General features: G+C 39.1%; 2 protein-coding genes across 5 annotated transcripts; both read right to left on the reverse strand.

Annotated features, from left to right (window-relative positions):
• Positions 1-19,063: 19,063 nt before the first annotated feature.
• On the reverse strand, positions 19,064-194,489 carry DHRSX (dehydrogenase/reductase X-linked). 3 transcript variants are annotated; one of them, XM_067296045.1, is made up of 7 exons: positions 194,196-194,488; positions 153,993-154,100; positions 139,984-140,052; positions 84,752-84,853; positions 70,607-70,814; positions 53,206-53,413; positions 19,064-19,526 (listed from the first exon to the last, which is right to left on the reverse strand). In XM_067296045.1, exons 1-7 carry the CDS (start codon positions 194,314-194,316, stop codon positions 19,329-19,331), a joined length of 1,014 nt encoding a protein of 337 aa, XP_067152146.1. In that variant the 5' UTR covers positions 194,317-194,488; the 3' UTR covers positions 19,064-19,328. The 3 variants fall into 3 exon arrangements, with proteins under 3 accessions (XP_067152146.1, XP_067152153.1, XP_067152162.1); XM_067296052.1 differs by lacking the exon at positions 84,752-84,853 and having other exon boundaries at positions 194,196-194,489; XM_067296061.1 differs by lacking the exon at positions 153,993-154,100 and having other exon boundaries at positions 194,196-194,487.
• On the reverse strand, positions 184,364-191,740 carry ZBED1 (zinc finger BED-type containing 1). 2 transcript variants are annotated; one of them, XM_013950872.2, is made up of 2 exons: positions 191,662-191,740; positions 184,364-186,721 (listed from the first exon to the last, which is right to left on the reverse strand). In XM_013950872.2, exon 2 carries the CDS (start codon positions 186,668-186,670, stop codon positions 184,583-184,585), a length of 2,088 nt encoding a protein of 695 aa, XP_013806326.1. In that variant the 5' UTR covers positions 186,671-186,721; positions 191,662-191,740; the 3' UTR covers positions 184,364-184,582. The 2 variants fall into 2 exon arrangements, with proteins under 2 accessions (XP_013806326.1, XP_067152137.1); XM_067296036.1 differs by lacking the exon at positions 191,662-191,740 and adding an exon at positions 187,533-187,548.
• Positions 194,490-271,178: the final 76,689 nt, after the last annotated feature.

Consider the following 271,178-nt stretch of genomic DNA (forward strand, 5'->3'; position numbering starts at 1 on the left):
AAAGGTACTTTAACTTTCAGTGTCCTATGTGGAAATAAGTAACAAATGGCCACTTCTGCTGTGTCAGCAAGAAGATTTTGAAGCAGCTGCCTTCCTAAGACAAAGTCATAGCACCAGGTGGGCACTTAAGGACAGCATTTATAGCAAAAGGCACCTGGGGTAGACAGAAGGGCTTGTTTCCTGGACCAGGACCGTGGAAGCACCACGTGCTTCCCTGCACGTGGTGGGCATCTGTGTGCACCTCTCCTTCTCAGGCTCCTCTTTGCCTGTTGAGCTTTAGGGGAGGAGTGGGGCAGGAGAAGGGCAGATACCTGGCTGACTCTAGCAAAGGGCAGATGTGAATAATAAGCATGCTCACCCTTTGCGTGATAGCCTACAGACGACAGCATTTGACCAGGCACTGCCAGGCCTGGGCTCCGGCCCTTCACTGGGGAGGGTGCCTGGGCAGGCTGAAGGCATTTTTCCTGTGTCTTTGGGAGGCTACATATTGTGCAGCCGAGAACATAAGGTGTCTGAACCAGAAAGAGAGGGGAGAAAGGTGCAGATATAAAATATTCCATTGCCTTGTGTTTTCATTACCCTCTTCATTGCCTGCTTATCTCCTGATGCTCCCGTTAGACGTTTCAATTCACTTTTTTGGTACACTGAGAGGGCACAATGACATCTTCCCAGCAGAAAATAGCCTTTATAGAGTGCCCTTGTTATTTTGCTGAAAGCACAGTGCCAGGCTGAGGAAGAATATCTAGCAGCTAGTTATTTTGAAAACTGATCTTACAAAATCATACATACTGTTCTACCTTGCACATGTAGATGGGGTATACTTCAGTCTTCAAGCTCTATGATATAGCTGTCAAGGACTTAATAGAGCATAAACACATCTGTGTCCAAGAGACTAGATCCCAGATGTTAATGGGCTCCGTAAGCCAAGACTACAACATTTTACAGCCATGCAGAATGCTGCAGTCTCCCACCCATGAGCCAGAGACTTCTGCATCACGTGAAATACGGTAGCAACATTTTTATAAGGTGTAGCAGCAAATGAATTCATTCTCTTGTTTATTCTTTTGACATAGATTTTAACAAGATGAAATGGCACAATGCTAAATTAATTTCATTTAATGATTTTGATTATAACAAATGTGAAAAATGGTACAAGTCCAGTCCTTTAAAATTAGACTGCAGTGCTTTTCTCCAAATGTTGCAGCCTGTCTCTGAGATGCAGAATAATTTCTGCTTCCAGAGGCCTACAATTATTTTTCAAGACAAATCAAAATAATTTTCTCTTTCAGCCTTTCTTGGGCCTAATGCTTTTCAGGTCCTTGCAAAATTAATATAAAGTTATTTATAAAGCTTCTTAGCTACAACTAGCCCTGCCAAAGCATTTTGGGTATTGCTCAAAACATATTAAAACATAAAACACAATTAAAAATGCCCCTCAAAGAATGGCACTAGACACTTAGCTGCTGTGGATCAGTCTAGATTTCACTGGAAACAACAAACTTCATAATTTATACCAAATTAGAAAGTGGCACAAAGGTTTTTAAGTAACTAAAATGGAAAACTGAAATTTGAAAGAAAAGTCACAATTATGGAATTAAGAGAAGTGATTTCTGTAGGCACCTGAAGAAAAGCAAAAGTACATTCTCAGATGGTTTCAGGTATAATAAATATTACCTTAGAGGGCTCTCCAAAGCCCTCACATTCACTGCTGTCAGTGCATTTGTAAAGGTGAGGGAGTTTTAAATATAACTGTCTTTTTAAATATATCTCTTCTTTCTGGTTCTGTTTTTAAAACCTCAAATTTTAAAAAATATTTGTCTTTGAGCTCTTCCCCCTTTCTGCAGTAACTCTTTACTCCCTTCAAGAAAGTGAATTTCAAAGACAGAAACTTAAAAACATGGGAAGGGAAATTAAGAAAAGAAGTATTAAAAAAAAAACACACCAAAACTCAATCTTATTTCCCAATGCTCGAACTGTGAGCATGCAGACAAAAAAAAGTTTCATTTTTTTTGATGGAAAAGAATAAACAGTTCAGAAAAAAATGTAAGGGAGTGAAAAATATTCACTTTAATGACATTTTTTATCATTTTTGGGAAGTCCATTTTTCACTGATTTTTTTCCCTGTTCAAATGGTGTGAGAAGTAGATTTATTATTATCTTTTCCTCTTTGTCTGTAGTGGTGAGCCCAGACTCAGCCAGTTAATCAGAGTCCTATTCATCCAGGCACTGCATGCATTGTGGCAAAGTTGTTTAATTTGTAAAGTTGACAGTAAAATAAGAGTTTGGGGTTTTCTTCAGACTGGACAGAAAGGACATGAGAAGGGCAAAACACAAGTCTGTAGACAGAATCTCAGCAGACAATTCAAGGACAACTTGTTCACTGGCTAATTTAACCATTCAACATCAAAGCAATTTAGGCATCACTGAGTATTAGGAGGTAGCAGTCACTTTTATTACATGGAGATGAAGAACTTCCATTAAACTAAACATTGACACTTAAAAAAAGCTGTCTGTTTCTAAAAATTCATTCACATCATGCAACACAAGCTTACTTGAAATAAGAGATTCTGCTTTTAAGTGATACTATGACTCCTGCAAATGTGTGTCTAAAAAACCTTGTCTAAAACCTTGTCTAAAACCTAAGAGATTTCTCCTATGCTAAGTTTGCAGCTCATACCTCAAAGTTGTAGCCACTCTAATGGCTAGGAGGAATCTGTGATGATGAAGAATTTGTGGATTTTAGCAAGTTTGTCTGTCTGTACAGACTGTTGGCATTTGCATTTTCCTGACAATATCTAGACTGGCTTGAACTGACTTAATTCTAACTATTACCAGTTAATGGGGGGGGGGGGTGTTGTTTGGGTCTTTTTCCTTTCTAGGACTTCTGTAGAAACGGATTTGCTGCTGTGCAGAGAGCCAGCACAAGGTATATGCCTCACTTTGTATTCTTGGCTTCCATCCCACCTCTGCCCCACTCCAAGGATTAGCATGCAATTCCACTGATGCACTGGCCTTCTGCTGATCTTTTCCTTGGGGACAACGGTCCCAAATAAAAACAAACGAGAATGGTTTCATTTCAACAATCAACGACAGTTCTAAAACAGAGCAGTGATAGAAATTCTTCTAGGCTGCTTAATTTCACTAGAGAGTATCTGAACGTATGGCTCACTTCAGGCTCCTAGCTTTTGCTGAATAATTTTCCATTCAGGTTATTTTAAATGTGACCTACAGTTTTCCAAAGCACCCCAGGCTCATCTTCCTTTATTTTGTAAATATCCTGCTTCTTGAAGACAACGTAGTTACGCATTTTTTTGAACCAGGATGAAAAAAAATGTTGAGGCAAACAAACTGCAGAAACAGCTACTCTATCACCAGAGGAAACCTTATACAACATAGGTAGACGTGATCATTTCAGATGCAAGGCAATTGTTTATGCATAGGGTCTGAGGACTAAAATTTGGCAGTGGCAAAAACTGGAAGTGCCAGCTTTTCTTTCTGAATATGCCTTTAATGTGCAGTGTGTGTTTTTGTATATACAAGACATTAGCATGTTTTTAGCTTCAAGGAAATGATATAGGGGCACTTGGATATTCACTGCAAATTATTTCCTGACACTGAAAAGGTCTGGGATTTTTTTGGCACTAGAGTACTGCTATGCTACCCTGTGATTTGCTTTTTCCCCTCAGTAATTCACAGTGACAGACTTTTAAACAGAATTACATCCCCCTAAGCAGTTTCCTGTGCTCTGGTGATGGGCAGAACAGCACAGACAATACGGGAACATGACTAGAATACAGAGGCGGCTGTCCTTGCTGCTTGGCATCCAAACAGAGAGAGGTAGTTCGGCTCTCTTCCCAACAACGAAAGAACACTATATTCTCCCAGTACACGTTATTTCTGAGGCAAAAGCAGTATGTTTGTGAACATGCATGAAAGGGGAAGCAAGTTTGGAAAAGAAGCCCTGGATGCACCACTATTTCTCAAAGGCTAAGGATTGCTATTCTCATGAGGGGGGACCTTTAAGGCAGCTCAGCTCTTTCACAGGCTTATTGTTGCTATGCAAGAATGCTCCTGTTGTGGGGAAGTATTTTATCCAGTCTCAGCCCTTATGTCTGTGTTATGAATTCATAAGTGAGATACAATATAGCAATATGCCTTTTTAAAGAGTTTCAAAATAGAAAGCCCTACTGTCACCCATGGCTGTAACAGAATAAAGACATCAAAATCTTTCTGATGATCAAACCTGCTGGTGGGGGGGAAAGACCAGTTGCCTTTCAAGCACAGAAAGCTTAACACATAGCCTGGAACATTGCAAATGGCAGGTATTCCACAGACACCTTAATGCAAAATCAGTATGTCTATGGGGAAGATACCTGTGTTGCTTTGTGTCATTTATGTATAAAAGCATTTTTCATGACTCTGAGAAAGAAGAAAAGGATAAGGTTGCAGATATACAGAAGCCCATGTATGGCACTCATAGACATTGGTTATTAAGAATTAATGAATGTTTTGTGTCCTTTGGGAAGTATGTTCTATGGTTTGTATATACAATACAAGCAGAAAATAATATCCCGTAACACAGATTATCCAAATTTCTTCAGAAAGAATCTTTGGTGAGTAAAGGGGTGTAGGCAATAAAGCCACAGAGGCTAATTATGAATTCTCTATGTTGTGCTTCTCACTGATCTCTCAGATAGTTAGCTGGCATCATGCAAAGATTTTAGCATCCCAGATCAGGAAGCAAGGCAGGAAAAGATTTAAGGCTTGAGTGTGACCTGTATTATCAATGTATAAATGGTGAGTCATGCCATGGAAGTGGCTGGAGCTATACCAAGGTTTCCAATTCTTGTGTGCTCTGTTTTCTTCAAGCTGGGATTTTGTTCTGTTCCCTTCCTCTGCAGCTACCTTCTCATGGTCAGTCTTCTCACTGAAGATTTCCTTTCTCTTGTGTATCTTGCATCATTCGTATTTCATTATCCCATATACACATATCTCTCTGTTGGAAATTGCTCTGTCCTGTCTCTTGTTACATTCCTTAGCCAGCTTATTTCATTTCTGCCTTCGTCTTCTCCTCTGCATTTTCCCACTTTTCTTTTGCAATTTTACCCTTTGTGAGCTCCTGTCCACCTAACTGCTGTGCTATACACAGCCAAACAAGACCTCCCTCTGGGAAGCTGCAAAAGCACCTCCCTCTCTCCACTGGCTGTATAGTGAGCAATGGAGATATTTAAGTTAAGAGGACTGTTTCATTGGGACCCAAAAATTTAGAAATAAGTTGGGTGACAGAATGAGTGGGATCTAATGTTTCTTCTCTTACAGCTTTTCATTATGTTTAATCCATTTACTCTTTTCCAACTGTCTTCTGTGGCTTTCTCCAGATCTTTCTCTCTAACAGTCCTTCCCTCCCATGTAAGTCTGTGACTGCGCAAACACAAAACCCCCTCTCAAACTTGGACAAATTTGAATGTCCTCACATCTACATGTAACACCTTCTATTTTAGTTCTGTTTCAGAGCTTGAGCTGTGGCCCCTTTGAAACATCAGGATACTGCATGAGGACAGAGTCTTTGCACTGTGTGCTACACTCCCTGCATCTGAAGGATAACCTGGATCCAGTAAGAGCATCTCCTAATCATCCTGAGTTCATGTAAAAGTCAGATGCAGAAGCCAAACCTTTATGTGAGCAAACATCATTTTTTCCCTTTCCCAAATGTCATCTATTTTGCCAAGTCTTATGAATGACCCAAAATCCCATGTCCATTCCCAAAGGTCTTTTTTGAGCTGCCAGTCTCTACTTTTACATCTACAGACATCTGTTTTCTCCTCCAGCATCTACTCACAGCAAAAGTTAAAACGGCAAAGGCTATCTCTAAAGTCTCCTCTCATAAGAACTCGTATGACCTGTGCTGACAAACAGCAGCTCATCACTCACTGTCCTTCTTGTTGCACACAAACCTGCTGAAGATGAGCAAGGACACCAGGAGCTCACTGCCAGCACAAGCTTCCCAGAGTAGCTGCTGGCAGCACAACTCGCTCACTGTTATCTGCACCTCATCAGTAATTTCTGAAAACACAATATTAAGAAAGTAATCTGCCACATATCAGGAAGCGTGGGAGAGGAAGATGAATTTTTATATAAATTTAGCCAAAAATTCCTCAGAACTGCTTGACTGAAGTAAGTAGGAAAGCTGACAGAGTTTATTAACCATGAGAGATTTCCCCAGTTCTTGGAAGAGAGAGCATCAGTCCTGTGCAGCATTGCATATGGCAGCTGGGGAACTGCTAGCCCCAAAAGAGTCATTTGCAGTGTGATCAGGCCAACTGTGCAACAAGCTCTGTTGTGTGGACATGAATTTAAAGCACTCAGAAACACACAGTGGACTCAGGAGTTCATAGCTTTTACCAGCCTCTACTTCTGTGTTTGCGTGTGTGTGTGTGAAATGAGAAGAGCTGTCCCTGTTGCTGGGTACGTTGCAGAGAAGATTAATCCAAACGCTTATTATTTACAGCTGTGCACAGGTATTAGAAATCAGTACTACTCCACAGATGGAGAAGGACTAGATTGTCCATTTCAGAACAGATTTTTAGCATGCCAGAGATCAAGTGCCCCTTGTTACGAGAGAGATCCCTGAAGCAGAAGTAGGGTACTCCTCTCTACCCTCATATACTTGGATGCTGAGCTCCAGCACAAGCCTGCACTGTTGTACAAAACTAGGGTCTTAATTGCTTCCTGAATGACACGTATTTCAGGAGCTCTGATTCCTTCCTCCCTTCCGTTGCAGTTCTTGTCAGAGCAAGAAATTTTCACTGGAGGCAGACTCCAGAGGGCTGTCACTCTTAAAAGGCCTTCAGTAGTCTTTGTAACTAACCAGCATTAACCAGAAGGCAAAGTGCACTCTCTAGATATGTACGATGTTAAAGGTGTCCAGGGAATTTAGGTCTGCAAGAATACATTTGGGTTATCAAACTCAGCTTTCCGCTACTGTGTATGATCCTGTTCCTGTTCTAGTGTGGCTCCTGTTTTAAAAATACTTCAGTTTCTTTAATCCTCCTAATCCCATTAAAGCTATTCCTGAGCTATAACCCCAGATGGTAAGAAAATTTCTCTTTATGTTCAGCCTAAGTCTTTCACTGCTGAATTATGCCTTTTCGTGCCACCACCACTGTCTTTTAGCTTAAATAGTTCTTCTTCGCATGGTGTATATAGGAAAGAGTTAGAGTCTCTGTCTCTAGAGGCAAACAGAAACTGGACAGTTTTAAAGAGAGACTCTCATACCAACTGCACGTGAAAGGTATTTAGACCCTTAACAGTTGGGTCTCACAGCAGTCTAACACAGGTGCCATTTGTAATTACAGCTGTCTCATGTTCTTTTGGAGGAAAGAGGGGAGGAGAAAATGCACACAAAAGAAAACAGTTGACATTGCCTGTAGTATTAGTCTCATGATTCTGCCAGATACGTTTCTATTGCTTTTGAGAAGTTCACTTTGCTCCTAGCATTCATTTCTATGCTCCAAGTAAGAAGGATTTCCGATGCCTGGGGGTAGGAATGTCTTGGCCCTCCAATGGCAGGCTGACCTGCACTGCTTTTTGTAACATGTGAGCAGAGTATTTCAGATCTGGCTACCCTGGCACAGTGTGCTCCAGCAGCATTCCCTGGTCTTCTCCATAATGAATATGAAATAGCAAGGATCAGATCTGAAGAAAAAAAAAAAGTCTCTAAAATAGGACAGAGATGGACATCCTAATAACAAAATATGCCACCATAAGAACTCCTGCTCAGCGCTTGCCTAACCTTAGCAACACTTAAACTCACTCAAAGCCTCCCTTTCTTATCAGTGGTTTCCTCAGGTGCACAGAAATATGCTGCTGCACATGACTGGGCCCTTCTTCATCCTGACACTTGATGCTTTGCTTGGGGTCTCTCTTGCCAAGCAACTAGGCAGAGCCACGCTTAAATCTTCTCAGCTCCTAAATCACTGGCTGTATTCTGCATTCCTCCAACACCCACTTGTAGGACTGGGCCCCCTCAAACAAGCATTGTGACTATTTTACTTGTAAAATACCCAGTTCTTGCCTCTTTGAATGCTAGGTGAGTGAGCCAGGTTCCCCCCTTAATTTTTCTCCCTCTTTCCAGGAATGTAGCACAACCTGCGAGGGGTCAGCTGCTCTGGGAGGACAATCTCCTCTTTGCCAGCCAGCACTGAAGCTCTGCCAGCCTGCAAAGAGAAACAGATCCAGGAGAAAAGTGAACACCGGAAAGCCTGAGACCCTGAAGTCTTGTGAGCAGTGCACTCACTTGCAGAAGGGAGGTGCCAGCCCTACTGCCTAGCCCAATCCAGTACATCATTTCAACACATTTAATTTAAGCATATGCTTACTTTCTTTGTTACTAAGAGCACTTGTATGCTACATTACCCACATCTTGCCAGATCAGCCCTGCCGTGTTATCAGAACATCTACAAAGCAGCTTTTTAAGTTTTGTTTCATCTCAAGCAACATTCAGGCCACCTAAGCCCCATGAAAATATATTCAGCCCCTTAGTTTCCTTTGTCCAATTGTTTCTGTCCTCTGGGATTTAAAGATCTTACCTTCTTAAGGCAACATCCTCCCTCAGGCCCAGAAATGTCAGTCAACCTTTCTCTCCAGCCATCTAATTGATTACTATAGTGAAGTTAAACTGAGAGCAATTATTCTCAAGATCACTACTTGTATTTTTTAGACCCAAAGAAGGGCTTATGAGATGCGAGCTTTTCTGTTTTTTCCCATAGCTATACCAGCTGGTCTAGTGAATGATGTAGACTTTGTCTCACTCATATTCTCAAACCACTGACAGCTGCAATACAGATTCATCTAAAATGCACAAGTAATTGTCAACTGCGTTTAGTAACTTTGTATGCATTTTGGAAAAGGTATATGGAAAATACGGCAACAGGAAGCTATTGTTTTGACTAGAAAATGAGAGTTGAAAGGCAGACCAGCTGCAGGTAATCAGTATCAAAAGCAACTGCCGTGTCATTTTAGAATTGGCATTTTGCAATTGGGAGATACATTTTTCTGTCCTGCCAGCTGGAGGCTCTTGGCAAAGTGGTTATGTTTTTAGAAACTAAACAAATTCATCTTTCATATTTTTTCCCCACAGTTTTGGATTTTACCTCAAGAGGTTAGATCTATAGCTTTTTATCATATCTGACTAACAAAAGACTTATTAAAAATAAAAGAGGGCACAAGAAAAATAGGAAGAAATACATGTGTTCTTCTGTATTCAGCAAATCAGCTGCTTTTTGAACAGCTAAGTGGTTCTGAATTTATTTATTTTCCAATCATGAAAATAAACAATTTTACAGTGACATACAGTTACCACTCCAGCTTATGTTCCTGTATAGAAGAGCAGAGTTTTCAGTTGTCTCATAACACTGTATATAATCAAGTACCTGGAAATAATAGTTCCAGTCCCTTGTATTTATTTACAGGGGGATCATTCTCCCTGGTCTTCTCATAAAACTCTGTGCCTCTGTCCTTAGAGAGCTCTGATTTATGATTTGAACTTGGGATATATGATTATTCATTGAGCAATATGGGATTACTTTTGGTTTCATATTTTAAATATATATATTAATGTCCCTAACATTTTCCTCTGTAGATTATACAGACACAATGATTTTCTAAAGTACTGAACTACAAGGCTTAAAGTCTAAATATATATTTGGGTTAGTGCTGCTTTGGGTTTATGGCAGCTTCTTTCAAACATGTAGATAGTTTCTCTTGATCTTTATTACAAAAAAAATTAGCCCTCTAACTTGTGTTGCGTATTGTACCCACCTGGGTGTGACTTCGTTATCCTCTTGTCACTTGTCCCACATCTGCAGCACAGCACACTTTAGCTCCAAGTCAATAAAGCACAAGCTGAAATTTGAGCACATGCTTAAAAGCAATTTAGTGATTAGAATATGCTCAAGCAAATGCTTTTATTTGCTTTATTGAACTGACCTGATGAATAGTCCAACCTCAATGTCCCAAAACATCTGTTCTCAGGAGAATTAGGTCATGTAGATTTAAAGCATTTCAGTGAAAGGAAAAAACTACAAATTTAGTCTAACCTATCACCCAGACCTGTTATTTGCTTTAGAATAATATAGACAGATTTCTGAGGATCAAAACATCTGTAAAACTACTTCACAAGTTTTTGAATTTGTAAGTTATTGTTCAGATGATCATGGTCGTTCTGCCTGACCTCAGAGCTATTGAAACAAAATCCAAATGATTTTCTATGAATTTGCAAATGAATTAAGAGGATGACGTTTCAAAAAGAGCAACATCCAGAATGTGACCTTTTCAGCTATATTGAAAACAGCATCCACTTTATGTTACCATCTATTGTGAGATTAAAATTGGACAAGCTTGGAAATTAAGAGTCTTTAAGGGCACACCCCCTAACAAGCTAGGCCTGAATTTCCTATGTCCTGTGAGCTTCAGAGCTACTCTTGAAGGGCCTATTCAAAATTGAGATATAAATACATCAAGGATATGAAGTGCTTGACCTGGTTAAGATTTGGGTAATAGCTCTTTCCTTTTTTTTCAGTTTTTCCAAGCACACTTTCTCATTGCAATAACTGCTAACTCTTTTTTTTTTATTATTATTATTTTTTTATGCAGCCTTCATAGCTGAAAAAGTGGAGGGAGAGGAGAAAGAAAATCAAGCATGCATGCTGCCTCTTCTTTGCTGGGTCATCATGGACCCCAGGACAATTTCTGTGCAATGAATACTCTCCTACAGTTCAAATCTTCAAGTCATCTTTGTCAAAAGAAAAAATTCTTCAAAGCACAGTTTCTAAAGATGTAGAATTTTACTTTCAGAACAGAAAGAAGGACATGTCTCTCATTAAGGTCTCATCTTTGAGCTTGTATTGAGTATTTCATTGCAAAATGCTGTACCATCTAAAGTGAAGCAGTATGGGTAATCACAGCCATAGCGATCCAGATCACTTCAAATTTGAATATTATATTTCCTCAGTATTTTAAAAAGTAAGACTTGTTATTTTTCATGTTCTGGAAAATTAGATATTTTAAATTTTTAGTAGTTAATATTTCTATCATCTTTTTAACATTATCTAAATTAAATCTTTTGATTAGACCATTTTGGTTTTCCAAAAGAAATACTTCAAAACTTCTGTTCTGCAAGAAATATCTGCAATTTGGCTTTTTGTTCAGATGCAGTATGACAGCTGTACTTTCACTATTTCGCAGAGAATAAGTTGCTAGAAAAATGCTTTCTGCTCTAGAAAAAGAATAGTGATAAATTTGGTAACAGGGATTCTGCATTAAGTAAATGTGGTATGAAATGGAGTTTAGAGTCCCATGAAAGAGGTCGTAATGATTCTCCTCTTAACAAGCAGAGAAGCTGTGAAATTGCAGCCTGAATTCAGTGTCCAGGAATAAGACCCAGCTGGGCAAGAGGGAGTTATGGTGTCATGATCAGCATTGCCATGCCAAGGTGATATATAGTAAGAAACCTTGTTTCTGTCAGCTTTGGAAGAAATCTTTTGCCTGCACACAGACGTAGTCAAGTTATATATGAGGAGGAAAGAGAGGGAGAGCGAGGTTAAAAATGAAGATTAAGAATTAGTATTAGACAAAAAAAGGTCTCTGAAAGCCTAATCTGCTTTTCTAAATCACTGCTAGAGCCAAGGTTTGGAGCCAAGTTGCTGAACCTTCAGTACTGTGCTGAAGCACTGTGTAATTGCTCAGGATTGCTTCACCTCACAGGTGCAGAGAAATATGCATTCATACAACTAATCCTGTCTGGGATGAGAGAGAAACATCTTCTGGGAGCTTCTGCCAGAGTGATAAATAACAGAAGTAATTTTAAAAGTGAATTAAGTGACTGATTTGTTGAAATTAATTATGTTCCAGATAAGGCAGTCCACTGTTTATTATTTTATCTATGGCTTTAATTGATGACCTATGGCATGCTTTCATGATGTCAGTGCTCCAGCTCTCAGTGCCTGTTGCACCTCTTGACTCAACAGCTCCCAAATCCTCTCAAACAATCTTTACTACAGATTTAGGGCTCTAGCTGTGTAAATAAATCACAGTAGAAGAAGTGTTCAGAGATCTATTAGATCATACATCTTGAAACAAATGAAGTGAGCTGTATTTATGGGATAAGAGATTTTATGAATCTGCAAAAGACCTGTAGAGTCTCTGAAGCTGAACTTCCCTATGATCCCCTGTGATCTTCCTTCGGGCAAGAGGGCTCATATGGACTTGGGGTGTAGGAACAGAGAAAAGTTAACTGACTAGTGAGGCTATATGACCTATTTATGCCAAAATCTGTGTAAAGATGTTGAGATACAGTGTCCAGAAAGCAGGAAGGATGCTGAAAAATTAGATCAGATTCATGAAGAGACAAGAAAATTATCTAAAGATGTAAAGCATGACTTCTAATGAAAGATTCAAAGAGTTTAATCAAACTAGGTTATCAAAAAATGTCAAGAAACGACTTCTTTTCAGTCATCTCCTGGTCATCTTCACTGGGATCAGAAACAGGGGTTCTTCAGCCTAGCAGATGAAAGTGTAGCAAGATCAAATAGCTGAGAGCTGAAAAGCTACTCCAATTCAGATGTGAAATGAAGTTTGGATTGTTAAAATGAGAGCAATTTATGACTGGAAAAACATATCCTGGAAAATTTTAAACCAGGACTGATGAGTGTGTAGAAGAGATGATCTCGTTCAAACAGGAATTAGCCTAACTTTGTTGTGCAAGGGATGAACTGTATGATTGCTATGATACCTTCTGAGCTAAGAAACTAGGAACCCTCCCCCTCCTACCCCTGAAAATAAAGTCTTTATTCTTAACCAGCTTGATTCCACATAGAGCTGACTGAGCCAACAAAAGCTTGATACTGTATAGGCACTGGGTGTTTATCTTAGACTGCTTGTCTGTTTTCCCTCACTGGCTGATCAAGGAGAGAACATCTCCAGCAGGTGACTCATTTCACACTAAAACAGGTAGGAGGAATTGTCCCGCAGAAGTGTTTCACTCCCTGACTACAGGGGCCTAACTGACAGGCTTAGAATAGCCATCTTGCTTTCAAATGACTGAGTTTAAGTGAGATGAATGGTAGTGTCTGCTCTCAATATCCCATATCAGTGGAATTTTTAGACTGCACATTTTTTGAGACAAAAAGAGGGCCTTAATATATAGAAGCATAATACAATCATAAAGGAGCTTTAACTCCAGAGATAATGTTCTGAGGCATTATCAAATTTAAATGACACAAGGTTTTTATAGCTTCTTGTGCTATTAAGTTACACATCTCTCTACTATTACTCTGGGATGTCTCATTAACTTCAGCAGAGCTGTACAATGTAGTTAAGGGAAATCTTCTGTGGAAATATTTTACCTTAATTTTCTTGAACCAAGTCTTTTCTTTAAACAGCTGAGATTGTCTTCACTGGAAGTTTTTCCCTGAGAAAAGAATACAGGATTATTTAGCTTAGTTATGCTGTAATTCTTACAAGGAAATTTTTTTCCCCCTTCAGAACTGTTAAATAATTCTTAGTTGTATCTTAGATCTTGAAAACATGCAGAGCAGTATGGACTACATAATGAGTTCCATTAATGTGGGCAAGCAGGGACAAATCTTGGTACAAGTTTCAGAGAAAGCAAAATAAATAATAGATAAAATGCATCTGCTTTGTTGTGACCTTTAACAATAATGTTACTCAAGACCTTTCTCAGAATTAAGACAATGCAAAGACAGAGGGAAATGCTAATTTTGTTGGTCTATAACCTTAGGAACAGACTTAAGCCTGCTTACTGTCCTAACTTTGCTTGCATTCTGCCTGTGAAGAGGTGATCAGTTAGGAACTTAGTTTAAAGGACATTTAATTAAATATCATTGAAGAAGTGCAACAGCCTATTGGGGGGAGGGGGGAGAGAGGGTGTTTTGTATTTTTTAAGCAGTCCTTCACCTTAGGTTCATTGGTTTCAATCTAGACAGTGTTTGTCTAAATAAATGATGGTCACTACTATTTTCTCACTCTTTTGTGACTCTTGATTACCCGTGTGAAAAAAATTCTTGGATTTCATCTATTTCCAAAAAGGATAGATCCTAACAAGAGTTGATGATTGCAGTAAGAAAGCCAACTGCTACATGAATCTGGAAACAGCACTCTGCCACTGATGCAGCTTTTTCTTGGCAATGCTCAGGGCATCTTTGCAGAGAAGCCAAAAGAAATTTGCAAAATCCCAGTCTCTCTCTACTTTGTCAATAGATAGAGGATTCTACTTTTTGTGAATTCCAAACTGACTTTTTCACGGACACTTTAAAAATAACAGTGACTGTGCATTTCTGTTCTGTATACTCATTATGTTGAAATTGTTTCACTCCTTTGCCCAACACCTAATATTTACTCTTCTGTGAACTGTACTTAAAAGACTTTAAAAGTGACATGAAATACTGTTTGTTGTAGCCCTCAAATAGATGCTCCAAGGATACTACCCAAAATACAGATTGGAACTTCTACTTATTTTTCAGACCCTAGAGAGTTTATCTCTAAATACTTGACCTTTTGTGGTGTCCCAGATGCCCCTGGCTGGGTCTGCAGTTACTGCAGTGCCTTGCTGAAACACAGAGTGGCTTTATTTTAAAAAAAGAATAAAATCAACTTCAAAAAATTGTTTGTAAAATGGTTACCTGGCTCCCCAAGCAGGTGTTGTGCAATGGACTTCATGTTCTGCATTGATCTCTTCAGCTACTGCAGATCAGTCTGTGCCCTCAGCCTTTGCCCTCTCAAAATCATGTCTCAGGCATCTAAGATATATATTTTTAACTTATCTATCTGAGATAGAGGTTTCATGTTAATGTTACTAGAGTATGATTTTGTCTCTCCATTGTGGCAGCTCGAGCATAAACACTGTCATATAATGAGCAAGGACAGTCTAAGGCCAGAGCTGTACAAGAGCCAAAGCCTGCATGAAGATAGCTTATTCAGGATGAGGATTTTAACATCTGCCAAGTATCACTGTTTAGGGCCAACATTACTGTACATAGGAAGAGGCAGCAACAAGTCTGACATCAGGTTATAAAGTCCTCTGTGTATATGATATACCCACTTCCCACTGTGTACTAAAATATTTGACAGTTGTGCAAAAACTGAATGGTAAAGTAAATGAATTTTTCTGTGTGTTGCAGAACTACAACCTGCTCTCTTTAATGAACAGCTGAAAGCTTAAATATTTATAAAACATCATTATGGAAGTGTGGCTAGAGGTTTCACAGTTAAATCAATTTTATTCTTAAAGTAAAGATTCAACTGACTTGTTATGTGTGAATAACACAGTGTATTCACATGCAAATTATAGCACTTATTCTTTCAGTACATAATCCATTTCCACTGTTTACAAATGAACTAGTTAATTAATGTTAAGAGTTAGCATTTCCCTAAGAAACTTAGGGCCCTGTGTCATCAAATTATTTATTTCCTGTGCAAGCTCACTGTTTAAATAACGTTGTCTCATCCCTCATTCCTAGATAACTACATTCATTGCAATACTATATATAAGATTACTTTGAACTATCTTTTAAAACAAGTCTTTTCTTTTGGTCTTTTTTAAGATTAAAGTTTTATTTTTGGCAGGAGCTGAAAAATAAAATAATCTTCTTCTTTTAAAAGAAGTGACTAAAATAACGGTTTGAAATATCTTCCCTCTCCTTTCAAGGGCAATAGAATCAGACCACAGTGGCCCTTTGCTGATGCTTCTGTTGATCACAGAAGATTTGAACCGGACCATTAGTTTTGGGTACCTTTTTGCGATGTATCTAAGTAAAGTCACCTAAATTTTTAAATTAAACATGAGTCTGGGTATTGTGAGCAATGGGCATTTTCATACTAATAGAAATAAGTGCTATCACTTTGGACCTGAGGGACAATCTAAGCTTGACTTCCACATGACTGATGTACTTTACTTAGGAGCCTACCTGGCCTAGCTGCCCTTTATAGTTAATGAAAATAGATGGATATCTTCAGATATCAGATCTGTGTGTTCCAATATGTAATTACACTCACAGTTAGAGGATCTCTTTTCTTGTTGGAAGGTTAATTTGTCTAACTTTAATTTACAGCCTTGGATCTTATTTTACTTTTCTTTTCAAGGTTAAAAAGCTCTCTGGTATTTTTTTCTATATGTATGCACCTACTGCAAATACTCAAGCCATCTCTTAGCTATGTCTTCAGTGAACTGAAAAAAAGATCTTCTCAAATCTTCAGAAATTTGATGTCCGTGAAATGTGAAAACAAATCAGTTCTTACCATTGCTGTGTGCAAAGCTAAAATCATTTCCCTATTTCTGTATGCTATATATATTTTTTTCCTAAAAACATATTCCAAGGATTATGTTGGATTTTTACAACAGTGTTACAAGTGAGCACTCATAATGAGATTCAACACTCTATAACTACACTCAGTTTTGCTCAAGATAAACTCATGTGTTTATATGACATTGCAGAGTTGACACAGTTTACTGCTTTTTGTTCCTGAGATAGTTCTTTTGAAACTAGCTCAAATATATCTTCACAACATTGCACCATTTTAGAAATCCATGGGTTTAGGACACGTATTTCCCTCATGCAGGCACAATCTGTGATCTTTGTTCTCACAACACCATGTTTTCAGTGGTGTTAAAACAGATTTCACTGGACTGAGACCATTAACTAAGTGGTTCAGATTACAATGCAAGAGTGACTAGCTCTCTTTGTTGTTTACTATTTTACCAACCCCTGTGCCACATGAAACCAGTCATGCAAATGCTGTGTAGCTTTGATGGAATTAAACCTGGCGGTAATTTGGTTGCATCTAATTTGAGTAATTCTGGACATACTTCTAGCAGCAATGATGTTCCGTAGGAATGCTATGGCAACGTCAAAATGTTGGCTGGCTAGCAGACTTACTGCATCCTGTGCATGATCCGTGAATAAACAGAGGAATTTAGTTCCCAGAGTGTCAGTCTGGCACATTTCACAAGCACTACATTCACATACCAAAAAAAAAAAGAAAAAAGAAAAGAAAAGAAAAGAAAAGATCCAGTCATACAGAGAAAGTGCTATAGTGACTGAGTGATAAATTTCCTACTGCTAATCCTTGTATATACTAAATTTAAGAAGCTACGAATAAATCATTAATGCTTAATTAAGAGGGAAAATATGCTTCATATTTTTTATTATTTTTCTTCTTATCTGCTTTTCTTTGTTCATGCTACTGTTTGTTTTTCTATCTCTTTGCTTTTCTACAGGCATGTTAATATGGTCTTTTTCAGTTAGATGTGATCTCTCTTTCAACCAAAGGCCAGAGATACAGTTAGTGAAGTATCAGATCTGAGCCAAAAAGCTCAAAAGGGATATTAGACTGGGGTTCAGGACATAGTAACATATTCATATTTCTTCTAGTCTGCTGAAAATGGGAGCACAGGACTGTTTTTACACTCCAAGTTGGCTGTGTAGTGATTTCCATTCCCCCAAAGTAAACGTAAGCTATATGTCCAGCTATTTGTCTCTCCCATTCTCCATACCTTAAAAAAGAGAATGAAATGACAGCTACAGTATTAAAGTGCTTTTTCAGACAACACGTAGAAATAATGGCATGAGAGTCAGGTAGAGCTTACTCCATTAACAGCGAGAGTTGCAGGCTGTCTAGTCACTCCATGTTTCCATGTTTGGAAAGCTTCTCTCACTGAGGATGGATGTTTTAGGACAGTTTCTAATCTTGATTGAAACTTCCAAGGGAAGTTTTCTATTATTCCAATAGTTTATCACCTTCACTGTTAAAATGTTGTGACTACCTTGAATCCAGTTTTGTCTTTTAGCTATTTGAGCTTGTGGAAACTTAAACTGTCTTCATATTGCTGCATTTCTGTTTGTTCTTTATTTCATGGACGTGACCATTATTCTTGAAGCTTCTTTTTGGCATACATAGGTAGAGTTGCCTGAACTGTACACATTGAAGTATGTTCAAAACTATCAGTATCTGAACACTACCCTACTCAGAAGAGAAATCTTGGGGTTTATCAAAGATGATAGTTTCACAAAAAACATCAGCTCCACACTCAGTAACAGTCAAAAAAGCAACCCAGCTGCTAGAAATTATTAGGAAAGAAATACAAAACAAAATGGAAAATATCCTATTGCTGCTGTGTAAGTCAGATGAGTAGGCAGGGACTACTCTTCAGTGTGGAAAAGAGATAGTTTAAGTGGGACACACTGGAAGTCTCCAAAATCCTTAGCAGTGTGGTAAAGGTGGATAGGCATTAATTGTTTGCTGTCTCTTCCACACCAAGAAATCTAGCTTTGAAACTCACATGAACTGGGTTCAAAAACCAAGAAAAAGAGGTGATTCTTCATGCAACAGGCAGTAGAAAAGTGAATCTCCTCTTCAAAGGAGTTGTGGATGCAAGTTTACGTGGGTTCCGGAGAAAAGGGGACGAGTAATTAGAAGCAAGATTTGTCGGGCTCACTAAATTGACAAACTACATCAGGCTCAGGAAATATTGAAGATAAAATCAGCTGAAGACTGAGAAACCATAAGGCAAAAATCTACCTACAACAGGCTAACTGCACCCTCTGCCAAAACCAGTGTAGTCATTCTTATGTTTGATCCTTTCCTCTTTCTTATGGTTCCTCTTTATACCCTCTCCAACTGAAAACATTGGAATGTTGAAAACATTGGAAACCTTCCTGTTTATTTGCTTTTTTTTTTTTTTTTTGGTTCTGATCTTCACTTAAAACCTTTGGATAAAAGTTGACATATAAAACTAATGTCATGCTAGAAACAGCATAATTATCATGAATGCCAAATGTCTGAATTAGAACAAGCTGACATTCATTATAAAGCGTCTCAAAGATTAATGAAGCTTAAGGAAAGAAGATGTTACTTTTTGAACTGATTAAAAAATAATAAGTTTGGCTATATGTACAAGTGTGGCTTAAGTCCAGCATGCCACAGACACAACACATTCACCAGGTAAAGTCTGTTCTTGTTGAACAAAAATTGATAACTCAACTCTGCACAAGGTTAAAGATTGTATTTTAATCACAGACTGAAACATAATGGTTTACAAAACTGATGGTTAGATTTAAAACCAACCACGTACATCTTTCTGTGGGAATATTCCCCCCACACTCTAGCAGATTAGGGGTTCAAGTGAAGAACAGAGCTGTTCATGTTTGCCTTTGGGACTGAACAGTGATTTCCAGGATGATGACTGATGCTTCAAGAATTCACCTAAGATGGTTGTCGCTATATTTCATTTACCCAGCTGGAAGTGGCTTGTTCTAGGGAACTCTGCTGGATTCATCAGAAATTCCAACCATCTTGCAGCTTTCTGTCCAGAGCCTTCTCTGCAGCTCCTCATCATATGTTACTTCAGCTGATTTTGTCCTTTCCTCATTGTAAAGGTAGCAGCCACCAACTCCTTCCACCTCAGGTGATACTGCTGCATAGATGGTTGTAGAGGCTCCTTCCTCTGCAGTCTGCAGAAAACAAAAATAAATTCGGGTGAGACAGGTACAATACAAGAATTACATTTCACTGTAGGACCTTAGCAATGACAATCAGTTTCCCTAGTTTTGCATCACACTTGTGCTCCCTATGCAAACCTCAAGATGGCAATGATAAAAATGCCACCTATCCAACTGTCTGAGCACAGTCCATTTTTAGAAAAGTACTATTTTGAGATATCTTAAACCCACAGAACTGGTATGTGGAAAGTTCTGGTTCATTTTCTTGAGAGCTAGTCAGATAAACCATACAAAGTAATTGATTTATTTTTCACAGTTAGAGCTAGTAAACCCAAAAGCAAACACATAAATTAATCACAGTGTAATTATTCATTTTGCAAGGATAAAAGGCTCTGTACTCTGTTTGAAGAAGACGAAGGTTTAGGCTGTACGTGTAATGTGCTCATTGTAACAGTATGATATGAGCAAAGGACCATGAAATCCATGACAGCAAATTAAGATTCTGCAGTTCAATCCAAGCAGGTAGGTAAACCAGGAAATTGCATTTTACACAGGGCATAATTATCAGGGTTCTGCAGTGTCTTAAAGCAAAATGGTTAAAGTTTTATAATGTATGATATAACATGAATATTAAACGAAAATGAATAAATGAATAGCTGAGAGTCATAATTCCTTTCATCCTGGGGATATCCAAAACATTTCTATTTTGCATTTAGAAGTACCACACAGCTACCACTGAAATTATGCCAATGGAATATTTTTTTCTTTCATTGAAGGACATATTTGCAATACAACATTTGATATGTTTTGTCTTTATCAGTGATATAATTGTGATCAATGTCTACTAGATAATAATGTGTCATTTTACAATCTTTGCAATATCATTCTGTGAGTCATTAACAGTAAAATGCTGTTCACAGCTTTGTCTGCTGCACTTGACAGGATGTCTTTTCCTGAAGAACTCATTTGATGAATGAGACAGTATCGAATAGGTTACTCAATGCCTAATTAAAAAAAAAAAAAAAAAAGTAATTTGAAGCTTTTTTTGACAAGGTTGACCGAATTTTAAAAAGAAACAACTAAGTCTTCTATTTTACCACTGTACAATAAAGTACACTGTACGACACAGTATATTAGGAATCATTAATTTATTTGATGCATCCGGCACTTGGCAAATCTCTGCTTCCTACAGATAAATCAGAGCCATGTCAAATCACACGATAAGGTACTGTGAGCCAAGTAGAGTGCTTGCGGCAGCTGGGCAGAGCAGAGCACCCCCGGGGCACTGCGAGCCGCTGCCCTTCAGCACAGCGCGAGAAGCCAGGTCTAGTGGGGAGCTGGGGACTCACATCCCCAGCCCTGCAGCAAAACCCTGCAGATCACCCTTTGCCGCCACTGCCTCAGGTAATTAAAAGGGAAAAGATTACTAGTAATATTTACGCAAACGCCTGACCTTGAATTCAATTGTAAAAGTTGCAAAAATAATCAGAAAAAAATAATGCAAATGATTTACCAATTTACCATGAAAAGCTTTAGTTTCTACAATAGAAAAACCTCTGCGTTCTAGGTCCATTCCTCGAAACATGAATTACTGAAGCAGCAGCTTGCCCCCACTGAAGCACTTACATGCACAGAGTTCCATTATGTTCTAATATGAATGCTCCACTGGTTACATGTTAAGTCCCTGTCCAAATGTGTTAAAGCTGAAGGAAAAACTACTGATGCCAATATTCTGCAAAGCAAGGTAATACCATTATTCCCACAATGGCCATAGAATAGTCAGCTTTTATTACCAGTTACCACACAAAGACAGCATTTCCTATTCCAAATACTGTCTAAAGAAATATGATAGTAAAAATATCAAAATATCAGCCAGTATGTTATAAAAAAAAAAAATCAGGCCCAGGTAACTTTGGGAATATTTCTTTATTTTTAAGAAGATAACTATACTGTGAGAAACTATCTGAAAAAGCAAAATGCCTACACAAGTACTTCTTTACCTTACTTTACTACTATTACTTTACCCTACTTTATTTTATGAAAAACAGTGCTATTCACATCCACTATATTATTTAAGCAACATAAAGCTATGTGCTTTGCAGGATCACAATGACTCCAAAGCTTCTTTCTCAACTAAATATGTTCTTATAGTGGCTGTATCATTATCAGTTATGATGTAATATAAAATATCATAATACTGTAAAGTAGAAGAGCAATGAGCAATATGAAGCATTCATATTTTATACAATTTATTCTGTCTGACTGAAAGAAGGAAATAGTTTCTAAGGTACTGCTGTGCTTTAATTAATAATCTAGTGATACAGTTGAACTATTATCTCATGTGATGGTTCACTGGACATTACGTTCCTAAGTTCAACAGCTCTGGCACATGCAAGTATTAATGAAACATGTCAATGACTCCCACATCGTAATGACAACAGCCCATAACTAAAATGCTTAAAAAAAAATTGTGAGGGTCTGCAGGTGGACTTTGTGAGATTGTAGTCTTTGTCCTTACGAGCAAGTCCCTCTACAATCTCAGAGACTGGACTATACAGACGTTCCTACAGCATCAGAAACATTATATGCAATTGATAATTTGATGGGAAGGATCTCCCAAGATATTCAGAGCTTACCAGGATTTCTATTTTTTGATATGTCAAGTTCCACACGAGAAGGGGATCTATTCAAAATAATATCAATTACGTTAAATAAATACTATACGAGTTGAAAGTCAGTTATTGGTATTATTCATGCTGCTCCAGTGGATCTTTACCAAATAATTTTATACAGCAAATTGTTTCTCATTCTTTGATATAAAGAAAATATAGGGCAGGCTCAGACAATAATCAATGTGTTTAGATGACCAACCTGTGATAAGCCTTACAAATATAGTGAAACAGTCAGTATCCGTTAAAGTCAACTCATGTAAATTTTCACAAGATCTTTGCTTTTCATCCTGTGCAACATATCTAACATGCTGAGTATAAGGTTCAATGCATATTTCCAATAAACATGAGTCTCATGCACTGTGCTAGGAATGTTCTACCACCTCTTGCTAAAAGCGATAATCTAAACACATAGGGGAAAAAAATAATACTATAATACATTAAATAATTAGTGTATACAAATTTAAGTTAAAGCAAAACAATTTTTCCTGTGTAAAGGGGAGCAAAGATGCATATGTATAATTAATTGTCTTATCCCATCTTCTGAGTGCTTAATTAATGCCAAAAGCTTTAATATTCCCTTACTTGAGGATGTCTTCATTGTTTTGGCATGTTTTGTGTGTTCTAAATGAAAGGAAAAAGGAAACCCTATGCCAGCCCCAGCCATCTGGAGGCACCCACCCATTTTCAGAGGCTGGAAGAAGGGGGTGCATATGCTGTGGTTCTTCCTCTGGACCATGCCCACATCTACTGTGAAAACACACTACATCCACTTGCCCATGCACAATTAGTCAGACTCTTTCCTGAAGTGTTAGATCTATTCCAAGCACATAGATGAACTTCAACACACACACACTCATGTCCTGCCTGCATCCTGCTGTCTACTGGAGCCTGTGGCGCATTTGGGAAGGAAGAAGCTTGAAACAGGTTGCAACCACTGGAGCAATACACAGATATCTCAGGCAGGGAGCAGGATTAATTGTTCTGGTGGCTCCAGCTCCATTCCTGGTTGCTCTCTTTTCTGGGATCCCATAGCTCTTCCTTCTATCATGTGGCTGAACTTGTGGCCATCAAATGGTGAGGGGGAACCCTAAAGCCCTTGGAGAAGAAAATGGCAGCAAGCAGGAGACTACTGCCAAAGCAAAGTACCCATTCCTTGATGCTCACGGTCCCCTAGGAAGAAGAGCTTCTGAGGGCAGGCCAGAGAAATTGCCAGCTACTGTTGCATACTGTGAGCTAAAAAATTCCAGGATGTTTGTCATGATGCTCTGTACAAACAGGACAGTGTTTCAGTCTTTGTGACTTTGAAGTATTGTACCAAAAGTTACAGGTAGACAGGCAGCAATGGTAAGTATCATTCCAATCACAAGGGATACACTACATATTGCCAGATTAAATAAAAAGGAGTAACAGAATAGTATACATTACATATAGGATCAGTAGCATCTTGTTCATGACTTGGTTAGACTTCTTGTCCTAAGAGGGATTCCTATAAAATGCACAATGGTTCTTCAGCTTATGGTTCCCAACTTATTTGTGCTGAGCTTTTGGTTTTTTTTAAATTGGATTTTTGTTTCCAAATCATTATATTATTAGCATCCAACTGACTATATTTAATACCTTTGCCATGGTCAAGGAAAACTGATTTCTGTTTATTTGACTTTTTTCCTAATGAAATTCTGCATCTGTAATTCCTTTTGTTTGTTACAGTATTGACCATGCCTTTTACTTTTACATTTTCTTGCAATTAACTATTTGTTTACAGTATCCTTTAACATCAAATAAGGGTCTGATTGAATTTACATATCTTTGTATTGCTGATTACATGGGTAGGTCATAAAAGAAAGAGAAAAAAGATAGTATGTGACCAGCTCTTTTTAGCAAAATGCAGTCTATATACATGAAAGGCATTATTTTGGCACTATTAAGCTCCAAAGAAATCGCTGTTTTCTTACAGAAGCTTTGATATTTCTCTATATATTTTAAATATTCACCAATAGTAAGTGTAAGTCCTCAACAAAGAATAATTTTGCATTAGGGCCAATATATATTCTGTTCTATGCAAAACTGGGACATGTACTAAAAGGGCTTTGTGTTTTAGTTTTTTTTAAGACTTGCCTGTTAACACAGTTTGATTAATGCATTTTTAATTGCCATATAATCTTGTCAATACTAAGTGCTAATGCTCACAAAATGTGTTAGCTGATGATGGCCCTTCCCTACAGACATATCGCCATGGAATGTCACAGTCATTTAATTTGTCCACTATAGGCTTAGAAGCTTAACTCTTTGGAAACAAAGTGTGTCTGCATCCCTTACACGTGATGATTTTGAGGTGCTTCCCTTGTTAATCACTGTATACATGACCTTCTGACTCCATCTAAATCACTAGCTCAGAGTTATGAGCAGGTGGTACCATCAGAGAGCTTCAGGCTGTACAGTATGTCTGCTGGAAACTACAGGAAATCAGACTGGAAGTAAAACTAGTAAGGTCCTATGATTCCTTTTCTGAAATCCATTATCTTTCCCAGTACCATTTTTAGGGGCTATCAACAAACACTGAGAACATTGCCATGTATCTTAAACATGGTGACAGAAATGGATGTGAATGGATGATGTACATCTACTTCAAATGGTACTGTTTGATGGAGTTGGCCATATGATTAAAAAATAGGCAGTGATACAACCAGTGGAATCAGAGAAACAGGAATGATTACTCTGGAATAGCTTCACCCATGGTTCCCAGGCCCAGTCAATCAGCGAAAACTGGTGGGATAAGATCATGCAATGCATGAGCTAAAAGTGGCAGGGCCATGAAGACTCCTGATGCTGGCAGCTACCCTCCTGAGGTACAGGACTTGGGATGGAGAGATGGCACAGACTCTGACCCATAGAGCAGTCCTCTGGATGGAGAAGAGCATGGCTACACTAACTTTAGATGAGGAAGGAATGCAGCGGGAAGAACAGTTTTCAGGGTTGTAGTGAGTGTTTCACATGGGTAACCTCATCTTAAAGCATGCTGCCATTAACAGGTGAGTTTCCAAAAGATGTAGAAGCCTGCTGTTCAAAAAGGTAATAGGCAGAACAGATACTGTCATATACCAGGATGATGGAGGAGTGAAAGGAAAAAACTGTAATATAGCTAGCCCTAAAAAAACCTGTATTGCTTAGCAAACGGCATGTCAAAACAAAGTATCTGTCTTAGGCTCTTCTGTGGTGGTGCCACAGGTTTGCATGAAGTAGATGGGAAAATAAATGTAATTGTGTAGAAGTTGCTCTAAATGCAATGCCTTCAAAAAATACCATTTTAAGATATTTCTGGAGCAGCTACTTTCATTAAAATATCAATGACTGTACTTTTTCTATTTTTTTTCTCTTTCTGTATCTATCAGAGCAGTAATCCTGCCTCTCAGGCATTGTGTTTGTATTTACGATGTTGCCATTTTGAGAGGTGCTAGAAGAGAGGGCTGGGCAAAGAGGAGAGAGAGCAGGGAGCATCTGGCAAAGCGAATGACCCATATTGCAATTGCATTTTGAGGGGAGGGAGTAAAGGGCCAAAGAGGCAGATGTGCACCTAGGATTGCTGGGCATGCTGGCAAATGGCTTAATGCTGAGGAAAAAAACATGTTGAAACACCCCTATTCATTCAGTTTGTAATGCAGAATATATTAAGAATTGGAAGAATGCCCCTCAGCAGCAATATTAAGTTGGCTGGCTAGGGGACACTCATCTGCACTGGTTTTATAATGGTGGTCCTATCAGAGTCTCATGTTCTGTCACATCCATTAAGTCATGCAGTTTCCAGTTACTCTGGGAAATCTACTCATGGTTTGATGAGTTAAAGGTGTCTTCAGTTTTGGGGAGGTTTAGAGTGGTTGCTGTGTGGTTTTTGTTTTGTGTGTTTTTTAAATGAATGAGCATCCTTCATACCATTCCTGGGTCTGGGACCAATGAGACATATCACTGCCTGGCCATATGTTTTCCAGGTTCCAGCTAGGAAGACACAGCAAGCACTATAATAGGTCATCTTTTGGGCATGTATATTAGGTACTTTTGCCAGAATCCCTTTGCTTTTTAAGCACTGGGGCTGTCTTCATAACTGATTCTACTTATTCTAACATTGTTTTGCAAATGATCGTATTCTTCTGACTTGCCTCTAAATTGAACAACTCTGAATATACAACTCTTTAGGAAGGACAAATATCATCTGGGATCTCTGAACAGTACTACACATATGCACAGTGGGGCTTAGCAATAAAAATGAGAACACGAAATTACCATTACCTGGTACAGAAAAGTCTTTTATCTACTTGTCAGCAGTTAATGGAAAGGTGACACCCAGTCACCCTTACTGCACTGTTTGGCACTCAAGAATAAAGACAAATGTGAAATAGTTTGAAAACTGTCAGAAATGGAATAACTGGGATTGTGCTCCCATGAATATTAAAGCAAGGAAACTTGTGATAAGCAAATTACTTGTGTTCCACAGAGCACTGATTACCATGATCTGTGAACTACCAAATCATTTCAAAAACAGGTCACTTTTGGATGCAAGACACTCTAAGGTGAAATAACAAGCTGCTGCTCTAATGTCACAAGCCTCCCGGTGAAGACATGGGCTAAATGTTCTCAACATTTGCTTTGTAACTTCTGCAGTGTCTAAAGAGATCATTGCTTTGAAAATCTCAGCCAAAAAAAGCAATTAGTTGAAATACTGAGTAATCAGAAACAAAGGTTAGAATGGAAACTATTATGTAGATGTCAGGACACGTCCAGCAACCTTTGATAAATAATGCTATAACAGTTGGTTATAAGTCCAGATAGCATCTGCGGCCAGGACCAAATGTCAGATCCCTAGAAAGTCAAAGCTGATAGAGAGGTCTGCAGCAAGCTTTTCAGAGATCTCTGCTTTCACTAAAAGCCTCCTGGTTTCCATCTGTGTTCTCTCTGTCTTCCTATTCTTTTCTATGTATCTCTCTATTATTCTCTTTCTAATTTCTGCCTCAATTGCAGACCGAAAAGACATGAAGATGTTTTACTGAACATACAGTTCTCCCTAGAGACACAGTCAGCACCATCAAATTAATTTCTCTTAACTGCTAACTCAGAGAAAGTGAATTCTTTAACAAATTCATTTCATAATAAAATTCTTTATACTTCGTCTTTAAAAGAGACATAGAAATAGAAATGGCTGAGTTAAAATGTGAAGCCTTTTTCCTGACAATGTTAAGGCTGCAGAGAAATCATTTTGGAATCAGAGATTAATATATAATAAAGAAGCAACACTGGTGAATTAAGAACACAAGGCAATTTTCAAACTACAAAAATATCAAAATGTTGAAGGAAGGGGAGTTTTTAATATGAACAGTTTATGCCTATTCTGGGCAGAAGAGAGAAGCTTTTCCCCGAACATCCTAGAATGAGATGTTGAGAACAGAAGTAGAGATAGCTGGAACAGAAGTAGAGAGAGCTGGCAAATAGCAGTTTGTAACCATGAAGAGTATCAAATACTGAATCTCTACTACCCTCCATCTTGAAACCAAAATTCTTGGGAAGAGATTTCCGAAGAAATTAGATTATCTCTTTGGTCTCCTAAAATTGCCAGTGTCCTACCTGGTGGGCAGCGAGCAGCTAGGTTCCCTGATGGTGGTTCTTGAAGCTGCCTAAAGCTGGCTAACTGGACAGCGGGTTGTATGGACAGCCTGGCACACCAATCGCTGAGCCCTGCCAGGTGTCCCCTGAGGGACAGGGGAGCTGGAGAGACCCAAAAAGCCCAGGAGGCCCTACCTCATCTTCACATCAGCCACTGTGGTAGATGGCTTGGGAGCCTGTAGACACAAGCCCCCTGGAACAAAGGAAGCATCCCCAAAAGACTGTGAGCTCTGCCTTTCATTCACAGAGCCCATGTAGCCAGCAGGCAGGCTTGAATGCCAGATTTCTAATCATTCTTTTGATGGAGTCAACTGTGGAAGGTTTCACTTTGTTTTGTGTCAAAGTGATGCTTTCTGAGAAATTTGTTTTCTTGGAAAATTGCCAAGCAGCTTTACTCTGAAGCTCTCTAGTGGCTCTTCTGTCAGACTCAGAACATGAGCAAAGGTTATTGAGGACAGCTGTGGACACAACTCTGAACCCACCTCTTCCAAAGTAGCTGCTTTGGACTAAGCAGGATATCCTGGGTCATCTCAAATAGTATCAGATGCCTCCATTTATTAGGCAGCTGAATCAATTCCATTTGGCTGGTCAGCTGAAATGCTTTCTTGGCCCCATTGAAGAGATCGCCATTGGCTTAAACATTAAGCTCACTTGCAGAGGCCAAAATGCAGAAAAATAAATTTAGGTGTCTTAATTTCAAACTGAATCTCATTCACTTAGAAGTACTAGACATTTAACCCCAATTATTTGAATGAAGAGGCTTTCAGATCCATACTTTGCATTTTCTGAAATGAAGGAGTAGAAGAACAATGTTTAACTTTCAGTAACTTTCAAAACAGAAACAAGAACCCAACTTTACATGACTGCTTCATTTGAGTGGAAATTGAAACTGAGGGTCAAAGTCATTAATCATAACTGAATCCTTTGTTCATTTCATCAAATGCACTGAGAAAGACTACTTTGCCTGAATGTTGATTTCTAAGCTCTCTTTGCAGCAGACAGTGATATGTTCAAATTGAGAACTGCGATATCACTGCAGCTACTAAATTACATTGCACTTGTTACTTTACTCAGCTCAATAATAATAGGCAAAATTTGACAAATAGGACCCTGTTGCCCTAGACATTGTATAAACATCTAGTCAGAGACAGTCACTTGCCAGGAGAACATTCAGTCTTTGGGAAATAAGGCAGGCAATAACAGGATGTAAAAGGCAGAGAGAGTACACAGATTTCACATAATGCTCAAGCCAGTTCTGGGAACACAGCACTCTGTCTGGTTAACTAGTCCTCTGAAAAGCATAATATTCTATTGTGGTGATGTCCAGGATCTACCTATTGCTTAAGGAGCCTGAGTTAAATCACTCAGAATTGTCCTGGGTATCTTCATATAATCTGGCATTTTCTGCAACAGCTCTATTCACAGACAGGCAAAGTGATTTACTGAAGCAAATGAGCAGGTCAGGAGACAAGATGAGGAAAGAATGCTGGACTCGTAAATCAGAATCCTAATGCCTTATGCGCTAGGCTGCTATGCCTTTTCTGTGTCTGTAAAATGAAATAAGCAATTTATTTATTTACCACCAGTTCTATGGCCCTAATTACAATGTCATGTGAGCAATTCAATATAATTTTCTTCATTCCTCGATGTAGGCTGATCTGTCACTAAGTAAGAATACTTAATTCCAGTTTAGTATTCATGCTAGAAATATGCTAAGGAATCATCCTGTTATTTATATTAACTATGCAAGGCTTTAATTCTACTGAGTTTTGAACTATCATTACTATCTGAGAAATATAAATAAGAGCATAAGACTGCTCCTCACTCTAGCAAAGCTCTTAGAGAGGCAATCTCTTTGATAGGTAGTGGCTGGAACATCTGCCTCATTTAGTAATGTATACTGGATTTCTTTTAGTTGAAAGCACAATTTAAAAACGAATCGAAATGTGAATGGATCAAACTTAAAAGAAGACTTAAAACAACAAACAGCCATGAGTGCTTTAGAGCTTTAGTTTTCTAATGAATTATCTTATACCAATGTATGGGTCATCTTTAGTTTGTTGAATTCTTTCAGACGATGCCAGTTATTGGCAATCAAAATGAAACAACACAGAAAAGCGAACTGAAGTGTTTACATTTGTAATGGTAGCTGGATTTATACCAGTCCCAGGCAACAGGAGACCTAGTGAGGTTCTAATTGCTGAAGACGATTCTCCTGAGTGTATATACTTCTGAAGAATTTGTTTCTTACCCGCGTATGCATGCAATGTAAAATATCTCTGCTGGCTTTTGCTGGAAACAAAGTTTTTAAGCATAAGATATATGGTTACTTCTGACTTGTAGTCCCCTAACGCTGCCTTTACTCTTTTACTTACTGTTTAACATTTGACAAGTCACTTTGCCCATATATCTTGCTTCTCCTTCTAAGAAAATGAGAACTGATACTCTTATCACCAACTTCACAAGTTTGCTATGAGGTCTGTTCACTTTTTGATGTTTTTACAGCTCTCTGAACTCCTAAACAGTTAAAAGATAATCACAATATAGAAAAAGTTTAGGAGCTACAACTAGATCAAAAAGCGTAAGTCAAGGACTGTACAGAGTATAGACAAAATTGAATAATGCAAAATTACACAGGCCACTGGCTATTTCACAAGCAGTTCTGTTTTAAGTTGATACAAAACCTGCCAGTAGTGCAGTTTCTGGACTTCGTAGGCTCTCCTCCCTGCTAAGCAAGCAGCGGTAGGAGTTCACAGGCTCGGCGGATACAGGCTCCCAGCCTAGCTGTGCCTGCCTGCCTGCCGGCGGGCACTTGCCTAGACTTTCCTCAGGGGGAAGGTGTGAATCCCTTCCTGAACAACTAGGTAAACCCTGCTCCTGGGGGCCTCAACGACAGACATTTCTCAGAATGAATCAGTCAGGCCACTCGCTTGAGCCAGTTAAGATGAAGACCAGAAACACACCGGCCGGGTGATTAACAAAGCACACAGACTAACCCCAAATAACTAGGGGGTGCTACGTCTCTTCATGAAGCACATCTTAATAGCATGAAAAAGAAAAAACACTGGGGAAGATTAGATAAATGAAAGCAAAAAATACACTTGTCCCCTCAAATTCTCCTGCCTACGTTGCAGTGGTTCCCTTTCGTTTTCCCTTCCCCTCAGCAGGCCGACTGGCCGGTGGCAGGTCCCACGGTGGACAAGCAGGGCCCCCATGCAGCCGTGCATTTGGGGCCACAGAGCAGCCCGTCACCAGCATAGTTCTTTTCTCCCAGCAGGGCTCCTACACAGAAAAAGAGAAATTGCCTAGAGTACTTATCCTTTCCCTGTGCCTTGCTCCTGGGCTCTTTTTCTCCTCCACTGACTCTGAGCCTTTTCTCAGGACTGAAATGTGATAATCCTGCAGAGGTGGTGCTGGCTGGAATTAAGATGTTTCAAACTGTTCTTAAAGTATGATTTAGCACTGTTCATGTCCCAGCTGATCTAGGTTTCTGTTATTGACACAGTGTGTTTAAATTATTGTTTTTTATTTGCAATATTCCCTGAGCTAAGTGAGTGGAAAAGGAAAGGATAAAACCCAAACTGGAAGACAGATAAAAGTGGCAGGGAGGGATGGAGGCATATCTGCAAATGTATGTTTATTATAATTTCACTTGCTGGCAATTTCAGCATTTAATCTGGAACCATAAAACAAAAATAAACAAACACAGAGGTTAATTTAGGTCTATCCTGAGTGACATCCTCTCAAAGATTGAAAATAAGAAGAATGGACTTATTTTTATAGTTATTTTGGTAAAAGAACAGAAATAGGTAAGAGTGGCTCAGATTTGCTAATCCTATCTTTCCAACAGATGCAGTTAGCAGAATCAGTTCATTCAATTCATTAACTACACATTATAAATCCTTTGTTCTGGTGAGAAAGATAATGTGTCCAGTAAGTTCAAAGTATTTCTGATTAAATAATAAGATCCCTAAAAAATACCAGTTCTCTTCATTTTAATTCTACCCATATTTCATCTGAAACAGCTTGTAAAAACAGTAAATAAAAAAATTAGTCATCTAGTAAACAAAGCTACCATTTCCCATTTTCTTTCACAACAGAAAGCAAATGTCATAAAACCATAGATATATTCTAAAGCCATACAATTATGGAGCTGTCTACATAGCTTATCTTCTCAGTTACCAAAGATAAATAATAAATTTAAAGGCAAAGGCTATATTCAGTTGCAAATCAACATATCTTAATGCTTATTAACCCATCCAAATCAATCTGTTTTGAACAAAATAACTAAAAATGAAAAGTAGGAATGAATTTGATTATTCAAATCAAGCTTTCTGGTGTGTTGACTGAAAGCGAATATAAGTTCTGTAACTTAAATCTCTTTGCTTAAATGAATCAATCCTGGGCTCTTAACTGTACTCCAGGGAACACCAATGGTTTAAATTCAGAAGAATCAAAAAGAACATGTATAACTTTAGACAGGCAAATAGTGTCATTTATTTCAATAAGATTAGTCATGTTTCTAAAATTATGTCACTCAAGATCTGAGGCATAATATCTTTTACTATACCAGCTCATTATAGACAGAGGAAACACAACCTCTCAGCCACACAAGCACTTCCTAAGATCTGCAATGTAAGCAATAAACTTCCATCTGGAAAACAATTACTCATGAATTTAAATTAATCATGTTTAATCACCAACAATCTGAAAGAATGGAGGGTTGGTACTTGTAATACAGAGGGGGATATTGGCCTAGGGAGAGGTGATAAAGTTATTAATTTCCAAGGGGGCAGAGAAAGAAAACAAAAGAAGGCAGTCCTTGCCTTTGGAAAAGAAAAAGAAAAGCAGGGAGATGGGATGTACTGAAAATTGTTACTAATAAGTATTAAGACCCACATTTTTACTATCCACTGAAGTTGTTAATTTTAATATCCAGAGTAATTTTTTAAGGTGTTTTGTAAATCTTCATTTTGGTAGCAGATGGAGCCATTAATTTGTGAAAAATGACTGCCCTACAAAGGCAACAACTGGATTTGCTGACACAAATGGTCCTTCCGGGTTCCTGTTTCTTTGAATGATGAAGGAAGTCACAGCAGAAGTATCATGTTGATAGACAGGTGATATGGTATGCTACTGTCCTGTGTGAATGACTAAACCTAGTTTAACAGAGCTGACTGTCCTGGTTCATGTCTCAGGAAGAACTTGTTCAAGTACCAAAATGAGATCATCATCAACAGTCAAATCTCATAGTTGAAGAAGGACAGTGAAAAAAAGGAAAGGAGAAAAGCATTTAATCCCTTTCATATCTGAACTCTTTCATCAACTTGCTATTAAAAAAAAGTAGTGGGACAATAATCTTACAAATCTCAATAAACTCCCTTAAAATTTTCATATTCCTTTCATTTTATTCAATACTCCTTTCTCTGCCCAAAGCTTCTGACCGGGGTTTTGTATACTGGACTGGTTAAGGGCATAGGTAGCTTCCAGCATCATGTCCTGGGATCCTGTACAGAATAACCCAGAGCCTTACATTTGCAGAATTATCAATAGCCAAAATAAAAGCAATGAGTATTAACCTTTTCATTTTATTAAGTGCCCCAAGAGAGTTTCTGTTGTGCTTGTATTTATAGGGCTTTTTGACTAAAAGGTTAGAGTAGTTGCTTAGAATGGGAAACAAATACTGTGAGGTTTTGTGGTTCGATAAATACATGCTGTGGACTCACCTGGTGCTGAGATAATTTGCTTTGTTTAGGGCGCTTGTATTGAACTATACTCTTTAGTAATTCCATTTTGCTACAAGCCCGCATTTTTCTTGAGATTCCAATCAATGAACTATCCCTCTTCTCTCACTGTAATACACTGCAGACAGTGATGGTCCAGATTATTAAACTGTTGTTTTCTGGGAAAATTTCCAGCTGAATTAATGCAGAACTGCGCTGAGGTTTAGTAACTGCTTTTAGCTCATAAAAATAAAGGCTGAGATTTGAGTTGGGGCTTGAAGGCCAGTGCAGACCATGGGAGTCAGGCAGCCCTCTTCCAGTGCTCCCCACCACTGCCCTGTGCTCCCTGCAGCTTGCTTAAAATTCAGCTCTTCACCTGCAAGTCTGCACAATTCTGCAGCCGTCTATTGTTATTTAATACATACTTTATAGTAGAATTGAATTGTTCCAATCAAGATTAGGAGTCCATTTCTCTAGGTGGCATGCAAAACATGTTTGCAGTCTAAACGCTCACCCGTTTCGCTGCCTGCTCTTTCATCGTGCCCCATGACAGGCTCACAGATAGCTCCAGCTTTCTCTTCACTCCCTTTTCCTCCTCCTAAATTCATGCCTCACGCCAGCCCCCACCCAGTCCCATCTCAGTGTGCCAGGTAGTTGTCCCCTTTCTGTCCCATCCCTCTTTGCTGTCCACATACCATATAAACTACCGTCTCCTCAATGGTTCCCTCCTCAGATCACCCGTTTGTATTACTGAGGTCCTTTCAGAAACTGAGAAGAGCTAAATAGGAGCCTTCAAAGGACGAGCTATTCTGGAAGATTGCTTTTACTGTCTCTGGAGCAAACAACAGCAGCAATCCTTTTGATGGTAGAGAAAGAAGAGGAAGATATCAGCTGAAAGCTTGTCAATACCTTGACCCAGCCAGCTCTGAAAAGATAGGGGAAAAAATGGTACTTCAGGCAGTGAGTCTCAGTGAGTTCAGGCAGCAGAAAACATGGCTCTTGTTAGGTAAAGCAAAATCGCAGTGGGGACAGAATACGTGGTGCAACAACGTGTGGCGGTCCTGGACGCGCAGGCTGCAGGAACGAGAGTGATCAGCACAGGTCTCACAATGCAGGGACCAACAGCACCAGCTCCAGTCCTTCCCGGGGTACCAGCCGCTGCTGCAGCTCCAGGGACAAGCTGCAAAGCCAGCGAGTTTCCCGTGAATGGATATGAGCAGTTTGCAGTTCCTGAGCTTTATGAAGGAGTCACAATACAGAAGCAAGAGCTTCCCAGACAGCATTCTTTTTATATAAAAATAATCTAAACATTTGGGTTTTACTAATTATATAAACTCCTTACTGAAGAAACCATAACTGACCTTTACTTTTAAATCTGTGTTCAGTAAAAGAGGATTACAATCGTTTGTGAACTTTGCAAAGCTTATAACTCGGCTGTGGGAAAAAAAGCCTTAATTTATATTTGTCTGCTCCCTAATAGCCCCTGACAGGCTGTGAAACAAATACTTTTAATTATTTCCTCCTTGGTGAATCTCTGGTCTCATCATTTAATCAAAAAAGTAACACATTATCTATTACACAGAAATCAGCACAATTGGGATTAAAAGAAGAATCATACACTAGGAAAAATAGGAAATTACATTAACACTAAACTGTGACAAATGTGCCTATCTTATTGTAGCTCCGTCCTGAGATAGCAGAATGTTTAAATAAATAAATAAATAAATAAAAGCAAAGACCTTTCCATTTATCCTGGGATTTATAGCTATTGAAAATGTCAGTGTGGTCTCTGCAATTAAAAAATATTCAAAAGACTCCTTTCAGTTATTAATGAACAATATACATCTCTTACACATTGGCGCAAAATAAGTGCTACTTATTTTTTTATAGGAACCACTGATGCATGAAAATAACTTTAGAGCTAATCAATGGGTAATGACTATATTTCATGAATAACACTCCATTCCAAGAAAAAAATTGGCTGCAATTCGTAGACAGTTATTGACACCATGAAGGAAATGAATCAATGCCCACAAGAAATCTGCATGCTATTTAAAATTTCTACTGTAATATTTTCCTTCGATCCTTGGACCAAGTGTAATTTTTCCTGCAATACTGTGAATATATTCAAGACTCTAAAAACTAGTATAAAATGCAAAGGCTAGACTTCTAGTGGATAAGACTAAAAGCCAGCAATGCCATGCCTATTACTGGCATACAGTAACCATGGAGCTCTGGGCTAAGCTCCTTCTTAAAAGTGGCATTTGACAATCACAAAATGATCAAGACCTCTCATTTTATGGGCCTTGTATACCATGGCAGGACTTCAAGTTTTTAAAGTCTCCCTGGTTTCTTCTTTACTATGTAACAGTTTACTGCTCTGAATAACTGGAAGTACAGGAAATGCCCAGAGCAGGAGGTAATGTGTCTCAATGTCTGCTGAAGTCTCCCTGGGAGACAGATTTGCCACTAGCTCCTAAAATGAACTGGTGAATTCCCATTGGCATAATTCTCTATATACAGCCTCTCACCTTGTTTTTACCGCCACCTCAGCACAAAGCACAGGAAAAATATAGACTAATTCAAGGTACAAATCAGAATTCTCCCCTATTAATGCAAGGGACAGAATTTCCCATTGTTCACGTGTTGATGAATACTGAAGATTTACAAAGCAGTGAAGAAGCTAGCTTTTCAGTTACTTCCATGTCTCACATTTGTCTACTTTTTGAGTCACATGCAGCTTAGATGTGACTGGTTTATAGCCTGAGATGGTGCACCTTTAGTTTAGGATTTTAATTGCATATTACTATGCTTACTCCAGTACAAAAATCTGATCTTTATTTAGAAAGGGAATAGACAACTTCATGCTTACCATCAGAGCACAACTACTTTACCATCTGACAACAGTTACAAGCAGCATCTGATTTGAAGGAGAGACTTTTTGAGGGAGAGATTTTGGGGACAGTGTAAAGAGGATGGGGCCAAACTCTTCTTGGTGGTGCCCAGTGATAGGACAAGAAGCAACAGGCACAAACTGAAACACAGGAAGCTCTGTCTAAATCTAAGGGAAAACTTTTTCACTGTGAGGGTGACTAACCACTGGAAAAGGTTGCCCAGGGAGGCTGTGGAGTCTTGGAGACATTCAAAGGCCATCTGGACAGGGTCCCTTGCAAGGTGTTTTAGGTGACCCTGCTTGAGCAGAGGCTTGGAGCATACAACCTCCAGAGATGCCTTTCAAACTCACCTATTCTGCGATTCTGTGAGTTTCAAAGGAATAAATACCCAACCGTGACTAGAAATCATCAGATTTGGGGGTTCTGCAGAAAAAAAAAAAAAATTTTAACCATTCATATAATATAAAGGAGAAAAGCTGTTTGGCTCTTTAAAAATGAGGTGGATTTCTATTCTAGTCTAAATTAATATTATAAAGAATTTACAATTATCTGTAGATGACCACAGCACAAAAACATAACCGCAAAGACAAATTTGAAAGGGAAATAGCACTAAGGTGCACATAAAGTAAATGTTTCCCTAAGCAGCAAATAGATTCAGGAGCTAAGTGTGCCCATTACACGCTACTCTGAAAATGTACACTTATTTCAGAAAGCTCATTGACAGTTGTTTCTTTTACTTAGGCAAGTATTAGAAATTATAAAACAAGCCTGAAGATTTTTTCAGCATAAATCTCATTTACAAGTTGTACAGAGGTGCTCATGCTAGTAGAGTGCACTTTTGTGCAGGAAAGGAAATAAAATCTGGAAGGTTTTCTGATGTCCTGTGATTGCTTCTGCATGAAATATGAACTAATATAACTATTTCAAAACTACATAGAGTGAGGCAGACACAAAGAAATGGAGTTGGGAATATAACTCAGAAGATATTGATTTTATTTAAAAATAAATGTTAAAATGTATTTATGATGTGAGGAGCAGCAAAGGAAGCTGCTACACAAAGCATGTGAGCCTGAGCACACTGCACGGCCTGCTTCTGGGCTTCCAGTTTAATTTAAAGAAAAGTTTACTGTCATCTATCATGTTCCAAGTGTTGTCAGGAAACCAAGCACTATGTATTTTATCATTAAGAAGCCCCAACAAAGAGGTTTTTTCAACACTGGCAATGAAGGTTAGCTGACAGCTTGCCAACTGCACCATAACTCTGTCCTTTCTTCCAATTCAAAAGTATATTAAGCAGATGATAATTGCAGGTTTTCTCATCCATAATCTGCACTGACAATAACAAATAGCAGATGAAAGGCAAAGGATTTTGCTCTCTTCCAAAATATTAAGGGCTTTGTATTTCATTATAACAGTAAATCTCTGTACTTAAAAGTTCTTTAGCAGGTGCCTTAAATTAAAAGTGAATGAATATTACTTAAAATTGCATAATAACATATGTTTAACTTATATACATGTACGGTAGGTTACACTTCTGTTTAATATATGATTAAAAAGTACATTATGTTTTATTAATATAATTTAGTGTATGGAAAAGTTCTTTATTAGAAGGTAACCGATATTTTAACTTCATAGATTTTAGCAAAGAGACTCTAAAACATGCAGGGTACACCAGGCTCCTGCATTTTAGATTCATTTATTTTTCTATGATAACATCACTATTTAACTATAATAAGAAAATGCTTGCAAACTCTGTTAATAAATATCTGCTGTCAACAAAAGTTTTAAAGAAATATATGTTGATAGTGAAAATACAGAAAACAAAGAAATGAAGTTGCATGCACTTATTTAACAAAAATACCTTTCACCTATCACTCTTGAAAATTAGAAATTTTTATGCAGGAAAGCAGTTTAATAAAGAAATACCTGCTGGTACAAATGATCCTGCAATGCAGTGTTATTTAGCAGAGAAACTATATGCTGTTTACTAATTCCTTAAAGTGGCAAAAAACCATACATCTCAGTGGCATGATTCATAGACAGACATTTCCATCATAAATATAAAAGAAACCCTACAGGCTGCTGACAGCAATAAAAACTGAAAGAAAGATTACTGAAATACATCTAAATTTAGGGCAGCTTAAAAGACCTATGTTTCAGTTCACCACACCATTTATTTCTTGACAGCTCAAATTTTCAGCATAATCCAAAGGATTTATTTTTAAATCTAGGCATGGATTCACATCACAAGGCAAAGATTTAACTTAGTAATTTAGAGCCTTAACATATCTTATCTGTCATAATGGACCCATGATCAGTAGTTTGTAGCAGGTCTATTGCTATGATTCAAAGGCCCCCCCGCCCAAGCCCATGATTTCAGCATTGCCCCCTCTAACATACCACATCATGGTTTTTAAAAAAGCCCACAAAATCTAAAAAAAAGGCAAATTTATTTTTCAAATTTTAAAACACGCAGTGTAATTTCTCCATAAAAATATATGGCAGCTAACAGTGCAAACATCAATTCAAATGAGGTAGATTTGCCATCATAAACTAGGAACATAAGAGTACCTCTGTCATCCCCTCAGGCACAATCCTGAACCAAGCTCTCTGTTCTGGATGTTTTAGGAACACAGACTTATTTAAACCACTGAGGGAAGCCAGATCTAGAGTTGCAAACCCTCTGTGTGCAAACCCTGGCTACTCTACTCTGGTGACTGTTAGTTGGAGCTCCTCTGCTGACTCCCAGAAGGGCTAGAAGCCATCCTGAAGGTAGTCATCTCAAAGGTACTTTAGATGCAAACCAGACACTCATGAAGGCACAAGATGATCACCTCGAACTGCTCTCTGAAACAGCGAGGAAGCCAAGTATCTTTTAGAACTGTCATGTGCTACCTGCTTCTGCTCCCCTTGCTGCTTGGCCTCTGATGCCTGACGTTTGCAAGGGGTCTCTTGAGCACTGACAAATTTCTAGAAGAACATTGTGGTAACCCAAGTTAGAGATTAACAAGTAACTATACCAAATACCTTTACAGCTCCATTTTCAATTTACCTTGGCTAATTTGTTTTTAATAGCATGCACAGCTTTCTTGACTCGAACAGTGAAAGACCTTTATTTCATTGAAGGCTGTACAGTCTAACCCATATTCACTTTTCTCCTGTAATCATGAGACAGCACTGTTGGAAGCAACACAGCTCATCAGTCAACAACTGGAAAGGCTACTGTCTTCCAGCAGAGAACTTCCAAGACAATATAGATGAGCAGTTAGAGGGGAATCCAAGAAGTGGCACTTTTTCATCAGAAGTTTTCTAAAGAAGGATCTGGTGGGAACTCAATACATTTGAAGTCATGATGAGTATTTTTTGAGAGATCATTACTTTGGACCCTTAGACTGAGTTCCCTTTTTCTTGTTGTCCTGGGAGCAAAAAAGATAAGCCGGAGAAAAATTTGGATTCCAAACACAAAAGGAAGACAGAAGGAACAGGGGGCTGCAGGGACCTCTTGGGACATTGCTGATCTCCTCATACTGCAGGTGATCTTTTCCATAAACCTATCCAAACTCCATCTTAAAAGCAACAGTTTTCTTACCACCACTACTCTCTGTAGAAGCTTTTTCCAGAAACTGACACCAATGATTAGAAACAAGTTTCTTATGTCTTTTTTCTTACTTCTTTCTCACTTCTAATGATTAGAAACAAGTTTGTAAAGTAAATATATTTCTGGTAAGCTTTTTTTGGTTCAATCTTTTGACAAAATTGTCTCCTTAAAAGCAACCTCACTCCTGTTTGTTTTGAGGCTATTGCTAGATATCATGATATAACTTGAAAATAAGCAAAAAAGATAAGTTGCCCACAGCTAGTACACAGTAGAATTGAAAGCAACATGCAAAAGATCCTTTTACTTTAGGGTAACAATGACAGCACTGGTACCATCCTGCTCCACATCTCTACAGCCTAATGACTCTAATGCTGCAAATGCTTTCTCCTTAATGGTGAGAGCAAGGGGCAGGTTGTCCATCACATGTACTAGTGGTCCTGTTGAGCATTTGAGGTACTTTATAATCCTCTTGACCCCTCTGAGCGAACTGTTGTACAAACCTGGAGATGACAAATCTAGGTACCTCAGCACAAACACATCTTATATTTTATCACTTTTTCAAAATGCTGGAAACACATGACTCACCAGCAACCTACCTTTGACTCAGTGTTATGCAGAGTAGGTTGAAACTCTCATAGGAGATGCTATACAGCCAAGGCACTTGGTGATGGATACAATTTATAGTAAAAACAGTGCTTCCTAAGAAACAGGCCTCCCTCAATACAAACAAACAAAAAAACCTGGGGGCTGAATGTACGATACAATAGTATTTATATTCAGAAAGAAGACTATGTAAACCCTTCTGCTTCCTGGATTCCAGATCTACTTCCTGAATGGATTTAAAGCAAAATCAGATGATTCTAGTAGTATAAATGCTTAAAGTACTTATTACCTCTGGAGACCTTCAGGCCCTTTAAAGGGATTAGAGTTTGGAATATCTGTGCCAGCCTTACTCCACTTCCCCAGGTAAAAGGCGTATAAAATAAGACACGTGCCACAAAACTGTCCCAGCCAAGAAACATAAAAGGCCATCCCAAGATCAAGGAGAAAATTTAAGGAGCAGGATCAGATATGCAAAATGCTTTACGTAAAGACAGTACTCCATGTAGATTATGCAAAGACAGATCAGATAATCCCCACTACAAGAATATGCAATAAGAATGAGACCTAGATTCTTTTAGTTTTGGGCATCATTTACTTGTCTATCAGGTTCTGATCAGCTACATTTGTGCAAAGCCACCAGTGAAGTAGCACAACTATCATGGAAGTCATCATTTACAGGCAAAGGAGTTGAAAAATGGAAATCTAGGGTACCATCATTGTTCATGAATCATGAGAATGGTGATAACCGAACGCCTCTCTGAGGAAGGGGATGAAGAGCGAGTCAAGAGCTTATGGGTAAGGATTAAAGGGCAGGCTAACATCAGTGACACTGTGGTGGGTGTTTACTACAGGCCATCTGATCAGGATGAGGAAGTCAATGAGGCCTTCTACAGACAACTGGAAGTAGCCTCACGATCCCAGGCCCTGGTTCTCATGGGGGACTTCAACCACCCTGATATCTGCTGGAAAGACAACACAGCTAGGCACAAACAGTCCTGGAGGTTCCTGCAGAGCATTGGTGACAACTTCTTGACACAGGTGGTGGAGAAGCCAACAAGGAGAGGTGTGCTGCTGGACCTTGTACTAACAAACAAAGAAGGACTGGTTGGAGATGTGAAGGTCGGGGGCAGCCTTGGCTGCAGTGACCATGAGATGGTGGAGTTCAGAATCCTGAAAGGAAGAAGCAGGGCAATAAGTAGGATTGCAACCCTGGACTTCACGAGAGCAAACTTTGGCCTCTTCAGGGACCTACTTGGAGGAATTAGGGCCCTAGAAGGAAGGGGGGTCCAAGAAAGCTGGTTAATATTCAAACATCACTTCCTCCAAGCTCAAGAGCGGTGCATCCCTATGAGTAGGAAGTCAAGCAAAGGAAGTAGGAGACCTGCGTGGACGAGCAAGGAGCTCCTGGCAAAACTCAGAGAAAGAAAGTATACAGAATGTGGAAGAAGGGACAGGCCACTTGGGAGGAATATAGGAATGTTGTCAGAGTATGCAGGGATGTGACGAGGAAGGCTAAGGCCCATTTGGAATTAAATCTGGCAAGAGATGTCAAGGACAACAAGAAGGGCTTCTTCAAATACATCCTTACCAAGAGGAAGACTAGGGAAAACGTGGGTCCACTGCTGAATGGGGTGGGTGCCCTGGTGACGAAGGATGCAGAGAAGGAAGAATTACTGAATGCCGCCTTTGCTTCAGTCTTTACTGCTCAGGCCAGCCCTCAGGAACCCCAGACCCTGGAGGCAAGAGAGAAAGTCTGGAGAAAGAAAGACTTTCCCTTGGTCGAGGAGGATCGGGTTAGAGATCATTTAAGCAAACCCGACACCCACAAATCCATGGGCCCTGATGGGATGCACCCACGAGGGCTGAGGGGGCTGGCAGATGTTATTGCTGGGCCACTCTCCATCATCTTTGAAAGGTCATGGAGAACAAGAGAGGTGCCTGAGCACTGGAAGAAAGCCAATGTCACCCCAGTCTTCAAAAAGGGCAAGAAAGAGGACCCAGGGAACTACAGGCCAGTCAGCCTCACCTCCATCCCTGGAAAGGTGAGGGAGCAGCTCATCCTGGAGGCCATCTCCAAGCATGTGGAGGAAAAGAATGTGATCAGGAGTAGTCAGCATGGCTTCACCAAGGGGAAATCAGGCTTAACCAATCTGATAGCCTTCTCTGATGGAATGCCTGGCTGGGTAGATGAGGGGAGAGCAGTGGATGTTGTCTACCTAAACTTCAGCAAGGCTTTCAGCACTGTCTCCCATAACATCCTCATAGGTAAGCTCAGGAAGTGTGGGCTAGATGAGTGGACAGTGAGGTGGATTGAGACCTGGCTGAATGGCAGAGCTCAGAGGGTTGTGATCAGTGGCACAGAGTCTAGTTGGAGGCCTGTAGCTAGTGGTGTCCCCCAGGGGTCAGTCCTGGGTCCAGTCTTGTTCAACTTCTTCATCAATGACCTGGATGAAGGGACAGAGTGCACCCTCAGCAAGTTTGCTGACGATACAAAACTGGGAGGAGTGGCTGATACCCCAGAAGGCTGTGCTGCCATTCAGAGAGACCTGGACAGGCTGGAGAGGTGGGCGGAGAGGAACCTCATGAAGTTCAACAAAGGCAAGTGCAGGGTCCTGCACCTGGGGAGGAATAACCCCATGCACCAGTACAGGTTAGGGGTTGACCTGCTGGAAAGCAGCTCTGCGGAGAAGGACCTGGGAGTGCTGGTGGACACCAAGTTAAGCATGAGGCAGCAATGTGCCCTTGTGGCCAAGAAGGCCAATGGTATGCTGGGGTGCATCAGGAAGAGTGTTGCCAGCAGGTCGAGGGAGGTGATCCTCCCCCTCTCCTCAGCCCTGGTGAGGCCACATCTGGAGTACTGCGTCCAGTTCTGGGCTCCCCAGTACAAGAGGGATGTGGCACTACTGGAGCAAGTCCAGTGAAGGGCTACAAAGATGACTGGGGGACGGGAGCATCTCTCTTATGAGGAAAGACTGAGAGAGCTGGGACTCTTCAGCCTGGAGAAGAGAAGACTGAGAGGAGATCTTATTAATGTATACAAATATCTAAAGGGAGGGTGTCAAGAGGATGGGGCCAGACTCTTTTCAGTGGTGCCCAGTGACAGGACAAGAGGCAACGGGCACAAACTGAAACACAGGAAGTTCCATCTGAATATGGGGGAAAACTTCTTCACTGTGAGGGTGACAGAGCACTTGAACAGGTTGCCCAGAGAGGTTGTGGAGTCTCCTTCTCTGGAGATATTCAAAACCCACCTGGACACAATCCTGTTCAACGTGCTCTAGGTGACCCTGCTTGAGCAGGGGGTTTGGACTAGATGATCTTCTCCTGAGGTCCCTTCCAACCTCAACCATTCTGTGATTCTGTGATTCTGTGAATGACCAAGCTGAGTTCACAGGTTAGGCAGACAGAAGAATTAACTTTGTACATGGATAACGAACAAGCCTGACAGAGAAAATAAACATGGCACCCCATAGTGCCATTTTCACATTCATTTATAGAACAGAGCTACTTGTCAAAACATACTTGTAGTGTGTAATTTTATTTTCAACACTTTGAGCTCCAAAAACAACAGGACAGCTTTTCTCTCTCCATTTTTAATCATCTTAGGATACTATGCCACAAGTGGTATCACAGACATATTGGAAGACTGTATTTTGCATCTCAAAAGCTTGGCAGGCAAAAGTATTGAAAAAATCAAACAATAATGTTCTTTCTTTCTGAGACGCATTCAGAGTTAGAATACTATTGTCTGCTGCAAGGCAGCTAGAGAGTCACTGCACAATGCAACTCACAGCAAAGTCGTGGGAACATGGAGTTGCCAGACACAAGGCTGGCCAGGACTGCCCCAGTCACCAGATTTGGCTCCTGAAATTCATTCAAAAAGGGACATATATACTAACTTGAATAAACCATTAATAAGATGAAGAGAAGCCTGTAAGTTAGTGGTGGTAATTCTTATTTTTTCAAGCTATGTCTGAGGCTAGGACCAGTAGCAGCACCTTTTTTTTCTTTTAGTGACGGAAAACTAGGTCAGCGTGACAGGGCCAAACAACTACCAGTACAAGTTCCACCCCTGATAAGTTGTCCAAGTTCATTCTTGTTTTACTGCACATTGCTCAGTTTTCATCCAATCCTCTCCTGCATGCGTTCTCTATTCCCTGCAGAATGCCTGGTACATGATCATGTAATTCATGTGTTTACTTCCACTTTCCAACACTGAGACTGGGGGAGCCAAATGTAATTATTTGGCCTGAAGAGACTCACAGATGTGACAGCATTTTAAAGAGAATTTTTAAATATGCTACAATGTATATAAACTACTAACTCTGGACAGACTTGTATTAATGACTTCTAACTATGCTACATCTAGGATCAAGTTCCTTTTAAAAAGGGGGCTAAAGCCACTGCTCCAAATTCTCTTCCCATTAAAATCCACAAAATCCCATGTGTTAAACTGAGAACATAATGAGAACATATTTTTCTCTCAGTATTTCTAATAAGACCAATCATGTGAACTGTGTCTTACAGTATCTTAGTACCCCTTCTAAAAAGCAAACATGAATGCTTGGGGCAGGCAATGGATCCTCTGTGTTTGATGAAATTGCTATAATATTTACTATAGCCGGGGTTATTCAAATGCTTCTTCTGGATTCACATTTTCAAAAGTCGCAGACTGAATGATCCTGTTATTTTACAAATGTATTTGCTATTTCCATTTTTTTTCTCAAACAGTTTATGGCATTTTCTTTCCATGGCTTCCCACTTACCTCTCTCTTGTCACATATATTACACTATTGTAAATACATACAGGGAGTATACATAAATAGCAATTTAAATGCATCGCAATATCTATGTGATAAATAATGGAGGCACACAATGGATTGTAAACATATATGGGAAATACATTTCATAAGCAGCTTGGATTACCTCACCTGAATCTGCCCATGAATACATTTCCTGCTGATATGGGAAAATGTCTGATATTCTGAACACTAAGAGTGGCTATCTGAAAAAATCAACTTCATATCAGATTATTTCTTTCCCAGATAAGTGAACACACCTTTTCAGTTCCTACTCTATTCTGTGAAAAGGCCAAAACAAACTATCTTCAGTTCTGGGCTAGTGTCTCTGTTTTTTTAAAATAACACAACCCTAATGCCCAGTATCTTGGGATGGGATTCATCTTAAATAACTTTATCTCTCCACCACACAGATGTCTACAGCTGAGCTAGTCATCAGAGGACCCCTTTGCAGTTCATGGGGGTAAAGTAGGCACTTGAAGGACTTGATTCATCTGGGCAATAGTAGATATGTAGTTTAGGATGAGATAGATTCAGTACTAGAAGCGACCCTTAATTGACTGTATGGAGATCACTGAGTGAACAACTCTGATGTGAGCATTCATACTGCACACATTTATCAACTCCATGGTCTGCAAGATGTGGCTTCCATGGATAGATGCCTTGGATCACTGGAAAAGGGGATTCCTTAACTTTTTGGAAGAACCTGGCATTTTCTGCCAATTTTTGAAATCTCAGGATAAACATCAAAAATTTTGCCAGTTTCATTCATACAAATATTTCCTTGCATGACATTGAAAGGTTTTACAGTGTCTTTGGATTACTAGTGAATAAACAAGTGTCACTTTCATAGACAGGAGAATGGCATCCCTGTAAACCTCCAAAACACCCTGAAAAATAATTTGTTTGTATTAAGTAAGGGTTTAAGGTGACAGGGCTCTGCAATATAAATTTTATCAGCATTGTTTTGTTATGGATGCATTACTCACAAGTAGCAAAACAATATGGAATTTAGGGAGGTCATCCCCAGTCAAATATTAATTTGTCTATAATGCATACCACACCTGGTGGCAAACTCTCCATGTGTGTATGAATATGCACTCCCACAGCCTCCTCCTCTGCATCACTTTACTTCAGTGATCTAATTCCGAACTGCTCCTCGCCCACAATATCAGTAGCAGGATTTTCCATGAGAAGCCAGTGGGCTTTCTGCTTAACTCAGTGTTACAGCTCTTCCATTTGGAAGAGAGAAACTGCCTGTAACTACTTTGTTCCTGTTCTTGTTCCTACCCTTGCTGAATGTTTCATTTCAGTGGAGGCTGGGGTGGTTCTCTTTCTTTCTTTCTCTCTCTTTCTCTCTCTTTTTCTTTCTCTCTCAAAGAGGTATTTAAGCAATACTCTGATGAGAAAGATGAGTAGCTACCTTGTATTCTGCTGCCAGTGGATTCAAGTTTCAAACACCACTGCATTATCTGATAGAAATAAAGTGAAATTTTAACTACATTGTGATTGAGGTAAAACTTCTTAGTCATGTAAGGAAGAATTTCAGTAGCGCTGAGCATGTGTACATTGAGATTTATGGGGTCAATAGCCCCAAACTATAAAGACTATGGTTTGAAAAGTGAAAAGCTAACCTGGTCTAGCTGAAATTCCAACATTATCTCTAATTTTCCAACCTTTCAGCCTCTTTTTTGAGATCTCTACATTACAGGCATTGTGGTTTGCTTCTTTTTAGCTGATAGGAATCAGTATGAAGTCCTTGACGTGTACTTGGTACACAACAAATTATCTTTCTATTTTATGCTTGTTCCATTTTCAACTAAAAGTATGACTGAGAATAGATTAACATACAAACATATTAACTAAGTACACAGGAAAATACTACCAAGAAAAATTAGCAAGGAATAAATTGCTGTTGCTGTTGATGGACTATATCTTTCTTAACTAAGTCTGGATTCTTAATATGAAAATAGTTACAGATTACAAGATGACATTTGCTGATGTGCTAACACTAGTTAGGCTCATATGTTTTCACAATTTCTTAACTGTTCACTTACTATCTCCCATTACATCAATACAGAGAACTTTTTTTTATCCCTTCAGACACAAAAGGATTCTTTTCAGATATGATGAAAGAATCTGCCTAAGTTATGAAGTAAAATGAACAATCCACTATCACACAGAAGCGTAGGAATAAACACCTTCGTACACAACGCAAATACCTTTCTTCAGTATGCTTCTGACCTGCTAATGAAATTCTATTATAAAATTTAAATTATGTACCATTCCAAAATTTTCATTCCAAAAGCTTTTACATAGTGCAAAGTTGTAGGTTTATCTTGTGTTTCTTTAGTCCACTTTCCAGGTTAAGAAGAGTCAATCCTGTAGGAAGAGTAAGACATGGAAATGTTCTGTGTGAACACTTTCTAAAGATGCAATAGTCTTTCCATTTCCCCACTGTTAGGAAAAAAAGGATCTTCTTCATTTTCTAACTGAGCCACTAGAACTGTGGGACAGGGCATGAGATAGATAGATTTCTGACTGTGCACACTGCTTGATTTTTAGCTTGCTCCATGGTTCTGTTTTGGTCTGTTCCAACTAGCTTCCTCCAAGCTGAAGCCTGGGTGTGGTTTTGGGATAGATCACTCCAGCAGCTGCTCCAAATAAGTGTTATAAAAACACTTCAACAGCCTTGACTCCCTCTGAAGCTCTCCAACACAATCCCACCAGCTCTGCACACCTTTGTACACCATCCCATACACTTGGGCATGCAACACAAATCCTTCGCTTTCCTGCCATCAAAACACCTTTCAGCAACCTGAAACATGACCCTTTTAATAAATATTTCAGCTACTTTGACCTGAGAAAACACACACAAAAATAGCAATGTCTCGGGACCACTAGGAAACCACAGTTGTGGTGGAGACCAGAGCTAACTGCTATACAGGTGTGCCCTTTGAGTCAGTCTACTTTAGAAAGGTTTAATCCTGATTAGGAAAGACACAAATCATTCCATGCTCCTAAACCTTCTTATTTAGCAGGTAGAATAAATAAAGCAGCCAAACTGCAGCTGCATACTCCATAACAGCAGTAACTGAATGCCTAGCCAAGTCCAGGGATCCACATCTAAGAAAAGTGCCCAGATCACTAGGATTTAAGAATTCAAAGGTACATTGCTCATTATCTTTCTTAGGTGGATCTCTCCATCCTTCCCATTAGAATTATTCTATGGTTGCAGAAATAATCTAATATTTATTAGATGAAAAAAGAAAACAATAAGCCCTATGGCTCTGATTAGAATCTGGAATGTAAAAGCCTGAAGCTTAAATCCCTGTACTAATGTGTGCAAAAAAGGGACCAGTTTGAAGAGGAGAGATAGTGGGACTGTTTATTTCTCCCCGACTTTGACCAGAATCCCATTTTTGATCTGAAAAGCCTCTCATAAAAATTAACTGCAAATGACATGTTTCTGCAAGAAGTTTCTATTCCATTAGAAAATTCCAGACTAGCTTTATGTGAGGACCACACACTCACATGGACTATAGATGTTGATGCCGATGAATTGTTACTTTCAGCTGTAGAATTTAATTATTCTAGTTCTGTACAGCTGGTGTTATTGCGTGGTGATGTGTTTGTCTTCTGACACCTCAGGGAGGAGGACAAAATGAATTTTCTACATTCACAGTGCCAAAGGGACAGTTTGAATAAGAAATGCTGCAATAAGACCTGTATGACTATGTCTTCTGGTATGAATGATGAATCCAGGTCTTTTGATATTGTTTTCCAGCAGCGTTTACAGATTTAAAGTATTTCTTTAAAAATGTTTTAGGAAAATTACACTAAAGTTAGGCTTATTTTGACAGAAGAAAGAAATGAGCTAGTTCATACTGGCTGATTTCTAGGCTGTGTTCCCGATTCTGCCTTTCCCTTCACTTTTACAGGCTGGTGGGATCACTAATCCTTTTGCTTATTTTCAGCTTGTCAGTCAATAATTACTTATATGTCATTAGGTCTTTGTAAATAACAGCTGAGACAAGATCTGATGCACAGTCTTCCTCAGCTTCCTTCTACAATGCCTTCCTAAATACAGCTGATCTGAGGCAGCTGAAAGGATTGAATACACTATACTTCATAATGATGCACTAGCCAAGTGTGTCATAAAGAAGTTTCTCTGGAAATTTAAAACATTGCTCTATGGGAAGCAAGGAAGGTGTTTCTCCTTCCACTGCATCATGAAGTCATAAGTAGTAGAACAGTTCCTGCTATTGGACATTATGGGGGAGTCAGCATTTTTTTGCTTTTAGGCATTTTAAATGTATGACAAGCGTAGGCCCTCTGGCTTAAGAATATCCAGTATTTGTAGCAGAAGCGGAAATACTGGAGAGGGAAAGGGTACCTTCCCAGTTTTCAGTTTGGACAGTACCCATCATTAAAATTGGTGTGCTGCACAGTTGGCTTAATTTCAATTTGATGCCTGGTGAATGTCTTTTTAGGCTATTATTTTCTTATTAATTAGATATTGTTTACTGGTTTGGAGTGTATTTCTTCAAAAAGAAGACCACTTCATGTTAAAAAATCCTAAGGGAAAACTTATCTTACTGCACCCTACAGGGAATTGTGACAGCTCGTCAGCTTTTATTTACTGAGAAGTCACAGGGGTAGAAATCAATTTATTTTTTGAAGAATAAACATAATTTATCTCTTGGCTGTGAGAGGTGCTATCCCCATTTGTTAAAAATGCAGAGAAAATGTTTGCAAAATGTAAATTTAAAGAATGAGTTTCACAGCAGACAATAACTTTCCTGAAAAAGAATGGAACATCATTTCTATAGGAGGACACTAGTTTAGCAATTTTTGTGGCTGTCACCAGATTGTTTAGCTTGGCCTATCATATTGCTACAGTGGTCCCTCTCACTGCAGTTTGTTGGAAAAAAAAATAACTGAATGAGCAGAGATTTTTCTGAGCTGTTTACAAAAAGGAGAAGACAATATTTCACAGTTCTAAGAAACTCAAGCTGTTAATAATTTGAGTAAATTACATTTGCATATCATAGCCTATTTACAAAACTGAGGTTTGTCTGTTTGCTTAAGTATTAAGTCTCTACGTACCTTGAGGCAGCTCTGAGGCAGCCATTGTTGAGCTGACAGTCTTGTCTGACACACTGAGCAACCTCAAAAATGAATAATCTAGTGAGAGCTGGGGCCACACTGTGTCTCCTAGAAGTATTTGACTTGAATGTAGTAGGCAACAAAGTGTTGACAGAAATAGATTTAAAGGTAGTGGAGGCACTGCCGCAATAATTTGGAATTAAATCAAACAAAATGTTGACTCTCTCTTGAGAGAATGTGACATGATAAATCCATGATACACTTCCTCACTGGTGCTTTCTGGGCTGTGTTTACCATCATGAGTGCCAGGCTGCAGTGGGTGAAGCAATTTCCTGTATGCATTTACAAACCACTTTGGAATACTTCAGAATGATAAAAGTTAGTTGAGTAAATATGATTAGAGTGCAATCACCTCATTTTCACTGTGTTATTGCTATAATCCTAGAAGGAAGATTCATATATGTGTATGCAGGAATGAAATTCCAGGGGAGAAGAAATCCATAATATCAGCTATAGGCCAATATTATCAGAGAATTGAATATTTCTACCCTTACTTTCATACTTTTCTCAGGGGAAATCTACCCTAGTGTATGAGATCAACACAAGACCACCGAATGCCTTTTGCAAAGGCTAGAATACTAGATACTATAGTACTAGATATACTATCTAAATTACCAGATAGGCTTTTAACATGATCTTGTCATGGAACTAAACAGCACTTTGTGATGCAGTTCTACTGAAGCAGAAAAGGACAAATATATGTGCTTCTGAATGTGAGAAAGGAAGGCAAAACCAAGCCCCAAATATATAAAGATACCATGCACATTAAACCATAAGAAAAGAGCAGGACTCAGTGTTGTAACTCAGAAGTCTCAAAGAGGGTGGGAAGATTGGTAAAGCTTTCTCTCTCCCTCTTCTTTGGCTTACAGGAAAAACACCTCAGGTGTTACATAAAATGGGAAAATCTCAACCTCAAGAACTGAAGCATTCTGAGTATATTCAGACTCAAAAAGCAAACACCCAGTTGATGCTTTTGCTTTGAAGGCAGTATATACATAGCATTTCCATGTAGGTCAGCATCCTTTAGCCATTGAAAGGCAATATTCCTTTAGACTGTTATCTCATACAAAGACTAAGAAATGATCAGGGACTATAGGCAGCATTGCTATTACAACTGTAAATATTTGACTCCCTCTTGTGATAAATCCATACTCATTTTATGTGTGTTCAGTGACATCCCATTTACTTCCTAAACATGGTCAGTATAATACAGAAATGTTTCCCTTGGCACACCAATAAAACTGAATGGGATTGAGTGCTACAAGCAGCAAGAGAATCAGTTTTCACCCTCAGACATAGAATCTGTGTCAGAATCTTGTGGCTGTGATGGAAATACTTAGTACTACCTAAACATCTATATGAAACTGTTATGTCAGCAAAATGAGTCCAATTAAAAAACACCACCACAGACTGGCATTTAAAACGGCAATCACAAGAGGCAAAACAAATTTCATATATACATTCTGGCAAAGCTGTATGCACCCTCTTTAAGGATGCATTTCACATTATAAGCATTCCTATTACAATTTTATTGCAATATTCAAGGTGTACTTGGAAGATACTATTAAATTTTTTAAATATGGGTTTATTTGTTTGCATCTTATTTTACAGTCACTCTTCCAGCCTCCAGATTAATTTCTAAAATTAAAGCTAGTGATATTTCCATATCAAAATTTAAAATTAATTTGCTTTGTAGGACATGCCCCTTGATCTAAAATACTTCATTTTAATTAGGGCATTTAATTTTCTCTAATGGAATCAGATTCCATTCATTTAATCCAAAACTGCCTTCTGAAAGAGTTATAAGTAGTGCGTCTTCTCAGAATGAATCCTTCAAAGGATTCACATTAGAACATTGCACCTGTGCTGCTAAACTGATTTCAGATCGATCTACTTACACCACTGCAAAATGTTATTGAAGTTAACTTTAACTGGGTTTGCCCCAGTTTTAGATCAGTTTTATTACACAGCTTAAAATTTTCTAATGTAGACCAGGCATGGATAATAAAAGATAATGTATCATTACAAGTATGTATTCAGTTGAAAGACCTAAATGAAAATTGGCCCACATTACGTGTATTTGGATCTGCACAGCCTGCAGTTTGGGCTATGTCCCATCAATAATTTTTTCATTTGTACGGCTTCCTTCTATCCTTTGCCCTCTTCTCTTCAACGTGTTGCATACACGTAGACAATGCCAGGTCATGTCTACTTCTCATTAACAGGACGTAAAAGAAATTTCCTAGGAACACTTTGCATATGCTGGCTCCTTGTTAGAATGCAGTTCTACCAGCATGCACGCACAAACAAATGTAAATAGATTAGGCAGATAATTAATGCATGGGCATCTACTTTTTCAGCCGTAGATAAAGTGACAGGAATTCCCTCCTCTTACTGTGAGTCCATTTAAAATAAATGTTCTGGGCGAGGGCTGTTTTTAACAATTTTTTTTGTTTCATCAGCCCAGAAAAATGGAATAAACACAATACATTATGATAAACTCTGACACACCTTCAGCTCTGTGCTGATTACAGCTCTCGCAATGTAGTAACATGGCAACAAAATAGTTTAAAAAGCTGCATACCTTGAAAAGTAGCCAGGCTGTCATCCATTTGACCATTTTTACAACCCAAAAGACATGCTTGTAGAGCTCGGTATTCACTACTCCAGGGTCTACTACATTAGCAGTCACATGGCTTCCATTTGCAGTCAGAAGATGCTGTAGTTGATAGGTAAATAACACAAGGGCAAGTTTGCTTTGGGCATAGGCTCCATGGGATGAATACGAACATCTGTATAAGAAAGAGAAAGAGAGAGGGACATGCACATAAAAATAATCAGAAGGAAAACAGCATTGCACAAACATCAAATGTACTGCATTTTCTGCAATATCCAGCAAACACACAACTGTACACTGAGTAGTCACAAGAAACAGCTTATCACTAGCAGGTGTGTTGTTTGCTGTAGTTCTGGTGATCATTCCATCAGATACAATGCCTGATGTACAGAAAAAATAAATAAATAAAATTCCATGGTACCTAACAGAATCTCTATGTCAAACTATTTTAACTGGCTATGCTGAAGAACCAAGCTCCAGCATATCATCTCCTAGGTGGTATCATCTCCCCAAAACAGTCTCCCCTTCCTCATGACCTTCTTCTCACACATACATAATCCCCCTCCCACCCAGTAAACGTGGTGATCACACTACTCCTGGTTATTACTATCTGTATCGCAGCAGAACCTACTAGTTTCTGATTAAGGCTCCTTTGTGCTGGACACACTACAGATGAGTAAGGCAACCATTGCACCTGCCCCAATGACACACCAGATTACACACAGCTAAGGAGAGGGATAAAAACATGGGACAAGGAGAGTGGCTGCATATGGTGTAAGCATAACCACAGTTACGTCATGTACAACTCTTTGAACAGAGAAAGCTGGCTGGGCTGGGCCTATGCCAAACAGAAGTTACAGTGCTGATATACACAAATACACAAATGCTGAGAGTTAAGGCAAATCATTACCTCTAGAGACTCCCATGCACCTCTCTCAATCTGGGTGCTGAATCTGCCTTTCTTTTGAGTCAAACTTTTTAGGAACTGCTGATTAGTTGTGATCAACTTCAGGCAAGCAGCTCTATTTTTTAAATAAGCAGGCTAGTTCTGGGCAAATTAGCAGATATGTCACGTAAAATGCTCATCCTGACATCGGCCTCAGCATCACTTCCACAAATTCCTATTCCAGGCCAGTTCACTGTTGTTATTACTACAGGCCTTTCATTTAAACTTTTTTGTGCTTAGCAGAACCAGAGGTAATTCCTAGTATTATGGGCAGCTCATAGGCAAAGCAGGCAGGTGTCTGGAGCAACAGACTCCTGGGGGCAGCAAAGCAGTGATGATCCGCATCCTCTTTTGCCCATGCCGGAGCCTGGGGAGATGTGCTGCTTGCTGCTGCTGCTATGGAGACTGGGGTTAGAGCCTGCAGGGCAGCAGCTACTGCTGGCAGAGCAAGATAGAGGAGCACCCACCTGGGGGAAGATCTCTCTTTCCCAGCTCTCGCCTTCCCTCTGTTTGCTGTCCTGCCGCTGTGACAGCAGCAGACTACAGCTTCATCCTTAGCACAACAAATGTCAAAGCTGAGGATGTTCCTATTCTGCAGAAAAGCCTGCCCTGAGTTTTCTGTGGTTATTATTACATGCAAGGTTTTATTACACAGAGACCAAACAGCAAATATTTGTCAGAATTCTTTTCATATTCTCATTTTCATTCAATTTCTAATTTATAATATTCTGTACGCTTCACCATAGAAACCCTTGGATGCTACCAAACAGGCTGGTTCTCTGCAGAGGTTTAAAGATACTGAAGCAATTTAACTGTTAGCATTATCTGAATGGACTCAGAAACTTGGAGACACATGGTATATCTTACAGCTCAGCTACAGGAAGTAAAAGACAACAGCGTTAAATCTCCAGTTCATCTCTTTTCTTTTTTCTGATCTATTCTTCTTCAAGAGAAACACAAACAAATACGCAATGAAAGCATTATATAATTTGAGAAAGAATAAAAAAGGACAGCAGATCATAAAAAGCCTTCACACCAACCGATGGCCTGAGCTGTTACATGCCGGATAACATAGCTCCATCATCATAAAGATATCACCTGCGCCTCAGGGTAAAATAGGCTATTTTAAAAATAAAGAACAATCGCTGCATGACTATAAAAGTGACTTGGCATTAGTCGGGGAATTACGGTTATATTTTAAATTCAGTAATGTCCATATCCTCATCTGAAACACTCAAAATGTCACTGTATGCTTCGTGCAGATTTCGACCCTTTTAACTGGAAGGGCCAGATCCCCAGCCGCTACTAGCTTCCCCTGTGCAGCAATGCAAGGCAGATCTAACGCTACCCATGGGAAGCACTTATCTAAAGCAGCCTTCAACAGCCTGGTGTGTCCTGGCATTTCTCCAACAGTGCCACCATTCCCCCATCAGGGGAGAACATAAGCTAGGGCACGGGACAAGACTTACTGTATTGAATTACAATGATCTTGTCTGGCAAGTAGTTCACAGAGAAGCAGGGTTAGGGACTACTCTAACTTGTTCTGTCTGGGTCTAGTATGGCCTTCAATAACCCTCAGGATCCACGTAAGACGGTGAAAGCTCCCCATGACTCCCCATTCCCACATGCTGTGAGTGCTGTTTCGACTTACCTTATGGCAATGAAACATGAACTACAAGGACCGGATCCTCAAAAGCCTTGTACTTTGCATATATATCTATGTCAGGAAAACATGAGTGCTTAGAAGATATAAAAAGCCATCCAATCAGTGTGGAAGCCTTTTATATCACAATGCGGAGATGCAAATGATTTCCAAGGCAGCAGGGAATCAGACTTCAATAGTATACTATAGAGATGAAGGATGTAAAACTTGGTACACAGAGCAGACACTTGACAGCATCCCCATGCTGAGTACCTGCACTCTTTCCACTTTTTGTGTGCATATGATTTTTGTTTTTCAGGAATCTGATATCTCTGGACTATATAAAACAGAGGAATAATCTGTGACACAGAATTGATGAGTATCTTAGTGGAACCACTGTCTAATTTGTGAGGCCCAGTCTTATTAGGTTCATGCTTTGCTTAACATTGGTTCCTGCTATTTAAATTACACACTGGGAAAACAAAACAAAACAAAACAACACAACATTGGTTACTTAGTTTCATTACATCTAGTCTTGAGTTTATGAATTAGAAAAATGCCTCCTCTCCTTCACATATGCTCCTGTACCATAACTGCATCTCCCATGCACATACTTGTATTCCTGTACATGGAATGACCTGGCTTCAAAGCCTATGCACCTAGATCTAGTCTTTCTCTTGGCTCTCTATGCTCTTTCTATATATTTTCGGCACTGAATGAAACTGAAATGAAACTACGTTAAATAAAGTAGTAACATTGGCAACATTACACATTTCCACATCCCTTTCCTTTTCTGAAGACTCTAAAAGCCTTTTAAAATGAGCATGTATATAACAGGCTAAACAAAGTACAGCCTGCAAGCAGCTTGCCAGCCAACTTCATTGGCACAGCAGCATATGAGGGGCACCTGCGACGTGTGGCCTCCTGAGGACTCAGGCTATCAATGCCTCACAGCAATGCAAGCTCTCAGTCAGAGGAACTGTGCCTCCTGATTGGGGGGCCAGGCAAAAGACTTACAGCCGCCAGCCAGATGGTATATACACATGCTGGCAGGTCAGCCAGAAAGCCAGGAGATACAGGTGATCAACGGCCCAGGTTCCATCATAATAAATACTGCCACCCAAGCTCTAGCTAAGCCAGACAGCACATGTTACGAGCATGGCAGACCACTGCATAGTCAGCAGTTGGCAAAAGTGGAGCAGGGGAGGCAGCGAGCATGGATTTGGTGGGAAGAAGTCCAGTGGGAAAGAGCGGTGTGGCTGACGATCAACTGGAGAAGCTCATGCCCATCCACTCATTTGAGTGGGGCTCTCTGTGGACCACAGTGATCACTCTTCCTACCACGGAAAGGAGTCTCCCGTGGGGGGATGGTCCCCTAGAGCATTTGGCCCTGTCGATGCAGAAGAAATAGGACAACTCATAGCTCACTAAATGGAAACTATAGGAGGAGTTAAAGCAGACAGAATTTAATTAGTTGTTTTGAAATCCAGCCAAGAAAGCAGGAATATACAATACCTTCTTCTTCTTTTAAAATGAACCTTTCATTGATTCTATCTTGATGAATAAAGGATCAGGATAAGGCAGGTTATGCATTTTCTGTATGAATAACTTCTAGCAGAAACTACTATTTTCATTTTAAGATTTTTTTTCCAACATAGATTGGCAAGTTTGAATTTTCACTGCAAAAATTAGGGATGAGAAGAGAAAGGGATTATTTTGTATTTTTTCCAAAACAAAATAAATAAGTATTCAATTTTGGAGTGAATGCCTTGCGGTTTGGTGATTTTTTTTTTTTTTTCCTTTTCCCAAGCAGCTTCCTCCAGAAGCTGATTTTACAGCTCATCTCCATGGTGCTGTCTCCAGCAGCAGTCTCCCTGGCATGCTGGGGCAATGTATTTGTACAAAGTAATGAGAAGACAATTTTCAAACTGGAGCCTGCAGTGGCTAATTAGGTGTTTAAGCATGGACTCAGATGTTATCCAAGTTTGAAAACTGGATCCTTGTTTACCACTTCCCATGACTACCACTTTTAGTCTGGTTTCTTTTTTTGGCTGGCTTTAGTTGCTCTGTATTCTGTAGAGGTCTCCCATCTTAGTCCAATGGTATCAGGCTTAGGCAACAACATTAAATCAGCTCAAGGGACCCACTGAGTAATGGGTGAGTCAAAATTGCTGATCAGCACAGCCCATTTTCTCTACATCTGCCGTGTACAGACTCTTACACTGCAGTCTGCTTTTTCTTTTTCACCAACGGTTGCTTTTTGCCTTACACACACATGTGGAAGGAAGCTCATACACACTGACTGGAGGAAGGGTGCAATAATACCACCCTTGCCCTTCCCCACCACATCTTGAAAGAAAAGGTTCAGAAGCCATGTGACTGTGCTGAGCAATATACAGCTATATTTAACCTGGCTGGTGCTAGTAGTACTGTTTTTCTGACACAAGCCTCTTTTACACTGCACTTGTCTTGTACATGTCATCTTCTCCTCACCAGTCATCACAGTCCCCAATTTCCAGTGCGTTAATCTGGCTGGAGGGTAGAGTGCACTAAGATCAAACTGCAGAATAACCAGATTGCCGTGCGTTCCATTAAAAGAGAAGTGATGCAAAATATAGGTGACATGCTGGGGTTTCTAATGAAAGGCCACACACAATTTCAATACCTGCCTTAGGATGAATCAGTGAATTAAGCAAAACACAGACTTGCTGTATTAAAACAACTTAAGTTTCTTCATGATTTATGTATTAATCTTGCAATACATCATCACCATTGCTTAGTCAAGAATATAAAGACTATTATTAAACACCCACAAAGCTTTCATAGTCTTAAATTTTCTTTCTCTAGGGAGTACAATGCAAGGCTTTTCAAGATTTCGGATAGATTTTGCAGTTTGTTTTAAAGCAGCTACAGAAATATATTGCAGAATATAGATACATCTTTTCTGGTTCTCATAAGCTTTTTTTTCTCCCTTTTTATGATAAACTGAAGCCTGAGTTCTAAATATTGCTTATTAGATTTATGTAAATTTCCTGCCTGTACTACAAATATTTATCCTGTGTACACATTTGCAAAGTCTCATCTATTGTGATTTTTCCATCAATATGAAAAAAAGAAAGTACAGAAGTGGAGAAAAGACAGTTGGAGAAATCAGAATATGCATATTGCCACTGAAGAATAAGTCTTGCTAATTGAAAGAAATAAGTATATGCATTAGTAAAACAGATCCAAAATCTAAGTAGTTAACAGATCTACTAGACTGTGTTACAGCTGCATTTTGTACTGTAGTTGTCCTGTCAACAATTGCAACTACTGCTATAGCCTACTGTATAGTTACTCATTTCACATACATGCCTGGGTATTTTGGGTGTCCCCTGACCAATTACTAGCTAATTACTTCTTCATGTATACTTTGTGCATTTACTTCATATGTAGCTTTTTTTAAAAAAAGTGTTTATATATTTATAAATATTTATACATATAAAAGTAAAGGCAGCCTTAACATATGCCCATGTATTTGAACTCAAATACACAGGCCACAGTTATTTTGAACCAATAACCACTCAGGTAGTAGTGACTCCTGAAGTGCCCTCATAAGCCTGTGATGGGCACACTGGAAAGGAAGGATACTAGACTGAAAATTAAATTAGTGGTTCTACACAAGCTGAAAAGCAAACACTTCATGTATTGGCAGCTACAGGATTACTTGAACAGCCGGAGACAGACTGCACTTTTCCAACCAGCCTGGCTGGGTGTATTGTGCTGACCCACAGACAAAATAATGCCTGAGACTAACCACATCTCAGAGCCTCTCCTTCTCCCTGCAGTGAGCCACTCCACACACTGCTCACACACAACTGGCCAAAACTGGGCTTGGTCTGAAATCTTTCAAAAAGTGACAAGATAGTATATTTCTTCCCCAAATTAGAGGATAAGCATAAGGGTAAAAGCTCAGAGCTGGGAGATGCTCTCTCTAAGAGGCAAAATGCTGCTGATGGTCTATTAGTAGTAGCTCACTTCTCAGCAAGTCAGTGAAGCTTGGGCTTCACCCAGAGTTCAGTAAGAACCATGAGCTGGAAGCTGCTCCTTTTCTCAAAAAGCCATTGCTCCCCAACATTCAGCACTTTGCTGCATAAATGCATGGCATTCAGTGACTAGCCCCTTGCTTATAGCATGTAGAAAATGCAGAGTGAACAAAAATTAACTTACTGTCTTTAGACGAGCTAGTTAAGGAACCTGGAAGGACCATATTATTAAAAACACTTCTAAAAGGTAAAATCAGCAGGGGCTTGTCATGATGGGCATTACTGCCATCCTGATGGAATGAACGCATCATTTACCTATGGCCAATCCCTTCTCCTAATGTATGTAGGTGAGATGTCAAGAGCCCTTCTTCTGCTCTACTGATTGCCTTGACGTGTGTGGCTCCATTGCTGTGTGCTGAATGCAAATTCTCAAATATATGAAACATGGATGCAAAGACTGGTCTTCTCAAAGTCTGAGCAGAACCAATAGCCTAAAAAACAGTCTAACTTTTCTGTCTGTGTTAATTTTAAATGTTTTTTATTTGTGGTCAACTATTGTTGACTAGATCAAGTTGTAATTACTGTAATTCCATTTTCCCAGGAAATACATCTCTTTATAGAGAATGATATAAACTGATTCTTCTGAGGTACCATTTTTCTACAGTAGGTTTATATCATGCAGCGTTAAGTACTTTTTAATATTTGAAGTGGCATTTGAGTATAATGGTATCCCTTCACTCAATTAAAAATCTCCATCAAACAAATAAATACATAAATAAAAACAAGCAAGCAAGGTTTTGCATAGCTGCAGCCAGAAGGAGATCAAGGCTCTGAGACCTACATTCTGTGTCCTCACGACCCTTTTGAGTCAAGGGGGAAACTTAACTCCCATATCTTTTCATATTATCTCTTGGATGATCTGGACCTCATGTAATTGAAGATTGACACACATCTTTTCAGGTTATCTCTTGGATTAAATCAAGAAGAGCTCTGAGGCACTCTCCACCCACTTGTGTAGAAAGCTTCCTAACCCTCCTACAACAGAGCTTTTAAGTTCAAAGAAGCAAGAAGTCTTTTTTATAGTTTCTTCTTCTCTTCCATAGGAATACGGACATAAAATGGCCCAGTAATAACTTGAACAATCCAAAATCTTATTTCCATTTTGATAAAATCATCCTAAAATTGGCTTAGTGTTTGCAGAGCTGCTGCAGATTCTGGGCTTTTCTTTCTGGGACTGAAAGGGAACTGTAGAGCCTGTTCATGCATAAGAAAATGCTGCCATGTCAAATCCAGCCTAGTCACCAAATGTAATGAGCGGATTTTCAGTAGACTATGTGAAATTAGTTGGTCTATGGGAAAATAATGTAAGTTTTCATTTCGCGATGGGCCAACCTACTACACTGCCTTAGACTTGAAGAAGAACTGAATGTGTTTTACAGGTGTAAATGTTCAACACACTGAAGGACTGGTCTGTCTGACCAGGGGAAATATGGCTTGAATGTGCACAAAGACTACAAAATCCTTTTTCCTCCCAGATGTCTGTAAATACTGTGTGGAAAGCCCTGTGCCATCACTCTCTGTCCACAGAAGCAACAGAAGATTATCAACTTTGACACCCAAAATTAATTTTAAACATCAGTTTTTGTTTGTTAAAGCAATCTAGCAACTTCTGCTTTTTCAGTGTTTCCTTACATACTTAGGATAAGAAGATCACAGCTTCAAACAGAAAACTTACTAAATCCCAGGAACTGAATTAAGAGAAGGAACAAGCTAATAAACGAGTAACCTGTTTCCTAAAAATAGTCATGGAAAGTCTTCCCCCTCTGTTGGAAGACAGCTAGGTTAAAGAAGAAAAACAGCTGAAATGTCAACAGGTACAGGAGAGATTCAAATTTGTAAGTTCTCTGCACCCATGAAATGACTGATTGTCCAGATGCAACGGGAAAGGCCTTAGTTTATGTGAGGCTGTATGTTGCTAGAGGCCTTCAGCCACTGTCAGAAAAAATATGGGATGTAAATGAACATATGAAAATAGCCTGTAAAGGAGGGTGTTTTACTTCAGGAACCTAAACAAGCAAACTTTAGCAAACAGTAAAAGCAATCCAGTAAAATGCTTCTCTCCTTTATCTGAGGGTTGTTAGGTTGTGGCCTTTTTTCACTGCATCATTTTGGTTTGCCCTTAAACTATATTTGCTAGAGAAAAATTCTCTTCAAGCTGCAAGAAACTAATAACCAACTGTGGCTCACAGTGGTCTGTAACCAGCATTACAAACTGGTTATTTTAAACTACCATAAGAGACAGTGACATCAATCACTTTCTCCACCATCCAGCCTTAGAGCTGGTTTTTAAATTTCCCCAAATTATGTCACCCTGGAACACCGTAAACAGGGCTGTGAATTATTGGTAATGGAAAAGCAAGTATTTCCTAGGGAGGGGCAAGGCTTGGGGCCAGAGCCCATGAGATCTCGGTGAAGAGTACATGAGATCTCTTCCCCTTACATAACACACCAGAAATGAAGTCACACAGGCAGTCCAGGACACACTAACAAGAAGTTTTGTGACCAAACTCTGAAAAACCAACATACAGTCATAAAGCTTCGCTGCCTCTTCAGGGCTTGCTCAGTGGCCCCACTTCTTGGGCAGCTCCTCGGCAGCTTAGGCTGACACAGGCTGGCGCAGGGACCATTTCGCCCTCCTCCTCCTCCTCCATCGCCTCCATCACACCTGTTCACCCCGTCCCTCCCACACAGGCATGCAGCTCAACTCACTGTTATTCCAGTATAAAGCTGGACAAACCTCTTTAATCAGTCCAGTACAGAGGTGTATAAAAATAGGTTAGCCAGAGACCTCTGGAAAAAATAATTAAAAGATGCACCTAGGCTGGCAGACTGATTGACTTTTGGTGGAAATTCAGATACTGAAAAAACACTTTGAGCTGAGAACCAAAATATTTCATGCAAAAATTAGAATATTTTAATTTGGACATTTCTGTGGTGCCATATTACAGCTAGCATCATGATTAAAAGCTCTTGGACCTCTCAGAAAGCTGCAGTGATCCACAGGGCACTTCAGTCTCTATCCTGCTTGGGAAGCTAAAATAATGTGGTGTACAACTGGTCCCTGTTTCCCATCATAAGAAATGCAGGTCAACTGCAGCACCTTATACATAATGAGAGCAGATGAAATGGAGCAATGAAGCTACAACTGTTGTAAGATATTTTGGCAGTACAAAAACTACTGTAGGCTAAAATATTGTAGTTTTACAATGACTTATTTTATTTAGAATTTTTTTTTTTCAGAGAAAACACAATTTTTACAGAAAACTCTGTTTAGTCAAAAGACCTATTTCTGGTCTTTTGAACAGAACAAGTTTTACTTTCCTGTAAGGAAAGGTTTAGGTTGTGGAGCAAAGAGGAGGTTAAGAGCTACCACTTTTAATCACAGAGGCAGAAATCTGCCTTTGAGTCCCTCCACTACAGCTTCTCATCCTTAATGCACTTGGCAGCATCAGGGCTGTTTGGTTGCAAAGAACCAGGAGCAATAGCATTGCTGAATCCAGAGATGTGCTGAAGGCAAGCTGATCATTTTGACTGTGTCTCCTAACATGTTATTCCGGGGATTTACAGGCAACTGTGCTAGCTTTCCCCAGATACACTACACAGCTCAAAGGACAACACTGCTGAAAAGGTATTGTGAGGATGGTGGGAGCCAGAGCAATTGAGAGGACATGGTAAAAGAATTTGAATAAGCTCTCAGAACTTGAACTCCCAAGCTTTTAAGGTTCACTTAGCCTTAATGAGTCTTTCTGCTCACAGGGAGATGTTAAACTAACCTTCACCTCTCAAGGGCGACAATCTATCTCTGTTCCATATTCTCTGCAAGTCCCTTTTGCCTTCTCTCTTAGACTAGCGCAGTACCTTAACTTTCAAATTATCATTGAAATGTCTTGCCATTTCAGAAAATAGCATGTGTATGAGATCCATTGTCTTTTATGCTACAGAGAGCTGATTTTAACCATTCAACCCATTGAGGAGGGAGAGGTTGAGTAGCAGAAACATGCATATATCAAATACTTCCAAACACGTTGCATTTTTGAACTTGCTCAGAAACACTTTATCCTATTAAATAATTAACTGTTATTAAGAACATATTATTAAGACCATCAATTCCTTTTACACAGGAAGGAATTTAACATTGTGACCCACAAAATAGCTATACATAATTTCCCGGAATACATTAAATTCTGACATTATCTTTGTGGTAGTGGTGTCACACTGTTATTGTTCTTCAGAACAGCAATGAACCTAAAAGTATTTTGACTAGATAGAATGAAAGCACACCAATAAATTTAAAATTAAAACTTTCCAAAGTTGATATTTTGACGTAAACATATCTTCATTTTGTTTTGCAGGAATGGATGGGGTTCACCTGCAGCCTACAGCAGAGAAAAGACACACACTAGCGAACTTAAATCCCATTTTTGGACTGATGAGAGAAGTGGTCTTCTGATATAATAGCCCACTTGTTTTTTTTTTTTAATTAATTCTTAATATTTGAGATCTGTGCCTTAACCAGAACACTAATTTTCCAGGCCAGCAGAGTTAATTTTTGCAATTATCACTAATTGCTGCAAAAGGAAGGGATCATGTTGCAAATCAGCAAATCCTTTTGCATTTATACAAAAAAAAAAAAAACCTGCAAAGAAACATTAAAATATCATTATGTAGATGCAGTAAGCATTTGAATATTTATACCTGTGAATACATAATCATCTAACTATACAGAGAAAAGCTTGGAAGCATGTTGCAGGAAGGACACTTTAACTGAAATTAGCAGCATGCAGTAGTTAGCATTTGGTCCTGTTGAGGGAGTGTGATTTATCTTGTAAATAGAATCATAATATACAATAAAAGTCATTGTGGGACAGCCGTTTAAATGATATAATACAAACAAAAACCCATACTCCCAAATGAAATAGAACCTATAATAACATGTATCTTCTTGTCTAGAAAAATCTTTTATGATTACAATTTCTATCCTTTTCACATAATTTTATTAATCCTGTAGTAGTGCTAATCAAACTAGTCCAGTGACACAACTCTCTAAATGTCACTGTGAAAGACTTCTGTATTGACTAAAATGGATTTACAAATAAAAGAGAATTATTTAAAATCTCTCCTACTTCATCTTATAAATTTTCTTTATTATTTATAAATTTGGAAATAAAACAACAGTATTGTGCTACTACTATGCTACACCAACTACACATTTGCTTTTGATTGAATTAAAGATACTGTACACTAGTGGATATTTTAACTTGGATCCCATAAATTCTCTCATAAGGAGAGAATTAAGAAGCTACAGGTGACGGATCAGTCATGAAGAAGCACAGGAGGAACCATCTGGGAAGTTTCCCCAAAGTGTTCATTTTTTAAAATGCTGGCTCATCAAATCATTCAAAGGAAAATGCTTAAACAAATATCCAAATAAAAAAGTGCTTTGAAATAGATGAAAATATCTTACTTCAAGCGGATGAATTTTAAATTAAAGGTTTGGAGTGTCAGTTTGATCAACATTTTACTTCAAAATATTAAATGCAGTGTACTTATAAGGATTATTACAAACTAAATTTGAAACCAAATATTTTGAGATCACTGAAATAAATGTTTTTGATCTGAAAAAAATGTATTAACATTTCACAAAAATATTCAGCATTTTAATTTTTCATTGCTATTCATGGATGACATTTTCAAAATCTCAGCAGTTCTTCTGGGATAAAACCTTCAACTTTTCTCTCAGACCTAATTGCAACTTTGTTTACCAGCAAACATCAGCAAGCCATGATGAAGGAGACTATTCGTCCAAGAACAAGAGGTCTCCAGACACTTTGTTAGAGAGATTTTCCCAGCAGTGTGCAATGTCCTCTGCTACACGCTTTATGAACTGCCTAGCAGAAGAGATTAACTGGAACTGCCTCGTCTCCCCAGCATCCACTCTTGTCCTAGGCAGTGCTGTTTGCCCTATTTGACACCAACTAGGCTGCACATGCATCAGCTGGGACTTCTGGAATTCTTTTCACTTCAATCTCTGCTGTACCTGACATGATTCATGCACTAGGGCTACAGGGAAAAAAGCACAGAAATTACCTGGGGACTCTACCAGCTTGGAGAATTATGAAAAAAACCATCAGTTCCCTTTGCAGTAATAGAGCAGAAGAAGGAGAGCAGAGAAAGTGTAACTGTTCCTGAATGTACAGAAGACTCAGACCAGAAAAGGAGCTCTGTTACTATGGCTGGGGAGTTCATAAATCTGTGATTCACAGCATTACAGGGCCCATTTGGCATGCAAAAAGAAAGGATGATGAAAGGAATAGTTAGTCATGGAGAAAAACCTAGACAGAACACACAAAGGTGCTGCTCACCTCTGGGAAAGAGAGGACATTTGCGTGAGCATGACACAAGGGGAAGCACTTCTACAGCCTTGGAAAAGGAATAAGGTCTTTTTTTCTTGGTTTTTCCTTAAGTTCCCTCTTACTTTTGCAGGCAGAGTACCTGAAGGAGAGCCCTCTATCCGAACCTTATAAGAGTACCATGAACTCTAGGGAACTGTTCAAGCCTATCTCAAATGGAGAAGATGGCCATATGCTCTTCAAATATTTGCTAAAACCAGACAGCCGTATTCTGCTGAGGCCATATATTTTTTCTCACTCTTTAAAGAGTGTTATTTAAGTCAGGCAAAAGAGGAATAAAGAACATGACAGTTATGCTCTTCTACTGTTAGAGTGCAGTCAGCATGCAACTGCTTAAATCACCATTGCTGAAATGTTTGCAGATAGCGTTTCTGTTAAACTTTCACCTTCTTGAAAACAGTAGTATTTAAAATAGGGATGAAGGAGAATGATTTGCCTTAGGGATCCCCTTGTCAACTCATGTGATTTCTGTTTAAAATGGTCTGGATCTAAAAGACCACAAAAGTGTTTGATGTTCTTCATATATCCTTCAGCAAAAGAACTGGGAGAACAGTCATTGCTCTGGTGAGTTTGCATTTTCAATAACACACATGAAACAAGCTATGCCCTGCCTGTTTGGAACAAGCTCTGTCCTGCCTTGATGTACCCATGCTGTTTCTCTTATTGGTGTGTGTGGGAAGAGGATGGGCAGGAAGGGGGTGAAATGACATTTGTAGGAGAAAAATAGGACTGGGGTTGGGAGGAGAAAATAAGAGGAGAAATGGAGAGAAAAGGAAGAAATGAATTGATGAGTGGAAATAAGAAAAATGAAGAGAAAAAAAGGATGAGATAGGGAGGGAAAAAGCAAGGGAAAGAAAAACACTGAAAAGACACAAGTGAAGACGAAACTATGAATATAGAAATCAAGTAGGTAAGCATGGAGAGAGAGATAACAAAGGAAGAAAAATAATTTAACAAACAAGGAAAATCAAGAAAGGTGTAAATTAATGCTCCCATCAAAAAGAGCTGAAAGGAGAAATATGGGATAAATCAGAACGGTGAGATGGTAGCAAACAAATAAAAGAGGAAATGTGGAAGGCAGTAGCGCAAGCTGTATTTAATACTGTTCCTATCCCTGTACTGGCATAGAGCTTTCCACAACTATGTCTTATGCCATTGCCCTGTGGTCACTGTGATATGGATGACTTCTGAGTTCAAATCAGAATTCTGAGCAGTGAGAACAAGCAAAATAAGTTCAGGAGCTTTGACCACAACTATGACTGGAAACCCAAAGTCTCCTGAGTGGGAGAATGATGCCATAGAAAATCTGTGGTAAAGTAGAGAACTGAACCTCAGTTTACTTTCTCCTTTATGTCAAGACAGTTTTCTGCCTTTCCTTCTCTGCCGTATTTGATGGATGGATCCCTCCTCTGCTACCATTACACACCTCCAGTTTGGACACTGGCACAACCAAAATCTATGAATGATGAGACAGGGGTATGGTAAACAATTCAGTCTGCTGCTATCAGTAATTTTTCCAGCACAGAGTACAGCTCCCTTTCTCCACAATGAGTAGACTCCAAATTGTTTTGCTGCCTTGCTGTGACCAAGCAATCAGGGAACACAGATCCAAGTCACAAAACAAATTATGGCCAACTACTGCAACTCAAAATAAGGAAAAAGCCAGTACAAGATTTTTTAAAAGATCTCACATTCACAAGAGCTGCAAAAATGAGGGATGCCATCACTGGAAAACTATGGCAATTCACGGAACATTGTCATATCATAGCACTTACCATGGGTGTCTATACTGCATCCATTAAAGTTCTTAAATATTACTCTGAATCACAAGGCATCTCCATGATGTAGACAGTGTCTGTGTATGGTACTTTGCAACAGTCCTCTAGCATTGCTAAGCTACCATCTCATGCTGCTAGCACATATTCAAACATGCAAATAATCTCACTGTCTTTAGCAGCACCATTTGAGAGAGAACTAACAATCCTCCCATGTTGGAGCCTATCAGCAGTTAAGCTTAGAAAAAAAGGGAGCCTCCTCTTCCAGCTGAACCAAGAAAAGGTTTGGAGCTCAAACCACAGGCCCTCTTGAAGCCATTGGTGCACATGTATGCTTGTATATGTGTATGGCAACACTACCAGCTCCCAGCTATTCCAAACATTGCATGGAGAAGAGTGTACAAAATCAGTCAGATTCTGTCCTCCTTTATGTCTCTTTTTATACCAATAAAGTTGAAATGCAAAAGGACAGGATTTGGCGCAAAAGCTGCAGGTAAATCTCTTTTTTTTTTTTTTTTCTTGGGGGGGGGGTCATCACATTGGTCATGTTCACGCTCAACAACAACTTTTCTAACTGAAACATTTCCAGTTCCTTTAAAATATGAGTTAATAATAATGAACCACAGATAAGGATGATCCTAAGCTAAAGAGGCACAGTACAAGGTTTTGCTATAATCAAGGAAACTACTGTTATCTAGAGACACAGAACAGCCACATTTAATTTTGCATTCTGCACTTTACCCCAAAGAAATACTAATTACAGTCCCCTTAGTCCCCTTGCATGGTGCCATCCAGCACACGCACATCAGAAACAATGAACGTATACATCAAGTGAAGAGTAAGGGTAATTTCCTGCGGTTGTTTTACAAGCAAGATATTAAACTGCTACTACCCTGCAGAGTTTAAACAATGTGCTTGTAATAAAACTGATGCCATAGTATGTAATCAGAAGTCAAACAGAAAGTTTGACATGGTTAATGCAGCATTCATATGTAAAATGTGCGCAGTGGAAACAGCTCAGCCCTCTAATTTTAGTCTTTGTTCCAAAATGAAACCTCAGGCCAGGTGCCTCTAAATACTTGCTAAAGTCCTTGTTAAAAGCTGAGCACTGAGACACAATTTCTACATAGAAATGGTGTAAAACTCAGAGTCCCTTTATACAAGCAGAAATTCTTTGAAGCTGACCAGTAGAAAGACTGTAATTGAGCTTGCTAGTAAGCAAGTAATTTCCACAAGTGACTGCATGTGGAAAATTTTTAATTTATCTCAGTTATCCTGCTTGTTTCTCAATTAACTAAACTATGCTACACAGTTTCTGTGTGACATCAGAGATATTCACTGCATCATTTGGCATCCTCCTGATGTTAAAAAATCCCACAGACATTAAGCCACAGTTTTTCTAAATGAAAGTACTTGGAGAGAACGTGGTCATGCAGCTCCATGGATTTAGAATAAGAAGAGTGGGTTTATGTGGATCTCGATAAACTCCCGGTTCTTTGTCACTTCAGGAAAGCTCAGAGGGTAACACGGCCAAGAGGTGGGGCTCACGCATTTGCAGTGACTCACAGGGTTGCTTTAGGAGATGACAAGGGCAGCAGGGATGTGTGGCACAACCCAGGGACAGGGAGGTCACTGGACAGCTGGGAACAGCTGCTGTCGGTAGCTGCTGCGGAGGTGGAGGAAAGGGAAACACCGAGCGTCGGAGATAAGCTGGAGGTTAGAGGCAATGGGGAGGCAGGCAGCGGGGCTGGAGGCCGGAGCAGAAGGACTGCCATCTGAAACGGGCCGCGGCGGCTGCCAGCTGGCAGGGCTGGGGCGCAGCCGGCTGCGGGCTGGTGCGAGGGGAGCTGCTGCCAGCGGGCAGCACTGCCGGGGAGGAAGGAGCAGCAGACATGTGGGTTGGGCGCAGCTGAGAGCCAGCCAGGCAGGTGCGGCCAGCCGGCTCTGCCAGAGCAACGGCCCGGGCTCCCAGCGGGGCTGCAGCCTGTCGCCAGAGTGCCTGGGACGTGCCCCAGCAACGCTGCGCCGTGCTGGAGGGGAGTCAGCAGCCACAGGCATCTGTCTGCACCCGTCCCAAGGCAGGATCGGGGCCTCCGTGCACGCAGCCCCTGGCAGATATTTACTCGAGGATGAAGTATATTAGCATTCTCCCAAGCCGTTTTACAGCATCCCAGTTATGCGGGCTCCCTGACTAGGCAATGGTGAGTCCAGACTCTACACCACAACCATCACTACAGTTTAAACACCAGAAGGGAAGCAAGGCTTTCAAGGTTCATAATAAAAGACTCACTTTACCAGGTTATAAATTATTTGTATTTTTGACTGAAGGCTGCAAGCATTGTTCAAGCCTGAAAGATATCAGCAACTGCTTGAAAAGCATTGCTAATTAAAAAAAAAAAAGCCAACCTCCCCCCCCCCCCCGCACACACATACACACACAGAGTCAGTATTCAGCAATAATTTTCATTGAGTTGAATGCAGATCAGCGAATACTAAAAATGGATCAGTACCTGCTTTGTAAGTCATCCAGGTGCAATTTGCCTACATAATGGGTGGCTGATGAGACAGTGATGATTCTAGCGTTGTGACTGTGCGTTCCTGATTGCTTCAGCGTATCCAAGAGGAGGTTAGTCAACAGGAAGTGTCCCAAGTAGTTCAGGCCAAAGTGCTCCTCAAACCCATCCTCTGTCTTCCTTTCAGGGACCAGCATCACCCCAGCTGCAGGAGAAAGTAGAGGTAAAACCTGTTGATTTATTTCAGAGAAGAAGCAAAATAGAAGCAACATAGATCTCCTGCTGCACAGTGTAAACACAGTATTTAGACTGATGAGTGATTGGTGATGGAATGTGAAGTCTAAAGCTGAAACTAATTGATTTCTGCTGAGAAAATCCAATTCAGTTCCTTTTTCCAGAAAACAGGTAGACTGACCCCTCTGTCCCTGCACCACTGTGAGGATAAATGAGTTCATTTGTGAAAAGTGTTTTGAAGACATTAAAAGTTGATTTAACCCACTGTTGGCTTGCCAGAAACCCAACACTGCAGATCCATGGCAATAATAAATCTGTCTAGGATAGGTGGGAGCTAGGGGATCCCAACAACATTCCCTCCATCAAAGAGCTCACGGCAGGGGAGGCAAGACCAGGTTAAGTCATAGATTTGCCCTCCCAGATAGCTTTCTGCTGAGTCCTGGCTGGAGTTTAAAGACCTGTTCTGTCTTTGGTTAAAATCTGCAACTTCTCTCTCACTGGTGCGGGTGAGAAAAGATGTAATAAATTTGCCCAGTATGTATTAATAACTAGGTTTACATACAGCTGCATATTGAAACAATTTATGAATACCTATTTTGGCAATATTTTTGCGTATATTTGTACAAACCACATTTTTCAAACTCAGTGCATAAAATAAGTATCCAAATCCCTAACATTCAATGTTGATTTTAGCATTTTGCAGAGAACCCTGAGCTAATGTATAAACTATACTGTGTACTGGAGCTTTGCATGGGATAGCTATCCCATTCAATTATAATGTGAACTCAAATGCTATAAATTATTCTTATTTAATTAATATTTAATTATCATACAGGTGGACCTGACCTTTGCAATTTAAATGCAGATGTATGTGGTTCATGGAGAATAATGTTGCAAGCCATTTGTCTTCTCTCTAAAACACAAGAATATGATACAACAGAAAGGCCACTTCTGCTCATGGATCTAAAAGAGCTTCACCCTAGAACAACTCATATGTCAATTAGAAACCCTTTACCATTACATTTCTTATCTTCAGACTGGTGATGGCATATTAAACTACCATTTTAAATTATACATTGTGCATCTGCGCCACTACTTCTTTTGGGGGAGTGGGGAGGGGGCAACTGTCAGACACTTCTGCTTTGTTACTGGCTGCTCAGATTGAACAGAATATGTTTTAAGTATCTTTTCAGCCTGGTCAACATCCATAGAAATTCTGTTTTATACCTATGGGCTGCCTAGTGCTTAATGGGCCCACATATTGAGGAAATAGTGGTCTCTGTGTGAAAGCACAGTCCAGAGTGAAACACGGGCATTTGCAGGAGTGGAGTTTACCAGTTTTCCTATTGGTACAGACTGCTGTTTTATACAGTTAGGAGAGAGGGCATATGAGGGAGGTGGGATAGAGCAATGGTGAAAGGAAGTAAACAAAAAACATAAAACACAACAGATGGACAAGAAAACAAAGTTGGGGAAGTGAGAGGAAGACAACTGGAGAAGAAGCATGAATAAAGGGAAGGAACAAGAGAAGAAGATAGAAGGCCAGAGTGGGAATAGAGCAAATGAAAGGTTCACATGTGACATAATGTTCTCTCATATAGAGGACTTTGGACATTAACAAAACCCTTCCTCCACTCTGCTGGCTGATGGTATAATAGAAGAAATGCAATAGAAATTACATGATTAGCCTCTGCAAAAGCTCTTCTTGGCGTATATCTCTGTCATTACAACCACTTTCCTAGATGCCTCAGAATGACAGGAAAACTCGGTTGCTCTGCATGTCAAATCTCATCTTTATTAATGGAAAGACACAAATTAGAAAGCGTTTGTTTGAATGTCCTGTTGTATTCTCCTTCCTCCTCGACAGCACTTATTCTGATGAATGTTGCAACTGCTCACATAGTTGAAAAAGATTTCCCTTTCCTCTGTACTTCTACATATGCAGCACATAATTACATCCAGAACAGTGGTCTGGACTAAACACTGGCATGAAGGTTACAGAGAGACATAAATGTGAGACAACTTCTGCTGCAACTCAGAGAAATTTCTTTTTTTCTAGGGCATAGGGAAGAAGGAAAGGGCAGGAAGGGCAACACACCCTGAGCTCGCAGATGAAGTCTCAGTTGACTGCAGTGGGAGTTTAGCAGAGACACAGCTTGGCATGAGCTGTTGGAGGGCAGATGGGAACAACACTGCATCTCTGAGCACTGGGTTTGGTACAAGAAAACAATTTGCATCTCTCTGAAGCCCATCCTGCCCTCAGAAGCTCTGAGGCTTCGAAGAGAGGGAAGGAAGTAGCACTGCCAACTTGCAAGAGGTTTATTTGCAGCAACACTGATAAAATCTAAGTCCGAGAAAGGGAGGTGAACATGAAACAGCACTGGCTGTGCAGATGTGAACCCCAGTGGCTGCTCCCACGTCTGCCCAAGCTGCTGCAAGGCTCACTATAGTGCCCCCCCACACCTCTGCAGCCTGAGTCAGAAGGAAGGAGAGAGAAATTTGTCAGAAGAGACCAGAAGCATGATAGACAGCTGCTACAGCCATTCAGCTTTGCATCATAACCAGCAGGCAAACCTGGGGAGTGAGGCTGTCACCGCTCAGATCAGCACTCGGGCTACCTGTACATTGACCCGCCTTGACCTCTGGAGAGGCATGGGATTTCAAGAGCACAGAAAGGTTCTGCCCTCCACCCCAATTAGTATCCACCATCTGTGCTGTGCATTCCGGAGGCAGAAAACAGATCTAAGCTAAGGTTGAGAGATGGAGAAAATTCACACTCATGCAACACACAACTTAACCTTCTGGTATGGCATCCATACAATACATATCTGTCTGACTTTCATTATGATTAGTCAGTTTCCTCAGTGTTTTTGGAGTGGATGTGAAATTTGAAATGTTACACACCTTGGTTCTGATACGACTGTCTTTTAAGTTCTCCTCTCTGATTTAGCTGGATTGTTTCCAGAGGCTTTGTTTAAAAAGCCGTCACTGATACGAGTATGGCACTAAAAAATGAATCAATAAGTAAGCTGATAATGAGCTTTTGCTTTGCAATTGATTAGCTGTTATTATTGAAATATTCAGGGAAAGAACTGACAGTATGCATGCAAAAAACTGCCTAGATGCCACACAGATGTGTGATCTTGCAAGACTAGAAGTAAATTAGAATAAAGAAAATATTTTGCAGCATAAATATTCTGGAAGACTGTTCTTATCGTAGATATGGTACTACATTCCAATGTGCTGCAGTTATGTATGTATTGTAGTATGTTCAACTTGCACACATTTCATTAGGTACATTTAATAAAAAAACTTTTTTTTTCTTTTTTATTATGATGTCTATTCAGTAGACAACATTGAGGATAATTTTCTCTCAGCGAATGAATGCACCTCAAGAGAATTGTCTTTGTAATCAGTCATTCATCATGATTTTCTATAAAAGTTTCTAATGAAACTTTTTGATTGGGATCCACCAATGAAAAAGTCATATAGCATTTTAAGAGCATAATGAATCTGATGTTGCACCCAGCAGAACTAAAAAGTTTATGACAGGCATAAATATTATATGCATGCATAAGGTATTTTTACAGGATTCTATAGGAAAATTTGTATCATGCCTACCTCTACTGCTGATGATATTAAACATTGCTATAATTCCTGTACCTCCCTCTGCACAAAACATCCGTCAGCTCTATTATAAGATTTAAGAGCTTTAAAAATACAAGTATTTCATTCATTTAGATTTATTTGCAGTGAGCTACTTGGAGGTTTTTAAAGGTATTTCTCTCAAACTCACTTTAAATATATCAAACACAACCAGGAAAGATTTTAAATCTCTCTTTTAGATGTAGATCAAAATCTCTTCCTTCCCAGCCAGGCTCATGGAACAGGGTTCAGAGACAAGTCTTTTTACTCCTGGCAAGCCAAAGGCTGGACAGTCAATGCAAGAGGTCAGTTGCATACATTTACATGTAATGCCTTCGAAGCCGGAGATGAACCTATGTAAGCACATTCACCTAATGCTTGCTATTTACAAGTAAGAGATAGGTATTGTACCAAAAAAGTTCCCTAAGGGATAAAGAATAGAGAAAGAGTGATTCCACATGAAAGCACAAAGCCTTTTTGAGAGACGAGCTTTATATTGGTGTAACCAATTCACTTAGTAGCATGTTTTTTTTCAACAAGAATGAAGGCATACAAGCCAATCCACCTCATTTAATATAGTTCCAAAATAGCTCTACTCTGCACACACATACGCCAACAAAAAGATCTATCAATGGATCTATCTAGCTATGTAATAGTATAGCCCATTTCTCTCCTAAATAAGGACAGCTACAGAGGAGTGAATATCTCTGTACCTATATAACAGCATGCCTTGTTTGGGCTGCAGAGGGGTGAATTTACACCACTATGAAGCACATACGCTTGCATAACTATATCCAGAGCACTGTGCTGGTACTGTACATCTGTTTGTATCCCAGAAAAGCATTCTGAGTGTAGACACAACCACACACAGAAGCTTAGATTAATAATATATGAAAGCTGAAAAGACAAGAATTCAAAGAGTTAAAAAACAGATTAAGCTTGATAGAGATCTCTAATGATACAGTCCTATTTCCTATTTCCCCAGAGGGACTTGTGTAGGTAGTTCTAATTCTTGCACTTCTTAATTTCTGACGGAGCTCTGAATATATGTATATGCAGCTTCCTAAAGCAATATGGGGTGAAGCAAAAGAAAAGCAAGGAATTTTGTCACATGGCATAATGATGACACCAGACGACACCTAGAACCCACATCAGTGGATTCGACCCCTCAGAGAGATCACCAGGACATCTGCTATCAGTTGGGCTGGCTCAGTAGCAGGACAGTCTCCTGTATGTAGACCTTCACTGGAGGGGACAGGACACTGCGAAAATAGGTTTCATAACCTGCTGTTGAAAGCAGGGGGATGCTGGGACCCAAGTCCTGGGCTGTGGAGGAGAGCTGTCTGCAGCAAATTTGGATTCTCCTGCCTCTTCCCTGAACAAGTTTCTTCCACATGAATCTGCCCAAATCTCCGTTCCAGGGCTGAGCAAGTTCACACTAGCTCCAGTTAAGAGGGTTGTGTACTGCACGCTCCCATTTCAGCGCACTGGCTTCCTGACAATTCCCCAACTCCATACAGCAGCACAAGGCATGGCCCTGCTGAAGCCAAGGATGGCATGCCTCTTCCCAGTCAAAACTTGGAGCTGTGTTCCCCTCCCTCCCCTCCCTCCAAAATCAGGTGACCTGACACTGATCTTATCAGAAAACAAACTGTGTGAGGGAAGGAGGGGAGAGGTTCAGCCCCAGACATGCATATCAGTTACATCTGCCTCCATACCTCCTTACAAACAGTAAGTTCGTTGTCCCTAATTTTCTTATCCAGCCACTCTAACTCCTTTGTGTCTGTATCTTGTGAGATCTCCTGCTGCATCCTGCAGGAATCTGCCAGTCGCACACCTGTTTCGCCCTTCCCTCCCTTTTCAGACTCATTTTCTCACAGAGCCATGATCTGTGGCTCTGGGACTCCCAGCAACAACTTCTGAATCCCCTGCTCAGTTTCAAACATTTGTGACACAGGGGTAGATGAGAATTAATTTCTACAAGTTCTGTCAAAATTGGTGGCTAGACAGAAGAGACAGATTCTCATTACATCCCCTCTGAAGGGAAGATTCTTCTCCCTGCTAAACACCAGTAAACCCACAAATAAGAGATCAGCCAAGAATTACCTAACTGCAAGAAAAGGTTGATTCAGTTTGTGCACAACAGAGAATCCACTCCTCAAGATAATTCACATTCTTGTGAATTATTTGGTGTCTAATCTTTTACTAACTCTGTCAGACACCTCTCCTACAGTTCAAACATATATAATGCCTCTCTTCATTCCCACTACACACCCCAACTCCCTCTCCCCATAGTTGCTCTATCCTATGAATTACTTGATATTGAATAAGAATTTATCCTGCATTCATAGTATAATCAGTCTCTCCCTCATTACCCGAGTCTGAGTGCTCTAAACCCTCAAATCCTCAATTGTCTCTTTTCTATTTCAGTTCTGCCCACACAGACTCCTTGCACAAATCTACCCCTCTAGAATTTTTGCTCTTGTCCCATCTGCATTCGAAGCAGGCGTCTTCATCTTCCATGCTACAGGTTTTGTTCTTATGTCTAAAAATGCAAGAGCCAGCACTTTCAGTAAGACGTGGTCACCAGCCACATGCAGTGAGACATTTAGGTGCTGAGAGTGCTGAAATCATGCCCTAGCTCCGCAGTCAAATCCCAGTATCGAGGTGAAACCCAGATGTAGATATCCTCCCATCCACCTCTCCCCACTCACTAGTCTGTTTTTCATGAGACAGAAACTTGGCACAGAGATAGGAGACACTAGAGCTTTTTTAAAGAAACTCATCGTCATCTTTGACATACTAAAAAAAAAAAAAGTTTTTCTTATCGTTCTTAGAAACAGATAAACTCTTTTAGCTGGCATTACAAAAATTAAATAAAAATAAATTAGCCTAAGGCAAATACTTGATATGGAAATTTTTAGCCCAAACATAAAAGTTTGGCTAACTAGTAAGGAACTGAAAATTGAATATTGTTTATTGCTAGTTGTCTCAGGCCAACCTATAATGCCTACAAGGGAGAAGTGGACTGTATTAGCTGTGCCAACAGAGATAAAAAAATGCACCTTTCCAGTGAAGTCAAGTTCTGAGTTTATCAGCAGTTTAAAATAAAAGAGAAAAAAAATGCAGACAATCCACATTCAAGGGCTATAAGAGCAGCAAACAACCAAATCTTGGTAAGTTCAGCATAAATCTGAAAAGACTGCAAACACTTCCTTGAAAAGTATTCCTCACTTTCTGATTCAATGTCATGCTGCTGCATAGTGAGTACATAAAGCACAGGCTAGTTCTCTGGAAAATGCATTAGTTAAAAGAAGAAAATACAATCTATAACCGAGGTTTTATTTTTACACTATAATAAAACAGAGCATTCCTAATTGGGTCTAGCTAGCAAAAAAGATTATTTCCTAAAATTATGGTCTGTCATTCTTTTGTTGTTTGAATTATGCACAACCATGAGTGAACACACCCACAGTCTGATAATAGGACAGTCAGTCATGGCTTTTTCATTCAACAGGAAGTTCTGTTAGAAGTAAAATATCTTGTTTTGCAATGTGTACAGAAAAAAGAAAAAAACTTTTACCTAAAACCTATGAGAGGATTAGGTAAGAATAAACCATGGCTCATTCCTGCCTCTGAGAAAAGTCAGTGGCAAATGTCCCACACTTCAGTAGAACAGGTTGGTTTTCCTAATCCATCAATAGCTGAATTGTGTATCTGTCTTCCACTGATAAAAAATTCACATTAAGAACATAAAAGCAAATGGGTCAAGAACCTGAAGCATGTGGAGCCTGAGATATTTCCTGTTTCACAAAATATTTGATAACATAGGCACAGAAAAAGCTTTGGAAATAATTAGAAAGACAAAGATAGTATCGAAAAAAGCCAGGATTTTCGTGAATGAAATCCTTATAGTTTGACAGTCCAAACTAGCCTGAAGTTGCTCTGCTAACATATTTTGTTTTATAACAAATCTGAATTCTGTATATAGGATATACATATAATTCTGACAGACAACAATGCTATTCAATTATAATAAAAGCTCTGGATGATGATTGCTGCTAAAAATCTGGGCACTAAGGAAATGTTGGGATTGCACAATACCCAATGGCTCTGAACAAACTGGGTTGCATATCCTAAGCAATACACCATGGCACTCTGTCTGACAAATGCACTCAGATAGGCTACTTCCTATACCCAAGGTATCTAATACCTCTAAAGAGCAGTATGTGATGAGCCAACCTCCCCCAAATCTACAGTCATCTCTCTTAGAAAGATAACATCTTCTGAAAAATCTGGCTAAATGACATCTGTCATGTACCGAGCTTCTAAAAATCTGGCTCTGAGAGTATCTCATAATTTTAGTACAAATGAATATTACATGCAAGTGCCCTTTTGCCCATTGTTCATGGAATATCCATTTTAAACTCCCTTATATTACCTTCTGCAGCTCTTATCATCTCTCCAAGGCCCAGCTCTCCCATGATGTCTATTATCTATCACCCATTTACACACAAGTTAAGGACTCTCTGCCCTTCTATGTGTCTGCCTCTCTCTTTCTATGTGTCCCCCTCTCTCTTTCTCCCTCTAGACCGCTTTCACTTCAGCTTTGTCTACAGATTGCTCTAGTTTGTCTTCAAGAAAGCATAAAGACGGAAGATGATGTAGTAATCAATTCATGAGATATCAGTTGCTGAGTTCACCAGAGCTTTCCTGTATGACTGGAGAAAAAGCATTTTTGATGAAATTCAAGTTCCACTGAAGTCAACAGCAACCCTCCTCACTAACTTCCCCTCAAAACCTTCTCCAATGAATTTCCACTTCTTAGTGGTCTACCTGTTTTCTATTCATTTTATAGTCTGTCAAGACTGTATCTGTTATAGAGGAGGGAGCTGGCTCTAACCTCAAACAATGGGACAGGATCTTTTCTTGATCCCACTACTATAACGTAAGTTACTATTAACCTAACTAATCAGTAATAGCTGTGAATGGGTACGTAGATATAAAACTGCTTGTATTTGATACATCCACTTGTTCCCACCCATCATATCTCACATTTCTTCGTAAGATTTGATCTGCAAATACTCAAGCGTGAAAAAAATTTAATATGTGATCAACCATGACAGCATCCAAGGGGCTACTTAAAAAGGTCTGTGCAAAGGATTATGCCTGGACTGCCCATGGCTGAACTGTGTATAGGTAACACAAGGAATATATACATTTCACATACTTAACTACTGATATAGCTTTTATTGTGCCATAGGAACTAAACAGGAAAGCTTATAGAAACTCATTCACTCTATCAGGAGACTGACGTTTCTCAAATGACTTACAAAATATGGAATATGAACCTCTGAATCAGGCAGTAGTTTAGAATTATTGATTTTAAAATGGTTTAGATAGGGTTGAGTCTGAAATACATTAACTGTAATCCGCCTACAATGGGCTAATAATATACTGAAATCTCCTAAACTCTTTTTTTGTGTGTGTGCATGCCAAGGAATATACTAAATGTCCTTTCAGTTCTCTCTCCCCCCTTTCCTAAGCTATAGCCAAAAGTACAAATCATTTCATGAACTGCAACAGAGAAGGTAGTTGGTGTTTCATTGTTAATGAATTAGACAAGGTATGTTTGGTATTTGTAGATACTCTAATCACTAAGGATGTTGTGATTTTGGTGTTAGCTCTGCTGGGTTTAAGATCATTAAGTATTGCAAAAATGTGTAAGTAGAAGCATATGTAAAATATACTTAGAAACATTTCTAGTATGCAAAAGAAAATGACTGACTTCAGGTTGGAAAAAAAATTCTCTCCAGCGTGAAACGGTAACTACAGCTCATGGGCTCTCTGTCCCTTTTGCAACCTCAAGAAGATAGTAGACTTAGGATACATCTTAGGCAGTACTATCTTTATGAATTCATTAAATAATTACACTACTGTAGATGCTGTAATATACTAAATTATTTTCAACTGCATAAAGATACTGTACTTTTCAAAATCAAAAATGAAAAAAATAGATATCCAATAGCTAATTATTGGCCTAGAAGGCACATTTTTCTGACCTTTTGTCAACTTAAATATTCTAAACTGCTTGTACTGCAGCCACCTTTTTCTGGCTTATAGTCAGGCTATTTAGATTACTTTCTTTTTTCTTTTTCAGAGGAATGCATTACTTTTGTGTGTCATAAGCTTTTTTCTCCCTTGTACCACCAACACATTATAATTTCTAATTTGAAAGGAAAAATTTGATTGAATGCACATATGATTTCAGCTGACAAATGAAGGTCTGTTGTTCCATTACATGCTTTCTGCATCTGTAATGTACACTCTTAGCTCTTGATTTTTAAAATAAACAAAACCTATTAAAGATGCAAATAGGGTAACGCATAAACATTTTTGAAAAATATAAAGTTAAATATAAATGCTAAAATCAGCTATAACAGAAAGAGAGGAGGTGGCCACAGAGCACTTGTCTGCAGTTTGAAGACCGTAAATGTTCACATAAGATTTCTCAAAGTACATGAAGTAGTTAGATACCTAAACCTTACTGAATTTCCTGTGAAATCTGGGTGTCCAGCTCCAGAAGAATACTTTGAAACTAACGGGTTTGTTATTAAATTAACTTCTAACCAGAACCCTGAAACAGGCAAGTTATGGGCAATAAAAAAAATTTTTAAAACATCACCAGTGACCTGGGACATTGATGAATTTGTAATGATCTTAAGTCAGACATATAACTTTGATTATTTACCTAACACAGCAACTCACACCAAATCTGTGGTCTTTAATAATATTTCAATGCTAATTTCAGAGTTTGCATCACTGTATTATGTCAGAACTTTCCCCTAGTCACTTGGAAATGATGGGCTGGTTATTAAGCTCACACAAGCCACATCAAATATCACTGACCTTCACATACATTCAGTACACATATTCACGGAGATAATATGTAGACAGATCACTATGTATAGATGTGATTATATTGATCAATTTAAAAGATTTTAATTTGAAGCTATCAATTAATACTAATATCTTGTGAAAAGAGATGAAATGCAATAGTTCCTGGCATAACGTTTTTACATTAAATGTAGGAAGAGGGTATAGTCCTTGATAATAAAGTGCCTGATCCTATAAAGATGAAGAGGAAAATTCTTATTAGATTCCTGATAGTCTGATTCAGAAGTCATGGGGCTCACACAAAGCCCCATTTCCAAAACCTAATGAAGACTTTCCATTAGCCTCATCAGACTTTGGGTCAGACTCTTAAAAGCATATGAGGGCCTACAAAGGCATTTTGCAGATGCCTGACCAGCAGGCTCCCCTCCATATGCCAGAAAACAAAACAAAACCCTGTCCATATCAAGAACTCTAGAGTTTCAAGACTTGTAAGAAATAACAAAGTACTAGGTAATATTAAGCAACTTATTATTCTAGCTATGTACATTGAGACACAAGAAAAGGAACTGTATTATTACAAGAAATCTCCCTCCAAGCCATCTAACAGTCATGCAAAATGTTTCACTATTGACAATAAAGTTTTCTGACAGAGAGCATACACACTCACTGATAACATGCCCAACAACTCATCCCCATAAAACATTTAACTATTGCAAGTACTGTCCTCTTCTAGGGACCGAAGTCCGTATCCAAGGGAGCGGGTAGTGGAGGCAGCAGTGCTGGCGATTGCCAGGAGGCTTTTGACTGAGTAGTCCCTACAGCCTTGCAATCCACCATGAAATTAATCTTCTTCCTAAGTGCATCATTTAACAGTGAACAAATCAATGGAAAAAAGGAAAGGGAAAAGGAAAAGCCTACCAGTTAGCCCAAACATCAGCATTTATCTTGTTTGCACTCAGTACTGATGTAAGGCCAGTAGAAGCTGTTCAAAGGTTTTTGGATCAGGCCATTACTCCTTCATCAAATAAGTTTATTTTCTTTTCTTGTACCAAGAAAGTACCTGGGCTTTTACTAAAGGACCAGCAACAAAACTAAATACTACAGATTATTTACAAAAGCAAAAAAAAAGGAGAAAGAAAAAGGGAAAGAGCTTTTAGATGTGGAGGCTGGTGACACGTCAGGTAAAAGTCAGAGACTAACCTAATACAAGGCAGTCTTTACAGCAGCTTTGGGCATGATTGCTTCTGTGATTCTGTTACAGCTTCAGTAAAAAGCAGAGCTGAATCATTCATTTCATTGCAATTTCTGAAAGGATTTTCTTAAACAACTGATTTATCTTGCCAATTGTAAGTATTTGGTAACCAAGCATGAGTGAAATCAAATGCCTTTCATATGGATCATAAAAATATAGACTCATATAGGCAAATATTAGATTCAAGCTTCTTTCTCAAATGAGGCTTTGGGCCTATACTCTTTGGTCTTATATCATATCAAGCACCTAATGGAATTTTTTCTCATGTAACTTTATTTTTTGATTAAGATGCACTTAGCTGTAGTAGTCAGGTCTCTGCTTCCCACATGCAACCAAACAGAAAATAAATAACAGCTTTAAAAACCTGATCTTTGCTATCTATTTCCTAAAGCAACACTTTGAACTGGGTCTTTGACCAGTGCTGTGCTTCCTCCTCTAATGAGGAAAAAGAAACCAAGATACCAAGGCAAGTACTGCCATGTGTGAACACCCTTCCCACAGAGCATGTTGATGAGCTCCATCCTGTTTTGTTTCTTTTTTTTGGTTCTTACCCTCAGCTTTATATTTTGGGAAGTGAGTGCATACGCTATCACCACGCAAGATTTCCATCCTTCCTGCTTAGGCAGTGGCTACGGCAGAAGCTTGTCCTTCACTCGAGAGGGCTTCCCCACTGTCCTGTTGTCTCCAGGGAGCCCCCAGGGAGGCAGGCCCACCGCTGCCTGCCCTGAGTGGCCCCCCGAGTCCCCGGCACTCAGCCCCAGCTTGGCTCACGCAGGTGACTGGCAGAGGGTTGGGCTGCCTGCCATGGGCAGCAAGACCCTGCACCAAGCTCCCAAAACCGTGTGTGCCACAAAATGCCATTTGCTTAAAATGCAGTTTTGTTCCCATCTATGCAACAGTTGAACCATTACACTTTGTATCTTTAAAGGCAGACATGTTAAACTAGAAAGGTTTTTCAACCAGGATTAAATATCCACTACCTTTAATTATTGCACAATTAAAATAATAATGGTGGGCTACTTTGACTAATCAAATAAAAATGAACGTTTAATTGAACATCTCATGAATGCTTCATATCAATCAGGAAATAAAACACTCTTGAATTTTTATTGCAATATTTGCTTGTGTTACTGAGAGCTCTTCGAGGCATCAACAAATGTAGAAAAATCATTTATCTGCAGCACGTTTGTTTTCACTGGGATAGAAGAGTGCATAAAAGAAAGGGTTCTTTGGGGTGCCTTAGTAAAAATACATGCAAATAATTGGGAAAATGAGAACATCAGCATATGACAGCAGAAAGCTTCAAAAAGAAGCCTAAATTGTTGCTGGCGGTTTTTCTCCTAGTTAAATACACAAGTGAAAATTCCCCTTTAGGAAAGCGCACACAGAGCATGAGGGGCTTTTTGGAGGAAAATTACCATACAGGCCAGTTTCCAAAAATATCACGGCTATAAAATATAATTAGATGGCAAGTATGTGAATAACAAAAGTTTAAATCCCTAAGAATAACAAGCTTCATTTGACAATTGTATGAATGCAGGAGAAATGTTGTCTTTTTAATTTGTTCTCCAACCACTGAGGGGACAGCTTTATGGACAATTTTTCAGTGACGCCATGGCCTAAGCCGTCACTGCCTTGAGCCAGCTGGGTAATTTGCTAGATTAAGTTCCACTTGGATTAAACCCCCCAATCCAGCCCATCATACGGCCATGGCAAACATCTGTGTTTGTACAGGGAGAATGTAAGGGGAGAGAAAGTAAAGAGAGGTGAAAGGGCAGGTTTTTCTACAGCTTTTTTTATTATTTTTTTTTTAAAGGGATGCTCCAATTCTTGTTTAATCACATGATTGTTAGTGCTGGAGAGCTAAAAAACACAACAAAGGAACAAGACTTGTCATAACAACATAAGAAGGGGTAGCACTGAAGTGTTCAGTCCACTCAGCTGACAGTTTCTCATGAAATGCAATTTAACTCTTAAAAGGACTTCCCTGTTAATGCTAATATTGTATCCTGTTGGATGGTTCAGATAGTTTCTCTGAAATGTGAAGTAATAGGTAAGTGCCCAGTTTTTCAGCATCTTCCCCTACAGATATGTGAAGAAAAAACAGAACTCACCATTATTCACCAGGACATGGAGTGGACAATTCTTTGCTCTAAACTGCTGCACAAATTGCCGTATGGACTTCATGGAAGCCAAATCACAGTATAAAAACTCCACTGGGAGAGAAGAGGAGATGAACAAAAACAAAACAGAGTTAAGTCATTTACAATGATACAAAAATACACTTATGTACATCAGTAAGGACTCCTGTGATAATGTCACTGAGAAAGTAAAGATTTTAAAAATATACAGTGCTTTGGAAAATTATGGGTGAGGCTAGCCTCACAAGGTTCCTTCTTTCTTCTCTTCCTTCCTTTCTTTTTATCTTCAAGCTACTCATTTTTCACACCATAAATATGAGGAATGCTACCGCCAGGGGGTGAAAAGGGGTATCAAATGGGGCAAACATGCCCAAGTCCTGCTGGTTGTTTCTGTCGCTATCACTTAGGAAAAAGGGCTCCAGCTCTCCAACATTGAGATGAACAAGACACGGCAGCTGGAAGTAAAATGGGGAGAGGGGAAGCCATGTTGGGCACAAAAATGTTTCTCTGTGGCTCTGATGCCAAATATACTTCCCTATGTGTGTTCAAGATTATCTGCTGAATGTTTCAAAGTATATTTAAGGCTGATATGTTTTTTCCTAAGAAAATGGGTCTCTAACAAAAACATCCATCATCCAAAGCATTAGTTAGTCATAGACCCTTACTAGAACTCAACAAAACTAATTAAAAAAAATAAAAATTACCTATATCCCCCAAGAATTTTAAACCCATCGTATCTGAAAATTCTCGTCTTGTCTCAGTTGTTCAGCTTTCACTCCCCGACTCTCACGGTGTTGCTTTACCAGTTGCCTGGTGAAAGCATTAAACTATTTAGCAAACAGGCTACAGTAAGAGACCTTTTCTGTTACTGATTTCCCCTCTCCATCAGTATGCCCAGTAAACTATTTTACCTCATCACAACTGAGGCTACAAGCCGCACCTATAATGCCTCTTTATAGTATACCTTTACAACAGGACTTTAGCAAGGCCTGCATGGAACAATAGCAAGCTAAGTAACAAAAGACAATCACAGCTCTTATTACAATCCTTTATAGGAGAACATTTCCTTCAGTTGTATGCAGTACAGAGCTCTAATAACTCATATATTTTGACCCCAGACAATATTAGTCCATTGAAATTGTCTTAGTGAATTTATATAAAATATCTAGTAGCATTTTCAATAAAAAATAGGTTCCAATTAAAAAAATAAGTTTAAATGCAATGCATTTTTTTCTAAATGGCTGTAAACTCATACCATTTCAACAACATTTACAGATGGATAAGACTGGACAATTTCTTGAGCTCCATACAGACCTATGTGCTGCATCTGGAAGTGGTAAGGAATTGCAAAAGTCATTAATTCCTGATAAAGAACAAAGGTATTTAGGTCATTACTCTTGTGGCCTGGCAGCCATATAAAACCACATGAATGACACTGTAATTGCTCAGATACAAAAAACCTGGTTATACTAACTTATTAGTAACTAATGCAACAACAAATGGAATAGAGATCTATGTGAATCCTTATGCTGAATCTGCTGTTGCTCTATTTCCCCAGGCAGATCAGCCAAGAAAGAGATCAGGAAAGGAAGATCAGCTTCTTAACAGGCAGCAACTCACACCACCAATGCAGAAGTCCCTCTTAATACAAAAATAATCGTCTAGGTACAGAAGACACGGGATTTCCGTCATCACCAGCATTTTGTGGCCCCATGCAGGATCCAGCCACTTCTTCAACACCTGTGAGGATTGTGGCAGCATTATTCAATCTCCCGGATTTTGCTAATGCTACTGTGTGCAAGGAAAGCAGTTCCCTGCAGACATTCCCTAAGCTAAATTTTAATCTCTCCTCTCATCTCCCCTCAAAATTGTCCTTTTCTGCATTGCCTGCAGCAATTTAGACTGCGGTTAGGCAATTAGTGTGGCAAGACAAGTGCTTTTCATGCTGACCAGTACTGTTTCCCATCCCTTCATTCTGTAGTTTTGCAGGGCAAACACTGTCTTTTGTCATAACTGTGTTGTGTCTAGACAAATGGCATGCTATGGCAATACTATCATTACTAAGCTTATTTACATGCTTATTTGGGAAGTGTGTCATCATATTCAGTATTTGTAAAGCACTTTCCATTAAAAGATCAGAACATGCTTTGGAAAGAAAAAACAAACCAATCAAAACCAAAATTTCTCTTTTTGCTTATGGGGCAGAAACATTAATGGCCAAAGTCATTATTCATGCTTATTCATGCATCATGCTTCTTTGCCAGGTAGGTAGTTTCACCAAAATGAACTGCTTGCTGACTCGGATGCCATTTCATTCTAGTGAGATTGTCAGAAAAATGGCTCCAAGTCATGTGGTGAATCAGCTGCAGAGCTGGGAACGTATACCAAATTTCTTCTTTGTCCCATAGTCTGAGTATTCTTTTTCTAGTAGCATACTAAAGAATAAGAAGGTAAAGACAATGGACAGTTTTCAGAATATTCTAAAGCTTGGACAAATTTACTAGCCAAGCGATTTTTTCTTAATATCTTTTAATAAAGCCCAGCATTTAATCATGTGAATGTAGGATCAAACTTGAACTTTAACTAGAAATGTGTCTTGAACAACTTTTCAGGAACAATGATGGCAAGAAGTTTTCTATATAGAGTAGGTGTGAGCAAAAAGAGTAAAGATGTACTGTAACAGCAAGCAAACTGAAACACATACCAAAGTTAATATTTAGACATACTATTTCTTCAGTTTGTCTGCCACTAGACTTCAAATTATCCATGTACCTATTAATTGATAATAATGGTCATTTTGCTTTTGAGTTTAATATTATAATAGGTTTTTAAAACTAACTGATTCCTTTGCTTTGCTGTACGTCTTTAAGAATAAAAATGGGGAATAGTATCTACACACAGAATATCCACAGCTAATGCTACTGAAATACTCTAATTTCTAACTTATTCTATTTTGTCCCTCCTTCTTCTATTTCTTCCCTTGCTTTCAGGTACTTCTAGAATGACAGACATGCCAATATTTCTTCCTTCTAGAGGATATGTCTCTTGTTCTTATCTCACTAATCATTTCAATGAAAGAAAGCAATTACATCTTTGTCAGATGCTGGCTAAAATCTTTAAGACTCTTAAAAAGAGTTTACTCTTATTTTCCTGTAATTTGAGGACTCAGTTGTCAGAAATTTATTAAGTAATAAAAAACGAATGGAGCATTATTTCCCAGAAGATGGCTAAAGTTACTTATGTGTTAAACACATATGAATAGATAGGTATGTGGTGATACTACTGCTGCTGCTTTGCCCAATTGCTTTCTTTTACCCATATATTTATCCTACTGTAGCATTTTGCTGCAGCAATGGGGAAGTTGGTACGCTGCATTTCTGGTTGCTCCTCAATAAGGCCGTATCAGTCCTACAAATCTCTGCTGGCTTACAGCAGATGACACTGCTGAGCCCCTGTACACTTCAGTGCCTGTTCCAGCACTGGGCACCCTCACCTCACCTAATCATATCCTCTGAAGTCAGAGGATATGATGGGCAGGTACCTGCTGGTTCTTGGAGAGCTTTCTGATACCACAAACCCTTGGAAGCCAGGAGCCCCAGCACTATAAGAGTCCATCAGACCCTGAGTTCTCAGACTCCTCCAAGCTCCCCCTTTGGGGTCAACTTCCCACACTGCATTTCCGTCTGACTGCTTCTTCACATTATTAGTACACCTTTTTTGGACATCTAGAGTTTGTTTCATTTACTTTCCATGCCGGCACAGTTGTCTCTGGTTGCACATTTCTTCTGTGCCTGTACTATAGAGACAAAAAGCATGAAACAGGCATTTTGATCTACTATAGAAGGAAAAGATGGAAACAAAAAGAATGGACATATATGGCAGTGAATGATCAGCAATCATAAACTTCTGAGATATTCATTGATCAGCTGAACACCAGAAAAATGTAATGTTGGGGTTCCCACAAAGACTATGACATTTTGATTTAGATCAGATTAAGATTAAGATGGAGGCCACCTAGCCATTACTACTTTTTCTGCATTCAATTCTAACCATCACCTTGAAAGCATTATGGACAGCTCCACTTCAGCAGAAATCAGAAGTCAGATCCAACTTTCCTTTATTACTAATATCAAAGCAGTTTTCAATCATGCTTTCATTTTTTTTGTTTGTTAATGCTAAAAAGAGAAGCATGGCATATATTCTGGAGAAAGCTGCAACTCTGCCCACTGCACCAGGGAGCTGAGAATTCATAGTTCATTACGGAAGGAGTAATAGAGTAATAAAAAGGACTGTTTTTCCTTTTCTGCTCTGCCACTCATCTATCCAGTTTCTGAGGATATCAGCAGGAAGTTACTTCTCCAGTAAGGCCCAAGGAATGCTCCTAGAAAAGATCATCAGAAATGGCGCTCAGAAGTTACATATTCAAGCTCAGGAACCTGTCCCAGAGCTCCACATAGGGACATTTTTCTCTGGCTGCTATATCCTCATGGGGAGCATCGAGGAATTCAGCCTCTTGTCTGCTCTTCTGCCTCACAAAGTTATACTTTGGCATCTGCACAGCAGCAAGGAGAGATTTCATCCTGTTCATGAAAGAACTGACTATACTTTTGAGCACCTGCAGGGTGCAAAGGAGATGTTGTTTAGCAGAAACTGCTCTTAATGAGGCAAATATCCCCTAATTACTACCATCTGATAGATGCTGCATAGCAAAGCTAGAGAAGCTTTGTCAGTAAGCTGGTAGGTTGAAATAGAAGTGGTAAAACTGTTGGGAGAGGAAAAGCATGAACTGGGAGGAGGAGAAGACATAAAGCAGCACTGACTGAAGCTTCCTTTCCTTTTCTCACTGCACTGTCTTTGCTGGCACTGGTAAACAGCGACTTTGGCTGGTCCAGTCTTCAGAGACAAGCTTAGTATCTCCCTTCTTCTTGCCTAAAGTACTGTGGTTCTCCCAGAAGCTCAAGGTGTCCCAGAACCAACTCATCTTTCTGAACAAGCTGTGCCCATCTGCTTATACATGCCTTCCAGCCAAAGAAAGAAAGGCTATTCTTAATCAAAACAGGGCTGCCAAGAGAGGGGAATGAACTTCTGGCCAGTTGGAAATTCTGGCCAGCTGAGCTCAAGACTGTGGCCAGAAACCAGGTGTTATATGATAATGCTGTAAGTGGAAAATGCAATGGTGGTTCTACTCAGCTAACACAAACCTGGGGTTTATCAGTTTACAAACTGGATATCAGTGGAAGCACACAATCCCTTGTTGACAGAGCATGACTCCTGTCAAAAGAATTTTTCTACATAGACTAGGACTAACACAAGGGCCACAGTGTAAGTTCTGCTCATAGATGTGCATGATGATAAAGGCTACAAAATGCTTATTTTAAAAGGGTTGCTGGGGAAAAAAAAAACAAATAAGGCATGTACCATCAAATTGCACATTGAGCATAAAAAGAGATACTCATCATAAATGCAGTAAACACAGCATCTCCTATTCATGCTATGCTCCTGCCCTCAGACTTGATGACCTCTCTGGCTTCTACACTACAAGCACTTTAGAATCACTCCCATTCTGAATAAGCGGCCAAGATTCACAGGAATTAAATATTACAAAGATTAACACATAGAAAATCCAAGTGCATGCAATGACACCTATGGCACCTTGATTCCAGCTGTGGTCATGCTGACAATCTTCAGAACTTTGGCCTCTAATCCTGCAAACTATTTTAAATATGTGCCTATCTGGGGACAAAAATGTTGGCTGTTCCTTTCGTTGGGCACCTTACAAGCCACTCCCCAGTCTTCTCCTCTGTCCTCTATTAGTCTGAATAATTTTGTGGTATTTTTTCAGAACACTGGTCTTTTACAGACCGTTAATAGAAATAGTAAACCACAGATAACTAGCATAGATTTACTGTTTAAGCGGATGCCTATGATATGCTATTAAAAGAAAAGGAAAGATGAAACACATCCATATGGCAAAATGTGTAAGTGCAGTGTCATGGATCAAAATTGTGAGCGTATTTAAAGAACATACAGTCTGGGTAAGGTAATTAAATGATACACTCACAACTTGAGTTAAACAAGTTTCTCTACAGTCTTCCAGACGGCAAATGAGAACACCTAAATTCAGCTTCTCCTCTGAGTCATCCATTCTAGTGCCAATAACTTTAAAGGCAGTCTAAAGAGATTAGCTTCTGGTGCCTAATGTTAGCCTTTGTGAATAGCCTTGCCATTCTCCAGCCTATTCAGTGAAAAAAAGAGCTCTGTATTGGTGTTCAATACATAAACAGAGATTCACGTTGGGCAAATATTAGAAGTTCATGCTTTTTTTCCTCAGGATGGTTTGAATATTGTCTGCTCAAAGAGCAATTGAAAAAAGCATTTCACGGTGCCATTTCTTAGCCATGCTGCTTTAACCTATTGTACTAAGAGAAATGGGGGGGGGAGGGGAGGGCGGGGAACAGTAGTTTAGCTTTTTGAGAGAGACTTTCTTTCAGATGTGGCAGAGTAACATAAAAAAGAAATTCTCTCTGAAAAATGGAGAAATATGGCTTAGTCACTTTAACCTTCCATAAGAGAAGTGACTGACTCTTTAACTTGTTAAACTCAAGTTCTGCAGGAGTTCTTCAGCATTGATTAATCAAAATCAGCAAAATTCCAGAGTAAGAACAATGCTTTCAGTTCCACCACTATGAGCTGCTCCCCTTACTGCCAAAATATTAGATCATGAAAAGAGTGTCCCGGGGATGGATTCCCAGGTCACAGTGCACCTTCTCAGAGCACTGTGACATAACAGTAGTATAAAAAGGATGCAGTTCATATAAAGCACCAGAAGTGCTTGAATGTGACTTTGCTAATCTATTTGTACTGCAAGGTGGGATGTTATTTAAATATGCTATCATTTTAGCAGAATTCCTACATTCGACACATAGCGTACATGGGATTTTCCAAATCCGTAAATAGTGCTTTGCCATATAATACTTGATATTTTCTGTTCAGCAGGGACGGGGCTTGAAAAAAATACTGAAATAGGCTGCCATCAACTTGTCCAAAGAGTAAGTTAAGTAGATGATGTCAGCAGGGCAAGAGTCCATAGCTAACTCTTAGAGAGGTTATCTCAGCTTGCAGGGGGTAAAATTTCCTCCAGATTATTGACTGGAGAGGCTTCCTTTTTTTTTTTTTTTTTTTAGAATAGCAAATATGCTATACATATGCACAGTTTTCTCACATGTTTGCTGGAAATTAGATGCCATGTCCCTCTCTCTCCTCATGGGTTTAGGTGTTCATCACCCAGGTTTCTGACTGCAGTCCTCTGACATCCTCACTTGCTGCTATGGGAAGGCTCGCACCCCATTGAGTGATTGCTTTGGGGACCTTTTCTGATATCCTTTCTAGTATCAGTTGGTGTGCTTTGCGTGGGTTGAAAGCAAATACAATTTTGGCAACCTCATAGCCCCATTCAGAACCTCTGGAGAAGTGGAGGGAAGACAACATGGCCACAACAGTTTCACTCTGGAGCTGCTATTTGGCACAAAAATGCATTGCAGTGGAGACTCTTCTCAAATCTCTTTTCAAACACTGAGAAAGGCAACACTGCTCCCATTCATACCTAAGTATGTTTGCTTCCCCCCGTGAGGACCAGAGACTCCATGCAAGAGAACAGATTCAGATAAATGCCATCTGCATCATGGGGACAAAAGAGCATCTGAAGAGTCATTTTTTATAGACTGAAGGTGGTTTAGAATGCCCTCATTGTTAATAGATATACTTTCAGATTTATTTTCCTCTTGTTCTGTGGTGAACAGTTTTTTGTATTGAATATGGACACTTTCCATCACTGCATTTAGTGAACTGCAGATACGTTGCTTTTCCTTCTTGGATGACATTAACTTCTTACAGTGCGTTAGCCCTAGGCCATGACTTATATCTCATTTTAAACCTCAAAATACATGGCACCTATGTGACACACACTTTATTGTGTCCTCATATTGACACACTCCATCAGGAATGAAAGTCAAGTGAAGAACTTTTTAGAAGTAATACAGAGTTATTTGCCAAAAAGAAATAGGGAAGAGAAAAAATATGTTTTCTCAGTGATATTTTTTATTCCTCATGGCTACATGAAGTTCAAAATACACAATTTAAAAGAAATGGTTATTTTATACATAAAAGAAATGAGTTGTGAAGTTTTTTTTCTTTACTATCAAATATGTGAAGTACCCATGGGGTCCCCCCAAAATGTGCCACAAGTCCTATAAAACCATGGAAACATGGAATTGTCTTGACTACTTAAAGAATTTTAATGGAAAGAAAGCATTCTCCGCAGTGTATATTATGAAGTAAGATCAAAGTCAGCAAGGCTTTTGCAACATGACAAAATGAAAATGTACTTCACAGCAAGCTAAGAGTGAGAGTGTTCCTAGAAAAGATGCCGTATTTGCAACTGATTTAAACTGGAGCTATCATTTCCTTCAAATTTCTCAGTTGTGAACTTGCATGTTTCCAATGCATCTTGGGTTGCAAAGCCTAAAAATTGAACTACTTGTATAATTTCAAGGCTTTGCAGAAGGACACAAAGAAGCACATGAAAGAAGTCAGGACAAAAAAGGCCTAGCAATCTTTTGATGGCTGCCTTTTTCTTCAGAATATTTTATTCAATCCTTCCACACAGGTACACTGCTGTAACTGTTTGTGCCAGCTCATGTCAACCCATACCTGAGAAATTATTTTGTTTATGGTAATGGAATATAAATCACCTTGGGCAGCATTGCTGTCATCCTTTTCTCTGAGAATCAGAATGCACAGGCTTGGTTTTCCCTTTTGCCCAGACCTGACACTAGGCTGTCCCTCTTTCATGCTTAAGCAGGCTTAGGACTGTCGAGGGCTTCTAAGATATGATTCATCTGACCTGTTTCACAAATCTAGTTTAAGAGGAGATGAATCATGTCCTTTAACTGCTTATTTCTTTCCACAGACTGCAAAGGAAGCTTGGGGACACTGACTCAGATTTAAACCTGTGTATCGTAAACCTCAAAAATGAGGTGATTTGAATCCCAGCCTTCAAATTCAATTAATAATGAATAAACAGAAAAAGAAAGAAAAACCAGAGAACTGGGCATGCTTGCAGATGACTCAGTGTTATTTACAGTACTCAAGATTAGAAAAAAAAAAGGAGAGTGAGAACTTCCAGGAGGATCTTGCCAAAGGCTCACAGATAGATTGGTAACACAAAGAAAATTCATCCTGGAAAAAGATAAGGAGTCTTGAAGGGACTGTTTAAATTCCTTTTGTATTATGAACGCCTCTGAAATAACTGTGACTTCTCAACATAAAACTTGAGATATCATTGCACACTCTAATTGATGAATGGATCCTGACAGTCAAAGAAGGTAACGATAGTTGTGGTATTTGTGTTTTGCATGGTTATATGCGTATATCACATAACTGAGACTCAGCTTAAGCAAACTGTGCAAGAAGACATTATCATTTCTAAAATAACTACAGTATAGCTGTGCATCTCAGGTGAGAACTGACAGTTGTGCAGCTGCTCTGTAAATCACAAGGCTTTTGCAGCTACTAATCTGCTGCAGAGATCTTACCACCTAGCAAAAGTGCTAGAAAAAAAACATGCAGACAAATAAAATGCCAAGAATAGATCCAGGATCTCTTGACTGCTACTTCATAAACTGCCTTCTATACTGGACTCTACTTCTTTTCTCATCTTCTTTATATACAGATAGATATTTCTTATTATTTTCAGGAAAGTACACATATAATAAAGTTTTTTCTTTCTTTTCAGATCAATTTATCTTTAGAAAAGTTTTAGAACTTTGCTTTCTCCAAATCTTGTTTTATTACTTACTTTTCTATTCTTCTGCTCTTCCCATCTCCCTCTCTGGTTCTCCATTACTTTTAACATGATCACTCTAATGCTTTGTCCATATTTAGTGACAGACCTTCAAAGCAATTATCTTTCATAAGAGTTCCCTGCTAATACTGACATGGAATTTCATGCAGTGAAAGACAGATCAGTTGAGCAAGGAGTCAGTCACAGAGGGTTCTTTTTCGACATCTCGGTATTCAGAGTTTCTGTTATTTTCTTTCTGCTTGAAGACAGACTGGCTGTTGGACATTTGAATAATTCTCACTCTCCAGAATGTGTATCCTGTGTATTGTCCAGTATCAACTCGTGCTGCTACCAGTTTTCATTAGACATTTTGCAGAAATTCTCCTTTTGTTTAAAAAAAAATCCCTGGGAAGGACACGTCAGGCTGGAAAGGTACACTCTCATTTGAGGACTATTTAGGAAAGAAACAGGTACTTTTAACCATGTAAAAACCTTTTGTTCTGGAAAAAAAAAAAAGCATTTTCTTTCTTTTAATGTACAGCTCAGGGAAGGTGTCAGGTGAATAAAAATGGAAGCTTAAGTATTTCTTCTGTTCAAAAATCAGGCTTGTGAATGACATTTCTTTCCCACTGCCCTTTATTCCTTCCTTTATTTTCCAGCTCTAGAGAAAGCACTACCTGTACAGATTAGTCTTTTTATTCCCATGCAGTCATTGGACTATACTGTGATACTCACATCATCTAAACCCATAAAAAAAAATGTTGGTGTGGTCTGTGATATAGAGAAAAAAATTTTAAAGCATTTAGGAAAAAGGGCTGCTAAATGCCTCACATACAGGCACCTGGCTTCAGAGCGGAATTTGCAAACCTGGGGCAGAGAAATACAATGCATATGTGTGTGTGTGTGACTGTGTCTTAGGTGCATAGAAATTAAGTACATAACAGCCACCATGGACTTTAAGCCACATTAAGCCACCATGCTTTATGTGTTGAAGCAAGGCCTCAATGACCAGCAGGAGATGCCAAAGAGATGGCTGTGCCTGAAACCTCACCTTTCTCTCCTTTACACATCTCCCCCTATCTGATTTAAATGCCTCTGCAAAGATGACACAAAAGATCCAAAACCACCTCCCATCTCCAGTATGCATGAATACAGCTGAGTAGCCTGGCTTTTTCTTTTTAAACACAGCCAGAAGACATATTTTAAAAGTGTGGTGCCCCAGTCACTAGCTGCCTTCCTTGAGGAGTGCTGACAGCACATAAGAAATCTGGCTTGTAAGGCATCCACACCCCAAAAGCGCTCAAGCCCCAGGTCTCACCACAGTAGCCACCAGGCTTTGTGAATTCCCCTTCGTGGATCTAATTTCAAGTTACTTCTGTAAGGGGGATTTGGGCTACTGATTCCCCTAGGTGCTTTGGAAAATGTTGGCCTTAATCACAGAAGACCCCACTAACAGGAAGCTTGAGACCACCGGTTCAGGGCACACAGGATTTGTAGTTATGGTTGTTGCTGACCTCAGAAAAATTTAAACTGCCAGTCTCAAAGCTTCAGAGTCCCTCTGTCTTTCCCCTGAGCTATTCATCCTTGAAAATATAAAACTGAGTAGTACCTGAAATAAACCCTTTTTCCTCCTTTCATTGTAGGTACTGCTAAGCAGCTATCTTAGAACCAACTATATTAACTCAATAGAGCTCTGGTGTATTTTAAGCTTTGATCGTTTCATTTTTGTTTGGATCACTTGGCATCTTGACAAATAAACTGCACACTTTCAGGATCACTACAGAAAGAAAGCAGCTTGCATGAGAGGCATAAACACGACTGCATGCATGAGCACATGCTTTCCCTAGAAATAATGTATGAACCAGCTCAGATGTTCTGCCCTGGTCCCTCGAGGAGCCTCTCTTTTCCACTGTGAATGCGGAGAACATCCTAACTCTGCCATACAGCAGGGGAAGGCTCCTCCCCAACACCTCAATTTCTCATCTGTAGAGGGGGAGCAAGGTAAGGAAAAATGCATTAGTGATACTACAATGATGGCAGCTAAGCTTGCTGGATTAGTAAGCAAAGAAGAATAGCTACAGTAAAAAGCATAACAAATGTATGCATCTATTTCTGTGTACATCTGCTGTCTAGTTAGCAGGGAGGAAACCAGCAGTAGGTAAAAAAGTCTGTCTTTTTTGAAGCAAAAGCCACAGCACTGTTTTTCCTTGGTGCACACCCTTCAGGGACAAGCTTTTAAGGGAGGGCGGAGAGAAAGAATAGATTCTGTTTATACTCAAGTATAACTTAAATATAGGTAAACTGGATTTTTCTAGTCATTACCTTACATAAGATACATAAGCTCAGAAAGACAAGACCTCTTTCAAATTTTACATACTCTGCAGGGAATTAATAATGTATGAAATTATTCTTGCTACACTTTTTGATGTACTATCTGAGTTTAATGAAGAAGCTAGAAATTCTCCTCACCATAAATTATTATTTCTAAAATGGTGGTAGCTGTGATCCCTGAAACTATGAAGAATGGGAGTAGAAACCTGCAACTGGCAGTATACTGGATCTAAACAGTTAGCAAGGGTTTTTGATTTCTGCTTAACACCAAACTAGCACTTTGGGGGAAGATAAAACCCCACATATTGTGAAAGAAATCAGATAATAACTTTTATGCAATCAAATACAGTATTCTGGCACACTAAGTTTAACAGCAGGCCTGGATCTGAATGCTACATTTTGAATTGTTGCAGAGCTCCGGATTAGCAGAACTGCAAGATCAAAAGGTGTTGATGCAAAATTTTGGTGCAGCATTCTACAACATATAAAAACCACACTGACTGTTTTTAGCAGATTCTCACCCACCATAGTACCTCTTTAAGTCTATGTTTAGGACTCAGCTCAACTCGCATCTGCAGAGGACTGAAGAAAACCTCCTACTCCCCCCTGTGCATTGCACAAGCAGCCCTGGTGCAGGCTAGGGTGCAAAAGGCAGCTGCTGGTGAGCACCTTCCCGCTTCCCCTCCCTCACCCAAGAACGGGCAGTGCAGCTGATCCCGCGCCTGGGGAAATAGGTCAGTTACGCCTGGGAAAAAGCTGGTGCAGCAGACTTTCCCCAGCACCAACAGTGAAGCAACGGCCGCATTAGAACAGAACAACGATTCAGTCCTCGTTTCACTCACAGGCACAGGAGTTGTGTGCTTCCTTTCATTAGTTCGTAGAAGAGTCACAGATCTCTTCAGCCACTATTTCTGGAACTGAAGTAAATTTGGTTAGCCGTATATAAAGCTCTGGGTCAACACATTTTTAATGGGCGGGTAGAGCACCAAATAATTTAACGATATATTATATATTTGGATTAGCAGCTTGGCTGCTTTGTTGTTTGGCTCTTTCAGACTACTTGGATGGCAGCCACCAGCACTCTGTGATTTATCTCTATTTAATTTTTCTACTTTTTCAGACCCTCGGCTGTTGATAATTCAGTTTCTGGCAACTGCAGTCCTTCACTGGCTATTACAAGTGATACCGCAAGGCAGACATACTGCCATCTGCACTGTAACAGTGGTGGTAGCTTGTGGAATGTAAACAGGCTAATGTTCAGATGCCACTTGGGCTTTGAGAGGGCTCTAATATACAAATGATGTTTGGATTCAAAATACGCTCTAAGTCTAAATGTTAGTCTCTCATAAACATCAGGATATTCTCCTGAGGGACTCCTGTACTCCTCTTCTACCTATTGCTCATCTCCAAAGCTCTAATGGGTGCAGGAAACTAAATGTTCTCCTTTGTTCAGCCTCCAAAATCATCAAAGGAGGAACTAATCGTTATCCGATCACCCTTCCTACATATTTGCTTCACCTCCCTCTTGTCTTCCATCATCCTCTGCTCCCAAACTCCATGCCCTCAAGAAAGAATCTTCTTTCAGGAGGTTTGTGCTGAAGCATCATTTTCTACTTTCCCGAGAAGCAGCCCTTGCATAGCTGCTGGTCACAGCTCTCGGCACACTGCAGGCACAGCACAGTGGCACAATACACTAGCTAGACGTAAGAGCTGGCAAGTAATGTTCTCTCTCCAGTAGGGCCAGAAGGGATCAAAATCATGACCCAAATTAAAGAGGGGTGATTATATTTCAGGCAGAGGTCACCCCAAAATCTAAAAAAATCTAAATAAACAAGCATATAGTCTACAGACAGTGAAGCTGAAAGAAAAGGTAGAAATGGCTGAACTATGCCCCTATTTATAGAATGTGGTTTCTAGAAAACAGAGAGACTGAAGCCTGATCCTGCAGGAGTGTTGCACAGATCAGCACCAGCAGAACCCATCTTTCTGATCTCCTGTGGGACGTGAGCATGACACTACCACTATTGATTATTGAGTTGAACCTATACTTTCTTGATGAGCTACAGCACAGCTTGATGAGCTTCTAGCTGAGGAAAGCTAGCAAGAAACAAGGATGCTACTTCTTCTCCACAGGGCGAGTTATCTTGAACTATAGAAAGCCTGTACGACCAGGGCTGCATTTTCCTTTCCTCTGATGACAAATTAAGACAACAGTGGTTATCCTGCGTGATAACCAAGGGGATGCAGAGCTGTTCATGACAACCATGGGAGAATTTCTCTGTTCCCTTCTGTGTCTCCTTGGATAAATATTTAAATTAATCAGCTGCAAGTTTATTGGTATTTCCTGAGTAGAGACCTACCTGATATTATCCAGGCAGAGTTTCATCTGACTCTGCCCAGTTAGTTCAGTATCTGTGTAATAACATATCTTATAAGTTTCAGGACTTTATAGTGAGAAAGCTGTAATTTTCTGCCGTTTGATAGACACACGCATCCATAATACACATCCAAACAGTCTGCTGGATGATGTCCCACAGCATTCAGCCTTCACTTCTGTTTTAAAACATCTATCCATCCCAGAGAGAAAGAGGTAAAGCAGAAATCATGAAAAAAAAAGGTAAAATGATCACCTATATTTCCTTTCCCTATTTTGGAAACAACTGCACTCTTTTTCTCTTAAGAAATCTCTTTGCCTTTGCCTCAGCTAATTAAATGATGAAGAAAGGGAAGCCTGAGCCAGAGAGAACAGAGAACAATTTGAGACATTTGGGCAACCTGGAATGTAATTTTGCTGGGGGCCAAATTCATTTTCCACATCATTTTGTTTTTGTGGAATAAAGGACTTGTTGCAGCTTGGCAATGCTTTTTAGGAGATTTAAATTTCTAACAGAAAAGAAACCCTTTAAGATGCTTGACTGCATTGTTCCAAATTACTACATTTTTTAGCTCTGATCAGCCCTTTTTAGTCATTGTTTTTTAAGATATATTTCCTTAACGTAAAAGCAATTACACTTGCTCTACGTAAGCTGTGACAGCTATGATTTTATACTATTTTAATGTGAAACTACTTTCAAAATCCTCTCAAAAATCCTGCATATTCAGCGAGCACATCAGCAAAGAATGTCAGCATCTGAAAAAAATTTCTGACAATTATCAATGTTTCCACCTACTTTATCACTGAGAATTGTAGATACAATACTGAGCTAATAAATTTCTTACCTCAGTTGGAGTAAGCAGCAAACACTAAAAGGCAAAAAGTGTGCAATCAAGGTATGTGGGTGACCATTCGGAAGATTCTAAAAGTTACAAGTTATGTTTTACCCATGACTTTGAGAAAGAGATATTTGTACTCCATTCCCAGAGCAAAGAGTCCTTCCATGCTCTTCTAGCTTCATTAGATTAGTTCTGCCCACAATGAGAGCAGTTTCTTATTGTCCTCGGCACTTGGATTCCTGACTAGCACATTTTATGACTGAAATGAGCCCACTCTTAGGAATGACCAGTTTATGCTCCCCATTCTTTTCTTGGGACTAGGATTATGGTGCATTTTGCATACTACATGGCAGGACATCTTAGCCTGAAGCAGAAGTCCAGAGCAACGTCTTTTCCGCTCTGTGTGACTTCTCCTCCATTTCCCTCCAGTACAGTTTCATATTTATATTCTTTCAGCCACTCTTTAAAATCTGTTTCTGCTAATGGATGCAGAGGGAGGATGCAAATTATATCTATCATCTCCCTCATTCAAACAGAATTTTATCTTTTGAAGCTTTTCAGTGAAAGCAGAATGAAAAAAGTGGAAAGAGGATGTTTCTAGTACTTACGAAACATTTGGAGCAACCCTAGTGGCTAGAAATACACATTTCAAGAAAAATCTATGTCATTCATTAATTCCTGGAATAAACATCAAAAACACAAAAATCTGTCACTTTTAACTATATATATTTGTTTTAACTACAGGAGGGGAAACAAGACCAGGTTATTAGCATGGTGAGGACAAAACTGATGTCTGACACAAGAGGAAAACTTATGACTGTTATTTGTACAATTTCAAGAACATATCTGTGTTCTCTCAAAGATCAGCTGAATACTTTTTCTGTTATACTATGGTCAGCTTCTGATAAAGTCACCTATTAAAAATGGCTTGACTCAATGCAAGATTTTTTAGAAATACTCTTTGTAAAAAATAAGTGATATTAATTCTATAACACATCACAGGTAAAAATCTTGAAAGCTGAAGTGATCTGAAAAAGCATGAGCAAGATGGAAGAAAAAAAGCTGAATTTAGAATGAAAGTCTTAACACAATTTAAGGTTCTATCACTGTAACTCCAAAATAAAATACAGGTCAAACAGCATATCTGGTTTAGTGAAACCTCAGGTACACTGATCATAAATAGATGGACCAGCTTAATTTCCTTAGATACAAATAAATGAGAAAAATGTTTTTAAAATTTGCTCTTCTCAACATTGTTCATCTTCTTGCTGGAAACAGCAAGAAAAGCCTTAATATTGCCCAAATGACCAAAACTTATCACTTTCACATTTTAAGCAGATTTCATTCCTTTCAAACATTTGGAAAGGAAAACATGGACCACAGAGCCTCATAAGAGAAAATCCTAGAAATGTTATGAGTCATGAAGAATCCTGACCTAAGTATCCAAGTGAGTCAGGAAAGATTATCATGCAACACTACTTATATAGTTAAAACATCACACAGTTAGAAAAGAATAGAAGAAGGTGTGATTTTTTCCTATAAACAGAGAGACTCCCTTAGGCCCTTATTGCAGTTAGAGTTTAGTGGTACTTCTTTGAAGCAAAAGGAGGAGCTACCATGTGCATAAAATCAAAGCAGTCAAATAACGACATATTAGCACGACAGTTGCTGGGTCTTTCAGTTATCTATTCACAGCTCTGCATTTTTGCAAGACAATGTAGAGAGAATACTAATATGTACAAGGATGACCTGACAGATACAAATACCTAGTCCATGATGATAACAAATGGTAAGACTATAAGATTTAAAACAAAGCACAGAACTGAAAAATTTCTCATTCAGAGTTCATATCACATTATCCAATCTACCTGGAAAGAATGCATTGGGAAAACTCATTATGAATTTTGAAAAAGCATTAAAAAGTCATCAGACCATGAAAAGATGTAGCTGTAACCTATGAGCTATTTTGTGACCATATATCACATTTATTTCAGCAGTCTCTGCCCTCAATCCATTAAAATGTAGCATTAGCTTTTGGTAGTACTGGGGAAAGTATTCAGTGCCATTTGAGCCTTTGAGAGCTGCTTGAACCCAAGGTTTCAAACAGTTCTGTAAGCAAAATTGTCAGAGTTTAGCTAGAAAGGTTAAATACTGCAAAATAATTATATACATTTGAAATAAATTCTTTCTCTATTGAAATGCTAAAATTGATCTGTGACAAATAATTATTATGAACTCTTATGAGTAGAAATACAATGGCAATTTTATAGATTAATTTAATGGCTGGCATATTTTAATTAGTGGTAAACTATTCACTTCAAGTTCTTTAATCACCTTCGTCTATTAACACAATGGAGCACCAGTCTTGGTTGAGCTATAGAAATCACTGCAATCATAAACAATAAAAAGATGTTATCTAATCCTTCTGGTATTTGCCTGGGTTTGTGGAAGAGAGGGCAAAATAGCTGGAGGACTCTGATTTTTATTTTACTTTTTAAGTTATATACAAGCAATATCTTTGTAGTTAAAGTCAGGAAGCATGGAGTGGGCAGGAAGAACATCATAAATCATAGGTATATCCGCAAACATTATTTCATATCCCTTCATAAACTCATCAATGTCCATCTTAGAAACAGTTTTTTTCCCCGGCAATTATGGGAAACCCATTCTATAACCGCACTTCTCCAGCTGGTGGGCAGCTTCTAGCCTAAATGTGTTTATGGCTATTTTATACCACATTGTTTTTGTGAGAACATTTTATTTTATTTTAAGTATACTTCTACTGTTTCTAGTATTTGCCCCACTGATATATTTACTGGCAGCAAGAGAGTCCTCTCTCACATTTAGCTTTTTTGGACAAAACAAGTCAAGTTCTTTTTTTCTTTTTTTTTTGTTAAAGCAAATTCTCTGTTCAGCTTAAAAAATCCTTCTGTAAAATCTATTTCAGCTTGTGCTCACCTTTCTTGAACATGTAGAACAGGACTGTACCCAATATTTTAGAAGGAATTCAACATAAGTTGGCACTAATATTTCCCAATTTCATTTGAGTTTACACCACAGAATAGGATTACTTATCTTTTTCACACATATATGAAAATATAAACCACTATAGCAGTGGTTTATACTTGTCACCATTAGTCATCCTAATATCACTGAATACTCTGATATCCTTCTTTTTCTCAGTTATTTTTAAATAATGACCCTCTAGTTTATAGCAGAAAACTTATTTTATGTTATGTTTGAAGGAAGGCCTTTGATACCAGACAAGCAAAAGTCATCTAAATATTAACAGTTTGCAACTTATTAGTGCATCATACTTCTGCTGAATTTCATTAAACTACACAGAGCTGCACTTGAGATTATTAAAAGTTAATATTAAAACATTCAGCTGAGCCACACTAGAAAATCTGCCATTAAAATTCTTTAAAGTGTCATCATACCAACAGAGGGAAAAATCAACTATGACAGGCACATTTAAATCATGCTCTTTGTCTTCCATATAGGACATGTAGTAAAAGTCACCTCCACACATCGCAGCAACTTTTTAATACATTGCCCCTTCCTTTTTTGCCAGATCTTTGAGGGAATATAAGATGAAATATGGGAAGGCAGAGGGAAGGACATTATTTTGAGGTAAAGGTTGCTGAACTTCTCACAAAATGGAGAAAAAGAAGAAAACATGTCAGGAATGAAACAGAAAATGTAGACAGTTTTCTCAAGAATGAAAACTACAGTCATACAAAGAATACAACAGCAACAGTTAATTTGGCTTGAATTAGTAGGAAGAAGGTAAATTAGCAGATTTTTGCACAGCTTTTGCTCAAAAAATGCTTCAGTGGCCATGAAAAACTGTTAGAAAAGATAAGCATTAATAGCCTTTTTTGTTTTGGATTTGTGTGCAATGGAGGTTTTTTCTTTGTTTTTTTTGGGGGGGGGGATTATAGTAATAAAGGATTTTACAACTTCTTTCAAGTCTTGTCATGCTGTAACATGCAAACAGTACATAGAACGGCTGCTGAGACAGAGCACGAAAGGCTGCTCTGGCTCTATTTTTAACCTGTATTCTAATCAGAAGAATCAAAGCATTCCGGATGTAACATCCCAGTAACAAATGGCACACTGTGTATCTGTAGCTGTTCCAGTCTGGCTGAGTCCTGACAGGGAAAGCCAGTCCTGGGACTATGTACCCATGAGAATGAATCTTACTTTTCTGATTGCAAACTTCTGTAAGGAATTATGTTTGCTTTTATTTTTGCTTTCCTAATACTGAACCTTGTTTGATAAACCATATTAACAGAAGCCTGTATTATATTTCTACAATTTTTTGTATTTCCCTCTTTGACACTATCGTACCCTGTCCTACAGATGTGTGTGTCATATCACTATTTCCATTGATACATCATATCTCTTTTGACTTCTGACTTATTTTTCTAATTTTCTATCACACCCGTCTCTACCATACTTTCAGTTACAATGAGAGACTGAGTTGGCAACTCACAGTTTCTCTGCACGATTTTGCATATTTTGCAACTGCCACTGAAAACAATCTTCTTTTCCAGTGTTTAGATAATTCCTGCCTTGGTCGTCTGTGCAAACTTGCTTGACTTTACCCACAGTGGGTAGTTGAAATCCATCTGCCCATGACTGACAGCTATATTTGTATCAACCACTTGCTAGCTCATGTCCTACTTCCTCCAGTTACCTCTGGTGTCAAATGACCTTCTCCTTTGATCCTGCTCTCTGTGCTAATTTTCATACATACATCTTGGTATTCCTTTTCCAGCATCTTTTAGATCTAGGGGATCTCACAGCAATCAGTGTAATATTAAACAGGTCATTATCATCCTATCTCATCTGTGACTAAAAGTCAGGATAGACCAGCTTGCTCTAATCCTCCCCCCACGAAGCCTGGGAGTCCAATTCTGACCTCTTAGAGATTCAGTATATGCCAGCGCTGTTGCTCTCGGACATATCCTTACTTGACAAAATGCTTACTAAATTGAAAATGCATGACATGTTTAAATAGGTGAACACTAAATAGGCTGTGTAAATGCATTTTTTGTTTTCTACTTTTCCTGTAATGAAATTCCATTATGTTTGAAAGCATTTTAATGAAATGCATACAGGAAACAAGCATAAGTTGTTTGAAAATTATAGTTAATTATACATTAACTGCAAGTCTTGTATGTAATGGTCTGAAAACAGTACTTAAGAAGTTTATCATCAGAAGTTTGAATGATAAAAATAACAAAACAAAATGCTTTCAGTCCTTCTTACAGTCTAATAAAAACATGAATTAATTAGCTCATTAGTAGGTAGGAAGTCAGTGTGTTACTGCTTAGAAATGGGTATTCTTTCTACATTCTCTCTGCCACTTTAATTCATTTGGAGCACTTTTCCAATATACTCGGTGCTGGCATAACTCTGTTCCTACTGAAATTAAAAGATATTTTATCCTAAATATGGACAGGACAAGAAATATCACAAGGAAATCTGCAAAAACCCCTGTCTCCAAAGAGCATTCCAATGGTCAAACTGTACATACCTATCTATCTTCAGTGCTTATGTGAGACACTTCAATTTCCTTACAATCAAAAGAAAAAGGTGGCCTCTTTCAAAGGAAACTTTGGAGGGTGACCTCCCTTCACTGACTCAGGAATTCCTCAGGAATAAGAGGATATAAATATTTTCCTACATGATTGGAATAAATAAAAATGGCAAGAGCAATAAAAAACATTTATAATTCCCACTTTTTTTGGTTGATGTTATTAATTTCTAGCAGTTATGTGGAATTTACAAATACTGAGAAAGTAAATGTTTTAGCTAGTTTTACATTTGGCAGAGGAATCTTGAAGAGAAGTAGAAAGTGACATTACACTTGTTTCCTGTAAGAGCAGGTGTCCAAATATCATGAAAATTATTCACAAGTGACTGCATGCTTTGCACCTGTCATTCTACTATGATGTTGAAAGTAAGTTTTACCTGTTATTCTATCCCAGCTCTTTTTTTTTTCCTAAGAACGCACTGACCCATCTATATATGCTTATCCATATTTTTTCTTGTTCCTATCATAACAGTTTTCTCACAGACTCAGAGAGCTCCTTGATTTATATTTCAGAACTAGAAACCTCTCTTTCAGAAAGGTAGCTTATTTTGATCAAAAACTAGAAGAGATGGAAAATCCATAACTTCTGGTAATTTGTGCCTCTGTTTTATCACCCTTGTTATTAAAGGTGATTTCTCATTTGACCTGATCTGCCTTCAACTGAGGGACAAAGATCAGAAAACAACCACCTGAGTTTTCAGATCTAATTCTGGTCTTCACAGGAGATCACACATCATACAATCACATTTTATTCCTTATAAATGTTGTATTAAAACCAGTTAGATTTCAGCTGTCCCTAACTTGTTGCCCTTTGTTTTTGTTATGCTTTTCTCCACTGCTGTTAAAGGCCCTTTAGTTTTAGTACCTTTTGTATTTTTCTGTTAAAGTTTATGACAATCAGCTGGGTTATTCCAGGAAAAATCTACACGGTCAACAGAAACTGAACACAGATTTTTTGCCTGGGGTCTAAACTGGCAGGATGCAAGCCAGCTCTGGTCTGGAATCTGATGCAGAGCTGTGCATAAGCAGATACACTTGGCAAATATTTGGGTAACACCTAAGTTTCTCTCTAAGGCACTTTCTCCAGCCGTTCAGTCATTTCCTTGATCCTCCCTTACACTTTCCCCAGTTTTTCCAATACCTTCTGTGTGTATATATACACATATATATATTTCATTGCATGAAGTCTGATTTTCTGAATGTCCTTAAAAAAGATATGTATATTCAGAGAGTTAAGGGTTTTAATGTGCCGTTCATTTTTTGATCTTGCAGTGGATTGCCTAAGGTATGCTTACATCCTTGATTTCTGTAATCTTAAGGTCACATTTTTTTATTTGATCCTTTTTTTTTTTTGTAGAAAAGAAGGATTGGTGAAAAGACAATTAATGGGAGTCAATGGAAAAAGAATTAAGGCAAGTTCTTTACATGCCTACTTCTTTTCTGCAGCCTATAGGCTATCCCAATTTATTAAGGTCAATAATGAAATTATTCTAATGTGAAGTAAGCAATTTAACAGGTATGTAATTTGGGGGTGGGTGTGATTTTTTTCTTTCTTTTCTGGGCCAAATTTAACTCTGTCAACCGGAGCCACCTCCCCCTCCAGCACCAGAAGCCAAACACTTCCATTGAAACATCAGGAGAGACCATATTGTATCCAGCAACTTGCATCAAGACCATTTCTGCAGCTCAGAAACAGTTGACCAGAGTTTTATTTAGCTTTTCCAAGTAATTTACCTTGGCATGGGATCAAGCATGACAAAGATATGAAGCAACTGAAAGGAGAGGAGGTGACAGGGATTAAAATGGAAAACAGAAACCAGCTTTGGCTGCTTTGGGGAGCTGCTTCAGAGCGCTGCAGCAACTTTCAGTTTCCGAATGTCTGTATAACAGCGGCTTCCACGTCTGGTCTAGTGATGTGACAGAAACAACTTATAAATTGTGTTCCTCCTCCTGTGGTTCCTGCGCCCACACTGACACTGCCAGGGCACGCGTGCCCCTCGGCACAGCCCTGCTCGGCTAGGCTCCATGCTTCCCGCAGCACCTGGGCTCCGCGTGCCCTTATATTGATATATCAATACCTGTCGAGCCAACCAATAGCTGGGTTTGTCCTTTAAGCTACCCATGCTGTGGAAGAGCCATGGGGGCCGCAGTGCAAGTCAAAACCCATTCTTTTGGGAAACACTCTGCTGTTAGGAAACAGACTGAGAGACAAGCTAAGCTGATACTCCTTAGTTTCTAGAAAAACGTTAATCATCATTACACGGAAGCTACAAGGGAATATTGTTAAAGAGTGCATAGCTATGAAAATATGTCAGAGCTGTACTGCAGGGTTTTAGTAGTATTTTCCTCATATTCATTATTGAAATTAATTCACAAGACTTGCCACAATATGCAGATTGGATATAGCTGTAATACATTAAGCTGTTATTAAGAATTCAAAACATGACTATCAAAACAGAGACTTCCTTATATTTATTTGCTTGTTCAATGCAAAATTAACTAGTAAAGGCAACCAGCAGCTGGGAAGAGAGCCAAGTAATAAAATTGATTGATTGCCCAAATGCATAAAAAACACATGCACAGCTTTCAAACATTCTCTCAAAAGTGGAAAATCATCTCTTCAAGGTTACCAAAAAAGCTGGTTAGACAGGATGATGAACCTGCTGTTAAACAGAAGACTTAAAGTTTGTGAGGTGTATCTAGTACAATCACCGGTTGCTCAAAATAGCATGCACCTCCATAAATCTTTTTCTGTTTAAGCTAATTACCAGAAATTATTCAGCTAGGACATTTTTCCTTATTCTTCGATTACATCACATATACCAATGTATGTTGATGAAAAACAAACCAGTCATATAAGCCATGCTATTTTCAGAAAAAGATGCATTCTCAGGCTTCATTTTACTTTACAATTGTTTCTTTCTTAAGATTACAGATCACTTCACCACAGCAAGTGGATCTTCTTTTGTTGATTCATTAAAATCAACCACATAAAGAGCCAACTTTTAGCTTATACCCATTTCTCCTGTGCTGCTGTGATTCTCTCAAAGACAAACATTGTCTAGACCAACTATTCAACAAGAATGCATATTAAAAGAGGAATATAAATTGCAGAAATATAGTCAAGTTTAACACACTCGCTGATACACTTTCGAATGAAAGGCTAGTATTCTCGATCTCTGAATAGTTATCATCAGAGGATTCAGAATTATTTAGAATGTGGGCAAATAAAATCTTGCAAAGGAAAATATTTAAATTTAAAAAATTAACTACTCTTTCACTGAAAGAAATCACAACTAAGAAATCTGAATTCAGCCTCAGAGAAGGTGCTGAATACTACACTCTTGACTGTGTTTCTGCCAGAGTCAGGTCAAAAAAGGTTTGTTATCTCCACTCACTGAATCAAGGCCACAGTTTGTGCATGCCAAATTCACATTGTGTTGCTGTAGTTGTTGTTGTTGTTATTATTATTATTATTATTATTATTATTATTTATTATGTGACCGTTTTAGTTGATTTGAAGGATCCGAATTCATGACACACAGTATTCAAAGTGATTCAGTAACTAGTTCCAGCAGGAGCTATTGAAAATCCAAGCCATAAATCTGCTGTTGAAGGCTCTGATCAGGAGAAAAAATACTGTTGACAGGTCCAGAAAGTTGTAGAAATACTTTTCACAAGAGAAGTTGCTTATGAGACAGAAAGGATGTCATTCTTCAGCCCATATGAATAAAATCTAACAAATATATGGCAATAAATATCTTCAAAGGCTTTTGTAAATATTGACAAAGCAAAATTAATTTCACTAAAACTTCTGCTTGACTCTTAAGTGGTTGGTTGAACAAAACACCCAAATAAACCTCCTACCTGCATGTTTAAACTAAAGAATGGTTTCTGAAATAGTTTTGATCCATATTAATTACTTAAAATAATAAAGCATCATGAATTTCACCTACATATATTGAATGGACATTACTCAGCAATCTCTGAACTGTCAGAGTTGCAAGAGTCCTTTTGGTTTTCAATTTGTGGTTTGGTTTTCCATATCATTCTAATTACTGCAGCTGCAGTGCTGCCAACAAAATCCTAGACTCAAAGCTCTCGGCTGTGACAGCACATCTAAGTAATCACCATGGGATACTGGGCTAAACTCAAACAGGTTTCTTTTTTATGAGCTATATACATGAGCAAAAAGCTAGAGCATGTTTAAACAAAGCAAATCAGTTCAAGTCAAGCCTCCGTACTTAATAGATTCACACAGCTCATTAAGATGATCAAACATGCCTTAATGAAGAACACCCATATTCTAAAAGAGAGAAGTAAGGACTCGGCTGTGCTATTCAGGCGGGGCAGGGCATAGTCCCAGTTTCAAGACTGTCTCAGTGCTCAGGGAGCAAATCCACTACAAAATAATTTTGCTGTGGACTCTTTATTCCTCTGCCTACTCATTTTAGTCCTACTTTGTTACCTAGTAGAGTTGTCCTGGTTATCTCACCACTCTGCGGTGGGTGCATCACCCTTTGCAGGAGAGCAAGAGTAATGGTGATAGAGACTTCACCTCTAGCTGAGCTTTTCCAGTGACAAGATGGCTTTTTCCACTTCCCCTACTACAGTGGTCAGAAAATCACTGAGTACTTCAGGATTTCCTGAGATCTAAACAAAAATACTGACTCTAATAGAAGATTTGAGGTAATATTCTCAGTCAGTGGAAACTATCACAACTGTTTGGCTACAATGAAAACTCCTCCCTTCGTGTATTTTCTCCCCACCCCAATACAATGTGAAGAAGTTGTCATTATAAGTTGGTCAACAGATGTGTCATCATCAGACTGTGCCATCTCAGACGCTACAGTTTTTTTCCACTTACGTGACAGTTGTAGGAAACAACTGTAATATATCTAATTTGTCTGAGGCGCAAATTGCCACGCTATGGTTTGCAAGTGGTGAATTCTGCTTACTTTAATTCTTTCAGTAATCACAGTTTTGACAGCAGCAAACATTAATACTATAAATGTTTCAGAAACAATGCATACAGATGCACAGATTTGGAGGCAACAGTTCTCAACAGAGAAACGCCACTCTCCTTAAATTATACCACACTTCGGTATGAATGTAGTCATGGTACTCTTCTGTGTTACATCTTTGACAAGACATAGTTGGCCTGGTTTTCATTGTCTTTTTGCCTCAGTAGTTGTGACTACAGACAGCAAATGCAACGGGAGCGTAAAATGCTAACATTTTGATTTGGTACCACTTAGTGACCTGTTAACCATGGTAAATTTGTCTAGATGACTGCCTAGAGCTGACTACTGACAGCAAGCTGTGGAATAGGAATTGATTAGCTGAGAAGTTCTGATCACAGGCATTGGCCATGGATCTGTGTTTTTTATACACAGACACCTTGAGCATATACGCATCACATTCATAAATGAACTAGTTAATTCATTATGCAGATTAGTACAGGTAATTGCAAAATACATGCTGAATAGTGCTTCATATTCCAAGGGATTTTGATCTCTATGAAAATGATTAAAAACGGAATTGGTAACTAGATTCATTGTTTACTGCAAAATTAAAAGGAAAATATAGGAAATGGAAAATGATTACTATACAACACTGTGGCTTCATGCAGAATCAAGTCAAAATTTCAAACAGAAAATCCAGTTTGCTTGGAGGTTTTCCTGTTTATCTTCTCAAAAAAGGCTATTTGACATCCTCATTTACTTTGCACAGTGCATCCTGCAGTCATTCATATTCCCTCTCTGGTTGTGTCACCTCTCTGACCAAACAACCTTTAAAATATATAATTATGTATGAAGAGAATTCAAATGGATAAAAATGCTAATACAAAGTGGTATTAAATGACATTAGAAAGCTCACCAACATTACTGAGCAGATTAAGTTAGCATTTTTCCACAATATTAAGACTCTGTCATGAGATACAGCTCACAGTGCATGCATTTTGAATGTTTCTTCTTGGTTGGCTTTGTTTTTTTCCTATTCTGACTTATAGTTCCTCTTCAGAGAGGAAATTCTATGCAATTTCCTTTATAATTTTGGCAATATTAGCACTATCAAAGAAACACTGGTTGACTGACAAAAGAACCCACTAATCTATTTTCAGTCATTTCATGCATCTTCCCTCTCATGAAAATAAGAAAGCTGGAATATTAAAGGTTGTCTTACATGTTCCCCAGGATGGATCGCCTCCACATTTCTTTTCCAACTGTACTAGTGGGGGGGTTCTTTCAGAAGAACCCTTTTAATACAGTACAGCTTATGATATCTAAATGTTATCATATCTGAACCTCAAATCCATACATCTCCAGCATATTGGGATTTCTTTGATAACATATAATTCTAGTTTTCACTAGCATTTCATAGCCATGTGACAATACTTTATGATGGCAAAGAAAAATTAAACACATTATAAATGTTCATTTTTTTATAAATTTTCATTCACATAAGATGATCTGCCCTCTTGGCACTGTTTCACAGAAACATTTCCATGAATAAGCTCAGGCGAGAAATAGCCTGAATGATTAGAAGTATTTACAAAGCACAGACTAGTTCAGCATCACTTATATAACAGTCATGCAATGACACATGTGGAGCTTGATCTTCTCTGTGCTGAAGTCAATAATTAAATGTATATTTACTTCAGTGGGAAGCTTTGGAGAAACCAAATGAGAAAAAGGAAGGATAATGATGAAGACTGTTGAAATCACAAGGGAAGTTGTGCATATTGGCCTAGACTAAGACAAGGTAACATAACATGACATAAGAAACCATGGCTGAAGTAGGGAGAAGCACAAGCAGGCAGATGGAAGAAGCCCTCTTTGAAGGGAATTGACAGAAGAACTGATATTATAAAAGTTAAAAGTAGAGTATGATCAGAAGCCTGGGAAAAGATGATGGTGATAGTCAATAATTTAGACAAGCCAAAAGCAAGACAAAGCATAAGACTTGGGGATGAAACAATTGATATCTGAAGCAGGTGAAAAAAATCAGAAAAAAATACAAGAGCACTTTCATTTATTACCCAATTTCTAAGTAGAATACTTCTGACTTTTAGGTGTTATGAAGTGTTGAATGAAGCCTCTGGAATATCCATAAATATTTTGGATATAAGTGCACCTCCTGGATACAGCCAAATCAAAAAGAAACTGATTAAAAAAAATAGAAAAAGATAATACACAAGAGCTTTTGCAACAAAACCTCCTGTTGAAAGAAATGGGACAGAGCATGGAGAAACATTGAACAGTTAATGTTTCTGCAGGTTTCCAGTAGTCTGTTTCAGGGCAGCCAAGATGTTTTGCCACTAAATCTTATCAGCCAGTCATGTGAGACTAAATACCAGGAATTCTACCAATTGGAAACATGAAAAAGAACTAGCAGGAACTTTACTGACAACAAAAAAATTGAGATTAAAGGATCTCAAAAATTGCATCAAATCCTTCACTCAGAATTGTAACGGGAAGAAAAGCTGCCTTGGAGACAAGAAGAAAACAAGGTTTTTGTTCTGAACTAAGAAGGACAGAGAAATCAAGAATGCATTCACAGACTAGTTTCCTATTAGAAAGTACCATAACAAGTCTACTATGCATGGTTTCATCAAGAGGAAGAGTCAACATTGATAATTCGATGGCATTTCCTTTAGGAAGGTAGAATAAAAGTACATTTTCACTAGGGAGAGAAGCATTAATAGCCTCAGTGAGAATGGCATATATTGACATCCCCCTTGAAATGTCCTTTGGAAATCTCAAAACATGAAATGTCACTAGGAAGCCAACAGTTCAGAATAGCAAGTGGCAAGATGAGGTAACAGTTATGCAGACATAGCTAGGGAGAGCCACGCCAGTGAAATCCAATATGACTGTGTCACTCATAGATTATGCAGGAGCTGTAAGAAAGAGATATAGTTTAGTGACTATAAAGCAGATGAAAGTATACAGCATTAGATTCAAAATAAATGACAGTGGAGTTGCCTTTATTTGTACCAAAAATTCTGTGGGCTTATAGTTACTTTTGTATGACATTTCTGCATTTTATAGAAGCTTTGAGCTGTATTCTGTACTATGTACTATTTCTGCAAGCATAATCAATAATTCTGGAAAGGTGCAATGAGAACAGAACTAAAACACTTGTAACAATCACCTTCATTTTAGCTGCATCTTAAGAAAACAAAAGTGAGGCAAAGCAGAGCATGGGAGTTATTAGATCATTTAGAGGTAGTATATTTGCCTGACCTGATGAATCCTATTTTCATGATGTTTTCCAAAAGGGAAAGAAGGGGGTTGAGTCAATGAGCAATTTTGTCTCTAGAACAAACTAATTCAAGCCTGTTAATACCCTTCACAGTACTGGAGAGGTAAATTATTAGTAGGTAATATTCTGAAATATTACCTTGAAGCTTTAAGTAAATTATATGCCCCAATAATCTGAGGTGAAATCATTCAGCTATCAAGATGTTACTGTTCTTGAGTAAGGATACTGAAGTTTAATCAGGAAACCTAAATTATACTTTATTTTCAAAATATACTGCTTTTACAAAGCATATGTTGCAGTTAAAAGCAAAACTGTATATTCATTATGATTTCATTAATGCCAGTAGTAGTTTTGGCATTGCTAGAACACATCTCTAAAAGGATTTGGTTAAATGTAATGTACAGCAGAACCAGTAAAGAAGACTCATTAATGCAGGTGTTCCTAAGAAAATATCCAGGAGACAAATATGAGATTTTAATTTGCTTTTAACTCTCCTTTGTAGGTAATACATTATTTTATGTATGTACCCTTCTCAAAATTTACTCTTATTTGAGCTTGTCACTTTTATTCTGCAATTGAAATCTGACGCCATTCACATTCAATCAGTCTACTCACCATACCAGCAATTTGGACACTGAGTACATCATTCTAAAGAGAGTTCAGACTTCCTGAATTAATGTTTCCCCTTTCAGCTTCATACAAGACTCCTATTGTCCTAGATACAGGGTATTCAAGGACAGACTATGTCCCTAATATAATGTTAGACGAAACTTTATTCACATTATATGAGAGATTTCTCCAAGGCTGCATTTTCAGGTATACATGGCTCCATGTACTACAGGAATAGAAGAAGGAAAGAAAGAAGCTAGAGGCATCTGGAGAGTGTGACAGCTCAGACAAATAATCTGCAGACCATTTATATGACACAGCTAGAATAAGTCCTGAAGTGTTCACCCAGCTGCAGTCTAAGGGATCTGCCACGCAGCCAGCTGCTGCTGCTACTTGGCATCTGGGATATGTGACTGGCACTGAAAAGGAGAAAAAAAAAACAAAAAAAAAAAGAGGGGGAGAAGAATTGAAGAGAGATGTGAGGCGACTAAAAAAAATCCAGTGCTCCCTCCCCCGACACTGGTGTTATTCCTAAAAAAAAATTTTGTTGAAGGCAAAAATAAAGATGGAGCCTCTCTGCAATGGACAGACACAGTACACAAATGCAAGGTGAAACAAGCACTGGTGAACGACTGTAAAGTAATAAAACTATTAAAGAAACACATAAGTACTGTTAAATGCAACACTCTATGCCCATATCTGACCAGTAGTTTTGCTACTCACTGCTCCACTTGCAAAGATTATCGTGGCTAATTTATGCCATCGAGATAAGACAGCCTGATTTTCAAGGCTGAGTCAGTGGTCTTGAGCATTATGCCATGTCTTGTCAGAGAATCTAGTTCTCCAGTCATAGAAAACCTTAATCTTATTTTCCATGCCTACTTACTGGTGTTTATTGTGTATGAATAGAACTGCAAACAAAAAAGTGATTTGCTCAAGAATATGCAGTATTTCATTTGCAGAGCTGCAGAAAATGAAACCACCACTCCAAATTTCCAGGGAAATGCCCCTTGCACAAAACTGTGGAACCTCCTACCAAACCAGGGGGCCAGGTGCTCAATGTCTACTTAGTAATGCAAACCTGCATTTTCTGGGTGTTGGTGTTTTGCAGGTCTTTATGAAATACAATAAAACAGGTAGCCAGTACTTCCAGGTTACTGCACAGAGCTGCTGATAGGTTCCTTTTCTATGGTTTGTACACTTCATTAAAGGTTATTCTATTTGTCTAGATAGCTTCTCATCCTCACATGACCCCCTTCTCCTTCTCATGACTAGCAGCATTTCAGATATGAGTGATTCAGATATGCCTGACAAACTCCCCAAAGCTTTCCTAACCGTAATTTTATAGAAGCAAATTGCCTGCTTCTCTCAGCTGGCTCAGCAACGTTTCCCATTAGTCACCCCATAACGCTAGGGAAGCTTCAAACTGCTGCAGTCACGCACCAAGACAGAGACCTTGCTAGGAAAGATCATAGATGAAAAAAAGAATTCTGTGCCCCTGCAAATGTTTCAGTGACAGTATCTATATTTACACTGTGGGGGGAACTAACTTTGGGCCAGATTTTGTCACTCTTATTCACAATGAACAGTATCTCACTGCACAAATAGTCCCAGAGTGCTAGATTCTGGCATTCCGGATCATGCAGAAAATCTCTTTCCATTGTGGGTAATTTAATTTTCTGTCTGGCTTGAAGACTGTTTCAGCTGAACTATTCACAGATGAAGATGGTATTCATGAAGGTGGCAGACTGGACGGGGAAATTGCATTGACGTAAACTTAGAACACCCACATAAAATAGGGACTGAGAAAGGTGAGGCATGCCTGTGTTTCACTGATTCTGAACTTACACACTGCACTAGTAAGGATAGACATATACAGCACTGTGCAGATCTCACTAGAACAAGCTTAAATTTCAGTGAATGAGGACATGGCCTTTGTACTTGGCATCAGACATTTTACAGAGTTATGCTTGCCTGAAATTACATTTCTGGAAATTTCAGAACTGACAGCTGTATCTAAAATATATAGACATTGATACTGAGTGTATATATTTGAAGCTTGTTTGAGAATGCAAATTTGGTTATGGAATCATGATCACCATCTCAGCAGTTCACAGAAGTCAGAACTTCTTCCTGAGCAAGGAGAATACCACTACATGAAGCAATACACATTGTATTGATACATGTTATAAACAGACATATTCATAAATAATAGGAAAACCAATAGATCAATCACAGAATTAACTCTTTAAATCTGTGCTTTTCCTCTCCAGTTTATTTAAGAGGACTTCTCCAAAGTCCTAAAGAGAAAAGTAGTACCTCACCATCCATAGCCACTATTTGACGCAACCAGAAGGCAGTCTGGGAGACCAAAGTTTACAGTGTCCAGCTTAAAGAAAAATACACACACAGAAAGGAACTGAAAAGAGGAAAGATCAGTTGTTCAGGCCCAGTCTAGAGACAACCATCAAACCTAGAACTTCACAGTTTCAGTTCAGTTCTAACTCCAAGGTCATGTGACCTGCCACATTTACTCCAGTCAACACCCCAAAGAAAAAAAAAAAAGGAAAGGTGCTCCACTGCCTCATTTCAGAAGTTCCATGGGATGAATGAGCTAAAAGAGTTCCATCAGAAACACACAGAAGTATAAAATGTGGTGGATAATTTTAATACATTCAGAAGAAAACAGAACGCGCTGATGTGTTCTTGGTAGAGAGATTTAAAACTGGCAAAACTTCAGACAGATTCTGATGGTTCTTTATCTATCCCATTTATTCCATAAATAGCACAACTGATTTCATGTCCTTTACTGTTGCTTTCAGTGTTTCAAGGTTTTTTTCCCCCTGAAGTAAAATAGAAATTAAAAAAAGAAAAAATCTTAACATTACAAATGTTAAGCCCGCCCTTCCATGCCTTTGATGAATAATCCTTGCACTCTGGAGGATCCAACAGTGTCACCACCAGAGAAAGCTGATATCTCTTTTCTTGTGAATGATAGTTGTGTTTAGTTCAAGCTCTAATCCTGTCTGACAGGTCTGAGTGCCTGCAAATTTCACCCAGATCTTCAAGAAAGAGAAGTGGATGAGGACTGGTACTTAATACATAGAAAATAAAGAATAGGAAGGCTCATTGAGGTTAGAGGCTGTGGGTTTGGGGGGGTTTGCTTGTTTTTGTAAACAGAACCTAGAACTGGATTTTGGCTTTTTTCTTGTAGATCCTCAAATATTCCAGCGCAATGGGCTAAATGGATCAAAACACAGGATCAATGCCTTAAAAAGGCTAAGAAGGGGGAGCAGAGCAGATTTCTTTTTGTTACAGTTACGCATGGCTAATGGCTTTGCTGGACTGAGGCCAAATACCATAACACACATCTCTTGAGTTTGTCTAGAAGAGATAGGTGTATTGTTTGTAAAATTACTCTCTCCCTTATCTCATGTAAAAAAGGAATATAAATGTTCCTTTTATTGCAGATAGACACAAACTGCTGTGCAGAAGGTTGAAATACTTCAATTTATATCTTCCTGGGAGCCTTTAAACCATTGTTTCACTAATTTCAAAAAAACACTTGTCATCTCCATAAAAAAATGAATTATGCATGGCACCAGTGGAACAGAAAGAATGAGACCAATCTTGGTTAACCGTGTCTGTCTAAACATTACGTGCCTAGTTCCAGCCAGTCATTTATGCTGACCTTCTTAAAATAGGTGTCTAAGGTGGAGAAAATTGCCTTCTAGATGTGCTAATCTCTCGCCTTTCACTTGTGAAGGAGCTTAGATGAATAACCTAAGAGTACCCAACCAACTTTAAAACAGCTAAATTTGGCAGGATGAATTACAGTGTTAAGGAGCACAGCACAGGAGCAGAAAGTCCCAAATTCAAGCCCCTAATCCCATTCTTGCAAGCAGCACCACTCTCTGTTTTCCTATTTCTTCATGGCATGCCAAAGAGCATTCCTATACCCAAAGACTGGGTCTGGCTAATATCATCAAACTGTCAGCTGCTGGAAATGAGTGAGAGATCCAGTGATGCAGAGCAGATATTTTCATTCTGGTGGGTCACTATACGGAGCTGAGCAGAAGAAAGGCTCACCTGGCCCAGGAGCTCTGTGGTTCTGGCCCATAGCAGGTGGTCACTGAAGGCAATAAATCCTTCCTACAGCATTACCTAGCAGCTTCCAGCCATCAATGGTTTAGAGACTAACCGCCCAAGCTGAACCCAGTAGTGTCTCAGAGACATTTAGTAAGTGAGAAGAGCACAAGTTACTCAAATGTAGTACGTGAAGGTACTCTCAGTCACTGAGCAGTAGACTGCAGTAGACTTAAGCAATAGACTGTGATGATGAGATTAGATGGACTGAACCACAGTGTGCCCAGCATTAGCAATCCTGAAGGACTGCTTCTCATATAGGAGACATAACACTGGGTAAGGAAAGCCCTCACCTCTTTCAAGGAATAAAAATTTCATGATGTATGTTTGAGTTCCTTCCTTGCTAAAGGATCTGTCACTAAGTGAATGTGGCAGAGTCTGGGAAGGAGATCCATGCTGTCTATCTCCCTAGGTCTTGGGAACAAAAAGAACTAGCAGCTGCATCTGAAATATGTTATTTATAGTGTTTACACCAGATGACACTGAGGTTTTGATGCAAAAGGGTGGATGAGATGCCTTGTACAAACTCCTAGAATATTTATCTCCTTCTAGAACCATCTTGCTAGCTCTAGAAATCTCCTGACTCTCATAACACTGAAATTTGATGTTTTTCCCCCTTGAGAACCAACTTAAAAATTTAGAAGAACAAAGATCTAAGTAACATTTCATGCAACATATGTTAACATTATTTTATCCTAATCTGTTTCCTCTTTAATAATTTTTTAAAAAAGCTCCTAAGAGGTTGGGCTTGATGACCCCTTCCAAACACAGTTATTCTGTGGGAACATGATGTAGATTTCCCTAGCTGTCCAGAGCACAATAGGACTTAGCTTTCCAAACAGAGTATCCAGATGTCCTCCCTGCAAAAACAAAGGCAATGGTCAGCTTTGATGTGTGCCTCTCTCTCACCTCGGTATGGGGTGAGGATGCCACCAACAGTTGGAAGCGCCTCCCAAGGCAGTGAGTTTACACATAGTCCAAGTTCTCCCTCCAGAAAATTGGGACTGATTGTATTTTTTTGCCTTAGAGGGACTATGTGAATAGATCACCCAAAGTCATGACATGGGCCAATACTACATAACAGGCACCTTACCTGTGTCTAATATAGTATAAATATTTTGACATAGCTCCAAGGCTCTTTAGTATAGGGGATAAAGGCATAACGGGATTCAAAAACTGAAGTTAGGCAAATTGCAGTTGGAAATAGCATACAAGTTGTTAATAGTGGCAACAAATAACCAATTAATAAAACATGTTATAGAATTTTCCTAAGTTGCATCAGACAGTTTTGAGGTTTCTTTTCTCTTCCTACGAAGGTATACTGTCCACCTCATCCTGGGATTTAATTCTTTCAGCACATTTGATGACATTTTTATGCTTAAATTCCCTTAAAATCTATCAGTTTGCTCATAAATACTGTGCCTGAGAGAGTCAAAAGAAACAGCTCAAATCATGCATTTGTTACAAAACTATTTCACTAACCCAACTGCATTTTACTCACACTCTTTTCTGATGCCTGTTTTTTTCCCTCATACACAGCTGTACTAGTTGGTCTCCACATTCTTCAATATTCTGGCATGGTTTATCCCTAGTCATTAGATATTGATAAAGTGGGAAAGCAGAAAAAATATAGCTAAATCCTCACTTGTGTTATTATTATATTTTAAAGTCTCATAGCTCATGTCTGATCTATTACTACTGCACGGTTTGAAAGGGTCTACTTAGAAATTACATTTTATTTAAAAATCAAACCATTACTTAGGTAAGCATCTGTACGTTTCCCTCAGCTGCGCAGCATTGTAGGGAGTATATATAGGAAATAGAAACTCTAAAGCATGTAAAAGCATCTTATTTCCCATTTCCTCCAGACTCCTGCACTTCAAAGTCTTTCTGCAAATCTAAAGGAAACAAGACAGAGAAGAATAAATTTTCTGGGGCATGGGGTCTGTGTAGAAATATTGTTGCCTTTGTTCTGAATAAAGAAGAACTGAGAAGAAATGGGTATTGTTCAAGCATGGCAAAGATAATTAATATGCTATAGCATCTCAGTCAAGAGAGCTATATCCTACAGGTGGATCAAAGAATCCAGGTGTTTGGAAAGCTGTCACCTGCCTGCTCCATGGATTCCAAAACCACACACTACTTTTGGAGCTTTTTCAAAATGCCATGTTAAAACACCTGGGCTCTCTCAGTTCCTTCTGCTAGATATTGCCATAGGGGAGTATTACATATTCCTTATACTTGCCTTGATATAATTCACAAAACTAAGTGATCAATGACTATGTTAGAGCCAGACACTCTCAAGTAAGATCATAAGAACTTAGAAGTAAGTCATTATTTTCTCTTTTATTCCTGCCAATTCTTAAATAAAACAGGTAAGTAAATACATAAGACTGCTGATATTGAATTTGGAAAGACTGAAATTCCCAAAGACAAGCTGTTATTGACATGTTACTGAGGAAACAAAATATTATCTACTTTGTGAATATTTATTTTCAGCTAACATAAGAAAAGATTAATTCCTAGCCAAAACACAAATCTTAATTTATAGTTCTTCCTGAATCACTTAGTGAAATTAAGCTTTTAGATGTTGACTATAACAATAAATAGCACACTTTTTCAAAATGTCCAAAGTATAAAACATACTCATTGATTCCAACCTTTGTTCATCTTTAGAAACAGCTCTTATTTCTCATCCACCCTTTTCCTCTGCTTGCTGAGATTTCCACAAAATGCACAAGGACACTGAAGTGCCCTTTTAAGCAACAATTCACATCACTCAGGAGACTGAACATGGAGATTGGATAGAAACCACTGTTTACTTCTCATACTGAACAAAGGTGAAGGATCCATACTATAAAGCTAATGTGGTCCTTTATGGAGAGAAGCAGCACTCCCAACTGCAGTTGGCACCACAGTCGTCTTCCAGTTGTTCCTAGCTCTTCCACCCTTACTGCTTCTCAAGGCTTGGATCTGTTTCTCCAAACTCTCCCTTGTGAGATAAAATCATGTCCCACAAATGTGCACTCAAAAATCTTGCATTTATCTAGCGCTCTATGTTCCTGCTAGTATCTGCATCCCAATCAGTTCAATATATCTAGGTTAAACACACACACTATTTCATGTCACAATATTCACAAATACCTCTATAAATAATTTCAGATGTTCCTCTGGCAGCTGATATTTCCTGACTCCCTTCTTTTACTCCAAAGAAAGGGAAAAAAAATCTTAATTTATCCATCTTTTTTTCTGCATGTTTACTTACTGTATTCAGTTAAACTTAGGCTCACTTTTTGGACAAGGTTTTTGATCAGTCAACATAGCTTTCCCATTCTATGTCCTGCCATGGTGTATGCTTGCTCTGTGTCTAACCACTGTTTCATTTGCTTTTCTGTCCCCTCAGTGGAATTAATACAGTCACACACTGAGGTAGTTAATACATAGGCTGGTTCCTGAATAAAATACCATATGCCCAAAGATGCTACACAACTGCAGCTTGCATTCTAGCATGCTACCATCTTGGCATCTTCAGCTCCTCTCTCTTGCAACCCATATGGCGTTCTTCAGTTCCCTGACGGCCAATACAGTTGTTATAATTAGATGGGCTTGACTGGAGGCAAAGGCACCGGTCATTTCTGAGTGATGCTTGTTTGTTTTATTTGAGCATTTGCTGTTCTGCACATACATCACTACAAAAAATCAGTGCAGTCTTTCAGTGGCAGGTTTATTCTGGCCCCAAGGAGAACCTTTCCCTGTGCACCTGAGTCTGAAGATCGACTAATGGTAATGTTCATCAGGAACAGAGTGGTTGCCTCTGTTTGCTGCCAATTCCGAGTGCTCTCAAGAGAAATGTAGTGGTGTATTGGCTTTGTACCCAAGCAAGTGGTAGGTGCCAGATGTGAATTTTGTGTAAAACAGGATGAACAGACAGGTGGTGAAAGTTGCTGATGACATAGAAACATTTAGCTTAACCAAGGCTTGGGAGGATCATTAGGAATTTCCCAAAAGACCAAGCAGAAGTACACAATTAGGCGATTCTCAACAGAAAATGATTGCATATAAGAGCGAGGGGTTGCACGAAAGCAGAGAAAAATAAACTATGAGAAAAGAACATTCTGGATAACTATGACTTTTTCAAAAGAAGAAGATCATTAAAGAAAGGACTGCCAAATGTCCAGGACTGGGGGAAAAAAAGTAAACAGTAAACAGAAACAGTAACAGTAAAATTTAAGCATCTACTGCAAAATATGAAGCCACAGAGTCATTTTCATCTGAAAAGATGATGAAGCAGAAAAAAAAAATCATGCAGCTAGGAAAAAAAAAAGAGGGTTTTTTTCAGTATAGGAAGTGGGAGTTTTCCACAAGCACTTAGGAGAGGATAGCCTCTTCATTACCCTAATATAAAGCATCTAAGATCTTTGACTGGTTACCCATAAATACCATGCATAAAAGATAACAGCAGTTTTTGAGACTATTTTGGGTTGAATTCAGCCCTAACACAAAAAACTTGGCTCAGACTCACTGCACTGGGAGTCATCGGCTTTCATCGGCTTATGCCCATGCAAGATGCCGAGATTCTAGGTCCAGCAGGGAGCTGGAGAGAGCCAGACTGAGATTCCAGCAGGACGAAGGCAAAAGGCATTTGAATTCAGCTAATGGCTAACCCTCACAGGCCACTCTTTCTCAAATGGGGTCCTGGTGCTAGGCCATGGTGCTTTCTAACCACTCAAGCTGATTAGCATATATGAACTCGAGCACATGTGGAAATCACACCACTACTCAGCAGGACACTGGCTAAATAAGGGCTTAGAAGCCTTAAAAAAAAATCCTTGAAATTAACTATAAATTCATTGAAAACAAAAATATTAAAAGGTACACGTAAAAGGCATAGCTGAATTACAGTCCTTACTGACTAAAGAAACAGAGGAATGTAGGGGGGGTTGTGTGTGGGGGGGGTTAGTATTAAGCACATATATGGATAAGAACAGCATTTCCATGCACACCTATTGTAATTCAAATTACAAGGGCCATGAGACTTCATGCCTCACAGCACAAATTGATAGCCCACTAGGATGAAAATTCTGGTCTCCCTGGGGCAGCTCTGAGTAATTGTCCAGGTGAATTGTTGGAATTGTCATGTCACTGATAAATCTGGGGCAAGCCTCTGATTATGACAGTACACTGAAAGAAACAGAAATATATTGTACCATTGTAAATTATGGGGGTAGAGTCCCAGCTGTGTTCAAGTCAGTGGAAGTTTTGCCATTGGTTTCAAATGGAGATGGAATTACACCCCGCAAACCCATTATTTAGAAGGATATAATACTTCAGAAAGGTTAAAAATATTTAGATGTAAAATAAAGTAGCTCTGTGATTCATGTTTATCAACTGTAATCATACAAAGTGTTAGATGCAGAGTCCCTGACATTTCTTCCTAGTGCTAAGTAAATACCAAGTTCTGCCCTGTCCACATTATTATATTTAGCTGCCTTTAATGCTTGCTTTTTAAGAAAGAGGTGCTTTTGACTTGCTTGGCCTGTGGCAGTGAGGGATAGAGGTCAACTTACAATGTCAAGAAAGAAACTATAATGTTAAGGAATTTCTTTCTTCCTAAAGCGCCAGTGTGGTTTCACAGGTTTCTACCTGCTCGCTGTTCATATTCAGCATGATCATAAAACCACTAGAAGCACTTCCAAGATTTTAATAATGCTTGAGAACTGGGTCAATATATGCTGATACAAGCATTTCAAATGCATATAACAGGTTTGCCACAGAGGAAGGGGAAAAAGAAGGCACAGGGCTTCAAAACTTCACTGGTGAAATATCCGAAGAAGTCCTATTCATCCAGAATGCTGTTTTCCCATAGTTTCTTTTCCCCCACTCTCATGCAACATGTTGCACTTATCTGCAGTCATTCCTCTGTTAAGTGTTGCCTAACTGCATACTTTTGCTTGGTCTTTTGGGAAATTCCTAACTTCAGAAGTGCACTGTGATCCCATTTCAACTTCTGATTTTAGAATATACATTGATCGGACTTTACAAAGCCCATGTTTTTCAGTTGTTATTTGGAAGAGGAAAATTTCCAAAGGGGTGGATTGATTCTTAGGAAAACTGAGGAATGCAATGTTTTTCTGAATTTTTTTGCAGTGAGGCTTGATTTATAAGATTAACTGCTGGTTTCCTGTAGGGCTTCATTATTGTTTGCTTTAGTATTAGGAGCAAATACAGTTTTTAATACTAATAATAGGAACTACTGGGCTAGCAGTTTTGATACCGCGAACCCATTAAGCTGAGCAGAGGGCTGAGAAGTGGGGCTTCAATGGGTAACTCTTCTAGGTAATAAGGTGGATATTAAATCTGGCACAGTCTGATTTCGTAAAACAAGTGGAAGTTGTTCCTTACCATATAGGCTAGCATTTCCCCTTCTCCTGCCCATCCCCTTGTTTTTTAGAGAAAGTCTGGAATACATCCATGTTCTGACATACTGCTTGATATCACTTATACAGATTTTGGTAGCTCTGGGCTTATCCACAGTACTCATAAGAACACAAGAGAGCTCACCCACCTTCTCATCTGGTTCACAAAACTTCTAGCAGACTCCTTAATCTTTCCCTGTTAGTGCATGGTGGCGCAAGCCTCAAGTCTCTGAGTAGTGTGGGGAACCTCTACATCTTCATGCCATGACATGCAGCTGTGACAGCCTCCCTGTGTCCCTTCTCTCTTAAGCAAGGCTTGTGCCCTCTCCCACCAGTCCTCTGCTGTTTTAAGATCCTTCAACTTTTCTGATAGCTGGAAGACCACTTTGACTAAACTGATGGCCCTTACCATCAACTGTTAATTTAGTCATTTGGCTGCAGTCATTGCTGTGCCCCTTACCACTTCCTTGCTAGCTGTCAGAGTGTAGTTGCACGCTCTCACACTGCAATACGCATTCAGTTCTGCTCCACTGAGCCTCTACAGTATGCATAGGTCTTTGGGGTTTAAAAATGGGAGGCCTCCAGCCAAGCCTGCCTTCCTGCTTCTGCTTTCTTGCAGAGTCACTCATAACTGCTCTTCCTGCTAACCTAGAGAAGGAGCTAGCACCTGAATGTACCAGTGCTGAGCCAGACAGACAGCAACGGATAAATGAAGAGCTCTAAAATCAAAGACGAATGAATCCAAGGAACTACTTCGGGGCAGTGATGAAAAGGCATAGATGGATAACTTGGGTTTAAGCTCATAACCTTAAAACACTGTGTTGAGCTACCGACACCTATTTCTGTCCTGTCTTTGGCAATCAAACTCAGAATTTGCCATTCTAAAATATAAAAAAAAGCAAGCCAGAAAAATTTCGAAATACATACAATTGGGACTTGAGGGGATCCGTTTGGGGAAAGGACAGGGGTATCATCCAGAGGGAATGGAGAAGGCAGGGGGATATTGGGACAGTTTAGGCAGGAAGAGGAGTAAAGGAAGAGAGAAAAACCCATCTGGAGTTATTTCCTTTCATTTCAGAGAAAATTTGTGCAATGATTCAGCAGTTCTTTTTCTGGTTTTCTGTTAAATACTAACAGAAGTTATTTTTTTAGACTTTATCAAGGCTAGCATGATACCTCTTCCTAGGACACAAACACCCTTTGTACATAACACATCACTCTTACTTTGTGTTTTTTTTAATTTGACAGCATTGAAACTAATTTAACAGAACAGATGCCAGAGAAAAGATATCATGAGGTCCAGGTCATCAGAGTGTTTTTTTCCAGTCTCATATAAAGTCAATGAAGGAGCTTGTTTTTCCTGGCTGGGCAGTAAATTTATGCCTCCATCTCAGAATCCAGCTAAAGAGAAACTAAATAAAACCTAGGATATTAGATAGGATGTGCAGAATAGCAAATCACAATGTTCCCTTATCAAAAGAATGTCCAATTTTCTGACTATGCAAGCACCATTAACTTGAGATCAATTTTTAAATTGAAAATGAAAAGGCACAGTGAAAGTACAGGCTGTTCCCATTGATACTTACTACTTGCTTGCAGTTTGCAAAAACAGAGAATATAAAGCAACTCATATAAGGATGTCAATACCATTTTAAACAAAATCTGAAACAGCAAGATGTGTATTACAAAGCTAGATTTCCCCTTCTTTAAAGAAAAGAGAGAGAGAGAGAGAGAGAAGGAAATACAGTAATGCCAGGAACACTAAACTATTTGGAAGACCTTCAGAGAAGATTAGGAAAGTAAGTACACAGAATGGAAAGAAAAATATGCAGTTATCCTTGATGTAAGGGTAGGGGGAAATACGTAAGCTGACGACTAGAACAAAGCTAATACCCTCTTAAATACTACCTTGAGGGTATAAATGAGACTTAAAGCAAAGTATCAGCTTCATGTGCATTGTTCTAGCCTAGCTTGTGTATTTTAAGCAAATACAGCTATAAAAGCTGTGCCACTGTTAACTGGGATGTGATACTGTGATAGTTTCTCTATCATGTTACTGTGATGAATGAAACTCTGAACAACTAAATCCTGAAATATGGAATGACTCCAGTTGTTTTCTCGGGGACTTATCTATTCAAAGTCTGCTTAGCACATACAGCAACCAACCAATTAACCAACCCCTCTGACTCATATTTTCTGAATATAATCTTGCAGTTCTTCAAATTTAAGTGGCTGTAACTTCTTTCTAGGTTCTTTTTCTTCTCAGTTTCCATATGCTTCTACATCCTTTTCTACTTTTCTTGCTGTTTTTCTCCCTTCTTCTCTCACTTTTTAGTGTCTCTCAGCTTTCTTGGTCTTACTAACTCCCATGTTAGTGTCTTAACTGCCTATTCTAGAATAAATTTAAAATTAAATTGAAGAAAAAAGTCTATTCAAAAAGAAAATGGAATATGGAATGTGGAATTTACATTGTGTTTTTTTCTCCAGGCATTCTGTCCCTTTTTGCTCTCCTTTTCTGCCATTTTTCCCCCATTTTACCTGTCCCATTCAGCTGTTCCTTGAGAGCATAGTTTTATCTTTGTTTTTACAGCATCATTGCAGTGGAATGTTGATTTTTATTTAACCCGAATAGCAAACCATATAAACAAATGATAACCTGAAATTAATCTGCAAAACAAGGAAATTGGCATACTGTTTTAAAACTATAAAGGGCCAATAAAAATGCTATTTTTAAAGTAAAAGAATAATTTATTGCTGGTAGTATAAATCTTTACCATCCCACTGATGCTGAATTCTCCTTATATCATCAATTACACATAATCTCACTGGTGCTAAAAAGAAATTGAAGGAAAAATAGCACTAATTTTTATCCTCTCTGACTGCTAGAATTAGCAGTATGTTTACACAATTCCTATCTTATTTTTAAAGCAAATTTGAGTGACTTAGTCAATCCATAATCAAACTGACTAGAAAAGAATATTTAAAGTTATTTTTTGGATAATATATATCCCCTGCCCATTTTTAATACTTTTCCATATTTTATAATTTAATGATGCTTCTCCTACACCTGCTATGACAAGAAATACTGTATTACAAACAGCAGCAGGAAGGAACAATATCCTAAATGCTGCAAGTTATATGTTGTTGTGATGCCACTTGTGAAAAGACCCAGTCAAGTCAGTCACTGGGATGAGAACGGCTCAATTACATTCATTGACAGGCTACACAGGAGAGACAGTGAACCTGGCTGTAAAAAAAGACATCCACAAATACTGTTTTTTCCTTTCAGTTCCAACCCACTTCTTATACAACGTTCCTGAATGAATCATCTCACCAGACTGATCCAAACTCCCCATGGCACATGCTTCTTATCGTGGGCTGAAGGAAATTAATTAATTCCCCATAGCTGGCCTAACTCTGCTGTCTTACAAATCCCTAGACTCAGGGCTGGCAGGTAGTACTCTTCTACGTGAAGGAAGGGGGTTAACCCTTTTGCTTCCAGCAGCTGAAAATTATCTACACGCAAACACCTTGGAATTATGAAAGCAGAGAGTTATTTAAAAATATTAGCTTCACAAAAAAGGTAAAATTGTGTTTAAGAGACTACAGGATATAGGTGCTAGATTTTCAGCCAACCTGAGAATGGCATTTCTGGACTATCCTTGTGAAGTTAACTTTAGCACTGACAATTTACATGATTTGATGAGCTCTTCTTCATCTAAATGCAAAAATGATTAAATAAAATCTCTACCACAGATGCCCACTGACTACTGTATATCAATGGCACATGTCATATTTAAACATTAAGCTTCAGCTAGAACACAAATAGTGCTGGATTTACCAAAGGATTTATTCCACTGTGCAGCCGGGACAGACTGCCTTGGGAGCAGGGGAGGGGTAAACTTCAGGATTCAAGAGAGAAGATTGCCCTCTCACCTGAGATCCAGCTGGCTTCCTAAAGCTGCTACAGCTACATTATCCTTCACATCTCCACATACATACACTGGCAGGATATTCAGTAAGAGCTGGCAAAGTTACTGATTACCTAACTCACTTAGGGGACCAAATTCCCACTGAAATATGAAAATATGGCCCTAAATTCTTTACCTCCCCTCTCAGAAGTTTTTAACTGCATGGGGATGAAGAAAAGTGCATGCAGGTCTGCTCTGGAGCACACAGAGAATGCAAATTCCTATTCCCTGACGCCCTTCTTCTGGCACTATATAGTTTAAGCTGTATGCTCTATTCCCACATGCCACTTGAGGGGGGGGAAAGGCAAAATTATTTCCTCAGTGACGTCATTTTCGTTACTTGAAACACAAGATTCATTCAGACTTAATCTGTACATACCCTCAAGTTGGTTAACATGAATGCACTAATCTGAATGTCAGATTTAAATAAAAAGTCACTATTTGGCAGATAACTGGATAATATGTGAATGCTGGCCCTAGATATTTTCTCTTGCAAGCAAAAGCAAACGCAGTATTATATCCTCCTAACAGGAAACACAGAAAAGGATGCTGTTTTCTGAGTAGCATGCTTCCAGATATATGTTTCAAGCAAAAAAAAAATATATATATATATATTCTGTAAGACTGGCTGAAAGGGCATCTGGGGAGGTGAACACAATATAGTTATATATCACCTGTAGTTGTCAAGATAACTACAGACTTATGGTTCCAGACTATCAAATCATTTCATATATCTGTAAGATACCACAGTCTTTAGCCAAACATTTGAGATCACCTTAATCTCAGAGAGAACCTTAATGAGATTCTCAGGAGAACTGCTCACTACATTACCTTTCCAAGACACACACAGTTTCTACACCAAATAAGCAGATCTTCTGACATCCCTCTCTTTTTATCTATGCCCTATGGTTTCAAAGCATAAGGCTTTCATAGCACCTGAGATGTGCTTTTCCTTCTGCATTCAGAAAGAAATCTTGAAGGAGACCCCTTTTGAAACCTTCACTTAGTTTGGAACTGGACAGTTAATTTTGTACCATCTCAAAGAAAAAAAATGCCAAATTGATGGAAAATAGGCTCAAATTCACATGCAAATTATCCACAGGACAATATTTCCATTTTGTGGAAATTTTAAAACAAAATCTTTGCAAAATTTTGTTGAAGAAAAGGAAATGCTTTATAACATCCATTTGCAAATCCAAACCCCAGCTTATTAATTCAGGAAGTTTTTTAGTTCTAGACTATCTTTGACAGTATAGTAGGCTGGAACAAGAAACCCAGAATGAGCCAAAATGAAAAATCTTTGATCTGGATTGACCCAGCCTGAAACTACTGCATTTCAAGTCTACCCCTAACTACTTGTAATTGGCATTTTCTATCCTTTATTTTGCAGATACAAGTGCCAAAATTGTTTTCTTTCTCTCTCTCTCCCCCTGCCCCCCCCAAATAAATCTTCTCATCAAAACAGATATCTCCAGGAAATATTCTGTTTTCACAAAAACTTGTTCCAGTTAGGGCCATGGAAATTTTGCAATTATTGACTGACTTTTAAGTGTAAAATATAATCTAAGAGCAAGCTTGCAAGATTTTGGATTGGAAAATGAACATTTCACACACCTCCAGTTCAGAAGCCACCAACTGCGATGACAAAGTTTTGAACAGGAAAAGCTGCTTTTTTCCCTATACTATTTTTTCCTTTCTCCCCCACAATACATATGTCTTTTTTTTTTTTCCGATATGCCATTAAATTCATAAAGAGAAAGAAGTACAGACACTGCACGATTTAAATGAGATCCATATTCCAGGAAGTTTAGTAGCTGTAAATTATTCAAAAAGCAAAAGTGTGTGAGCATAAGTGAGATCGGAGTAGAGTGAGAGGAAACACAGAACAACAGAAAATCTTGCCCAGAGCCATAGAGATTTCTTTCCTACCATAGACCCATATACTTTCCATGCTTAGGAGGTAAAGCACTGACAAAGATTATTTTTCAAGCTAGGTCGAACTACACATTGGAAAGGTGATTTGATTTATTTTGTCTCCTCAAGTCACTGCAGTTCTGAAGAGCTACTCCTTCCAAGCAGCCTGAAATCAACAGTAATCTTGGTAAGAGAAGACAGTGGCAGATATAATGTTAAATGAAGGACTAAAACACAGCTGACAATTATCTTGGGGAAATTAATCAGATGCTGATAATGGTTCGCATCACGCCACCCAGAAACACTGCCTTGATGAAAGGAAAAATCCAAATCCAGACATAATTATTAGGCATCTAATGGTTCTCATGTTAGAAGTTTTGCTTAATTCAAGCGTTTATCAATCCCCTTAGGAGGATTTCTTTTCCTTCTTACAAGCAAGATTTTATTGCATAAACTATCAGAAAACACTATGAAAAAATGCTCTGCCATTACAGATTTCATGCAAGCTTCTAAAAAGGCTGAGAAGAGTTTTGATGTACGCATGCTACTTTCCACTCAGGATGTGAAAATGTGGCAAAGATTTCATATGTCATATAATCTTGAACACATTTTTTTAAAACTTAGGTTTTAAAAATCTATGTCTTAAAATAAAATATATTAGTCTATACTCCAGAAAAATTAACAAGAGCAAGCTATTCCTGAATCATGGGCTATACTTCCTGGCCTTTTCAGTCAGGATATTGCTCTCGGCACCACTGTTGCAACGCTCTTCCCTGTTTTCGCACAGCAGATATTTTATCTACACAGATTGGGGGGGTGGGAGGAAGGAAGGAGGTGCGTGAGAGGTTTGTACTACTTCAAAGTTCTTTTCTAATACCCATTTCTTAAGACTGCTTTATGATAAAATTATTGCAGTTATTACCGTTATCAGTGCCCAAGAGCCTTATTATGGGCACTATATAAACACTGATAATTCCTTGAAGAGTTTGCAGTCCAGGAATCTGTATATGTTATATTATTTGTAGCATTATTTTGCTTGACAGACAATGCTTTATACCACAGGGAGAAGAGGCAAAACACAGTAGTCAGCAGACACAGTGTCATGTGGTTTTGACTGCTAAAATTTCAAAGGGTCACAGAATTACAGAATCGCTGAGGTTGGAAGGCACCTCTGGAGGAGCAGGGAGGTCAGGTCAACCCCCTGCTCAGAGCACAGTCAGCTACAGCAGGTTGATCAGGGCCATGTCCAGTTGGGTTCTGAGTATCACCAAGGATGAAGACTCCACAACCTCTCTGGCAACCCGTGTTCAACCACCCTCACAGTAAAAAAGATAAGTTTTTCTTATGTTCAAGCAGAATTTCCTGTATCTTGGTTTGTGCCCATTGCCTCTCGTCCTGTCACTGGGCACCCCTGAGAAGAGTCTGACCCCATCCTCTTTATACCCTCCCTTCAGATATTTATACCCATTGATCAGATCCCCCCAAGCCTTCTCTTCTCCAGGCTGAGCAGTCCCAGCTCTCTCAGCCTTTCCTTCTATGAGAGATGCTCCAGTTCCTTAATCATCTTCATGGCCCTCTGTTGGACTCCCTCCTTACATAACGTTCAGCCCCTGTTTAAGAACTGAACCCTCTAATTGAAGTTTCTATTCTTTGCTGTTGAAAAAATGGGCCTCAAAACACAAGCATGGACAAACTAGTATTGGTCCTCCCAAGGTGCAGAGGCCTCGCTCTTCTGAGGAAAATGACTGTTTGTCTCTGGGTGTGCTCGGACTCACAGGTGTGCTGCAAGGAGACCCATCAGCCTCTGCCTGACTGCTCTGTATTTTGGGGGTTCTCTTTTCTAGATAAAGGCCCTAGTGCTTCTGCAAGATGAAGATGATTGCTTTCACTGCTGCTCACAAGACTGAAAAGCAGCAAAGAAAATGACATCAGTCTATGGGAGGACTTTGCTACACGGTGACGGAAAGACTTTTGAGCTGGCAATGATGCACTGGCTCTTCTCAGCTACTGGCACACTCATGATTTACATACTGTCTCTTTATTTAAATACAGTTCACATCTGGAAGGTTATGCATACAACCTGTAAGTACTTCAAATACAGACTCTGACTTTTCGATGCTCACTTCAAGCTGTGAGTTCTCAGCACTTCCAACAGCTGGATCCTCCATGAAGAAGCTCATGGCATTTGCACAGAAAACATTCTACTTGTTACAAGCAAATAGACTTCTGAAATCCTACATATAACTCATGGAAGACAGAACCACATAAAGTAGATCTTGGAAGAGAGATATGAAAGCATTGCAGAGAAAAAACAAATTGTCTTCTTCTTGGCTTTGTTTTTTAGTATTCTCTGACAGTTTCCTCATGAACTGACAGAGTCTGGAAATAGCTCACAGAACTCACCTGTAACTACTTCTCAAGCCTGAAAAAATAATGACATGCTATGGGAAGGTGTCAAATCCAGCACCACCTCTATCAGGTCACCACTTGACATCATGCCTCTAGAAGTACTTAAAAGAGGATCAAAATCATGTAAAAGGGTGAAATAGGACTATTTTCAGGCCTTGCAGAGGCAATTTCATTTTAAAATTTCTTTTCTCTGATTTGCCTTCAGTAAGGCAGCATAATCAGCAAAATTCTAACCTCAGAGCTCTGGCCCCATTAGTCACACAAAACTTAGGTGATTTACAGTCAGAAAATCATTTCAAAACATCTGAAAGGACCTTATTATTCTGCCTACAGCTACACCTGTGCACTTCTTTGTCTCTAGGTTTCAATTAGAAATAATTTAAATAAGAGAAAATCGTGTTTCCTAGTGGCAGAGACTGTTAATGAAATATGCTTCACATTTCCAATAGAAATGGGAATTTAGGAAACTGACAGGCAGAGCTTGTGCCTGCATTATGAATACATTTTATATTTGAAAGACTTTATCTCCATCTCACTATCCAGATCTGCAGCTCATTTTTATCTCCATGAACCATATTCATATTGCTCTTAATGTCTGAACTGCCATCCTATTAACCCAACATCTCAATTTCTAAGATGTCATCAGAATCACAGAAAAATAGGAGATCCTGTGTAAATTTAAATGTGCATAAGCATTGAGGGGGAAAAATCCTGTAAAATGTTATACTAAAAGTCAAGAGGAGAACAAAAATCATGAGCAAGCAGACTTGATGAATTTAACCATATGTTTGCATTAAAATATTATGTAAAACAAACAGAAAATAAGAAAATTTGATTTGCTAACTGATCACATAAATGATTTTATCAGAGGGCTTTGGAGATACTTTTCTTTGGATTAAAATCTTCCCTGCTTAATATAGAGTATGGAGTCTCCAACTATACTGGCTAAGGGACATAAGTGGCATGAGCACAAAGAAACTGTATTAGGCTTTGCATTATTTTCTTGGATTCTAGCAAGGGGTCTTCTGTCCCTCATGCATGTGAAGGACTCAATCCTAAAAGACTTGGATATAAGCTTAACACATAGAATATTTTTCATGATTTAAGTATTTTCATATAGCTTGAATATTCTTGAAATAACCTTAGAATAGCCCGGGGTGGGGGGGGGGGGGGGGGAATTAAAAAAAAAAAAAAATTAGGTAAGGTTCTTCCACCCATTATCAAGTGACAAAACCGAAGAGCTCAACTATTCCACTCAGGGTCCTGCAAACTGACATTCTGTCAGAATGAGACTTTTTTACTCTTCTCACAAATCACCACCCTGTCTTTCAAGATGCCTTCATGAGTCTGGAGTTCAGTTGTACAACTGTAACCGAGGGCAGACCTTGCCTTGCCAAAGCTAAGTACTGGTGATAATGCACCAGTATGAAGACAGACACCAGGTAGATGGAAACTGCATTGCTATTACCAGAAACCTCTTTAAAACAGTCCTAGAGATCTTTCAGCATCAACAGTGGTAGAGAAAGGATATGCAAATGGCAGGATGTGGTAGAAGGGATAGAGTAGCCACTTCAGATATTGCCACAAACTCAGTGTGTTATACTTTTACACACCTCACTACATCACTATGAAAAAACAATTTGACATGAGCAAGCATAAATTCACACACATGTTCATGTACACATACAGATGAATAGATAATACACTTCTCATCCGTAGATATTTTGTAGTATTTTTGACCAGTCAGATGATCATCTACATATTGACATCATTTTACCAGGTCAAAGAAACAGTCAAGGGTGACATTTTTATATATGTTCTAACACAGCATTGGTCTTTCCTAAACTGGCTTACACAACACTAGCACATATTTATGCCAGCATAAATTCTTGGGCAAAAATAAATCCAAAAGTTTGGTAATGTGGCTTCCAGATGGCTTCCTCTAGTCTACAGGAAAAGTCAACAGGAAATGGTTAGGAATAGAGCAGAAAGATGTGGACAGTTTTGTTAAAATTTATACCTGACATACAAACAAGCCTCAGTGGAGTAACCCATGAGTTATTCTGCAGGTATGCTTGGTACATACCTGCAGAATATGGCTGGATTTGGGTAAATACTGTCTTTTGGGTAAACTTTAGGATCTAGGATCTCTAACTTAAACAAGGACAATCTCCTTGCTTGTTAGCAGGCTATACACAGCAAGGGAGCAAGGGATCTTGTCCTCTTCTTATTTCCTGGCTGAACCATAAGTAGCACAAGCATCCACAGAGAAAGCTCTGGGAAAAAGGCCAGGCTTGTTGAATCCATGTGAATTACAGTGTTTTTGAGGAGATATCATCCCTCCCACTGCTTGGCCCACTCTGTCTTGATGTAGGTCAGACTGTAAATGAAATTTGATTGCTAATGTGCTAACCTCTGCATTCCTCGGACTTTAAAGGAAAATGTCTCATCTTCCTTTCTCACCTAGCTTCAAATGGAAGTCTCATGAATCCTGTGGATTTAGTGTTGTTTTATAATTGTGGTTTTATTTGAATTGCCACAAAATTGTTGGGTGAGATTAAACACAGGCCTTTCCTTTTGAAGAGTTCTATGCTTAATATGACTTTTACACCCCATTTTCTCACTAACTTAATTTTTTCCCCATTTAAGTTTAGTTGCAACTCCAGCTCCTACACTGCAATTGTGAGAGCCTTCCCTTGGTACTATGCTAAGTGATATTTATGCATAAACTTTTGCTAATTGCTGATTCCATTGGCATTCATCAACCTATGCTGGAATGAATAAAGCTTTCATTCATGTTTATATATTAGTTTCCAACATTTGTATGCTTGTAATCATCAGGCCAAAACCAGCTTTCATTTGCAGAGATGTAAACTGAGAGGAACTGAGTCAGGAGATGATACACTCTCATTAAGTGCATGGAAAGATTTTTTTTTTTCTGGTATCACTGAGAGTTGAGTTTATCACAGAGACGTCTAAATTCTGTAACTCAGTAGCATGTTCATGGCAGGTAGTGATGGTTATGTCTACATTAACAAGCAGTTTAGATCAACAGGAGTGAATCTCTAGAGCTCAGTTTGTGCTGGACGCTCAACACAGGCATTTATATTGATTGCTGGGATTCTTATTTCAGACTAGCCTGAGTTTGCTCCCATGAGCTAATGCTCTTTTATTGCTGCAGTCCATCTCCCAGGTTAGTTTTGTCCAATGAGAATCCAGGTCATGAACTATGATGCTCTTCCTGATGTGAACCAAAGCTCAGTAAGCGGGGAACACCTGAGCGTTGCCTGAAAAGCGCTCTCCTGATCTGAACTAAAACACTAATGTAGACGCACCCTATGCGTAAATTTGAAACTTACACAATTAGAATATCTCTGTGGCAATTCGTAGCCATCAACAATTTTCCCAGCCATATAATTGCTACCATTAACAGAACAAGTTCCCAATTTAACAAATGACAGCAAGATAAATGCCCACATCATTCTCGTTTCTCCCAGCTTTATGATTCAGAGTTTAGCAATATGTTGCCCTTGGTCTTTTGGAAACAGCACCTATAAGATAATTTTAATGACAATGCAGTACTTCTCTTGGTCCGTTCTGGATATCTGAAGGCTTTGACTGCTTTGTTATGGAGGAGGTTCTGGCAATCAAATGAATTGGTTTTACCCATACCCCCTAGGACTAATACTTTATTTTCCTCCACTCAGCCACCCACATCCTTCCTCACTCTTTACACTTAGCAATAGGTAACTCAGTGCAGAAACCCCCAGCTGAGAAGAGTACTGGAGTCAATGGGGAGGAGGAGGAAAGAGGAGTCAAGGAGGCTGTCTGGCACAGGGTGGCACCATGTGAGAGGATGTGTGGTCGGAAGAGGTGATGTGACATATGGCTTAGTTCTTTTGTGTCCTTTTGTGATCCCACCTCATAGGGGAGCTGCCACAACTGCCTTCCTCTCCCATGCTCTTCTATCTTTGTGGCACTGGCTCTGGTTTGAATGCCTCCAGTATGGAAAAAAAGGCTACCTACCTCCCTGCATTTAAAAGTTTTATCAGTCTTCTCTTCATATCTTGCCCTGCTGCTGCAAAAAAAGTGTCATGTCTGTGCAAAGCCATTTTATTATTATCTTTGTCCTCCTCTGAAGCTGTTAACACACAAGTTACTGTTCATCAGCTGCTTCATAGTAAACATTTATATACATGTTTTTAATTCCACCTGTCCCTGCAGTGTGTAGATTATGTCAAGTAAAACTGCTTACCCTTAGATAGCAGACAGAGCCTGAGACAGACAGTGTGGGCCAAGGCATAGAAGGATGGTATCTCCTCAAAAACACTGTAATTCACATGCGTTCAACAAGCCTGGCCTTTTCCCAGAGCTTTCTCTGTGGAATATTGTGCTACTTACAGTTCAGCCAGGAAATAAGGAGAGGACAATGTCTCTTGCTCCCTTTCTATGTATAATCTGCTAATGAGCAAGGAGATTTTCTTTGTCATTAGAGATTCGAGATTGGGATAGCAAACTGATGGCATCCATTCATACAGTTTTTCCACAGTAAAAGAATCACAGCTCTATTGGTCCAATCCTTGATCACATTGCTGCAATATGGTCTTTGATACAACAGCTCCCTTGGCTGTCCAGCAAAACTGTTTTAAGTGGTTCTTCTTTAGGAGCCCAGTATTCCAGATGGGAACAGTTTCTGTAAGCAGTTTGTTCATATGGACCACTAAAAATGTTCAAAAGTTCATTGTGCAGAAAATTGTTAAGATAACCCATAATGTTATTATGCAGTGACTAAACACATGTCAAACTGTAGCTTTTGAAAAGCTGACACTTTCCTACAGCGTAGTCCTGCTCACAATACCTACATATATATCGCAACACAAAACAACAGGCCAAATTCATTCATAAGTAATAACCCAGGGCTCCTGCTCTGATTTGCACAAGTCCTTTGTACAGTATAAGGTAGTTTCAAATACAAATATCCTTCAATCAGTAACTGATTCAGAAAATGTTACACTCTTCCAGATTGTTTTTAGGTCCAAATCTATCAAGACCTGAAATTACTAAAGCCTCAATCATTATAATTATAATGATGGACAGCTTCAGTCAACTTTTGATACAATTCCAGCTTCCTCAAACTGCCAAGTCTTGCTTGAAAAAGTTTATAACTGAAAGTTAAAGCTTACTTGTTTCAGAAAAATCAAGCAAGTCTGAAGTGCTAGAAAAGTCTATGATCACATACATGTGAGAAAATAAGACAGAGCTTAGTTTATTCAACCTCATATAGGTCATGTGATAGAATTAATGCCAAATGGTTTTGGTCTCTGTACAGAAACTTCCAGCAAAGGATTTAAACGATGTAATAATTACCTTTTTCCTTTCATGATCCTTCTGACTGTGCCTTAATTTATGATGCTTTTAACTAGCATACATGTATCCTGAGGCTATGATGGGTGCACATTTATTTAAGTCAAAAGATAAATCTTAATGAAAGGTTTTTTTAACACAATAATTAACTTATTTTGATCATCATAACAGTAATTATTAGAGGCACAAAAACAGAATCAGATCTCAGCAGAAGCCATGAAGACCGTAAATAGGGTGGAGCAGCAGCACTCCCCTATTATTTTGCCAAGAAGTGATACATCAAAGTGGCAGCAGTGAATCATCATACACTACTAGGAACTACACCCAATGAACTCAAGATATGAAAATATTAAATGCACTAACCTCCATCATAAATTGCAAATTATAATCACACAGCAGATAGTTTGCAATATACCTTTTCTCAGAAATCAAGCTATGCTCTCTTTATGCTACCCCCACATGATCACTCATCACATTAAAACACAACAAAACCCAAATAACTGCGACAACATGGGAATTTTGACTTTGGTAGAAAAGGTCTCTTTATTTTTAAAAACACGGTTTGATTATGAGGGGACTATAAGCTCTAACCATGTGTCAAATAAGACAGTTCAGCTGTTCTGTTCTTTTAGAAACAGATTCCCGCGAAAGATTCACCCTTTTTATGTGATTTCATGCACCATGAGAGGTAAGACCAGCAATGACAAAGAAAAGAGCACACCCACTCTTACCTGCTGTCATCTTCCCCTTAGTAGAAATAGCTAGTATTCTGATTTTATGCCCAGTTATCAAATTGTTGTACTCACAAACATGCACACACACACACACAGACTGTATGGAGTGCTGCAGCTCCCAGCAACCAGTAGAAGTTGCAGTCAGTTCTTTTGCAATGACCCATGGTAAAGACCTCAAACAAAACTGAAAACATTTTAACCAAAAACACCCTAATCATTTCTAGCCCTATGTCAGATTTACTTTAAGAATTAATTTCCCAAAATAAACACTTTAATGATATACAAAGGTACCGCTTCATTTGTTTGCCAATAAACACTATCAAGGAATATTCATCAAAAATACAGAAATAAATAGTTCCTTTAAAAAAAGACATAGTGTGTTACCTTTTCCAGTCAAAGTTTCTTCTTTAATTTTCCTCACTGCTTCTTGGCCCTCACTCTCACTGTTTCCAGCTGTATCACAACACAGAAAATACAAAGTTAGTAATGCAATCAACTTAAGGACAGTGAGTATAAGCATGCCATTATAAGGGTTAACCACAGTGTAAAACCAACAACAAGGTTTAAGTGAAAATGAGTGATTCATTAGCATCAGAACAGTAGAGGTTTTTAAAAAGCGCCGTACAAATGCATTGCTGTTCACACAAGTTCTGCATGCTTTTCTCATTTATTTATACAAGATATGACCATCTGCTGGCTGGAACAGCTAAATTCAGATGTAAATCTGTGAGCAAAAAGTGAATTACATCACACACCGATTCCAAAACAACCCTAACACAGGTGAGAGTGAACCCCTCCCTCTTTTCCAAAATAAGAGAGAATTTCACAGTTGGTGGTAAGGGCCCCCTACACTGGCCCGAAAGCTCAGGACAGGTTTTACCAACACTAACAGAAGAAAACATGGTTAAGCATCACATAAATGTCTTTTGTGCCATTCAGCTTAGGTGGACAGTTAATAATTGCCTGACATGTGCTTGGCAATTGTTTTATAATAACTTCTTTAGAAGAGAAAAATGCAAGCACAAGCAAAATATCGTACTTGGTAGCAAATGTGAAATTTTAAAAATTGTTTAACATTCCATTTATCATCCACAAACATTTTCCATAGCATGAAATATCAAAATATCTAATTGTTTGTTATCTAAAGTATATATAAATAGTGATGTTCATAATGAACTTCATGAAGTTGCCTTCTCCTTTTCTGATTATATAAACCTCTGCCTTGGTTTTTATACAGGTTTTATATTGTGACCTGCTGCAATTTTCTCGTCCTCTCATTTACTAGTTAGCATGCAGAATTTTTGTTTTTCATTTTTTTTCTCATTTTTTAGTAACAGTGACTCAGCTCTATCAAAGTTCAGGACAGAATCATAGCATCATAGATTAAATTAAGGTTGGAAGGGACCTCTGGAGGTCATCCGGTTCAACCTCCTGCTCACACTAGTACATGCTTATACTTGCTTTAGGGTGTTAGAACATGCTTTATAGCACTATTAAACTATATTAATTTGATCTCACAGAGAACATGTTCCAAAAATGGAATTAACCCCTCTGAGATAGATCATGTGCTATCCATTGGTTGCATTAGCTGAAGTTAATTAGCTCAGAGCACCGGAGGGAGATTTCTGGGACAACCACTTTGGGGAGGTAGACTAATGCATTCTTTTGAGGATGGAGATTCTGCTGCGCTTCTGTGTTTGGGCAATAAAAAACAATGATTTGTAACACTGATTTCCGAAGGGAATGTATATCTTTGTTTTCAAGATATGCAAGAAGACTCAATATTTACATAAACATAGCCAAAACAAAGATGTTTAACATTTCAGATACTGAAGAGAAAATATTTCTCACATAAAACCTACAGTTGTGCTGCCCTATAATTGCTATTTATAAATTACAGTAACTCTGGAATTATATGGCTCAGGCAGCTCCACAGACTGACCAAAAAAAAAATTTTTTTGAACAAAGCAAACATTTGCAGAATTTATGTCTTGCTGTTGTTTTCCCCCTTAAAATCATGCAGGAGGCTTTACAGAACAGAAACATTCAGCTTGATGCTAATTTCTGGATATAAATGCCATGTCAACAAACAAACCCCCAGTGAAATTGCCATAGCTAGGGAAATCTGTGCATAGGGGCTATGGGCAAGGGATCAGTTTTCTTCACTATTTCACCTGAAGTGATTTGCTAGAGTAAGGTTTCAAAATCAGTGTGTTACAACACCAGGTAGAGTTAGGTTAAAAACAAAACACTTCTGCGCCAATTCTGTGAAGATCTCATTTGATTCCTCTTTTGCTCAGCATTCCTCAAACAGAGAACATGCTTATTAAAGCTTCCAGTGTCTTAATTTAACTCTCAGTATGTTCACCGAATTTGTTCTTTTAAGAGAGCTTGTGTTCCACAACAAATTTTAATTCACATTATTTTGCTCATATATAAATGGTTATTCATTAAAGCTCTGTGCCCTCCAAATGAGTTCAGTTTATTCACATTTGCATATTTTTTCATTCTAGACCACTGGGATAAAATAATTATTCTGCTAAACAATCATTTCAAATGCCTGTTTCTACCCTGACTCAACAGAGAGTTTGAAAAATAGAGTCTGGAAGCTGTGAGTATCATAAAATGGAAAAAGCCTCACTGAAAGCTGCTACCATGATAGAGGCTTTTGAAATTGAATTTTGAATTGAATTGAATTGAAACTTCTTGCAAAGAAAATCCTGTAAGAAAGTATAAAGAGAGTGAACAAATGACCACAATCTTTGCAAAAAGTTCAAAGACACACATGTCAAAAAGATACAATAAGATTGGGAGAATATTCTACACATCTGAGTTTACTCAAGGAGGCCAGCATTCCCTTGCTGATGATGAGTGGAAGAGGAATGGGACGTTGCTAACCATGGCTAAAAGTTTCCATTATAACTCCACACTCAGAGACTTCTGCTATGAGGTATGCAACTTCCTGGGCTGATCTCTGCCTCAGGTTGAAAGTCAGAACAAAAACACTTCAGCCATTTCCAAGAGACTGGCTACTAAAAAACAGTTCTGCTACTATTTCTTTAAAGTTATTGCAAGACTACAGTAGACAGACATATAAGCTTTAACTCAGCAATGGGAAAAGGGCGTAGAAAAATAGGATCTTTTTTCCCTTCTCTTTACCCTATGAAAACCAGATCAGATTTGGCTTGGTTATAATCTACAGAAAAAGTAATTATTTCCATATATTGTGTAGATGTATTTCATTATCTGAATATTTCAGATGCATTGAGCATGTTTTAATCCCATACCTAGTTCTATCATTTTTAAACAACTGCAAATAGAAACAGACTTCAAGCAGCAGATACAGCTGTCAGAAGGTACACTGGAAAGAAGCAGGAATAAATCTTTTTTCATTGGATATGTGGATAAGTGTTAATATCTCTCACCTTTATTACTGAGCCTCTGACATCCATCTCAAGAGACAGGCAAATAAAAATCTCTCACATTTTAACGATGAGTTAAGTCTGAATTTGGGAACTTTCCCTAGAACTAAGAATAGCCCCACAAACACGCCGCTAAATGACAGCAAACATGTCAATTCTACATGTTTGGCTGCTGTTTTCATAGACGGGGTTATTCCCACATACCCCTCTTCACAAACCACTCCCAAGCCAAACAAATCCTGCTTTACACGCTGCCCCAGACGCTGCCCCAAACCAGCCACCTGGCCTCACGTTCCTGATTCCTGCTCCTCTCCTGCTTCTCTGCTGATATATCGCTCTGCGATCCTCTAAGTATAGTGAGTGTTATGCGTGAAAGAGAACATCCTTTTAACTATTACATTAATTATTCTAAATTGAGAAAATACTTTTTAAGTCACCAAGCTGGCCCTATTTGTGTTAGGTTGGTAAAAATCAAAAATAATTTTTATCTCTTTCTGTAGATGGTTAATAAAAAAGCAGTTCATTCAAGCATGCTAAACAGAAGTATAGTGCTAACTATAATTAAAGAGGGTGAGAGTATAATATGAGGATCAAATTCTGATCACCCTCAGCTGTTTTAGCTCCTCTGTAGGACATTTGTAAATATCCTTTTGAAAAGCTTGTGATACACAGGAGAAACCTTTTGCTGGATTTTTTGCCAATGATTCACCATAATTTTTCATACTTTCAACATGCAAGAATTTATCTAAAAGAATTTTAAGATCAGTAGCATCAGTAGCACAGGATCTGCCTATTGTGCATTCAAATGGTTTGAAGGGAGGGTAAGGGAGAAAGTGAAGGCAGACCATGTTTTTTATGCAGTGAGAGAATATGGACAAAAGCTTTAAGAAAAAAGGATTCAATGTCTTGAGGGCTTAGATCATCAAAATATCTGACTTTTTTCTCCTACTTTGTCCCTGCAGAATAGTGAAAAATTCAGGTGAGATTGGTTCAATAATAACACTAACTGCAGTCAATTCTGAAAATAAAACTAGTCATTCAAGTTTGAATGGATGAGCTATATAAAATGTCATTTTAATGACATGAAAAATTCTAATTCTTAATAAAATACTGAAGTTCATATTGCAAAAAAAGATGGAATAATAAATTTAAAAACAGCTTTCTGTGAAAAAGTGACTCTCCTCTTCAACGTTCATCTACGCAAATGTCACAAGTCAAAACACCTTCATCTAAAGCCCCCACAGAAGTACATATAGAAAAATTATTATCAACAGCAATAGGTTTTGGATCCTACTCTAAAGGTCAGACACTGTCATCTTAATCACTTTAGGCAGATCCTAAATTTGAAAATCATTTCAGTGATTACAATAGAATATATTACAGAGTATTGCTCAGCCTGAATGCAGACGGTAAAAATACAACCCTTAGAAACCTAGCATGGCTGAATGAATTTGTGCACTAAGGAGACATTTATGTTTTCACTGTTTAAGGGTTCCTGATATATTTTATATATATCTTATAAAATCTTTTTAATTTCTTTGAAGCTGAAAATCTATCCAAAAAAATAATTATTAATCACATAATTTATGTGCAAAATTGATCCTAATAGAAAAGCAAGGTCTTTTCTGATTTGTGTTTTATAAAAATAGGAATTTGCAATCTTAATATTTCAAAGGAATGTAATGCAAAGCATTAGAAAGTAATTTAAAATAGTCTAAGAACAGTGATACAATCGCTTACAAGCGCAACCCCACACATTTACTGGTGTCTAGGGAACTTGTCTCCCAGAGATAAATCCCCTCTTTAGCCATAATTCTGTATATCAGTTAATCTCTAAAACAGTAAACAACTTTTCAGGGTTAGCAGCCTGCCCTATCAACCTCCCCTCCTTTTGCTAAGATGTTCAGGAAAGATGAGGGGAGCCAATTTACTACTTTCAGGTGACAGGGAACCAGAAAAGCACATCAGCCTGAATTGCAGACTTGGTAGGTATAATATAAAGATCTTCACTGACCACTTCAAGTAATCTGAGTTTAGAAGTGGTGTCCATAAACTCTAATGCATATTTATATTACCAAGAGTAGCTTGGTATGGTAATAAATTCTGTATAAATGTATACCATATGATTAAGAAGTCCCACACAGTAATAGTTAGCTGTTTTAGTGCAATAGAATATATAAAAGACTTTAACTGGATATTTGAATTAAGGTGCCTTCTCAGAGTGGTATAATCCTCATTATGATTGAAACTGAACTGGAGTAATTGAGGGGGTGGGTTTGAAGGGCTTGCGAGGGCACCCAAAGCATCAAGAGAAAATCAGCGTCATATCAGCTGATGTTATGAGGATTATATATTTGCAAGTGCACATGGCACTGCATAACAAATGACATGTGCCTCAGAGAGATGAATGCCTGTCCAGAAACGTTCTGAGTCTAAATGCTCCTGTGAGTATAGCAGGGTGTCAGACAGGTCAACCACTAAGCGGGTTTGGTCCTCAGAAGGGGACTGCTGCAGGAAGCAGGTGAGTGTTCCAGAGGCTTGCATTAGGGAAGCGGCTGGGAGAGAGCAAGTGCAAAACTCTTCCTTTCACAGTGAGCCATGAAATAAGATTCAAGGACAAGAGTAGATCCAAGGAGAACAGTATATGAAGTTGGTGAAAGAGTCTGATGCACCAAACCAGGGTAACAATGAGAGTGGAGAAAAGGGAGGAGAGAAGGGAAAGGATGCAGCTACACATACCTTTAAAGATGATGAGAATGAGAAACTGGAACTCAGTATGATATGAATGTTTTAATACTTTTTTTTTTAAGAAATCTATAAAGTCTTCAATTTAAAAAAAAATCTTACTTAAGGTAGAGGAATATAGATCTTGGGTTTCACCCATAACATTTTCAAGGCTTGAATCTGTTATTCAGTAAAGTCAGGTGTAAGGATGTGATGTGGTACAAAAGGCACCACTCTTCTTTTGTCACTCTGTTCATCATACAACAGCCACAACTAAATAAAAAATATATAAAGACCCTTCTGACATGAAAGGCAAAAATACCATTGCAAGTGTTCCTTTGAGAAAAGAAGCAAAACTGAATAAGGAGGAGGATGTTAATTTACAAAGAAAAAGCATTCTTATATTCATTTACAAGGAAAAATCATTCTTGCCCTGTTTCAGCAACCCAGATGTTCCAGTGAGAAGAATGACCCTGTTTATCAAACCAAGGATCCATCCAGACAAGTACCCTGTTTCCAAAAATGTCCAGTAGCAGGTGCTTATGGAAGAAGTATAAGTGACACATTAAGTCTAGAGTGATCTTTTCTGATATACCCTTTCAATAATAAGTCCTTTAAGAGACTTCCTGAATCAAAGGTTACACGTAGCCTCTCAATGGACCTATCATCCACTATTTCATCTAATCACATTTTCAATTCATTTAAGAATTTGACCTCCAAAGGGTTCTGGGACAAGGAGTTCTGCGATTTAATTGCACATTTAATTGCATGAAAAAGATTGTACTGTAGTTTGTTTAAAATTTTGCTGGATGCTTGCTACTTCATGTGTAATAAAGAGAAGAACCACTTCTTATTCCTTTTCTCCAAACCATTCATAATTTTATAAACCTTTATGATATCACACCTCAGTCATCTGTTTGCAAGCTGAGGAGCCTTTGTTAATTAGCCTCACTTTGCATAAAACCATCCCATATTCCTCATCATCCCTTTCTTGTATTTTTTCCAGTTCTACCAGACTTCTCCCTTTTAAGTATTCTCAACAGAATGAAACAATGATTTCCATAAAGGCAGAAAGATGCTTCCTGTCTTGTTCTCATTCTATTTCCTACTGAACTAATAAGATTTTATTTGCCTTTTAGACTGGCACCTAACATTGAAGCTGATGTTCAGATAACTTTCATCAGTAAATCAGTTGGTTTTTTTTTTTTTTTTGAGTGGTAATAGTTAATTAATTAAGAACCTATTCTTGCAAATACATAGCTGTGTTTGTTTTTCTCACATGCTGTATTTGTATTAACTGACATTTGATATTTATCCATCCTTTCACCACCTAGTCATTCAATATTGTGAGATTCTTCACAGTTCTTTATGGTAGTTAAGATTTCACAAAATCACAGAGTCACAGTGTAGCTGAGGCTGGAAAGCACCTCCAGAGATTGTCTAGTCCAACCCCCTTGCTCAGAGCAGGGTCAGCTACAGCAGGTTGCTCAGGGCTGGGGCCAGTTGGGGTTTGAATACCTCCAAGGATGGAGAATCCAAAAGCCCTCCAGGCAAACTTTTCACACCAAAGTGTTTGCTTACGTTAAAACGGAATTTCCTGTATTTCAGATTGTGCCCATTGCCTCTTGTCCTGTCACTGGGCACCACTGAGAAGAGTCTGGCTCCCTCTTCTTTATTCCCTGCTCATGAGATATTTACACACACTGCTGAGATCCCCTTGAGTCTTTTCTTCTCCCGGCTGAACAGTCCCAGCTCTCTCAGCATCTCCTCATATGACAGATGCTCCAGTCCCTTAAACATCATTAGTCAAATTAATCTGACTATCCTAAATACGTTTGTGCAAAATTCATCATACCCATATTACCCTTTTTTCTGCATCTTTTATAAATATGTTGAACATAGGCCTATGGGATCAGGAGTCCCTTTGCTACATCCCCAAACTGACAAATAATTCCTAAATTTTGTTTTCTGTCTCCTAATTGGTTACTAATCTACAAGAGATCTTTCTCTTATCTCAAGACAAGCCAGCTTCTTTAAGATCTTTTGGCATCAGCCTTGCCAAAAGCTTTTGAAAATGGAGATTAAATTAATTCACACAGTTGCTGACTTCTTCAAAACATTTAATTAGTTACCATGTCTAGAAAAGCTGCACTGACTCTTCTACAATTTATCATCATATATTTAACTCTGTATTTCTTATAATGTCTACAAGTTTTTCCAATACAGAAACCACATTCACTGGATTATCCACAAAGTCCTTCTTAAAATTGGTATCACATTTGCCCACTTCACACTTCTCCTGTGACAAGGATGATTGAAGATCCTATGTAAAAGATAACAGTCCAGAAAGTTCATACTCCGGTTTCTTTGAACACTCAGGGGTGCCTCCTATTGAGGACTAGCTACTAATTAATGTTATTGCCTTGTTACAAAGCATCTTCTGTAACAGTGCCATTTGAAGCAGTTCTTCAGACACAATCTCGTAAGGAAAGGATCAGATGTGGAACCTTCCCTGAACCGTTCTTTATCTCTTCTTCTGTGGCCTTTTACCCATGAGTGGCTCTTTGCACTTTAGTTATCTATCAGCCCTAGTAACTTTCTAGCAGACTTCCTAATTCAGTTCCCTTTATAAAGATTTAATATTAATGTTTATGCTTTAGCAGATTGCTTTCAAAATATTTTTCAAGCATCCCTTATCATGATTTTATATTAAATTAGCCAGATTCTACATACAGCTCTATCTTTCTCATTTGGACATACCTTCAACTTTTGAGGTATATGCTTTTATTTAAATATTTTTATTCTATTGAGAGATTTTGTTTTAAATCACAATGGCTTGTTTTAGTCTGTTTTGTTTTTTGTTTTTTTCTGATGCGTGCTATTGTATTTATACTATGCTTATAATAGTCTCCTTACTACTCATAAGCACTGTAATTTTTAGCTGCTCCTTTTAAATACTTCCTCATTCTTATGACAAAAAACTAGTTGTTCCAAAGAGCTATAGCAAGATCTGGAATTAATATATTCAAGTTGTCTCTTTTATTTCCTCAGCATAGTTAATTTGTACAGACTAGTCAAAAACAGTTCTAATTTATTATGAAATTTCACATGCAATAAGATACGATACATATGGTCTTCAAACAGGGCATTTCAGTTTTCTCAGTGTGATTTAAGATACAACTGCAAGCCGAAATGACCCGAAGTTGTAAATTTTAAAACTAAACTTCCCAAAAAATGAAATAATCCAAGGTCAAGAGTCATGCAGCAACAATACTAACTTTAACCGATAAAATAGTAAAATGGATGCAAGAAATGTTTCAGTTTCTAAATGTTCTAAATGAATAAACATATACAAATACATTTTTAAAAATGTAAAAAGAATGTTTAAAGCACACTTATTGTCCATGTGCAACTCCAGGTTTTAACAGAAACACAAAATGGATTTCTTTTTTAATTTATTTTCAAACAGAAATTAGGGACTAAAATGTTCAAAAAAATTCTTATGGATTTGGAAGGCTTTGCATGGCTGTGTGTACATGCATTCATGTACAAATACACAGCATTACAGTAGAGTTTTTCATAACCCTGATAACAGTGTAATGATATGTTAAAAACTAAACTGAATGACAATTACAAGGCAATCTGCATGCATTTTTCAGTGTTCCCACAGGAGAAAGAAAGCCATTGCACCGTTTTGAAAGGCTGGTAACATTTTAACATTTCCTGACTAACTCTACTAATTCTATTCTGACCTAACAAAATATGACAAAAATAGGAAGAGAAATACTTTTCTAGGACTATTATAACTCAAGCATCTCATACATCTATCTATAGTGAGAAAAGACTATTAAAGTATCCCATATAAATTTATGGTAATTGAAATTAAATCAAACTGTCTCTGAATATGATTAATTGTACCATCTTGATAATTATCCTTCTAAAGTCACTTTGTGGTATTGCACTATATTAGAATTGTACAATTTATGGTATAGCGAGTCCAGGCTGAAAATTGGAAACTAATGTGAATGAAAGAGATGACAGAAATATCTCCTGTTTCATGTGTTGCAGGGTTTACAGAGGTCACAAAGAAGTGCTGAGCTTGTCTGTGGAAGTACATTCGTTTATGCCTAAATTTGATCGCTCAAATAAGTCACTTGACTATAAATATATGTGTGTGTGTGTGTGTATGTATGTATGTATGTGTGTGTGTATGTATATGTATATATGTGTATATATGTATATGTATATATATTTTTTTCTCTAATGAGACTTTCCTTCAAAATGTGAAATTGTCCTAGAAATTTGTGACACTGATATACTTAGACATTAAAGACTGATTGCATGGTCTTGAATACGATGTTTTAAGCCATCCAGCATATGTATAAAATTTTCAAGCTGGAATTGTCTTTCATTCACCATTCACAGGCAAGGATATCATCACACAAAGTTTTTCCTGTGTTCTTTTATTAAGTTACTGAGAACAGAGGGAAAAAACAAACTGAAGATCTCCTTGTTTAAATCAGCACTTTTAACATGCATTCACAGAATCGTCTTAAAATTGAAACCCTGGTGAGGAAGGACAAAAGAGATATGAAGAGTTCATACTTTCAACAAATCTAAGTTCAGACTCACAAAACTGTGGCCAACACTGTGAATCAGAATTGAACATGGCTGGGGTCATAAAAATGACTACCAACAGAAGACAACACAGGCAGGAGGAATTTTCAATGTTCCACTGACGAGAACATGTTTATTTGTAATTCCACACAAAACACCATCTTCAGTAACAACTACTGATGAACAGGCACCCCAAACTGTGTGTCGTTTGCCTTCTCTATCTGAAAAAAGATACTGCAAGCTTATAATCAAGCAATAATTCTGTAACAGGAAGCATGAACTCCCAGCATGGCTTGATTCGGAAGAGTCACAACTGGCAGAAAGTTTCCTTACCAATAGTCCCAACTGTCCTTCATGAGACATTCCTGAAGTGGAAGGACTACTAACAAAGAGTAAGGCTATCACTGCCAGAGCAAAAGGCCTTAATGAAATCTATCAAACAAACCTGTAGAGAATTACTTTCAGCATTCACACCAACCCTTTTTCCCCAGCCAGAGGCTGAGAGCAGGGCTAGCAGCATCTGCAGAGGGAGTGGGAGACAGGAGTCTTGTGCACTAATGCTGGGACTGGAAAGTAAGAAGCTGTAAAATCACTGTGCGACAGCTTGCTAAAATGCTCTGAGTGAGAATACTGCCTTTGTATACTGTGACTATTTATATTCCACAAAGTATAATGCTTTTTCCATTTGTTTTCCTCATTCCATTGGTTTTGGATGCAAGAATTGTTGGATTTGGATTTGAAATTAAGTTAGTTCAAACATTTACTCCTCTGAAATGTGAAATGGAGTCAAAGTCATCCACAAATAGTGATTCATCTTCACATTACCCATTCAGGTTTGACTCATTTTCCCACTGCAGGGATATCATTGTTTGCTGATATAATTTCTTACATTCCCAATTACTTAGACCCCCATAATGGAAAATAAGCATTCATTAAATGGGCAAGATTGACTGTCAGCTAAACATGAGTCTGATCCACCTCTCAAGCCCAAATTCACCTAACATCCACACTTTCTTCACATAATCCCATGCTAATATACAAACTTAGGGTGAAAACATTCCTTTGGTAGAAAGCTTCAACACACTTGGTGTCTTATTTGAGGCTTAAATCTTTGCTTGTGTGGCCTGAAGCTGAATGTGCTAAAGCATGCCAGTGTACCAGCAGGTATTTGAAGCATATTTTGGACACTTGGGGCCACAGTTAGCAACAAGGCTGGAAGGTCATCGCATTTAATGTGCTTCTGAGACTGTTCTTAATCTTGTAGTTTGGACAAAGCCTGATATTATCCATTCTACTGACAGGGCTTCTTTGCTCTGAAGAATTTTACTGGCAAAGAAGATGGCTGTGACTCACCAGTCAGTGTTTAGGCCAGAGTTTGTCTGAGAGAATTAAATCACTTGAAAATCTTACTCACCAAATGCTTCCTATAATTAATTGCATTAATTTACATTTGTAGAGATTTGTAACGTGAATATTAACATTGGTACAAATGAAGAATGAACGGAAATGTGTGTGTCTGTGACCACCAGAAGAAACAGCAGAGCAAAGAGTTAAAAGAATGGCCTGTACTGATAATGAAGGGCATTTTCACAGGATACCATTCCCAGGCCACCGTTCCCAGCAGTAAAATTGAGAAACATGTCCTTTTTTGTTAAGACCACAGCACAGATGACTTGTCAGCAGAAGACTATGCACCATGACAGCAGGAAAATGGCCACAAGGTTGCAGTATATCAGCTACACCACTACTCTTCCTGTTAGCCCACTCAGAAAACAGACTATAGACATAGTCTATATCCTTCAAACAAGTTAAAACAGACAATGGGCAGCAACCTGGTCTAGGGTTCATGGAAGCTGAAGTAAGCAAAATTCTGAGGCAAAGGATGACCCTGTAATAGCTGGTGACTGCTAAAGGGTCTAAAAGATCTGTCCACAAACTAACTTGTCATTTGCAATCAAGAATAGCCACAGACATGATAATGACTCAATGGCTAGAGTGCCTTGTCCTCTGAGTTGCACAAAAGTGATGCTAACCAGAGCAGCTGGGCACACATATCTTGGTGTTTGTAAGAATATGAGTATAAATGTGAGTGAATGAAATCTATGAGAGAATGATTGTGAGTGGGTAAAACCAACTTATTTAGAAATTTTGTAAATAAATGTCACCTTGCCTTTCCAAAAGATCTTTCACTGAATTTTGTTATGCTAAATCCCCTACACATTATATGATATAAAACAAGTCTTCAAAAAAGTAGCAATGTTCTATGCTTCTTTGATTCTATGCAAAGAGAAAAAAAAATCAGCCTTTTGTTTTCCCACTGAGTGTACTTTTGCAGTCCACCTTAAACATGAAAAGGGACTTCTTTAATGAAATATTAATACTGACATCATTAGCTACCATACAGCAGCATGTGGCTGTATTTTGCAGATGCCTGATTTTGACCCATCTATTGAAAGATGTATGAGTAAGTGGTATTCTGCATTTTGCCTGTACAATTCCAGGGCAATCCCATTAGTGTTACTGACCACACTAGACTTAAAGAATACGGAGCTACTATGTTCTTGTTGTTTTTTCGAAACACACATATATACAAAACCTTAGAGAGAGCATATTCTGTATAAAAACTGAATAAAATGACATCACCAGTTTGTTTGTATATTATGAAACACTACCCTTCGGTAACTTTATGGTGTCAAAGATATATTATTTTAAGTAAAAATCCGGTGGGTTAGAGAAAGAATAAAGGAGAAAAATGTAGTGTTTTAAACATATGAATGAGTACTGATGATGTTATATATTGATTTAGTAAATATATTAAAGCACAGAAAGCTTCAGAAGGAAAAAAATTCTTTTCACTGACAGTGTCTGTAGCAGGGAGAAGAAATTATGTGCTCAGGACATTTTTGGAGTTCCTATGGAAATTCACCTGTCATCACTTCAGATGTCTAAATTACATCTCAGTCTGAGATAGTCACCTTAAACTCTGTAATCGATGGAGAAAAACAGGCACCTCCAGAAGGTGATTTGACTGGCCCATCTTAGAATGACATCAATGTCAGTACATGGCATTCATGAATAAGTACCTCTCAGGGTACTTATTTCCCTTCACTGCCTACAAAGGCCACCTACAGTGACAAGCTTTAGAAGTAAATGTGTAACTTTTACATGTCTGAAGTTAGAAGGGATGCCTTTGCCCTGTCAGACAAAGGAACATGAATAATCCCCCACCACACACTAGAATATTCCTTCAAGTCTTCCATTAGTTTTCCTCTTAAAAATGCATACCCTAAAGTTCAAGCATACCCCCTCCTCAGTTAAGGAAATTAGTGACAAGATAATAAAATATTTTTATAAAACCCATATTTTTAAGTCTTTTTCATTACTTTATTATTTACTTCTTACATAAGGTAGTTCAGATCTTTCAAGTTTTTGCATAAAACAGCCCATCCACTTTTCTTTAAAATCTTGCAAAGCAAAGTATAAACCAAGTCTTTATTTATGCTAAATGCTAGCAAAACCCAGGTAACTCCCCTCTCCTTCCTTCCCCTGACATCTCTTTAGTTACATTGGAATGTAAATATTCCCTAAAAGTAAAATTTTACTTTCTGAAACAAAAAATAATGACTGTACCTATTATAACGTGCATGCCAAGTCTCGCCAAATGCTTCACAGTTTGGTAACCAATTCCTTTAGCACCTCCAGTCACTATAGCAACCTTTCCATTTTGTGTAGGGAAAACTATATGAAGAAAGAGACATAATGCAAGGTTAGTTCAAAGTAGTAACACGATTACAAATTTAAGATCTATTTTATAGAGGCATACATTTAACAGACCACCTAAGCTGGGCCAGTAAACAATGTCAAAAACAAACTCTGTAGAGCAATAAAAAGTACAGAATATTTGGCATTATTAACCACACTATAATCTTCCAATATTAACAGTTCTTGATGATGACACAAAAGCCATACATCCAATTCAGAAAAGAAAGTTACTAATTTTGGTTTGCATGCATTCTGTTATCCTGTAATAATCTGTCCTCTAAAAATTTCATCTTAACTTTGTCTAAGAAGAATATGATATCTGGTACCAGCCAATTCAGAGATTATTTCCTCAATCATGCCCTCAGGGAAAAACGTCAACTAGCAGCATGACATCCTGAAAACTTTGTGAATGACAAAGCACAGAGCTCTGCCTTTGCTACACCAGTAACACTGGAGTTACAGTAAATATCTCAGTCAAAAAAACCACATCCAAACAAAGGGCAGAACCCAGTCTACCGAATTTAACTGCGTGACTGAGTACTCTCCTTGCTGAAAATCACGGGGCCATGGCCCCCACAGGAAAGAGGAGACAGTGTAGCCCACCAGAGCCATCTCTCATAGAAGCCCAAGTTTCTGATGCCTGCAGCTGGCTGCACACAAGCTCCACTCCAGCATGGGCTTTTTACCCAAGACAACAAGTGGCCCAGCGAGTAGGGCACATTCCCGAAATTTATGAAATGAAGTAGGGGCTTATGAGATCCCCCTCTCCCAGGGGTTGGTTACGCCTATGGCCCACATCTCCCTCTTCCCTTCTCCAACCACAGGAGGAGGCAAAGGGTGGCTGCCACGGCACTGGTGAGGCGACGACAGTCTGTCCACGGGCAGTTGGTCTGTCCACAGGCAGCCGACTCTTGGGGAGGGGGCTGGATGCCTGCAGCAGAGGTGGGAAGCTGCTGTCCCAAATGAGGCATTTCCTCCTGCCTGTGGGCCACCGAGGCAAAAGTCTCCAGAACACAAGAAAGGGGGCTTTCACTGAATTCGCTCACAGGAATGTAAAAATGGAGAAATGGATTACTGTCCGGATTGCTAGATTAGCTTTAGGCACTGAAGTCCAACCTGTTACAAGATTGAGAAGGCCTAGATGCTACGCAGAATTCCTGCTTGATGCCCAGTTCCCTACATCTTCTCAGTGCAATAGCACAAGTACAGAATTTATGTATGAAACGTATGCCTCCCTTAACAACACCAATGAATTGCTTTTGCTTGTATCGTCTTCAAAATGATGGACAGGATTGTGAAACCCTTACTCATGTGAGCAATCAAGGGATCCTATGAAGGTAAGCAATTTTCCCATGTGGATGAGGATTGCACCATTTAGCTTGGTAGGAAATGTTCTTGCTCTACCAAGAAAGATGGAGCATTCCAGCCAAGGAAGAGCAAAGGTTGTCACGCAGGGATTTTAATTTAACTGTTTGGGGTAGAAATAAATCAAGTCAAATACAAAATATGATTTTTGATGAGGTGGCAAATCTTTCATGTGAATCACACATGGTCTTTATACTACTGAGGTGAATTTCTATTTGCTTTTTAAAACAAGCTGCTAGATACTTGTACAGGAAAAAATGTGTTGAATAATTCATTTTGCCACAGTGCAGTGTCTGTAGGCAATGTTATAGATAACAAATGTTAAAAAGATGCCAACTTTTATCTGCCAGAGTGCTTTCTAATTTGTTTTCTAGGTTTTTAGGGAATCTCTTTGTTGTGTAACACAAGCTTATTTTTTATACAGTTATGAAACACAGCACTAGTGCTAACACCAATTGCTTTCCTCACAGCAACTTCAAAAAGGACCTGGATTTTACCTTTTCTTAAAAACACAGTTCTGTCCAGTATGATTCAAACTGAAATTCTGTTTTCTTTGGGTAACTACATTATTTTTTCCATCCATGTAGAGTGGGAATTATTTGCAATTGTTTGGAAACTAAGTTTTATTTCAGTGATATTCATGTATATATGTGTCCTAAAAAATATCATTTGAGGTAAATAAAACTCCACCAAGAGTAAAGGGTTCAGTTAGTTATATCAGCAGTCCTGCTTATTTCCACCAAAACTATTTATCATAATAGAAATGTCCACATTATTTTAATAGTTAAGCCTGGAAAATAATGCTAGACCTGATACTAAATACTTGGCTAAATTTTTGACTCCGTGTAGTCTTTTTTAATTGCTTATTACTTTACTGAACTTGACTTTTTTTAGATGATGTTTTTCCTGGTCTGTTTTATGTCACTGAAGTAGAAAAAAAAGAAAATAATGGTTTTGCAGTTTTTGAAGATGCAGACAGGAAATGAAGGTTTCAAAGAGGAAAAAAAAAAGTTTTTAGTGTGATACAAGATGTCACTTCTCTGGGAATAGCCCCTGTGCACCACTGAGACCAGGTAGATCTGAAATTTGGCAAGTACATAATCTCAAGTCCTTTCAGCCACTGAATGAAAACTACTGCCTGAACAATTTTAGTCCTTAAAAAGGGGAAACAATAGGCGTGTACTGTTCAGCTTGGGTGGCATTTTAGACTACATGAAAAATAAAAACACATTCCCTTGTGCCAAGGGAGTGCAGAAAGGAGACAGGTCTCTTGAACTGATAGGATTTTGAGGAGGAAAACAGCATGTATGTTAACAAAAAGCCCCTCCTCAAAGCAGTCTCTGGCAGAGATTCAAAGGTCTGGATTCTCCAGCATGTTTAGTTTCACCAAGAGGTACGCCTAGCACTTCAGTGAGAAAAAAGTTAAGTGAAAGTTTACTGCACCAATACCTGAGTTTCTTATATCCCAGTTCAGGTTTGCTAGCTCAAAAATTTCAAGACACTTAAAAAGGAGCTCTTAGCAAGCAAACACTCCTTAGGTCACCTGAGTCCACACTGCAAGACTCATCTGAAGGCCTTTCAGAAAGGGCTGAACAGGTTTCAATTCAGATAAGGAGCATTAGCATTGCACTGATGTTAAAGCAGGAAAGGCCATTTCTGGGCATGCCAGTTACGTGTGTGTAGTCTGCATGTGGCAAGCGCATATGTATTTGTAAAGAAAACTTCATCTAGAAGGCAAAAACATGTTCTGGTGTCTACTAAGTAATTTTCTTTAAAAGTTTAATCCAGTCATAATCTATATTGAAAATTCTGCTATGAAGGTTGATAAAGCAAGTTGCATAAATGCAAGGTTTGTTTCCTCCCCCATAACTCTCCCTTCCTGTTTATTTTTCAATCTTCAATCTCATCTGTATATTAGGGTACATAATCCAGAGAAAAAAAAGGAAAGCAAAGTCATTTCCATTTCAGCTATAGTGAAACAAACAAATAAAAAAAATTGCAACAACAACAAAGGAAATTCCTCCAGAAGAATTGCTTTGTTTAAACCCAAGTACATTCTTTTCCTTCTCAGTTGTCTCCCTGTGCTTCCTCCTGCTTCCTCCCTTCTCACCACTTTGTCAAGCTGTGATTTGGATTTTATGTTGTATACACATGATATCACTATATCTGTCTATCAAATAAGTTATATTTTCATGCAAAATTAATTCGCTTAAAATAAAATGAGTGAAAGAAGAGGGGAAAAAATAAGCCAGGAATAGGAGAGGAGATAACATGAAGGAAAAGGGGAAGTCAGAAGAGCAAAGTGATTAACAGATATCACTGTGATGAAGTGGTGTTTAGCAGAGGACAGTGAAAGAAAATGCCTGGTCCTATCTTACCCATCAGGGCTACAGAGCAGACAAGAGAGCTTTTGGTCACTCAGATCAGGTACATTACCAACTTGCAAATAAGAGCAAGACAGACACACAGACTTCACTGCAGGAATGCATTCAGCAAGATCATATATCACAGAATATTTTAGAACAGGCCTTTTTTAGCAGCTGCCTCCAATGACCTAAGAAAGCACTCAGGAAAATTAAGATTTTCTTTTTTCAAGGCAGGAATAAGGGTTGCAGACACACTAGTAAATGGTAAATATCTGTTTATTTACAACAGGTACAATATATAACTTCCACAGAACATGGTTTTGAATAGACATAACACTACAAAGCACACCTCAGTATATCAGTTTCTAAATCTAAAATGGGAAACAAAGAATCCATTGAAAACTGAAACAAATCTTTGGGAAAAAAAGAATCCCACCCCCCCCAAAATTCTTATTTTTTTCATCAGCAGAAACAGGTGCATTGTTTCCATCATGATAGATGCCTTAATGTAAAAAAGAATCTCCATGAAGATGAGATGCTGCTAGTTTTTACTTCAACACAGCCAGCCAAGATCAAATCCAGGTACAGTGTATAAGTCAGCTATAAATAATTATAGTAAAATACAGTCTATGAGTGTCTTATTTCCACTGGAATTCCACTGGCATGTAGCTGAAAACACCTTTTTCACAATGCAACCTAACACAGGACTTCCAAAACAGACCTGGGCTCAGCCTGCTTTTTCAGCAGATATGGTTTAATTTTGTGTGACAGCTTGAGCTAAACACTGCTCAGCACTGGAGACCCCCCTCCGAGGCAGGTGGCAGCGATGTCCCAGTGGGTTTGCTACACCAAACAGATTCTCTTTGACAGTTCTTGCACCTAATATAAAATATTCCAGCTCACTCTCTGCTTCTGCTCCTAAAAAGTAGGTAGATAGTGATCTCAATTACAGAGGTGTAACTCCACTGATTTCACTGCGGGATATTAGAACTGTACAGCATCGGTGTTAATGAAAAACCCTGACGAGGCACTATCTGTTCATTTCCCTTTATGTTCAAAGAAACTAGCCTGCAGTCTTTAAGCACTTATTTATCAAGCCAGATTCGGATAGAGGATTCTCTCAGGCTGAAGGTTCTGCCTGCATCTCAAATTATTCAGAACAAATAAGCTCATCTACTCTGAAAATGGATTCAACTAAAGCAGAAAAAGGCAGATTTATTCTGGAATAAATATGTCCAAATATGAAGCTATTTCAGAATAATTACTGTGCTTTTAAATATACTTTTCCTTAATCTGAAATAACTTCCATGTACAGACACATCCTCACATACAGCTGACACTATGAAGAATTTAAGGCAAATTCTGTATTTTTTCAAATAATAAAAATACTAATTTTCTAGAGGCTCGTAAAGAGGACTATCAAGATGTCTGTGCAATTGCTAAAACCACAGAGAAATAAAACAGAATACTGCTCTGTATCAATTACCAGTTCCTGCTGGCAATATCTCAACTTCAGGGGTAGGAATGGGGGTAATTAAAGTAATCAAAATAAAACAGAAGCATTAAACTGTCTTCTTTGCAGAAATGTACTATGTAAACACAGACAATGCAAATCCCAGAAAAAGAGCTCCCCTTAAAAGTTGATTGCTTTGGTGTTCTGCAAGCTTTACAACACAGCCTGTTAGGGGCAAAAAAAGTATTAAAAGTTTATTATGAATTGCAAAGCAAATTGTTTCAAATTTTTATTAAGTCTCGTTTCCTACCCTATTAATCCTGCATCTGCATTGTGCAATATTATGAGTCATGTGGACATTAAAATATAATATCTATATATTAATCTCTTCATTAAAACCTCTTTTTAAGACATTAAAGGCCAAAGGCAGAATTTAGATTGTCTGAATATGTCTCCAGTCCTTATCAGTCAAGAAAGACAAGCACTGCTGAAGGCATCCAACAAGATGGTCAGAGAGGCCACCTGAGAGGTACCGAGCAGGGAGCTGCCTGCGCCTACTGAACTGAGCACTTAGCACAGGGATTTTGATGGAATTTATGCTGAAGAGACCTCCACAAACAAATCCTAACAGTTATTTTTTTCTTTCCGCCCATAACTGAATAATTGACATGCAAATATTATGCCTGAAGGTAACTGGCAGAACCACAAATGGAAAAAAAAAAAAGAAAGAAGCCACAAGGAATATTTAGTTTGATGACAGAATAACAAGTATCAAGTTTGGAGCTGTTCCTGTATAGGAACATTGAGTGAGAAAAAGAGGGCAAACTGTAACTGTCAGTCCTAATCTAATGCCACAGGATACGGCACAATCAAGTTCTTCTAGCTGGCTCAAAGAATTCATATAGTTCAAACTACTACAGAATTACTGAGTAGTTTCTCCTGTCCCAAAACATCCCAACTCTTTCCTCCAATTTACATTGTGATAGTGCTGAGATTATAGCCATTAACAGCTGTTTCAAAGCAGATGGTACAAAATAATTCATTTGCTGCTCCGGGAGGCAATCGGGAGACCCCTGGGGAATCCATACAACTTTCAGCAATAGACTTCTGTTTGAGCCTTACAGTAACATCTCCATACACTTCCATTTTGGTAGAAAGCCACTACACAGCATTCAGACTCAGAAAAATCATTCCAGGATGTAGAGAAGTTACACCGCCTAACAGAAAACATTGCATGTCAGGCATTCAAGTACTGAGGAAAAAAACAGTCGTCCTTTTTTTTTTTTTTTTGACATAAGCTTTCACTAGGAGAAAAGAAGTTGTAAATCATTACAGATTACACTTGTACAGATTATCTTTCAAATGCAAATGGTCTTCCTGAATTTGCACACAAAAATCTTTTCTGCCTCTGCTGCTTCCTATCACTTTCCTAAGGAACATCAGGATGTAATCAAGATTAAAAGCTTTTAAGGTTGGAAATCAGGTAGGTGGCAACCAGCTTGACTACTCCTCCTATGAAATGGTACTCTGCTGGTTTCATCAGTTCCAAGACTCTCTGCTCATGAACAACTGTCGTGCACACAGGCAGATCAACTGGCACACGACCAGTAAGGTCCAATGTACCCTGAATCATTTGAAGATATTTCACAGGGGTAATTTATCTGCCCAGGAAGAGCATCTCTTTCCAAGCATAACTGGCGATTTGCATCAACTAGGTGACAAGCCTACCAGCTTTGGTCTGGTTTTATGTTCACAAAAGAAGTGAAAGTCAAGATTCATGAGCAAATGGATGTATTGGAAACAGGCTGGCATTGGAGTTAGTCATGGGAAAGGTGTTGAAGAACCAGAACAGCAGGAGGAATCAAATCATGGAAATGGGTCCCCTATCCTACAAATGAATACTATCTCAAAGTGCTATTACTGCAACAACAACAGCCAGATGGCTGTAAAAATTTCAGTAGCTAGAAGAAGATCTAATTTAAGGACCCTCCCACACAGTAACTGATAGGGAAGAAGGATCATTAACAAGCGCTCCCAAAACCACAGTAAAACTCCTGGTGTCCATAAGACACAGAAACCATGGCCTAAGGCTCACAAGAGTCCTAATAACTGGGTGCCAATGGACCAGGTCACAAATAATTCACATTTACCAATGTTAGGAATTCAGAAAAGCTGCATCCCCCATATTTCGGTCTGGGACATCCTAAACAGGAAGGCATGTGCAGCCCACACACAGTGAAGTTAGCTTTTCCAGAACACACCAGCCTGATTGCACACGTGCAGCTTCGCCAGTGCCTGCAGCAATTTTGCTGAGCTGTCTGCACATCTGGCAATCCAGTCAAGCCAGGCCACCAGATATCCACAAAGGTGGGACAAATGGCCAAAATGTAGCAGGGTAGTAAATGACAGATAAAAGCAGGAGAGTCAGCAGCTTTACCAACTGGAAGAACAGTGTGCTCACCAGACTAAGGAGCCTACACATAACCTCATCTCTTCCCCACCTCATCAATACTGGAACAAGTGAGATCTCTTCAGGTTTAGAAGCAAAAATCAGTAAACTGTTGAGCCAAACTAATGATTTTCTTTTCAAACTGTCAATGAAAACAACCAAAAAAACCCCCCAAATTTAAGCCTGTTGTAAGGTTATAGCATTTGTGTAGCTTTTTGACACACATGCCAGCTTGCTTATTGGGAGGGAGTGACAATATTTGCAGGCAAGAAGACAAGCCATTCATAAAAGCTAGAGAGATAACTTCCTGAAATCTGTTCAAGGTCTTTAACCCTGGACAAGTCACTTTTAGCACATGGGAAAGCTATACACAAAACATTAATAGGCAGACAGCTCCTCCTCTTCTCCTATTCTTCATCTCATTTGGAGGCTTTGTGAGGTATTATATAGGTGAGTAGTATTATTAGAGTTCAATAACACTGTTAAAAGATTGCATCAAAATATCCATAGCAAGACCCAGCTACATTAAAAGAAATCCATATATTGGAAAAGAAGATGCAAAATAAACTGGTGCAGAAGTAAGAAGAGAGTTATGACACCAGCATTACAGGACTGAAAGAAATATTTTTTGCTAAAGAAAAATAATGATACCATAACTGAGACAGATTTTTAGAGCAATGGCTTTTGGCAATCAAAATCAAAGCCCTGTGATAAGAGATCTCTCTAGCAAAAATGGGAGGGGGTAAGAGCTGCCCTGGAAAACTTCATTTGCATGACACACCTATCCACAATTCCTTTAGTGATTCTTGGAAAGACAGTATAAATACAGATAAAGGGAGAAGTGTGTGGAAGGCAAGGCGGGAAGGAGAAGGAGAAGAAAGGAATATTAGCCTCTCAAAAGACTGAGGAAAAAGAAAACGTTTTTGTAGAGAAGAGGTCATTTTCAAGTGCTTCAACACTTTTTCCCCCTCTGCTCACCTTCTCCCCTATCTCCAGGTATTTAGCTGAAAGAGACAGTAACCTCTTCCAAGCAATTTAATACACCTGAATCACAAAGCTCTGTATAGAGTCCTCAAAGCAAAAATAGTCAAGCAAAGAGACCTGTACAGACTGCTTGGCCTACTGCTACTTACTGATACAAATTGACTTCGGTTTGGTGAGTGGAAGATGGTGTAAATCAAGGCACTGTAGCCACTAACTGGTAGGAAGGAATGTTATAACTCTTGCCAAAGTCATCAAAAAGTTGAATATTTTCTTTGCATTTGCACATGTATTTTCAGTGCTATTTTTTCTAAAGCTTGTGACTGGAGTGTTTGCAAATGAAAATGTTCTTTCTAGTTAAGAAAGCCTGGGGAAGCTGCATTTTCACACACCTTTTGATTGGAGCCTGAGTGACTTAGGTTTATTTGTCAAATAGAACCCTCAATAATATTGATCCTGGTCTTTTTTGATACTGCTTGACTTGCCAGAAGGGCTGCACAGAGGAAAAGATAATTGTAGTTTTCAAAAACAATATAGGTGGTAATTTTCAGAACTAATTTAAACTGACTCTTCACTCTGACTGTGAAGAACCTTCTTCACCAATAAACCCTGTGCATACTTTCTCCAGTCAGGCCCTTCGATCACACAGAAAAAAGTCTAAATGTGCCCCCCAAAACAGGAAGATGCTGAGAATGGAGAAAACTAAGGAAAGTGGCTAATCTGGGGAGTGTGCTTGCAATTCCTGAGCTGGTTTTCTCTTAGACAATGGGACACAAGGCTGCATGGAACAATGGTGTGATGAAGTATATACCTGATCTTTTCACTATTCAAGTTCAGGCTGATTTTGACAGTGAGTTATTAGGAAATTTGATCCCCACAAATATAGAGCTGTCCTAAGGTAAAGAAAGCAAAAACAGAAGGCAGGGTGCAGTTCCCGAGTCCTAAATCTCACTTGTGGCCATGCTTGCCATTCTAGGGTACTTTGTTCCTTTAGACAGAACTCATCTATAGATAAGAAATTTGAATCTAATTTTTACAAATGCCAAATAGATAGATTGAACACACCATTATACAAATCAGCCAGTTGGGAAATACCACAGTACGCTATTTAAATCTGCCAGAAATTCCTCAGGAATCCAGGTTTGCCCACAATCCTTACTGGGGGAAAAAACTCCCAACTACATACGTGAATTTGTAGGAACAGAAGAGCATTAGATCTGTAGGCAGGGATGGAAGAGACAAAGAAGGGAGAGAGAGAGAGAGAGAGAGAAATAAGAAACAGAAAAATTGCCTTAGACCTGCAAGTATAGATTATGTTAGTTAAATTATGTTTCTGCAAACTCAATGCAGACTTTAAACAAATTCTGCCACCACATGCTAGTCCTTATCTTAAACATCCCTGCTATTCCAAGCTGGAGCCAGTTTTTGCTGGAGAAATACCAGTCTCAAGTAACAAGGATATTTCAGATACAGGCTGATATATATTGACAAACTTGTGCAAGAGTATTTGGCACAGCACTACCCGCTTATGTTACACCACACAGGGCATATTTTGCTGAACCATGCAATCATTTTTTCTTGGGGACAAACGCCAGCTAGGGACTAGGATGAGACTGTGAAACTCCCCTCTTAGCTTGGAAGAGAATTGAGGGATTTGTTGCCATATAGCCAAATATGAAAGGCTTGTGGGGCATGAACGCCTCTATATCATTGCACTGCCATGTAACATGAGAAGTTACTGAAGGGCATGGTACTAAATCAGTTCAGCCAAAGCTATCAAGATATGAAAAGTCCTGGCTTTTCTCATAAAAAGTATTTCACAAAAATCTAACACAGTGTTTTGTGAAATAAGGACAAGAAGGTCATTGCAATAGTATGAAGAAATCCTAATAATTATTACTGTATATTGGCTAGCCACACCCTGAATGTTAACAATTAACGGATTTGTTAAAAAGACCAAGAGAAAAAACTTGATCCTAACTCCAAGAAGAAAGTAACCGTTCCCTACATATGCATATATTTAAAGAATCCATTTATCCATATCATTTCTTACATAGGAAAATACTGTCACAAGAATAGAAAAAGACATTCTCTCTCCTGCTTATCTTTCATTCCTTTTATATATTTACCTATTAAATCTTAGTCTTTGGCTTCCTTCTCTTTCACTCCAGTCAAACTAAAGATAGGGAAGTTAAATACAGGTGTATCTTTAATTTAAGAAAAAGCATCTGGTTATCTTTTGAACAGATTTACTGATACTCACTCCCATACTCCATCCCTCTGGGCAAAAGTAACTGTGCAATACCTTAGGCAATGTCACTTTATGCAAAACTTCACAATGCTCTTTAAGACATGTCATCAGTAATTATATTTTTCCCTGTTGTGAAATAACAGATGAAAAAGAGGCTCTCATCCCAGAAGATTTAAATAGAGGCAAAGGAAATAACTCTGCATAGTCTAGTATCTGTAGAATGAATTTTCCTATCCTGCAAAAGTGTTTTCATTCTGCATCAGGAATCTAAGCGTCTGTGACCAATAAACCCCTACAATGGAAGAAGGCTCAGAGGAGATGGGCAAGGGCGAGGTGCCCATGAAGCTCAGGAATAACATAGGGTGTGACTGACCACAGCTATTGCACCAAACGCTGACTTCATCTCAACACAAAGGGGACTGGAGGATGGCCTTGTTTTAGATAAACAGTTATGTCAGCTGAGGGGATCAGCTGACTACACCTCAGTTGAGGGGATCAGCTGGCATAAATGTTTCTCCCTGAGTCCGTCAAAAGAGCGTGAATGTCTCCTTGAGACAGCCATGCCAGCATGGGGGAAGTGTATACGTGGGTCAGCCCAACAGAGAGGATAAAAGCTGAACAACTAACAAAAGAATTTCCAAGAGAGCAATGGGCTTGAGCTGGTTTCAACCCACATATCTCTTCCTGGAGATTGGGGGCACCCCGTGTTGGGACGGTGAGCATATTATAGAGACTGGTAACAGGGATCACATGTATTGCAATTGTGATAGTTTGCTAAGTGTAACGTACACTTGTATTGTGATTTCAGTGTATTGCTGTATCACTCTGCTAAATCAAAAATCCCAGGTAACCTCAAATACCTTCAAAGAAGTAAATTTTGATATTAAACATTACACGCTCCATGTGTGGAATACCTAGAAGAACTTGGTCAGAGAGGATTGGACTCTGACAGATTCTCCGGACTTCAAGGTTATACAAACACCTAACAGATAGATGCAGCTCTGTCTCAGAATCCACTTGACGAATAGTCTGGTGGTTTACATCCCTTAGGATGCAAGAAACAGTTTCAAGTCCTTACTCTGAGTCAAGCCTGTCTGCGTCATCAGTTATATCCTGGGCATAAAAAAGCCTTCCCAATGTAACTCTCATTCCAACCAGTAGAAAGTTCCAGTTTCACCAAACATTTGCCATTCAAAGGCAGATTTGTCCAAAAAAAAAAAGTCCCCAATAGCTGTAATATTTCTCCACATCATGCTCAGAAAGCCAGTGATCAGTTTGTGAGAAGCAATAAATAGAAAATAAAGCAAAATTTAAATAATATCAGAAAACATATTCTTTCAGAAATATCATGTCCCAGCTACCTTGTAAAATTTGATAAACACTGTTGTTATCTGCATGAAATGCACAACAGAACTCCTAATATTTTAAAATTTCATGTCTAACTGTGAAAAATTATCATTTAGGTTATAGTTTTGACCTAGCAACCAGGATGATGACAGTGACTTTGAAATGATAAAGAAAAAAGTGAATCTGCAGACTGAAGCATCTATTACTCCATTATAAACTAAGTAAATGTCACAACTGGACACAATACAGAAACCACATTTCAGAACAGTATAAATGATGAATGGGTTTCTTCAAGAGGAAGACACCTCAGAAAAAACAGAAGCTACTCTTGATTTAATCCCAAGTAATGAGGAAATCAACCTGGGCATCCAGGCCCTCGTACCCTTTATGGAAGAAAGGTTCCATCACAAACATCGGCTTTTGGAGAATATTTACACTACCCAAAGCTCAGAAAACGCTGAGGCTCAAATATTCATCAACACTTTCATATGTAGAAACTGAATCACTTACTTGTGGTCAAACCAGAAATCAAACCAAAAGCAAAATAGAGCTATCTGCTTTTTAGCATCTCATCACAGGAATTAAAAAACACCAGAAAACAAATTATATTTTGCACTATGACCTATACTCCAAATATTTTCTTTTTAATTTTCAGGACAGTATTGACAGTATTACCACATTTCTAGACAGTATAGTACACTGTATTACAAATCCTAATATGCTCTTTATAGTTCCTAGTTTTACTTGTAAATTCTAACACCTCTTATTTTGACCAGATGCTATTAAAAGATTGAATTAATCATTCCATCACTTTGCACTCAGAGCACAGATGGAGAAATACAGCTGAGCAACCAATACAAAGGAAAACAACTTCTTTAAATATTTCCTTACTATATTAGATAAAACATTTTGAAAAAAAAAAAAAGTTGGCGAGGTCATGAAAATTATTTGAAACTTCATCTTCTTTCTTCCCAGAGACAGAGAAAATCATTTCCATATTCTAATCAAGCTTAAGAGCATACAGCTGAAGGTCACATTCAGATCTGCCTCTTCCAACAAACAAAATGCTCTGCTACCATTTAAACAGTCTCCTTTACTTTCCATGGTTTTAGAGTGACAGTATTTCCATAAAACATAAATAAGCAAGCAGAAGTCATATGCTACTATACAGAACTTAAAAGGTAATTGAAAGTTTCTGGAGTACTTTGCTTTAGAAAATTGTGCAATCACTTCTGAACTGAAGTGCTTGTTATAATATACAAAACTCTAGCAATTAGAATCAGGAAGAGAGGTGCAAAATGATTAGTGATTATTGGGAAAAATCTATTTAACAGGAAGTATAGCACATAAACCAATCAGTATTTAAAGCTACCCTAAGATATCCTCAATTAATTAAAATTTAAAATGTTAAAAAGCGCATTTCCATATTATTAAAATCTTCAAAAGTGACTAATGATCAGAAACCATTACAATATCAACACTAACACAGGATAACGCTCAGGTGTGCCACTGGGTCAAGAAAAAAGATGGAATTAAAGCCTCAACACCCCTTCCTCTCCCTCTCAGCAGTAATTTCCTGAGCATTGTTTCCACATCCTTCAAATTAGTCTCTGGCTAATATTTTTATTTCTCTGGCTGGTAAACACCTGGTAAAGTGTCCAAACAGCAGTAAAGAATGTACTCAGTATATCATATATATATACTTGTCTACAAGACATGTAAAATATTTGTTTTCCAAAGATGGAATTTTATTCATTGTTCTCTTCTTTGGTATCATGATCAGGACAGAGGTTTCAAATGGAATATAGACTCTACAGTCCAAAGGCAGAAAGGCCTCCACTGTGTTACATACAATCTCCTAATTTTCTCATGCTAGTCCTTTTCTTTGAAAACAGTCATCAGGTTTCTGTCTTCCCTTAGCACATGCTGAAGCTATCGCATATTCAGGTATATTTTCAATTTCTGTCCAGCTTTCTTGTTCCTCACAAAATATGCAGCAAAGTTTTCACAAAGAAGGTACGTCCTTTGCAGCAGAGACAGCTAGTTGTTTTGAAAGATTAAAAAAAAAATTAGACATTTTTATTCCTCAGTGAAAAACTTATTTTCAAATGAAATTTTATAGGCCATTAATCTAAAGCACATTCATGGGACTTAGAGAATTTGTTAACTTAAAAAAGCAGCTATTGTGCATGCCCTGTAATTGCTATTCATCAAATTGTTAAAGATTTTTAATATGTGGTATTACCACACAGATTAAAAGCTCTTGAAGTATGTCTCAATAGAAGAGGCCATCATTCTATAGTATCATTATCTGCTATTAATATTTCAATTAGAGAGCATCACCGAGTCCTCTGAAGAAATGGAACTGTTCACAAAATGAATTCCATTATTGATAATGTTCCAGTAGTATGACACAATGTCCTAATTTTATTCCTACATCTAGTTACCTCCCATAAATAGTTTTCCAAAATTTTAAAGGGAAAAGTTCATTTGATATAGAAATGCATGACTTCGGAGACTGAAATTTCCTAACCCTTATTTTTTTCTAAGAATGAATGCTAAGGCTGCCTAGACACCACCGGGCATTTTGCATAGCCAGGCTATGATCTCACTCAAAAAGTATTTCATCTAACCAGTAGTTCAAAGAGATTGATACACAGCAGCACACACTATCAGTCCTCCTAAGAACATCAAACACAAATATCAGCACTTTTCAGACATCAGCTCTAGCACAAACAGGTTTCACACCTGCATTCTGCTTTTCCATTTTAACTGACCAGTGGATCAAGCTCAAATCAAAGGGCCTTGCAATAGGTCACTTAGTGTGAAACAGTCTTAGTGCAACATAGTCTTTCAAGGAATGATTGTGGGGGGTTTGGGGGGGGGGTGTTGTTTTTTTTTAGGAAAATATACTTTGTTTATTACGATAGAACTTATAGCCCAATCTTCAACACAAGAAGGTTGATAATCAAGTTCCTGCGCAGCTGATATATCTGCAGACATCTCTCAGAGGGCAGACCTCGCAAAGCTGATGGACTGCAGTTACCTACAGACAGCACTCATGTTAAACCTCATATCATCAGAAAGTTGCACCTACACCTAACTTCTGTTTGATGCTAAATAATTAAAATTATTTGAATAAAGTTTTTTGAAAAACATAAAGCAATTTAGCAATTTAAACATATCAGGGGAAAAAAAGAGCTTGAGAAATAAAAGACTAAGAGCTTGCACTGGCTTGTTCGGTAGCTCTCTGCTGTTTCCAATATTTCTCTCTCTAGGGCTTTTTCCATGAAGGCAGAATGCCTGCATTTCAAATACATGCCTTACACAGTGCACTGAGTTCTTCTCGATTATTTGAAAGATGTCACCCTAAAATGTAGTTAGTATTCTAGACGCCAGACTTAAATTTTCACACAGACTCTACATTAATCATCACCCAGGTAACACACTATCAGAACGCTCAGCCCACTCACACTTTGCATTTAGAGGGGCTTCTCCACTAGCTGAGATCTCTCTCTCTAGTAATACAGAAAGTAAGAGATGTGCAGATCCTCGTAGCGAGAGCAACATGAGCCCTCCCTTCTCTGCAAGCTACACTAGCAGCTATTAGAACCTGTATATAAACACTGTATTTTATTGCATTTGAAGCTTTGAAATTTTCCATACAGAAAATCTGGCAGCTTTTAGAGTTAAAACACCTTCATTTTCGCCAAGTACCACCTGCCTCCAAAGGCACACCACAATATCTGGCTAACATGTCTATATCCTGGTGTAGTTTGTGACCAGCACTGTTGTATCAACAAAAGCCCATATTCTAGCTGCAGCTAGTAGTATTCCTGTTTTGCCTGGGGACACTGAAAGACATTGTTCTACTGAATAAGCTGTTCTTCTGCAAGTGTGTTCCTGCTAATACACGTGGCACTTTTGCAAAAGAGTGCTCTGTTCAGTAGAGTACCCAGGTGTCTATCCTATGCCAGCAAAACAAGCCATGTGCAGGTTTAACCTAGGGAAGGTCGGTGCTGAGATAAAAAAGAGGTAATTACAGTCAGTCCAGAGCCAGACAGTAATGATGGGCACACAAAGAGGGACACCGTGAAGAACTCACCAGCGTCAGACCATCTGCACTGCTTTGGTGACAATTATGCTTCTTCCAGGGGCGAGGGCATTTTACCAGCCAGGAACAAACAGGAAGAGTTCTCAGTATCTTTTCTTCCATATCATAACAGATCAAGCCATAGAAATATATTTCAGACCAGTTTTGACACAGATCCTGATTCATTTGCAACCTCCAGACCATTTCTGCAAATCAGCTGTGGACAGGCCAGCCATGGAGGGACCAGGGGGCTTGCTCATGCTGTACAGTATTAGACAGCCTGCCCATTCGCTGGAGACTCAGCCTCATGGTTTCAACCCCTGTCTGCAAAAGCCCTCCACGAAACTATGCCCATGCTGTCGGAGGCCTCACATTTACGGCGCGTGCTCTCATCACAAGCTGCTATAGCAAATCAGTTTCTCAGGTGGAGCAAAGCCTTTGGCTATGAGACCATGAATAGTTAGAGTGAGTTGAAGGCTCTCCGCCTTCTGCACAGTGCAACCCAGACCCCCCTGGCCAGCGGGATTGTGCATCTGGGAGCAATCCGAAAAAGCCCATGGAAAGGACCTAAACCTACACCAGAAGCAGCAATGGCAGCAGATTTGCCACAGTACAGGATAGACCCAAAAGAGTTAAGTTTGTCTTTTAGAGCAGAAAGTAATGGGTTGAAAGAATTTGAACTGAATAAATTGGACCTTATTGAATTAGAATGTGTGTGTGTGTATACACATATATATACACACTTTTCTGGAGCAAGAAAAATGATTTCCACTGGAAAAAAATATGGTTTTCACTTGTGCCTTGCTAGAATATCTTATGTTTGGTTTTAACAAGCAAATATTGAGCAAAAAAATAATTTCAAAAATCACTTTAAAAATGGAGGTGGAGGAGACAGATAGAAGATATGTTACATGTAATAACAGAAATTCCAATAAAGGTCACTGAATAAGTACATAAACAAGTAAGAATGTATGTGATTGTACTATAACTCTAATGGCCACAGTCAAGCTAAAATCTGCACTAAAATTCCCCACACATTTTGTTGTTTTGCAACCACTTTTTCCTGTATCTTAAAATATTTCTTTCTTCCCTCAACTGCTGGATGATTACACATAGCAACAATAAAAGATCAACTGCAAAAATGAACCCAAGAGAAACTATAGAAAGAATATAGTTGATCATGTAAAGTCAAGTATGAAGCATTTCTCTGCTAATTCCTACAAGGTACTCGTCGTACATTACTGATGACAGTACATTCTACTTTCGAGATCTGTTTCAGAACGGAGCTAGTTGCTCTTTAAATATCTATATCACATGATTAGGAAGTACAACATCATCAAGATAAGATGGATTTTGCATTTCTTGACCTTTTTCCTACTAATTTTAGGCAGACTATTTAATGTTAAAATCACACACCATGTAATGGAACAAATCCAGTTATGACTGCGCAAGTAAGATTGCCATATAGGTGGAGACATTAACAAGCATGAAAGCACTCTAACAGCAGAAGATTAGATGATATCTATATTCACACTGGATGACTTTATTCATTAACAATATGCTATTCTGGAAAAATATGTTCAAGAAGCACTTGCCTATCTGCTGGAGGAGGTATTTTACAGTGCAAGGATTTAATTTTTAGTTACCCAAGTTACATACAATTGCCAAAAGCTAGCATTTACTGGTCTAAAGGCATTTTGTTTTCTGTGATATATTCAGTTAAAAAGTTACAGACAAATTCACCTCTTCACTGAATCAGTCCTGACTTGCAAAAACTGCAGTGACAGTAATGTTTTATTTAGGAAGTTGCTTTCATTCTGTGCAATATGTAGACTGAGCATCACATCCTTTATAAGCCATTTGCAATGGTACCCCTGACTTCTTTCAAGGACCACGTTCTCACCCCAAGTCGTTAATAAATTCCTTAGCCAGGACAGGTTAACAGTTGTTACCTACAACTGTCTAGTTTTGTTTTAAAAATAACCTGTTTAGCGCAGAGAGCATCTTCAGTGCTGGATTTGTAGAGCACTTGGTATACAGGCCCTAATATCAGTTGTTTCAGTATAAATTCCTACCACGAAGCATCACTCACCTTTCACTGTAGCACACCAAGCCTGGGCCACTACAGGTGGCACCAAACTATTGCCTGAGGTGTTCTACTTAGAAACATCACAGTAGATTAAAAACTTTATCCCAAATTCTTTGAACACTCAAAATTCTCATTAACTTCAATCCCTGACTTGTGTGTATAGGAAGTAGAGGCTTGAGATCCCAGGTCAGAAGCTCACTGAGCTACCTGGTTTTAATCTGCTGTGACTTTGTTTTCTCCCATCAGTGAAACTAACACTGTCACAAAACAGGATTCAGTGCAGAATTTATAGGAGATGATTATTTCTTCATATAGTTTGAGAGTGTTTAGTTATATCACCACATTAGCAACATGTCACAAAGAAAAAAGTTTGTAACTGTTCCCTCAAGGTCCTCCTATAGAGACATTCCAGTGTATTTTTAAGGACCATGTTTCTTTTTTTCTTCAGGCTCATTTCAAGCACTGAGCAGTGACATTCCCTCATACAGTGAGGCAGCTATGGCTCAGAAAGCACGCTGTGGCAGAAAATAGTAACGCCGCAAAAAACAGAAGCAGAGTGGAGCCAAGTTCCATCCTCGTCATTACGCAACTCTGAGTGCCTGTTGGGTAGGACGGGACATGTAGTTTTCTTACCCAATGAATTTCCTGTGAAGCGTCAAACCTCTCCTAGTGTAGTCAATTAAAGCATAAATATGGTGAAAGAAAAACAAACACTAAAATTGTATTAAAAATTACGACACGCTTTTTTTAAAAAAACAAGTTTGGTTTGAAGCAAATGTTAGTCATACAAAATATTATTGCTTTTGGGAGGGTTGTTTGTTTTAAGAATTGCAGCTATCAAATACTTTTTTCCATGCTGGCGATAACTCCATTTAAACTTTCTATGCTCCCCCAAATCTGTAACTTTAATTTAATAATTTATACAGTATGACAAAGCCACAAACCAAAAATCACAGTGTCTGTAATTACATCTGTAATTTAGAAACTGCAAGGGTGGGAAGCTTGGAACTGACAGAATACAGGATTTGAAAACACCAACAGGGGAGTATATCTACATATATATATATATACACACACATACATACATATATATACACACACATATATATGCATACACACATTTATAATTATTACATTTCTACTGAATAACTGCCCAAACCTTGAATCTTGATCTGTCTGCAGAGTAAGTCAAAATTGCATAAACGTAGTGAAAAGATCTCAAAATATTTCATAAGATTGTATTTATTCATTAAATTCAAAGCTATATCATAACCTCTATGAATCAAGAATTAACATGTCAGTGCCCATATAACTTCAATATTACTCCAGCTTTGAGTGACTGAGCTCCAGGTAAAATACTCCTTTTGAAGCGAGGGGACGGTATTTGAACGGTCTCAATAAACCAGCATATTACAGTTCTACTGCAAAAAGATCTCTAAGAATAGAATCGTGGGGTTTGTGGCTGTTTCCTTCTGCCTTCCGGCCTTGCAAAACTGTACTAGGCTGCTTCAATACTCACAGATAAGCCCAGCAAGACTTCAGATTGTGCAACTTGTCCCATGCAAGTGGACTCACACTGGAGTCACAGCAGGTTCCCGTGATGAGGACCTCCACCAATGCAATTGCCCTAGCAGTATGTCTTTATGTCCTTCAGTCGCACTTCTACAACCTCTAGCACCTTCAGCTCAAGGGTGATGGAGTGGAATTTGGTAAACAGTTCTTTTTATGACATTAAGGAACAAATAAGACATAAGACTTAAACTAGAAGCAAGGAGATGTGGGAAACCTAGTAAGTTTGGAGTGAATCACAGAGAACGAGAGACAATCAATACAAGGTAAAAAATATTAAATCACACCATGAGGAAAAGAGGCAGGAGGAAAAAGTATATATACAATTGGAAGGGAAACATGGGGAGAAAAGATGCTACAACAAGGAATTTAGCAGCCAGAGGAAAGGAGCAACTTAATATTTTGCTGTTTTCTGTGAGATACTATCTGGCCATCTCGGCACCAAAATGCTTTAATGTCACAGACATGATGCACTGCTCAGCTCTGAAATCAGTCAGTGCTTTAGCTGTATACACCTTAAGCAAACACCCAAGCTCCCACCTATAATATTGGATTCCTATTTGCCTTTTTATTCTGTTGTGGATTAACAAGGAGCAAGTTCCTGTTTATCAAGGAACAAAGGACCAAGGAATGGCAATGCTCATTCACATCTACTGAAACTGTTGATTATGCTTGCTATGACTAAATAACCTAAACTGAAACACCAGGCAAGCAGAATAATGACTAGATAAAAGGAGGTTGCTCTTTCACTTGTGTACTCACTGAAATACCATGGAACCTGTTCCACATTGCTATGATGTAAATAATAGGGCAGCAGAGGAGGTGCTTTAACTTAAGCCTTTTACTCTCAGAATTTTATGTAAAAATAATGTAATTACTTGCATTTCATATTCTCCCATTTCGTAAGGCAGGGCATTCAAAATGAATTGCTAATATTAACCACCTAAATCTATATGTGGACACCTAAATCAAGGAGTTTCGTCTTCTGAAATGCAGAGTATCTGAAGAATCTCACTGACTCCTCTTTAGGCCAAACTTGTATTACTTTAATCTTGGCCAAAAAATAAAAGAATCATTTTGTAATCTCAGAGTTTGCAAGTCTATCACCCTACAATGTTATCATCTGCACAGCACTCTTCTCAGAACAATCAACCAACCAAAGAAAGAAACAGAATCGCGGGAAAAACCCTTACACATCATCTTCCTTTAAGCACGTACAGACCAGAAAGCAGCTACAGCAGCACACAAACACATGGAAACACTACAGAGGAACCTATATCCCTGCTGTAGCTCACAGCAACTTTCCTAAACAGGCTGAAGAGAGGCCAGAAGCACAGCCAACAGATCAAAGATGCAAATTAAGCCGTATTGCTCACTGAAGGAAGAATTTACCAATCTCTGCTCACTCCAACCTATTTAGACATCCGCAGATCTTGTGTCTGGGTAAAAGAAGAATTTTATCTTCCATCAACTCTAATGCACAGTCAAAAAAGGCACAAAAACTATATGTAATACTCTTAGCAATTGGTAAGTAGTTTTTAACATTTTCTGGGATTTTTTCTTTCCAAAAAGAACTTTAAAATCTATGTTAACATCAGCCGAAGGAATGGCGGGGGGGAGAGAAGAGGACATAAACAGTGGCTGTTTTGTTTGCAAAACTCCAAAAGAACTAGTTAATATCACCACTTTAAGATTGCCTTGTATTTTCAGATATAACATGGACACGGTTGCACTTTTCTGTCATCACTGGGCATGCAGAAATCCCCTAGCAGCAATGCCACTCTTGCATTCATAACACTACAGAGCAAACTAAATATCATCTTCAATCTACTGTTCACCATTACATTTGAAAACAGTTAGAAAGCCACATTCAATATGTGTGAACTTCTGCCTAGTTTTACCATGTCTTAAAAGTATGCAGATAATATTTTTCTATTCTTATACTTTTATTTACAGAAGTCAAACAGCAAATAACAAAGCAAACACCAGCACTAACGCACAGGTTGCCTGTATAGGAAGTAAAACAGGATTTAAAATTAGTGACAAGAAAAAACACACATTGCATACAAATCGCTCAACACAAGTTATCCGCTCATCCACTAGATTAAATCTTTATCACTGTAGTACGTGCTCCCTTGAGACTTCCCATGTCTATGATCAGTAGCAAGTTTTTTGATCCTGTGTGAATATGCATCTTCAGTAGACCAGAGAAATTGTGTAAAAGTTGTCATTCAGCAACAGCCATTTTGGCCTGGGCATCCATATGTGAAACAACAGATTACAAGAAGAAATTGTTCTTCCCCTGTTCTCCATTTTCTTATTATTTAAAAATACTATGTGTCTATTTTAGAGACCAGTGTTTTGAAGCTGACACAGCTCACAGCTGACTGTATGGAAACAGATGCATGTAAAAGATTTGTTTTACACAGTTCTGAAACATCAGATTATAAAAGGATTAGTAGTTTAATAAGTTTAAATGGCGTCATGATTTCATAGCACCTATGTAAATAGACAGCAAGAGACAAAAAAAGACAGTTTTCTTAAATATTCTGTGTAAGAAAATGTAGTAAAAATTAACTACTGTTTTATATGGAATTACATTATGAGTCTGACAGGTAGGTCAATGAAAGAGAACTGCTTTACTTTTCCAAAATGCAAATTTTACTTTAAAGACTTTACATATGTCATTCTAGATGATAAAATGTGAAGGAATTGCAGACTGCCTTTACATGTTTAGTATTTTTCCTACTCTCCTCTCTTTTCTTTGGCTTGGACAGAGAAACTAGATGGACCCACTTCCTATTTGTTCTCATTAATTAAGCAATGGAGTTTTTTAGATTTTAAATGTTATTGAATTCTTTCTGTTCATATATATAAGTTCTGCTGTGTGTTCAATAAAATTAAAATTGCAGCCCAACCACTGAGTGTGCCCCATTACACAAACTCACATAAAACTAGACTATCATCCACAAAACAGAACTGTATGTTTTTTGCAAAAGTACTTTATTTTACACACACACACACACACACACACAAACACACACACAAGAAATCCGTATTTAAGAAAATGAAGATTTCATCTGAAGCACTGTGTTTATGATATGAAACAGGATGTTTCTGGCATGAGATTTTCTGATGCTGACTTGACATCTTACTTGCTATGACTCTAAAAACCAACCACTGTAAACCTCATTGGCGACTCAAGAAAAAAAGGCACAAAAAATAAAAAAGAATGAAACCCTGGTGTCTAGAAACTGAGAAATTCTCAGAGACACAAAATGGCTAAAACTGAAAATCAAAGCAGCACCCTCTTAAGAAATAAATGATTAATTTCTCACTCATAAGTGCAAGTATTTGGTGAAAATAGCATATTCAGAAAATCCTATGTAGTCAAAGAAATTACTTTTTTTTAAAAAAAACACCTTATTCTGCATTGCCTGGGGAATTGCTGTTAAACATGAGATCATACACATGCAACTATGGACAATTAGAACAATATTTTCAGTGTGCTAAATAAATCAAGGCCATTCATTCCCTTCAGATATATCTAGAGAAATTATTATACTATCATAAACATTTATGGCTGCATTCTAATCACTCTTCTACCTATCAGTGCTAATAAAGAGAACAGTTGTTTTTCATTTTCAATTAAAAACATCTACCCCTGACTCTGGTATACTTAAAAATTAAGAACAAGACTATCCAGGCCTGTTTCTGACTGTTGAATTTATGTGTACTTCTGGTCATGGTATTTATAAAAGTAAAACCATTGTAAATGTTATCCCCCAAATAGCTACCAAATAGGAACTGTAGCTTAACTTCTACATAATGTCTTTATTTGAAAGCCACAGAACACTCTTTTCTATGTCAGCATTAAATACATACGTAATTGAACAATTACAAAGTTTGTCAGACACAGTTTTTCAGCCAAGAGCACAAATTACTATCTTTTTACTTCAAAACATTTACCTTAAAAGCCAAACAAACAGAACAGCCCAGATCTCATTTCTACCCTCACACGCAGTAAGAATTCCTATTGCTGATTATGCTTTTGACTCCAAGAATGTTTTTCTAGCTGTGTTGAGCTGGCAATTCCCCAGTATCTTTGACTGCATATGGCAAATTTTGGTCCAGTTCAGCCATATATTCAAGGACACATCATTTTGTGGGGAGGAATCTCTAGCTCTGTCTTTCTGAAGCACAGAAGTCATAGTCCCAGTGGACTATTTTAAACAAATGTTAAACCAGGTTATGTGCTTTAAAATCACCATCCTCCTGCTGTGGCTGGAAAAGCCCACCCAGCAAACCACCCCAGCGAGCCGCCGAGAACCGCAGCCACCTTCTCACCCAGCGCAGCTCCGCGGGGCATCTCCTCCTTGCTGCTCCTGCCACCACCAGCCTGCCCAGACAATTTTAAGCACAGGCACTACACAAACTGAAGCAAGTTCCTACAAAAGAGCACCTTCCTAAAGCAGAATTTTACACATGTTCAGAGTGGACAGAAAGCTGGTTCCTCACTGGCTGCACGCCTCTGCACATCTTCTTTACGCGGCTATAATTAACACAGAGAAGTGTAAGAAAGATAAAGTAGGATTTTGCACATGAAAGGCATCGGAAATAAGTACTAATTGTAAAGCATGGAAAGCAGCATACACTGGCTCCAGGAAAAAGTCTTTTCAACTTCTCTGAAAAAAGTACAAACAATAGGCCTGATTACCACTTTGAGGCATTACAGATGGCAGCAGCAGAACTTTTTTGAACACTAACCTTTTCTTTGGCAGAAAGGTAAAGCAATACTATCATGAATGGAAATATCAAAATAAATGCTCAAGAATCATTATATTAACATTTCAGAATCTGAGGGAATCTCATTTAAAAATGGTTTCTGCAATAGCCTTAGCACTTTTAAAAAAGATAAATCAAATCTGATGATAAAAAAAACCCACAAGATAAGCTGTCAGTGTTCTGTCTTTTTATAGTAAACTTCAGTTCCTTTGTGTCATTTTAACACAGCCATAGGGATGCTGAGAACAATTGTAGCTAAGACAAACAGTAAAAATCTATTTAATTGATTTTTATTGTTCAAGCTGTAAAATGACAGCATTATACAGAAAATGTAGAGATGTGTTTTGAAATTCCGGTTCAAATAATATGAAGTCACCAGTAATGCTTTAGTGATGTGCTTTTAAGGCAGACAAAAAATGGTGCTGCATCTTTAAATTCTATCTACAACACAAATAATATATATATTTTTTTTAATTCTGTGCTTTCCCTACATCCCCTAAAAGTAAAATACATCTTGAATTTTGCAAAAGACTGGTAATTCAGAGGAAATATGGTGAGACAGACCATACAGTCTCAGCCTGCAAAAAAAAAAAAAAAAAAAAAAGACGCAAAACATAACAAACTGGGAGCCAAAGCAAGAGAGTCTTCTCAGCGTAACAAAAAAGATGGTCTAAGCTACACAACACTGCACCAACAGAAACAGGATCGCCAGTTCTTCATAAGGAGATGATCCCCTGAGAAGACTATATGAAAATTGAGACTGCTGGAAAGGAGTAAGGTGTGCAGAGGTTAAAACGCAAGTTTTCCAGGCTACAATATTCTTTAACCAGTTATCTTGGGATATATAAATACACTATTTCTACACTAGAATTCCTATGCTTTCCCTCCCTCAGAAACCATGTCCTCAATCAGCCCCTTCTTTGTAAGCTATCATGCGAAAGGGACAAGGTCATGTTGGGCGACACCTAACATTTAAGTTTTCAGAAGTCCTGTAAAATACTACAACTAGTCAATGAGTGAAAGTTTCTTCTGCCTTTAATATTCCAGTCTGTGTACAAATGTTCCCATAAAGCTACCTGGATCATTGTGATATTAATGAAGGAAAAACTGCCAAACCTAACACGAGCAGGCAAAAAGTATTCAGTAAACTTCCACTGGAGTTCATCTTAGTCATCTGCATATTAAAAAGCACAGACAACTATATCTTTTTTTTTTTTTTCCATGTGAGTTTTTGTTTGAGTTTGTTTCACGGCTGATTTTGACTTTGGGAGGAGAGGCAGCTCCGCAGGTGGACTTGGCCAGATTGCGCTCCCCTCCGCGGCCCCAGGGCGCAAGGGGCAGGGCAGCAGGGAGTCACACCACGCTCGGGCTCCTTACAGGGGCGTTTTCCTTGGGATACGTCTACTAGCCCTGTTGCCAGTCACCTGCTCGCCTCTCACTCAGTGCATTTATCCCCCGCATTTCACCTGGTTTCACAGATGGCAAAACAAACTACAGTCACACCAGGAGTCTCCTGCAGACAAGAACCCAAATCCAGAGCTCTGGCCTCAGATGCCAGCTCTCTATCCCACAAATCATCCTGTTTCAAATCCCTGGAATAGGCTCAAAACGATCCAAGCTTCTCTTTACTGTGATAAAATTAACATAAAGCTAAATAGGAGAAGTATTGTGACTATCCTAACCTCTCCTGCTTTGAAATATTATTTAAGTTACCCCCTCGGGAGCAGAAAACATTCTGTTAAGAGGACTTGGCAACACAGGGCCATAATTTCAGTAAGATCCCTGAAACATTACTACAATTGAAACACAAAATATTATGCCCTTTCCTCAAATAATCCACAACCTCAAAATCAGAAACCCATTACGATGTATATCTCTGTCCTTAATTTAAACTGAGGAATCTCATATAGAGTTTGCTGAAAAAAAATCACTTCTTCAACTTCATCTTGGATTTGGGGTTTCCTTTTATCTTCGTGATACTCTCTGATGACACAGAAAGGTGACGTGTATTTAAAGACTGGTGCTTCAAAGAAAAGTCCTTTTAGTAGCATTCTTAATCCTACCATAGAGTTTTAATCCTGAATTGTAAATATTTAGCTTGGTTAGCAAAAGGCAATTCTTCTTCTTTTGATACAAAATACATATTTTGAAAGAGTATTTAAACATTCACTTTTTCGAGCATGGAAGTATTCAAAAGTTGAAGTCCCTCTATTGCCTCTCAAAGAGATGTCTCAGCTGTGCCAAAGAGAACATGAAACATTAGACCAAGGATTCAAATTAGCTGTCAAGAAACACTGACATCAGTCTGAATTAACAGAATAATTGGAAATGTATTCTGGGCCCACCCTTGGCAGTAACAACACAGTTTTACTCACGTTGTAACAATATTTAAAATAGCTCTGCAACTTTGTTTCTTTGCCCAGCTAGACAACTGAAAATAAGGTTAAATGAAAAACTTCACACGTTTTTAAGCAAGAGAAACTGTTTAAACTTCTGACATTTTTCATCTTCATATTTTTTAATCCAAAAGATTTGTACAGCATTTTTTTTAAATAACTTACAGCATCAAAAGGAAAATAAATGCATAGCTTCAAAACCTTAGAATATAACCTCCCCTTGTTGCAGAAGAGTTCAAAGTCATAAAGTGCTGTAGATATGAACACACATCAGACAAATAATCTAGTAACTAACTTATTTTTCTGGTTTATTTAACAATATTCCAAGCTTAGAACATTAAATAAAAATCTCACAGACAATGGGTAGGACTAACAATGGCTTTTTTTTTCTCTTTTTTTAAAAGAATGCTGAGAAATATCAATTGAACCAACCACAGTTTTATTTTGGATACCAAAAAATAAAAAGAAGCTAGAAGGAAGAGAATAGTGCACTGCCCTGGTCTCAGTAAGACTGCTTAAGGGGCAAGCCATAAGCTGAACTGCGTACTTTTAGCCCTAGGAAGATGAAGATGGAAACAGGACTTGGATACTGCCAATACAGGTGAGCTGAATTCAGACCTGGAGATTGATACTCTGCTCACTCTGGTATTCTCTACCTTGACTTCAATTTTAGATTACACTAGTATAAGAGAAGATCCGTATGTCTTGTCCTAGCACTCGTGCAGCTCCTTGAAGGCCAACATCAGTAGTAGCAGGCGGCGGTGGTGCAAATGGACACAACTGACGCCAGCTGGCATTCAACGGACACACAAAACAAAAAGGGTTTCTTAAATACTGCAGGGGTGTAACAGGAACTCAGGTAACATAAAAAGGGACCTGCTATATCTTGCTCCCTCCCACTGTGTGACTGTGCCACCCTCGCAGGTAACCTACGCTTCCCCCTGGTTTTAGGCCGAGCCTTTGTTCTGCCTCATGGGTAATCACAGACACCTCTTCAGTGCACACAGAGAGTAGTAACATTCAAAATGATGCACGGGGCAGGTACTTTATACAAGTGCAAATGAATTTTCAGAGGGCTGGACAATGAAAATTCAAGCTTACTGACAGCCAAATCTGTGCCACATCAGCTGTTAAACTCATTTTTCCTGGGCTTAAACTTGCCAGGTAGTTCACTACTATTTACTTCACTGCTCCTTTGTTTTAAAATTCATCCTTCCCTCCCCCCTACCCCTCCCACATGTACTGGCAAAAGAAAATAAAGAGACCTCAAACGTGTGAGAACTATTAAAGCAAAATACAAACAAGCAGTTTGGTAATACATTAAATTCCATTGTAATTCTCATTTTTGTATGTTCCTTCTGGCTAGGCCCTTTCTATAACCAAACATCTGAGGAGACCAGATGATGATAAACCTTAAATTTTCTCCCACAAAATAATAACGATCAGTCTCCAATAGATCTCTCTCCAAAAATGTTGTGCTTAACATAATCATAAACACTTAACACAAATATGCAAAATCACTCTTAGGCTTTCACACTGCCAGCCATTACCAGGATGCCTAAGACACATATGCATGTTTGTGTTTAACAGCATAATCACTGAGACTGCCCTAGGAGAGCAAATTTAAGTCAGTTCTTTGCAACTAGGCACAGAATTTCAAAAGTTTTCTCATTTACATCTTTGTACGCCTTTATAAACTAATAGGAAGTACTGGCATTTAATTCAGGGAGAATGACCCTCCCCAAACAGCTCGAGTGGGGAGATTTTTGAGGGGGGGGCAGACACAAATAACAAATATAAAACCACAAGAAAACCTTGACCATAACTGGACAATGGCAAAAGTCCCTCTCCACACCTCACATAAAAATGTTGGCTGTCATCTAACTCTGTGCCAAGTGTGAACTATAATCATGTTGACGACCTGCAGTACTTGTAAGAGTTGGGTGGGTTTTTTTGCTAAGTTCTCTAAAGGGCTTAAAACATTTAGACATACAGAAACAAAGGGAGCAATTACAATATGCAACAAGTAATTGGAAACAGTACTCTAACATTTGACTGGACCAGACTAAAGTCCACTCTACAAACTGAATCCAAAGAGAGACAGGAGAAAAAAAGTTTAAGTGCTAACATAATATGGAACAAATTTAAAGAGTCACTAAATACATGTGGGGAAATAGAGGGGTTCCCTCTTTTAAATATATTTAATAATATTAAAGCTATTTATTTTACTTTTCTTGCCAACAAAATTTCCTAGCTACCCTGGGCAAAGTCCCCGTTTAAATTAAAAGGTAAATACTTTATAAAATACACACATTAATAGAGCCATGGCCCTTTACAAGTTTTCCAACCCCTCTTTCTATTCTTCCATTTTTTAGGGGCCTGATTTCTTCGCTGCCTTGCACCTCATGGAATTATCCGTAACACTTGTAGAAAGTGAACATAACACAACACCGCCTTGATCCAGTGTACTTCATAATCACTTTGTAAAAGCACAAGAGACTATGATCAGGGTTTGCCTAGACAAAAAAGGCTTTGCCATTTAGCTGGTAGAGTTAAATGGTAAAACCTGACTGATGTGGATGCAACAATACCAGTTTACAAGTGTTTATACCATTTACACCATGCTGGAAAGAAAATAAATTATCCCAGTATAAGTGCATCCACACTACAGCCTATGCCAGCATAACAGTATCAGTTAAAATGATAATATGTCGCTCCCCTAATTGACACAGTTATATCAGTTGAATTTTTCTAGCATAGACCAGGCCTAAGATATGAGGTAGTGAAAAAGAAAATCAGGCTCAATATCTTTTTATCTATTCTATAGCATTGATACACTCTAAAAATCTTCGCTGCTCTGATCTACGGATTTTAAAAATAATGTCTTAAAATCCAAAATTTAAAGCTAACATCCTAAGCCACACAGGATTTATATGTGGAGGCATGAATATTAAAAACACCCTTGCTTAGGGTCTTAATTCAGGAAAATATCTTTATTATAGAAAGCACATAAGCACGTGTTTATGTCCCATTGAAGTAAGTGGAAATGAAGCACATGGATAAGTGCTTTCTGAAATCTGGGCCACAGTCAGAAATCACGGTCTTTGCAGAATTTATTTCCTCATTCATTTCAGTGCTGTTTAATCACAAGTCATTCATGTTTTAAGACAGTGGGAAAAACATAGACAATGGAAGCTAAATCAAGTTTGTTACAACTGTTCAATATTTACAGCATCCATAGCATCAAACAGAAGTATTTTTGGTAACTTAAGACAAATACCTTTTTTGTTATTAAATGTACCGCAATAGTCCTGTTAAACAAACCCACTGTCACGGATGTTAAAGAAATTGTTGTTTACATTTACCGAGTCATTCAAATTAAAAATCTGTTCCTGTTCCAAACCCCACTCCCCTTCATCTTCATCTTCTGGCTCTGCCTCAGACCCATTCCGAGTGTTTTCATACAAAAAGATCTGCTCATCCACGTGAGCTGGGGCTAACCGGTTTCTCTTAGCACTTACAACATTAGCAGAAGAACCAAAAAGGCGTTCGGGAAAGACCCTTGTGGCCAGAATACACCAGTATTTCTGAAGAACCTTTGGTAAAACCGGAAAGAGTGCTAATCTATCAGACCACCACTTTAGGGGATCTTCATTCAAACCAAGGACCTTTTGTGACTTAAAGTTGCTCAATTCCTCAACAATCTGAGCATGCCATTCCTCCTGGTCTTCTACACCTCCTGTCTGGCAAAAGATCTCTGCAAGCATGTTGTTGATTACACTAGTAGGAGGAGGAGTTGAGGAGATTATTATTTTTTTCACAGGGGGCTCTTCTGAAACTGCAAAGAACTTTTCTTCAGTCCTAAAGGTGTTTTCTTTTACTTTCTCCAGAAGGCTTTTTGCTTCTTCCACCACTCTGTTTTCAACCTGCTGTCGCTCAAACGCTGAAAGAAAAGGTAGTTTTTTGTATCGAGGATCCAGGAAAGTTGCAACGTTGAGAAACATGTCTATTTCAGGGGTGTGCTGGTAGGTGGTGGACAGCTCTTTCGCTATTACTTCCTTTGCCATGCTGATCTCTTTCAAATCATTCTCTTTGATGTTCAGGGTAGTGTTGAGAAGCATATGGAGAAGCGGCTTCACCATACTTATCGTTGGGTACTTGGAGGCGGACATCATCTCTGCAACCTGCTTGAAAGGTTGCAACAGCTCCACCAGGCCTTCGACTGTATTCCACTCACTGGCTTCCAGCATGAGGTGGTGGTTATTGCTGTCCTCCACAAGAACCGCTGCAATGACAAACTGCTGCTCCTTAAGACGCTGCAACATAGCAAGCGTGCTTCCCCACCAGGAAACACGATCGCTTACGAGCATACAGTGCAGAATATTTTGCTGCTTCTGCTTCTCGCTCAGCATATACATTGCTACTGTAGACTGCTGAAAATATTCCACCAGTTTTCGGCACCTGGCAAGAAGGCTGCACAGTTTGGGGAGCTGAAAAGCTTGTTGTATTCCTGCATTAAAAGTGTGCCCCAAACAAGGCATCTGTACTGGAATATCTAGCAGAGAGCAAGCTTTCACAATGTCTTTACCATAATCTGTTGTAGCACCAAAGACTTTTGTATTGATCCCCCATTCAATGAAGGTTTCATAAAGGACTCGTGTAATAGTCTCTGCAGTATTATCCTCTGGTACTTCAAATGTTTTTAAACACCGTGAGTTAACAGCCAGGCAGTTAGAAGGACTACTGCTGAGAAAATGAACTGCAACTGTTACATATGACCTGTTCTGGTTTTCACTCCTCCACATGTCTGTGGATATGCCACACCACAGAACTTCAGTGAGCTCCTTTAATACAATTTCTCTAATAGCATTGTATTTTTCAGGAATAGCTTTTGTACAGAAATACTTCCGGCTAGGGAGTTCATACCTGGGATCAGCTGTTCTCAAGAGGGCCTTGAACGTGGGTTCATCAACAATAGAGGCAGGATACATGCCCTCACAAATTAAGCTGATGACCGCAGATGTCAGTTCTTGATGCTTTTTGTTTTCATAATTCTGGTAGGTCTTCATAATTAGATTATCTTGAACAACCTGCTGTGATGATTCTGGCTTGATTTTTGAAAAGGCAGTAGCAAAGGCTTCCCTCATCTGCTCAGTGTTACTTTTCACAAACTCGCAGAATTCATCAGGGTGATTTTTCTCAAGGTGGTATGAAAGGTTGGAAGTGTTTCCTGAATAGGCAATTTGTGCCATGCAAATACGGCAGTAGATTTTCTTCCACTGTAATATGCATCCTTCTGCATTGGTATCAAACCCAAAGTACTTCCATACTTTACTCTTTGCTCTCGGATGAGCCACTAACTTTAGGTCTGATGGGGAACCTTCTAAACTTTTATTCTCCATTGCTTCTTGGCCACCGTTCCACCTTTTGATCCTTCACTCATTAATGAGTACCTGATAAAGGCAGCAAGATAAAGATACAATGAGAAAGCACAAGTTTGACCACACTTAACTATGTGAAAACAGCGTTTCTGTGAATATACCAAGAAACCTACCTTACTAATTACATTTGCAAATTTAAAGATGAGATTTGCAGGAAGTGTGACCTACAAGAAGCCCATTAGAATGTCAAAAATTAAAAAGGTTTTTAATATATCACATTCTGCTGTGAAACTGAGCTAAAAGATCTGAGAACATCTTGTTTCTGGAATTACATAATTCTTGGTAGAGAAAGTGTAACAATCACCACAGAGCTGATACGTTATTGTCACACAAACCAGACCATTTGCTACAGGATTTCCCTCTCCCTTAAGTTATAGTTAGAGGTAGATCAACATCCTCCTGCCTAGAGAGTTACTGAACTCCACTATTAACATTTATTTCAAATGAAACCTGATACTGAAGGAGCAAAGGTTTTATTGTCTGTTTATTTTGAAAGAAGTTTGTTAGTTTGATGTAACTGTGCTAGAGTTTGTTTTTTAAAAAAAACTTGTCATGAAAATCACGGCATTAATCCTGCTCCTCTGAAATTTAAAGATGTTTTCTGATTGAAAGAAAAGGAAACAGAATTTGAATCTACATGCAGAACAACAACATGCATTTGAAACCTTTCCTGTCCTTCTCTTTCAGAAATCAAAGCAACCTCCTGAGCTACTGGTTCACAATCCTGGTTCCTGGAATAACAGTGCATTATAATTACAGGAAAAGGCATATGGGTAACCACTAATAAATGTTATTAAGCACATCAGTTCAAAAATAAATTTACCATTTCTTTTTTCGAAAGACTAAAGAAGTGGGGGTGGGCAGGACGACATTCTAGAGAAGAGTACGGTGATAAGGCAAGACTCGGCAATCTGTAGCTAAACATATGTACAGCAAAATATTTCTTGTGCAAGTAGTCAAATGCAAGTGGTATCTCAGGCCTACAGTGTCTCTGGCTATGGTGCAGGCAACCACGTGCCAGAGTTTATTTCTCTATACCAAAAAGTCCAGCAGGAGAACAACAAGACTGCACACTGACACTTCTCTATTTTTTTCCACGACATCAGTCTAGCCACAGTGAGCACAATGGCCCTTCTTGAGGGGCCTGGCCAGGATCAGGAAGGAGAAGGAAGCCCTCAGTTAAACACTGATGTGACCTTCTACATAAAACTCCAGAGGAAGAGAGGAACAGAAACTGAAAGAACGTTCGTGCAGAGAGTCTGAGAGCATTGGGATTGCTCCCTGCTTTGCTCATCAGGGGCTGCATGTGCCAGAAAACCCTGGGTTAAATATTGGCTGGTAGGGGGAAGAAGAAAGGACTTGGCTTCTTCAAACTTGTTGCAGGGGAATATCCCACAGAACTTTATGCGTGCAAGTTTTTCCCAGAGGGTTTTCTGCTGTTGAGGAGCACTGAGGGAAAAAAAAGATGTTTTCCCCCTGAACTATCATAGATAGTTTGCAGAATTTTGTGAATTTCTTGAATGAAAAAAAACAAAGACAGATTTACCAAGATTAAATATACTTATCTAAATGAAGCTGTTAGTTTAGAATCTGAGTGAGACACATAGGGCAAGTACTTTATTAGACTTGTTTTCAGTATTTATATCTAAAGATATACCTCTGGATGCAGATCTTTTGGGGGGGAGAAAAAAAAAAAGTGTTCTGAGTACTAGTATGCCCTCGACTATGACTCATTTAGTGCTTTTTAGTTGTCAGTATAAACTATTGATTCAATATGGTAATGCTGTGTAAGTCCAAAGATGCATACATTGACAGCTCCATGGTATGTGCTCTCACAATAACTGAAGATTTTGAAAGAGTAAGTGGTATAATACAGAGTAGTATAAATAACACTGCTATAGCATCTGATTGTGTATTGACAAGATATATCAGTATGTATTACTATTGCTTCTAGATTCCTCCATTTCAATCCATGCCACAGTGTCTCAAAGAAGTATAGAGGCTCCTGATACTTCACTAAATTTTATAGTTTCCTTTGCAATTACATGGCAGTTCCTGGAAGCAAGGAGGAAGGTACTTAAAAAAAAAAAAAAAAAAAAAAGAGGTGATGCGTCTTTAATATTCAAAATCAGTATGACACACCTTGGGTCAAAAAGTTCATCAAAGACTGATTTCCGAGCAAGGGAGTGTTACAGACTCACTCCACCCTCTATTCTCATGTACGTTACAGCTTTACCATCATTTTTAGATAGATCTGGCACTTAACAATAGTGGCACACAGTAGCAATGCCATAGTTCAGAATATGTCAGCATAAGTTAGCCTTTATTTTAATGCTGTAAAACACATTTCAATTGATTGTTATAATAGCCCTAATATAAACTACTAATCATCCCTACCTCTCCTCAAATGTTATACAGCATAACTGATACTATTTAAAAAAAAGGAAAAGTTGCACATTTTCCTCTAGGAAGGGTAAGTTTTTCCTCTTTCAGTGAAACAATCAAAATGTCCACAGCCTACGCTTGGCAAAGAACAGAGCACCTTCAGCTGTGAGCGAAACTAAATCCATCAGCCCCTAGCAGAATGAAATCTATCGGGAATGAAGCACTTCATGGCCTTTGGGAGGTGCTGCAGCTTGTTATATGGGTAGCTGACAGAAGCGCTCTTTTAGGTTGCCTAACTTTCCACTGTAAAAAACTAGTGCCACTTTTGTTTGCTGAAAACCTTCTCACAGACAGAAGCCTTCAGGCTACAAAAGTGCCTTTCCCTTCTCTCTTTAATTTCCACCCACATTTAAATGGAGTGCAAATTCTGAAAAGTTGCTACTTCCTTTGCCTCCTTCATACAGCTGGCCAAAACCACCACCAAATAAATACTAGGGCTGAGGCTTTTTAAAAGCCGAATTGACAACACCCCCGCAGGTATTCTTCTCTGCTGGCCTGGGAGCTGACACCAGCTATCACAGGAGGAGAAGGCAGGAGAGGAAGAAGAGGCCAGGCTTCTGGTCCCTCGCAGCACATGGCCCCTCACCTCATGGCCACTCTCCCAGCTGCTGCTGGCAAAGGATGGGTGCTCTGCTGCTCAGCAGGGAGGGCCAAGGGCCAGGGCCAGGTCGGGCTGCTTCCCGCCATGCTCTCAGGCACAGCCTTGCTCTTTACACTTCCCAGCTCACACTCATAACATAAAAACACATTTCTCTGGCATACGGCAGGGCTAGGCATCAAAGGTTCAAACCCCAGTGACGACGCGCACTGCAGAGGATAACAAACAGAATTTGACTTCCCCACTAACAAAGAAAATACTATTTTGTATACTACTAGTATACTAATACTACTGGTTTTCAAAAATTGTACTAGAGTAACTTAGATTGTGAAACCAAGCATTTGAATGTTAGGAAATGTCAGGTGTACAGCTGCTGTGCAACCTTAGTTCTGCCCCCTTGTGTATATACCATATGACACAGACTGTAATTACACGGTATCGTTTGCACAGAACCCTTGCCTCACTCTGCAGAGGCAACAATAAAACTGCTATTTCCTAACTTTTGAAACTACCTAAATAACTCTCTTTTATATGTGTGCGGGAGAGGAGTAGTAATTATCAGATGCAATTTAATTTTTGCCTAACATCAATCTTTCCTACTCGATCATTCCTTTAGCTACCACTGGAACTAGATGTTTTATAACCTGGAGTCCTTACTACTTTAAGCAGGAAGTTCTAAATCTATTATTATCCTTTAGTCATATAAAGTAAAAGCCTTCAATACATGAATTAAAATCAAGAGATAGATATTCTCAAATTAATATTTCATGATCCATTATAAAGAAAATTTATACAAATTAAAATATTGATTCATTAGTTAGAAATTGGGTCAAATTAAAAATATACATGAAGTTAAAATTACTTTTAAGACTATGGGTCAGTTTAAGCTCTTCTAAACTTCAGTCACACTACTACCCTCTTCAAAACCATTTTTCTACACATCATAGGTACAAATATAATTACTAAGACTTCAAAAATACAAAACATGCAGCATTTAGTCTTTCCATAATGTATTTCAATAAAACAAAGTATACAGAAGAAGATAAATGCAGGAGGAAAAATCCCAAATTAATTCCTTGAAAACTTTTAAAATACCAGAAATATTATTACTATTTGGAACATTTTTGCCATCAGTAAGATGACTTCCAGTGACGAGATTTCCAGTGTATATATCCGTTGTCATAATCTTTTTATGAATTCACTGATTAAGTTTTTGTTTTTCAAAAGCTGAAGATATCAAGATGCTTATAGATGCAGGGCTTTTTTCCCAAATTAATTAAGATTAAGCACTGTAAAAAAAAATTAAGCTGTAATTTCTAATGAAACTATTAATTGTTTAGCCCACAGAACACTAATACAGCTTACAATATATATCTGCAATTACACTGTTAATGCAATTGGTGCTTGAAAAAATGTTTTAACATATGTAGCCTCTTCCCTTTTACTGCTGCACAGTGACTTTACTTAATGATATATAATCACCAATTGCAGCCCTTTTATCTCCCTGGCTCAAAATTTCCATTCCCTGTGTTTCAGGATTAGAATTTTGGACACACTTCCCACCTTTTCTACTCTGTAATACTGTGGGGTTCACAGTATTCATGCTGAATGGTTTTGTCTTTTCAGTTCATAGCTCAAAACAATTACTAAGTTTTTGCACTGAATCTAGATTTCAGAGTTCAAACTGTCCTCCTTCCCAGATAAACTATCTTGAATCCCACCTATAAAAACCAGACGAACCTTAGTAGGATGTGACAACACATGTGTTAAAGCACATGTGCCAAGAGCACACAACTTTGACGAAGTTCGGGGAAAGAAAAAGAACTAATTTGGTTTTCTTTTGAAGACCCTGAACACTGTTCTGGCAGATGTAAGAAAGCAAGCTTTTCTTGGAAAATTAATAGTGCACCTCAGGACAGAAGGGCTGCATTCACACTCGATCTCCGCATTGCCTTTATCCATCAGCATACAGTTCAAGTACGAGATGTGTCTCTATTTTATAACTTCCACAACGGAGCTGCACCAATGCTGCATTATGACTGGGAACTCTGACAATCTAATCGAGGCCAAGGAGACTGGATCGGAGGCACAGATCAGTTCACCACCCAGCCCCATTTCTCCCTTTCAGGGTCTCTCTCATGGAAGATATTATGACAGTTATTATCGCAATAAAATGTGTATATTTGTGAGAGGACATCCGTTCAGAAAGATATACAAAATCTTTAATGTATGCTTTTCAAAGCTTTCTAGATTACCGTCTTGAAAAGTAACTTGGTATTTTCTTACAATAAGTTTACTGATCCAAGATTTAAGTAAACATATTCTAATCAACACTTCCACTTTTTGAAATACTTTTTGTCACACTACAGTTGCTATTTTGAAATTGTTGTATGAAAACTAGGCTAATCTAGGTAAAAGTGTTCTTGCTGACAAGCTGACTTTTTTTAAGCAATGGCTAGACAAACCGAGTCAAAGTAAGGCAGCAGGTAACTGCCAAGAGGCAATTGTGCACAAACAACTATTCCAGGAGGAAACTACTTGTCCTTGGAAGAAACCAGCCTGAGTGAGAACTGAAAGAAAACTTTCCAGATCTGTCAAATCTATGCTGGTCCTACTCAGCCCAGCTGACATTTCCCAGATTGCATGTTCACTGCCCTAATCTGACATTTCTAAATTTAACATTTTTTTAAATAGTATTTAAGAACGTAATATAACAAAATACTTGGGTCACATTTCTGTCATGTTATTTCTCTTTAGTTCTAAAAAGATGTGGAAAGTGTTACACACCCTAGGCACAATACCCAGTTTTACTCTGCCAAGAAAAACTAATGCTAGAAAAATGCTCAAATGACTTCAAACTGTACGCGCATCTGCCTTTTTTGTTGTTAGGATTCTTTTGTTTGTTTCTGCTTTTTTAGATATTTTTTATTATATTTTGACAATGAGAAAGGAGAATCCAAATCTATTGCAGAACCATCAGGAATGAATAAAATTAGATGAACCACTACCCAATGGAGCTACTCTTCAAGAAATGCGCAGATATGCATTTTTCGTGTAGCTTATTTGTTCTCTCTGCTCCTCAGTGCTTCAGGTATTCTCTAAAACAATTATTTCTGCAACCTAAGTTATATACGGATGCCTTGTCTGCTTACTGAAACACTATGCTCGCTAAAATTTTTTACTGTTACTCTTTTTAAAACTACCAGCAGTTCTACAAAGGCACACTTGCAGCTAGGCAGAGAAAGTCAGAGACACCGACTTGTATGCAGTTTTACACTGAGTCCTGATGATACTGTACATGTCCGTACGGACTTGTAGTTTGCTGTTAAGTTTATAAAATCAGAAACGTTTTAAAAGCTTAAGAGAATGACATCAGGAAAGAGGAAATTCAGATTTTTGTTTTCTGGAAAACTCAAAGTTTCCTTCGTAAAAGTTATATGGGAAAAACTGATCTATTATCAAATAAGCTGCTGACCAAAATCGGAAAAACGCGAAAACGCTAACTTCTCACATAAACAACTAATCTGAAGTCCCTTGGAGTAAACTACAAACGTCATTAACTTGCCAGCGTAGGCGCAGGCAACTAGTGCGAGCAGCGCTAAAGCTCGGCTGTGGAGAGCGCACACGCCGCTTCCCAGGGCCGGGCCGGGCCGGGCCGGGCGGCGGCACCACGCGGGCTCAGCGGCGGGGGCTCCGCCAGGACCTCGCGGGGCCGGCGGGCGCGGCGAGCCCCTGCGCACCGGCGCTGACAGCCCGTCGGCGCCGAGCACCTACCTGAGCCCGGGAACACTACCTCGCTCCGCGTCTCTAAGCCGGGGATCTGAGGCAGAGAGGGGGGGGGGGGGGGGGAGAGGGAAAAAAAAAAAAAAGAAAAAGAGAAGGAAGCGGAGAGAGAAAAAAAGAAGAAAAACAGAGGGAAACGGAGAGGAAAGGCACCCCGCCCCCGCAGAGACCCTCGCCGCCTCCCGAGGCCGCAGTCAGGCAGGCGGTGCAGCCAGGGCCGTCACGGGCCCGGCTCCCCGCCCCGCCCCGCCCCGCCCCGCGTCCGGGGCGGCCGCGGCCCCGGGGGCCGGACGGAGCGGCGACAGCGGCGGGGCCCGGCCCGGAGGGATGCGGAGGGGAGGGGGGCGCACCGCCAGGTGCAGCGGCCGCCCCCAGCCCCCTGCCCCGCGGCGGCGCGGCCCGCGGAGAGGAGCAGGAGCCCGGTGGGGGGCGACCCGGCGGCCCCGCTGCGGCCAAGGTCGCGGCCGGGTTGCGGCCCGACAGGCCGCCCCCGGGGCCGCGGCGGGGCTCGGCCCCGCACCGCTCCCCCGCCCGCCGCGGGTGGCTGAGCGGCAGCGCCAAACTTGTCCCCTCTCGGCCAAGGGCCGGCAGCCCCCGCCCCGGCGCGCTGCCGCCCCGGCGCGGCGCGGTGCCGCGGGCTGCGCTGGGCGCGATGCTCACCTGGGGCCGGGGGGCAGCGCGGGCGGAGGCGGAGACGGCGGCGCAGCTGGTGCAGGATGACGCCGAGGCCGATGCAGTAAACCCTGAGCAAGGGCACCGCTCGCGGAGACAATAGCGACATGGCCGCCTCCCGCCCCTGGCGGCGCGCGGAGGCCAGGCCAAGCGAGGCGGGCGAGGCGCCCCGGCAAGCGCGTGTGTGTGTGTGTGTGTGCGCGGCCGTGGCTGTGGCTGTGGCTGTGGCTCGCCGCCGCCTGCGGGAGTGCGGCTGTGCCGGGCCGGGCCGGGCCGGGCCGGGCTGTGCCGGGCGGGGCGGGGGCGCGGCGCGGCGCAGCGCAGCCCCCACCCGGCGGAAGGGAAGCGCCGCCGCTGTCACAGCCGCGCCGCGGCTCCCGCCCTTCTGGGCATGTGCGGGGGGGAAGGGCCGCGCCGGCTGCGCCGTGCCGCGCTGCGGGCGGCGGCGGCGGCGGCGGGGGGAGCTGCTGCCCGCGCGGGGCCCGGCTGCCCCGGGCGGACAGGGCCTGCGCTGCGCCGCGCCTCGGCTGCCTCCTGGAGCTGCGGCGCGGCTGGAGCGCTGCCCGCGGAGTCCTTCCGGGAGCGAGCCGGCGGGCCTGGGCCGCCTCCCGGTGCGGGCCCAGGGACGGGCAGGCGGGCAGGGGGACGCCCGGGCCGAGGCTCCCCCGGCGCGGGAGCCGGTGCCCCGCGGTGAGGGGCGGCTGCTGGGGCCGCCGTCGCCACGTAAGCAGCCACCAGGCCCTCGCCGGGGACGGCGCCGTCACCCGGTGCTGTGACTGAGCACGTCCGTGAGGTCGTCTCGGGTTTGTTTCGCTGTGGCACGGGGGAGCGGCTCCTGCTTAATCCCGTCGGCATCGCTTATTCCAGGCAAAACTCATATTGTTTTGGGCGTCAGGAAACTTAACTTTTCTCCTTGTTGCAGCTTTGGCAGTTGCAGCAGGGTTCTGATTATTTTGAATGTCGTTTCAGTGCAATGTAGCCTTAAAAAATTATGTACCAAGCCTTGCTACGTTAGGAGCCTGAATTTTATACCAGCCTCATGAACACATACTTTACAGCAATTGCATATCATATGGTTTATCTTGAAACTTTGTTTTCAATTTTAAACCCTCAGACTAATTTTTGAGATGCCAAGTGCTTGAGACAGAACAGCAAGTCCTACTTACCAGTTCTTTTGGTAGACTGCTGGTTTGGGCTGCAGGAAATGCAGTGCTTAGCATTTACATTGTTTTTCACTCACAGAGCTGGTATTGTTCTGTAAATGCAGATGGGTAACAACATCGATAGGAAGCAAGAAGTATGAACAATAGTTTCACAAGAGTTTTACCTCTATATTCAATTTGATGTAAGTAACATTTTGTCTTTGGGGATGACATGGGCAGCCATAGAAAGTTCTAGAAATCCATTTGAAGTGTAATCTCTTTAAAGAAATAAACTTACATTCTAGAAGAGATTTAATTAATGATATAGTTTTTCATCATCAGATCAGATTGTTCAGAATCAACTGTCTACTTTCAGTAATATGCATAAAATAAAAGCTTATTGTGTAGTTGCTCTAGGACAAAAATACAGAGTTAATATGGTGCATCTTTGATTAATTTCTTCCCTTTTTTATTAACACATGAAATTAGACACACATAAGTAATAAACAGAATGTGATGAATTTGCTTGCATCAGTGAAGGATTCATTCTAAATGTATATTGTTCTCAACCAAGCATGAAGTGGTAGAAAGAGCATCACATAAAAAGACATGAAAGAAACACTGACTTTTAGTAAAGGTGTATTATTTTCTCAGCTTATCTCAGGAAAGATCAGATCTTGACTCCTTTATGTTGCTTTATATCCTTTTCTCAGAACTATAATGTTAATGAAAGCCCTTTGCAACATTACACTGTAGGCAAGTTTCACAGTTTATTTACATGATCTGAATATAAACATACATCTCAGTCAGGTTTTCTAGTATAATAAAATTAATCAATGCATATTCAAGCTATGAAAATAAATACGTTTCTGTCCTTTTTCAGACAGTTCTATACAAAGAATTAGACTAAATGCGGAACAACTGTTTGGTTAATACTATCATTTTACTGGTCCCACTACTTTTTCTGAAGGTGTTAAAACTTACTTTCAGTTCTCTTTGGTTCATGAATAGAGCTTCACAGAAAGAATGAGGAAAAAATTTTTAAACACTATTGTTCAATCAGTTTTTCTGAAGGTTGATGGGAGGTGAAATAGAGGAGAAAAGAAAATATAAAAAAAACTTAGTCTTTAATGCTTTTCAAAAACTGTCTTATAATACATTTACTTTTAATCAATATTTTCTTTTCCTTGATTTTTAATAGTTTTCATCTTTTTATCGACATACTTGTTTTTTTCATATAATCATTAGCTGCAAAGCTCTGAATATTTGGGATGGAATCTTGTCCATCTACTTTAGATACCTCCCTGAGACACTCAGTGAAATTTTACGTGTTTGACCCCTGGAAGGGAGGAAAGGTGTAGTCCAATTACCTTAACTTTCTTATACAGTCAGTGGATAGGAAGAGGCACTTCTGAAGACCTGCAGAAGATGACTGCTTCCTCTGAGATGCTTAGAGTGCTTCCTTCTTTCCGCTGACTGTGAAGTAAACTCACGCCGCCAGTGGGCAAAGCCAGCCTGTGGTTAGAACACAGATATCCTCTTGGAAAGTCGTTGGAAACACTAGTAATGCGCCATCCACACATGTGCCAGCCTCTCTGCAGGACTGGCACTAATGAAGCAGTATGTGATCATAGTGTTTCCACCCATCTTTTGCATAAAGATGCACTAAACCATAAGAAAGGAAGTGGCTGATGTTGTTTCTAGGCTCTAATTAAACCCTTAGCTCAAACTTCCCAGCAGAATGGCATAATGAACCACTGTAAGGTATCATAGATGATAGCTGCTGCAGTTTAGGTCCTGTGCAGCCAGGATTGACAGGGGCTACGTAAGAGCAGATAGGAGGGGACCCAAGGTTAGCCAAACAAGTCAAATGCTCTCTTACACAGGGTGGATGGTAAGGGGAGTAAAATGGGGTTCTAACCTATTTTTATTGTTTATCCCATGACAATGTCCCATATGACACATCTCTCCCAGGAATATAAGTTTGGCCCTTTAGTTTTGCTCCCTTTGAGATGAGACCTAGAGTCAAGTGACTTCTTGAACCACTGTGTGGTGAAGAATACAAGTGCAGTAGGAGAGGTTGCTAATGCTTTTTGCCTGAGTCATGGCATAATAGTTAGGGCAGTCTCTTAAGACGTAAACAGTGTAAGATCAATCCCTCTCAAACAGTAAATTTAGAATTCCACTTGCTTGCTTAATTTGATACATGCTCTAAGTATTTGGCATGTATGTCAAAGCTGATGGCCCACACCAGAAGCAGTAAGACATAATTCTGACTGCTTCTAATTTTTCAGGCTTCTCCAAGGGATTTAAAAGCCTGTCTTCCTAAAGCTGTATTGTAATAGAACTTTAGGCAAGAGATAAGTGCCTATCTTCTTCCCAAAACAGGATCTCCTTAACATGTGTGGGTGAATAAAGTTAAATGCCCGGGGAGCTTTCATGTTCAGTAGGGAGGTGCCCACAAGATTAGGCAGTGCTGGGAAATAGTTGGGATTGCTGTCTGGAATTCATGTGGGTTTTTGAGCACCTGCATACAATTTTGACAGACTGCATACTCTTTTTTTTTTTCCCTGCATGCAAAAAACAGTCACTTTAGGTACCCCCAAATTAAGTACCATTACGCCTCATATTAGACACTTGAGCATAGCAGGATCATATAAAGGACTAGAGTTAGCTCTTTGGCACCCTCATTAGTAGCTTGTGATGGGTAAGTTACTTTGAAGGGGAAAGAAACTTTGCTTGCCAAGGGGAGACCTGTCTGAAGCTACTAAATAGGAAGTCTCTGAGACAGAGACCAGGATCTTCTACTGTGGACAATTATCTAATGAAATAAATCTGTTTTTCTTTAGTAACACTGGATAAGATAGTAAATGGGTGTAAGACCTACCTGCTGTATAACAGCATCAGGGTGACAGCATTTGCTCATGAGGGCGGGGGGAAGGTTCTGACCCTTCTCAGCCTTTTTCAGATATTTCACTTTTTGAGAAAATAATCTCATTGGGAAAGCTGACCCTTGTAAGGTAGCTATACTGATAAGGAAGTGAAGCACAGGAGTAGAGTAAACAGAAGAAATCTGAGTTTTGTAGCCACGGGAAAGAGGGGACAGAGTTCAAGCCTACTCCCTGAACAGCTTACATTTTTTAGACTAGAGAACAATAGGGCAAAAATATGGACTAATAAGTATGAATACAGTCTGGGAGCCTAACTTCCCCTCTTCAACCAAATGCTCAAACCACTAAGCTGTTATGCAAGAAGCACAGTGTACTTACTACTGTCACTGAGTTTTTTTGAAGTACCATTCCTGCTGTGATTACTGTATTTGTGCATTCTGAGTATTCAGCATACATTGCACTTTCAGAATATATCTGGTCTGATAAACCTGGAAAATTCATACTCAGGGCTGGGTTTGCATCACCCCAGTGCCTCTACTTCATATCAGATAAGATCTGAGCTCACCCCCTGCCTCTGCCTGCAGTTCAGTCAAGACTCAGAGACTGAAGAGTTAGAAGAAGACATGCTGAAAAAAGCTGATAATTTGGAACAAAATAAAATCCCCAAATGTGTGTTTGCATACAAAACTTCTGCAGGAACATAAGTAGAAAGCAGCTGGGCTGCTAACAGAAATACACAAACTTTTGTTAAAGAGCAACCTCTGTCATAAAACAGTTAAAAATAGTAAACATCTTTAGAATTGATTTGGGGTATTAGCAGACTGCAAATTGCACCCAGCAACTTTACTTGGTGAATTGGCTGAAAGAATAACAAAAAATACCTGGAAATTCTAGATACGTCAAGGATTAACTGGCATTATTTCAGCAATGGAAAATCAGTTCTCATATATTCCTCAGGCTTTTTTTTTTTGGAAAATGTCCATAAGTAGCAGATAAAAGAATATTGATTAATTAACACATGTGAAGTTTCTTTCAAAAGCCCCTTCACAAGATCCTGCACACATGTACAATAAGGATGCTAAACAATTGTGGGATAAGAACCAACATATTTACAAAACAAAAGAAAAGAAGCAAAAACCCACATCAAAACTAGAGCAAAACTAAATGATCAACTTTCATCATGAAATCAGAGCAAAATAACAGCAGGGCATCAAGTTTCCCTATTAGGTCCTATGCTGGCTAATACATTCCTTGATGCCTCGGATGGGATAAGGGAAAAGTTGTTGCAGCAAAATGACACTGTGTTATTTATATTAGTGCAGGTAGGAGAGGAGCAGAAGAATTTCAGACAGATTTAAACAAGCTAGATGGATTGGCAATATTCCAACATTGATAAAATAATGCTATAGAAAAAAGATTAATTATGCCCATTAAAGTAATGGATTTGTTGACAGTTACTGCAGTTGTGTTAAAAAACGTCTAGTATCAATAATTGCATAGTGGTTATTTCAATGTTTGTATAGTAATGTTTGCAGACACCCATGGAATACTGTGTGCAACACTGCCCAACCCATATCTAAGAGGATTTTGCTATAGTTCAGCAAAGAGCCAAGAAGATGATTATAGTCCAAAACAAGAGTTTTCTAGGACACCATTTCCTCCATCTTTCTATGATCTCTTTCTTAACAATACTGTAAGATAAACATGGCTTTCATCAGAAACTTGATTTGCAACATTCTAATGTGAAAAAAATAAAAAAGCAGAATCACCCCTCATGAACTGGATTTCATCACTTGATCTTCACTTGTATTTTTGTTCCATTTGCTTGCAAGACTACTTGAGTACCACATACATCAATATTAAATGAAGCAAAGTTAGTGGGGAGGATATCACAGACGAGCTTTCATGCACACATAACCTTGCCTGTAACCTTAGATGAACACAGCTGTGACAACATTACTACTATTAGTAGTCAAGATTCAGTAACAGAGTTCACGGTTCTCATCTGTGGTGTCTGTTGATGCTGCCCTGAAGATTGCATTCACCTCTTGCACAGGCTGCCAGCCAGCCTCAGGGCCTGGTGGGACTGAACCCCAGCTATGTGGGAGCCTTGGTTCCTGGGCATGCCGGTGTGTTAGGTCCTACAAATTGCAGATAAGCCGGCAACCTCAAGTCACAAACGGAGTCCTCACACTGTTGATGGCTGGACGGCCAGATAGAGGAAGATGGGAGATGGACTCCAGATGTCAAGTCTCCTGAGAAGTCTCTTGGTCTCTAGAAATGGCCAAAGTATCCGGGATTGTGCCATACAGGAATATATGTATGGACAGGGCTGTTTCTGAAATTTTAGATGGTAATGGAAGGCATCACTTGCTGCCATAAGAAAGCAATTCTTAACTGTTTTGAACTTTCCATACAACTTGAAGTGACCTAGGTTTGTGCCCTGGTCTGTCTCTGTGTGCCTAACACCTGTGTGTAGGTACCTTTCCTCATGTATTCCTGTTTTGACAATTGACTTCCTGGACTGGAGCTAATATGCGTTGTCTTTAGGGCCCATGCTGCTTTTGTGCCTACTGTACAAATTTTCTGGGCTCCTTGGGGGCAGATCCTGCCCACAGCACTCTGAGATTTGAGCATGGGAACAGTGATTTTTTTGTTGTTGTCGTTAAAGCCTGTTTGGGGTGTTTTAGACTCCCTGTCTCTAGGCTGCTGCATATGAGAGAGGAAACACAGTGATGAGTAAATAGATGTGTAGAACAAGCTGGAGGGAAGAAGATCACGCCAAAACACAATGCAAATGCTGAGAAAAAGAAGATATGTAGACGACAGAAAATAGGAGTTGTGAGAAAGGCCAGACATCAGTTGGCTTTGGGTAGGAAAAGACTGCTGAAAAATGCACCAACTCGCTGCTAACCTAGATGAATGCATGCATTGGGAATGATGAAGATGGGTAATTTTCACTGACGCTGATGTCCATGTGAGCTGATTTGTTCTTGTGGTGCAAGGAAGTCTGAAAGGCAGCAGAGCTGAGAAGCCCCAGTGCAATAAAACCACCCTTCCTGTTCAAGAGCTGGTGCTGGGGCCAGTGGCTCCCATCCCCCCAAGAGCTGTGCTGGGTGCTTGTGGGGAGCTCAGGAGGTGGGCCAAGAGCAGGAAGGATGTGCCTAAAGCCACCCACCATGCTCACTCTCTGCTTCCTGCAGGCAACAGGGAGCAGACTCTAAACTAAAAGTCTGCTCTGCCCTCACATGAGATGACCTGACATAGAACAGACAGAACTGAGATATGCTGAAAGCCCAGTGTTACCTTTCTCCCTGCTTATGCCAAATATGTGGGGGAGGGACTGAGAATCAGGGAGGGTCCAGCAGATCTTTAGACGTACTCTACACGTTTTCTTCTTTTTATCACTTTTCTAGCACAGCTGCCTTGCATTCCTCTTCGTCATCGGGCTCTGGTTCCCAGATCTCCCCAGATATATGTTCATTATTGCTGCAGTATGTTCATCTAGAATTCCCAATTGCCTCTGCATTGTTATTTCTCCTTGTTCTGGGATAATCAACACTCTCTCCATTTTTCCTAATTCCATTTTACTTTACTTTCTAATCACCCTGACAAACCCGTCTCTCTTTATCTGAGCGCAATCACTGTATTCCCCATTCTCTTGATCACACCTGCCTGTCAGTTGTCCAGAAAGATTACGTATGTCTCAAATTTTCCATTTACTTCAATAAATGAATGATCGCAGTGTTATATAACTTGTTTATGTTTGGATTGTGTAGCTAATGGTTTGGATTTGGGCTGTTCTATAGCATTACATTAATTTACTAAGCACAAAGCAACTGTGTAAAAAGCCAGCATGGCCAAGAAATAAATGGAGTCAAAATGTGTGGATTAAAAAATTTAATAGGAAAAGCCATAGCTAAACAAAGGAATACAGAAATCCTGCTATCCTTGAGAACAAAATCACTTGTGACATAGATGAGGTAAGAGGAGACAACTGAAAAAATGCTTCCCATTTCTTGGCCTTGAGGTGATCCAAGTCTCTGTAAACACTGAGCTTTATTTCTTCATATCATTTTCTTTTAGTATAAAGGAAAATCAGAGTGTGATTGGAGTGCCGAATTGCCTTAAGAACAATAGCAGAGAAGATTCAGCAAGGCTCAGACCTTAAACTTTCTTTTCTAACATTCATCTATGATGAACAATGAATTGTTCAAGAATTGTAGTTTGACCCCTAAAATATATGCACTAGAAATGATCAAAGACAATTCATTCTATTCATAAACTCGAAAAGATTTTAAGTGCCGGAGAAAGCCAAGAGCTGATCAGGACAGTTATTAAGAATACACTTTCAGAATTCTCTAGAGATGTCCGATTCCAAATTATACATATGATACTAGCCATATTATTTTTCTAAGGTAATAAACTATTCAAATTATACACGATACATCCCTTATCATACTTTAATTTCAAAGTCTATTAAGACAGTAGTTTAATTCAACATCATCGTCACACCCCAGTGTGCTTTGACAGTGTGGCGTGAAAGGCGGCCAATTTTAAAATCTTATGCTGGAGACTGACAAATATGTAACAAAGCAGTTATTTCTCAGTACGCTGGTTGCCCCGAGAGCTAAGATTGCTAAAATCTGATAGATAAAATTCAGGAACTGGCATGTCCTTCCCCAAGAGGCATAGTGGTTAGAAAGGGTGCATTTAAGATCCTGTATTCATCTAGACTCTGTATCGTTTTCAAATCTGCTACTGCTCAGATCAGTAAATGAGAATGTAAATCAGCCATTTACATTCAGTATTTAATGATGATAAACCTAACATAAAAGACTCGGATATCACTGCTTGTGTATATGATAGACATATTTTTAGTTTCTGGGGATTTTGTGTGTGTGTAGTAGTATGCTTTTAAGTGCCATCATGACATTATAAAATGACGTAGGTAGTTCATATGCATTAGAAGCTTTTAAAACTAAAATTTAAGCCTGTTTTATAACTAGTATTTTTCATAGAGTAAAAGGCCTTAATCCAAACCAAGCACTAATTCAAGTATAGAATTATAATCTTTAAAGCTAGTTCTTCAAACTAGGGTGTATTTTCTAGAAACTTGAAAAAGAGCAATCATAGAGCGATTCACTACATGTCACTTTGACTGTTAATTGTTAAGTTATAGTAAGCTTCTTTATCATTGCAGAACATTTTATTCCACAATCCCAGCTAGAAAATGTTTTTCTACCCCCTGACTTCACTTCAAAGCAGATTTATCTAAGGTCTTCATTACTAAACTATAGTCACTTTAGACAATTTCTTATAAAAAAAACCAGAATATACATATACACTGTAAATGTATATGCATGCTTATGTGTAGCAGCAGATAAATTAACATTTGAAATTTCATTAAGCATCTAGAAAGGTTAGTGGTATTTCCTACATCCAGGACTTAATATGGAAACATTTAAAGGGGTTGGTTTATGCTGGTACTTCTCCCCTCAAAAGAGGAAGAATTTTTTCTGTATAAATCCTATTACAGCATTGTTACTACTTTGAATGTATTGGCTATAATATGCACTTTTACACGAAACTTTTAAGTGGAAAGCAAATTCTCCTGGTAGCCTCATGTTCAAATTGTAAACCATAACAAACAGGTTTTAATCTATCAGAAGTATAAACCAAGGGGCCTCTATTACTATTCAGATTAAAGAAAAGAAAGCTACCAAAAAATACACATTACATAGGGGATGAGTGGCTTTATGCTCACAACCTTACTGGTCAGGCTTCCAGTTGCAAAACGGAGGGGTTCCTGCAACTTGCATGTTGGGTCTTGTGCCCACTTGCTCATGGCCAGCCTGTCTTTTTACTGTTTTTTTGCTTCCTAATAATAATATTATTAACATCCAATTGACTGTGTTTAAGTATTTTTCTGAAGGAGAAATCAAGGTAAAACTGGTCTCCCTTTCTAAATTCTGCATCTGGGTTTCCTTGTCTTTAGCTTGTCGCAACATCAATCATGCCCTTGTTTTGCATTGTCTTGCAACAAACTGTTTACAATCTGCCATCAATAGTAATCAAGGATCTGATTCTATCTTGCTTGGTATTGCTGACGGAATAGGAGGAGTAAGAACAGAAAGAGAATTTGACTGTTCAATCAAAATAGAGCTTATATACACAAAAAGGCATAAATTTGCCTATATTCAGCCCCAAAGAAATTGCCAATTTCTTACAGAGAGACTTAATTTTCACTCTATTTAATTATTATTAACAGTTCCTGTTCCAATCAAAAGGTTAATTTAAATCTTGATGTTATGAAATAAAATTGTACTCAACTTCAAAAATACTTATGAATGAATGTGTTGTGTAGATCAAAGAAGGGAACAAATACGGCATAGCCACATTGGATGAAATGTAAAACCCATCCAGACTTCTATGTATCTGTAAAAACGACCAGTACCAGCTACCTTAGAGGGAAGTGCAAAATATTCTCAGCAAACCATCTCCTGTGTGGTAATCTCCACCTTCTTTACCATCTCTACCTATTACACTGATTTTTAATAGTGACTGTTGAACTAAAATTCTGAAGATTTAATATCCATTTTGTGTCTCGCTACCATTAACATTCTCTCTAGATATATTTGACATCTAGATAACTATTCCGATTATTTTTTTAATTCTATTGTCTCTTATAGTTGTGCTGCGTTTCATGGTCTAAGCACATACACTGTGTGACAAAATATTTCTTTACCTAGTAATTTCTTTACTAGAATTTACCACCTTCTTATTTCATTGCATAGCCCCTTATTTCTGTATTATGAGGCAGGAAAACAAAATTCCCACTCTGTCTTTAAGCCATTTATTGTTTTATATACCTCTGTTTTGTCTCTTACTCATTTCCTGTTTACTGTAAAAGATCTTTTATGTCTCTTCAGAGACAGTTTACAATACAATGCACTCTGTTAACTTTTATTAGACACCTCCTGTTCAAAGTGTACTACAGAGTGTCTATTAATGTAATTGAGACAGATAAACAGAAACAGGGACTGGTATATAGAGAATTTCGTATATTCTCAGTGCTAAACTGCAAGTGTAAACTAGGAAGAGATTAAAGTATCAGTATTAACTGAACCATGGACAAGTGATGCTCTTGTTAATGCCAGCACAGAATTGGCTAGTCTTACTGTGCAGCTCTCTTCCTTATTTTTAACTGCTAGACCAGATGAAAATACAGATAACATTGCGTTAGATGTTTTCCTAAAACTCTGCTTCCAGGCTCTCCTGGCTGTCTCTAGTACAGTCATCCAGCTATAGCTTTAGAGGCTGAAATCTCTTTATGTGTTGAGAGTAACAAGATCAGTACTCCAGCTGGAGATGAACCAGAATCTTATCTAATATTGTGAAATGAGTGGATAACATCTGCTAGCTGATTAGAAGAAGAGACTTCTGAATCTGTGTAATTTTCCAGCCACACTGTGGGACCGCGCAACCTCTTCACCAGTGAGATCACCACATTGCTAAGGACAATTTGTAAGTAATATTTTTTCTGTACTTTCTTGTTTCAGGTTATTATTTTTTGCCACTTGAGAGAAGGGGAAAAAAGAAAGAAAATAAAGGTTTTGTAATTAGTTCCTGAAACACTTTAAATATAAGACTTGGTCTCAGCCTAGACCTTTCCTCTTTAATTATCTTTTGCTGCTATTTGGAACTTTCAGAGCTGTTTGAGCTCTGTAACAACTTGTTTTGATTTATAGTCAAAAAGATTTATTCCTGCTGGGAGAAAAATCATGGTGATTACTTCTCTCTCATTTTTGCTGAGTCATTGTGTGTGCTCATATGTATCACAATGATTTTTCTAAAAAGATAAAATATCAATCATTGTAGTTTTCTGAAGCAAATGCTTGATGTACACATTGTTACACAATCTTTGAAATACATCGTATGTGAAAATGAATACACCTGTTGAGCTTAGATACTTCATTTTTTTCCCAGCAAAAAACATTTTTCCATCTATCATGAAAAAGACATGTTCTTTGTTATTTTCTCACTCACGTAAAATCACCACATTATTTTATATATCTGTCCACGTGCTATTGCAATTTATTATCTTGTCTGGGTTTTTTTGCTGTGCACTAGGCTTAGTTTCAATGATTTTCCCCTAATAACCTACCGCCCTTTTTCTGATGATCATGCTGGAGGATGGTCCTACTTGGTATATATACTTTAGCTTGTTTTTTTTTTTTTTGCTTCCAGACCATCCAGTTTCCATTTATACATGCTAAAGTCGTTCCAGTAGAAAAAACAATCAGTTGGGCATTTTTATACGTGGTTGCTTTGCATCCTTTGAATGACATTCATTCACCCATTTATGGAGCGCCAGTAAGTATATTATTTTGAGTACTCAAGAGGTAGTTTTTTGCTGCATTCAGACCTTTTGCACAAAGGGGAACTTTACTCTTCTTTCAATATTAGCATTGTGTCTGCAAATAGAAATAATTTTACCTTCAATTAAGCTTGCTATGCATCAGTGGAACACTGCTGACTTCACTTGAAATATATTCCAAAATTACAAGAGAAAGAATAGGTTTCACTGCCCTAAAGATACATTTCTTGATAACTTGTAACCACTAATCAAAAACTAATCCAGATTATTAGTGACTAAAAGCCACTGGCATCTAAAGTGTGGAGTGATTTTATCACCTCTGTCCAGTGGCTCCAGAAATTATCATTAATTATGGTAGGCTTGGTATAAATATTTATTTCACAGGAAGAAGAGAGAGAAGGTAGTGATAGCACACACAGCCTCTTTCCATCAGCTCCACAGCTTGCTGCACACTTCAGACCCCCACAAGCCCTTTCACATTAAATTGGTGTGCTCTTGCTTATGAATCACTCCCCTGAGTGACTGGTTTTATGTACCAACATCCCCTTTACTGCTAGGCAAAGCTTGAAAATCATGAAAAAGCATGGCACCTAGTCCACCTAGTCATTTATTATGTTGTTTCCTTACTTCAGTCCACTCTCTTCAAAGCTTTTGTTTATCTTTCTTCTTTGCCTTTTACTTCCACTTCAAGTGTAAGGCTTCTGCCTGTGACAACTTCTACAGAGAAATCTGAACTCTAGCTATTATATTTTCCTATAGGTATTCTTCAGAGGAGCTGATGGGGGAGGAAGGAGTGTAACTATCAGAATACAGAGCACTGAACTACCAGCCAGATCTGGCAATATCACTGTTAGTCTAGAAAGCAGAACAAGTCCTCACGTTGTAATTTTGTGATATTTATTGGATGTGTAGGCTTTACCTATTTTTCAGTGTCCTTTTTATTTATTTATAACAGAAACTCCTTTAAAATACTCAAATATTAAGAAATAAGCTCTCGTGTGCATCTAGAAATACATATATCTCTTAAGATCACTGAAAGTTACATGATAAAACGGCAATGCACTAATTAGAATTGGCAAACAGACATTGATTTCCTGACAGAATTTTTTTTTCTGAGACTTTTTTCTGAGAATCTGCCAGTTCCTTAAGCACGTTTCTTCACCTCATAATATTCTGAAAGGCACCATTACTGTCTTCTGCATCTTTAGCATCCACCAATTCCAATCAAAATAACAGCAATGAAGATGGATACCCACTATCAGGCATTTCTTCATCTCATAGCAGAGCAAAGAGGGCAAAGCCAGTATCATAAATCTCTTTCCCTATAGGGTATAGTCAAGTGACACAAGAAGTTAAGGGCTGAAAATGAAGTTTCAACTTCACTTGTCATTTGTATGTCACAGTGTGACAACACCTCAGCAGCAGATACAGTCCAGATCAAGGAAGAAGGAGAGAGGGGCTACACCACTTCATAGACATCACTACAAAGCCTCTCCATGAATGCATGTCCTGGTGCTGTTGTCAGGCTGCAATCCTTCTGTCAAAAGCTAATTCACAGCCAGCAATATCTTTATAAAAAGTACATAAAATACTTAAACTGAGAATTTTCTCTAGTAACTCATTAAGGACAAGATCCAAAGCAAATCTATAAAAAAAGCTCCGTAGGCTTCAGTTCGCTTTGGATAAGACACTTACTGGAAAATAAAAGGAAACAGCAGAGCTGTGAAGAATATTCAAGAATGGAGGTTAGGAAAAGAGGGTTGGCTGGACATACCAAGCATCCTTTTGAATTTGTAACAATAAATGACAAAGGGAAAACAAAACAGCAGCCAAAATCACATTCTAATACAAAAACATTTTTCTACATTTATCATAACAAAAAGGCCTTGTTTCTCTCCAGTGCTTTCTTTGAGTGATTTGGGTACAGATCCTCTGTCTTCTAAATTCTTGTGCTTTTCAGAGCTCTCTCAATTCTGAATAGCCAGCCTGTTTTTGAGGCAGATTTTACAAGAATGAAAACAGCAATAATTAAAATGTAAATGCTGTAGAAGACTCTCTCCTCCACACCAGGATTGTTCTGTTTTATCAGTAAATTTCTGAAACACTGCCTTTATTTCTCAGATTTGTTTAGTGATGATATCTCTTTAAGTGTTACAGTTCCTCTGTAGTTAAATTGTAGTTTTGCTCTGAAAAGTGACTCTAGGAAAAAAAAAATAAAATCATGTGAATCCATATAACTGCAGGCCAAATGTTATCCTCAATTACACTTGTACGATACTATTAAATATCAGTGCCGTTGCACAGGTGTAACTGAAAGCGTGATTTGGCTTGCAGAATCTTAAATACAATGAAACAGAAGCTGGAAACAAAACAGTCAACTTCCATACCCCAAGTTGAGTTGCTGAGCTGGCAAGTACAACTAAATCATTTTGTAAATGGGTAAGCTGAAAAAAATTCCAGATGTCATGTTTTTCACCTTAAATCCTGTCAGCTCTTACCTAGGGATGTGAATATGTCTAGACATACTCATACACAGAGAGAGGATACTAAAGGAAAAGAAATCTACACAAGAAAGGATTTGAACTGATATTTTTACTAGAGAAATTTTAAGTTTCCATAAATATTTTTCTTTAAATGCAAATGATCAATTTTTCTTAATTCATATAACCTAACCAACAAAGGAACAGGTCAAATAAATGTTAGCATATAACTAGAGACATTTTAAATACATTGTGCTAAGATATCAACACCAAGATAATGGAACAAAAGATTTAAATGACTGAAAGGTAGTAAATGTGACTTGTGTAAGTGTCATACATAAGAAGAAAATAAAAATTAAACTAAAAATTGCTCAAATGGAAAACATAAGTTGTGAATATCAGCAGACTACAATACGTAGGTTTGCATATTATAGCTGCCATTGGTCTATTTGGCTTCAGAAATTAGCTAAAGATAATTATAATTACAGCTGGCAAGAATTTCCACTCTCAGGGAAACTTTAACATTTCAACATTTGTTTTCATGAGGAATCAGAATAAAAAAATTCAAATTCCTCTTGGAGCAAAATTTTGCAAAAATTGTGATTCTTAGATATTAAATACAGATACTGACAAAACACTGTTGAACATATATCAGTAACTGTAACATCTGGTAGAAACATATTGTAATATTTAACTTGGTATCGTAGTATGATAAAAATGTCAACGTGAAATGAGGATAAGCAATATGAAAGTTAAACACTAATTGACAAAGCAGAATATTTTGATGTAGAACAAGGATGTGGAGCTGAGATTTTCAGCATTGTGGAAATGTTTGCATTTTGAAAATAATTATTTGCTGACAGTAAACTTTTTCATCCACTATTGTTTTACTAGCTCAGTTTTGACACCTCTCATCACTTCTCTTTGACAATATCCTGAATAAGCAGTTGTTTGTCTTTCCTTCTCACTTCCTTCCTTCCCTTCTTTCTTCCTTTATAGTAATATGATTACAAAGCAGCTTTATTGCAGCATTTAGATTTTTTTACAGCACCTAGTCATGTTGAGAGCTGTACATCTCTGAAGTACTGTATAAAAAATGAATATTTAATCTTCATAAAATCCAAGTGAGGCAAGTAAACAGATAAAATGAGCGACAAAGAGACATATGCATTTAAGCGGAGAGCTAGAATTAGAAACAATGTAGTCCTAGGTCCTACACTGTCCTTTAGACTGTCTTGACTCTTGAAAAATGGCTCAGTGCATCAGCTAACAAAGGATAACAGGTAGCCTAGCTAAACAGAGCTATGCATAAAACCGGATTTTCAGTATACTTGTATGTGGGACTACAGATAGAGTGTGCTCCTTCATTGGCATTTCAGTTCAGAAGAACTGCTCTTTCTGAAGCAAACCTGACTGTCCCCCTGCAGCTGGCGAGCTTCGCAGAGCAGTCACAGCGTATGCACAGAGGATTCCTCCTGGACGGTGCTAAGCCAGAGGAGATATCCTACCAGCACACCTAATGTGCTTCACCCACTGGCTGGTGGTGAGGCCATGGGCTGTCACTGGACCTAGTCCAAAGTAAAACCCTCTGGAGCACCTGTATGTGTGGAGGTCTTCAGTACCAACTGTTTTATCTACAGTTTGCTTCTGCTGGGCGACACTATTGCTAGTGTAGACACAGCCATAAAAATTCACATGCAACTCACATGTATTTGGAATATTCCTGTAATTATTAGTTAAGATTAGGCCTTTCTGAAGGCATTTGTGAATTATAATACATAAGAAATTCGGTTAAGATGCTACAGGAGCATAGAAGCCCTACGGCAGAACACACTGTAGTATAATATGTACACCCATAAAGTTGATGTTTAAAGGGGGAGGTAAAAAAGTGATCCTGCACTCCCTGACCCATGTGTGTAATCCCCTCATCTGCTTCTACATGGCTGGAAGCCAGGTACTCGGGCAGGACACGTTCTGTGATGCACTCACAGGGGATGCCCCAGCTGGATGATTAGGTGACCAGATCTCCTGAACGTACTCACCAACATCTAGTTCATTGTAGACTCAGCCTACAATGTAGAATATGATGCTGTTACTGTTCTGACAGTGAACAGCAACAGAAGCTCCACAGGAAGGAGAGAGAAATAATGTTTGGCAATGATGTGCCTATTGCCCAATAGTGTGAGCTGCAATTCCACAGCAAGTGTGTTCTTGCTGCCCATCTATGTTAGCAGGCTAATCTGCCTAGCCCCCGTTTAATCCCTAGAAAGAAAGACGTGAAATCCTGTTATGCAATATTCAGGCACCTGCACTGTCGCCTCAAGTAGCCTGTCTGCCTGTTGATGAAGCAGAGAATTTCAACAGATCAGCCTCCAAATTCAGACACCTGCATTTGGTGCTTAAAGACTGGCACTGCAGAAATTTTCCCTTCACTTCTCTTTTCACTAAACTGTCTCCAATTACTCTCTTGGCTTTAGAGTTGAAGGCCTCTGGAGTAATGATCAGCTTTTATTTCTAGTAAGACGGGATCATTGTCTATAACAGTATCCCTTAAGTGCAATTCCATCCAGTACAAATTATGAAAAATAAGAACAGCCGAATAGAGATACTTTGCCCTTGTGACAGGAAATTAAGGTCTCTTCTCTAAACCTGCTGCATACCCTGAACTCCCGCTCAAGTCAAAATGAATTTTATTTGTTCAGTATTTTGAAAAACAAGCTCTTAACCTTTAAAAAAAAGTGCTTACTTTCCTTATAAAGTTCATGTTGTGTCTGTTCTTGCTATTCCTATAATGTCCAATCCTTTTTGGCATCCTGCTAATCTCCTGGGCATCCTGGTCCCATCACAGTTAATGGCAAAACTTGGCCAAAAAGGTTGAAGTACTTTTTTTTTACATAATGAATAATTCTGTGGATATATTTCCTTTTAAAGTTTTAGTGGGTTTGCTTGTTTGATTGTATAATTGGTTGTTATTTTTTACTATAAAAAAGGCAAGTGAATGTTGCTGTATTGTTCACAACATAAAATCTTTCACCTTCCTTCCTATTTTCCTACCTTGAAAGTCTAACGTTTTCAGCCTCTTGGATAAAATCTTTTTCATACCTTTTAAACTTGTTTCTGTGTTGTATTCTTTAGAAGCAATAATGACTCAGGATTCTGAAAAAGAGCATGTTATTTCTACAGTGACATTTTAATAGTCTAAGAATTAGAGTCTAAATAATTAACATCCACTGTGAACTGTCTCATAAGCGTGGCACTGTCAAACAATATTGGTAAATAGCTAAGAAAAGGTCCAATCCTTCTGCTGATGTCAGTGGGAATTTTGCCAGAAAGCTCAGCATGAGCAGGGTATAGCCCAAAGTAATCAGTTATACAGATGATTACATGAAAAGCTCTTAATTATAGCATGATAATTGAGTGTTATTACAGTCATGAGACAGAGACATCTTCTGGAACCAAAACCAAGAAAAAGAACGTATTGAGACTATTCCTCCTCCGAGATGTGACTCTTTGGCAGCAGCCTATTATCAGATGATTTTTCACGTGTTAGCAGAGTTACTTTAGTTTTGGCCGCAATCTGACATATATAGAGAAATGATTACAGATTTCCTGTTCCACAGTTCCTCTCTGTTAAAGGTCTCTCAGCCCATGAAGGTTGTGCAGTTTGTTGAGTACGACAAATGTTTTAGGCAAATCCAGAAACACTCCGCACTTTGTTGCCTGTCTGCAAAGCTAAGTTCAAATGCAAGTTCTGCTCTGCAGGGTCCTTTTCCAGGATGGGGAAAAACAAGTAGCTAATGACCTTGTGTGATAGCTGCCATCTTGATTAACACACCAAAGACTGCAATGCAGATCTCTAGAGCTAAAAGTCTGCCTCTGCAGCTTGAACTAACCTGCCACTCTCTCCAGCTGAGAGCAATAGGAAACACATTATATCTGTGAATTGGGCACTGAAGGCACACAGAACATATGCAAGCTAATGGGATGCCCTTGCAAAAATAGTCAGGATCTTCACAGTTCTTCACTGAGCGTTTGCTCCTAGGCAGATATATAGATGCATAGCTCTGCATAGTTCATCTGTGAAACTCATACAGTATCCTGCAAAAGCTAAGTCTGTATGAAGATGGGAATATGAGCAGATATTGTATCAACTTTAGATTAAAATGTTGTATTATTACTTATATGTAAGAAAAAACATTTTTTCCGTGTTATTTGGGCGTCAAATGGAAGCCTGCTCTTCCTGTTACTGAAATCAATGATTTTGGTAGCTTAGCAAAGTTTGTCTTAATAAAGACAAAATGCAAACATTTATAAAGCATATATAGTCGCTACACTCAGTGTAACTAAATCATTAATAGTGTTTGGTTTTGGTTTTTTGTTGTCAAAGTTACAGGAAGCTGCAATGATGACAAAGGGAAAATACACGTCCACAGCAAGTTTTAGGTACATTTTGCGGGGGATTTTTTTCAATACCTAACTTTTGACAGGAGTCTTTATGTGGCATTTTAATTTATGTTCCACATTTGTATTGGCTTATATTTCTTATCTGAAAGGAACTGTGAAATTCTCCCACTGTTTCCTGTCTGAAATTGCACTCTCTGGACACAGGTCTGATTTCCCTGTCATGATACATGTTGTCAGGCTTTGTCTCCTCTTGAAATTATCATTAAAATGGTAAAGCTAAAGGACTGGCAAGCAGTCCTATTTGTAACGGTGGGGGATTCTGAAATATTGTCACTTATTTTCATAATAGCCGTTGGTAATTTCCTGAAGCTAGGCATTCTGATTAAGTATTTTTTCTTTCTGCAGTCCTCTGAAGCAGCAGTAAAGAATCACTGCTATTTCATTTTAACTCTCAAGAGATGAGCAAAAATCAGTTGCCTAGCAAGCAGAAGTACTACTGCCTTTGTTAAAAGGTCAGACATAAATGTGCTGAAAACTTTTTGGATACTTATATAAAGTGATGTTTTATGACTTGGGAGTTGTTTATTGCACAAAATGGGTCTTTATTTGACCCTATGTGTCCTGCTTTCACATATTTAATGCCATTTAAGGGAAAGGAGTATCTGTAGTCTTTGGACAAGCAGTCCGACATTTTCGAAGGATAACAGCTACCTCTCAGTTTAAATAAACTCAGAAATGTGCCTGGAAAATCATTTGTCATCAGCTTTAGAAATGTCAGATTTCCAGATTAAGTGATAGAGCTATTAAATTCTTTTCACACTTTGACCATGTACTAGAATACCCAACAAGTGGAAAGCTATTGTGCTTATTTTTGAAGGGCAACTATTACACTTGGTAATATCTTCTATGGAAATTCATAACACAATATACCTATTACAGACCTGCCCTACCCTATGCTATGCTTCAGTTCTCAAGATCTTTGTATTGAGCAGCTGATGAATTTTGACAGCAAATACCCTGTACCTTTCAGTTGGGTAGATATATTTCTGGGGTGCTACAAACTAAACTTGTTAGCATTGTTAGCAGCATTAATTTCACATAGAAGTCTTTCGAAGTGAGAGCTCAGTCTGTGTTTGGGCTTTGTGCAGATCTAAGAGTGTGAGGGAATGCATTTTACATAAAGAGGCTTGGTGCACTTGCAGTCCTTAACAGTTTCAAAGTGCAAAAAATGCCTGGCTACAAATGTTCATAAGGGGACTGGGAGGAGATGGAACCATGGCTACCCTTCTTGTCATTCCTAAGAGACATGAAAAATCTCCAAGAAAAGCAAGAGATAGAACCTCTATTTTGTACAGTGGGAAGATGTCTTATCAGCTACATAGTACCCCAGAAGGCATCACTCCATCCTGCATTTTCTACAGCACAATCATAAAATGTGATAAACAAAGCTTTTACTTTACTCTTTGCATCCAGTGAGAGATCTGTCTAGACATGGCAAGCAGGATGAACCAAAATGTCTCCCTTTTCCTTATCTGCTACTATGTAGGGAGGAAAAGTGGATCATACACCAAAACATGAGGAGGGAGAAAGGAGCTTCTTATCTCCATCAAACTCTCAACCTCTGCCACCAGCTTTACAAATTCGGAATACTTCCTTTTCCATTGCAATAGGTTGGCACAAGAGTTTCACAATGACCTGAGCTGATGAGCTGGTGAGCTTTTCCTGTCTAATATGTCTCGACCCAGACTGCTCATAACTTAGTTCTCAGTCATGCAGCAAGTTCAGGCTGGACTGGCACTTTTTTTGAAAGCAGTCAGACTTTCAGCAGGTTCAGCATCCCACCTGCAAAGAGTTTGTGGCGGGGTCAGGACACTGGCAACTGATCCAGAAAGCAAAGTGGCTATAAAAACTTTCACAGAAGTGTTAGAATAACATTCCCTTTGTATTTATTATTCTTTCCCTTCAAACTTATTAGTTACAGCAACTATTTTTTAAATTAGTGTTTCAGAAGCATAAGCACTTTTGTTCTCACAGACACATCATCCTTGAACTGATTATTTCAGTTTCAAAATGCTTTTCAACCATTAAAAAAAAGAAGAAAAAAAGAAGGAGGGGTTATGAATTAATACCTTTCCTAATAACCACAGAAACTAGAAGCTTCCGGAGAAAATTAGCACTTATCTCTTTCCTTGTGTAAATCATTCTAACCCACTTCTGCATTTTGTCTGATGGTGAGGGATTGCTAGGCAACACCACACTTGCGGGTCAGCTGCCACTTCATAACTATGCCTATGTCAATTTTTTGAGATATACACTGAATTTTTTTCAAAGATTATGTTGCCATTTAAGATTAAGAACATTTAAAAATACTTAGCTAAGCTTCCTACTGTAATACTAGCTCTTGCTTAATCTAAAGCTGTGTTGCTATGACTGAATATTACTTGGAGTGTCTAAACATTTGGAAATAAAAAACGCTATTTTCTTCACTAGTTTAATAAAGTAAGGTATAAGATAAAGTCTGATTTTAATTATAAGGTGTCCTTTCTCTTTCTCTGCCTGCCTTCCCTGTCTTTCATGCCAAAAGCAACTGTTTGATTTTGACTTGAAATAAAACTGAAGTGTCTATCCTGAAGTAGTAGATAAATCATTCTAATATCTGATAACTTTCCACATAAAGGCAGCTCTCTACAGGAGCAAATGTCAGTCTCCATAGCTTGACAAGCTCATCTGCATGAATATAGTTAACAGGGACATGCTCACACTGAAAAGCCGATTGCTGATTGTGAAATTTTCAGCATTTTGCCAAACTGCCAAGTAAGTAGTGATATTCCTACTTCCCAGCAGAACTTCAGTAAATAGTTTGTGTCTGAGGAAGCATTAAAAAATAACACATGTACACTCTATTCCAAATGTTCCCCACCACACAATCCCAACAAATAAAAGGTTGGGACTGCTAAAGAGACCACCACTGGACAGTAAACTGGAGCATATCTCATTTATTCTGCTCAGGTGTAGAGACCTCTCTTTTGTAGAGGCAGCCATGTATCAACTCTTCTTTCTTAAGAGTCTTGTCCAGATGCTCAGCTACTTCAAAGAAGTGCCAACTAAAAACAGGTTTCTCTAAAAGTACTTGAATACAGAGTTGAAACCTTTCTGATTCCAAGTACATCATTAAACTGTCAACAACCCTGTAAATGGCATTTGAAGCAGCAAACACAAAAATACAGGGAAAAAAAAATAACCATAGATCTATGCCAATAAATCAGGACTGCCCAACCCAAACATTCAAGGTCACGTGTTAAAGCAGCACTTGACCTGTGCCTAAATTTTAGGAGTCCAGTGAAGCCATCCTCCTAACACTAGTGCCTCATTCTCTACAATAAGTGGAGAGAAGCAGGTGGGTCTCAAGACCTCCAGGGAGCGGTTGTGTTTTCCTAAGAGAAGACACATAGTTTGCTGGTCAGCATCTCCCTCTGGAGGCTTTCACAGGCACCTACTTCTCTCCATTGCCCAGGAACGTACCTCATGGGGATGGCTTCGCTAGACATCTAAGATTCAAATGAATTAGATGTCTAAGGTACGAAGATTCCACTCCAAATCATGATTTGCATATTGGACTTTGGCAACTGTGATTTTTTTTAGCACATTTTAGCAGGTACATGTCTCAAAATAGCATGTTTAGCCTAAAAATCATGGCATTTTTTGTAAACAAATACATTTTGAACATTTTGAATTTTTTTATCTGCTTGCTGGTCTGTGAAACCTTCAGTACAGAAAAACGCCACTTCTTACTACAAATCTTGATCATTAGACACCCACTTCTCCTGAAAGTATTGGGAGGCTGATATAATTAGATGTAATTAGAATGTCAAAGTTGAGGATTTTAAAAATAAAAGAATCTCATCAAACACATCATGACAGTTGTCATCACTGTCATAGTACTTACAGCAGTTTCACTTTTAAATTTTCCATATGTTTTCACCAACACATAGGCTAGCTTCTCAGTCCATTTTAAATTTAATTATATTTTTGTATCATTGTCATCTTATTTGTTTTTTTTTTAATCTAGATTTAGCTTTTTAATTTGATCCATACATGCAGAGACTTCTCACATTGCTCTGATGTCACAATTTTATTATTCAGCTCTCAGAATTGGACACTCCAAGGAAAATTGAAAAGATGGAATCTGAGCTCACACAGAGATCCGCTGACTTCAGTAATCTCCACACTGCCACAGGGTGTCTCTGATCACAGGGCAACAACCTACCAACTGACATTTTAATGAAAACCCTGGAACACTCATAGGCATTTAGCACGACAGAAGACCCAAAGTGAAAAATTTCTAGCCAGTTCCTAAAATGTCAGTTATCATTGTAATAAAAAAAAGGAAAATATTATATAAAACAAGAGTCCTCTGAATAGCATGTTGCTTTTTAATTAATGTTACATATTCAGTGAAATCATTGGGCTTTGGAAATAACAAACTACTCACTGGATGAAAAAAATCACTGCAGCTCACTGGTAATTCGCACGAAAGCTTCCTTATAAAGGAAATCTTTCTTTGAGTAAGGATCTTTAATTGGACAATTCTTAAGACCAAATTTTCCCATCAGAGGGTACATATTAAGCTCTCACTAAAGTCAATGGGACCTTTATGTCTCTCAAAACAAAATATGTCCTTAATTGTTCCTCCATGGGGAGAAGGGAGAGTAAAGAAAGAATTTTAATGAGTGGGTATTACTATCTGTGAAAGAAATAAAAAAAAAAAGGTAAAGCTGTATAATTATGAGACTTGATTACTGTTTATAAGATACTTTGAAAACATACATCTCAGCACCTAAGTCTTTTACCAGAGGCTACATTTATTTAGTTCTATTTTGCTTTATTTTCCAATATGCTTATACAGTAAGCATTCAAAGAAGTTTCTCTCTAATTTATTTAATAAAAGAGCTTTTTGTATTTTTCTCTTTTCAGGAAAATACCAATCTTTTTTTTTTCCTAAAAATTATATAAAATATAAATAATACTTTTAGCATTACTGAACACTTAGTTGTTAGAATCAGAAATCACAAGTCTTATCAGTTAGATATGATATTTTTTGGCAATAACAAACAAACAGATCTTTATTCCAATGGAACAAAATGATTAGAAATGCCAGTATCCTGTGCGTTAAAGAACCACAGAAATAGGAGATAAGGAGAAATTATTCAGCTGTTGACTTATTTATTATATTCCATGTTAAAGCATAATTATTCTTTCTCTGTGTGTTGTTTTTATTTCAGAAATAGAGGCAAGAAGGAAGAACTTGTCATACACTCATACCTGGCTCCCAACACTACAGACATTGTAGTGTTTTTCAGTTGCTTTATGTAATCCTCTGAGCATGAAACAGTTTGAAAAAAAACCTTCTCCCTCACTGTTCTTTGTACCTCCAAGGCAGATGACCTGCTTAGTGTATTTTCATTTTCTTGTCAGTTAGCTAGACTACACAAACTTAATTCTTAAATTAATGTTGTTGAATCCTTCACATGATTTTCTTATTTCATATACAAATCTAATGGGATATCCTTGGCCTCCAAATCTTTATGACAACTGGATCCTTAAGTGTGAAAGACATTGATATTCGCAGAACTGTCAATACTTTCACAAAACAGCCTTTTGTAGACTCTGGACACTAATTTCAAATTTGCAGGTACTGAGGTCTTGGTGAGGAGTCCCCATGGCATCTGTAATTATTATTATTACTTTTGTTTTTCTATTCTAGTTTCTTTATAACTCAGATTGTATGAGCTGATACTTGGATATCTTTATTTTTTCTGTGCCAGATGATCATCTTATCAGCAAGTAGTGCTTATGGTTATGACTTTTGTTGGGATGATACTGAAGTCTTTTGAACTGATGGGCTCTTTGGGGGTCTTTTTGGTTGTCAAGTCACCCAGTGATGTTGTCATTATTGTTTTCTGTTTCCAAGTTAGTTTTGTGCTTTTATCAGTTATGATCTGTAGGGAGATGCTGTTATCAACGTATCCTGAGTGAAGGGTACCAGCTACCTGATTATGCTTTCCTTTGTATATACTTTTATTTAATCACCAAGGAACTGTTGACAATACACAACTGCAATGCGTATGGTCACAGTTCAGGCATTGCATCTTTTGTCTTTGTCTTTTATTGGTGCCACAGGATGGTAACTGAACTAGTCTATGTGAAGAACCTGGCTCTCTGACTGCTTTGCTGAGTACTTCAGAGGACAGTTTTAAGTGTCTGGTTTTAGTCTTACAGAGGAATCTTCACTAGCATTCTTAAGAATTTTCCATGCAAACTACTCTTTAAAAAAAATTCCGCAGTCTTCAACTTTCCTCCATTCAGTCTTTCCTCCATTCCATTTCAACACTGTGACAACAGTTGTTTTAGATATAAATCTCCCTGTACAGTGAACTACTATCTGTTCATCTTGTGTAACTGTTTCACTTTCCAGAGTCCAATCTACTATACTAGCCTGAGCCATCAATTGCCTGGAAGCAGTTATCTCCACTCTGCTTGAATTTCAGGAGCTGACAAAGTTTATAGTTTAATGTAGGTTTAATTTATATCAGTGTTGCTAATGGAAGTAAAGCATAAAATGCTAGTGTATGTATAGATTTCTCCAAACAATAAGGGGTAAATTCCTTCCTCTGATGTTAAATTCAGACCGTTTCTTCTTAGAACTTAGGCCCTGTTAGTTACCTCAGTGATACAATACTGTGACACATTTGTCCAATCCAAACATCATCCAGATATTATTTGGAAAGATTTTAATTGTCTTCATCAGGATTAGGACTTGTTTATGACTTTGATCAGGATAAAATTTTGTATGGAGAAGGCCAGTATTTTCCCTCAGAAATCTTGATAACAGCAATTAAACAAGGGAGAGTCAGCACAGCTAAGAGCAGTAACCACAAAGGTTAACTTTAGCCTAAACAGTAAGATCCACAAGCTTCCTGTTTAGCTGTTGGAGGGTGACAGACCTTCCTAGACAGTGACCCAAAGCAACTAAATTAGATACTGAATGAGGACCTGTCCTCTTTCCACTCACAGCAGAAGAGTCAAGGGAGACTAGCCTTCCTAAAAATTAGCCCTTATGAATTCCACATGACAGACCCATTGGAACATTATTGGAGATGAAACCTTGCACAAGAATATGTGTCTTGCAAATGGGTAAAGTCAAATTTGTAAAATATATCTTGGATTTTTTAATCAATTATTATTACCACAAAATAGCCAAGGGAAGTCTACTGTGGACCAGGAAAACACAAGACCAAGGATGTTCCTGTCCAAAGGAACCTGTATTTAAGGTAGGCCACTCACAGGATGTTAAATAAAGTATGCCCTATCTCATTGAAAATGTTCCTCTCTAATTCCTAACACTTCTCATCTCTTTATACAGACCTCCAGTAAGCTGTTGGTCAATGTCAGTACAAGTTTTTACTGTACTGAAGCCAATCTTTTCTTTTTCAAGGTAATGTTTTGTGACGGTATCAAATGTTTTATTACATTCTATATGCAATACATCTCTGGTAACTCCTACTTTTTTGATTTCTTCATAAAATGTGACCACATTATCTGACATGATTTTGTCTTTACAAATTTATATGAGTGCTGGTCATCATTCTTTCTTTTAGATATTCAAAGACATCCCTTTTGACTATTTGTATCAGTAACGCACAACAGTTAAAAGTGCAGTTTACTGAATGGTAAAGGTGGGATCTCTTACTTCAATTTTTTGACTAACTGCATCCTTTATCCCCTGCTTCTCTCTTGTCTATGTACAGTTTCATCATCCAATTAGCTATCTATACAGATGTATCCCTTCAGCTATTTTCCAGCAGGTTTCAGCTTTTCAAAGTTCATGGGTCTGATCCTGTAGAGCATGATCCTGACATGCAGGCTACTTGGACCTAACAATTATTTTTGGTTCTTTTTTTTTTTTTTACTTATATTTTATAAATAGATAATTCAATATAATTGTTATGCAGAGCCTGTTATTAATGGATTATGTTAATAGATGGCCACTGCCATACTTCTTTGCTCTTTTTGCTAGACCCAATAAAAACTATATTAGAATTCTCAATAATTTGGTGCTTGTCACTGTTCTTTTACTGCCCAGTATATTGGAATGCCTAAAATATCCTGAGGTTGTTTGGCACACAGTTTCCTTTGAAGTTCAATGGAACATGCATGACTACTGCCCTTTTGCATCTTTTTACAATTGCACTCACAACATATTGTAAGTTTGTAGCAATATAAAAAAATTTAAAAAACACATGGTGAAATAACAGAAATCCAAAGAAATCCTGCTTCTCTCTAATATTTGGGTACACTTGGTGCAATACTTGATCACTGAAATATAATGTTTGATCACTGAAATAGAAAAAATATTGTATAACATAAAAAACATTCAATGGAGAAATTCAGGCTGAAATCTTGGACCAGTGTGGGTTGATGGCCAATACCCAACTGCTTTGTACAGATTATAGTTACAGCCTCATAAAGAAAAGGATTTGCAGAATATCTATATCTATAATAATAAAAATTCACAAACTGTAAGAATACAAAATATTAATGTTTTAGTATTTTTCTAATACTAATTTTAATTAGGTATTACTTATAATAACTTTTATAGCTATATTTTTAGAGTTAAAAATGTTATCAAAAGTAGTAGGCTGCAAGATAAAGAATAAGCTTCAAATATCTTATAAAATATACATAATCAGGGGCTTCAACTGCTGGTAGATATGTTGTCCAAATGTCCTAATGAGCCAGAGTTTAAAGGTAAAGTTTCTGGAGATCATTAATGATTGCTTCATACAGCAGAAAATTCTACTGAACACAGGAAAAAATCACTTTTACAAAATTAGTTCTAAGAAACACTTTGGAGTCAGTTCAAAGCTAGTTCGAGCTTGAAGCACTTTAAATTTGAAGCTTTTGGAAAAACCTGGAACTTCTGAAAGCAAGCCCTATTTTTCTAGCAGCTGTGTATAACCAGTATCACTAGTATATGATAGCTGGAGTACATTAGGAGGGCTTCTGGACGGCACCCTGCGATGTAGATTATCCAAAAAGAACCTAGCTCACACTCTCTGAGACAGCTCTGAGATATGAACCAAAGGGCAGGAAGTGGCAACAATCAGCATCATCATTTCAAAAGCACACTCCTGATCCAAGCCAATAATACAATATTTCAGATGCTTTCAATTTATCCCATGGGGTGGCAGCTTAGTCCTTCTGTTACAGGTTTTCCACCCTGATGATCTGTTGTGCTGCTCCAGTTCTTCACACATTCTATCCTCAGCAAATTTAAAAAAAGCTTAAAATTGTTGCTTGAAAGTGGGAAATGGGTTTTTTTGAGTACACCAAAATTGTAATTTAACTGTCTGGACTTCTGGCTTGAATGAATGTTTATGTTTTTTCTATAATAGACAAAAAAGAAGAAAAAAATAGAACCTTTGAAACCATCTCAAGAATTTCACAGACCTTGAGAAGGACTGTGCAAGTCAGTATCTATTCTCTGTAGATACCTGGATCTGAGGGAAGGGAAGGGAAAGGAGGGGAAGGCAAGGCAAGGCAAGGCAAGAGGGGAAAGGTAAACATAGATTATTTGCTGTGAATTCTCTGAAGTTTGTTACTTCAACACATTTGTTACTATCAAGCTGCCAAGTGTCTCACACTCTGTCCGGCAGTTGTGTTACAACTGCTACCTGCTCATTTGCACTGCCACAGCTTCAGCTGGACAGTAGCTATAGGCCCTTCTTCAAGTCCCCTGGTCTGGTGTAATCCTGGCTCCTCAGGCCTCTCCCTTTTCTCTCTTATGTCCTGCTGGAGTAGCAGCTGGAGGAACAAAGGTATGCTGATATATTTGCCAAAAATTCAGTGGGGTTGGGCTGAATGTAGATGGGAGAGGAAAGAGAATCACAGACTCACAGAATCACAGAATAGTTGGGTTTGGAAGGCACCTCTGGAGATCGTCTGGTCCAACCCCCTTGCACAGAACAGGATCAGCCTGAGCAGGTTGCCAAGTGTTCAGGAATTTCCTGTATTTCTGTTTTTGCCCACTGGCTCTTATCCTATCACTGGGCACCACTGAGAAGAGTATGGCTCATCCTCTTTATACTTTCCTGTCAGACACATACACATTGATAAGATCCCCCCCAATCATTCTCTTCTCCAGGCTGAGCAGTCCCAGCTTTCTCAGCCTCTCCTCATGTGAGAGATGCTCCAGTCCCTTAATTATCTTTGAGGCCCTTTTCTGGACTTGCTCCAGCAGGTGCATGTCTGTCTTGTACTGGGGAGCCCAGCACTGGACCCAGCACTCCATGTGTGGTTCACCAGTCCTGAGCGGAGGGGAAGGATCTCCTCGCTCAACCTGCTGGCAATGCAGCCCAGGATACCACTGGCCTTCTTGGCCACAAGGGCACATTGCTGGCTCATGATCAACTTGTCCACCAGGACCCCCAGGTCCTTTTCTGAAAAGTTAGTCTCCAGCTGGTCGGCCCCCAGCATGTACTGGTGCATGGGGTTATTCCTCCCCAGGTGCAGGACTCTGCACTCCTCTTTATTGAGCTTCATGAGGTTCCTCTCTGCCCATTTCTCCAGCCTGTTAAGGTCCCTCTAAATGGCAGCACAGCCTTCTGGGGTATCAGCCACTCCTTTCAGTTTTGTATCATCAGCAAACTTGCTGAGGGTGCACTTGGTCCCATCATTCGGGTCATTCATGAAATAAATAGTATTGGCCCCATTATCGACCTCCAGGGGAAACCACTGGTGCCCGGCCTTCAGCTGGACTTCATGAAGCAGCGTGATCACAACCCTCTGAGCCCAGCAGTTCAGCCCAATTTTCAGTCCACCCCACTGTCTGCTTATCGAGCCCATACTTATCAGCTTGCCTGTGAGGATGTTATGGGAGACAGTGCCAAAAGCCTTACTGAAGTCAAGGCAGACAACATCCACTGCTCTCTCCTCATCTATCCCACCAGTCATTCAATCATTGAAGGCTATCAAGTTGGTTAAGCATGATTTCCCCTTTCTGAATCCATGTTGACTCCTCCTGATCACCTTCTTGTCCTTCATGTGCTTGGAGATGGTACCAAGGATTAGTTGTTCCTCAGTTCCAGGGATCAAGGTGAGGCTGACTGGCCTGTAGTTTCCTGGACCCTCCTTCTTGCCCTTCTTGAAGACCGGAGCAATACTTGCTTTTTTCCAGTCCTCAGGAACTGAAGGATTGGGTCCTCTCAATAGCCACAACTTTCCTGATAATCAAGAATGGCCTCATGGTGACATCAGCCAGCTCCCTCAGCACTTGTGAGTGCATCCCATCAGGGCCCATGGATTGAGAATGGGTCTGAGCAGTCTAATTTCCTGTATGCTCTTACGGTCTACCTTAAATCTCCCTGGCTTTGTCACCTCCTCCTCTCAGGCTGTGTAACGGTCTTTTGCCACCCCAGCAGTCTTCTCATTTTCTTCCTTCCAACTGTCCTGCTCCCAGACTTTAATACAGCAATGTGTATAGTACTGCATCAACCTTTCAATGGCTGTTATTCACTAGTTTGTGAAAAAAACATTGAAAAGATTTTATGACAACAACTTTATATGTCAACAAATCTGTTGCCTTGACAATAACAGAAGTTAAACATCCTCAGATTACTACCTCTTCACATTAAAAGAGAATCTTGGCTAGCTGTTATAAGTCTACAGCTTGTAACAAATAGTCTAATAATTGTCAATAAAATGGTGTAATAGGATACATGTAATATATAAGCACTAACATTTTCTATGTTGTCTGTTTCTGCATGTTTCCATGTCTATTTTTGTACAAATAATTACTTCATAAAAGGCTCATTTCCCCATAAAATACAAGAACAAAACCCAAAAAGTTCTACTTGTAGAAATAAGGAGATCCAAATTTACCCAGGAGGCAATTCTGATTTGAGATGAATGAATTCATTCATGACGGATTATTACTTTTTACTGACTTTGCAGGAACCCTGACAGATAAAAACTATTCCAAGCCACTGTGTTTTCACTGTCAAAGATGCTAGTGCAAAAGCAAAAAATACCTTGGCAAGATAACATTGCAGGCCAAAGGCTATTCTTTTTCTACATAAATATCAGTGTCAAAATGGTAGGAAAAGCAAAATCATTTTCAAGCTGCTAAAGGGCATTACCAGCTGTGAAAAATAGAAAGATAAGCATAAATATAATTATTCAAGTGTGTCCTGTTAACTAACAGGATGATTTTGAAGGGCCAGCACAGAATTTTCAAACTATGATTTTTCCTGATAAACAAGATGAAAGGAAAGTAAACAATTAAGGTGATTTTCTCCTTTGCGAAACAACTTACAGAAGTAATATTAGCAAGGCTGTATTGTTTTCCAATAGAATGCAGGTGGAGGGCAACTCCTCACGTAGTTTTTAATTCCATTTCTTATGGATATCCATTAGATGCTGTTTAGCAATACTTTCTGAACAAGTCCACCTAGGATCAAATTCTAATTATTATTTAAGAATTCAGTGGAATATCTGCAGAAGTGAACTAATAATATTTGGTTCTCGGTCATGTAGAAGATTTAATATTTGCAGTAGTTTTCCTTTTATAATAAGAAAGAGAAGATTCCCAAAGGACAATTGTTGGGTTGTAACTTGTCTGCCAGCCATTTCAAGTATACATGTCCTGCAAGAAGAGAGGTGCCCATTGTTGTGATGGAACCTGTGACTGCTTTTTGCTGCTCTTCCTGGTACATGGCAAAAGAGGGCAGTGGAGTGCTGAGAACAGTCTCTAAATTTCCCTGCAGATCTTTTATCTACATTTCTTTGTTCTAAAAATTATTACAATATCTGAAAAAAAGTCATCATGCAGTATTAATAATATCCAGACATTTTAAACTGAATATCTGATAAGCTTTCATTTAAAAAGGGATTTTCTCCTAGCAAGCCATTTAATTGATTGATTGAGACCTCCTTAAATTGCTTATGTTACCTTCTAAATCTCTTATCACAGAAGGTACTGCATTTTCAGTCACTAATAGGATATGACCGTTTAGTCTCATTTACATCACCTCCTTCATTAACAGTCCAGGAGAGTTGGCATTTCTGTCTGTAACACAACTCTTCAAGTTTAAAAAAGAAATTCATTAGTTCAGCTGTCCTCACACAGTTTTGTTTCCTTTTTACTGTGTGACTAATAACAAACTGTCTTGTTTTTGCCAATATGCCATGGCCAGTCATTGCTTTTGTTGTGTGCTTCCTTAATTTATTGGGCAGTTCTGCCTTCTGAATCCTTCTGAAATATTTCTAGACTTTATCTGCACTACATCCATCCCTTAATGTGTTCGTTCATGCAACTTTAAACATTCAGCAACACCATCTGTTGTTCCCATATTTAAGAAAAGAGCTTGAAGGTCAAAGATATCTTCAAATAACTCTAGTTTTACATTTTAATAAAATAAAATTTGCAGTTTGGGTTTGCTTTGGTTTTCAGTCTGAGATGCTGTTTCCTTTCACTGAAAGCAGTGGTTCCCATTTTAGCATAATGATATATTATTTAAGAGGAATGGTCACAGTGAAGAGCCCTACTCTCTCTACCCAACAATGTTCCTTCATTTTGTCAACAATTGCCTTTATTCTTTTTTTTTAAAATAACAAGGATTTCCAGTGTCAATATACTGCTCTAACTGTCCTCGGGATGTCAGTGCTCTAACCAGATTTATTAGCAATGCTCCTGCTTTCCCATTATAAGCCAAAGTATAGTACTCAGATGTCATTCACTTCAAAATGTTGTGTTTTATTTAATGGCTATAACATGTCAGCACTGCCTCCAGTGATCCTTTAATGTAAAGAGACAAGGGAATGTGACAAGATACCTTTGATGTGCCACATCCAACCTGAAGTTTGAATTATTTATAAATGTTTAGAAACTTATATAAAATGATAGTGTAGTGATATGTAACCTGTTACCACTACATTCTCAGATCAAAACCAGTAATCACCATCATTATCTTATTCCAGTGCAGTTTGCAGAATAGCTCACTGGACTGAGATTCACAGAGCCTGTTTCTAAGCCTGGTTCTTCCACAGTCCTGCTGGTGAACTCAGGTAAGTCGTCTCAACCTCCTCTGCCTTGGTTACCTCTCCTGTAAAACAGGGGTGCTAATAATGATCTTTTTTTTTAAGTATCTGGACATCGTGCTGCTGTGTAGGTGTTAATATTTACAGGATAGCAGCTAGATAGTATTCTTGTTTTTACAGTTTGTGTTCTATATTTACAGTGATATTATTCTTATTATCACAGTATTCTGTCTCCAGAGTGCTAGGTCGTGAACAAACACAAATGCAGGCTGGTCAAAGCCCACTGCTGTTTACATTTGAAAAATGCATTAGAAGTTTAAGACCATACTTTCCACACTAGTGCACTTAAACTTATGGAAAAATCAATAATTTTCTCTACAAACTGACTAGGCTTTTTCCAGTAGGTCTTGTTCTATGTTAAAAAGGAACAAGAAACTCTCAAAAAAAAAAAAAAAAAAGACAGATCTTGCAATACTGTTAAATCCATGGATACTACTATTTTTCTGTGAGATGTTTGTAGAAATACTTTTGTATTTTGGTAAACTGTGAAACAGAGAATAGAAACTTTTGCAATGGAAGAAAGTTTGTTTATTATTTATTTTTATTCCCTCTTTTTTGTCCCTAACTAAATAACAAAACAATGTAATATTTCAGTTATATACCTAGGAAGCAATCCAAAAATAATTAAATATTTCCCCTTTCTTTATCATTTCATGATTTATGCTTCTGTATAAATATATACGTATCTAGACTGAAATATATAGAGTTATATATTTCATATTTTGTATTAAAATTTAAAATTTATATAAAGATATATAAATCACTATCAAAAAAAAAAAAAAGAAAAAAAGTAAGAGCTGAGGTTGTGCAGATCAGTTGAAAATCAAGACACTTTCCAAATCTGAGAACTGCCTGATATAAGGCCAATTCCTCAATTAGAGCAGTGTTATGTCTTTAGGTCATCACTGGGCTTCAGCCTGATAAAAGGATGCTAGACCATTAGTGGAAGCTGAGGATTCTCTTGAAAGAGGGGAATCTCATGCTCCCTCCTCTGCCTAAAGGTGCTGAGTAGGAAATGAAGTAAACACACAAGCAGGGGCCATGATCTTGGCCAGGGAAACAGCTCATCCACAAAGTTAGCTCAGAAGCACCTTTAGGTTACTTCCTACAGAGGTTACTTCCATTCTTACCATTGCCTTTGCTGAAAGCTGGCATAAATGCCATGGAAAACCATATAAACTTCAGCATACCGGGAACTGCTCTTGGGAATCAAATGATCTAACCCTTCATTTCTGGGGCATTGATCTAGCCCATGTAACAAACTGTAAACTAAAACTAAGCACTAAACCAGGAAATGACAGTCTATTTACAGGAAATGGCCAAACGAGAAGTGAACATTTTTACTTCAAGCATCATTAGATGCTTATCAGTAATAAATGTGTGAGTGTATGAGTGTGTATGCACATATGTGTAGCATCTCTTTTAAACTCATGGTGACAAATCCTTCTGGTGTAAATGATAATGTAATAGATATCACAGGAAACATCTTACAAATTGAAAAATCATGATTGATAAAAAACAGGAAAGTGGTGGTAAAGAGCAAAATCTGAGTCTGGTTCTGAATGAAAAAATTTCATTTTTTTAATATAAGGAAAAACAAGAGCAAGCTTTCCTTAGCAAGTACCATTATTCAGAGGACAAAGTATTCTGGGCTACAAATGCCAGCTGCTACTATTACAGCAAAAGATGGAAAAATGTGTTGACTTTTTACTTTGAAAGAGCTTATTCTCATGTTTCATTATGCTCAAAAGTGACAATAATTTTGGATTTTTCAGCCTGTCCCCTAGCAGGGCAAAAAAATCACTACCCAAGTGTTGCAGGGGAAATCAAGTACAGGTTTCCAGCGCGAGTCAGATTAGACTGTTAGGCAGCTGTTCTGCTGTACATTAGGATTAAGAAGCATGAAGGTACTTTGCCAAAATTGAAATCAGGCAGTTGACACCATTCAGCTGATTATAAGAGTCAAATCTTCACGTTTACAGCATTTATACAATTAAAAGAGAAACAACATTTATGCTATAAAAAAAGAAAAATAAATGGAGCTCACAATTCAAACTTATATTCTACATATAAAACTGTTGCTCAGAGAGAAATGAAGTAAAGTTATTATACCAGCACAGACATCACAGGAACATAAGGGACAGGATATTTAGAGGCTTAAGTCAACCAACAGCTACCTTAAAAATGGTAAATTAGGAAAATCATCTTACTATTTCAAAATGGAAGATGTTATTTAATAAAATGTTCATTAAACACATTGATACATGCCTAAACAACATTTGGGTTGTTAGGGCACATCACTACAAATTTAGTAGTGTGCATTTGAGTTTGTTTCCAAGCCTGCACCAAAAGGTGCCTGCCACAATTCAGTATGTCCTGAAGTCATGGTCTAGCTCTACACTTCCTGTCCTTGCCAGACTTGGAAAACCCCTGCCAGGGTAGACTCTTCTCTGCATCTTCAGGCTGCCTCCTGGTGGGAAATGTATCCCAAGGCCTGGCTTTCCCAGATGTATCTGGGGTTTGCAAGTTCTAAAAAGATTTGCCAGAGACACCTACTTCTTTGGAATTATAATTTCCAAAGAAGAGTATCCTGAATTTGCCACGTTTCTGAGGCAAATTTAAATTAGGCAAAGTCCAAACAACATGTTTCACTCTAGCAAAAGAGAAGTTTTAAGTCATTGGTTACAGACTTGGAAACTGAGTGACAAAAGAAATCCATAAAAATGGAGTTAGACTATACTGTGTATATATTTATATATACATATATTTATATATACATATATATATATGTATATATATACACTATACTATCCACCGATCTCTCATTCCAGCTATTATTGAGGTGTCCTCTGAAACTCTACTCAGCCACCAAAGCACAGTTACCAGTATACCCCATCCAGCATACTGTCTTTCAGAGTTGGCCTTCTACTTTTCCCAAGAGGTTTTTTATTTTTATAGTTATCACAAGTACCACTTTATTTCTCTAATCATCTACAAGACCAAACTGTGAATAATAAGTTTAGTTTGTCTAGCTGATGTTCATAAAAATTGCAGTAGCATACCATTAGGCTTATCCAGGAATGACTCCATTTTGACATGTACAGTGGTTCTTCAGAGTGCTGATTCTTTTACTCATGCTTACCTTTCTTTTTTGAAATCTTTGAACCACAGTCATACATTACATTGCTATGCTTCTCAACCATATACCATGAAGATTTTTTCTCATGGAGTAGCAGTTTGCCTTTTAACTTACCACCACTTTATATAGTACACACATTATACATTATTAATAAACACTGTTAATTTTAAGGTGTATGTGTCACATCAGTTCTTGTCAAGCCAGTCATAAAAGGATGATTGGCTTTGTGGACAGAAGAGTCAAAGGTGGCTGGATGTCATCGTAGCTGCATCACTTACTCGTGTGCTCTTGTCTGCAGCCTGAAGGACTTTGACCATTTATTAATGAATATGTATCCTCAGAACCAAATCCTTTGCTAATATAAATTGGCACCACTCCACTGAAGTCAGCTGTTTATAACAAATGAACATCTCCTCAGCAAGCAAAATTTTTCCTTCATTTATGCATCACCCCACATACCCACAGGATTTTGCCTACTTGATTAAAAGAGAATGACTCACAATATGATTTGCAACGTCTTCTGAGCCTGTTCCCACCTTCTCTGTTATGTTCTACCTTCTAGATGATCTTATTAGTAAAGTCAGAAGTAAAAAAACCCTTGGTTGTGCAACCTGGTAATACTATTTGATAAGACTTTCACATTTTTTCCTTTGAATCAATATCAGCTCCAACATACTTACTCACATTAAATGAATTTGGTGTCAACATCTTGTTCCTGGGACAGGAACAATTAAATATTTAATTCCTAAAAACAGTAGGCTCATAGAAGTTCTTGAATAAATGCATTAATATATGTACTGGATATATGTATATCCAGTTCATTCACCTTAGTGCTCTGTATAATGTGAAAAAGGAAAGTGGCCTGTGAACTTAATATACAACACAGTAGTATCATACCATTTGGTACTTCATACATAATTTAGTTTTAGAAGATAGAGAACTTTCATAAACCCACCTAAACAGCAAGTTTTCTCTTCTCTTCCACCTTTAATTTAAAAGATCTCCAGCCTTGTAAGCCCACATGAGGGAAAAATTAAAGTCAGTTCAGAAATCTCCAAAATTGTGGTTTAAGAAATCCAGACATGTAAGTCTTTTATCTTCCTAGGCACAAAATATTTTTCATCATGATTTGAAATAACTTCAAATAAAAAAATTGACTGAGATATACAAATGTTGCTTTCCATGAGTTTGATAAGGAGGATGGCAGTGAGTCTGTATACTAATGTGAAAGAATCAAAGTTTGAATCTCTGACAATAGATATACTGACACTCTCTCATTTATTTTGTATTTGCATTGAAAATAATTACTCTTGATAAATTAGTCTTGTAATTTTGGAATAAATATTAGTGTACCCAGAAATGTCAGGATAAAGTTCATCCCCTAATATCTTATGGAACTTTCCTGTTCTCACTTGTGTCTGCATAGGATTAAGTGCAAGGCAGGTATAAGAGAAAAACTCAGACCACTGTACAGAATGTTTTCTCTTTCTGGGAATAAAATATAACAGCCCTTTGCATTAAGTACCTTTCTATCCAGTTAGTATTCAACTGTGTATCTAAATATAAACTGTGAACTGCCTGGGAATGAGATGGCAGGTTTGATGTTGAAGCTGACAGTTCCCATGAGATTGTTTCTCTCTTCAAAACAGCTCATATTCAAGCTAGGAACTGCCTGAAAATCCTATTGTACAGACTACTGGCACGGACATTACAGTTAACATAACGTGCTTTGTACAGCTAAAGAAGAACACCGAGCAAGACAGAAATTGGACAAGAATAGGAAAAATAGCATATTGCATAAGACTATGCCCAGCACGATTACATTATAGTCAGAGCAATGTAACTGAATTAATTTCCAGTTCCTAGAAACGTGCTAGAATCCCCACAGAGGTGTAAGAATTAAGAAGACTATAACCGCATTGTGACTTTAGTCTTCAGCCTTCAGGCTACTCTTGTACCTGATAGCTTCATTCTCCATGCATACATCAACAGAGTGGTAGTTCTGCTGTAGCAATGCACTGCTGTGTACCACTTCAGCTCCAGCCCACAGCATACAAGTGTTGGTAAGAAGTTACCAGCTATGAACAGCTGGACAGAGTAAAATCTAAGGATAGCAGGACTACTGAGAATAGATCAGGAAGTCAGAGTTCTGGGTCTAGAAATTTTTCATTCACCTAACACAGGCTAAGAGTTAAAGGAGAGAGTACATTAGAACAAGCAAGCCACAGCTCATTCCAGTGGAAGACTGTAAAGAGTACATGGTTCATAGGGTCATAAAATCACAGGAGAATTAAAGTTGGAAGGGACCTCAGGAGGTCTCTAGTCCACTCCCCTGCCCAAAGCAGGGCCAGCTCTGGGGTCACACCAGGCTGCTCCGGGCTGTGTCCAGTACAGGTCTTGAAAACCTCCAAGGACAGAGATGGCACAACCTCATGGGACAACCTGCTCCACTTCCTGACTGTCCTTACAAGCAAAAAGATTTTCCTTATATGCCTTGTTTCATTTATGCCTGTTGTCTCTTGTCCTCCAGCCTTGAACCTGGGCTTTAAAGAGCACAGTTCCACCTCCTCGATGACCCCTCACAGGCACCGAGAGGCTGTTCAGTGCCCCCAAAGCTGTCCCTTTCCCAGGTTGAGCAAGCGCAGCTCCCCCAGCCTCTCCCCATGGGGCAAGTGCTCCAGCCCCCACCACCTTGGGGGCCCTCCGCTGAGCTTGCTCCAGTTTGTCCGTGTCGTTCTGGCACTGGGAGCACAGAACCGGGTGCAGTATCTAGAAGTAGTCTGATGAGTGCTGTGTAGAGGGGGATGATCCCTTTCCTTGATTTATGGGCTGTGCTCCTGTCCATACAGCCCAAGTGCTAGTGGCCCCTTTGCTGCCAGGGCACATCACTGGCTCTCCTTCAGCTCACTGCTCACCACAACCTCAGGCCCTTTCCCACAGAGCTGCTCCCCAGCCCCTCCGTCCCCAGCCTGTATCATCACAGGGGCTTTTCCTTCCCTGGGGCAGGACTCGGCGTGTGTCCTTCCTGAGTTTCATTAGGTTCCTGTTGGCCCATTCCCCCAGCCTGTCCAGAACTCCCTGAATGGCAGCTCTGCCCTTCAGGATCCCCCAATTTGGTGTCGCTGCAAACTTGACAAGAGTGCACACCTTTGCCTCCTACAGGTTGAGAGAGAAGGAGGAAAAGAAAGTGTTGAAGACTATCTTATATGCTGTCACTGGATTGTTGGGTGACCTTAAAAGAGTCTCTGGGTCCTCCCATAGCTTTCTTTCTCCACATGTAAAATGCAGGTGATGATAGACCCAGAATACTTCGGGAAGTGTTCTAAGAGCCACAGAAGCAAAGTTCTATTCAGATCTTGGTACCAGAATTGCTATCATCATTATTAGCACTTGCTTCACTGAGGTCACATGCCTGTTCCCTAGAAGGGCCTAGAGGGCTCACCGGGATTTTCAGGGAATGCTCTGATATGTTCTTGTAAGTTTGCTTCACACAGGTTTTACTCTGGCTCACTTCACAGATTGGAAATGTCCAGCCTCTTTCAATCCTACTGTCTTTTTTACCAGAATCCTCAAACTAACCAGAGGTTGCAGTGGCCTGAGGGCAGAGGTTGACAGTTGTAGTAATGTGCCATCTTTCTGCATCACCATGTCAATGAATAAAAGCATATTCCTTAGTCCGTAATTCATATTACAGTTCATTCGTGCTATTTCAGTCACTAGAAACATATACCAATGAGTGTCTTTCTGTATGCTTACAGAGTCTTCCTTTTATCTTCACTGATACCAAGATTTCATTAACCTCCCACTTCGTTATAGTCCCTATTAGACTTGCCAGAATGGTATTACAGTATGAAATAAAAACAAGTCATTAGAACGGAGATTGATTGCAAACTTAGTTTTAATCCCAGTTATATGTACATATCTCACAAGGGTGATGATGATAGTATGCTATCTTCAGAAGTACCTTAATTGAAAGAGCCTTATAACGTGTCCTGCAAGTTAGCTGTGTCATATGTCTTTTCCCTGAAGACCACACTTAATGAAGACCTTGCTTCATTATTGGTGTGGTATATAAAATAATCAGTTTGTTGAATAGTTGTGTAATAGAGTTCACAGCACATACAACCTACCACTGAAATTGATACTGAAAAGCAAATAACATTTTTTTCCTGTGTCCAGGTTTACCCCAATATGCAATAAATGTGAAAGAGGCTATTCATACAAAAGGCTTTTTTCCCCTGCCCTTAGTACATATATTTTCTTGTTCCACTCAAAACCAAATATTTTCTCAGGCAGATTTTATGAAGTATCATACCCGAGAAGTACCATAATCATGTTGCAGGCTTCACTGTGCCTAAGTTTAAGCACGTATAACTTCAGGAGATTTGCTTCCTCCTTTGCACACAAAGACACAAAGTATAGAATGTGTACTAGGTGAAAAATTTGTACTTTTGTTTGAAGGTGTTGGCTATTACTGCTTTTAGCTAAAATACTACAGTTCTGCTAATTTTTCTCTGAAATGGTCTTTTCTCATACATATTTCTTCATCATAATAGGTTAATTATCTAATTGCTTCTTTCCCTAGTATGTGAAGGCTTTATCTCTTTGAGGAAAAAATGATACAGAAAATCTATTTGTTACTAATGTATTTTTTCTAGTACATGAAAACTGGACCTACTTTTTCAAAGGAAAATGCATTTCTTTATGAGAATGGTTCATTTAAAATTTCAGTGTATAATATTTGTTTGATCACAAAGTCCTCTAGAAAGCACCTGCAACACTATCTTGTTTTAAAGTAAATGTATATGGGCAAGTTTCAAGCCTGAAGGAATAAAATCATCCATGTAAAGATTCTCAGCTAGTTTCAGAGATGCAGATTTCTAATTCAAACACATAGATTTAATATATATATAACATATATTCATATGTGTATATATACATATTCTGGAAATGAAAGTGGCATGAGTTCAACATTCTACTGCACATTAGTTGCACTTTTTAAAATTTGAATACTCTGGAGTTTCTCTTCTTCCATCTTGATGTAATATTCTTCCCTCTTTATTTTCCCATTCCCTCCTATTTCTTAATCAGTTACAACCAATTTTTTTGAACACCTTATTCTCAACCATGATCCAAATTCATAAAATGTTCTACAAAGAAACCCTGAATGCCACCTTATTGGTGTATGTCCCCCTTACATATAATTTAGTTCAATGTTAACTCATCAAAACACCAGTGAAAATCTTTAATATTCAAATGTAGTGCATCAAAACATTCAAATTAAGGATGTAATTCTCAACAGCAGCCATTATTATGAATTCCTCTAAGTTGTAGCTCAAATGTTTTCATTTGGGCAAAATTTTGAAAGCTTTTGGAGTGCTTCTAACAACAATAGTTACTGCTGTGCAACTATACAAACCATATTAAGCATGCATATTAAAAGCAGCACGTTAAAATAAAAAAGGCTATTTTAAGGGATTTTTACTTGAAAAACCTAGTTTAGTGTAGAACAACAAATATTCACGTGCGTGAAGCTTTCCAATACACTCATCATTTTGTCAGGACACTTCAGGAAAATCAATTTGTGCAGTTTGTCTACAAACTGCATTATGTACTAAATAGTTACAGTTCGGAAGATTATAGCTTAGAAGAAAAAGCAGAAAACACTCATGCATCAAAGAAAAACTGTGAAAAAAGTCATCTGTTGAGAAATGGTAGGGTAGCTTTTCCATACATTTTAATATCAAATTCTGACCCCGAAGCAGTGCCACGCAGGAGGGAGGGAGCATGTCAGACAAGTGTCTGGTGGTACGTAACTGATGTGTGATTTCAGTATACAGAATCTGATCTTGAGGTGAAGGGCAAACATTTCTGTACTTTAGAGCTCTGTAACAACATCAGAATTTTTATTAACATTACTGATGCAAGACCATACTCTGTCAAAGAAAGAAGAAAAGCCATGGCATTCATATACTTCAGGTTTAACACATCTGTTCTTGTGACACCATATTCCCTAACACTGCCTCAAAATTTGATATTTAAAAGGACTCTGCTAGAGTTTCAAGTGTTGTAACTGTAACATAATTAATCCCAACAATCCCACCTTCAGGCAGTTTATAAACATACAATCATACCAAGTGCTTGCCATGTTACAAATATTTGAAGGTTCACAGATTTTAAGGCCGCAAGGAACCATTATGAAATCGTCTTGCCTGACCTCTTGCATAAAACACAGCAGCACTTCAGAAAATTGTTCCTACATCAAGCCTTTAAGTAAATGGGGCTGGTGCAGGGCAGATCCAGACCTCCTGAGTGACAACAGCCTGGAGGTTCCTCTACTCTACACTCATCTGGAGAGAAAAAAAGAACAACTGAGCACTCCTATGACACAGAGGTATCTCGATTATGCAGTTTTTTTGTGACCCTCTGTGGACCTTGCCTAACCTTTTGTCTCTAAGGAGGCCCTCTTACATTGGAATGATCTTCAGCGTACATTTTAAGCCAGTTTTAGGGAAATGGTACACAATGCAAAGAGGCATGTACTGAAGGTACTGGCCCTTATTAACCCTTTTTATGGGGCAGGAATTAGAGAATATGCAAAACTGAGAGGTTCACTGTCCAGTTATCTTATGTGCCTCTTCTGAAAAATATTTAATAAGCTTCCAGGAAGTTTGCCTGAAAAAGGATTGAGTAAAGGATGTTCAACACAGACCTAAATGACTTATCCAAAGACATATCGGTTGCTTAACTCAAATGGGAGGTCAGGATATTTTGATTCCTGGGACTGTGCTGTCATGTACTGCCTCACAATAATAATTAACCTGTAACATTCAGAAAAAATTACACTCCTGCAGATGAGGCAGTGGTAACTTTTTCAGTGTTTTTCACAAAAAAAAAAAAAAAAAAAAAGGGACAAAGCCCTTAAATATCCGAGTTTACACAACGCATGACCAGCCTACTAAACTGCTTTTGCAGTTTTGCCATTTCAGCATACGACATTACCAATTTTTGTAATATGTTAAAGGTTTTTCTTGGCTCAAGCAGGAACATGATAACAAGTTGTCCTTGCCTTGAACAAAGGTGTTTTCAAGTACTACTCATGATGTTACAAACCATACTATGCCAAATTATACTTACAGGTGATCTATAGCTACCTGATTCTATCGTACTCCATATCTCAGTAGCAAATCAAATTTCAGATATCACCTTTGAAAATACTAGGAATATGCTCAAAAAGAGCAATCTGGTGAGAACTGCTGGACTGGGACAGAAAGACAAGCACCTAATTAAGTAGAAATAAAACTGTCACCACACTTATGAGCAAGCAAGGAAATAAACATATAAGTAACACTTTTAGGTATTACACTGTAACCAATTTGCCCTTACACTGTAACCAATTTCTCTTAGCTTCAGTAACTTCCTGCTGTTTCAAATTCACATGCAAAACTGTAAATATTTTTCTGACTCAGTTGAAACTGACTGTAAAATTCCCCAGGGTCCTCAGAGAGGCCAAGATTTTCTCCTCTTATACCACGTGTCACAGTAATAGGAAAGGTGGTTTTTTGTATTTTTAGGATTTTGCATTTGTTAATACACAATGATGAACACACATACTATCTTCCATAGCCAATGAATCTGTGACTTGCAACTATAAATCAAATATATTCCTAATTAATGCTCCGCTAATTTTTCAGTGTGCTAAGCTGGAAAATACCCATTAGTGTTTATAAAAATACATACATACATATACGCATTATACACACACACACATATTTACCTTAGTTAGAATAAAAGCTGTTATAAAAAAATATATATTTTATATATCTTGTTTCCTAGAAACTATATTCTCAAAATAATAATGATCCATCTGGAAAAACTAATGGTCAGACAATAACTGAATAGACTATTCCACAGCCTCTGCAAATATTAAGCTGATTAATGTTAGCTATGACAAGTGCTGTAAAACATATTTAGTCATACTGACACTTAAGACACTTAATCACACACACACAAACCTGTCAATATTTAAAGTTTCTTGAAAACCACTTTAATTTGCCACATTCCATCCAGTTCTGTAACTAACAATTTTAAATACTGGTTTACTGTTAAATAATTAACACTAAATGGCAAAGCCACTGTAATTGTATTGCCTGTTATTTCCTGCCAGCTGGGATACAGGCAGAAGGTGTGTATTGCTGTTGTTTGGAAGGGGACATGTGACACAACCTGGCATGTCAAAGTGTGAAGAGGCTTTTGCTGCTTAGGTAGGAACAAGTTTACTGACTAGTGAAACTGCAAAAATTTCAAGGAAGAGGACTTGGGGATTATTTTCTTTTCAGATAATTAAATGCATGAGGAAAACAGAGCTATGCCCGTCTTTAAACACCTTTAAGAGCCTTCCCTTCCTCCTCCTTTCTTCCTTTGCTGTTCAGAACTGTTGAGTAACAGATATTTCAGTGTGCATTAGAGAAGTAAACAAATGCATTGCTACTGTAGTTGCAGGGCAAGTAATGATGTCACTGCTGCTATAATCACATTAGTAGGGTGCGTTAATGGTAATGTCATGTTTGATCAACTAGTCAGGTCAAAAGACCTTCGAAAAGCAATCTGAACAGCAGCACAACTCGAAATGGGAAAACAACCTCTTTCCAAACAAATTCCTTTCAAATACAGACCCGTGTTGCAAAGGTGAGTTTTCATTCACCAACACTCAATGTCAAATCATTTCGAATCACACAATTAGACTTCACACTTGGTTACAGTATTTTTCCTCCTTTAAAACCAACTCTGATTTTCTCTTATTTCCCAGTGTGTACACACACCCACACCCTGCAGAGTCAGAATACATCCCTACTAGGGATAATACACGTAGTCAGACTTGATTCGGATTCCTTAGAGCTACTCTGCCAAGGACAGAAACATTTGCAGCCTGAGTGTTTAGTACCATTTTCCTTTCAATAGGTCTTTTCACTTTAAAGGCAATGTGTTGATGTCTGTCTGCCTTAACATATTGTATTAAGTGAAACAATAATAGCAAAAATATTCAATGACAAATTCTTTAGGTGTGAAAACAGCTGGGGAGGATACATTCTCCGTAGCGTCCCGGCACATTCGGTATGTTCACGCGCATCGATTGAATACTTTTTAATCAACATTTTCTGACATTGCTTGGGCATTAGTTTAACCCTTAGCTATTAACCCTTTTGCACCGAGTCCCGCGAAGCGCACGCCACGATAAAACGCAGTGCTGGGGAGAGCGGGCAGGCGACCGCTGCCCGTGCACAACTTCCGCGGCGCCTCTTCCTGCGCTGCCCCGCCGCCCGCAGGCACCCCGCTCCCTAACCCCCTCCCCACCCCGCCCCCGAGGGTCTCCTGGTGCCCGCTGAACCACGCGCACGGGAATACCGCACACGCAGTTTTCCACCGCTGCCCCGATCCGCCCCTGGACGCGCGGATACAGCGGTGGCTTCCCCATCCCCTGGGCTCAACTTTACGGTCTGCCTCGCCGCGCAGCCACCTCCCGCACGCCAATGCGGGGCCGCACAGGCGGCACCGTTTCGGCTCGGCCACCCGCCGCTGCCGGCCGCCCCTCCCGCCGCACGCCTCCCAGCGCCCCGGCGGGGGCCCCGGGCTGGCGGCGCCCCAGGGCGCGCTTGCCTTTTGTAGGTGTTCATCGCTAAAAACGTAAAGGTGTGTGTGTGTGTGTGGCGGGGGGGGGCGCACAATTCACCAAGACCGGCAGGACGGGTCCTGCTTTTTCCGAGCGGACACCTCCGCGAGCACGCACACACCTCTGCGCGCGCGTGTGTGTACGTGAGTGTGAGCGTGTGAGTGAGTGTGAGTGTGCGAGTGAGCGTGTGCGCGCCCGGCTGCGTGTGCCCCGGGGCGGCGGGGAGGGCGCAGCCCCGGGCACGGCCGGCGGGGACTCACCGGGTCACCCTGGTCTCTCAAGGTCAAGCTGGGGTTCGCCTCGGGATTGCAGCGGTCCTCCGGGCTCCTTCGGCTCGGCCTTTCTCTTCTCGCCCTTCTCCTTTCTCTCCGTTTCCTCGCTGGCTGTCGCCGCGGCGCTGCCGCCCGCCCGGCCCCGGCCCCGGCCCCGGCCCCGGCCCCGGCTCCGGCTCCGGCTCCGGCCCCGGCCCCGGCCCCGGCCCCGGCCCCGGCTCCGGCTCCGGCCCCGGTCCCGGCTTCGGCTCAGGTCCCGGTCCCGGTCCCGGCCGCGGGGCGCAGCCGGCGCCTAGACCCTGGCCCCGCGCCGCCGCCGCTCAGATGCCGTGGTCGCAATCCACATCGCGGCAGATGTACCACAGGATCACGTAGAGGATCAGCAGGATGGCGAAGATGAACAAAGCCACCAGAATAGCCTTGGTCACCGGGGAGATGAGGGACTGCATGTCCCCCGCGGGCCGCCGCCGGAGGAGCAGGCGCTACTCGGGAACCACACGCGGGCGGGCGGCGAGCGCGGACGGATCCCACCGCCGCCGCCGCCGCCGCCGCCCCGCCACCGCCGCCGCCAACGGCCGGCGGGCAACGGCCGCTCGCGCCGAGGCGGCGGCGCGTGGCGGGGCTGCCTCCCTCAGCGCCCGCCGCGGGCCTGCCCCCGCTGCGGCGCTCGGCCGGGCGCGGCGGCGGCGGCGGCGGCGGCGGCGGCGGCTGGGCGGGCGGGACGGGGCGGCGCGCACCGACACCTCAGCGCCGCGGAGCGCCCGGCCATGGGCGCCGCGGCCCCGCCGCGGCTTCAAGCCCGCCCCGAGGCGGCGGCGACGGCGGGCCGGGCGAACTTAGGCGCGGGGGCGGCCCATGGGGGACAGGTGTCAGGCGCCCGGCTCCCGCGAAGCTCTCCGACGACAGCCATCAACGGGCGGCGGCCGCGGGCAGGGGCCGGGGGGGGCGGAAGGGGCGAGAAGTTGCGGCGGGACGTGGCGGCCGCCGCCGCCGCGGCCCCAGGCGCCCGGCGAGGGGGGCAGCGGGAGCCGCGGGCGAGCGGTGCCTGCAGCGGGGCCGCCGCAGACTGGGACGGCGCTGATCAGTATGCCGCCCAGCGAAGCTTTCCCCTCCCCTCGCCGCAGCTCGCCCCCGTCTCCCTCCTCCCCCTCCTCCCCCCCCCTGCACCCCCCCCCCCGCCCCGCCGGGGGTGTGTTGTGGTTGTAATTACAGGCTGGTGCGAAGAAACGGGATTTTCTTTCCCCGTCCCCCCCTCCGCCCGCACCTGACGTCTCCGCCATCCTTATTTTCCATTGGAGACCGGGCGCCGGGGCTGGAGGGCGGCGGAGGCTTGTCCCCGTTTCCTAAACGCGAAGGACCCCCCAAGTGCCCCCTCCCAAATAAAAGGAAAGGTCTCTGCATCGGCACGGGTCACAACCCCCCGAGCACCTCCGCCTGCCGCGGTGGCCTCTAGGAGAGCGCCAAGGCACCACAGGGCACACAGAGCAAAAATAGGACAGGGAGCTGCAAATCGGGTGAAACAGCGGCTCCTGCTCCTGAACGGCAGCTCCTATGCAGCCTCCCGCTCACCCAGATTTCTGTGAAGCCAGAGCTGCCTGCGCAGCCAGCGGCGTGCCAGGCACGCTGGGCTCGGCGCTCGCCACCCACGGTGTGCCAGGACACCCATGGGCCCGCCTGGCTCCCGGGCGAGGGAAGAGGGCCCCAAGACCAGCCCTGGGCCGCAAGGGAGCCAGGGGTGCCCGTGCCCTTGCCCCACTTCCCCATGCAGGTGGCCTCCATGAGCACACGCTGCATGGGGGACGTGGGCTGCGTGCGCTGCGTGGGGGATGCGGGCCTATGCCGCTGCTGGGGTAACGCCAGGAGTTGCCCCCTTGGATCTGCAGTGGGGACAGAGCCAGGTGCCTCCTCACAGGAGGGGGTTTCTGCTCCCGGCGCAACCCTATCAAAAAAGGCAGAAAAACTGATAAAATCACGGACTCATGTAAGACAGGGAGGAAAGAAACTTTGAGACGTCATCTCCCTGAGGAGGATAAGAGCAACGTTTTCAAGAAGGAGAAGGCAAGACTAGAACTTTAATATGTATAAACTGAATAAATGAAGGATAATCAAGTTTGAGAGGAAGAAGGTAAGGTAATGCTGAATAGATATTCAAGATGTAAACACCCTAGAGGAAAAATTGTTATTAATACTGAACACGGGGATTTAAGAAACAGCAATGGAAAGAAAATATGAAAGAGAGATGCTATGCTGTTAAATAAGGAGATTTCTGACACAGTGAAATGTCTAAAGGGTATGAGATAATATCCCAAGAGAAATGCTGGAGAACAGATTACCTGACTTTTTGAAAAAGCTCAGCTTTTTCATGTGGGAGGAACAGTCAACTATTTAGGAATACCCACAGTGCTGCCCATGCCACTAATGCCATGGTCTTTCTGTATTTCAGTTCCCCATCTGCAATATGCAGATGGCCATATTTCCTTTCTTTTTCCTTTTGGTATAATTTGCCTTAGACTGTGAGATCTTCCCTGAACATTTTTTCTTTGGAAGTAATTATATCTTGGCGGGCGCTGTAGTGCTACTGGGGTACAAATAACAAGCTCATAAAATCCAGCTTGGACTCCAGACAGCAACTTCGTTCACTAGTTTCTCCTAACCATTTCAAAGGAGTGCTAAATTCTGGAGGCATATGGTTATGTGCATATGTCAAATTCTCTGAGACATCAGAAATGGCATATTTTTTCTAACCCACTTCCTGGACATGTAGTATTTCCTTCCCTGGAAGGTGTAATTCTGTGGAGACTAGTTGTTCAGCTGTTCCCACACTCAAGCCCTCAGTGTTTGCCTTGCATTGCCATCAGCGTTCCTTTGCTTGTCAGCACCCGAGAAAGTGGTACCAAGCCTAGCAGTGTTAGACACAGCAGTAGCAATGGCATCACACTGTACTAAGTGATGTCTGATACCTCGGTACTTGTCAGCATGAGAAGCAAAATAGTGCACCATCATTTGTATGCCCGAAATGTGACTGATTGTGTAACGTGTGCAATCTGTTATGAGCAGTTTTTGAATTCTACTTATTAATTTGCATGTACTTATACACAAGGGCATCCCTGTGTAATTAAAAATATATAGCCTCTCTATGCTTGATGTTCTGTCACTGGTGGAGACTGAGCCAACACAGAAATCACAAGTTAAACAGCAAGTGTATTGCCAAAGCTGTCCTTACTTGAGAAAGCTGATTTAAACAAGGAAGTAAACATAAAAACCATCTTAGTTTTCAGACGTCTTATTAGTAAGCAGTAGGGGAGAAGGAAATTGATCTTTGCCAAGTGAAAAGAGATAACAGTGACAGAAAAATCATTTTAATTTCCACCTTGTAAGCTAATATTAAATTAAAGAGCAGTACTAATGCATGTAGCTTTTAGTTTTCTCTTTCTCAATTCTCTTTGAAAATGAGCTGCAGCCAATACACATTTGCAGTGAAGGACATGCAGAGAAGATGGGTGGAAAAGACCCACAGTCACATGCTAATGCATGCAGCTTTAAATGCACCACATTAAATCCCATTCTGATGTACAGAATGCTTATGCAACATAGACGGCACAAGGAGCTTGGGCTGTTTCTTGTTAAATTCACAGGCAACCCTGGCCAATATGAAATCATCACAGTTCCCTCTGGGCTATCCACTGCTCCTGCTACAGAGTTTATTCGGTGTTCCAGATCATAACAATTATAACATATTGGAAAGACAGGTTTGTTTTTATATTCCAGGCTCAGTCAGTTTATGTCACCGCAGAATTCAACTAATGGTGAAAAATCCCACCAAGACACAGCACATCCTTGTTCTCAGCAGGGGTCTGAAGCCAACGAATCCCCAGAATTGGGCTGTGGTTTTTGAAAAGGGAACAACCAATGGTCTGCGGTGGTGGATAAAACTTGTGGTTGGAGGAGTTGCAGCTGTAATACTGAAGTTATCCTCTCATCATAAACCTGCAAGTGGCAACAATGCAAACACCATTTATTTTCCTCTTGCAGTAAAGACACGGGCAGATTGGACAGAAGTCTGGTGAGTTTAGTTTGAAATAAATAACATTTCTGAATTCCTTCACCAATGAAAATATCCAGCTGGACTCATCCCTTTCTTTTTTGGGGCAGCTGTCTTTGCATAACTTCAGGAGTTTCAGTGCAAGGCTTGTGATTTACACTAGTGTTAGCAGGAGGAGATTCAGGCCCAGAAAGTCAAACACAAACTGATCATTTCAAAATGTGATTTTTCACTGCACATTCAATTTTCAGTGTTTTGGAAGGAATTTTAGATGCAAAAATGTAAGCAGATACATTCTGGTTTATGAAAAAGATTTTGAGACTAATAGAACAATTCCTTGGAGGACAAGTGTCAGAACCGTATCTAAGATGCCCAGTGAATGCACATGGCCAACTGTTCCTGGAGTGTATCTACACTAGAGTACCACACATGTTAGAAACACCAAAGGCAATTGTAAATGAGCTACCTTCAGTATAGCAAATTGTCTGGCCATGCTGCACAGCACTCAGTACACGTTAGTTTGTCTGTCTCTCAGTCAGATTTATTTGTCTCTCAGTCTGTTGTCTTAAGGTACATATATATATATATATACACACACACTTTTTTTTAATATATATATATGTGCTTTTTCAGTATTTTTTCCTGTGAAGGTTTTATCACTGACTTTGAAAAAAACACTATTTTACCTGAACACAAGAAAATGCAATAAGATTAGCAAAAATGGAGCTTTGTCTAATAAAAGAGTAATTGACTAAGACAGAGCGAACAGTAGGAAAATACATTGTTTAAGGGACTGATAATGTGTTTCAGAGTCTTCCACCTCTAGAGCATCTTCCAAGTCAATTCAAAGCCAAAGTGACCAAGAATTGATGGAATGGCTGCCTGGCAGCTGACTTTGTAGCTCTAGTGATTTTCTGAGTGGATATATGTCTACATCGTAAAAGAGCTGATGCGAGTGGCACTAATTAGATTGGACAAATCCATAGATTACATGTTATGCCTGAAATATGGCTTTTTAGGCCAAACTGTGCTGCTGCCTAGGCAGTATCTGTTCTGTGAATTAAAAGGGAGCTACTAGTTATCCGACATTCTGCAATAATGGGCAAAGCATAAAAGCCTGGGCACACATGAATGTGCAGCACGAAGAGGAATCAAACAAACAAAACAAATCTCCCTTTCAAAAGAGAGAGCCAGAAAATGAGTTCTGAGTTATCAATGGTGTTAATTGACCTTCCTCCAGTCAGTTATCTGGATGACATAAAGTCATGAGAAAATTCAAAATATAAGAGTTCAAGTCTACCTGCATTATTCAGAAGGTGAAGTTTAATGTAAGTGAATATGGAACTTTATAGTTTGGAAAGATTCACAGCCAGGAGGGATATAAAGTAATGGTCGGTTGTGGAAAAAAAAAAAAAAAGGCTTATTGGCCTTAGTGAATAACAAATTAAGTGAGTCCCCAGCACAACACAGTTTTGAAGAAGATTATTTTCTTTATAGAGTACTTGAAAGTACAAATGCAGGAAGCAGAGAGGACTTGTATGTTGTCATGCTGCATTACATCAGTAATACCCTCCTGGGATACTGGAGTTCTAGTTTCCAGGTTCAACTGTTTGGAAAAAAAAGGCAGGACAAGGCAATTAAAATGACTCAGGGATGTAAGGATGGATCTTTGCCAAATCGAAGGCTCAAGTCAGGGCAGAAAATTAAATAGGTGTACTCTCTCTGTCTCTGCTGAAGCTACAGATGCAAGGCTTCCCGCCTTTTTGTGGGAGATGACAAAGATGATGGCTAATTCCTTTTGCCTTTCAGTTTATTCAGGGGCCTCCTGGGCATCTTACTGGGCATCTGGCTTGGGGCACAGGCAGTTACTCCGGGACTGTGTTTGTGCTACTCCAACACACACCTACCACCCCGTCCCAGAGAAGGGAGAGGATGGTTTGCACGGTGCCTGGCTGTAGGGACTGGGTCCCCTTTGCCGCAGGCTGAATTTCACCTTGTACCTAGGTAAGGGCTGTGGTTGATGCCAACTGGATTTATTCTTGATGTCACTGGCACACCGAGTGGCTCACAGCATTACTAACAGACCATGAGAGCAAGTTACATGGTCCTGTGGTTAAACAGTGGGATTGTGATTTGGGAAAGTTCAGCCTAATTCCTGCTGTATCACTAATGCGCTACCCGAGTTTGGGCGACTTACTGAATTCCTCCATCCAGGAGGAGAAGAAAGTGGATATTACTGCATTACTGTTTTGTTGTGAATATAACTTTGCTAAATACTGCACGTGCTTGAAAATCAGCCCTTTTCGCATTTCAGCCACCTGTTATTTGAGCTGAGGGAGGACATGCGGCTTGTCAGATATGCTTCCCTGACAAGAAAAGTCAAGCTGTTTAGAGAATGAAGGTACTCTTCAAATTGCTACTTGCACAAACCCCCAGCTGCACTTTTGTTCTCCAATTTTATCCATAGGAATTTGAAAACATGGAATAAACTCAGCAAGCCTGTTAAGGAAAAGGAGGGGCAAAGGAGGTATCTCTGACCCAGTCTTACATTAGTGCTTTTGATACTTGTCTTTCAGATCAGAAGACAGAGGAGAGCTTATGTTAGACATGTCTGTCCGTAGAGATAATTAATATCTCAGCTATGTTTCTGTCAGATTTTAAAAGAGAATTATGGTCGAGCCTTCTCCCTCCTACCTGGCTCACTGATTAGATGGAGAAGTCTTTAAGTAATATAGACTTCTCTCTTTGACTCCTTTCAGATATGCTAATCAGTCTTTCATCCTTTAATGCAGGGAGAGAGAACTGTGTTAATTAATAAGAGCTGACTATTCTTCTTTTCTTTTTTTTTGAGACAGCTTAATTCATTCTATATACTGACTCCTGAGCATTCTACCCATACCTTGGGTTATGGATTTTTTATCTGCACTGAAGTGCAAACTGTCCTTTTATACCTTATGTTTGAAGTGAAAAATCTTTATTGGAAATCAAAAACAGAGACGAGCTGTTTGCAAAACTTTGAGGAATTACTCAACATCAAACAGAAGAATCCAGTAGAAGAAGTGGGGGAGGAAGCTTTCTGCTCCTGCATGTACGTTTAGAGAAGCACTTCTCAGGTAAAGATTTGGATATTGGACATCGAAACAGACTCCATTCAACTTAAAATCATTTTTCTCCAGCCAGCAGCCACATACTAGAACTTCAGGACTAATAGCCCCACTCACCCATGCCACCAGATAAACAGTTTTGCTCTGATAGAAATTGGCTCCAGCAATCAAGCTGTCATTTAAACAGCAGAAAGATGTCCTGAAAAAAAATGATAGTTAATGTACAATGTGAAAGAGATCAATATGGCTAACAGCAGGCTCCTTTGTGGGTCTATTTAAAAGATGAAGAGAGATATATTCTGTAGTGAGAGAACTAGCTCTGTCTTCCATCCATTTCCTGTAAAGAGTAAAGAGAGATCAGACATAGTAATTGTCAAAGGCTGTTAGCCTTTAATTGCATTCATATTTTCTTCTATAGAATTCTTAATTTTATCAGTCATACATTTACATTTGACTTGCTCCTCTATTTTCTGTGCAAGAAGTCCAACTGGCAAATGAAGAAAAATTAATTCCAACTGTGCTCAAAAATCAAATAAGTACCTATTGTTTTGTTAGGGTGCTGGCAATACATTCCTGGTCTATGTAGCAGAGTGATATTTTTGCTCCCTGATCAGGGTCTCCATTGTTTTGAGTGTTTTGCTACAGAGAGTAAAAGACAGTCTGTGTTTGAAGTATAGTTTGAGTGAGGATGGAATGTGTGCAAACAAATGTGCAACATTACCAGGTTCTGAATCAACTATTTAGAACAGATCATTCCTCAGTGAAGTACATAACTCAGCTGGGGATATTTATCACTGCTACTTACTATCATCACAGAGAATCTACTTTTAATAGTGGACACACAGCCATCGCCAGGATGAGGTCTTAATGAAGCTTAATAGGAGGAGACTGTTAATAAATATGTGACTGTATTTATTCAGAGCAAAAAAATGTTTTAAGAAGCAAAATGAATTCAGCTAATTGAGTTTATTCCCACATAGTTATTAGCATTATATAACAACCTAGAACCAACTGAGAGACTGAGGGAAAATACCTTTTTGATGATATATCAAAGCACTTGAAATTCAAGTTGGACTCAAGTATAGCACTTAGAATGCCTGATCTGTCTTTAAGGATTTTGTTATTATTCCTCTTCATTGCTATAGGCTGCACTGTGCTGCAGTAGGGGTGTGTTTTCTGGAATAGGTATTCAGAAAGAAGCCGTATCAGGATACACAGTACAAGTACTTAGCACTTTTCCAGAAGGACAGACAAGAAGTCAGGAGAAATATATTTGTGTTCTCTTCAAAGCACCACTTCCAAAGCAGGTGAATGAAAGAAAAACAGTAGTACAGCACTATCAGTAACAGATCTAGAGTTTTGCTGTGTGAATGCCATTATTTTTTCTTATAAAGTTCACACTGTTTTCCTTCTGAGTCATGAAGCACTTGCATTGGCTTTCTTCTCAGACTCCCTTTTCAGAGGCTGTTCAGTTCTGGATGTGTGGGTCAGACGGAGATACAGCCAGAAAGTTGGTGTGCAGCATGCAGCAGCATGAGAGCCAGGATCCTGTTGTTCCTCTCTAGCATTTTGTGAAACAAGCACATTTTGCTGCACAGCAAAGCTCATCACCCAGGTTTTGACAAATCTAGTCACAATAGCTTGACACATTTAACTGAACTTTATGGAAATCTAAGTAGTTAAGATTGATTTTCTGCCTTTTAGCCACACTGTAGTTTACCTAAATATTGATTCATGGATAAAAGAACATTGTCACCCATGCAGAGGAATGGACACTGGGAAGCTGGAATGGGCATTAGGGTGGCATATGGTGGATAGCTGAGAATTTTCTGCTGGAAAATTTTCCAATGAAAAATGCTAATCTCTGAAAAACTGAAGGCCTCTATGGGGAAATTTCAGTTTTGCAGTTTGGGGTTTTACATTTTGTCTTACATTTAATGTTTTACATTAGAAGCATCATTTGGAATGACACTTCTGTGATGTCTCACTGGATGAATCTTACCAGCTGCACTTTCTGCCTACAGGACTTTACCAGAGGCTCATCATCATGTGGCACCAAATGCCTCAGCTCTCCACCATCTTTATCCTTCTTCTGCTTGTTTCTCTCAGGAATAAATCTAGGCAAATGGAGTAAGACTGTCATAACCTTCATGCCATTTCTTAAAGCTTAAACTGGACCTACACTCATTTACTGTGTAATGTCAGTGGATCTTAAAGAAGATGCACAGTTCAATGGATAGAGCTCTAAGCCAGGATGCACAAGAACAAGGTTCAGTTTCGTGTTCTGACAGGACAACCTTGATCATTTTAAACAAGTCACTTCACCTAAAATAGGGATAATAATAACTCCTTACATTATAGTTAGGGCCTCAGGGTAAGCACTGTAAAGGCTATGAGTACTCACATATGACAGAGAATGGATCATATCAATACCATAGATATATATTTTCATCTGAAAGGGGAACAGACTTACAGAGGACAACTTGAAAGGAAAACTGTAGATGCATTCCGTAGTCATTAATGCTATCCTCAAGGCAAGTGAGAGGAAGCTAAAAATCAGATGTGCTCCTGAAGCTCTGGCTTTTTGTCCTCTGCAACTGAAACAGTTGGGGGAAGCTACAGCTGCAGCCACCGGAACCAGAGTGCACAGGCCAGCATGACCAGCATGATCTAGGTCCAAGCAGAAAAATATGGATGTGGGAAAGAGTCCTTCAATGCTGAGGAGATATGCTCTTCTTGCAGTGCACCAGTCCTCACTGGTAGAAGTTTCCTTTTTGCATTAGTGACGCAAATGCAGAGTAGCGTATAAAATCAAAGTTCATCAAGTAATAAGGCCAACTGATTTCAACACAAAAACAAAGTTGCTAGTTCTCATGTCTCACAGCTACTGCATATTATTTCTTTTAGCACAAGGCTTAAATGATGTTTACTTTGATTACAAAGGAATACAGATTTTAAAAGGCTAAAAATAGAACAGACTTTCAGATTCTCTAAGTCTCTACAGAAGGTTTTGTTTGAAAACCTGAAACTAGCCAGACTACATACAAATATGAAATAAAAAACACTTTCCAGCATCTCATCCTCGTGCTCATAAAATTATCAGATTTTTGTAGCAAGTATAAATACAGGAGAGAGGATAAGCTTTACTGAAATGGTCTATTACAAAAGCCTAACATTTGCATAAAGAGAACATAATACTAACAGGCATTCATCACAGTTGCAGGGATTAAATTAAGTCAGTCTTTTCTCTTAAATAAGATTTTGAGTCTTATAGGAACTAGTTCAGACTTTTTCCTTCCCTATATATCTGGACAATTTCTGTTAATTGTGTTAATTGCATACATAATGAAATCTTCCTCTTTCCTGTTTGTCAACTACAGCTATTCATCTGGCAAACATATTCACATTACTGAGTTACTGCACAACAATGAACAAATGGTGTAAGAGCCAATACCCTTGAAAATATGCAATTTTTCAGCAGGACCCATTATTTTGTCCCTTGTTTGTACAGTACTTTGCACTGGGCTCTTTGTCCTTTTCCTTGTGTAGGAACTGGGAGAGCTACCCCAATACTTTGTACGAAATTATAAATACAAAATAAAAGCAAGAGTAGAAACTAGAATCTGAAAGAGGAAGAAAGTCAGGCTGCAAACATTTTGTCGTTTCCATTTGTATTACTTCTTTGTATTTGCATGGCCACTTTTTCAGCTGTATCCTACACCACTGATGTCAGTGGACTTTTATCATAATGGAAGCCAAATCAAGCACCTGATGGAATTTTCTGACTTTTATGAATTGCTCTTGAATTCTTTATGTGCTCCACTTCCTCCTTTCCACAACTATTTCTCTGTCTGTCTGGTTACTTATATTGACCCCAGTGCTGTAGCAGTCAGGTACCTCCAAAGCTTGCAGCTCAATCTCAATAATGTGTTAAGCTAATGAAAACCTAGTTGTACAGGCAGGTTGCTGAGTAACAGTAGTTTTAAAAGCATGTAATGAGCTTTCTAGTTGGATACAAATGAATCCTATCAAAAGGAGAGAGCTCTCGGCAGGGAAAAATACCTGACAGTACTAATAATTCCTCGCAATGCCTGCTGTGTTGTTTTTTTTACTCATTTCTTCTTGTCTGAGAGCTCCACCTAATGGGAGTAAAAGGAAGGTATCTACCTTTCAGGCTTTCCACTAAAAATCTTTTTATTTCTATGCTGGTGTTTGTATATCTTGTAAACAGAGGGTGGAGAAACAGGGGCATCCTTTGACTTTCAGGGTAAAGAGCAATTAATGAATAGGCATTCTGTATTATGATCTCTCTTTCTTTAATTTTAATAGAATTTCTCAGAGTCTGAACATAATATTATTTCTATAAGGGGTAATTTCATGATGAATAAACTCAATGAAAGACATTTTTTTCCAATTTTATCTTCGTGTCTCAATATTTGCACTCAAATGGTTTAACTGCAAGAGCAATTATCTTGCATAGAGAGGTCTTCATACCTGTGCATACCACTACAGACTGCTACAGCACTTAGCGTGGGTACAAGATGCAGCTTGCAAGATCAGGGTCAGAGGAATACACTAGACCATAGGGCAGGTTCTACTTCTCTTATTCACAGGAATTAAAGGGAGAATTGCATTATTATCAACCTGAGGGCATCAGTGGCAAAGCATTCCCAAAAAAGGAATTTCCACAATCAGTATTGCACCTGCAAACACTCAGAAATAATGAATGAGTGTCCCTTCCCCCTACTCCAAAGTGATGCATGACCATAAAAATCATGAGCCTGCCTTCTACATTAAACCAGTTCCAGATTTTCAAGCTTTATGGTTGCCAACATAATGTTTTCAAGTTTTTATTTTCAACAGGTAGGGGTAGAATTTCCTCCTTTTTGCAGTGAAAGCTGAGATCCTTATGGGCCTTTAGTAATCAAGACTTGAAGAAAGTGATGTAGAACACTGTTAGATTTGCAGCCTATAGCAAATGAGGCAATTGTGTGTAATATTTTTTATAAATATCATATATTACTCACATTATTATTGACAAATTATTTTGCCTCAACAGAGATTTAAATCAAATGGAAGATGTAGACAGAGCCAAACAGGAAAGGCAAAATAACAAGAACCCCTGAAAATGCAGTGAGGATGCTATTTCTTGGGAATATACACTATCTGATATCTGGTAGACTAAGAACAATTTATTCTTCAAAGTCTAAATCTGAGCCAAAAGAGGATGCTACTCTAGAAAGAGGTCTGTGGGAGCTAACAGGTATCTAAAGAAATAAAGGAAGAGAGAATGCTATCAGCAGGCAGGCAGTTTCTCCCAGCATAGAGATAGAGTAGCTGAGTCAGATGCTCTGTATTCAAGGTCATAAGGAATGCCTGGCAGTCAAGTAATTAGGAAATACATATATATATTTATATTTAAAACAATGCTTTTGTTGTTTTAAATACCATATAGATATTACAGAACAAATACAGTAGTAATATTATTGTATCAATGTTGTTACAAATGTTGCATTATAAGCCTGGGTAAACTGTGCCTCAAAAAGAGAACAAGCACTCCAATAAAAACCCTGCATGGCTCAGTACAAAAGGTAAGGAGGCCATCATAGGGAAAATGTCAGCATTTTAAAAAGCAGAAAGCTTGCACAAATGAAACAGCATGGAAGCCGATAAACATGGCAGGTCAAATGAAAGCGGGAAATTAGGAGGGCTAAAAAAGGACATGAAGAGTGCCTTGCACTTGTGATACTCAGGCTGATAAGAAATTATTTAAATATATCAAAAGCAGGAAGACAGCTAGAGAGTTGATTGGGTGATTTGGTGACAGAAGTAAAAAGGACACACAGGGGTGATAAGATCAAGCAGATAAACTCAGTGCACTCCTTGCTGTCATGTTTCCTGCTGAAGACAGCAGAGGTCCCGCACCTGGCCCACTAGCTGCAGCAGATAGTCCAGAGGAGATGGTCACTTTGAAGCAAATATGCAGGCAGTATTAGGCAGTGTAGCTAGATTAGGTGTCAGTAAACCACCGGGGCTGGGTGCCATTCATTTGAGTGCTGTGACGAACTCAGCCCTGCAGTCACAGAGCTGCTGGCTGAGGGGAACCAGCGCTCCTTGCCCATGGACCCAAGCCCCAGCACTGGTGGGTTGCCAGAGTTTCCCATGTATGAAAGGGTCTCGAGAGGGTCTGGGAACCACAAACTGCACATCAGTGACTGACTTCCCTTCTGGCAAGGTGGTAGAGACGATAACAAAGAACAAGATCCCAGAGGATTAACACAGTCTGCTGGGAAAGAGTCAGCATGGCTTCAGTAAAAGGGAATCCTGCATTGCTAACCAGCTGGGCTGTTAGGAAGGTGTCAGCACATGGATAAAGGGGATCTACTGCACATAATATACTTGAGGCTTCAAAAAGACTTTGACAAGGTTTCACACCAAAGGTGAATATAGCAACTAAGTTGCTAGGGCACTGGTTCTTTCATAGACTGTAAGTTGATCAAAAGGCAGGAGGAAAAAGGAGCACCTGAAGATCACTCTTTGGTGTGGAGTCAGCTGTAGAGTCCTACAGCGATCAGTGCCGGGACCAGTTCTCTACAACACCTTCATCAGTGATCAGGAGAAGAAAGTGCACAGTGAAATGTCTAAGTTTTTAGGTGATACTAAGCTATTCTGGTGAGTGAAATATGCCAGTGATGAGGGACTCTGAGAAGACCTCATAAAACTGAGTTGAAAAGTGCAGTGAGACAAAATGTAGTGATGAGCTTCGATATCAATAAATATAAGATAAAGCATCTTGGGAAAAATAATCTAAACTGTGCCTTTGTGAGACTGAACTTGATCTATCAGTTACAACTCAGGAACAAACCCTTGGATTTATTGCTAACAGTGCTATTAAGTCACTGGTGGAACGCACAACAGCAGCCATAAAAGCCAACAAAACGTCAGGCATCATCAGGAAAGGTATTGACAACAAAACAGAGAGCATCATTTTGCTACTGTAGAAAACCTTGGCAAGTGCACACCTTGAATACTGTGGGCACTACGGGTCTCTATCACAAGGTGGATGTAGCAGAAGAAGTCCAGAGAAGGGCAGCTAAAATGAATATGAGTAAGAGGATGGAGCAACCATCTGACAAGGATGAATTCAAAAGGCTGGAATTCTTCATTTTTAGGAGGAGGAAGCTAAGGGGGAATGTGAACACAGCTGACAAAATCATGAAGACAGAACTGTTACTGAGCAAATCGCTCAATACTAGGGCACTCATTTGAGATTGCTTTAAGGCAGGTAAAAGAATGTATCCTTTTTTTTTTTTTTGCACAGCTAGACTTTGTTGCCACAGAAGCTTGTGGAGCCACATGATACTACCAGGTTCAAAAAGAGGTTAGGCATATTCATGGACAAGTCCATACATGGATACTAAAGCGAATGGGCAGGGAAGTATCTTCCAACTTCCTAATCAAATGACTCACCTCTGGGGATGTGTGAAGGGAATGAACTGAAGAAAAGGGTCAGGCTCACTTGCTTTCCCTAGATAGTATCTCCTACTGCCACTATTGGAGACAGAATACCTCACTGGATGGACCATTGGCCTGATTCAATAGGGCATTTCTTATGTCCTCATTAAATCTTTTCACTCCCTGTGCTTTGTACCTTTGGATAAGTGCGTAAATAATGCTCTAATCTGAAGGTTTTCTTTATGTATCTCTGTTAATTTGTACTGTCCTTCCAGCAAACTTAAAAATGACTAATACAGTCATGCTTGTACTTTTGATGTGGTGCAGGAAAAAAGAAAAAAAAAAAAAAAGATGATGGGAGTCACCCAGAATACCCCTGTTAGTGACTGATTCTTCCCTTTTACTTGGGCTGGGAGTGTCTGTTTGACTCAGCCTTCCCAGCCAGGAAAGTTGTGAGGAAGCAAAAGGCTACAAGGCCTATGAGCTTTCTGCTTGGCAAGGAGATGTAGCTGATCCCTAGGAATGAAGAAGCCATCTGCTTCTTGTAGTAATATACAAGTTTTGAACAATCCTGCACCTCCCATGCAGCACAACCAAACACTGAGCTAGTAGGTGGCTTTGCCCACAGTTACCTGGGTAAATAGCAGAGGAGTCTTTGTGACTGTTCCCACAAATATTGCTTTTATTTCAGGTCTGTAAATTGTCACCTAGATATTTTAGTATCAGTTTGTAAATGTGGCTGAGTACTAAAGATAGTGGACTGAGGGATATATATTGCAAACATAAACATGGAGCTGATTAAAAATTTGTTAGAGTTTTAATGAGATTTGTATTTTAAAAGACAAAACAAGTAAAAATTTACTAGTAAAGATAAATCTTTCATTACTGTTTGGCTCCTTCATAACCTAAACAAAGCGCTTTGCATCTGAAAGTGATGTTTATTGGCCTAAACAGATTGATGGTGTCTCCTGAAGAAACTGGTGATTAAACTGAAATGTAATTACATGAAGTCTATGCAACATCTCATGTTCTAGATATGGTACATCCTGATTTGTCAAATAGACATTTAAGATAAATACCTTAAATGATAGTATTTCATGCAATAGTATTTACTGGACTAATTCAAAACTGAAACACTCTGTATGTAAAAAATATGATGTTCATTTATGCCTTTTTAATAAAACTTTGGCTAGATTAATTGAGCTATAACACATCTTCTTGGACTAGGATATTCTCATTCCTGGATTAGTTTACTGCTTATTGAATAGCAATGGATGGGCTTGACCTCATTAACTTAAGGTGTCTATAGTATGATGACCACATCTGAACCACATCTGAACTCCTTTTACAATTAATGGTTGGAAATAGGCACTTTCTGGCATACAGTTCATTTCAGAGAGTAATTTTAGCATGAGATGAGTCACTTGCTAAAAGCGTCTGTTTCTCTCAGTAAATAATAAATGGAGTCTAGACAGTTAGTTCAGATGTATATGTCCACATCTGAGCTGATGAATCACATTCCTGATACTTTTACTAGCCTGCCATATACACGTGGAAGAACAGCGTTACTGCTTCAGGTGCCCGACCTAGAATTTGGTATAGATGAGAAGCCAAGGGGTGGAGCAGTCTCTGTTTGGTAGGCAAAAAGCCATGAGAAGAAGTCTGGAGAGAAGAGGTGGCAAATAAAATTTACTGAGATTTATTTCTCAGTTGTTCCATCTCCCCAGCCCCCTGGATCTTACTGTCAGTGGCAGCTGGCCTATGAGGGGTCATGGCCTGGCTGATCCCACTCCCCAAGACCTGGTGGAGTTCCTGTCTTGGCTCCCTGTGGAATTTCTCCTTAAGTGGAGGGAGTCTTTGTGGGAAAGTCAGTGTGGCTGACCATATCAAGATCCTGATTTGGTGTCCACCAAAAATAAAGGGAATCATCCTATTGGCTTCACTGGATGCTGAAACAGGCAATAGTTTTTATCCTTTCGCCCACTCCACAACCATGTAGTTTCCTCGTCGAGGCGCTGCCTGTCCTGGTGCTCTGCCTGCCAGAGACAGTGCCTGGTTCCCCTCACCCGCACTACACTAGACTTCTGCAATGGTCCAGAGAGCAGCTCCCAGCAGTAGGCTGGGCCTGCTGCTTTGAAACCCTGCAGCCACAAAGCAGATATACTGAAAAGAAAGATTATTGACATTTGTTCCGTTCCTCTGTTTAGACCTAGCAGTGCTGTGAACTAAGGTACTGTTTCCTGGAAATGAGCAGTTTCCTCCAGAAAGACTAACTGAGGGAATATCTTTTAAAAACTGTAGAAATAGTTTGGGGATGTTTGTGTATGTTCCAGCTAGCATCCCCTATAGCATACAGTAAAAGTAGCAGATGATACAGAACTCATTTCATGTGATTCCTGTCATAGCTCATACTTCAATGTAACAGATTTGCACTGTTGTATGCTTTGCTTTTCATTCATTTTCCTGCAGAGCTCCTCTTCCCTTACTAAACTCCACTTTCCCTTGATGTCTGCTCCTCTTTGCAGTACTGTATCAGCTGCCCAGTCTGTGTGCCACTTAGGTGGTAGCAGAATCTTTTGGGGTTGTGCTGCAACAAAAACAGACAGCAACTGAGAAATGGGAGTCAGTAGCAATTCAAAAGTATATTTTTTTGTGCATCTTGAAGAAAAGCTGATTTATGGTGTATTGATCTTTTTACCTGCTTTTGTTCTACCAAGGATCTAAAAACAGTAAGTGTTGTAATGCTTACTTAAGAAAGATGAAATTAATACAAGTGTGAAGTCAACTGAGTTGTAAAGATTAGACTTGTTCCTTCATCTTTGCAGAAGTTGTTCATCCATTGTTGATTAATTGACATGAAAATTAGTTTAGCTGTACCACTGCCCCTAAAGCTTCATCTATGATAGTAAATTAAATACGCTCAGGATTATTCTCTGACACGGAGGTCAGCTGGCACCACAAGCCTGTGCCCATTAAACTTCCTGACCCTCAGAACAAAGTAGTTACGTGCAGATTGCGTGTTTGGAGCGATCCTTGACCTGTGCTGACTCCTGAACTTGGCCTGGGAATTGGTTGGGCGCTTGGTCTGGGCTGAAATCATGCCGTAGAATATTTAAAAAAATTAAAAACCTAAGTGATGCCTGGGAGCATTATCTAGGTCTGTTTTATGTAAACAGTCCAGATATAGCCTTATTGTCCAGCCCCATGCAATTGCTACCTGAGTACCTTATGGCAGGATTAGGCAGTGAAAGAGTAACCCTTGGCAGTAAGCAGTCATGGCACATTTAAATTATATTGAAATCTAAGAGCAATTTTTATTCAGTTACATTCTTAATCTTTGTATTCAACTCCTGAATGCACGAATTATTAGGAAATCAAAATTTATGAAAGTTCAACCTTTACAAACAAGTGACACATTTGAAACTGAAGAATAAATTCTGAACCAAATATTTCTTTGCAATCATGCCCATTTCTTCTGTATTGATCAGCTTTATAAAATCACATAATAAAATTTATAAGCATTCAGGAAAATCCAAGATAAACCATGAACCACTGGTAGATTGTTCTGCCAATGATTTATGAAAAAGGCAGATAATGTGTTGAATTGTGCATCCGTTCAGATGAATATTATATATATTTTACATAAACTAAGAACTGGAAGAATTTTGTGATTAAACTGATAAGAAGTAACATTAGTGCAACACATTTCTTCTGTTAATTTCTTATTTCTTCTAAGTCATTAGCTTTGTAGGCTCATTTCTAATTATTTGGGGAGTATCAACTATGCTGATGACAAAAATTGTCTGCCATGAGAAGTTAAATTATTTCCCTGGCTTAAATCCAGAGACAATATTGTAAGCTTTGAAATATGCAGAAGAGTTGATGAGAACTATGCACCACCTCTCTTTAACTGCACATTGTGAATATCTTTAGGGAGAGCTCCAAGGGGGTTTTGTACATGATAGCAGAGGGAAGATAGTTTTACATACTATCGCATGAAGACTGAAGAGGTTCTGCTGGACTCATATGCTGTCTCTAAAAGACAAAATGGACCTGTAATATATACCACAAGGTCACCTATGAACTTTGCTTAGCATGTATAAAAGAGTTCAAAGTAGGAAAAAAGCAAACAAATCTCAAGCAAAGATGAAATAACTGCGGATGAAACTGAAGATTCTTCTGTTTCATGTCAAATTAAAGATTGAAAAGGATATTGCTGCCTGGTCAAATGAAACATCTTGTTTCATTCAGAGCAAAAGGCATCATTAGTTTCTGGGAAATTTCTGAGGAAGACAAAGGGAGTTTTATTAAAAATGCAAATAAATTTCAAAATAATTTGAAATGCTTTATTTAGTGCATATTGAAATTAACTGGAAAACCAAAGTTATTGTATGAATTAGGTGATTTGTCCTCATGTGGATTTTTGAAATGGGTAAGGCTAGGAGGTCTAAAATGCTTCCCATGGTGTTGTGCAGGTTGTCTGAAGGTTCTCAAATTTCAAGCCCTCTCCCACAGATTTCTTTACCAGAAGCAAATACCTTCTTTGATGTGAACCTCCTTGACTCCTGAAATTGATGATTCTTTTCCTGCCAGTATAGTACATTATGAAACACCACAGAAGATCTCATTTTACTACCATTACCTTCAGAAGCATGTCTCCCACTGACTTTACTGATAGCAAGATCAGATACTGCAAGAGAATACAAAATTCTCCTGTGAAAGCAAGATCTGCACTGACTTCAATGGAAAATTTTCCTGCTAATGGGGCATAAGATTGAGCCCATTAAGCTGATTACAAGAGTGTGTTTTATCACCTTGATGAAAGTCAAAATGATGGAATAGCTTTCCTTAGCTCTTCTTTTGTAAATAAATTTCCTACACTACAATGAGGTACCAAGTACTAATTTACTTTGAGAGCGTAATACAGTAAGTCAGAAATTGTGAAATGTAAATATTAGTCTAATACAGTCTGATTTACTTTGAATGTATGACAGCAACTGCATAAGCTCTTCCAACCTCCTAGCTGCATAAGCAGTGCTCTTACATAGACTTAGTCTTCAAAATAAGAGAGACAAGTCTGTCCAGTTTTGTAGGGATATCATTTTAGTAGCTAAATGATTATCAGATAATACTCATACCGCCATTTGTATCATTCTTAGCTCAGGGCTGAGATCATGGGTTCATATTCTGTATTTGTGCTTGTTACTAACAACAACATTACTATTATGATTATTAATAGCTGAATAACGGATGCTACTATGCAGTTGTATGGTGTTCTTGCAGGAGGCTTCTGACTAGGTACATGATGCAAATATTACTTGTCCCTGACTGAACATGAAAGAGAACAGCGGAATTTGTAAAAAGACTGATGATGACTAGACCCTGAATGGTATATATTCCTCTACTGTGGAGGCCTATACGGTGAGAATTTCATATGGAAACTGATGGGATTTCGCCAGTGACTTTAATGAATTTAAAGAAAAAACACCAGCAAGTATCTCTGGAAGAGCATGATGAGAGATCCCAGGCAGCTTTGGCTGAATCTGCTCTGCCATGTCTCCTACTCAATGGGCTGCTCACTCTGCCGACTCCTGCCTCATACTCCCCAAATCCATCTCACACAGCTGTCACCAGTGGTTTCTCCCCTGCTCCATGGTCTGCTGTGCCTGCTGTTGACCTGTGTAGTGCCTGAAGTCCCAGACCAGGGAGAAAGTGCCCCCAGCCTGGCTCCCCGGTCTGGGGTGCCCCAAGGGTGGCGATGGCACCACGGGCTGCACAGTGCCTTCCTTGCCACCACCACAGCACCCCCAGTTCAGGTGGGAGCGAAGCCCCTTGGGCTGACAGAGTCGCACTGTATGGAGCAGCTGCTGCATGTGTACAAGGAAACGCAGCCACCGCTGGTAAGTAATTCAGCTCTGCAGAATGCTTTGGTTCTTAATCAAACTGATTTTGCAATCTACTTCTTAGGTCCCAGTTGGAAGATAGCTGTGGCTTTGATGCAGTAGGTGACGGCTGCCAGCACAGAGGAGGGCTCATGTTTCTGGGGCTGTACTTCAGGGTCACAGTTTTTCAGCTTCAATCTAGCTGGGCATTCTGGTTTGAATGCAAAAGCACTTAGATTCAATTAGGCCAAACTATCGGAAATCATCAGGAACTCAAAGATTTCTAAATTAGATCTAGCCAAAGGGTGAAACTTGCATTTTCACATAGCAGGAATACCAGCTGCCATGGTGAGGCTGGTGGGCTGCATCCTAATGCACAGTTAGTAACTCCTTTCTGACAGGAGGAGGAAAGTTTAACCAACTTGAGGCATTATATAAGACCAAAAATAGGGTTAGAATGAAATTACAATTACAAAGTGCTAATTGAAGTACAGACACAGTGATTGCTAGAGCTAATTAGAAAGGGACATGATGGCTGTGCACCAATCTCTCACCCAAAATGGAATTTGCTCTGGTTCATTTTTTTCACGTCACTTGATTCCCACTTAAAAGAGTTATTGAAGGTTGGCAGGTGTTTGGCTAACACGATATCCCATCTTGGCATTTTAACTTATAATACTTCACAGAAAAGAGGGCTTAGCAACATGCAGTATTCTTCCACAATAGATCATTTAGATTAAAACATTATTTTATTGCACTTTAGCGCCAGGTTACGTGTGTCCTACAATTGTACATAGATGCACCAGACATGAATGCTTCTAAGACAAAAGAAACACAAATCAAAATATTATGCTGCTCAGACAACAATTAAAGAATATTAACAATAATATTAATTAATGATTTCAGATGTGTCCAGTGTGGAAATTCAAGCTTTTTTTTTTTAATTTTTAGTTGATATTCATGGTCTTCTATACAGTGTAGTATACTTTGAACAACAAAAGGAAAAGAACTGTAAAACCTGCTGTTACTTTTTAAAACTCTTTATGCTTTTATTTCCCTTATAATGTAGATACTGTAAAAGATAATCATATGCTATTATGGATAATTTATTCATATTTGCACAGGTCTTTAAAAATGTGGAGAAAAGCTGTGTTATCACTGCAATTTCTGCAATTTTTACTATTCTTTACATTTGTCAGTTTAGCACAGGGTACAGCAGACAATGCCACTTGCTAAATAACATCTCTCTCCCTCTCTACTAAAAGCAGGAAATGGAAAGAAGGAAAACCTTGTATTAGAGGGCTAGCTACTGAGGAAAAAATAAATCACAGCACAATTTCCCTCCCCCCCATTATTTAGTTTTAAATAAAACTAAAATCCTTCGCCATTTAAGGGCTTCAGTAATACGTATACTTAAGCATATACAAAACTGAAGCATGTGTTATGCGCCACTGCATGAGAATGAGGCCTACAAAAATCAATGCATATTGACACTGACTTGGGAGGGGGTGAAAAAGGGAGGAATTTCACCCACTGACATCATTACTTCTTTGAGTTTTCCAACTCAATAATGTGAAAAGCATAGATGGAATGAACATGAACAGACTGACTGCCTGCTAACCATTTAGATACTTAATTTCTACCGACTCATTTTCTCCCGAGTATCACAGGTCTATCTCATTTTTTTTTTCTTAGTGTGTTGCCCATAATTATCATTGATTCCCAGTCCTCCTTTTATGAGTCATCCTCTTGTTGAAATTCATGTGATTTAGAAAGGGGAAATGACTTGTAAAGGCGGTCTTGTGAATTCGTGAGAGGGAATACTGAATGAAAGAATGACTCATTTAAATTTCTAGCTACACTGATATTTGCCAACACCATTTTTATTTCCATCAGTACTTGTTATATCAAATATTTATAAAATATTAAAACAATATTGTAAAGAAAGGCCACTGTACAGCTCAAAGAAAAAGGAAAACAATTTCTTCTATCATACGGTGATATAACACATCACTGATCTATTGCAGCTCTCTCCAGAAAGAGGATCAAGTATAAGGTTATTGTAACTATGACATTCAGAGACATAAGCAGAATGAAACTTTCTACATATACATCTTTAGTAGTACCTAGGAGCCTAAGCCATAGACCAAAGTGTGATTAGACTAGGAGCTGTATAGAATTTGAAGACTAATCCAAATAAAGTAGGAAATGTATGTGCTAAAGGTGATACAACAATGCTAATTCAAAAACCTTTTTATGGAATGCCTTGTAAGACAGGCAATTCTAAGGTATGTTTCTTAGACTATGTTAGGCCAAAAAGAAATGACAAAGGAACAGGCAAGACACCAATGGCAAAAAGAGCAAACTTTTTACCTGCACAGCTGCAATATATCACAGACCCAGATCAGGCTGGTTCAGGTAACCACAGAATCGAAACGATTAGGCTGAAGGTCAGGCCTATACCACCTAAAAAGAAGGTGATAAATTACATATATCCACTTGTGTTTGTAATAATGTAGCCTTATATTAGTGACTGAACAACAATGGATGATGACTTCAACCCTTGGACAGTTTTCTTCTCATCCTGACTCCTGTCATACCCAGGCTCCTTCTTGCAAGGTCAAGGATAACTTCACTTCCTTGCAACTTAATGTCTGAAGACTGGGGACAGTTAGCCCTAAGGGACTAGGCCCTTCTTAGTGTTTCTTAGAAGGATTTTGGGATTAAGAGTTTTTTCTATTGGAATGAAAGGAAATATTTTTCTTTAGCAAATTTCTTTTAGGAAATTAAATAATGACAGCAATTCAAACTTCATCGCAGTATCTGAGCACACTTAACTGCCTCAACACCCCCAGAAGTGATTTGGGTGCCTATCATAATTTTCAGAAACTGTTGAAAAAATCAGACTTCTTTAAGCTGACTCAAGTGATGTTAAGTAAGGAAAATGTTAGGCAGAAGTGTAATTATGAAATTTATTGTATTACTTTAAAATTATATTTGTTAAAAATATTTAAATTTAGAATATAGGACCAAAACAGATTAACAAAACAAAAATACAGATGAATATCCTTGATAATGACCTCACATGTTTGTAAGAATAATAGATTGTTTTTGTCCTATCAGAGAATCAAAGAAAGAAAACTAATTTTCTTAATGAATTTAAACACCATATTTACAGGTTAGGATTCCACAATCTTTGGTAAAACAATCTTTAAATTAAAGCACACAATTTTTCTCATACTCATTCGAAAGCAAATGTACAAAGGAACAGTGGTTGTACATTTTGTTATATTATGGATTCCAGTCACTCTGACAGCACAGTAGGATTGACTTTGGCTATAAATACCAGGTAGTTTGCTGTAGTGAGGAAATACTGATTTTCGGAACCTAGTTCCTTTTTTCTTCTGCCAAACTCTTCCTACAGTTTTACTGCTCCTCTATATACTCCAAACAGTATGCTCAGCATCTCTAGCAAGATCTTGGAGCATCATACAGGTGAAATATCATCACTTTTCATTTTTTAACAATGAAATACAGTTTTCAACACTTACAAGGTTTCTACTGATTTACCCCTAGATGGCACTCTATAGGATGCAATTAAAACAGACTAGTAAATCTTCCTGCAACTTGACTTTCTGCATTTTGCTGATCAATTACTCCAAAACTGTTGTAAAATAAGGACAAAATTACAGTTCCTTCTTTGGCAGCTATTAAAGATAAAGACAAGGAAAAACATAGTATTTCCAGTGCTTAGCACACCAAATTTGTTTGGCAAGTTCAGCTTCCAAGGTCAGTTGGGAATAATCTTTGCTCATCATCACATGATCACTGATCATTCCTTTTTTTGTTGTTGTTCTCTTTGTTTATTTAGAGATGATCCCTTCTGAATAATATCTTGCTGCTGGCATAACTGCAGCATTTATTGATGAGTTATGTTTTTGCTGCTGCAACCTAATGAGCTGGAGGGAAAGTGGCTCACTAATAAAAGTTTCCTGCCATTGTATGGCAGAAACCCCTATTGTATGGGTTCTTTTCTTTGGAAAGATAATATTAATAGACAGACATGCTTAATTTCTTGCTTCTGCCACTTTGCCAGCCCTGGGAGGTTTCTCTACCCTCTGGCAAAGTTGTTACATTTCTGTAAATCCCCTCTCCTTCATTTTCTATAGTTCTCAAGCAGTGTAGCAGAACCAAGATACCTCCAGCCCAGGGGATTAAAAGAGAATGTCTATTTGTCTGTTCAGATTGATTTTTGAATGTAGCCTTGAGGTCTATGTGTGAGATTGCAGGTGCGTCCTCAGGCACACTCAGGTGCACTTTCTGGTGCCCAAGCACATGCACCATGTACACCACTGGTATAAGGACAGGTAGGCTGCAGAGACGAGCTGAAGGTACACTGCACTCACCACTGTTTCCAAAACCCTCTCTCGGAAAGGTGTAAGATCCCTTCATAGCTCATAAAATGCAGCTCCTTAATGATTAGAGGTACATAGCTAGGTATGGTGTGCATATAGCAAAATCTCCAGAAAACTAGATTTTCTAGGCCTATTTTCACTAGCAGGTTGCATAAACGCAAAACTGAGCTGTTATCTCCAACAGTTGCTCTATATTTTATGCAGTATAGGACACATAGCAATCAAGAAAGAAAAAACACTCCCACCACTTCCAGAAAAATCTGAACAAGCCTTTACAAATAACTTCGGTCTCCACAATTGTATTGTGGAGGCTAGAAAGAAACAGAGCCAGGCATGCTGCTAACCCAGCCTCACTAAGATCAGGCAGAAAGGAGAGGCAGAGGACAAGCTGGATGGATTGTCAGCTGCAACTGGTGCTTTTTTCCCTTTCCTCACATTTTGCAGAACAATAGGAACACCCTAAAGTGTTCCATAATGAGCATTGTTATCCCCAGCCACACAAAATTCATGAGTCAACAGCCTCAGCAAACCAATGCTTTTTAAAGATAATTTACATTTTACTCTTATTTTCCTACTCGTTAGAGTGCTGAGTAGCCACATGTTCAAGCTGTTCTCCACAAACATGTAGAATAGACACACCTATCTGCAAAGGCAAGAGAAACTCAAGTGGCTACAACACAAGAAAACCCCAAACAGAGGCTCTCTGATAACTAGAAACCACATGATCCTGGACTATAAGATAAGTCATGAATTTTCACAACAAAAAGACAGGGGTGGGCAAAGACACAAGCTTCTGGATGAACTGAAGTAAGGGAGACAAGGCTATGGTCTGGCTCCCAAGCAGCTCTCACCAGGGTAAGGGCTGAGGCTGTTTGAGGACTGGGGGCAGGTTTCTTTCCCAGCTGCAGGAGGCAGCAGAGCAGCAAGGATTTCTGCTGGCTGCTGCAAAAAGTTGAAGAAATCCTGAGGAACTGCTGTTGCGTCCTGCCTATGCATCAAGACCAGAGCTTTAGTCCTCTGAGATGTGTGCATTATTGCTCTTTGCGATATTGTATAAAAACACACCTACTTTGGTATAATGATTCAATTAATATACCTCTTTGGGTACGGCCACACTGTGCACTCAGATTCAGAGTCTGGAAAGGATTCATGGGTCCTGCAGTTTAGGTACGGAGTGTGTGGATAAGAGAGAAAAAATATTCTGAAATTTTTGGAAGATCAGAAGTCAGACAAAATGCAGGAGAGAAGGCAAAGAATGTAACTGAAACAGGAAGAAGGTGGAAGAGCAAATGAACAGAAAACAGGAAAATGTTGGAAGCAAAATACAAGAAAAAGTAAATTACAGTTTAAATATATAACCAAAAGAAAGCTAATTACGTTACAATAAAAGGTAACAGAAACAACACACAATTTTTTATTTTAAATGACATACTGTGCTTCTTTGAGCTGCAGTGGAGCTTTTGCATGGTGGTTGGTAGGCTTAGTCTCAAGGCCAATGGAACAGGTTTAGTTTTCAAGCCTTTCTCTTGTAACCTATTCTGGGATGGATTTTTCAGTCAGTTGTTTGCATTTGGCAAAGAAAAGTCTTTCTAATTTCTCAAGGAATTGCCAAGTAACTTTTAAACACCACTGCTTCTTATAACATTCTCAAAACATTGAAGCTTCTCAAGCACTTTTCCACTTGCAGCTCGTAAGAATAGGAACCAAATGAATCATCAAAGGCTTTTGTCAAAATGGGGAACAAGGAGGAAAACGAAAGACAATAATGATAAAGGTAGACACAATTATACAACCAAGACCCTTGAAATCAAACAAACGGAAAAGAGAACGTGAACAATTCTACCCTAATTCTGTAACCCCTCCCAGACCTGATAGCTGACCCTCAGCTGTTCAAGTCAGTTAACAGGCTTTCAAGACCAAGCTACTGAAAGCATAGTGCAGTGATAAGTTTAAAAGAATCGAAATATGCTTGAATAATGGATGTCTCAGCTTGTCTATTGAACTATTTGTCTAATATGTCTATTGAGCATATTTTTCCTCTTCATCACTGCAAAAAGCCTGACTGCTGCCTCCTGAGAAGCAAATAATTTTGACTGTGTCTAGGAGGGCTTAGATCCAGGATAAAAAGCTATCATCAGAGTGACAGAGCCCGAGACAGCATAGCATATAAGAGTCAGGGAGCTTCATGATCACAGTCTGATTATTAGTGGGGAGACTCATTCTATCTGTGATTGTGTAAGAGCAAATTTCTATAAATATTTGGTAGAAAGAGTGTAATTTGTTTTTCAATAATACCTGTTTTATGCCATAGTGGAGCCAACTGAGTCATTGAACTATCAATGCATGGTTACAGTGCTTTTTTAAAAAGTATTTCCATAGAATCTTAAATTGTGTATATCTGTAATTATTTTATCATCAAAACTTGTAAGGATAGATTAAAACCCAGCTTCTTGCAAACTGCAACTGAAAACCAAGAGCTGTTCTTTGAATTGCTAATGTAAAATGCTCCCAAAAAATCAGGCTGATCAGATTTCAGGCTAGATGTTCCAAAGCATATTTTCCTTTAATTTCTCTGTAACTCAGCTGCTTCTTGTTAGAACATGTATGATGCCATCCCCTTCTCCCATAGGATATGACAGTAAGTTTGTTCAGTCCTCTGAAGTACCTATAACCAGGAACATAAAAAGAGACATTTACATCCTCCAGGCTGAGCTGGGATGATAGTAAATAAGGCAAGAGGCCTCCCACAAAACAGCAGGATGACAAAGAATGAAATAGCTGCACAGGAAGCTAATTCCATCCATTCTGGGCACAGAATGATACATAGAGGCCAAAGGGGAAAAAACTCCCAGCTTCTTAAGAGCTGTATCATGCTGCAGATTCACAAAGGGCAAAACTCGATGTTAAGCAGCTGTACACACAGCCTTAGTACTAGGTTATCTTTACTTTTGGGACTGTAATTTTGTATGCTTTATTATTCACACATATGAGACCAAAAAAAGCATTGTCTTCTTAAACTACAAATATAAGCCTGATTAAAACAAACTTTTAAGCTGCCTATATCCTACAAGTCTAAAAGTGAGCATTTTCTCTTATTAGAGAGAAATGGCTTTACACAGAAAAAGCTGTGCATAGTGTGCTGCTCTGTCAATATTCATACAAGTGAATTCTTTGGATACTTCCATAGGAAAATTAGATAAAACACACTGAAAATTGATTTAGGCAGTTTCCCGCCCTTATCTATATGCTTGCCCATACTCAGCAACGAAGGCTCCTTTACTGTCTTTCATCAAGGACCAATGGAAATAAATTACATGTTTTACAAAGAAGAGGAAGAGGAAATCAGCAACTGTGAGTGGCAGTATGGCAGTATGACAACAGATGTTTATCATGTATAGCCTTGCTCTATCATTTGTGATCTTAGAGATCCTGACCCAACCACCTCTATTCTAGAGCTGTCTTCATTGACAAGGGACTCATTACCAATGACACATAAACCACACCATTTCTTCTATTGCTTTTGCTGATTTATGACATGCAGATGAGTATCTTATTAGATAGTCTCCTCAAAAAAAGAGAATGAGTGTAACTCTTTCTTCCTTGAGTTATTTTCTTGATCTACAGATGACTCAAGGTCAAGTTTCCTCAACACAACAGTCACATCCCAGTAGAGCATCCTGGCCAGTGAGATATGCTCAGGGGAGGTTCTCTCAACCACTTTTGCAGAGGCTTATTTAAAAGTTCACTGTATTAACTGGAGAATTAGAACTGGAGTGAAGCAAAAGCCTGCTCATTGCATCTGCAACAGGGATGTAGGTTCTGGTCTCTGGAAATAAGGAACTTGAATCATTTCATATGAAGTAAAAAAAAAAAAAAAATTCAAAAGATGGCAATGAGCGTGCTTCCATGAAAGGACAACCTCCTGTGCACTGGTGAGAGACTGGCGCTGCGGGTTAGAAATGTTGGTTCAGCTTCCTTCAGATTGGGAAAAAAATATAGACACTGATCTTCAAGTAAGTGCCCTGGGCTCTTAAGTAAAGTTGGAGAAGGGAACAATCACCAGCATTTTTTTTTTCTTCCCAAGTTTGCCAGTGTATTAAAAAGGCAGTATGACAAAAGTTCTGTTTCTGGTAGAAAGCATTTTTTCTCTTTCTTTTGTTGGCCCGCACTTCCTTTGCTTTCCTGGCACATTCTGAAAGTCCAGGACTGGCCTCCTAGTTTAGTTTCTGGACCTCGTTCTGATTTCATCTAACTTTTGTAGCATTTCTATGCCTCAGTTTCTCCCTGTATAACAGTGTCTTGACCTGTCAGTAGACATAAAATAAGAAGAAAAGAATTAGGATACAGAAAGTTGGAGACTTGACTTTATTTCAAAGAATTATTAAAAAACTTGCCAGTCTGACCATGTCATCGGTAGCCCAAAGGAATACTCAGAGAAAGGGAGCTATTTCATATGTGGGATATAAACTGTGAGGGCAATTGGGAAGAGGTAGGTACTCTTAGCTAAAGAAAAAGAAGGGAGGGAGTAAGAGAAAAAGACTGCTGATATACTTAGTAACATTTTGCTGTGACAACCTTTAGAATAGTGAGTTATATTGTTTACAGTGGCCCAGATATTTTTTCTTCTTCTGGAACTGGAAATTTTTTTTAAAATTTCCCCATCAGTCAGGAGCAAGTGTGTTTGTAAGGCTGGGAAAGCTAATTTTGGAAGAAAGAACTGTGAGTCTTTGGGCATCAAGCCAGTTACAATTTAGAAAGCAGGAGCTGAATTACGGAGGAAGTGGGGTTTTCTGCTGTTGTTTCTCTCATTTAATCTCCAATGCATACAGGTGGACTAGGGCAGCTACACCCAAAAACGTTACTGAAAAGATAAGCAGCACCATATACACTCTTTCATATGCTGATGTCAGCTTCCCCCAGTAAGGTTCTACTTTGCAGTTTCATCATAAAATTTACACTGGGTTAAATTTTGGCATGATTCAGAAGAAAAAGAACCAGGAATTGTTAAAAAGGAAGATGGGGGATGGGAAATGCTATTAACAAATGACATTCGCTGTTCGTCATAGTCCTATTCCTTGGTAATTCAATCCCCTGGAGAGATCACTTGATCATTCCTAATTTTTTGTCACCAAAATCATTTGTTTCAGTGAATTCCAGAGGATGAACCAAAGGACATACCAATAAACAGTAATTATTTTTTACCAGTTACATGAACTGGAATTCCAGCTGTGGCAATCCTTGCAGTCTAGATATACGCAAACTTGGAGGTTGTTAAATTCCAACTGCTACCAGGAACCAAGTTTTGTTGTGTAAAGTAGGTTAAACAATAATTTTGGAAGTACTCATCAATCTTGATTTGCACCTGTGAGTTGGGCCTGTCCCTAACAAATGTTAATACAGCAGAGCTCTTGTTTACATAACCAACAGAGCATTCACCCCATGAAGCTCAGCACAGCCACAATCCTGTGCTACAGCTGAACAGTATGAAAAAGCTGTTAAAAAAACTAATGCTTCCCACGGCAATATGCATTCATTACA

Source organism: Apteryx mantelli, chromosome 1, assembly GCF_036417845.1.
Source record: "Apteryx mantelli isolate bAptMan1 chromosome 1, bAptMan1.hap1, whole genome shotgun sequence".
Classification (NCBI taxonomy): domain Eukaryota; kingdom Metazoa; phylum Chordata; class Aves; order Apterygiformes; family Apterygidae; genus Apteryx; species Apteryx mantelli.

Excerpts from the sequence above, each read along its gene's own strand:
- ZBED1 (XM_013950872.2), bottom strand. The coding sequence starts at position 186,670 with ATGGAGAATAAAAGTTTAGAAGGTTCCCCATCAGACCTAAAGTTAGTG.
- DHRSX (XM_067296045.1), bottom strand. The coding sequence starts at position 194,316 with ATGTCGCTATTGTCTCCGCGAGCGGTGCCCTTGCTCAGGGTTTACTGC. Across the intron at positions 154,101-194,195 it reads GCGCTGCCCCCCGGCCCCAG|TTTTCCCTACACAAAATGGA; the intron begins GTGAGCATCGCG and ends TTCTTCATATAG. Across the intron at positions 84,854-139,983 it reads AGAAACTTTGACTGGAAAAG|TGGAGTTTTTATACTGTGAT; the intron begins GTAACACACTAT and ends CTTCTCTCCCAG.